The sequence below is a fragment of the Mustelus asterias genome, chromosome 5, assembly GCF_964213995.1.
Source record: "Mustelus asterias chromosome 5, sMusAst1.hap1.1, whole genome shotgun sequence".
Taxonomy (NCBI): domain Eukaryota; kingdom Metazoa; phylum Chordata; class Chondrichthyes; order Carcharhiniformes; family Triakidae; genus Mustelus; species Mustelus asterias.
Window position 1 is genome coordinate 50,426,828 of NC_135805.1, and position 284,026 is coordinate 50,710,853.

General features: G+C 44.0%; 2 protein-coding genes across 4 annotated transcripts in view; one reads left to right on the forward strand and one right to left on the reverse strand.

The window, feature by feature from the left end:
* The first annotated feature begins 101,883 nt into the window (after positions 1–101,883).
* LOC144493522 (3',5'-cyclic-AMP phosphodiesterase 7B-like) lies at positions 101,884–241,164 on the forward strand. Its single transcript, XM_078212569.1, has 13 exons — positions 101,884–102,359; positions 135,164–135,224; positions 183,265–183,348; positions 194,309–194,460; positions 200,176–200,239; positions 210,385–210,480; positions 214,990–215,090; positions 220,375–220,506; positions 221,912–222,003; positions 223,018–223,162; positions 226,910–227,006; positions 235,330–235,410; positions 238,841–241,164. Exons 1-13 carry the CDS (start codon positions 102,339–102,341, stop codon positions 239,041–239,043), a joined length of 1,329 nt encoding a protein of 442 aa, XP_078068695.1. The 5' UTR covers positions 101,884–102,338; the 3' UTR covers positions 239,044–241,164.
* A 19,418-nt stretch (positions 241,165–260,582) lies between these two features.
* The window catches only part of mtfr2 (mitochondrial fission regulator 2), a 26,575-nt gene continuing 3,131 nt past the window's right edge, over positions 260,583–284,026 (reverse strand). For 2 of the 3 annotated variants that reach the window (XM_078213664.1, XM_078213663.1), the window contains exons 2-8: positions 279,697–279,841; positions 275,681–275,785; positions 267,842–267,960; positions 266,839–267,068; positions 264,377–264,665; positions 264,116–264,296; positions 260,583–263,147 (exon numbers count right to left, since the gene is read on the reverse strand). In XM_078213664.1, coding sequence (XP_078069790.1) covers positions 263,052–263,147; positions 264,116–264,296; positions 264,377–264,665; positions 266,839–267,068; positions 267,842–267,960; positions 275,681–275,785; positions 279,697–279,759 — 1,083 coding nt within the window. In that variant the 5' untranslated portion in view covers positions 279,760–279,841 and the 3' untranslated portion in view covers positions 260,583–263,051. Of the gene's footprint in view, positions 263,148–264,115; positions 264,297–264,376; positions 264,666–266,838; positions 267,069–267,841; positions 267,961–275,680; positions 275,786–279,696; positions 279,842–280,750; positions 280,803–284,026 lie in introns of all 3 variants that reach the window. The other variant, XM_078213665.1, reaches the window with a different exon arrangement.

The window sequence follows — 284,026 nt, forward strand, 5'->3', positions numbered from 1 at the left end:
ATGGAATTTCAGGTCCAATATTTCGTTACATTTTAACAGGTAAGAAGTGTCCTCCATGTAATTTCTAAGTCGTGCAGAGGATCTGGGACACAGGCCTGGAATATCAGCATTTGTAATTTATCATCACCATCTGCTTTCTATTGGCAATCCAATGTTCAATCACGCTAGCTAATTTGTCATGAGTCCCATGAGCTTTAAGTCCTGATAAAGGTCGCATTTATTTGTTTTCAATCTTCAGGTAAAATTCCTACTTCAGAGTATTTCTTCAGTTTGCAATTCAATGGCAGGAATTCATGTGATGCTGGGGTAGTGAACCTTGCCCCTCGCACCTTAAACTTATGCCCCCGAGTAATTGACTCTTCCACCCTGGGAAAAAGCTTCTGACTATCCACTCTGTCCTCATAATCTTGTAGACTTCTATCAGGTCGCCCCCTCAACCTTCGTCGTTCCAGTGAGAACAAACCAAGTTTCTTCAACCTCTCCTCATAGCTAATGCCCTCCATACCAGACAACATCCTGGTAAATTTTTTCTGTACCCTCTCCAAAGCCTCCACATCCTTCATGACCAGAATTGAACACTATATTCCAAGTGTGGCCTAACTAAGGTTCTATAAAGCTGCAACATGACTTGCCAATTTTTAAACCCAATTCCCCGGGCGATAAAGGCAAGCATGCCATATACCTTCTTGACTAGCTTCTCCACCTGCATTGCCACTTTCAGTGACCTGTGTACATGTACACTCAGATCCCTCTGCCTATCAATACTCTAAAGGGTTCTGCCATTTACTGTATATTTCCTATCTGTATTAGACCTTCCAAAATGCAATACCTCACCTTTGTCCGGATTAAACTCCATCTGCCACCTCTTCCGCCCAAGCCTCCAACCAAACTATATCCTGCTGTATCCTCTGATGGTCCTCATCACTATCCGCAAATCCACCAACCAAATGATGCATTTTGGTAGAAATAATGTAGGGAGGAGCTATATGATAAATGGCAGAACCATAAAGGGTGTAGATACGCTGAGGGACCTGAGTGTGCAAGTCCACAGATCCTTGAAAGTGACGTCACAGGTGGAGAAGGTGGTGAAGAAGGCATATGGCATGCTTGCCTTTATAGGACGGGGCATAGAGTATAAAAGTTGGGGTCTGATGTTGCAGATGTATAGAACGTTGGTTCGGCCGCATTTGGAATACTGCGTCCAGTTTTGGTCGCCACACTACCAGAAGGACGTGGAGGCTTTGGAGAGAGTACAGAGGAGGTTTACCAGGATGTTACCTGGTATGGAGGGGCTTAGTAATGGGTAGAGATTGGGTAAACTGGGGTTGTTCTCCCTGGAAAGACGGAGGATGAGGGGAGACTTAGTAGAGGTGTATAAAATTATGAAAGGCATAGATAGGGTGAACGGTGGGAAGCTTTTCCCCAGGTCGGTGGTGACGTTCACGAGGGGTCATAGGTTCAAGGTGAAGGGGGGGAGGTTTAACATAGATATCAGACGGACATATTTTACACAGAGGGTGGTGGGGGCCTGGAATGCGCTGTCAGGCAAGGTGGTGGAGGCGGACACACTGGGAACGTTTAAGACTTATCTAGACAGCCATATGAACGGAGTGGGAATGGAGGGATACAAAAGAATGGTCTAGTTTGGACCAGGGAGCGGCGCGGTCTTGGAGGACCGAAGGGCCTGTTCCTGTGCTGTATTGTTCTTTGTTCTCTTCTCTTCTCTTCGTGTCATCCGCAAATTTACTAATCAAACCAGTTACATTTTCCTCCAAATCATTTTTACATGTTACAAACAGCAAGGGTCCAAGCACTGATCCCTGAGGAACGCCACTTGTCACAGCCCTCCATTCAGAAATGCACCCTTCCACTGCTACCCTCTGTCTTCTATGATCGAGCCAGTTCTGTATCCACCTTGCCAGCTCACCTCTGATCCCATGTGACTTCACCTTCTGCACCAATCTGCCATGAGGGACCTTGTCAAAGGCCTTACTGAAGTCCTCATCTTGGCCTCAAATCCACTTTACTGCCCATTCACTGTAGCTCTTCAAACACTTACTAATTAAAAATCTATTCACCTCTTCCTTAAATTTACTCAAAGTCCTGTCATCCACCACACTCTGGGGTAATGAATTCCACAGACTCACAGCCCTGAGAGAGAAATAATTTCTCCTCATCCCTGTTTTAAATCTGTCACCCCTCATCCGAAACCTATGACCTCTTGTTCTGGATTGCCCGATGAGAGGAAACATCCTCTCCACGTCTGCTTTGTCGATCCCTTTTATCATCTTGTACATCTCAATTAGCTCTCCTCTCATTCTCCTAAACTCCAGGGAGTATAGGCCTAAACTGCCCAATCTCTCTGTAAGTCAAACCCCTGAGAAGATGATGATGAGTTGCGTTCTTGAACTGCTGCAGCCTGGATGATGCAGGAACACCCATAGTGCTCTTAGGGAGGGAGCTCCAGGATTTTTACCTAGCGACAGTGAAGGAATGCCAATATAGTTCCAAGTTAAGTTGTTGTATGACTTGGAGGGGAACTTCCAGGTGGTAGTGTCCCCAAGTAACTGCTGCCCTTGCCCTTCTAGATGGTGGCAATTGTGGGTTTGAAAGATGCTGTCTAAGGAGCCATGATGAGTCCCCATAGTACATCTTGTAGATGGTGTACACTGCTGCCACTGTGCACTGGTGGAGGAAGTGAGTGTTTGTGGATGGGGTGCCAAACATGAGGGCTGCTTTGTCAAGCTTCTTTAATGTTATTAGAGCTGCACTCATCCAGTCAAGTGGAGAGTATTCCGTCACACTCCTGACTTTTGCTTTTTAGAGAGTGGACAGTCTTTGGGGAGTCAGGAGGTGAGTTGCTCACTGCAGGATTCAGGATTCCTAACCTCTGACCTGCTCTGGTAGCCACAGTATTCATATGGCCAGTCCAATTCATTTTTTGCTCAGTGGAGGTTCATTGATGGTGAAGTCATTACAAGTCAAGGGACAATGATTAGATTCTCTCTCGTTGGAGATGGTCACCGTCAGGCACTTGTGTGGCACAAAGCCTGGATATTGTCCAGATCTTGCTGCACTTGGACAGGGGCTGCTTCAGTATCTGAGGAGTCTTGAATGGTGCTAAACATTGTGCAATCATCAGCAAACATCCCCACTTCTGACCTTATTTTGGAAGGACAATCATTAATGAAGCAGCTGAAAATGGTTAGGACACTACCCTGACGAACTCCTGCAGTGATGTCCTGGAACTGAAATGATTGACTTTCAACAACCACAACCATCTTCAATGGTGCCAGGTATGACTCCAACCAGTGGAAAGTTTTCCCTCTGATTCCCACTGACTCCTTGGGCTCCTTGATGCAAATGGTGGGTGGTATAAGTAGGGGAGTCTCCTGGTCAGCCATGCTTAATGCAAAGTGATGCCCCTCAAGCTAAAGCCTTTTGCGACAGGCCACCAGCCTGTTCCAGGAAAAGCTATCAACAGAAACAGACCTAAACACTTTGTGTTCCTGATATATTACTAGGTATGAGAAAGGACCAAGTCTAATCCAATTCTGGCTTCCTCAAAGAATAAACTTCTTGTTTGTGTGAGGAAGGGTTTCAGATGCTTTTTAAGATTTGTAGCTCCCCTCATAACTCCTTTTTTTGAATTTTAAAAAAACATTCCTTTTTTTATTTGTTATCTTCTCATTGTTAAGCTTCCAATTCATCTTCCTTTACATAATCTCTAGCATTACAATCTGCTCTTCTCAAATCAGAGAATTTACATTGATTTTCTTGAACTTACAACAGAGAAACAGGCCATTCAGCCCACACAGCCAATCTCCCCAGTCACCTTTTCTCCAATCACATGACTACCTCCCAACCATCTGACCATCCATTTGATCACTCGATTACCGCCCAGCCTGTCCTGCCTACCCCTGACACTCCGACAACTCATCCTGCAGCCAGCTCCCTCTCTGACCGTTGACTACCCCCCTGACCTGAGCCGCCTACCTACGACCATCCAACTGCCCCACTGAGCATCTAACTAACCCCCAAACATCAGACTACTGCCAACTGTCCAGCTACCCCCCAACTATCCCCTCCTACCCAGACCTGACCATCTCCCGACAAGAGTGCACACTGGAAAGAGTGCAAAGAAGGTTTATGACGATGTTGCCAGGCCTGAGTTATAGGGAGACGTTGGCCAGGCTAGGACTTTATTCCTTGAAATATAGGAGAATGAGGGGTGAAGTTATTGAGATGTATAAAATCATGAGGGGCATAGATAGGATGAACGCACATTGTCTTTTTCCCAGGGTAGGGGAATTGAAAACTAGGGGGCATAGGTTTAAGGTGAGAGGAGAAAGATTTAAAAGAGACCTAAGGGGCAACTTCTTCACGCAGAGGGTAGTGCGTATATGGAGTGAGCTGAAGGAGGAAGTTGTTGAGACCAGTTCAATAGCAGCATTTAAAAAGCATTTGAATAAGTACATGGATGGGAAAGGATTAGAGGGATATGGGCCAAACGTGGGCAACCGGGACTAGCTGGGAGGGCACCATGATTGGCATGGGTCAGTTGAGCTGGAGGGCCAGTTTCTGTGCTGCATTGCTCTATGACTCTGAGTCTAAGAGCCGACCATCTCTTTGACTACTCACCAACCTGACTTGCTGCTCACCCACCTCACCCACCAACCACATACCCGCCTCATCCACCCAATCACCTACCCAACTTACCCACCTAACCATCTACCCACCTCAGCCACCCAGCCACTGACCCACCTCAGCTTCATACCCACAAACCCACCTAACACCTACCTACCCAATCATCCACCAACCACCCACCCACCTGCACAATAACCCAGCAACCCATTCATCCACCTACCCACCTCGACTACCGACTCACCCATTTACTCACTCACTCATTCACGCTTTGAGACCTTTAAACACTTATCTGATATGGCAGCTGATATGATTGATGAAAGGAGGTGTGATGTCTGCACTGATTCTCTTCACTGCCCTCTCTCTCTCTCTGTGATTTCTGTGCTGAGGGAGTTCCTCTGCATCAGAAGTTTGGTAAGGAAAATCATATCAAGGTAAGTGGATAGCTTCTTGTTTACTCAGCATTGGACATAACAGTTCCAATTGGAAGAATTGGGCCTTAGTAACTAATTTGTAACTGATGCAACTTTTGTCCTCCAAATTCTGTTAATCTGAAAAGGCATCCTTTAAAAAAAATCATCCTTCTTCACATCTGAATAAAGTTATGCTCCATTGTGTGACATTGGATAATAGCATAACAATGAAGAGTACTGAACTTCTCCACCCACATCTTGGCCCTCTGGTATATACCTGACCCAGAATAGAGTCTGCCCCGCTTGTCAACTGCATGAAGAGACAATCGTAGCTGCAGTCTGCTCAGGTTATTGAATATGATCAAAAACTCATTAGTAACAGTAATTTATATGTTTAACTTCATTATGTTGTGGCTTAGTACATCATATGGTAGCTCACTGAATTATTTGGATTGTTTCCATTATTCTGTAAATAAAATGCTGCATCTGAAAAGGAATAGCTCTCAAATTGGTATCTCAGATAACATTATCATGTAAACTATTTAACACATAATGGGGACTGAAGCACATCATTACTTAATTCAATCTAAATACTATCAGGGCTATTTATGCTGAATTGCATTTAACTTGGAACTTAATCGATTCTTGAGGCATTTCACAGTTTGCGATCTCGAATTGTAATGATTGCTCTTGACTGTACAAGGTCACAACATTTCCAAAGTCTGTCCTTATATTCTTCAATTTACTTTTCTTCCAAAGACAGGAATCATGCAATCCTTCAGTTATAAAAATATACGGTTCGGTGATAATTAGCACCAGCTATGGTTTCTGTTTCTGAGTAGTTTGAAAATTATCACATCTTTTTTAAGGTTGGTGGTAATTTTCTGATCTTTCAGTTTGTTTCTTTGTATTTAATTGTTCTCCCAGTTAGGTCTCTCCGTCGCACACAACCCCTGGACTGAAAATGCTGCTAGACTTTGGATAACCATGTTCTTGAGCTAACTTCTAATTTAACCTACACATTTAACCTACACATCTTGGGACATTCTTCTCTCCTTAATCTTCCTTTCAGACCCATTTGCTTCCTTTGCCTGGTGCTTCTTAGAGCACCACTCCAGCTTCTGCTGCATCCAGCTTTGATCAAACATTTATAGCTTTGGACCCCTCTCTTACTAACTCCAAAATTTTGAAACATGTTATTGAATCGAGTTATCCCATTTAAAATTTAAAAACTGACCTACTTAAAACATCATACAATAGATTAATTCAGGATTCATGAAAGGTGTGTGTAATGAGTTACCATGAACTGAAGGTGGAGACGATAAAGACAAAGCTTGCTGCAGGATCTAAAATGAAGAGCAAAGAACAATACAGCACAGGGACAGAACCTTCATGTTAGGATGTAACTGGTGACAACTTTGTATTGAATGCAATGTGACCAATGGGAACAAGATGTAAGGGTCAGTTGACCCAGTAAACCATGGAACCCAATTACAGAGTGATGTAATAGTCAGCTGACCAGCTGATTCACTATAAATAAGAACCTGTGCAGAATTGTGGGGAGCTTGGAGTGGCCCAGGGCGAGGCCCCAAGTTTGAAGTAATGATCTTTCCTTAATAAACCCTTTCTTTGATTTATAAGTTGAAGTAAGTTTTGCTGTATTTTCGTATCTGCATTTTTGAAGAGTTTCTTCTGAGGAAATACTAGCCCACCAAGCTTGCACTGATACATGTTTCTATCCCTCTATTCACCTCCCGTTCATGTGCCTATCTAGATACACCTTGATTATTGCTGACGTGCTTGCTTCTACCACCTCTATTGGTAGTGGCATTCCAGGCACCCACCACCCTCTGTATGAAAAACATTCCCGCAAAAAAAGTTGCCCGCACATCTCCCCTAAACTTACCACCTCTCACCTTAAACCTGTGCCCTCTTGTAGTCGACCCTTCCATCCTGGGAAAAATAAATAAGGGGCAGGTTTTTTGTTCCTGAGTCCCCAACTTCGCTGTCAGGAATACACAAGTTTCAGAAATGTTACCCTTAGGGCAATTTTGGAGGAGGCAACCAAGTAAGTGGCCGCTTCAGGGAGCTCTGCACAATTAAGGGTGGTGAATGGGCTCTTGAGTCTTGAGGCCCAAAGGAGGCCGATCAGTAGTCATAGATCGACCGTCTCACCATCTGTGCTGTGCTGGGTGCTCCTGAAGTATGCAGGAAGGATTCAAGTGCACCTTGTTACAAGGATATGTTTTCTTAAAGAAAAAAATGCAATTTCTAATGCTTTTTTAAAGCCTGTGTTTTTAATAAATCTATAAAACAATAGAAAGACTGCTAGCCAGCCAAATGGTCTCTGAGATGAAGCATTAAAAAATGTAATCATCTGTTCTACAACACAATGACTACAGCAGACATGGTAATCATATTCCTCTGGAATATACAATGATCAAGGCTTTTTAAGAACTGTCTTTATCAAGTAAACGCAGGGATTGGAAGGATATACTGAAAGGTTCCCAAGAGCCAGGTCTCTCGGACATACTGAGCATTGATATTGCAGAGTAACCACCCTGAGGAGAAGAATCAACTGCAAACCGTGATCTTTTGGGGTTAAAACATGGAAATGTGCTCCATACAGCCACAGCCAGAAAAACAACTGAACAAAAGGGTCGCAACATGGAATCACCACATCGAGACCAGCCAAAAGACAGTTTACTGCATATTTTTTTGATTAATTTTCTTCACGAACTGTGAAAATATGTTTAAGTCTGTCCTCATATTCTACCTTCTGTACTGGTGTGTGTGTGTGTGTGTGGGTGTGTGTGTGTGTGTGTCCATTCCTGGTCACCACCTGTGGTAAGTAAGAGTGCCAAAATGGGTTCTGACCATTGGACATGAAGGAGAAAGCCCTCCACAGTAACTGGCACTGTCGTGATTGCAGCCAAGGCTTGGAGTGGTGTCTTAGACAGAGAATGAAGCCTCCTGGTCAGATGTTTACCGAGACTGCTGCTGGAAGACCACCATCATTTCATGGATGGCCTGCTGATGTCAGGTCTACTATGCAGTGGATTGAAATCCAATTGGCATTGGGAAAGTGTCCTTAATTAAGCCCTGAAGGGCATAATTGGTTACCCCAGTGCATCCATACAGGTAACCCTTCCTGCCCTCACCCTGACTCCTGCATAATCTCATGGAGATAGAAACACTTTGGAGGCCCCACCTCCAGACTCACCTCCACAGGCCACTAAAAAGTCACCTCATGAGCTCAACTGTCCAACAAATGACAGGCACACCAAATCCCAATTAACGTCATCCCAACGGCTGACCACATGTACAATATAAAACAATGGCTTTTTACTTGGAAAAAAAAGTTTTGTCGAACCACATTATAGTGTACAGTAAGTTCTGAAAGCCACCAACGTAGGAAGAACATTTCTGCTGAGATTGTGAAACTCTTTATGTTCCGACCCACACATCAACTGGCTCTTCATTGTGCATTGTTGATATGACAAGTGCCTTGTGCATTATTTTGTCATAAATTTATTAGAATTGTTATTACTATGCCTTTTTGAATTTTTTCACTGATCTGTTGTTTTCACAGCAATGTCTGAGCTCTGAAACATTTTGCACTGTGACAGAATAATGTACCTCACCTTGGTCGGGTTGGCTGTTTTGTTGATCCCAAGCAAACGTAATTCCACCTCTAGCACCTCTGCTTTCTATCCCTACAGCAAATTAAGCACAGAAACCAGTGAAATTACCACTCTACAACTTCCGAAAGTGCCATGACCAGAACCGGAGGCAATACTCTAATGTGGCCTAATGGAGCTTTGTACAGGCTCAGCATAATTTCATTCCCTTTGTACTCAATTTCTGAAGCCCAAGAACCCATTTTTCTTACTAATCTCTCAATATATCCTGCCACCTTCAGAGATCTATGCACATGAGCTTCCAGGTTCATGTATGTACAGATTTTGGAACGGTGCCATGTCAAAGCCCACATAATTCAATAAGGAAGAAATCTGGGCCACTAATATTCCTTCAGCTTCCTTTAAAATATTGTAAACTAGGGCTGCTATTGTAAATGTGGAGTCAGTTTATCTTTTGGTGGAACGTGGTGGGAAAAATGCCTTTTGTAGCTGCAATGAAGTGTTCAAATATCTCCAGGTGCGCCTGCTGGGATTACCTCTTTAGATTTCTTCTTATTGAACGCTACTCCACTGACTGACCAAGATTCAATGTCTAAAATACAGCAGGTAACATGTATTTATGCATTCAGTACCACAGGTGCATCACCTGCCATCTTGACATAGTATCAATAAAGAAAGTGTTTGACAAGGTACAGGAGGGTCAATGTCAGCGAAACAAAAAATTGGCTTAAGGACAGAAACCTGCAAGCTGTTGTAAATGGTTCATTTTCAGACTGGATGCCTGTGGACAGCATGTTCCCCAAGGTTCAGCATTGACACCACTGCTTGAGTAAAATTTCAAGTTTTTCCAATAACTCCACACTTGGAGTTGCGGCTACCAGTGAGGATGATACCAATTGACTGCAACAGGACATAAATAAGCTATGATTCTAAAGAATGGACAGACAAGTGGCAGGTGGAATTTAGTACAGAGAACTGGGATTAGCATGCCTTTAGTGGGAGTTACTGTTGATGTAGACTTGATGAGCTAAAGGGCCTTTTCTGCGCTGTACGACTCCATGACTCCATAACTATGGGGTGGACGGAGTGGGATAGTGAATGAGGGTCCATGGAGGAGGGTGGACAGTTTGAAGTGGCATGGGAAGTGGGTGGAGGGTGAGGGAATGTGAGGGCTAGAGGCCTTTGTATCTCTTTTATAATCGGGGCATGGTCCCAATGCACCAAGGTGGGCTTTTTAAATAGCCTGCCTTGGCAGCCCTGTGGCTGCCTCCAAACACTTTTTCCACTGGCAGTGCGGCTGATTCCAGAATCTCCTCAGCTAGTGACCATTTTTGTCTGAAGAAACCATCACAACTGAGGAGTATCCTGCCACTGTGTGATTCTCCCAGCTGGGGATCTCACAGACCAGGCAACCAGAGAGGATGCCTCCCGTCCCAGGTCATCCAGGGACATCTGAGTCAGCAGCTTGCTTACAAAGCAGCTGCCAGGGATGGGGAAGCACCAAGACAAAGCACTCATAAGAAATCGTTGTAAACATATAAGGGCTATCACAGGCGACAGCTTTATCTTTGTAACTTGTGTATTGTTGTTTAATTGTCCCACATCACTTTATTAAAATCTCGTCATGTCCTTCTTGTGCGATGAGTGTCATTAAAATAGGAGGCCCTGCAACTCAAATTTAAAAAGTGATTGAACATTAATAGCTTTTCATAAAATCATGGAATCCCTACAGTGCAGAAGAGGGCCCATCAAGTCTGCACTGACCACAATCCCACACAGGCCCTATTCCCATAACCCCATGCATTTACCCTGCTAATTCCACCTAACCTGCACATCTTTGGACTGTGGGAGGAAACTGGAGCACCCAGAGGAAACTCACGCAGGCACTGAGAGAATGTGCAAACTCTGCACAGACAGAGACCTGAGGCCGGAATTGAACCGGATCCCTGGTGCTGTGAGGTAGCAGTGCCAACCACTGTGCCACCGTGCCGCCCTTCACAAGATGAGGAACAAGAGAAAAGGAACACCCCCCGAGGTTCTCATGCTCTATTTCCCAGAGCATTAGGTATGCCCGCATGAGCGCTGTGGAATTAAGGCCTAAGATTTTCAGATAGTTGGAGGACTCCAAGTGAAAACATCATATGAAAGTATCTGAAGACCCAAAAGGCAATATAACAGTGGTCATTGGGCATGGTGGATCCATCCACCCCACTCCCATATTATTGTTACTACTCTGAGATCTGAGCTATTCAAGGCCTGGGCTTCTTTTGCAATCTGTGATTTACTCTGAAGTAAGGAACTGGTTGGGTTCCTTCCCTTTTACACCAAAGAATGGGGACAAAAATTAGCCACTAACTCTTTAAGAAGTGTAACATAACACACTGCTGTTTTTCCTTCAACCATGCTATATGTAACTGGCAGGAATGACCTGTTAAATGTGCATTTAGAATTAGAATGCAATGGCAGTGTTCGGAAAATGAAATGCTGTCAAATCCCAACTCCACACCCATTATTTATTTTTTCAAAGTGTCAGTTTACGTCTGGTCTTATTCTAATTCAGTAAAGAATGAATGTTAGTGCTGAATGATGCTTAATGACCTGTTTCAGATCCACCCTCTATTAGTCATTTATTAATGCATGGCAACCTGTTGTACAACTCCAACTGAAAGCTCATCATATATATCAGATGAATTGAAGGACCGTCTAGATATGCACATGAGAGAGAAAGTAATAGAAGGGTATGCTGGTAGGGATATCCTACAAGCTTCAAACAGAGCATAAACGACAGATTAGTCCATTTGGGCTGAATGACCTATTTCTGTGTTTCAATTTCTAGTAATATTTAGGTTGGAGTGAACGTAGAACCTCGAGTGCAATTTCTAATGAGGCAAAAGTCTTCAAAAGGTCACAGGGTTAGTGTTTATTTGTTGAGTTATGGAGATATGTGGACAGAAGGATGGCTAGATGACAGAAAATAAAGAATAGGGACAGGTTGGAGTAGCAATGCTTGGGTAGTGGTGTGCACCAAGAAACCATGCCAGGTCCTCTTCTGGTTCTGTTTCCATAACTGATGTCAACATAGGCACTCAAAGAAGATTTTCTCATTTTAACCAAATTAGGGGACATGGAAAATGGCGGAGAAGAATGCAAGAGATTGCAGGAGCACTACTGGAGCACTCAAACAGGCTCAGATTACTGGTGACATGTCCCTAAGACATGATAGAGATCATAAACTCTGTAAATCAAACTTTATCTTTATTCTCATTTAAAGATGGACTTTGCTGACCCAAAGGATAGCTTCTACAGGTCACATCTGCTAGATTAGACACCATTTCTGGAAATTTCAAAAAACAGCTACCAGGACGAAAGGGTTCCACCCTCATCCTTGTGGAATTTCCCACCTCATTGTAAGAACACATAATTCACAAAACCAATTGAGTAGCAGGTGATATGTATCGCCCAACCTGGAATATAACAAAGGGAGACACAGTGAGACTTGTTATGCCCATCTCACTCCTAAAGTAAACAACAAATTTTGGCCAGAAGCACAGAAATTGTCAATCTGCAATTAACTCTTAATGGGCAACATCTCATGGCCCAAGCTGCTAACCTTTGGACTGCTTTTAATAATACTTGTTTTTAGCCTCGCAAGGCAGCCTGCTGATTTAACTCCAAACTGTAGACATCAAAAAGCAAGGCTCCAGACTGACAGCCTGAGCCACTTTGAAGTCTGCTTCTCTGGAAGCCACCAGCCACCACCTGCCAAGCAGATCAAGTCTCTGAATACCAACTTCATCTCACTGCTTTACCATCACCTGTAAAGGAATTCTGCACTTCACCCTTTAGCCAGGAGCCCACCTGAACAGGAATTTCTCCATGAGTGAACGCCCTCTGGATTTGGACTCTGGAAATCATGTGAACTGATAAATATTTCTGTGGCTATTTTAACTATTAGGTTATTTATAGTTGCAAAACCTCCTCATTCCTATCCCCCTTATTATATATCTGTGTGTCTTTGAAGTTGTGATTATCCTCAGGTTTGAATATATGAGTAAATTTAATTTATGATTTAACCCTAATCATAACCCTAATCAGTAAGTTTGCGGACGACACAAAGATTGCTGGAGTTGCGGATAGTGATGAACATTGTCAGAGAATACAGCAGGATATAGATAGGCTGGAACATTGGGCGGAGAAATGGCAGATGGAATTTAATCCAGATAAATGCGAAGTGATGCATTTTGGTAGATCTAATGTAAGGGGGAGCGATACAATAAATGGCAGAACCATCAGGAGTATAGACACACAGAGGGACCTGGGTGTACAAGTCCACAGATCCTTAAAGGTGGCCGCACAGGTGGAGAGGGTGGTCAAGAAGGCATATAGCATGCTTGCCTTTATTGGACGGGGCATAGAATATAAAAGTTGGCATATGATGTTGCAGCTGTATAGAACAATGGTTAGGCCACATTTGGAATACTGCGTCCAGTTCTGGTCGCCACACTACCAGAAGGACGTGGAGGCTTTGGAGAGAGTTTAGAAAAGGTTTACCAGGATGTTGCCTGGTATGGAGGGTCTTAGCTATGAGGAGAGATTGGGTAAACTGGGGTTGTTCTCCCTGGAAAGACGGAGGATGAGGGGCGACCTAATAGAGGTGTATAAAATTTTGAAGGGTATAGACAGGGTGAACCGTTGGAAGCTTTTTCCCAGGTCGAAGGTGACAAACACAAGGGGTCACGGGTTCAAGGTGAGGGGGGCAAGGTTCAACATAGATGTCAGGGGGATGTATTTTACACAGAGGGTGGTGGGGGCCTGGAATGCACTGCCAAGCAAGGTGATTGAGGCGGACACGCTGGGATCGTTTAAGACTTATCTAGATAGCCACATGAACAGACTGGGAATAGAAGGATACAAATGAATGGTCTAGTTGGGCACATGAGCAGCGCAGGCTTGGAGGGCTGAAAGGCCTGTTCCTGTGCTGTATTGTTGTTTGTTCTTTTGTTCTTTGTTCTAATCATTTATTGTGAGTTACTTTAAAAATTGACTACACAAACAAATGGATTTTTTTTTAATTTGAAGAAGCGCCACGACCTTTTTGAAGACAAACACCTCTGCTTCCAGACAGATGGCAAGGGGATAATGTATCCTTACAGTGCAGTAGATCATAAAGAGTTCAGTCATGCTTCTCTCTCCTGTCTGTAACACAGATCAAGGAAAGATGAGTATTTTTAAAGACCACATAAGAATGTGAAACCTGCTGCTATGCAGTGTGGTTGAGGCAGATAGCACAGCCAGGTTTAACAAGTTCCTTGAAAGAAAAAAAAACTCTTGCATTTCTACAGCATGTTTCATAACCTCAGGACATCCCAAAGCACTTTGAGACCAGTAAAATACTTCTCAAATGTTGCCACTGTAGTAAAGTCAGAATAGCTGCAGGGTGGGAAGAATTTGGCAGAGTGAGAGGAGGGTGGTTTAGAGTATAAACATCACCATAGGCCAGTTTGGATGAATGATGGGGTTTGTGTGCTATAGGTTTGATATAATTCTATGGAGACAAGGGTATGCAGTTTGAGCCAGACAAGTTATGAAGCGGTGAATTCAGAAGAAAAACAACTATGACAACTTATATAGCATCCTTAACATGTTCAAAAGTCCCTAAGTGCTCCACAAGATCATTATGAAAGCACAAAAAAGATATTGGGGGTGTTCTGACCAAAAATATTCTAAGTGCTGAACGAGCAAGAAAACGGGAGAAAATCATGCCCATTTTTTCAATGAGCTTTCAGACATAATCTTGTGCCACTTAGTGCAAAAGAAAGAGGCAAAGTGTGAATCATGCCATAGGGGGACTGGACAAAATCTATTCTCGCCGGAAAGCCGACTGCTCACAGCTAGAGTGCACTATTGCACATGCACAGAACTTTCAGTACTCTGTATATCCCTGGATATCACCGCCCCATCACTGGCCTTCCTGGTCAATCACACTTGTCCATCCCACTGGATATCACCCCCACCATTGCTGACTTTCCCAGCCAATCACCCCCCCCGCCCCCGGATATCGCCTCGATACCCCTCCCGCTCTAGCTGATCCCCGATTGCAGAGTGTGCAGCTCCCCAATGCCCATCTTCTCTTGGCCCTCGCCCCTTCAGAACACACCCTGCCCTCTCCTTAGGCTCAGTACTCAGTGGGCAGTGCAAAGGTTTCCTCTGGGCAGTGACAGGATGCCGGGCTGGCACTGCCCAAGAGACAGTGCCCCCATCTCCAATCACCTGGGGGTCTCAATGACCTCTGGTCTCACTGGCAAGGCCATTACATCAGGTCCCTGTTGGTGGGGACCATATGTGATCTTCACTGGTGAGAACCTCCACCGGCAAGGCTGTTAAGGCAAGTGAGGCTGATCATGTCCAGGACTCACTAATAATGTGGAAATGAGATTTTAAATATTTGAATCAGCCTCGTGCCCTTCCCGAGTGTGAGGCTAATAATGTCAGCAATTCAGGACCGGTAAGGTTGTGCCCAGTTTCTCACCTCCCTCATGATCTTACCGGCTCATCACACTGATCGACCGGCGTGACGAGCTAGTAAGATCGCCCCCATTAGGTCAGGTGGCCAAAAGCTTAGTCCAAACGGTCATTTTAAAAAGTGAGTAAGAGAGGAGGGATTTATGGGGGGAGTTCCAGAGCTTGTGGCCTTGACTGCTGAAGACATGGTTATCAATAGTGGAGAATTTCTGATTGGGAGTGGACAACAGGCAGAACGAGATGAGTGCAGTTATTTCTGAGGGTTGTAGTGTTGGAGGAGATTTCTGAAATGACGAGGGGCAAGGTCATAGAGGAATTTGAAAACTAGGGTGAGAATTTTAAAATCAAGGCCTGGAGTCAACTTAGGTCAGTGAGCACAAACAATGATGAGACGGAATATAGGAAAGAGATAGAGAATCTGGTGAACTGGTGTGATGACAATAATCTCTTCCTCAATGTCAATAAAACAAAGGAGATAATCATCAACTCCAGGAAGCGTAGTGGAGAACATGCCCCTGTCTATATCAATGGGGACAAAGTAGAAATGGTCGAGAGCTTCAAGTTTTTAGGTGTCCAGGTCATCAACAATCTGTCCTGGTCCCCCCATGCTGACACTATAGTTAAGAAAGCCCACTAATGCCTCTACTTTCTGAGAAGACTAAGGAAATTTGGTATGTCCGCTGTGACTCTCACCAACTTTTACAGATGCACCATAGAAAGCATTCTTTCTGGTTGTATCACAGCTTGTATGGCTCCTGCTCTGTCCAAGACTGCAAGAAACTACAAAGGGTCATGAATGAAGCCCAGTCCATCACTTAAATCTGCCTCTCACCCATTGACACTGCCTACACTTCCCGCTGCCTCAGAAAAACAGCCAGCCAGCATAATTAAGGACCCCACGCACCCCACACATTCTCTCTTCCATTTTCTTCGCTTGAGAAAAAGATACAAAAGCCTGAGGACACGTACCCACTGACTCAAGAACAGCTTCTTCCTTGCTGCCATCAGACTTTTGAATGGACCTACCTCACATTAAGTTGATCTTTCTCAACACCCGAACTATGACAGTAATACTACATTCCGCGCTCTCTCCTTTCCTTCTCTATGAACGGTATACTTTGTCTGTATAGCACGCAAGAAACAATACTTTTCACTGTATACTAATACATGTGACAATAATAAATCAAATCAAATCAAAATCAAATCAGTGGTGGATAGGGGAATGAAACTTGCTGTGAAGTAAGACTCGGACAGCAAAGCTTTGGATGATCTCATGTTTAGAGAGGGCTGAGTGTGGGAGACCAGTCAGGGCCGTATTGGAATAGTCGCGTCTCGAGGGGAATAAAGGCATGGATGAGGGTTTCTGTAGTGGGTGAGCTGAGACAGGGGTGATGTTGAGCGATGTTATGGAGGTGGAAAAAGCTAAAAATGGAATTAATATGAAGCTCATCTCTGGGTCAGGAATCAATGCATGAAAGGAACTCGAGTCTAAATTGTTAGTGCCTATCCTGCATTTTGTAGGTTGAGGCTTTGAAGTCAGCACCTCTCATCCCCTCAGCTCCCTGACTGAAACAGTTGGTGAGCTAGAGAGAGGTGTACAAGGTGATTCAGAGTATCAAAGAGGAGGAACAGAGGCTGCTGGAAAGAACACCCAGGAGATCATATATCGGAAGTTTTTTTGCTGCTTTCAGTGCTTCTGCACAAACCAGTTTCTCTTAGACGTCTGTGCACCAGGAGTTATTCCCCTGGATACAATATGAGTTGAAGAATGAAAAGTAAAGTAAAAGTTTATTTATTAGTCACAAGTAGGCTTACATTCACAAAGTAATGAAGTTACTGTGAAAATCCCCTAGTCGCCACACTCTGGTGCCTGTTTGGGTGCACTGAAGGAGAATTTAACATGGCCAATGCACCTAACCTGCACATCTTTGGACTGTGGTAGGAAACCGGAGCACCCGGAGGAAACCCACGCAGAATCCAGGATTCTCTAAAGGTAAACTTGCAGGTTGAGTCCGTAATTAAGAAAGCAAATGTAATGTTGTCATTTATCTCAAGAGGCTTGGAATACAAAAGCAGGGATGTACTTCTGAGTTAGGCCCCATTTGGAGTACTGTGAGCAATTTTGGGCCCCACACCTCAGGAAGGACATCCTGGCACTGGAGCGGGTCCAGTGGAGATTCACACGGATGATCCCAGGAATGGTAGGCCTGACATACGATGAACGTCTGAGGATCGTGGGATTATATTCATTGGAGTTTAGGAGGTTGAGGGGAGATCTGATAGAAACTTACAAGATAATGAACGGCTTAGATAGGATGGACGTAGGGAAGTTGTTTCCATTAACAGGGGAGACTAGGACGCAGGGGCACAGCCTTAGAATAAAAGGGAGTCACTTTAGAACAGAGATGAGGAGAAATTTCTTCAGCCAGAGAGTGGTGGGTCTGTGGAATTCATTGCCACAGAGGGCTGTGGAGGCCGAGACGTTGAGCGTCTTCAAGACAGAAATTGATAAATTCTTGATTTCTCGAGGAATTAAGGGCTATGGGGAGAGAGCGGGTAAATGGAGTTGAAATCAACCATGATTGAATGGTGGAGTGGACTCGATGGGCCGAATGGCCTTACTTCCGCTCCTATGTCTTATGGTCTTATGGTCTTATGGACACTGGGAGAAGGTGCAAACTCCACACAGACAGTGACCCAAGCCGGGATCGAACCCAGGTCCCTGGCGCTGTGAGGCAGCAGTGCTAACCATTGTGTCATCGTGCCGCCCCAATAAAGGCACGATATGCAGATTAGGATAAGCTGCCGAAAACAAAAGGAAGAGGGTGAGAAGGGCTCTCAGCAGAGGCCATCTGCCCCACAAATAATCTTCTTGAACCTCAGCAAGGAACAACGTTTGAGATGTTTGCACTTTGGAAAGGACTAACCTCACTGAAATCTGTCACCTGCTGAAGCCATGACTAACATCAATGTAAGACAAGGATGCCAGCGGCAGTGGTAGTGGCTGTGACGTTGACTGTGACGATGGACTTTCATGAATCTGGCTTCAGGCTGCGGCTGGAGATATTTGTAACACCCTGCAGTTTGCTGCCTATTGTTGCATAAGGGTGGTCACTAAGATTCTCTATTCATTGACAGCTCCCCACATTTCATTCTCATTTGCCAGAGAGCAGCAGGCAGAGCTAGCACACAGATCTATGATGACGACTTTCCCCAAGGTGCGAGGCCCGTTGAATGCACTCAACCTCACGTTGTGGGTGCTGAATGCCAACTTTGAGATATGCTGAAACCAAAAGGGATTCCACCCCTCAACGTCCAGCTGGTTTGCCTATGTGACCAGAGGCAGCGAAGAATGCGAACTCAGGTGCAATACCTTGGCAGCTGCCATGACGCCTTCATTCTATGGCAGTCCACTCGTGGCATCTACATATGAGCCATAGCAACAAACCTACTCATGGAGACCTGGTGACAATGCTTAGCAGCTGACGGCATGGGTGATGTCTCTGGAGGACAGCTTGAACTTTCAGGCATAAGAATCGCTAGCGAATTACAATTCTGGTCCCCCTGCTGACAAGTGTAGCTAATTAACAGTAAAGTTAGTGCTATCTGCACAAAAATCATTCAAATGAACAGACAGAACAAAGTTGGCATGCTGCCTCCTTACATTGAACAGGTGGGAGTTGATCATGATCCCTGTGCCCTTTTTGAGGGCTGAACGATTTAGCCCCCAGTATTTTGAATGCTCCTAAAATGTCCTGGAAATTCATCTTCAATTTCTGGAGGGTCCACATTAACCCTGGGGTCAACCCAAAGTTCACAGAGTGACAGAAATGTAAGAAATTTACCAGACAAAAGTCAAATAATAGATAAATGATAAAATACTTTTGAATATTTTTTCATTTGTATTCGAAGAATTAGATATTTTAGAATATCTAAATCAAAAAGAATCTGTTTGTCATAATCCTTTTCAATTTTTTTTGAATGGCATCAATGGCAAAACAGTTGTTCATTCTGCAGGAGAGAATCTGCCTGTACTGATATTGACACCACGGCAATAAACCGATCATTAAGCTAACAAAGTAATGGTTTTAGTGGGAATTATTCCATTAGAGATCACAGCTCTGAGCCACAATAGACAACAGTTTTCAAAATCTGTGGCTGTTATCATTCCACATTTTCTTTTCGTGGCGCAGAAACCGATGGTTCCGAAACCTGAGTTCAAAAGAACCAGATGCAAAGAAAAATTGAGTTACTGCCTCAATAGCCAGCCATGAGTACTGACATGATGCCAATCGGGTTTTTTTCTCTCTCCCTCGCAGTAGTTGGAGATTAACTCATTTTAAATTGGTATCATTTCAGGAAAGGAATAAGAACTCAGATGAATGCTATTTCCCTAAGAGCAAGATGCCTAATTTATTAACTTTTAAAACCAAAGTTTGTAATGCAAATGCCTGAATGGAGCAGCCTGAGAATCAGTGAACAAAATAATGCCCTTGAGTGCAGGTCGTATTGTGCCTGAAATTTCACTTCATACTTCCTTATGAATACTTAAAGCATTCATCAAAGCTTCCTGCATCTGTCATTAAGTAGCTAAAATTGCAGGGAACAAATTCTTACGTGCTGCTTTAAGCAGTCGTTCAGAGTTAACTATGTATGACTAAATACAGTACAGATAGCACCATTGGAAAATGCCATATTTAGGATTCTGTTGTAAAATTCTCCATAGTATTGAATTAAATTGTTCATAATTGATAAATTAATGCAAATTATTTCAAGGAAAGGAAAATTTGCAGAGTGCCTTTCACAATCTCAAGACACCCTGCAGCAATGGTGGGCAACCTGCAGACTGGAGGCCACATGGGGACATCTGGGTTCTGAATGCGGCGGGACTTTACGGCTTCGCTCGTCCCAAAACCGTAAAATCCTGCCCGAGGTCGACGGACCTATCCATGTTCCGCCCCTCACCCGCTCCGATTCCCTTGGCAAGCGGGGCAGTAAAATTCCAGCCATTATGTTAGCTGTTACCCTCACGCAGGGTTTGCCACATTCTGTTGATTTCCGTCTGTGTATTTTTTTTTCTATTGGTATGACTGAAGGGATATGCACATGGAGGAAGGGCAAGTGAAGTGAGGTGCGTGCTGCTTGCTCACAACATTGACTGTGAGAGCCGTGCACTCCCTCTGCATCCATAGTGTAAATATTTTGTTTTTACCATTTGATGTTGATGGTTCTATTAACATATAAATGATTAAGCACTTTCTATAATCGTTATGAAACATTCAGCATGTATTAAATGTATTTAATATTTATTCATGAGGTCAAGGTTAGAGAACAAGTTTGATTTCAATCTTGCAGCCCATGGGATGAAGGAGAGCCACTTGTGTGGCCCATTCGTTAGCCTGGATCGCCCATCACTGTCCTACAGTTCTTTACAACCAATAAAGTATTTCTGGAGCGTAGTCTGTGTTGTAATGTAGTGAAGTGCAGCATCTAATTCCTGCACAGCAAATTTACATTCAAAAGTTGCTAACCATATTCTATGGCATCATATCAATTTTGCACCTCTTATTTTTCACACAGTGATTGCGCATTGATTTCTAACAGCTGTCCTGGAGTGCATCCATCTTTCATTATTATTCTTATTGGACTCTCAATGCCGTGCGTGCAAAATAAAAAGTGGCACTAACCAAAACACTGTACAATGAACCCATGAGATAGCATCAAAGAGATAAACATAAAAGGGTGAATGTGTTATTTATGAGTGTGCAATTTCCTACAAGGAAAATTGCCTTAATGATTCATTGTTTATGAACAACTTGAGTCGAATATAAACCACAGCCAGAAATCTAAGCATTGGGATGGTTTGAATAGACAGAAAAACTGGGCTCTTTATTTTCCTCGAACATATTAAGCGGAGTGGAGTTTGCTCTTTTCTAGCCAGAAACTTGGAGTTCCCAGCAAAATCCATTAAATCATAGGGGTCATATTTCAGTCGCAGTGGGATATTTTACAATATGTTTAACACCATCTAATTAGGATGTTTTTCTTTTTTTGGAAAAGGACCCTAGGATTACCAAGTATGTTAAATTGATTCCATGCTGGTGGCCAGACTCTGAAACACAGCTGTTCTCCTCTGATTCACTCAGTGTATTTGCTTGACCTTGTGAAGTATAAGTTAAAAACAGTTTGTAGGAACATAGTAAGTGCATTAGCCTGACTCTGTGAAGTACAGACTGAAGTAAATGCTATAATTAGAGTGTCTGTTAAATATTTTGAATATCATAGTCTTCAACTCTGCATGGGCACAGTGGTTAGCACCGCTGTCTCACAGCGCCAGGGACCCAGGTTCAGTTCCGGCATCGGGTCACTGTTTGTGTGGAGTTTGCACATTCTCCCCGTGTCTGCATGGGTTTCCTCTGGGTTCCTCCCACAGTCCTAAGATGTGCGGGTTAGGTTGATTGGCCATGCTGAATTGCCCCTTAGTGTCAGGGGAATTAGCAGGTTACATACATGAGGTTATGGGAACAGGGCCTGGGTGGGATTGTTGTCAATGGGACGAATGACCTCCTCCTGCACTGTAGGGATTCAATGATTCTATTCAATTGTATTTAGTTAACTTTGCTAGGTAAGTGATTGGAGAATAAAAAGAAGTCTTACTGCAATTAGTTTGGACCTTAGTAAGACCACATTGAGAGTATTGTGATGGATTTAGTAGACTGCATATATATATTTGTTGGATTAGAAGAAAGAGAGGTGGTTGCATTGAAGAACATAAATTTCTTAAGAGGGCTGACAGGGTGGATGAGGGAAAGATGTTTACTCTGACTGGGGAATCTAGAACACAGTGTCACAATCTCCAAATAAACGATTAGCCATTTAGGACTGAGATGAGCAGAAATTGCTTCACTCAAAGAGTTGTGAATCTTTGGAATTCTCTACCCTAGAGATCAGCAGTTTAGAATATATAATGTATTGATTGATAGACCTAAGGTTACTTTGGGAACCAGGTGATATGGGATAATAGAGGAAGTTGGAGTTGCTGTAGAAATTCAGCAATTATCGTATTGAATGTTGAAGTGGGCTCAAAAAGTCAAAGGGCCTAATCCAGCTTCTATTTCTTTGGGCTTATATCAAATAACCAAGGGGTACAGAACCAAGGCAGAATAGACACAGTTAATATTGGATCCAGAATTGGCTGAGTGGCAGGAAGCAGAGGATGATGGTCCATGGGTGTTTTCTGAGTGGAAACCTGTGTCCAGTGGGTCCCACAGGGATCAGTGTTGGGGCCTTTGCTGTTTGTGGTTTATATACATGGCTTAGACTTGAATGTAGAAGGATTGATCAATAAGTCCACGGATGATACGGAAATTGGTGGGGTGGTAAATAGCGAGCAGGGAAGCCTTAGATTACAGGAGGATATAGACGGGTTGGTCAGATGGGCTGATCAGTGGAAAATGGAATTCAATTCGGATAAGTTTGAGGTGATGCACTTGGGCAGGACAAACAAAGCAAGGGAATACTTGATGAACGGCAGGACCCTGGGAAGCACCAAGGATCAGAGGACCTTGATGTGCATGACACCTGTCCCTTAAGGTAGCAAGACAGGTGGATAAAGTAGTTAAGAAGTATGGTATAACTGTCTTTATTAGCCAAGGTATAGAGTTTAAGAGCAGGGAGGTTATGCTGGAACTGTATAAAATGTTGGTTAGGCCACAGCGAGAGCTTTGTGTGCAGCTCGGAATCCGCATTATAGGAGGGATGTGATAGCACTGGAAAGGGTGTGGCGGAGATTTACCAGGATGTTGCTGGGCTGGAGAGTTTCAGTTATGAAGAGGGATTGGATAGACTGGGGTTTTCCTTAAAGCAGGGGAGACTGAGGGAAACATGATTGAGATGTATAAAATTATGAGGGGCATAGATGGAGTAGATAGGAAGAAACTTTTCCCCTTGGCGGAGGGATTGATGATGGGGTAAGGGTTACATAGATTTAAAGTGAGGGGCAGGAGATTTAGAGAGAACGTGAAGAAAACTTTTTCATCCAGAGGGTGGTGGGAGTCTGAAACTCATTGCCTGAAAGTGTGGTGGAAGCAGAGACCCTCATAGCATTTAAGAAGTATTTAGATGTGCACCGTGATGCCAGGGCATACAAGGCAAGGGCCAGGTGCTGGAAAATGGGATTATGTTAGATGGTTGTTTTTGACTGGTGCAGCCACAATGGGCCAAAGGGTCTTTTCTGTGCTGTTGACCTCCATAAGTACAAATTAGCCATGGTCCAATTAAATGGTGTAAGTCTTGGAGTTCAATTGCCTATGTTTCCATGTTTCTATATTCTGTTAAAGGCTACTGCATTTACACATTCGTCAAGAGGACAAGGATGTGTTATGGTGCAGGAACTTCCAGAAAGGTAACAATTTTAAACCTAAGGCCAGTGCTGACCATAACCTTGTGATAATATTTAGACTCTGTTAACACAAAAAGTTAAAATAAGTCTGGGTTGCCAAAGCAAATGATATGTATTGAATTTCCTGCCTCCCTGGTATTGTCTTATGAATTCATGGAGGACCAATGGAAGATTATTGCCTCCTTACCTAATTTCAGATTCAGATCTAAAACACCAAACTAAATTCAGATTTACCCAATGACAAGGCAGTGGACTTGTTGTAAGTGTAGATTGCTTGTTCCAATTCAGTTAGGGACCAGTAACCTTTTGTCTTAAGTCGTCAAAATTTGTACTCTCAGTTACCAACTAGGAGAATAAAGCCCCAAGGTTCTATGTTTAAAACAAACAAAATAAACTTTACTAAACAAAGTCAGAAAAGTAAAACAATTTACAATATCTATCTTATACTCCAACATGAGGTAACTTTGAATTAACAGACAGACTGTGGTCGAGCATTCCACATTGCACATTAAATGACAGATGCAACCCAAAACAGATCCCAGATTTCTCAGCAGCCTACCCAGACATAGTAACTACTTTGCATAGCACTGGAAAGGGTGCAGCGGAGATTTACCAGGACGTTGCTGGACTGGAGAGTTTCAGTTTTGAAGAGGGGTTGGATAGACTGGGGTTTTCCTTGAAGCAGAGGAGACTGAGGGAGACATGACTGAGATGTATAAAATTATGAGGGGCATAGATAGAGTAGACAGGAAGAAACTTTTCCCCTTGGTGAACAAAATTTCATTTAAACTCTGTCACCCTCACAAGGGATTGTAAGTTTTTACTTTTGAAGTTCTAACCTTTGAATTCCCTCAGAAGCCACTCTGACTCGGATTACCTCCATGACTGTTCACCTCCCGATGGCTCAATCTCTTCTCCTGAGACTGCATTCCATGGGATTCACGCACCTGAAATCCACCTCTTATTATCAGCACCATTCCAACTATTTTGAAACCCTCTATCTTCACTAAGCTGATGCTGCCATTGATTTTTTTCTCCAGTCTCCAGGCTGTGCCAAGCTATAAATGGGTCCTTGGTCTTTTCTGAGCCATTGCTCCCTGGCATGGAATGAATGACCTCCCGTCATCTTCTCAGCCCTCCAGACCTTACTGAACCCTAACTGCCTGGAGCCTGTAAACAGTTCCCTCAGATTCTCCGTGAACTACAAGCCACATGAGGTCCAAACTGCAACCCTCAGCTCCAGAACACTAATGGCTCCAAGGAATTTTCTGAGCCCTAACTGCCTGAAGTCTGCTAACAACAGCACGTTTTTGGGCTCCTTTCTCCTGCAGCAGATTAATCAGATAAATTGAAACCAGAGAAACCTTCTTAAGCTCCACCCATCTCCATGACGATGTAGCCTTTCTGGGGTTTTTTTTAACCAATGTAGTTCTAACTCCCAAAAGAAAACAGCCCTCTGGGCTGCAACTCTTTGCCAGCAGTGTAGACAATGCATCTCTAGTTCCCCAACTAAGTAGGTCCACTTGCTGTTTTATGGCTCCATCTATTCAATTCTAACTCTATTAAACAAACATGTATAACCTCCTGAACTGCCATTTTCTTTTAACCGTTGTTGCAAAGAGCCCAACATTTTAATTACCTTAGCTTCACAACAACAATCTTCTAGGAACTAAATATTACCTCTAAAGTATTAGATATTTGGCACATGTTGGAACGTGAAGTTGAGGTTACAATCAGATCAACCATGATCTTATTGAATGGCAGAGCAAGTTGGAGCGGCTGAGTAGCCTACCCCATTCCTAATTCCTATGCTTGTTTAAAAGAGTGTTTTCTAAGAGTTTCTCACAAACTTTTAAATACTATAGGGGGTATACAACATACCCTGTTAAGTTTCAGAGATGTTTTGGCCATGTTGCCAAAGAAAGAATTTCAAAATATGAATTACTCCAATGTTATTTTTATTCCCACATGTTTAATAAAAAGACCCCGGGGAAGCGGGAGTGGTTAATATCTTAAAGGTTACATTCCTAATAAGCAATTTATTACCTTCACTGAGTAATGGAAAAACATGCCTCACTCCACATGCTTAGTGCACCTACTGGAGCAACTAACATTGCTGGACCTGAAAGGGTACCTACATCAGACATTCAACCTACACCAGACTAAAAGAACAAGCATAAGCTGCCCAACGGCTTAAAAAAAAAGCTGATGCAACCCAGAAATAAACTGGGAAGTCAAGAGCATCCTTCAGAACCTAAAACACGTGAGTAGTTACATGAGCTTATTAATAAGCTCTCAATATACCTAAATTCCTTCACAGAGTCATACACCAGAATTTTCCCATCATGCCCTCCACGGGAATCGTAGCGGGCGGGGGCAGGCCACGCAAAGGCCCATTGACCTCAGATGGGATTTTCTACCCTTGGGGCGAGCGCGGCTGGAAAATCCCACCCATAGAGTCATAAAGTGCAGAAAAGGCCCTTCAGCCCATTGAGTCTGCATCGACAAAAACTACCACTAAAGGCGCGCTAATCCCATTTTCCTGCATTTGTATCATATCCTTGAAAGTTATGGCACTTCGAGTGCTCAGCCAAATATTTTTTAAAGGTTGTAAGGTTACCAGCCTCCACTACCTTCCCGGGCAGTGCATTTCAAATTCCCACCATCCTCTGAGTGAATTTTATTTTTCTCAAATCCCTTCTGAATCTCGCGCCGCTTACCCTAAAACTATGTCCCTTCATGATTGGCCCCTGAACCAAGGGGAACAGCTGCTCCCTACTCACCCTGTCCATACCCCTCATAATCTTATACACCTCAATCATGTTTGAAATTTAAACCAGGCAGCTTGACCCTGATTACTCAAGGCATTGCCTTAGGGAATGAGTCAGCAATGAATGGATAAGTTGACACAGCTGAAGCAGGTACAATGTGTGTACATATTCTTTTCTGTCTGTAAAAAACAGGGCCTTGTGTATTATATGTAGCTTCCTGTACACTCCAACACTCTCCTCCCACCAAGCAGGAGAGGTCACCACATTCACTTGGTGGCAGAGAGTCCATGGCTGCTGGTAAAATGCCAGAGGTGGCACGAAGAGGTCCTTAATTGGTCACTTAAGTGGCACAATTGACTTCAGGGTAGGTGGACCTTCCTCCATCTTTCTCGCCACTGGCAGAAAGCCAGAGCAGCAGGAGGGCAATGGGCAGTCCCCCTCTCCGACCTTCCCCCGCCAATTTACAGCACCCCCACCTGCCTCCCCTCCCCACCAAGGCACTCCGTCCCTCCAGTCTCCCAACCCATTCCTAGTGAGTTTGTCAAATCCAAACTGAGAGCTCCGATTTCACTAAAAATCACCCTTCAGCATAAAGGAGAAAAATATTGTAGGCGTGTTGCTGACATTATCAAGCACATGTTTTCTGAAAGATTTTCAGCAGAAGATAATAAGTACACTCTTTCCCATTCTTTTGCGCAAGTTATTTTCTAACTCTGTTTACGTGACCTGCATCAAGCGACATTTCCGCAAGAGGAAAACCAGGGTCATTAGGAGCCAATTTCACTTTGCAATCAATAATTAGGAGATGAAGCATTTCACGGCACTCATCACCTCCTTTAGACAGCTCAACTGAGACAAGGAATATTCAGTCCAGATTTTAGCTCCGTTTTAATGGGTCAAACTGCTGCACCATCAGGGCCCCAAGGTATCTTGCTCTTGGGTATCTTCTTATCTCTCTTATATGGGTGGATGAAGATTGAATAATTGTGTTGCTGTGCCACCATCTGCTCAGACTGGTTTTCAAGTTGTTTATTTTTCTTCCGCCCACTGTTTCTGGCAGATCTCTGTTTTAACAAACTGTGAGTAGGGCAGATTTTGCATAAGATTTTCTGGGAGAAAAAAAGGCTTCATATCTCCTGTTGTTGGCTTTGTGTTTTCTGTCAGCTACGAATCTAATATTTCCTGACATGCTCCCATCTTTAATTGTTCCTCTGTCCTAGACCATTGCTGCCATGACAGTCTGTCTTATTAAAGTTCATCATTATCAAGGGTTGGCATTCTGAAATGCTGCTCTCTTCGAGGAAGAATTTGCATCTGTCAACATCCTCAATAGATCTGTTCATTCTGCACGATAACATGGTGATAGCTATGCATGAAAGTGGCTAAAGTCTGACAATGGTAACTATGTATGAAGATGGCCATAAGCCTACAATATATCTTTCTATGTATAGTTATACCTTCACAGAATCACAGAATACCATAGTGCAGAAGAGGACCTTTGGCCCATCGAGTCTGCACCGATGCATGAAAGGTCCTGACCTGCCCACCTAATCCCACTTGCCAGCACTTGGCCCATAGCCTTGAATGTTATGGTGCACCAAGTACTCATCCACATACTTTTTAAAGGATGTGAGGCATCCCGCCTCCACCACCCTCCCAGGCAACGTATTCCAGACTGTCACCACCCTCTGAGTAAAAACATTTTTCCTCAAATCCCCCCTAAACCTCCCACCCCTCACATTTAACTTGTGTTCTCTCATAACTGACCCTTCAACAAAGGGAAACAGCTGTTCCCTATCCACCCTGTCCATGCCCCTCATAATCTTGGACACCTCAATCAGGTCACCCCTCAGTCTGCTCTGCTGCAGAGAAAGCAACCCAAGCCTATCCAATCTCTTTATAACTTAAATGTTTCATCCCAGGCAGCATCCTGGTGAATCTCCTCTGCACCCCCTTCAAGTGTTATCACAACCTTCCTACAATGTGGCAACCAGAACTGCACACTGTACTCCAGCTGTGGCCTCACCAAACGTCTATACAATTCCATCATAACCTCTCTGCTTTTGTAATTTATACCCCGATTGATAAAGGAGAGTGCGCCATATGACTTTTTCACCACCCTATTAACCTGCCCTTCCGCCTTCAGGGATCTATGGACAAACACACTTAGGTCCCTTTGTTTTTCAGAATGTCTCAGTGTCAGACCTTTCATAGTATACTTCCTTATTAAAGTGCATCACCTCACACTTTTCAGGGTTAAATTCCATCTGCCACTTATCCGCCCATTTGACCATCTCGTCTATATCTTCCTGTAACTCAAGGCACTTAATCTCACTGTTAAACACCCGGCCAATCTTTGTGTCATTGACAAACTTACTGATCCTACCCCTTACATAGTCATCTATGTCATTTATTTACCTTCCTGTGCATAATGCCTTTTGGATTCTTTTTAAGTGGCAGTGGTCAGCATTACAAGCAATATTCGATGGACATTAAAACCTGACCATAAATAGCAAAAAAAAATCTTTTAATGCTCAAAAAATGCATTTTGATTGCAAACAGTATTTCTTGCCATTGGCTTAGTTTCGTAATTGGAACAGTGTTTGCATCTGTTGAAAATTAAGAACTGTTCAGTTGTTGATCAGCCAATAGTTTGCAAGAAATTCTTTGATGAGAAGATGAAGAATGGTTATAAAAAAGATTCTGCACAATTGTGTTGGTTCGTTAGACTAATTCCTCTGATATCAGTAGTTGGTGCATAAGTTTGAACGTAAGAGCATACGACCAAGGAGCGGGGAAAGGCCATTCGGCCCCTCGAGCCTGTCCACTATTTTGTAAGATCATGGTTGATCTGATAGTAACCTCAATTCTGCATACCGCCTACCCCCGATAGACTATCACCCCCTCGTTTACCAAGAATCTATTGTGACGATACAGTGACTTTTAGAAATGTATTTTAATCATGTTTCTCTGCAGTTTTTTTTTAAGCAATCCTTTTTTGTATCATTGCCATGATGTCTGTTGAAGGGATATAATGGGCCTTTTTTATTTATTTTTAATTTGGACCTAATGCAATGTCCTGGAATTTTATGAGTTTTATGACCCTTTTGAATTGTTGGGGGAAGACTGATTGACAGGTAATGGTTAGATGGCTCCTTCACAGAGGAATCCAAGGATTCACTTTCAGTTTTAGTTAGAAGCTGTTAGGACTGCAACTGCAAGCTGTATTACTGTTTCTCCCCCTGGTATTGGAAATTTAGCTCTTGGTGGCTGGCTAGCCAGTAACTAGAGGCAGGCAGTCCCTCTATCTCTTGAAGTGGTTTGCTGGCTAAAAGCTAGAGGCCCGCGGTGGCTCTATCTCTACCTTAAGATGTGCTGAGAGCTCATGGACTAATTCACAGCAGGTGTTGCAAAGCTGCAAGATCCAGCATCACGCGAGCATACTTATTTTCTGTGTTAAACCTGGAACGGGGATGTTTGTTTGTAAGGATGCTTGTGTTCGAACAGTATTCATAGCTGTTAAGGTTTATACAATATCATGGGTTTTTTTCTTGTTTGTAATTGATAAAAGTTATTGCTAATTGTCTTACTATATGCTGTATGTTAACTGTGTTCTTAAATAAACTTTGTTTGATAAATGCTCCCTAGTGGCTCATTTGAATCATACCTGGAGTGAAGCATCTTGGGGGCGATTCTCCCACCCTGCCACGCTGGTTTTCTAGCGCACTGTGGTGGGAGAATCTCGCATCTGGGCATGCGTGGGATTCACACATATGTTCCCGCCACATGTGCATCTCCCAGCGCCGGATTTCTGGTGCCGTCAGATCCAGGCTGGAAACTGGCGGGAACACCAGGTACGTTATTTGCATCTACTTTTAATGATATTTTAATGTGATTAGCGGGCCCGGGACTGAGTTCTCTGGGCCCGCTAGCCTCTCCCACCCCGCCTGAGTATTTCATTCGAGTGGGTTTTACAGTAGCTCCCCACTTTCGGGGAACAAGTGGCCTGACCCTACTGAAGTGAAGGGGGGGGGGTAATCGGGGCCCCCCAGAGGGTCGGGTGGTGGGGAATGGTGCCCGCTGGGCATGGGAATCCTGGCAGTGCCAGCCTGTGCCCCAGCACAGCACGTGCCCCTAGCACAGCCCAAGGGGCAAAGTGCCCATGCCCAGGGGGTACCTTGGCACTGCCCATCAGGCATCAGGCAGTGCCAAGGGGTCAGGACCTACAGGGAAATCCTGGTGGGGGTGGGGCTTAGGGAGCAATCAGTGGGGCTGGGGGGTCCCACTGCCACTCTGCATGAGGATCAATGGGGGCAGGAGGGAGGCCAGCGATTGGTGGGGGGTGGGTGGGGGATCAGCCAGTAGGGGCTCTGCCTACGGTGAGGAGCGGGGGCTGGAGTTCGGGTGGGCTGGGGGGGGATCTGCCAGCTGGGGGGGTCGGCACTGCTTGGGGGGGGGGATGGGTTCGGGACTGCTGGTGAATCTGTTTTGGGGAGGGGGGGCCAGAAAACATGGTGAGCTGGTCCAGGGATGATCTGGGGTTGGGGAGTGGCACTGCGGGGGTCCCAGGCTAGCTAGCGAACACACTGGCCACAAACGGGAGACTGACTGTGCGGGGCCACTGCGCATGTGCAGAGGCCCGCTGGCTTCAGTGTCTCCAGCAGGAATAGGCCTCACCCCCTGAAATTTAATGATATTCATACTGGTGGCCTCTGCATTGTACAAAGTGTGGGAGGTTCTATTGTGAACTCCCACTGAAAAATCCAGCATGAATTACGCCAGTTTTCCCACAAATTTGACACTTAGAAATTTTTGGGAGAATCACTCCCATTACGCTTACCCATGCCAAACTTCAAAGTGCAAAATTTATGACCTAAGCTAACTCCATAAAACACTTTGGAGTTTTTGACCTGGATAATAACTATCTATCTCTGTCTTAGAAATGTTCAAAGACTCTGCTCCCACCATCTTTTCAGGAAGAGAGTTCCAAACATTCAGACCCTCAGAGAAAAAAAAATGTCCTTATCTCTGACTTAAACAGGTGACCCCAAATTTTTAAACAGTGGCCACAAGAGGAAACATCCTCTCCACATTGACACTGTCAAGTCCCACCTCAGGATTCATATATGTTTCAATCAAGTCACCTCTTACCCTTCTAAACTCCAGTGGATACAATCCTAGCCTATCCAATCTTTCCTCATAAAACAACCCATCTATTGTGGGTAATCGTCCAGTAAAGATTCTCTGAATCGCTTCCAATGCATTCGCATCCTTCCATAAATAAGGTGATCAACACTACACAGTACTCTAGACTTAGCGGAATTTTAAATGCAAATTGCATGTGGCACAGTTCAGGTTTCTGTGATCTTCTGCACCAGTTTTTTAAACAATCGTGCTAAAAGTAGGCCCTGCCCAGATCCCAATTCATCACCTTGGGGAGTCTTCACTAATTGAGCTCATTTGTAGGCCTTAGAGGAATCTCCAAAAATTAAGCTGGATCGTTTAGGCACTAAAAAGTACGTTTTAAAATGTTTGAGTGAATTTTTAAAAGTTTAGCCGAGGAAGTGACCTCAATCTAATTAAAAAATAGTTTTGTGCACTGTTATAACGCCATTTTTAGTCACTTAAAATGGGTTATCAGCAGCTGGTGCATTGACACTGCGATTTGAAAGGCTTACTGTTTGCGATAAACCTATTTCAGCTGTATTCGTCAAACTTTACCAAATTATCCCTCTTAAATATGGTGAGGAATTTTGTTGAAGCCAGTTTTTTTTGATTATGGATGGAATGCTCCTTGGCGTGTTTGATGGCAGGCATCGGAGGGAGAATAGGGCAGGATGCCCAGAAATCGGTTTCACACCGGTGTGAATTTAGAGTCAGATCTTCCACTGGTGCTCCCCAACCTCAGCATATTCCAGGAGATCCAGCTGTGATCTCAGGAGATCTATCCTCCTGTCTGAGTGCTCCGGGAGATCTATCTTCATTTTCGGGTGGTTCATCTTTTTCTTCAGTGGTGGGTAAGTGATGTTGGAGGCCCTTTCAATATGGCACTTGGATATGACGGCAGACTACAAACCGCCTACAGGCCTATCCCGCCACTGAATCCGGCATGAAACACCCGAGTGCATAATTAATGAGGTCGGGGCCAGATGTTTTGGCGTATTCCCCGCCCCCCCCCACCTCCACAGCGGGAAGCACCCCACGTTTCCAACCTCACCACTTACTCTCAAAATAGGAGAATTCCAGCCTAGTTTTCTATCACAACTTGATGTTTCTGTCGGTGATCTGCAAAAGGTTTGAGGAGAAACTTAAGGACAAAGGTACTTTTCAAAGCGGATGCAAATTTGACTGCAATTTGTGCCAGAGTTGGTGATTGAATCCACAGAAGGTATTTACCTCAACAAACACAAATTATCCCATTTAACTTGTCCAAACTGTGCAATATTTTAGTGTTGCCAAAACGTACTCATTACTATTGTGGTCCTATCCACCTGTCTGTTTAGCTGTGCCTGGAATATCTTCAAAATGTTGCATAGAAACAATGAACTGGCTAGAAAAATGACCTCAATGCAGAAATTGCAAAATGAAAATATTGATTTTTAGCCAGCAGAGATGTAGATAAGAGTAACATTTAAAATTTATGTAAAGCCACAATTTAGAAGTTGAAGCTGCAGAAGGCATGTTGTTTTAATACAAAAGCAGCAAAGCATTGAGCTGTGTCAGTAAGCTGATATGAGCTTAGAGGGCCTGACGATCAAAAGGATAGAAGAATGAGATGGTAAAGAACAGAGCTGGAGAGTTAACAAGATGGCAGAAAACAAATCGATAGTAAAAAATAGAGAGAAACTTTTGCCTTTATCATGGGAAATCAAAGAGCGGATTTTCACACACGGTGGGAAATTGGGCATATGTAGACCAGAATGGTCATGGTCTGTCCAGTCCTCCCGTCGCCCTGAAACCCTTTGGCTTTTTCATGCCCAGATTCTGACTCATGACTGAAGCCAGCATGAATGGAGTCAAATATGACGGTCAGCTGATGTTGCAAATCATGGGGATGGTCCTCAGGAGGGTACGTATACACTGTTCCTGGTGGGGGATGGGGCTGCTGGGGTCAGTAAATCCACAATTGGGGGGAGAAGGAACCCAGAGCAAGAAATGCCCCAAGAATCATTGTGAGGACAGGGTGGAGCACGCCTTCTTCTACTGCACAACAAGGGTTCTTTCAGGGAAAAAGCTTTAGCTGGATGGCTGGAGCTGTTTGAGCCGCAGTCAGGCCCAGGATAACAATGTTGTGCACGGGCAAATCACTGACATTAAAATCAAGTGCATGGTTTCTTTGGGACGGCCAAAAGTCAAGTAGTGAATATGGTGGAGGTTAATTTTACACCACCTCTCCCCAGCCCCACCCACAGACATTTTTAGTAGAGTGAAGGCCACTACATCCTTAAGTAAAAAGGGTGGAGAGGGGAGTATTTTGGGGGGAGGAAAACTCCATCTCGAATTTCCTTAATGTAAAAATGTCTTTTTCTGTTGGGGAGGTTCTCTTCATGGGCCGGCTGTATGTCAGAGAAACTTGGTACTAAGGTCAAATTACAAACACTTTTTTTTAATAAATCGCTACATGTAGAGTCTCCTGTTCTAAGAAACAAATGTCAAGTGAGAGTCTAGCAACAAGTTATAAAAATGATCTATGGAGGGCCTACTTTGATATAATAATGGGTAAGGTTTTCGTTAAGATATAAATCACTGCAGGTGAAGTGGAAAATATCTGGGACACACAATGCTGGCCAAGAAGTGCAATGCTAGTAAAACTTGAAGCACAGTTTAAACGTTGCTATCCAACACACTGGTTATGCAGTCACACGTCTAGAACTGCCCTTCCATTTTAAACTGCTGCTTTTTATTTCTGCAATAAATTGACCACAAAAAATGTCCTGCAATTGAACAATATGGTGTCACAGAATTGAAGAATTAACATTAGCATTGTGTTTCCTGTGGCAGTAACTTGTGTAAGCAATGTAGCCCCTGTAGCCAGAGCATTAACGTTTACCAGAGGGCTAATACTAATGAAGCAATTTGTGTTTCCACAAATCTCGACTTTTCTGAAGTTGTCATGTTACACAACTTGCTTGACTTAATGTTTGACAAATGTTTCCTGAAATCTGTGCTCTTTCTTCGAATTCTTCCTGTCCATTAAGCAGATTCATCCTGATTATGAGCCAGAGTTCTGATCCATGCCCAATTTGTGTAGGGATGGGAGAAGAGATGGGCAGCATGTGGGAGCTATGTGCACAATTCTCAGTTGATGCCTTCACAAGACTGACCTTGGGGTCAATACGATGGGTTATTCCCTTATCGGTTGCTGGGCAATTGTTGAGAAAGAAATTGACCTTATCTATTTTTTCTTCCAGTTATAAAATATCAATTGTTTGTAAGGGTGGGGAAGGCCCATGCCATGTGGGAAACCCGAGACAGTATCGGGCAAAGAGTGCAAGGCATCTACTCCCAAGGTAATTCACACTCCCCAACCTCTTGAACCCAAGCCCCTATCCCCCATTGCTGCGACCATCCTAGTGCATTCGCTGGGCTCTTTCATGTGATGGGATTGATTATAGCCCCAGCAGTAGTCACCCCTCCTGCTTTCAAACAATTAAAGCTATTCTCAGTGTTAAATCGTTTTGGGGCCACCATCAGGCGGGCGGGGGGGGGGGGGGGGGGGGGTGTGAAATGCAGGGAACACGGTGCTCCAAAAATTTACCTGCAGGTGGGAAATGAAGATTATTTTACTAGTAATGTTCTCTATTTCTAAACCCTCAAACTACTTTGTGTACAATTTTGGACAAAAGAATATTTTGTAGGAATCTACGAAAGAGTAGTTTGTCAACAACAACAATATTTGTATATATAGTGCCTTTCATTTAGTAACATGTTCCAATAGGTACTTCACAGGAGCATTACAAAACAAAATTTGATGCAGAACCACATAAAGAGAAATTGGGGTAAATGATTGAAAGCCTGATCTAAGAGGAAGGTTTTTTTTAGGAGCGTTTTTAAAGAGAGTTAAAGAGGTTGAGAGATTGAGAGAGAGATTTCCAGAACGAGGGCATTCGCAGCTGAAGTCACGGCCACCAATGGTGGAGTGATTAAAATTGGTGCTGTTCAAGAGACAAGAATGAAAGGCTTATAGATATCTTGCTCAAGCATTCTCCAAAAATCCCACCATTTTGATTGCAAGAGGACTTTAAAAATTCTTGACTAAGATGGCCTTTGAATAGCACAGTGGAAGCTACCAAAATAAGTAAGCTTATTTATTAGTCACAAATAGGCTTACATTAATACTGCAATGAAGTTACTGTGAAAATCCCCTAGTCGCCACACTCCGACACCTATTCAAGTACACTAAGGGAGAATTTAGCATGGCCAAAGCATCTAAGCAGCACATCTTTCGGACTATGAGAGAAAATCAGAGCACCTGGAGGAAACCCATGCAGACATGGGGAGAACGTGCAGACTGCACAGACAGTGACCCAAACCGGGAATCGAACCCGGGTCCCTGACATTGTGAGGCAGCAGTGTTAACCACTTGCTACCTCAATTGTGGCTGGTATAAATAGCAAGTTAAAACATTCACCTTACAGCATCCAGGCATCTTTAGTCCCTAATCCAAGGATTATACATGTCACAATGCAAATAGAGTCAGTCTTAAAAGCTTCCAAAATATATTTATGTCTGGTGATTTAAGGCTAGTCCTTGGGATAGAAACCTAAATGTTTTTGCCAGGCCGAATATGCGTGATAAAATAGAGAATTTACGAACTAGTTGGTTCCCCACACATTTTTCTGCAAGATTCCAGACCTGGTTATTCACTGTGGTGTTCTCTTTCACACGCACTCCACACAGAAAAATGTGCTCAAAATCAATGTATGATGCCCTGATTTCCTCAATTTCCTGTTCCAGCCTAGCAGAACAAATAGTGCAACAAGATTCACTCCAATTCAATACACACCAAATGGTATTTGCAACCAGCTTCAGCCATAAGTGCCAGGTGGATAATCCATCTCGGTCTCCTTCTGGGGTCCCCAGCATCACAAATGCCAGTCTTCAGCCAATTTGATTCACTCCATGTGATATCAAGAAATGGTTAAAGGCACTGGATTCTACAAAGGCCATTGGTCCTGACAATATTGTGGCAACTGAAGACCCTCCACTGGTTGGGGTCATGCCTAACACAAAGAAAGATGGTTGTTGTTTTAGGGGATCAAATCATCTCCATTCCAGAACACCACTGCAGGAGTTCCTTAGGGTAGTGTCCTAGACCCAACCACCTTCAACTGCCTGGATGAGTGCAGCTCCAACAACACTCAAGAAGCTTGACGCCATTCAGGCGAAAGCAGCCCACTTAATTGCCACCACATCCACCACCTTAAACATTCACTCCCTCCACCACCAACACATGGGCCGGAATTTTACCAGCACGCTCGCCCCGATTCCGGGGGTGGGCGAGGCTCGGAAAACGGCATTCTCCATTAGCCTCGGGCAGGATTGTATGAACCTCGGGCGGACATGCCGATAGAATTCCGCCCATAGCGGCAACATTGTGTACCAGCAACAAGATGCACCACAGAAATTCACCAAAGCTCCTTCGACACCAACTACCAAACACAGGGGGAGCAATTCTCCCCAAAAAACTCTAAGTGCTGAATTTGCGGGAAAACTGGTGTAAATCATGATTGTTTTTTCAGTGAAAAAACACTGTGCAATGCAGAGGTCACAATCGTGAATATCATTAAAAGCTGGGGGAGGCGGGGCCTATTCACGCCAGAGTCTGACAGTTCCGGAACTCTGCGCATGCGCAGTGGCCTGATCTGTCGGCCTGCTGAGTTTGCTGAGCAGCTCGATCACATTCCTGGGCCAGCCCTAACCCTCCCCTACCCCCATCCCCCCCGTCCTGGAGCGTCCCTATCTCCAGCAACCCATCCCCATGCAGTGACGATCCCCCCACCAGCAGTGACGATCTCCCCCACTTCCCCCCCCCACCCCCTCTGGGAGGCAGACGCCCCCCGGGAGGCAGCCACCTCACCCCAGTAGATCCCCCCATGGGAGGCAGACCACACCCCCCCCCCCGCCCCGCCAAGCAGATCCTCCCCCAGCTTGCCTTGATCACTGGTTTCCCTCCAGCCCCGACCGATCCCCATGCAGAGTGGTAGCGGGACCCCCACCCTCACCGATCGCCCCTAAGCCCCACCCCCTAGGCCCCACCCCCCCGACCCCACCCCTTGGCACTGCCCAATGCCTGGTGGGCAGTGCCAAGGTGCCCCTGGACATGGGCACTTTGCCCCTTGGGCAGTGCTGGAGGGGCACAGGCTGGCACTGCCAGGGTGCCCATGCCAAGGGGGCACCACACCCCGCTGCCTGAACTTCTGGGGGGCCCCGATTGCCCCCCCCTTCATTCCAGCAGGGTCTCCTGCTAGTTGCCTGAAAGTAGGGAGCTACTCTAAACCCCGCCGGAGTGAAATTGTATTGACGGAGTGGGAGATGCTATCGGGCCCAGAGATGTCAGTCCCGATAATCACATTAAAATTACATTCAAATAAGATTAAAAGAACTTACCTGCTGTTCCTGCCAGTTTCCAGTGTGTTCCAGACCATGCCGGATATCCGTCACTGGGAGATGCGCACGCATCGGGAACGCATGCGTGAATCCTGCGAATCGGCGCATGCGCAATTCTCCGGGCCCAACCCACCAAAAGATTAGTGGGTTGGGCCGGGAGAATGGGTTCATTCACTGTCACTGGGTCAAATTCTTGGAAATTCCCCCCTAACAGCACAGTGGGTTTACCTATACCACACGGACTGCAACAGTTTGAGAAGGCAACTCACCACCACCTTCTCAAGGGCAATTGGGATGGGCATTAAATGCTGACCTAGCCAGGTATGTCCACACCCTTTGAGAAGGTAAATTTTAAAAAACTTTATACACCACCTCCCCTACAGGGAAGGCACTATCGGGTCAAGTTAAGGTCATCATTGTCCTTTGTTGTCTCCAATTCATTCAGGCCATCTTAGAGAACATCAGCAATATTTGTCAATTTGCTGTGTACAGATAAATCAAACAGGTGAGAGATGTACCATCCAACAGGATCAAGACTTTTATCCCCTTTCCCACTGAGGAACAAACAGCATTGTGACAATTAACACGGCTGGATTTCCCAAAGTTTAAGGTCATTGATGGTGCTTACACACACCCGTAGGCACGATGCCACATTCTACATGTCCAGGAAACCTGTGCAATTCAGTTTAATGGTCACTATGATTCATCTAATGTTACTTCCTCAAGCTCAACATCCAAATTCCCTGCGGCGAGTGTAGTTATGGTTGTACCAGTGCTTGCAGTAGTTGGTGGAATTGACTCAAAGTGCTGTGACGTGTTGATTCATTCCAGCCGGAATCGCAGTACTGGTTTCTTGGTTTTCAAAAACAGGATAACTACATATGTTCCAACGCTGGTCACAATAATTGCCTTCAAACAGTATTTATATGGTGTGCAGAGGAGTCTGTGTCAGTTTAATCCCTGAGTAGGGGAGAAGACATAACAAAAGAAGGATGTTACTACCCATCAGCTTATCAGGTCCCCAGTTTCATCCTTCCTCAGTACTTCCATGTTTTTGAGTGGCAATGATGTTTAATGGCTCAAATGGAGTCAAGGCTTTGATGCTGCGATGGTTTCTCCCGTGGGTCCATCCTGCCGTCCAAACAGAGACTCAGTCTCAAAATGTTGCTGGATTCAAATGTTCATCCTGCATCCTATTTTGAATATCAGCAAATTAAATTGCATCACGCGGCTAAAATTGAGTTAGAAAAGTTTGCCCTTTAAATTGTCTTCAAGAAGCTAGTGCACCAAGAGATTATTTTGTAACTTTCAGCTTTAATCTGTGCAATCTGCATATTTCATAGAATCATAGAATCTACGGCACTGAGACAGGCTCTTCGGCCCAAACTGGTCCATGCCGACCAAAATGCCCATCTAAGCTAACTCCATTTGCCTTCATTTGGCCCATATTCCTCTAAACCTTTCCTATCCCTGTATCTGTCCAATTGCCTTTTAAATGTTGTCAATGTCCCTGCCTCAACCACTTCCTCCGGCAGCTCATTCACAGCAATAGGGAATTTGGGGGAAGTTTTGAGAGTATGCTCACTGGAATCCTCCACTTTATTTGCCTTTATGTTCAGCCGCTTACGTTTCCTTTCATTCCAGAATGCAGGTATTTTAATAGGCACTGCAGCCTTTTGACTGGGATCAAACATCATCAGTTCAGCCCAGGAAGGGGTCCGATGCCTTATCTTGTCAGACTGGATCTTGTTTTTCTCTCTCTTGTGGGGCCCATGAATTGGATTCAATTTGAATTTGGGTTTTGGAGCAAGCAGAGAACGGATTTGGGTTTGCCCAGTGCACTCTGAGCGTTGGCTTTGTAAATTTCAGAATGAAGCAAATAAAAATTAAATAGTTATAATAGCACTTTAAAAAAAGTGTGTATGCGCTCGCACTTTTTTTATTGGGAAAGGCCGTAACTTGCTATGTATGAGGAAAATATGCCAATAAAATGTTTTAATCAAGAACAACTTTTGCAGGAAACCTGATGGGATATCCTGAATCATGTCCTAACAGGAATTATATTTTTCTATCTCCTGAGGATCTTTGACCTCCACCTCAGAAGGAAGATACAAATTTGGTTTAATAGCTCATCAAAAGACAGTGGTGACAACTTGGCAGAGTGTTGGTTCTGGTGAGAAAAACGGTGTGTTTTTTTCTCCAGGTCTTACTATGCTCTGTCAAACAAAACAGCTGGGCATACTTCGCGGCATCATGCAAGGGAGGAGGCCTAAACACACCAGCACTGAAGTTGGGGCACCATGTTTAAAGGGTGCCCCAATCAGAACTTGTATGATCCTCCCTCCACCCCATCCCGGCCTACCATTGAGGTCTCAGGGGCATCCCCCCTCCCCCTACCCCCCCACATCCCCTCACACCCCTGATTGGAGTCAGAGGTGGCACCTCTCTTCCCCTCCATAACCCCAGCCTCCCCCAATCAGGACCAGCAATTCTCCCCCCATCAGAGCCGGCACTGTTCCCCGTCACTCAGTATCAGCACCTCTCCCACCCACCCCCCAACAGTCACTGTCAGCACCCACTCCTTCCCCCCATTGAACTTTGGGCCCCTCCCCCTCCCTGGCCACCCACCCCCACAGTCAGTGCTGATGCCCCCACCCCTCCCTCACTAACATCTGACTCTTCCCCCGCCAAACACCCCACCCGCACAATCAATGCCAGCACTTACTCCCCCAACTCCCCACTCCCAACCCTTTACCATCCACCACCACAAACAGTCAAACTATTTAAAAGGCTGTAGCAGTCTTTAAAATGTGGCTAAGGGTGATGGCCTTGTGGTATTATCGCTAGACCTATTAATCCAGAAACTCAGCTAATGTTCTGGGGACCCGGGTTCAAATCCCACCATGACAGATGGTGCAATTTGAATTCAATAAAAATATCTGGAATTAAGAATCTACTGATGACCATGAACCATTGTCAATTGTCGGAAAAAAACCATCTGGTTCCCGAATGCCCTTTAGGGAAGGAAATCTGCCATCCTTACCTGGTCTGGCCTCATGTGACTCCAGAGCCACAGCAAGGCCAACTAGGGATGGGCAATAAATGCTGGCCAGCCAGCGACGCCCATGCCCCACAAATGAATATAAAAATAGCTTTTAAACTATCTGCATCCACCACCGGCATCCCCAGTTCTTACCACATACAAGTGAATCCACCTCCTGCCTCCCCGGCCCCCCATGAGCTGCCACTGGGGCACATAAAAACATAGAAACCAGAAGCAGGAGTAGGCCATTCGACCCTTCAAGCCTGCTCCACCATTCATCGTGATCATGGCTGATAATCGAATTCAATCTCCTGATCCCCCTTCCTCCCATATCCCTCGATTCCTTTAGCCCCAGAGCAATTTTAAAAGTCCCTTGGCACAGTGCCAACCAGGCAGTGCCAACCTGGTAGTGCCAATCTGGCAGTGCTAACCTTTGCCTGGGCAGTGCCAGGAGGCATTGCCTGGTCATGTCCCTCTCCTCCGGGGTTATACTCACCTTTACACAACAGGGGGTCTCCTCACGACAGGTTCAGTCCAAGTGAATATACAGCGGGGTATATAAATATATGGCCAGAGGGTGTGTTAATAATAATTAAATCCACTAAAATGTATTTAACTCAAGGTCACGCCCATCGTGGCCAGCGAGGAGCAATGGAAATTGGAAAACTTGCCAGCGAGATTTGCGACTTCCGGCTCTTGCTGGATATTGAGCCCTCACTGCTGATCCCACAGACGGCGAACGTGGGCTCAAGATCCCGCCCAGCACCTCCAAAAATACAGTACTCCGTTATTACTGGAGTGGTGGCATACACCAGTGTTGAAATCAGCCTGGATTATGTATTCAAGTCCCTGGAGTGGAACTTGAGCCCGCAACCTTGTGACTCAGGCTAGAGTGCTGCCACTGAGCCAAGGCTGATACCATGGAAATTTCAATCATGCTCATTGTCAAAGGTTAAGTGGTTCCTTAAGTGGTTGCTGAGCTGTTAAATTTGTTTGGTTGTATTACACTGGATGACTATATTTGCTTTGATGGTAAATTACCACACGCACATGTGAAAAATAGTATTCTTACAATCCAGCAATATATATAACATGTACATTATCACCATCCAATTAACGTCTGTGAGCCTGGTCAGGACTAAATAAATCCAGCAGTATTTTCCATCAAATACTTCACTACAGAGCACACAGTGAAGTATTTCCTGTCACAGCAACCTCTACAAGATGTGCCGGATCACCGACACGGATGCCATCATCTCACGTGAGACCATCCACCAGATACACGGTACATACACTTGCAACCCGACCAACGTTGTCTACCTGATACGCTGCAGGAAAGGATGTCCCGAGGCATGGTACATTGGGGAGACCATGCAGACGCTACGACAATGGATGAATGAACACCGCTTGACAATCACCAGGCAAGAGTGTTCTCTTCCTGTTGGGGAACACTTCAGCGGTCACGGGCATTCGGCCTCTGATCTTCAGGTAAGCGTTCTCCAAGGCGGCCTTCACGGCACACGTCAATGCAGAGTCGCTGAGCAGAGACTGATAGTCAAGTTCCGCACACGTGAGGACGGCCTCAACGGGGATCTTGGTTCATGTCACACTATCTGTAACCCCCACGACTTGCCTGGACTTGCAAAATCGCACTAACTGTTCTGGCTGGAGACAGTACATATCTCTTTTGGCCGGGCGGCACGGTAGCACAGTGATTAGCACTGCTGCTTCACAGCTCCAGGGACCTGGGTTCGATCTCCGGCTTGGGTCACTGTCTGTGTGGAGTTTGCACATTCTCCTCGTGTCTGCGTGGGTTTCCTCCGGGTGCTCCGGTTTCCTCCCACAGTCCAAAGATGTGCGGGTTAGGTTGATTGGCCATGCTAAAAATTGCCCTTAGTGTCCTAAGATGCATCGGTTAGAGGGTTTAGTGGGTAAATATGTAGGGATATGGGAGTAGGGCCTGGGTGGGATTGTGGTCGGTGCAGACTCGATGGGCCGAATGGCCTCTTTCTGTACTGTAGGGTTTCTATGATTTCTATGATTTCTTTAACCTGTGCTTAACCCTCTCTCCACTCACACTGTCTGCACCTTTAAGACTTGATTACCTGTAAAGACTCGCATTCCAACCATTATTTTGTAAATTGAGTTTGTGTCTTTATATGCCCTGTTTGTGAACTGAACTCCTACTCACCTGATGAAGGAGCAACGCTCTGAAAGCTAGTGGCTTGTGCTACCAAATAAACCTGTTGGACTTTAACCTGGTGTTGTGAGACTTCTTACTGTGTTTACCCCAGTCCAACGCCAGCATCTCCACATCATTCTTTCTGTACACATTGGAGGAGGAAAACTTCAACAGAATTTTGTCCATTTTCCTCCTGCCTCCTGTCATCTTTATTTCCTCCCTGCTGCTGCCAGGCTGCCATCTGAGCAGCTGGCATTAGCAGGTTTGCACATTAATCGGGCTGCCGCCCTGTATTGGAGTATTGTATTGTGTACAACTCTGGTCGCCACACTACCGGAAGGATGTTGATGCATTGGAAAGGGTGCAGAGGAGGTTTACCAAAATGTTGCCTGGTTTGCAGGATATGGACTATGAAGAAAGGCTGAACAAACTTGGATTGTCTTTATTGGAGCATCGGAGGATGGGGGGTGGTGTGTGGGGGGAGGGGGGCGGGGGTGGTGGTTCCTGATAGAGGTTTACAGGCTTGGATAGAGTAGCTAATCAGAGTCTTTATCCCAGGGTCGAAGGGTCAATTACTTGGGGCATAGGTTGAAAGTGAGAGAGGGAAAGTTTAAAAGAGACGTAAGGGGCAGGTTTTTCGCACAGAGAGTGGGGAATGTGCTGCTGGAGGTGGTGGTGGAAGCAGATTCTATGACAATGTTCAACAGGCATCTGGAAAGACACATGAATAAGGAGGGAAAAGAGGGATATGGACCACGTGGAGGCAAGAAAATATTAGAATAGAGAGGCGTCTGTGTCGGCACAGACTTGGTGGGCCGAAGGCCTTGTTCCTGTGCTGTACTGTTCTTTGTTCTTTATCCTTCTCTGGGTAGAAACCTGATCGGAGCCGGCATAGCAGATCAGGTGAATTCCAACAGCCCTCACACTTGATGGGAACCTTGAGTTCAGCCCCGGTGAAGCGGGAAATCAGAATTTCCACCACCAGCGAACGGGACCAATGAACCCCCCCAAAGTTTAAATCAGGGATGTGACATTTTTTGGATTGACCGGATTTCGCTGGTGAAGGTAAAACCAGCCAGAATTTTACGACGCTTGGCAGGACACACACCAGATCCGAAGAAGATTGAGTGACCTGATGTCAGCCATGTGTCCTGACATCATCACACACGCAATGTTGAGGTCAGCAGGTACGTGAAGGAGTCGGAGTCACACCCACCAACAAAGGGCCAATTAAAACCATTAGTAAGCCTATTAACACAGATTTTTGGGTTGACGTGTGATGTTGCACCCGTCACACAGACAAAAAGGGTAGGCAGACTTTACATTTTTATTAATTTGTTATCGAAGGTCAGGATGAAAAGCCCCCCGAGCACACAATACGTTCATTTTATTTGTGATTTCACTGTTGTCATATTGCTGAGTTTTGCCAGATTCGCCTTTGCATTAGCTTTCTAAGTTGGCTCACCTACAAATCTGTGCCAAAGTTCTAAAAAAAATCATTTTGTACAAACCGTGGAAACATTGACGTTTACAAAAGATATTGGCTTTCCGATCCATGGCCATTTGGCATTTGTCGCTGTAATTTTATGGGAGGGGGTGTTGATCTGAGGGCAGGGGGCTTTCTGAATTGCATGTTCTCCATTATCAAAGCCTTCATTATGACCCAACGTACAGATTTTGCAGACTTGTCGTCAGAGATGCTCCAACTGACCCAGCCATAGAGGTAGAATGTGATCAGATCCCTGAATAATTTAAAACTGTTTTTAAAAAAGGATTCTTCTACAAAAGGGAAAATTGCACCTTGTTTGCAGCCCCAGCACTTCTCATCAGGGTCAGTTCATAGCCAAAAGGTTGCAGTATTAGCCATGCTGTAGGAGCTCTCTGTTTTTCCACTGGAGGTTTGATTGAAGTTACTGAAATCCTGGAGCGTACCATTGGACCAGGCACCTGACATCTCCCTCTCCCCCACAATGCCCCATCCCCCACCTCTGCAACGCTGACCCAACCAACAGACACATTCTACTCTGGGTGTGCCTTAACTGGTCCTCCAGTGTGACATTGTGTTTTTTCAGGAACATCGGGCAAAGGCAGATTTTACATCCACTTTTGCTCCCACCTAGCACATGCACCGCAATATCTGTGAAATTTAGCTCCATGTTTGCAGCCTAATATAACAGAGATGGTGCACAAACCTCTATCTGGTTGACTTATAGGCTATTGACATGATGGAAGAGCCAAGTCACACTATTCAAACAAAAATATGTATTATAATTTGTTTAATGAGGTTCATGATTTGCAGCTCTTCTTGATTTTAAGTTTTGCAATTTGAGTACATTTTGTGAAAAGAGGTTTGAAATGTATTATTTCATATTTATCTTTTTTCAGCCATACTTGCTTTACATTACAACCTTCTGTTATAGAATCAGAGAATGCCTGCAGTGCAGGAGCCATTCGGTCCATCGAGTCTGCACCGACCACAATCCCACCCAGGCCCTGTTCCCATAACCCCATATATTTACCCTGCTAATTCCCTAACACGAGAGTTAATTTAGCATGGCCAATAAACCTAACCCGCACATCTTTGGAGTGTGGGAGGAAACCAGAACACCCAGAGGAAACCCATGTAGACACGGGGAGAATGTGCAAACTCCATACAGACAGTGACTCGAGGCCGGAATTGAACCCGGGTCCCTGGTACTGTGAGGCAGTAGTGCTAACCACTCTGCCCCTGTTGTCTCTTCTGTTCTTTTGTGAAGTTCACTTTGGCTCTTAATTCAGTATCATCAACAAATGTTGACATTATTCCCTCAACATTGAGGGTTTTTTGCCAGTCTTACCATTACCCTTACGCTTCTAAGTTTCAGGCAACTCCCACAAGTGAATCATAGCTCCCTCCTGCTCTGACAATATCATCTTGTCCCCAACACCCAAGCATGTTTTGACGACATGTCTGCGATAGTGAACAGAAATTCTTTCCTTACATTATCTTTGCTATTGATGCTGATTCTGCCACAGAGATCAGAAAGAAATTAAACACTTGAAAGAAGAAAACTATTAAAGATCTCAGCAAAGAGCAGACTAGCTCTGGTGTAATGTAGGAAAAAGGTGCTGAAGTGGCCTTCCCTCTGCTTAACTTTCTGTTTCTATGATGTTTTACACACTAACCTTTCAGGAAACTTCTTTTGATTGTACGGAATCTCTGAATACAATATTATTGTGTTGATGTAATGGAAGTATTTTGATAGTATTAATTTATTAGAACAATTTGGTGAAGATAAAAATGCCACTTCCTACATTAAAAGTTAAGAAATAATTCAGGGTTACTGTCATTCGGGTGACTTTTCTAAAAGAAAAGCTCACTGTAAAGTTTAGTGAATGAAAAAGATCGCCATTCCATTTCAGAAAAGTGGCAAACTTCCTTAAGTCACAAACTAGTGAGTGTCACTTATTTAAACAATCTAAAAGATAATGCATATGCTACACTGGAGAGGATAATTCACTCTGAATTTTCATTTGTGGTTTATTAAAAACTATCACTTCCTGAAAAAAGCAAATAACGCTCTAAAGAATCACCATATCAGACAAATGAAAGTGTTTAAGCACAGGCCTTCACCCCCTGTCTGAGGAAGTTTATTTTAACACTAAAAGAAAACACAAGTAAAGTTTTAAAGTTTATTTATTAGCCATAAGTAGGCTTACATTAACACTGCAATGAAGTTACTGTGAAAATACAAAATAAAATCTGATAGTCCATTTGATGATTCAATTGGCATGAAACTCCTTAGCATGCGTGGTAGGAAAATATCTAAAAATTAAAATCGAGTTTGATAACTTTTGTGGATTTGTATGTATGATTTGTGGCCACTTCCAAAATGGTTGCCATTGTTGTAATGTAACCAATGGTAACATGCTGTGGGGCTCAGCTGACCAGCTGACCTGGCAGACAATGTAACCAATGGCAAAATGATGTGGCGGTCAGCTGACCCAATATAAATAAAAAGCAGATGGGAATTGTGGGGAGCTTGTATGGCCCAGGGTGTGGCCCCAAGTGCTAGAGTAATGAAGTTTTTTTTATTAAACCTTCTTCTTTGATTTACTTTCTGAAGTTCGTTCTTTTATTGCTTGCAACTGAAGTATCTCTACTGCACGAGTAACAGCATCGTTCTAAACCGATCACAACCAGATCATTTTCTTAGAGAAAGGGCAGGAAAATGAGACAAGCCAAACAAGATATGGATATAAAAGAAAACATGTGAGAATTAAAGAATGAAAAATAAACAGAAGCACAGAGCAAAAGAGCCAAAGAGAACCGGAGCGAGAGACAGACAGGAACAAGAAGAGACAGTTACATTCATTCTCATTTTATCCACAAACAACATCCTGAAAGACAAATTTATTTACATAGAAGTATGCAGGCAAGTGAGCGTGTCTGTGCATGTGCTGTTATTTGTGCTAAACTGTTACTGACATTGACTCTCAAGATTTCTTCTTTTTAATGAACACATAATCTATTGATGATCACAATCATCTGCTTCAGATATGGACCAGATAATGCAAATTGGTTTGGTTGAAACATTTATTTCTGTAAGACTTTTTAAAAAAGCCTTGGGTGGGTTTTTCCGTCCCCACCCGCCACCGGGATCAACCAACCCCACTGAAAGTCAATGACCTATGGCTGGGTTGTTGTTGCTGAATCTCCCGCGGCGGATCCCACCACGACAGGGCTGGAAAATCCCCCGCCCTTGTCAAACCGCTGCTAATTGACAAGATGCAGCATCAGATCCATAATACATAATTGAAGAAAAAAGATCTGAAAATCACCAGTGCATTGTCATGTTAAAATCCCCTAAGAATAAAATACTTACAACAAACAAAAACACAAAATGCTGGAAAAATCTCATCAAGTCTGACAGCATCTGTGGAGAGAGAGTAGAGCTAACGTTTCGAGTCTGGATGACCCTTTATCAGAGCTCCAGCATTTCCTGTGTTTGTTTCCGATTCCAGCATCCGCAGTATTTTACTTTTAATTACAATGAAACTGTGGACAGTCTGGTTGTTCTAATTTTCACTATGAAATAGATCAACCCATGTCTTGTTGACACCGTCAAATGTATTAGAACTTCTATCCTGACTCTCAAAGCAGGTTCACCAGGCAACATGAATTGCAAACATGGATATTTATGTTAGTAATAGCTTTATAAAGCCAGTTTAGCTAATCCTATCCAGTTCATAGCCCTCGGGCAAATCCTAAAAGTATTCTCCAACAAACAGGCTTCATTTTTTTTTTAACTTTGATGTCTGATGATAAAGTTGAAACAGAGTAGGCATGTTATGATATAAGATGTACAGTAGTGACATATTGGATTATGTTGAGGGTCACAGTGAAAGAGGATCTCTATTCAGTGGCTGGACAGGAGCCCAAATCCTAGGATTCTTTTGTCACAGCAGCACTAGTATGAACCTACCTACAGGAATGACCAAAATAGCCTCTTGTAAAACAGACAATTGATATGTTGTCAATTATATAACAGCCTCCCACTGATATACTGTTTAGTCAAGGATGGATTCATTCACATTTTAAACAAAATTCAAAAGATAGATTGATAGGACAGTTTTGATTCAATATAAAAACTTAATTCTTGTCTTTTCTCCACTCTGTAGATGCTGTTTATCATTCCCTCCCTTTTCTCCTGAACCACCTGCATAAATGTTCTTTTACCTCGTAGACTGAGGAGTCATAAAATAAATTCCAACACCAACACTAGTGTTCTGCTTGTTGGCCTGTCTGACAACTGGAAAAGTTCATCACATGTTGAGAGGCTCAAGCAATGGTCACGGCTACTCAAATCATTAGATATATGTAGGAAAGGAAAGATTTTAACAGCTTTAGTAATAGTTATCAAATAAAATATCACCATTACATACTGTTACGGACAAAGGAGGGAGGTAAACTGACACCATCCACCAATCCTCCTTCCTGTCCATCCATAATCAGTGTAGTTTATCTTTTGAAAAGGCTCATGTGTCTGTTCCCAAATCCCCTATTGTGTGGTCCAATAAGGTGCCTCATAAAATGTTACTCCACAAGATAGGAGCTTATGGGTTTGGGGTGATATATTAGCAAAGATAAGGGATTGGCTAACTAACAGGAAGCAAAGAGTCAGGATAAATGGGTCATTTTCAGGATGGGAAGTTAACTAATGGAATCCGGCAGGAATCAGTGCCTAAGGAGGGATATACTTACATTGAAGCAGTTTGGAGAAGGTTCACTAGGTTGATTCCTGGGATGAGGGGTTTGTCTTGTGAAGAAAGGTTAAGCAGATTGGATCGATATTCATTCAAGTTTAGAAGAACGAGAAGTAAACTTATTGAAACATGCAAGATTCTGACAAGGCTTAACTGGGTAGATGCTGACAGGATGTTTTCTCTTATGGGGAAATCTAGGCACAGTTCAAAAATAAGAGCACTCCCATTTAAGACAGAGATATCATAGATCATAGAATCATAGAATCCTACAATGCAGAAGGAGGCCATTTGGAGGCCATTTCCCCACAACCCCATGCACTTACCCTAGCTAGTCCCCCTAACACTAAGGGGCAATTTAGCATGGCCAATCCACCTAACCTGCACATCTTTGTACTGTGGGAGGAAGTACACAGAGGAAACCCACACAGACATGGGGAGAACATGCAAACTCAACACAGACAATTATCCAAGCTGGGAATCGAATCCAGGTCCCTGACGCTGTGAGACAGCAGTCTCACTGTGTCACCGTGCCGCCCACATGAAGGAATTTCTTCTCTCAGAGAGCTGTTAGTATTTGGAATTATCTTCCCCAGTGAGTAGTGAAGGTTTGGTCCTTGAATATGTTCAAGGCTGAGTTAGAATGATTTTTGACCGACCAGAGAGTCAGGGGTGATGGGGACAGGCAGGAAAGTGGAGTTAGTGCCACAATCAGATCAGTCATAATTGTACTGAATGGTTGACCAGGCTCAAGGGTCGAATGGCCTTCTCATGCTTCTATTTCTTATGTGTTCCAGTGCTGCATTCTCTCAGTATTGCACTGAACTGTCAACCTACATTAAGCTCAAGTTCATAGCATTTATTTCAACAGCAAAATTGAATTAGCACGCAAATACAAATTCGGGATTATTTTTATTTTTTATGGGATGTGAACATTGTTGCCCAAGCCAACATTTGCTGCTGATCCCTAATTGCCCTTGAGAAGGTGGTATTGATTTACCTTCTCGAACCATTGCAGTCCATCTGGTATAGATATACCCATTGTGCATTTTTTTTCTTTCATGGGATTAAAGCATCACTGCTAAGGCCAGAATTTATTGCCCATCCCTAATTGCCCTTTGGAAGATGATGAGCAACTTTTTTGAACTACTGCAGTCCACCTGGTGTAGGTACACCTGAAGTGTGGTTAGGAAAGGAGTTCCGGGAGATAGATCCAGTGGCAGTGATGGACAGTGACAGCGATATAGTTCCAAACCAGGATAGTGTGTTGTTTGGAGGGGAACTTGCCGGTGGTGTGTTCCCATGCATCTGCTCTCCTCATCCTTCTAGGAGGTAGAGATCACAGAAAGGTATTGCCAAAGGAGCCTTGGTGAGATGCTACAGTGCATTTTGTGTGCAGCACATGCTGCTGCCACTGTGCATTGGTTTGGAGGGAGTGAATATTTAATGTGGTGGATGGATTGCTGTTTAAGTGGGCTGCTTTGTCCTGGATGGCGTTGAGCTTCTTCAGTGTCGTTGGAGCTGCACTCATCCAGGTAAGTGGAGAGTATTCCATTACACTCCTGTCTTGTGCCTTGTAGATGGTGGACAGGGCTTTGGGGAGTGAGGAGGTGAGTTACTCATTGTCTGATATCAGGAAGTTCTTTATGCAAACACTGAACAATAAATTGTTTCAGTGTGTTGTCATAGAGTGCAGAGCCTGGAACCATTTAACGAAGGAAAGATAAATGCAGAGGGTGTGGACAATGGGAAAACCTGCTGTCAGCGGCGAGACTGGGAGACACCGCAGCTAGCCAATGGCAAACTGTCTCTGCCTCCGTAAAACACGCCGTGGGGGTACTGGTGGGGAACAGGGGGGGAGGGGGGGAGCGGAATATTCTGCCCTTAGCTTTTGGCATTGCTTACTTCTAGCAAAGGGCGATAAGTTGATACTATGAAAAGCAAACATTGAAAAAAACAAGTCAGGACAGAGAAAATTTGGGCGGCGAAGTGGCACAGTAGTTAGCACTGCTGCCTCATGCCGCTAGGGACCCGGTTCGATTCCCAGCTTGGTTCGCTGTCTGTGTGGAGTTTCCACATTCTCCCCATGTCTGCATGGGTTTCCTCTGGGTGCTCTGGTTTCCTCCCCCAGTCCAAAGATGTGCGGGTTAGGTGGATTGGCCTTGTCAAATTGCCCCTTAGTGTCAGAGGGACTAGCTAGAGTAAATGCATGGGGTTATGGAGATAGGGCTAGGATGGGATTGTGGTTGGTGCGGGCTCGATGGGCCAAATGGCCTCCTTCTGCACTGTAGGGATTCTATGATTCTAAGAAAAGACTGGACAAGGAAAATGACAGAATAGAGAAAGCAAAGAAATTACACAGCAGTGCAAACAAAGCAGAGAGGAGAGACTTAAAATAGTCCCAGCAGTGGATCATGTGAGAAAAAGCCCTGGAGGGAAATCTACTACTGAAACAAACATTTCTGCATTTGATCATTCATAAATGCTTCTGTTGTGTGGCATAAATACATTAATTTAAGGTAATCATTTGTTCGTTCCTAATTCAGTGACATGGATATTGCCAACATTTGGGTTCAATGGCCAAACTATCCCTTCACTATTTCTTGTGTGTTGCTATTTTATTGCTCAGCATCCTAAGCATAACATTGATTGAAAGGTTAAACAATTTCATTCCCAGTTGTGTGCATGGGTATTCAAGGATTAGTGGAAATACCCTTTATTGATGTGAAAATATAGATAAATGCAATACTTCAGTTCTAAAATCAAAACAATAAATGGCAATAATAAAACGGAGTAATTAGAGAAGCACCATAACACTGCACATAATTCCATGTTCCTGCAGTTGTGGTATGATGAGAAGTTTGGGTTTACCATCGTGCATTGGCTGTGTAGCTTGCTGATAAATACTTTGCAAGCACAGACACTTACTGCCAGGGTAAGAATGACATTTGTCACAAAACTTAGTAATTTACTGCCAACAGTAAAATAAGCCTTTAACCAGAACGTTCACAGTTATTCTAATTCTTAGATGCTCCAATGAGCCAAAAATGGAATCCCTATCAAGTTCGACCTGATACTAATGAAATATTTCTAAATCGAGTGACCTAACTGGAATAGATAGAGGAATTGTTCCCACTGACAAAAAAGTTGAGAACCAAAGAATACAGATTTAAAATGGTCGGCAAGAGAACCAAATGCAACAATGGGAAAAATGTTTTAATGCAGTTTTTGGTTAGGATTGGGAATGCACTGCCTGAAAGAATGGTGAAGGCAAATTCAAATGTCACTTTCAAGTTGGATAGTCATCTGAAGGGAAAATATTTGCAGGTCTCGGGAACAGGGTGCGGGAGTGGGACTAGCTTAATTGCCCTTTCAGGTTCTATGGGCTGACTGTCCTCCTGCTGTGTTGTAACCATTCTCTGATTCTGTGCTCCATTTGCTACAAATTGTGTAATTATGGGAAAGATTTTTTAAAATCATAAAGAGCTGAAATTAGCCAGAGGTTGAATTTCTAAAGAGATAACCCTACAATTCTGGGAACAATATGATATCACCAGCCTCATCTTAAACCAAAAAGAAATCGCAGAAACAAGTTGCTGAATTGTGGAACACAGGAGGTCGTGCCTTGTTAACAGGCTTAACTATCTCGCATCTCAGAGCTATTGGGAACTGGCATGTATTAAAGGGACAGTGGCGGAACTGTTTTCTTTGTCATTCTTCAAAGAAGTTGAAGACACTTAAGGGCCTCAATTGGCCTTCGGGTCCGAAAGGCCATCCTTGACCCATCAGCCCTGGACTTAGAAGACGATGGGTTCTCCAGTTCAGGACACCCTCATCCCCCCCCAGCCAGTTTTGCAGCCAACTCCTGGGTGTTCAGGGGGCTTAATGTTCCACTCTATGGGCTAAAATTTACTGTCCCGCCATCACGGGAATTATAGCAGGAGGGACATGGACCATGCACAGGTCCATTGACCTCAGGTGGGATCTTCCGGCTTTGGGCTAGCGTGGCTGGAAAATCCCACCCTATATAGCTATATATAAAAATATCCTTTACCTAAATATGTATGAATACATTCACAAGGATTCTTCAATTTGTTTCTTTACAACCAATTCAATGAGAACTATCTAGATCTGAGATAACTAATAAAAACATCAACAGCGTTAGCATCACCACGGTAATCACCAGCCCTGGGGAAACTGCACTGTCTCAGGACTTGCACAATATTTTGCACACTGATATACAGTCAGCCATGCGAGACTTAGGTGGTGAACTGGAATCTAGATCAACAGGAATTCAACCCAACATGCAGGCGAGTGCTTCCAGCGTGAAGGCTTACATGCCCTACATGCCCTGATGTTGACCAAAATGGAATCTGTGTGTTCTTTGTTTTTTTGATGACATCTGATTAATCAAACATTATTTGATTAGTTATTTGTTTTGTGCTTGGAGGTGACCTGTAATTTTTATCAGCTATATGATCATCATTGAAATGTTAACCAGGCTGTCGTCAATGAGTTAAATGACTGCCTGGTGGTTCAGTGAAACACAGTACAGCTTGGAAATCCTTTGGCTTTTTAGTCAATTTGGAGTTAGTTGTGCTAACTCCAAACAATGCATCATTGGTAGCAATTCTAAAGTATTCAGTATGCCACAAAGCGGGATAGCAGAAGAGCTCATTGTCCCTGAAACTGAGGCAATAATCTATTCTATAGTTCGCTGTCAGTATCATAGAATCCTTACAGTGCAGAAGGAGGCCATTCGGCCCATTGAGTCTGCACCGACCACAATCCCACCCAGGCCATATCCCGTAACCCCATATATTTACCCTGCTAATACCCTGACGCTAGGGTCAATTTAACATGGCCAATCAACCCAACCCACACATCTTTGGACTGTGGGAGGAAACCGGAGCACTCAGAGGAAACCCACGCAGACATGGGGAGAATGTGTAAACTCCACACAGACAGTCACCCGAGGTTGGAATTGAAGCCAGGTCCCTGGCGCTGTGAGGCAGCGGTGTTAACCATTGTTCCGTATAATTTCTGAATGTGAAAATAGCATGGCCTCCACCGGCACTATTCTCACTGATAACAAACAAGGCTCACAACATAGTCAACTGAAGAAAGGGCAGCTAGAGAGCCACCACCCACCCGCCCCCACCACCCCCACCCCCACCCCCGAATTCCTGGTCAAACCTACCAAACTGAGTGTGATCAGGAAGTCTCGAACAAGCATGTTGTGGCCTGACCCCCCCAGGATGGAGCTGTGAACTCAAGTTACAATAGGCAGGATATGTAACACCCAATAAAATTGCGTCAGTTCCATGCAAAATTGCAATTCAGCTTAAAGTTAGCAAACTACATCAAAGAAAATCATGTTTACAAAAAGTTTTTATTACATTTTTATTCAACAAACAATACCAAAACGCTATTCATCAAATGACAGTGGAGAAATATTTACTCATCCAGTTTGTATAATGGCGCATGATGGTTTTTGGGCCCTATCATTTCTGAGATGGCTGATTCGCTAAGTTCCTCAGTAATAAGAAGAAAGAAGACTATATATTATGAACACTGTGTTACAGGTATGGAAGTAATTTAACATTTTAAGCTTTTCATATTCCATGAGCAAACATTAATCTGGATGCTGCCACTGTTAATTGAAAGGGTTAGTGTATTGCTGAGGAAGAGCCCATCTAGAATCGCTACAGTGCAGAAAGAGGCCATTCAGGCCATCGAGCCTGCTATAACAACAATCCCACCCAAGCCCTATCTCCTTAACCCCACATATTACCCTACTCATCCTCCTGACACTAAGGGACAATTTAGCATGGCCAATCAACTTGACTGCATATCTTTGGACTGTGGGAGGAAACTGGAGCTCCCGGAGGAAACCCACGCAGACATGGGGAGAACGTGCAGACTCCACACAGACAGTGACCCGAGGCTGGAATTGAACCCAGGTCCCTGGTGCTGTGAGGCAACAGTGCTAACCACTGTGCCACCGTGCCGCCCTTTTAGTATCACACTGTTGTTATTTGTGTATCCCATTTATAATATTCAGCATTATCAGTAAAAAGAACAAAATGACCGGTAATGTTGAAAATTTGCAATAAAAGTAGAAGATGCTAGAAGGGCAGTATCTGTACAAAGACAGGTTAGTTTAGCAACAAAGCAGCAGGAGTTGGCCATTCATAGAGTCATAGAATCCCGACAGTGCAGAAGGAGGCCAGTCGGCCCATCGAATCTGCACTGATCACAATCCCACTCAGGCCCTATCCCCATAACCCCATGCATTTACCCTAGCTAGCCCCCCCTAACATTAAGGGGCAATTTAGCATGGCCAATCAACCTAACCTGCACATCTTTGGACTGTGGGAGGAAAGTGGAGCACCCGGAGGAAACCCGTGAAGCCCACACAGATTGGGCAGTCTTCCCATATTTTTTCAGAGTGTCAGGCTCTGGCTGAAAACTGGCGTGTTGTCCTCTGGTTGCACAGCCCAATGTTTCGTCCAGATTTTCAGGCACTCAAGAAAGAAAATGAGTGGGCAGGGTTCACGCCATCAGCTTGGCGGGGCACGGCCTGATAGAGCCGGCACAACGGGCTCCACAGGGATTGGGTTGCCATCTTTAAAGGGTGCCCTGATCAGCACTGTAAATATAGCACCACCCCCCTCCCCTCCCACGGACATGGACGACCTCCCACCTCACAAACATCAGGGGTTCCCACCCACCACCACCATAGCACAAACAGCGGGGCTCTCCGCCACACCCCCACGCCAACCTCTGGACTCTCTTCCCTCCTCCACCCCCCCCCCCCCCCCCCCAACCCCACCCACCACTCACAGGCATCGGACACGACACTCCACCCAACCACCGCTATCTCAGGGACACTCTTTCTCCTCCTACATCCCGCTCTCTCTTCTCCCACCACCGCAGTCTCGGAGGCACTCTCCACCCTCACAGACATCATCTCTCCCCAACGCACAGAAGGGAAGCCTCTCCCGTGGGCTTGCCCAAATGGCCTACCGCTGCGCAAGAATATATAGAATCATAGAATCATACAGTGCAGATGAGGCCCTTCGACCCATCGAGTCTGCTCCGACACATGAGAAACACCTGAACTCCCACCTAATCCCATCTACCCCCAGCACTTGACCCATAGCCTTGAATGTTACGATGTGCCAAGTGCTCATCCAGGTACTTTTTAAAGGATGTACAAGATACATCATCAAATTGCAAAATGAAAAAGCTTGCTTTGTAGTAATTTTCTATTTCATAGAGATTTTAATGCTTGCCCATGAATAGACAATTTTCACTACATTCCATTCGGTTACAGTTGTGAATCATCACTTATTTTCCACTAATTACTGTGCAAAATAATGTCAGATCACAAAAATCAGCAGCCATCTCAATTGACACCCACAATAACCTCAGTAGAAATCTGCTTGAATGGTTGCAAACTTGACCACATCCTTGGTATGCGAGGTCATGACTGCCTTTCCGACTGAGTGGTGGAACCTTCACCTGTCCCTTGGAAGGACAGTGACAAAGAATGAGCAGGGTCAGGGGCAGTGACTCCAAATGTCAGAGCTCCTACACTCCAGAGCTTCGTCAGGGCTCACTGTTGGGCTAGTGGTTTCTGGTGCCAACCAAGGGCCACATGTTAAAACCACCTCGGGGTCCAAGTTAAGATCAGGAACTGCACTCTTGGAGATGACAGGGACAAACATTTTCCTTATTGCTGACATATGGGGCTTCTCATCACATGTACTGCATGTTGCTCCTCACATTTCTGACAAATTATTGCCCTATTCCAGGAGTTGGTGAATGTGTATGTACACTGAAGCAAATTAATACCTAATCTAAAGAACAGAAGGCAGTTCTCCACACAACAATTTTAAATTGATTGCACTTTTTAAATGTAAAATGTAGAAATGTTGCCTTAAATGATGAGTGAATCCAAATCTTCTGGAAACATGAGCCAGAATTTTACTGGCACGCCCGCCCCAGAATCGGGGCGGGTAGGGCTTGCAGAACAAAATTCTCCATTGTCCTCGGGCGGGATTTTATGTGCCTCACCCGAGCGAGGTCATAAAATACCGGCCATGGAACGCTTTTAAGCTAAACCAATGAAAACTGCAGGTACACACATGAAACACCTAATGCTGAAAGTTTACAATGCACCTTTACCATTTAATATGGCATCTTAATGTAAATGTACAGTTCTGGCCACCCTATTATAGAAAGGATATTATTAAACTAGAAAGAGTACAGAAAAGATTTACTAGGATGCTTTCGGAAATTGATGGTTTGAGTTATAAGGAGAGGCTGGATAGAGTGGGACATTTTTCCCTGGAGCGTAGGAGGCTTAGGGGTGATCTTATAGAGGTCTATAAAACACTGGGGGGCATAGATAATGAAGGGCATAGATCAGCTAGATAGTCAATATCTTTTTCCAAAGGTAGGGGAGTCTAAAACTATAGGGCAAAGATTTAAGGTGAGAGGAGAGAGATACAAAAGTGTCCAGAGGGGCAATTTCTTTCACTCAGAGGGCGGTGAGTGTCTGGAACGAGCTGCCAGAGGCAGTAGTAGAGACGAGTACAATTTTGTCTTTTAAAAATCATTTAGACAGTTACATGGGTAAGATGGATATAGAGGGATATGGGCCAAATGCAGGCAATTGAGACTAGCTTAGTGGTAAACACTGGGCAGCACAGACAAGTTGGGCTGAAGGGCCTGTTTCCATTCTGTAAACCTCTGTGACTCTAAGTTTTGTTAAGTTTGATAGGGGTACATAGAATTTGTCTTTTTTTATTCCTTTGCCGTTAAGTTGCAATGTTTATTTTGTTCCCCCATGTAGAGTGCTTGTGCCAGTGTAAAATTAAATCATACAGTGTTGCAATTAATTCCTAGCACAGTGTAGTACTGTGGAAAATTGCTATCATATTTGTCAAGGCATCACAGCTGTTGTATGAATAACATTGTCAAGGAATTATTTTGCAAGTCAACGGTACAGGTTGTAAAATTGGGCACAGGAACGGTATTAGTTAGGGAGCATTTAAAGCGGTGCAGAGGGTGGACAATTTAGAGGGGTCATGTAATGAGTCGCTGTGGGTGGAACTCAGAAACAGGAAGGGTGCAGTCACAATGCTGGGGGTGTACTACAGGCCACCCAACAGCCCACGGGAAGTGGAGGAATGGATATGTCAGGAGATTCTGGATATGTGCAGAAAAAATAGGGTTGTTGTAGTAGGAGACTTCAATTTCCCTGGTATAGACTGGAAAGTGCTTAGGGCTGGGGGTCTGGATGGGGAGGAATTTGTAAAATGCGTACTGGAAGGTTCTTTGGAACAGTATGTAGCTAGCCCAACTAGAGAGGGGGCTATACTGGATCTAGTTCTGGGAAATGAGCCCGGTCAGGTCGTCAAAGTTTCGGTAGGGGAACATGTGGCAAATAGTGACCACAACTCTGTTAATTTTAGGATAGTAATAGACAAGGACGAGTGTTGTCCTAAGGGTAGGGTGCTAAATTGGGGGAAGGCTAACTATAGCCGGATTAGGCAGGAATTGGTGGCCGTTGATTGGGAGAGGCTGTTCGGGGGTAAGTCCACATCTGGCATGTGGGAGTCTTTTAAGGAACAGTTGATAAGGCTGCAGGACAGGCATGTGCCTGCAAAAAGGAAGGATAGGAAAGGTAGGATTCGAGAGCCATGGATAACCAGGGAAATTGAGGATCTGATCAAAAAGAAAAGAGAGGCGTACGTTAGGTCCAGGCAACTGAAAACAGATGGAGCTCTGGAGGAATACAGAGAGAGTAGGAAAGAACTCAAACGGGGAGTTAGAAGGGCAAAAAGAGGTCACGAAATGTTCTTGGCAGACAGGATTAAGGAGAATCCTAAGGCATTTTATTCATATGTTAGGAACAAAAGAGTTGTCAGGGAAAAAGTCGGACCTCTCAGGGACAAAGGAGGGGAATTATGCTTAGAACCCAAGGGAATAGGGGAGATCCTAAATGAATACTTTGCATCGGTATTCACAAAGGAGAGGGACTTGTTGACTGGGAGTGTCTCAGAGGGAGGTGTTGACCCGTCAGAGAGAATTTCCATTACAAGGGAGGAAGTGTTAGGTTGTTTAGGTAACATTAAAACTGACAAATCCCCATCTATCCTAGACTGTTCAGGGAGACAAGAGATGTAATTGCTGGGCCTCTGACGGAAATCTTTGTCTCTTCATTGGACACAGGTGAGGTCCCTGAGGATTGGAGGATAGCAAATGTGGTACAGTTATTTAAGAAGGGTAGCAGGGATAACCCAGGTAATTATAGGCCAGTGAGCTTGACGTCCGTGGTGGGGAAGTTGTTGGAGAGGATTCTTAGAGACAGGATGTATGCGCATTTAGAATGGAACAATCTCATTAGTGACAGACAGCATGGTTTTGTAAGAGGGAGGTCGTGCCTTACAAATTTTTTGTAAGTTTTTTGAGGAAGTGACAAAAACGGTTGATGAAGGAAGGGCCGGGGATGTCGTCTATATGGATTTCAGTAAGGCATTTGACAAAGTCCCTCATGGCAGGTTGGTTAAGAAGGTGAAGGCTCATGGGATACAAGGAGAGGTGGCTAGATGGGTAGAAAACTGGCTTAGCCACAGGAGACAGAGGGTAACAGTCGAAGGGTCTTTTTCCAGCTGGAGGTCTGTGACCAGTGGTGTTCCGCAGGGCTCTGTACTGGGACCTCTGCTATTTGTGATATATATGAATGATTTGGAAGAAGGTGTAACTGGTGTTATCAGCAAGTTTGCGGATAACACGAAGATGGCTGGACTTGCGGATAGCGATGAACATTGTCGGACAATACAGCAGGATATAGATAGGCTGGAAAATTGGGCGGAGCAATGGCAAATGGAATTTAATCCGGATAAATGCGAAGTGATGCATTTTGGAAGAACTAATGTAGGGAGGAGTTATACAATAAATGGCAGAGCCATCAAGAGTATAGAAACACAGAGGGACCAAGGTGTGCAAGTCCACAAATCCTTGAAGGTGGCAGCACAGGTGGAGAAGGTGGTGAAGAAGGCATATGGTATGCTTGCCTTTATAGGACGGGGTATAGAGTATAAAAGCTGGAGTTTGATGTTGCAGCTGTATAGAACGCTGGTTAGGCCACATTTGGAGTACTGCATCTAGTTCTGGTCGCCGCACTACCAGAAGGACGTGGAGGCTTTAGAGAGAGTGCAGAGAAGGTTTACCACGATGTTGCCTGGTATGGAGGGTCTTAGCTATGAGGAGAGATTGGGTAAACTGGGCTTGTTCTCCCTGGAAAGACGGAGAATGAGGGGAGACCTAATAGAGGTGTACAAAATTATGAAGGGTATCGATAGGGTGAACAGTGGGAAGCTTTTTCCCAGGTTGGAGGTGACGATCACGAGGGGTCACGGGCTCAAGGTGAGAGGGGCGAGGTATAACTCAGATATCAGAGGGACGTTTTTTACACAGAGGGTGGTGGGGGCCTGGAATGCGCTGTCAAGTAGGGTGGTGGAGGCAGACACGCTGGCATCGTTTAAGACTTACCTGGATAGTCACATGAGCAGTCTGGGAATGGAGGGATACAAACGAATGGTCTAGTTAGACCAATGAGCGGCACAGGCTTGGAGGGCCGAAAGGCCTGTTTCCTGTGCTGTACTGTTCTTTGTTCTTTGAACCTGGGTGCCTGATTCACAATGAACCAAATGAAAATGTTCTTAATTCTTTTTTCTGGGGTCTTGCTTCCAAGAAGCATAAGCCTCATTACATACCTTCAAATGTCACATATTAGTGATTGTTTCTGTGTCAGATCTTGTTATTTGGAAGAGATCTCCAATCCCTCAGCTAAGACGTGCTGGTTAGGTGCATTGACCCTAACAGGCACCGGAGTGTGGCCACTGGGAGATTTTCACAGTAACTTCATTGCAGTGTTAATGTGAGCCTACTTGTGACTATTAAATAAGAATTTAAAACTTTAAATTTATCCACCTGTAGGAAGCAATGAACTGGCTGCTTGAATGGCCCAGCCACATGGAATTAGCTTCTTAAAGGTCCATTATCATTTCTTGAAATAACTTTTGTCCCATTACCGTGTTTCATCCACATTTATCATTGGTGTATTACTTTTGTGGTTGTTTGGGCCTGTTCTTTTCTTCCATTGAAAGACTTTTATTTACAATTCATTTTCCTATTCCCCTTCCCTCCCAGAGAATTGCTCCCAGCTGCTTTTACGCTGCCAGTAAACAAATCGAACAGGACTGGAATGCCTTTGGGGGACACAATGGTATAGTCAGATTTGAAGGAAGAAGACCAGTTTATAAGAGGACAAGGAAACTATTGTTTATGCATGCATTCTTATCCCACAACATCATCTAGGATGAATAATGTTCAGCCTTGACATTGAAGACCATTCTTTGCTATCTCCACTTCAGAAGGGAGAGTGCCATCATCTCCTTGAGATTTACCAGCTCTGTAGACAGCGTGGCTTGTCTGATGGTTGTGAAGATCAATAGTGTATGACATTTTAAAACCCCAGATGTATCAAAGCCGTAAACAGCAACATAAAGAGAGTCAGTTAATGGGTTGTCTGTAGAATATAAGCATTCTATGTATATAGTTTTATCTTCAGATAAAGAACCCACACTATTGTTTCGCCAATTCTTGTGTATGATTGGTATGTTTAAGTTGAAGAAGGGAAGATTGTAACATGGTGGCAAGATGGTTTTTGAAGATTTGACTGAGCAGAATACAAGCTTCAATCCTTCACACGTAGCAGAAGAAAATAACTGGTCTGAAATGAAACACTGTCAAAACTCACCATGTGTAAGGGTTCAAAGGACTTCAACACACATACCTCCATTCTGGGATTGCACCTCACTCCAACCAGTAGGGATCACAGGGTATGGAGTATAAACATGAATAGGTTACTTAGTTGGAAGAACAGCCATGATCATACTGAATAGTAGAGCAGGCTCAAAGGGCCAAATGGCCTACTCCTGCTCCTATTTTCTATGTTTCGATACCAAGAGTTACCCTAGTCACCCCAGATGTTTATATTGTGAACAACACAGTGATTACAGGTCTAACAGGACCTGTCCTTGGTCACCATTCATGGTATTGTCAAGTCAATAGCAATGTCCAGAAATTACAACAACACAATCAGAAACTCTGGGAGAAGACCACCTACTTTGCAATGCAGATTATCAGCCAACAGCCTAGACGACACTGTTTGAACTGAACACTCATACCATATTATCATTTCACCAGTCTTATGATCAGTACATTTACATCAAAGAAGAGAAGAATTAATGGGGGCAGATTAGTGGGGCAGGTTGGAGGTTATGGGCAGGGTGTCAGCAGCAACAAAGGTACTGGGTTAAAGGCAGGGAAGTGGCGCTCAGCAGGTACCGCCCTTTCCTATGTTGGATCCCTCAATTGTGCACTAAGTGCCTTTGAAAAATCAAACCCCATGGGGCAGCTTTCAGGAGACACAGGGACCCTCACGGGTTCAGGAGAATGCCTGAGTCACCATTAAAATCTGATGGCCTCAGAAATAATGACTATTGATTGGCTCATTAATTAACCAACGGCAGGTATTCCCACCTCTGGTTTAATGGGAGAAAATTTTCCCACTGGAAGGAATGGGTGATTGGCCTACCTTATGATTATGCAGGCCCATCCACCACATAGCCCTTTCTGGTAGGGTCCATTAATTCCAGCCTGATGTGTCACTTATCCTGGCAAGAGTCATTTAATTGTGAATTCCTCTCAAAACTTATTTGACAGTGTAAATACACAAATGTGCAACAATTCTAACCCTCCATGTCTCCTTCAAAAGCACCTTACAAACCCATGATCTACCACCTCGAAAGACAAGGCAGATGCAAGGGAACACCACCATCTGGAAGAGACACACCATCTTGATTTGGAACTGGATTCCACTTCTTGCCACTGAGCCAAAGTTCTGGAATTGCCTATCCCACGACACTGTAGGTGTACCTACACCATATGGATTGCAATGGCCCAAAGAAACAGTTCACCATCACCACCTTCTCAAGGTCAATTAGAAATTGGCAATAATTGTTAGTCTAGCCAGTGACAATCAAATCCCATGAATGAATTTTTAAAAATCATCTACCCAACTTCACAATTTATGCAGTGTAGTTGCTTATGTGTAGCTCCTATTTTTACCTTTAATATTGATATTAGTTATTTAATAGTACCATGGTACTTTCAGTGCATTCAGGTATTTCCATGTTGAAGTGTATTTTAAGATTAATGGTCATATATTGAAGACAACTCCATTTAATTTTCATCAAGTATATTTTGGATTTTGTTTCACTTATGCTAATGCGCCTAGATTTTCTGTCAATGAAGAGTCAATAGATGGAAATTCCAGTCTCAATTATCTTATTCATTTGGAATTTTAAAAAAGTTTTGTAATTAATCATTTTCATGTTCTGTGTATTTTCCTTAGCCATCCCGATCTATTTCATTTAGAATAATTAAGGGTCCCAATGTACTTGCCAAATTTGTAGCCTTCAACTTCATTTTAACATAGTTAAAGGCTACATTACATTGCAATGCATGTAATAATTGATGAGTTAGTACTAAAAAAGCACATTTTCCAAAGGTGTCCTATACATTTAAGGTAGTGATATTAAAACAGAGACATGAACAACATTATAAGTTACTTAGGTTATTGTATTACTACATTTTATTACCTCCGCCACTGAAGGTGGATGGTGGCAATGCTTTTGTCCCATTAGACTGCATTTCTGTAAACAATGTAACTCAAAACCTCATGGACGTATTTCAATGAAATTCGGTACCATGATAGTGTATAGCCCAAAGAAGAACTGATTCCTTTTTGACAAAGATGTGGATCTGGATCTGGATTTTTAAAATGATTGTATAATCCTTCTGGGAACATAGCCGTTTGATACTGTTATGATCCCAACTGACGTTACTACTGGACAAGTCAGATCCTGGGATGGAATCCGGTTTGATAGATCTAAATTTTTATTTTTTGTTTAGATACGTGGAAGATAGCTCCTGAACAGAACCACAGGAGTCATATGATTAACTTATAACAAAAGAATCAATATTTATTAAATAAGAAAAGATGAAGTATTCTACATTACTCCTTCACTCCACTATACCTTTACAGAGGATATAGATAGATTTGTAAGGATAACGCAAGTTATAAAGTCTATCTTATACTCTGATGTTCACAGTAAGCAAACAGTTCATGTAAACCAACAGGTGAAAGTGTGGCCAGACACCCCACACTCTGAAACCAAGTGGCAGGTGCCACCCAGAACAACTTCTATGAATTTCTCATTAGTTCCGCCCAGATATTTGTCAGACTATGAGCCACCTGGTCTCACTGGAACTCTGTTTTCCACACAAGGGTTTTCAATCTCTACTCTTGGAAAACACACCTTGGAATCTTCTCCCAAATGACACTTTTTCTCAGATGTATTCATCAAGGATCCAACGCGAGGGTTTTATCCTCTCCTCTCCATGTTCCTTTCCCTTGGATGGCCACGTGTATTCACACTACCTCTCTGTTACTCAGCCATACCAGCAGAATTTTACTGCTTAACAGACCCAAAGTAAGGAGCCACCAACCTTCTGGGAACCTTGGATGTCTGGCTTCTCACAAGCCGACGTTGTCCCAGTTCTGCACATTGCAGACTTGTCTTTTTAATTTGGAGGCTCTCGGCTCCTCACTCTTAACTTTACTAAACATGACATTTTCCAGATTCCTGTTCTTTTCCTTTGATTAGAAAGTCCTCTAGGACTGCCTTCTGTTCCTCTCCCTAGTTTTGAGAATGTTCTCTAGCTTGGGATCTGCTCTTTCCAGTCTCCCATTATATCCCTGCTTGTTCCAGCTGTTTCTATGAACTAGAGTTTCCCTCTTCCAACTGAACACAAACTACTTTTACTACTTCTGTACAGCACCTGATTGCTAAGGAACAGCCCAGTTTTTTATACCATGTGTTTGCTTTAAATTCGTAAAAACATAATTAAAATGCAGGCATATTTTAAAGGGAAACTAAGACTGAAAGCAACATCTTATTCCTATCAACAACAAATACAAATATAACTTCATTAAAAACATATCTATTTCAAAACTATACTTATTATTACATTTCCAACATGCACAATGGCATCTGGGTATTTGGTCTGTGAAGTTATATCCTCAAACAGGATTCAATGTCTTCTAAACAGAAGTGAAAGGAAACATTGATGGAGCAAGTGAATAGGGCACAGCTCTTACTAATAGGATTAATTTTTTCAACTTTGTTGTTGCAAAGCATCAACCAGGCAGGAAGTTCCTTATTTGAAAACATTCTAAATAAATTCTGTTAACCTTGAGAGATGGGGCAAATTGAATTTGTTTTTCTGGGATCTTGTGGGTTGATTTTGATTTTATCCATTGGTGGGACATAGGCGTCGCTGCCTGGCCAGCATTTATTGCCCATCCCTATTTGCCCTTGAGAAGGTGCTGGTGAACTGCCTTCTTGAATCGCCCAAGTCCATGTTCTGTGGGTTGACCCACAATGCTGTTCGGGAGGGAATTCCAGGATTTTGACCCAGCGACTGTGAAGGAATGGCGATATATTTCCAAGCATTTGATAAGGTTCCCCATGGTAAGCTTTTGCAGAAAATACGGACACATGGGATTGAGGGCGATTTAATGGTTTGGATCAGGAATTGGCTAGCTGTAAGAAAACAGAGGGTGGTGGTTGATGGGAAATATTCATCCTGGAGTTCAGTTACTAGTGGTGTACTGCAAGGATCTGTTTTGGGGCCACTGCTGTTTGTCGTTTTTATTAATGACCTGGATGAGGGCATAGAAGGATGGAATAGTAAATTTGCGGATGACACTAAAGTCGGTGGAGTTGGAGACAGTGCGGAGGGAAGTGGCAGGCTACAGAGGGACATAGATAAGCTACAGAGCTGAGCTGAGAGGTGGCAAATGGAGTTTAATGCGGAAAAGTGTGAGGTGATTCACTTTGGAAGGAGTAACAGGAATACAGAGTACTGGGCTACTGGTAAGATACTTGGTAGTGTGGATGAACAGAGGGATCTGGGTGTCCATGTGCATAGATCCCTGAAAGTTGGCACCCAGGTTGATAGGGTTGTTAAGAAGGCGTACGGTGTGTTAGCTTTTATTGGTAGAGGGATTGAGTTTCGGAGCCAGGAGGTCATGCTGCAACTGTACAAAACTCTGGTGCGGCCGCACTTGGAGTATTGCGTACAGTTCTGGTCGCCGCATTATAGGAAAGATGTGGAAGTGTTGGAAAGGGTGCAGAGGAGATTTACCAGGATGTTGCCTGGTATGGTGGGAAAATCATATGAGGAAAGGCTGAGGGACTTGAGGTTGTTTTCATTAGAGAGAAGAAGGTTAAGAGGTGACTTAATAGAGGCATACAAGATGATCAGAGGATTAGATAGGGTGGATAGTGAGAGCCTTTTTCCTCGGATGGTGATGGCTAGCACGAGGGGACATAGCTTTAAATTGAGGGGTGAGAGATATAGGACAGATGTTTGAGGTAGGTTCTTTACTCAGAGGGTAGTAAGGGCGTGGAATGCCCTGCCTGCAGCAGTAGTGGACTCATCAACATTAAGGGCATTCAAATGGTTATTGGATAAACATATGGATGATATTGGAATAGTGTAGATTAGATTGGCTTTAGATTGGTACCACTGGTCGGCGCAACATCGAGGGCCGAAGGGCCTGTACTGCGCTGTAATGTTCTATGTTCTAAGTCAGGATGGTGAGTGGCTTGGAGAGGAACTTGCAGGTGGTGGTGTTCCCATTTATCTGCTGCCCTTATCCTTCTAGATGGAAGTAGCCGTGGGTTTGGAAAGCGTTGTCTAAGGACCTTTGTTGAATTGCTGCAGTGCATCTTGTAGATAGTACACACTGCTGTTACTTACTTATTTAGAATGTTGTTGTTTAGAATGTTTGCTGTTTTGGCTGGGTCACTGTTTGTGCAGAGTCTGCACATTCGCCCCATGTCTATGTGGGTTTCCTCAGGATGCTCTGGTTTCCTCTCACAGTCTGAAAGATATGCTGGTTAGATGCATTGGCCATGCTAAATTCTCCCTCAGTGTACCAGAACTGGTGCCAGAATGTGGCGACTAGGGGATTTTCACAGTAACTTCATTGCAGTGTTAATATAAGCCGACTTGTGACATTAATAAATAAATAATAAATGAAATCTTGGCCAAATATTAATCCCTTGCGCTATACTCTGTCTGTGTGCCAAGTTTTGTTGAACTGCATCCATTAGTTTTTGAGATATATGGCCAACAAGCTAAGAGACTGGGATGAAAATATTGCCCCCACCCTCTTGCAAGGAAGAGCTGTGTAATTGTGGCAGAAGTACGGGTACTGCTGAGTGCCCTCTTTGCGTGTTCCATCAATGTTTCCCTTCATTCTCGTTCAGAAGACAGTGAATCCCAATTGAGGTTATAGTTCCACAGACCTAATGACCAGGTCCCTTTGTGCATGTTTGAAATTTAACAGGTATGGAAAGGCTATTTTCCCAGAGGAATTACACAACCCACACAAACGCTGCTGCTACTTGAGATCCCTGTATGCACACTTGTGACAGGGTTTTCAGGATATTGATTAACAGCAGGATTTCTGGCCAGTTTCCCCCTTCTGAATCCAGGGAATACTAACATTAATTAAATGGCATCAAACCTGGAAGTTGTTTTGGTTTGTATGACTGCCACTTACTCCATAGATCCAGCGAATCTTTGAGGGAACCGGTCAATTTGTTTTATTTAACATAAAATGAGAGTACATTGTACATGCATTTGAAGTAGTCATAAATTGCTCATGGCTTTGTTTTTGGAACTTGAAGAGTGGCAGCTGGGTGAAGGTCAGCTTTCAAGATAAAAATGAAGGAAAAACATCAATGGTCACAAATGTAGACACGATCTTAAAATAAGTCATAGGAAGTTCAGAAAGGTTTCCAAAGGCTGACAACTGACAGGAAACTTAAAAGAACTGATGAAAATGTTCCACAGGTAAAAATTCTAAACTCCAAACTGTTGGGAGATGACTACAAGAGCTGCCTCCATCACCTATTGGACAGATATTTATCATGACAGCCATTGTTGACAGAGGGAACTCCCTCTACAAAAGTTTGTTTGAAATCTTAACAATGGTTTTGACCTAAAGATACCATCAAAAATCATAACTGAACCATCCTTAAATATTCACTTTCTCCACTATTGGCATACCATAGTTACAGTGCAAACCATCTACAAGATTAATTGCAGCAGGGCGACACGGTAGCACAGTGGTTAGCACTGCTGCCTTACAACTCCAGGGACCTGGGTTTGATTCCTGGCTTGGGTCACTGTCTGTGTGGAGTTTCCACCTTCTCCCTGTGTCTGCATGGGTTTCCTTCCACAGTCCAAAGACGTGCGGGTTAGGTTCATTGGCCATGCTAAATTGTCCCTTAGTGTCCTGGAATGTGTAGGTTAGAGAGATTAGCAGGATAAATATGTGGGGTTTTGGGGATAGGACCTGGGTGGGATTGTTGTCAATACAGACTCGATGAGCTGAATGGCCTCCTTCTGCATTGTAGGGATTCTATGATTCTACTCCTGAACTTGCCCTGGCATCTTTGACAGCATCCTTCAAATCCATGACCTCTACTGCCTGGAATAGCAAGGGCAGCAGGTGCGGTGAAACAACACCTGCTGTTTCACCGCAGGTGAGGGTTTTTTTTTCTGTGTCATTGGAAGAAAGGGGGAATTATGATTGTGAGGCCAGTTTGTTGTTCTCAGTGTCTGATGTGGGAGGTCCTGGAGTCAGCTAGCCTCCCGGACATCCATATCTGCGCCAGGTGCGTCGAGCTGCAGCTCTTAAGGGACCGCGTTGGGGAACTGGAACTGCAGCTCAATGACCTTCGTCTGGTTAGGGAGAATGAGGAGGTGATAGATAGGAGTTACAGGCAGGTGGTCACACCGGGGTCACAGGAGACAGACAAGTGGGTCACGGTTAGGAAGGGGAAGGGGTAAGGTCAGGTACTAGAGAGTACCCCAGTGGCTGTGCCCCTTAAAAATAAGTACTCCTGTTTAAGTACTGTTGGGGGGAGCAGCCTACCTGGGGGAAGCAACAGTGGCCGTGCCTCTGGCGCAGAGTCCGGCCCGGCAGCTCAGAAGGGTAGGGAAAGGGAGGATGAGCAAACTGACCACAGCACCAAGGTACAGGGAGCCATCCATGTGGGGGGAGAAACAAAAAATGTCGTAGAAATTGGGGATAGTACACTTTTGGATGCTGTTGGGGGGGACAACTTAGCAGGGATAAGCCATGGTGTACAGGTCACTGGCTCAGAGTCTGTCCTTGTGGCTCAGAAGGGAAGCGGGGAGAGGTGTAGAGGATTAGTCATTGGGGACTCCATAGTTAAAGGGACGGATAGGAGATTCTGCGGGAACGAGAGAGACTCGCGGTTGGTGTGTTGCCTCCCAGGAGCCAGAGTCCGCGATGTCTCAGATCGTGTTTTCGATATCCTTAAGGGGGAGGGGGACCAGCCCCAAGTTGTGGTTCACATAGGCACTCAAGACATAGGTAGGAAAAGGGATGGAGATGTAAGGCAGAAATTCAGGGAGCTGGGGTGGAAGCTTAGGGCTAGAACAAACAGAGTTGTTATCTCTGGTTTGTTACCCGTGCCATGTGATAGTGAGGAGAGGAATAGGGAGAGAGAGCAGTTGAACACGTGGTTACAGGGATGGTGCAGGAGGGAGGGTTTCAGATACCTGGACAATTGGGGCTCTTTCTGGGGTAGGTGGGACCTCTACAAACAGGATGGTCTGCACTTGAACCAGAGGGGTACCAATATCTTGGGGGGGAAATTTGCTAATGCTCTTCGGGAGGGTTTAAACTAATTCAGCAGGGCGGTGGGTACCTGAATTGTAGCTCCGGTGTACAGGAGGCTGAGAGTAGTGAGGTCATGGATGAGGTTTCAGGGTCGCAGGAGTGTACTGGCAGGCAGGAAGGCTGTTTGAAGTGTGTATACTTCAACGCCAGGAGCATCCGGAATAAGGTGGGTGAGCTTGCAGCATGGGTTGGTACCTGGGATTTCGATGTTGTGGCCATCTCGGAGACATGGATAGAGCAGGGACAGGAATGGTTGTTGCAGGTTCTGGGGTTTAGATGTTTCAGTAAATGCAGGGAAGGTGGTAAAAGAGGGGGAGGTGTGGCATTGTTAGTCAAGGACAGTATTACGGTGGCAGAAAGGACATTTGATGAGGACTCGTCTACTGAGGTAGTTTGGGCTGAGGTTAGAAACAGGAAAGGAGAGGTCACCCTGTTGGGAGTTTTTTATAGACCTCCGAAAAGTTCCAGAGATGTAGAGGAAAAGATTGCAAAAATGATTCTGGATAGGAGCGAAAGTAACAGGGTAGTTGTACTGGGGGACTTTAACTTTACAAATATTGACTGGAAAAGCTATAGTTCGAGTACTTTAGAGGGGTCGGTTTTTGTCCAGTGTGTGCAGGAAGGCTTCCTGACGCAGTATGTAGATAGACCAACAAGAGGCGAGGCCACATTAGATTTGGTACTGGGTAATGAACCAGGCCAGGTGTTAGATTTGGAGGTAGGTGAGCACTTTGGTGACAGTGACCACAATTCGATTACGTTTACTTTAGCAATGGAAAAGGATAGGTATATACCAAAGGGCAAGAGTTATAACTGGGGGAAAGGAAATTATGATGCGATTAGGCGAGATTTAGCTGGCATAGGTTGGGGAAGGAAATTGCAGGGGATGGGCACAATTGTAATGTGGAACTTGTTCAAGGAACAGCTACTATGCGTCCTTGATAAATATGACTTATGTAAAGATGAGACGTGAAGGCTCAGTTAGGGCGCTTGAGAGTTACAAGTTAGCCAGGAAGGACCTAAAGAAAGAGATAAGAAGAGCCAGGAGGGGACATGAGAAGTCTTTGGCAGGTAGGATCAAGGAAAACCCTAAAGCTTTCTATAGGTATGTCAGGAGTAAAAGAATGACTAGGGTAAGATTAGGGCCAGTCAAGGACAGGAGTGGGAAGTTGTGCGTGGAGTCTGAAGAGATAGGAGAGGCACTAAATGAATATTTTTCGGCGGTATTCACACTGGAGAGGGACAGTGTTGTTGAGCGGAGTACTGAGATGCAGGCTGTTGGACTGGATGGGATTGATGTTCATAAGGAGGAGGTGTTAGCAATTCTGGAAAGGGTAAAAATAGATAGGTCCCCTGGGCCGGATGGGATTTATCCTAGGATTCTCTGGGAGGCTAGAGAGGAGATTGCAGAGCTTTTGCCTTTGATCTTTGTGTCGTCATTGTCTACAGGAACAGTGCCAGAAGACTGGAGGATAGCAAATGTTGTCCCCTTGTTCAAGAAGGGGAGTAGGATCAACCCTGGTAATTATAGACCGGTGAGCCTTACTTCTGTTGTGGGCAAAGTATTGGAAAGGATTATAAGAGATAGGATTTATAATCACCTGGAAAGGAATAATTTGATTAGGGATAGTCAGCACGGTTTTGTGAAGGGTAGGTCGTGCCTCACAAACCTTATTGAGTTCTTTGAGAAGGTGACCAAAGAGGTGGATGAGGGTAAAGCGGTTGATGTGGTGTATATGGATTTCAGCAAAGCGTTTGATAAGGTTCCCCATGGTAAGCTTTTGCAGAAAATACGGACACATGGGATTGAGGGTGATTTAGTGGTTTGGATCAGGAATTGGCTAGCTGTAAGAAAACAAAGGGTGGTGGTTGATGGGAAATATTCATCCTGGAGTTCAGTTACTAGTGGTGTACCGCAAGGATCTGTTTTGGGGCCACTGCTGTTTGTCATTTTTTTTAATGACTTGGATGAGGGCGTGGAAGGATGGATTAGTAAATTTGCGGATGACACTAAAGTCGGTGGAGTTGGAGACAGTGCGGAGGGAAATGGCAGGTTACAGAGGGACATAGATAAGCTGCAGAGCTGGGCTGAGAGGTGGCAAATGGAGTTTAATGCGGAAAAGTGTGAGGTGATTCACTTTGGAAGGAGTAACAGGAATACAGAGTACTGGGCTAATGGTAAGATACTTGGTAGTGTGGATGAACAGAGGGATCTGGGTGTCCATGTGCATAGATCCCTGAAAGTTGGCACCCAGGTTGATAGGGTTGTTAAGAAGGCGTACGGTGTGTTAGCTTTTATTGGTAGAGGGATTGAGTTTCGGAGCCAGGGGGTCATGCTGCAACTGTACAAAACTCTGGTGCAGCCGCATTTGGAGTATTGCGTACAGTTCTGGTCGCCGTATTATAGGAAAGATGTGGAAGTGTTGGAAAGGGTGCAGAGGAGATTTACCAGGATGTTGCCTGGTATGGTGGGAAAATCGTATGAGGAAAGGCTGAGGGGCTTGAGGTTGTTTTCGTTAGAGAGAAGAAGGTTAAGAGGTGACTTAATAGAGGCATACAAGATGATCAGAGGATTAGATAGGGTGGATAGTGAGAGCCTTTTTCCTCGGATGGTGTTGGCTAGCACGAGGGGACATAGCTTTAAATTGAGGGGTGAGAGATATAGGACAGATGTCAGAGGTAGGTTCTTTACTCAGAGAGTAGTAAGGGCGTGGAATGCCCTGCCTGCAGCAGTGGTGGACTCGTCAACGTTGAGAGCGTTCAAGTGGTTATTGGATAAACATATGGATGATATTGGAATAGTGTAGATTAGAGGGGCTTTAGATTAGTACCACTGGTCGGCGCAACATCGAGGGCCGAAGGGCCTGTACTGCGCTGTAATGTTCTATGTTCTATGTTCTAACACTATCTGCAAGTTTCCCTCCAAGTCACACACAATCCTGTTTTGAAAACATATCACTGCTCCTTAATTTACTGCTGGGTCAAAATCCTGGAACTCTTTACCAAATAGCACTGTGGGTGTGCCTACACCAAAAGGACTGCACTGGCTCAAGAAGATGCCTCGCTATCATCTTCTGAATTCAACTGAATTGATTTATCATTGTCACATGTATTGGGATACAATGAAAAGTATTGTTTCTCGCGGGCTAAAGAGGTAAAACATACCATTTATAGACTACATAGGGGAGGAGGAAAGAAGAGGATGCAGAATATAATGTTACTGTTATTGATAGGGTGAGGAGAAGAAGTTTAAAAAGAGTGTTATTAGAAAGTTTAAAAGAGTAAGAGTACAGTTTTAAGAGCATTGAACGATCATGTGAGGTCATGTATTTTGGAAGGTCTAATAAAGATAGGAAATATACAGTAAATGGCAGAACCCTTAAGATTATTGATGAGCAGAGGGATCTGGGTGTACAGGTACACAGGTCATTAAAAGTGGCAATGCAGGTGGAGAAGATAGTCAAGAAGGCATACGGCATGCTTGCCTTCATCGGCCGGGGCATTGAGTTTAAAAATTGGCAAGTCATGTTGCAGCTTTATAGAATCTTAGTTAGGCCGCACTTGGAGTATAGTGTTCAATTCTGGTCACCACACTACCAGAAGGATGTGGAGACTTTGGAGAGGGTACAGAAAAGATTTACCAGGATGTTGCCTGGTATGGAGGGCTTTAGCTATGAGGAGAGGTTGGAGAAACTTGGTTTGTTCTCACTGAACGATGGAGGTTGAGGGGCGACCTGATAGAAGTCTACAAGATTATGAGGGGCATGGATGGAGTGGATAGTCAGAAGCTTTTTCCCAGGGTGGAAGAGTCAATTACTAGGGGGCATAGGTTTAAAGGAGATGTGCGAGGCAAGTTTTTTACACAGAGGGTGGTGGGTGCCTGGAACTCGCTGCCGGGGGAGGGAGTGGAAACAGATACGATAGTGAGTTTTAAGCAGCGTCTTGACAAATAGGATGGGAATAGAGGGATATGGTCCCCGGAAGGGTGGGGGGTTTTAGTTCAGTCAGACAGCATGGTCGGTGCAGGCTTGGAGGGCTGAAGGGCCTGTTCCTGTGCTGTAATTTTCTTTGTTCTGTTCTTTGTTCTTTGATAGTAAAAGAGGCTATGCTGGGGACAGCTCACAAAAAGGGCAATAAATGCTGGCCTTGCCACCAATGCTTATATCCTATGAATGAATCAAGGAAACATGTATACACAAGATTATCTGTGTGTGGGCTTGAACATGCCTAAATTCTACACTTGACAGAGAGTTTTAGTGATGGGGAACAATCCATTCAACTCTTGGTTAAAATGATTGTGAATAATTCAAAAGTAAAAGTTAAAGTTTATTTATTAGTCACAAGTAAGGCGTACATTAACACTGCAGTGAAGTTACTGTGAAATTCCCCTAGTTGCCACACTCCAGCATCTGTTCGGGTCAATGCACCTAACCAGCACATCTTTCAGATTGTGGGAGGAAACCGGAGGAAACCCATGCAGACACGGGGACAACGTGCAAACTTCACACAGATAAACTTCTGCATACATGTTTCCTTGATTCATTCATAGGATATGAGCATTGGTGGCAAGACCAGCATTTATTGCCCTTTTTGCGAGCTGTCCTCAGCATATCCTCTTTTACTATCAAAGAACAAAGAACAGAACAAAGAAGATTACAGCACAGGAACAGGCCCTGCGGCCCTCCAAACCTGCATCGACCATGCTGCCCGACTGAGCTAAAATCCCCTACCCTTCCAGGGACCGTATCCCTCTATTCCCATCCTATTCATGTATTTGTCAAGATGCCACTTAAACCCAAGCCAGGAACTGAACCCGGGTCCCTGGCGCTGTGAGGCAGCAGTGCTAACCATTGTGCCATCGTGCTGTCCCCTAATTCAGTAAATAATTGGAGTTTGCTAATTTGCTGAGGAAGTGGAAATGGAATGCCTAAAGTCCTTCCATAAAATTCCTTTCCCCCTGCATTACACCTATAGACTGAACAACGATTAAGGACCAGCACTGTTTTAGCCTCAAGTGGAATCATAGATTTTAAAGGAGCATCATTTCATAAGAGATGTCTGCAATTTTTTAAAAATTTATTTATAAAGACACATGATCATATAAATTGCATCAAAATTCATTGTGCTGTCAGTGATACGTGACATTATCATTACAAAAGTGGTGACACAGTATAACTGGATGTATGTTGATGCCGTGATGGGGTCTCTTCTAGGGGTAAAGTTAAGACATTTTAATAAAATCATACAATACCTACAGTGCAGAAAGAGGCCATTTGGCCCATCAATCTGCATCTCTGTAACCCCATCTATTTATCCTGATAATCCCCCTGACACTAAGGGGCAAATTATCATGGCGAATCAACCTAACCCGCACATCTTTGGAGCATGAGAGGAAATGGGAGCACCCGAAGGAAAGCCACCCGGTCAAGAGGAGAAGATGCAAACTCCACACAGACAGTCACCCAAGGCCGGAATTGAACCCGGGTCCTGGCATTGTGCGGCAACAATGCTAACCACCAGACATTGTTCAGGCAATGTAGATAGGGCTTCACTCTGCATTTAACTACTATCCTCATCAGGCAATACTTAACAATGGATCACTGAAATGACAAAGGCTTACAATTCCAGCCTAACATGATGAGCATATGAAGAACAGATTTACATAAATTTCTGACAGACAAAACAAACTTTCAACTTAAGGATAGAGATTGTGTAATTTTCTTAACGCAGCTCATTCATTGTGGTCAAGCTTGTTTGCGCTAACATCACTAATACAGCAGTTTACTTCTATTTGCAGGTTAGAGTGGAGACCAGCAAGCTCTAGTTTAGTTTGTAACCAGGCAATGCATGATTTATAATGCTTGGTTTCTGCCTATTAAAATTCAAAATTTCCTGGCTAGGGGAGAGTTTTGTGCATGCATGGAACATGGCTCCATTCCCCATCATTAAATTCTAAATATTTTTACAATGCAGACAGTACAGTCTGCACTGCCAATACATCTTAATACATTTTGGATGAATGTATAAAGAGCTCAGAAGGACCAACTGACTTTCCAAAAACTTTTTAAAACAATCTGACAATCCACCAAGTGCTCTTCAATAGATCTTGCATTTCTCCTCTTTGGAGTAGAGTCACGATGTAACTGCAGAATTAGAAGTGTAGGAATTACCCAAAATCAGTATGATTCCCATTGAACCAATAAAACATTCAATCTGAGATCTTCATCAGACTGCTGAAACATCGCTTACTGACTGTTGCTTTTCTTGTCAACCATGTTATAAATTCCTTTTGCTGAATTTGTCTTATTCCTCTTTTGATGTGTGTCCAGCTTCCTTTTCTGCCTGCTCTGTTCAGGGAACCCTGATCCTTTCCAACAAGCTCTTGCAACATTTCTGTAATAACTCCACGGAGATGAAAGTCCCGTCACCAAGTTACTTTATTTACACCATACATCTGTACACAGCCAGTTCTCCAGCTGCTGAATGCAGGCTGGGAGGTGACATACCTGCTTTAAATAGGGAGCATGGGACTCCCTGATTTAACCACCAATTAGGACTCATCAGGTAGGTCATACTCTAGCAAGCCAACCTCATTAGCCTGGCTGAAGTCATCACAGTGGCCTACCTTGCCACACATTTTACACTAGTTGCCCTTGCTCCAACAGTCGGCCGGTGATTGGCCCGTACTGGTACATTGGTGGCAGGCCTATGGCCGTGTTCCTCTGCATGGCGCCCATCCTATGGATTCTTGTGCCATGCAGAGGAACCCAACTATGAAGCCTCGACATCCATGCCCATGAATGAAAAAAAAATGTGGAGCTGTGTTTCTGTCCCCACTTTGATCTCAGTATTCCAAAACTATTTAGCTGACAGTGTTTTGGACACACAGCCGCAATGGTCCAATACCCTATCTGTTTGTGAACTTGATCCCAGTGCCACACATGAGACAGAAGGTAAATTTTAATTGATTAAGAAAAAATGCTCAGCTGCTTTCTGTTAAGAAGTTGTGTTTATTGTTACTGTTGACCAGAAACTGCTGAGATTCTGCTCTTTTTTATATCATATTAAAATATATTTATAATATATTTTTATTGAAGATTTTTTCATTTTATTCAAATAACGCAAGAAACTCTCAAAGACTGGTAGAGTACAGCAAGATAATTTTCAAACAAGTGCATGTAGGAAGAGAGAGGAAAAAGAAAATTACGAACACAATTGTTTTGGAATATTCATTGCATCCAGCGCCTCCCAACACACAAATAATTAAAGGATATATCGAAGGATGGGGGGGATAACAGAATACAGTCACAATTGGCTCAGCGGAGCACTACCAATCTCACAGGATAACAGTGACAGAGCTACAGAACTTATGGAAAATCTTGTAGGAGTAAACTAGACAATGCCGAACCCAGAAATTTAAAATAAGGGTTCCAAACTTTACAGAATCTATCCTTTTCAGCTCGAAGTAAGCAAGTCAAGGATTCCATTGATATACATTGCAGAATGATTTTATGCCAACTCTGAATTGAAGGAGCTGTATCACTAATCCATTAGCAAAGGATATTCTTCCATGCTGCAAATGTTTGGATATTGTGCAGTCTTTTCCCATTCACGTAATTGATCTTTATGTCTGGGAGACCCAGTATCAGATACAAGGGATCGTACTCTAAGGCCGTATCAAGGATCCTCCCAAGCTTTTTATGAACTTTGCACCAACAGGTCTTAATCTTGACATAAGACTGTGGTGAACCATCGTTGGTTCCCACTGGATAGTACTGAGCCAGGGTCTGGCCAGTACGATAAGTATGTACATATGTTGCTGTTGGGTTAGGGATGGGTTGTGCTACTTGTTGCTGTTGGGGTTAGGGTGGGGTTGTTACACCTTTGTATTGTAGTGTTGTGGTACATCCCAGTCGGGCTCCGCCTCCTGGGAGAGGTATAAAGGTCCCTGCTCTGGCTGGGACCCCTCAGTCTGGGATCGTGTATATAATTGTTAGCTGCTTCGTTACAGCAAATAAAAGCCTTTATTTCCTGAGCATCAAGCCTCGTGTATGATAACGCGCATCAATTTTATTTGCTGTAAATAAACTCTCGTCGAAGAAAAAAAAAGAGAGTATGGAGCAGATACTGAAGCCGGAACGCCTTACACTAGATCCACGTGCGGTGGGCGCCTCTAACACCTTCGACCACTGGCTGAAGTGTTTCGAAGACTACCTGGCAGCCTCCGCAGCGGTCACCACAGATGATGACAGACTCCGGGTCCTCCATGTGAGGGTAAGCGACACTGTCTACCTCGCGATCCGTGCGGCCACCGATTACACAAAGGCCCTCGAGCTTCTGAAGAAGCATTATATCAAACCGCCCAATGAAATACACGCTCGTTACCTCTTAGCCACTCGACGACGGCAGTCTGGTGAAACGATGGAGGAATACGCGAACGAGCTCCTACAGCTGCCAGGGGCTGTAACTGCAAAGCTGTGTCGGCTGAGCAGAGTATGAACGACCTCGCCCGAGATGCGGTTGTGGCGGGAGTCGGATCGTCGTACATTGGACTTAAACTACAGGTAACCTTGACCTTACCCAGGCAATCGAGCTAGCGGAGATGCTGGAGACGGCCTCCAAAAGCCTAGTATTGTATCCTGAAGACCACGTGGAGACAACGTGGCAGGAGCAGTCGCCAATCCCTCCTCGTCCCTCGGGTTCGAAATGCTGCGTAATGGCATGTTCACACTCGGGCCAGACGACGGCAGCAGCTCCGGGCGGCCCGCGGTGTTACTTCTGTGGGGGAGCGAAGCATACTCAGCAACGGTGTCCCGCTAAGGCTGTGTTGTGCTCCGCCTGCGGTAAGAATGGGCACTATTCGAAGTTTAGAGACAGGAGTTAGCTTTGAACTGCCAACTCCTCCCCTCAGCCAGGGAAGCCACTGGCAAACCCTCCAAGGAGGCAGGAGATCCGTGCAGCCACCATTTAATCACCATTAATTTGAAATGCGCTCAATGATAATGGGTGTCAATGGGTTCATTAATAAGCTTAATTGACATCCTCCTTCTCCCACTTCAGTTCGTTTGGCTGTCCGGCTTAATCAGTGGAGGTGTCCAGCTACCAGAAAATGGACATAGGGCATATCCCAAAGGCATTGATTCCCATTGCAAAAGACTGCAAGAAATCCAGTCCAGTATGTTGTCAGAGGCCACGTGGAAACAGTGGAGGTTGTGAGGACATGGGCGACGTATAGGGCAGGATAGGGTATGCTGAAGTTTCTGATATGTTGGAACTTATGTTGAGTGGAAATTAGCAAGCGAATGGAAAGAATATCATAGCGTTAATCTTAGGACTTGCAAATGCGAATTTCCATAGTAGTGGGAAAAGGAAGAGGTATAAAATGGTGGGAAATGTTGGGTATAGTTGTTGATAAGATATGGTGGCACTGAAGCTTGGCTCTGATTCAACTAGAACGTTGTGGTTGCATATCATCCAGTTCAATCTCAGTGAAGCTGGGCAGAAGGAAAGGTTCAATGTGTGAGGAGCTAACTTTTTCGAATAAATTGAATGTGATAACTTTGATCTTGCCAATAGTAAGAATAAAATATATTATGATCTGGTTCGGGACCAGTAACTCCTTTTTAAAGTAAACTAAGTTTGAAATCCCAGTTACCCCCTCAGAGAACAAAGCCACATGATTCCATGGTTTTAGAAATAAAATATACTTCACCATACAAAGTCAACTGAGTAAAATAATTTGTAATATCTATCTCATACCCTAACATTCAGAATTAGCGTGACAGAAATACTAACAGACAAACTACGGTAAAACACACCATACTACAAATTAAATGGCAGATGTGACCAAGATAGATCCCACAGATTTCTTAGCAACACACACAAATGTCATGGACCAGTATGAGTCACAAAATCTCATTAAAACTCATTCTCTCTCGCAAAGGATTTCAACTCTTCAATTTTGAAGATCTACCCTCTGAATTCCTGCAAATTCCGCTCCAACTCAGATTTCCTCAACAACTGCTTACCTCCCGGTCATTCAATCTCTTCTCCTAAGACTGTGTTCCAAGGGATTCACAAAGCTGCTCTTCCACCTCTAATTACCGGCACACTTCAACTCTTTCACAGACCCTTAGCTTCAGTAAGCTTGCACTATTCATTGGTTTCTCCACACTCGTGTTTCCCAGCTGCACTGAGCTACAAATGGCTTCCCTAAGCCCCTACTGTCTCCGGCATGGAATCTGTCACCTTCTGCCGCATTTTCAGCTACTCGGGACTTTTACTGAGCCCTAACTGCACAGGGCTTTTCTGTGAGCTGCAAATCACATGGTGTTCAAATGAAGCGCTTTGAAAGATTAGTCATGGCACGAATCAATTCCAGCCTCCCGGACTACCTGGATCCACTACAGTTCGCCTATCACCGCAACAGGTCCACAGCAGACGCCATTTCCCTGGCCCTACACTCAACCCTGGGACACCTAGATAACAAAGGCACCTATGTCAGACTCCTATTTATTGACTGCAGCTCAGCCTTCAACACCATTATACCTACAAAACTTATTCCCAAAGTCCGTGGCCTGGGGCTCCACTCCTCCCTCTGCGACTGGATCCTGAACTTCCTAACTCACAGATCACAATCGGTAAGGATAGGCAACAACACCTCCTCCACAATCATCCTCAACACCGGTGCCCCACAAGGCTGTGTTCTCAGCCCCCTACTACACTCCTTATACACCTATGACTGTGCGGCCAAATTCCCCTCCAACTCGATTTTCAAGTTTGCTGATGAAACCATCGTAGTGGGTTAGATCTCAAACAATGAGAGAGAGAGTACAGGAATGAGATAATCTGGTGAACTGGTGCAGTGACAATAATCTCTCCCTCAATGTCAACAAAACGAAGGAGATTGTCATCGACTTCAGGGAACGTAGAGGTTAACATGCACCTGTCTACATCAACGGGGACAAAGTAGAAAGGGTCGAGAGCTTCAGGTTTTTAGGTGTCCAGATCACCAACAAGCTGTCCTGATCCCCCCATGCCGACACTATAGTTAAGAAAGCCCACCAACGCCTCTACATTCTCAGAAGACTAAGGAAATTTGGCATGCCAGCGATGACTCTCACCAACTTTTACAGATGCACCATAGAAAGCATTCTTTCTGGTTGTATCACAGCTTGGTATGGCTCCTGCTCTGCCCAAGGCCGCAAGAAACTACAAAAGATCATGATGTAGCCCAATCCATCACGCAAACCAGCCTCCCATCCATTGACTCTGTCTATGCTTTCCACTGCCTCGGCAAAGCAGCCAGCATAATTAAGGACCCCACGCAGCCCGGATATTCTCTCTTCCACCTTCTTCCGTCGGGAAAAAGATACAAAAGTCTGAGGTCACATCCCAACCGATCCAAGAACAGCTTCTTTTCTGCTGCTGTCAGACTTTTGAATGGACCTACCTTGCATTAAGTTGATCTTTCTCTACACCCTAGCTATAACTGTACATAGTACATTTTGCATTCTCTCGTTTCCTTCTCTATGAACGGTATGTTTTGTCTGTATAGCACGCAAGAAACAATACTTTTCACTATATGTAAATACATGTGACAATAATAAATCAAATCAAGTCAAATTAACAGCAGCACCACTGGTTCCCATGGCTTTACTGAGCCCAAATTACCTGGAACCTGCTACCTGCTGCACCTTTTCTATATGTAGCCTCTTTACCTGGTGTGGAATATTCAGATGAATTGAAACCAGACAACATTCTGAAGCTCTACCAGTCTCTACAATGATACAGCCTTTCAAGGTTCACAGAATGCTTTTAAACTAATTTAACTCTAACTCCCAAAACAAAACTTATCTTTAGACTGCAGTTCTTTGCTTGCAGTTAGACATTGTTTCTCTAGTCCTCCAATTAAGTTAGCCTACCTGTTGGTTGATGACTCTGTCTTTTCTATTCTGACTCTATTAGGCAAATATGGGTAACTTCTGAAGTGCCGTTTTCCTTTAGGTGCGTTGGCAATCTCTAGTTCAGTTACATTATCTTCACAACAACAATCTTCCCAGAGCTAAACATCACCTCTAAAATATTAACATAAACTAGATATGCATCATAATATAAATACTGGGACCAGATTTTCAAGCCTGTATTGAAACAGAGATGGTGGGCTTTAAAACAAAAGACATGTTGGATCCAATTCTGTGGTTTCTGAGCCCATTCACATCGCTGGCTACATTTACTGACGCTGGATAAGGGTATGGGTAGTGAGCCCACATGCAGCGCTCCCAACCTTGCCTGCTCATTGTGGAAGTTTGCATTTCAGACCTGCCACTGTTTTCATGGAGTTGGGCCCATTTTAGAAGGCAACATGGTTCACTCAGAGGAGTTGTGAACATGGAGAAGCCCTAGTCTGGAGGCAAGAACCTTTTGACAGGTAAGTTCAGAAGGTGTTGCAACTTCACACATCACAATATAATGATGTATAAGTTAAATATGTTTTTAATCCTGTACAGTGAGGCTTAATTGGGTTTTGTTTAGAAAAATTATGTGACCATTAAATTGGCCAGAATTTGACCAGAAAGTGGAAAAGCCTTCAGATTAATTGGAGTACATTATCCAATGGATAAAATGTTTTTCGGCATTAAAAAATGTTGACACTCACATTTTACTGTGTCATTTGCACCATGTGATTTGATCTTTTTGTTGATTGACAAGTAAGTTATCTGTTCAGCCTTTGTAGCAGTGAAACAGATGGCTCAGTTAGTTGACTGACAGGTCAACTACTTGGTTAGCCTTTGAAACAGTGCAACAGATGGCCATCTGTTCCACTTCTTCAAAGGCTTTAATTTATCCAGCTCTGGAGACTTCGTTGACAGTGGTTGTGCAATGGTTTCTAATTCTGAATGCTTAGCTGAGTTCCAACCCTCACTAATGGATTCAGCTCAGTAGAGGTTGTTGATAAAGCTGTCAAGGGAACTGTGAGCTTCATTTTCATTGATAGTGTTATGAACTCCTGCAAGGATTGTGGTTGTTTGATGAGGCTCTCAAATACCTGTTTGTTCATTTTGACTGTTTCATGACCACTTCAGGGTTAAGTTTTTTTTATATGGTTTTGAATGAGTGCTGTTTATTTTGACAGTTCACGAGCATCTCCCAGACTTCCCAACATTATTATAAAGCTCATGAGTTCTTTCCATAGCGGGTACTGGGTGAATGGGTATGGGCAGTGGGAGAGGATATGGATGCGGCATGGGGGATATAGGCACGTGAGGTTTATGGAGAGGGCATGGGATATGCAAGTGCGGGGAATATAAAAGGTCATGGGGAACATAGGAGCATGGAAGAAACATTAGGTATATGAGGGCATGAGAAATATGGAGGGGGCATGGGGGAATGGCAGGGGGTTATGGATGGGCATGCGAGGCATGGAGAGGTGCATGGGGCGTGGGGACAGGCCAGGTGAGAGGGTGAGGGCTAGGATTCCTTACACTCAGGTACAGAACTGGGCCATGTCTCAGAGACATGGGCCTTCTAACCTGCCTGCCTCAGCATCCGCCTGTCTCCATTTTCACCTCCATCCTGTTTCAGGAGAGAGCAACCCTCACTCCAGCCCGCCCCTCGCTGACATAATGAAAATAGCATGGGTGAGCACTGCCGGGCAGGAAGCAGGATCACAACATTGGGAAATGGTCCAACTCGCGATTCCCATTTTGTAGATGGAAGACCAGACTTTCATCATTGTTTTCCTCTGCACTGCATTTATATTTTCTCATATTTATGAACTGTTTTGCATATATAGTGCCCTCCAGACTTGGAAATATATTTGTTCATGAATATAGTTTATTAGATGAATAGCTTTAAAGCACAACTGTAACATTGCATGAATATTATACTATGCGCTTATTGATAAAATATCTAGATATTTTGTACTCGTTTGGTACGAGTTATATTATAGAATCTACATTAACAAAAATAATTAAGCTTGACCGCAGGGTCACTAAAATCTGTGGATAGTTTCATTGAAGATCTAGAACCAAAACCAAGAACATAAACAGGCATCAGAGCAGACCGCAACTCTCCCTTTTGGCAGTGAAAGTCAATGTAGATAAAAATTGGGCAGGTATAAAACAGGTACTTGACCTGAATCTTTTATGTCTGATGAATTAGATTAATGTCAGGATTTGTCCTTTAAGTGGTTGTGACATGCTTTGGAATGTCCTGGGGTCAAGAAAGGCGCAATATAAATGCAGGTTCTTTCTTTATCTGCCACTGCATTCTTTCCTCAGTAATTGAAATTTCTATAGCCAGTAAGCTATAAATTAAGGCTTTAAACAAAATAAAAACATCACAAAATTAAAGATTTCACAATAATATTGTTAAGGACCCATTGGATTATATTTTATCTTGTCTTTTGTTACAATCCCAATTGATGTAACTGGACGGGAAGATCCCAGGATGGAACCCTGGCTCAGAAGACTGCAACTTTACTTTTTTTTATAAAACATTGAGAAACAGAGTCAAAGGAACACTAATTAGTTTTAACAACAAGAAAAAAAAGCATTTATTAAACATGAATAAATTGGATTATGGTTCTGTAATAATTTGGCTCTACTAGTTAAGGTCAATTTATATACGCTTTTAAAGTTTATTTATTCATCACAAGTAGGTTTACATCAACACTGCAAAGAAGTTACTGTGAAAATCCCCTAGTCGCCACACTCTGGTGCCTGTTCGGGTACACTGAGGGAGAATTTAGCATGGCCAATGCACCTAACCAGCACGTCTTTCAGACTGTGAGAGAAAACTAGAGCACACCCATGCAGACACAGGGAAAATGTGCAGACTCCACACAGACAATGACCAAGCTGGGAATCGAAACTACAGCTATTTACAGGGTGATGAGGATTTAATTCTTCCAGACATGGCTCTGGGATCTTACTGCTGGGACAAGCCCAGACCAGTTGGAGTGAAGACTCAACTCAGTTTCTGATTGGTCAGCCTGGGTTACGTGACTGTTTCAGAAGATCATGCCTTAAAGGGGCCAGTCACCACATCCCTCCCCCTCTAATTTCCTTAATTCATAGAATAATAGTTAACATATACAGTCATTCATCATTTACTACAATAGACAAGTTTAACCAATCCATCGAAAACTCAGTCTCTCTGGTGGCTTTTGCTTCCTTGTAGAATGGCACAAACTCCACGGACTGGAGTGCTTCTGCTGGGGTACTTTCTGTAGAAACTGTCACGCTTGGTCTTTCTTCTGGTACTGAAGCTTCAACCTCTCCTGTCTCAGTCGGAACAATACTCTCACCTGTCATAGATTGGGCATTTCACTTCTTGGGCAGCCAACAACACTTCCAGCTGGCAATAACAAATCAGACTGTAACATTGGCTCTCAGGAAAACTCGCATCCATACAAATGGTCCACATGTTTCCTTAAAATCCTGTCTTGTACACTCATTTTGTAAGATATTTTGTAAGTCCTGTCTTGATCACAACAATTCCTGGAAGCCAGCTTGGGCCACTTACAAAGTTTTTTACATAACCTGGGTCATTTATTTCAAATGATCTTGCATCTTTAGTCAAATCATGATCCCTCTTTAAGTTGTACTGTCTTGCCTCTGCCTGCCCTGCTAAGTTTGGGAATATTAGGTTGAGCCTGGTCCTTGGGAGACAACACATCAATAATTTTGCTGGAGATATATTGGTGGTTGAATGTAGGGTGATCCTGAAGCTAAAAAGAACCGAGCTATTTTTGTTTCCAAAGGTGAAGCTGATTGTTTCTTTAGGCCAACCTTGAAAGTCTGGACTGCCCAATCAACCAGTCCATCAGATGAGGGATGAAACGGTGCAGTCCTTATGTGTTTCATCCCATTAAAAGACATGAAACCTTGAAATCCGGAATATGTGAAAGCTGTTCCATTATCTGACACAAGTACTTCATGGAACGTGAAGCACTGGAAAAGCTTCTCGACTTTTGAAAGGACTCTCGACATGTATTCAATTGGCCTCTCAGACCCATCACCCATTCTGTGAGACAAAAACGCAGGGAAGAAGCTGTTCTTGAGTCGGTTGATACGTGACCTCAGACTTTTGTATCTTTTTCCTGACGGAAGAAAATGGAAGGGAGTATGTCCGGGGTGCGTGGGGTCCTTGATTATGCTAGCTGCTTTTCCGAGGCAGAGGGAAGTATAGACAGAGTCAATGGGTGGGAGGCTGGATGTGTAAAGGAGCAAATAATGTTGACAGATTTGGAAGAAAACGCCCATAATTTTTGACCAGCCTCAGATATGATTTAAGCTCCGAGGCATTTCTAGGGACAAATGTCTCCTTTATTGCCCTTACTTCCTCCTCAATAGGACGCAATCCCTGAGCATTCACACGGTGACCGAGGTAAGCTACTTCACTGGCCTGGAAAGTGCATTTTTCCCTTTTTAGACAAACTCCCATCTCCTGAAATCTTCTCTGTACTTCTTTTATTTGATTTGATTGATTATTGTCACATGCATTAGCATACAGTGAAAAGTATTGTTTTGTGCGCGCTAAGCAAACAAAGCATACCGTTCATAGAGAAAGGAAGGAGAGAGTGCAGAATGTAGTGTTACAGTCATAGCTAGGGTGTAGAGAAAGATCAAGTTAATATAAGGTAAGTCCATTCAAAAATCTGATGGCAGCAGAGAAGAAGCTGTTCTTGAGTCAATTGGTACATATCCTCAGACTTTTGTATCTTGTTCTTTTAGATTCGCCAAGTGTTCTCCTTGGGTTACACCAGTAATCAATACGTCATCCAAATTCAAATGACATGCAGCAAGCCCTGTAATAAACTTTCCACAGTTCTTTGAAACATGCTGCAAGCTGATGAGACACAGAGAGGCAAGCGTGTATACTGATATAATCCTGTATGGATGTTAATAGTCACGTAGCCTCTGGAAGCATCATCCGACTCCAACTGTTGCTATGCATGGCTCATATTTAATTTCATATGTGACTGTCCTCCAGCTAGTCTTGCCTATAAATACTCTGGGGGTGATTCTCCCAGCTCGTCGCGCTAATTTTCTAGCGTAGCGGGGTGGGAGTATCTCGCGGCTGGGCATGTGCAGGATTCGCGCATGCGTTCCCGCCGCGAGCGCATCTCCCAACGCTGGATCTCCGGCGCCGTCAGGTCTGCACTCGAAACCGGCAGGAAGACCAGGTAAGTAATTTAAATATATTTTAAATCTAATTTTAATGTAATTAGCTGGCCCGGGACTGAATTCTCCGGGTCTGCTCGCCTCTCCCACTCCGCCAGTGTCTGGCGGGATTTACTGTCGATCCCCACTTTCGGGGAACTATCAGGACGACCCCGCTGGAGTGAAGGGGGGCAATCGGGGGCCTCCCAGGGGTTGGGTGGTGGGGGGGGCCCAGGGGGCACCTTGGCATTGCCCACCGGGCATGGAGCAGTGCCAAAGGGGTGGGGCCTCGGCGTGGAGCCTGATGGGGGCAAGGCCTGGGGGTGATCAGTAGGGGTGGGGCTCTCTTTGCCACTCTGCATTTGGGATCGGTGGGGGAAGGAGGGAGGCCAGCGATCGGGGTGGGCTGGGGAGTGTCTGCTAGGGTGTGTCAGTCAGGGGTCGCGGAGTCCAGCTGGGGCCGGGGGAGGGGAGATGTGGGGGGTGGGGTGGAGGGGGGATGGTGGTCAGCCTTCCAGGAGGTCTGCACTTATCCTTGGTGAATACCAATACAAAGTACTCATTAAAAACTTTACCCACTTCCTGTGCTTCAGGAGACTAAGGATCAGTAAGGATAGGCAACAACACCTCCTCCACGATCATCCTCACCACCAGTGCCCCACAAGGCTGTGTTCCCAGCCCCCTACTACACTCCTTATACATCTATGACTGTGTGGCCAAATTCCCCTCCAACTCGATTTTCAAGTTTGCTGATGACACCACCGTAGTGGGACAGATCTCAAACAATGACGAGGCAGAGTACAGGAATGAGATAGACAATCTGGTGAACTGGTGCGGCAACAATAATCTCTCCCTCAATGTCAACAAAATGAAGGAGGTTGTCTTTTTCTTCAGGAAGCGTAAAGGTGAACATGCCCCTACATCAATGGGGACAAAGTAGAAAGGGTCGAGAGCTTCAGGTTTTTAGGTGTCCAGATCACTAATAACCTGCCCTGGTCCCCCCATGCCGACACTATAGTTAAGAAAGCTCACCAATGCCTCTTCTTTCTCAGAAGACTAAGGAAATTTGGCATGTCAGCTATGACTTTCACCAACTTTACAGATGCACCATAGAAAGCATTCTTTCTGGTTGTACCACAGCTTGGTGTGGCTCCTGCTCTGCCCAAGACCGCAAGAAACTACAAAAGGTCGTGAAACTACAAAAGGTCGCCGCTGTTTAAAAAAGGAAGGAGACAAAAGGCGGGTAACTATAGGCCGGTCAGCTTAACGTCTGTAGTAGGGAAAATGCTGGAATCCATTATTAAAGAGGAGATAGCAGGGCATCTGGATAGAAATGGTTCGATCAATCAGACGCAGCATGGATTCATGAGGGGAAAGTCGTGCTTGACGAACATGTTGGATTTTTATGAAGATGTGACGAGGGCGGTTGATGGAGGAGAACCGGTGGATGCGGTGTTTTTGGATTTCCAAAAGGCGTTTGATAAGGTGCCCCATAAAAGGCTGCTGAAGAAGATTAGGGCACACGGAGTTGGGGGTAGTGTGTTAAAGTGGATTGGGGACTGGCTATCCGACAGGAAGCAAAGAGTCGGAATAAATGGGTGTTTTTCTGGTTGGAGGAAGGTAACTAGTGGCGTGCCGCAGGGATCGGTACTCGGGCCGCAACTGTTTACCATTTATATAGATGATCTGGAGGAGGGGACGGAGTGTAGGGTAACGAAGTTTGCAGACGACACAAAGATAAGTGGAAAAGTGAATCGTGTGGAGGACGGAGAAGATCTGCAGAGAGATTTGGACAGGCTGAGTGAGTGGGCGAGGATATGGCAAATGGAGTATAACGTTGAGAAATGCGAGGTTATACACTTTGGAGGAAATAATAACAAATGGGATTACTATCTCAATGGAAACAAATTAAAACATGCTACCGTGCAAAGGGACCTGGGGGTCCTTGTGCATGAGACGCAAAAGCCCAGTCTGCAGGTACAACAGGTGATCAAGAAGGCAAATGGGATGTTGGCCTATATTGCGAGGGGGATAGAATATAAAAGCAGGGATGTCTTGATGCACCTGTACAGGGCATTGGTGAGGCCGCAGCTGGAATACTGTGTGCAGTATTGGTCCCCTTATATGAGGAAGGATATATTGGCATTGGAGGGAGTGCAGAGAAGGTTCACCAGGTTGATACCGGAGATGAGGGGTTTGGATTATGAGGAGAGGCTGAGGAGATTGGGTTTGTACTCGTTGGAGTTTAGAAGGATGAGGGGGGATCTTATGGAGACTTATAAGATAATGCGGGGGCTGGATAGGGTGGAGGCGGAGAGATTCTTTCCACTTAGTAAGGAAGTTAAAACTAGAGGACACCGCCTCAAAATAAAGGGGGGTCGGTTTAAGACAGAGTTGAGGAGGAACTTCTTCTCCCAGAGGGTGGTGAATCTCTGGAATTCTCTGCCCACTGAGGTGGTGGAGGCTACCTCGCTGAATATGTTTAAAGCGCGGATGGATGGATTCCTGAGCAGTAAGGGAATTAAGGGTTATGGGGATCAGGCGGGTAAGTGGTCCTGATCCACGTCAGATCAGCCATGATCTTATTGAATGGCGGGGCAGGCTCGAGGGGCTAGATGGCCTACTCCTGCTCCTATTTCTTATGTTCTTATGTTCTTATGTGAACGTAGCCCAATCCATCACGCAAACCAGCCTCCCATCCATTGACTCTGTCTACACTTCCCATTGCCTCGGCAAAGCAGCCAGCATAATCAAGGACCCCATGCACCCCGGACATTGTCTCTTCCACCTTCTTCCGTCAGGAAAAAGACACAAAACTCTGAGATCATGTTCCAACCGACTCAAGAACAGCTTCTTCCCTGCTGCTGTCAGACTTTTGAATGGGCTTACCTTGCATTAAGTTGATCTTTCTCTACACCCTAGCTATGACTGTAACACTACATTCTGCACTCTCATGTTTCCTTCTCTATGAACGGTATGCTTTGTCTGTATAGCACGCAAAAAATAATACTTTTCACTGTATGTTAATACATGTGACAATAATGAATCAAATCAAATCAAAATGCATGCATAACTTCCATCCATTTTCCTTGAGTTGGCCTACTCTTTCTCTTGCTACCTTCTTGTTCCTAATATATGCATAAAAACCTTGGGATTCTCCTTGATCCTGTTTGCTAAAGACATTTCATGGCCCCTTTTAGCCCTCCTATTTAAGTTCCTTCCTACTCTCACTGTACTTCTCAATGGCTTGTTGAGTGTTTTTTAATTTCATAGGCTGGAGGCCTTCTCGCAGATATCTGTAGGTTTACTCCCCTTCCACGGTCGCAGAGACTCCTATGTTGACTTTCATTCGCAATAATCTACCATTGACTAAGAGCACCACCATGATGGGCTACTGTGTCTGCTTTTACATTATTTAATGACAGGCCACTCTGTTCACCCTTCTGTTCACATTATGTACTGGTGCCAAGTTGTTCATTCTATTGCTACGAGGGAGGCTCTGCTTACTCTTGCATCTGAGTCTCAAATGGTCCTTCCTATGGCAGACAAAGCACTCTGCCTCCTTGAATCTGCAAATCTCTGGGGAGTGATTTCCCCCACACCTTTAACACTCTCTAATGATCCTATACTGTTGATTCATTCTCCTCTGCTAGAGGACTGGAGGATGGCTAATGTGGTTCCACCTTTTAAGAAGGGTGGTAGAGATGAGCCAGGGAATTATAGACCAATGAGTCTCAGGTCAGTGGTAGGGAAACTTGGAGAAAATTCTGAAGCAGAGAATTAATCTCCACTTGGAAAGCCATGGGTTGATTAGGCTTAGTCAGCATGGCTTTGTCAGAGGGAGGTCATGCCTATCAGATTTCATAGAATCATAGAATCCCTATAGTGCAGAAAGAGGCGTTTGGCCCATCTAGCCTGCACCGACAACAATCCCACCCAGACCCTACCCCCATAACCCCATGTATTTACCCTGCTAATCCCCTCACACTAAGGGGCAGTTTAGCATGGCCAATTCACCTAATCTGCACATCTTTGGACCGTGGGAGGAAGCCAGAGCACTCAGAGGAAACCCACGCAGACATGGAGAGAATGTGCAAACTCCACACAGACAGTCACCCAAGGCTGGAATTGAACCCAGGTCCCTGGCACTGTGAGGCAGTAGTGCTAACAATTGAGCCACTGTGCCGCCCATACTATAGAATGTTTCAAAAAATTGATTGAATATGTGGATGAGGGAAGTGCAGTTGATATAGTTTATATGGATTTTAGCAAAGTCTTTGACAAGGTCCCACATGGGAGACTGTTTGAGAAAGTTGAAGTACATGGAATTCAGGGAAACTTGGCGAGATGGATCCGAAACAGGCTTAGTAATAAGATACAAAGGGTAGTGGTAGAAGGTTGTTTGATGGCGCATTTGAGCTATAACGAGAGATTGGATAGGCTTGGATTCTTTTCTTTCGAGCAGAGAAGGCGGAGGGGGAGCATGATTAAGGTGTATAAGATTATGAGGGGTTGGAAGGGGTGAATTGGAAGCAGCTATTCCCCTTGGTTGAGGGGTCAATCACAAGGGGACATAATTTTAGAGTGAGGGGCAGGAGGGGTAGTTATTGTCAGTGCAGACGAGATGGGCTGAAGGGCCGTTTCTGCACTGTACAACTTTATAACTCTATGTTATCTACGACTTTACCAGCTTCTATATTTGCTTCTCAGTTTAAACTGGCACCTTCACTTTTGGTGCCACTGCTACCTGCAGTTTCCTGCTCTAACTGGTGCCATTCTGCGCACTCTGAAGTTTGCTCTCAGAACTCTCCATTGCTAATGCTATTTCCAACACTGTTTTAAAATTAGTTTCAGTTTCTGCCAGTAACTTCCTCTGTTTGACATAGAACATAGAACAGTACAGCACAGTACAGGCCCTTCGGCCCTCGATGTTGTGCCGAGCTTTGTCCGAAACCAAGATCCAGCTATCCCACTCCCTATCATTATGGTGTGCTCCATGTGCCTATCCAATAACTGCTTGAAAGTTCCTAAAGTGTCTGACTCCACTATCAAAGCAGGCAGTCCATTCCACACCCCAACCACTCTCTGAGTAAAGAACCTTCCTCGGACATCCCTCCTATATCTCCCACCATGAACCCTATAGTTATGCCCCCTAGTAACATCCACCCGAGGAAATAGTCTCTAAACGTCCACTCTATCTATCCCCCTCATCATCTTTTAAACCTCTATTAAGTCGCCTCTCATCCTCCTCCGCTCTAAAGAGAAAAACCCTAGCTCCCTCAACCTTTCCTCATAAGACCTACCTTCCAAACCAGGCAGCATCCTGGTAAATCTCCTTTGCACTCTTTCCAATGCTTCCACATCCTTCTTATAGTGAGGTGACCAGAACTGCACACAATATTCCAAATGTGGTCTCACCAAGGTCCTGGACAGTTGCAGCATAACCCCACAGCTCTTAAACTCAAACCCCCTGTTCATAAACGCTAACACACTATAGGCCTTCTTCACGGCTCTATCCACTTGAGTGGCAACCTTCAGAGATCTGTGGATATGAACCCCAAGATCTCTTTGTCCCTCCACATTCCTCAGAACCCTGCCGTTGACCCTGTAATCCGCATTCAAATTTGTCCTACCAAAATGAATCACCTCGCACTTATCAGGGTTAAACACCATCTGCCATTTTTCGGCCCAGCTCTGCATCCTATCAATGTCTCTTTGCAGCCTACAACAGCCCTCCACCTCATCCACTACTCCACCAATCTTGGTGTCATCAGCAAATTTACTGATCCACCCTTCAGCTCCCTCCTCCAAGACATTGATAAAAATCACAAATAGCAGAGGACCCAACACTGATCCTTGTGGTACACCGCTGGTAACTGGTCTCCAGTCTGAAAATTTTCCATCCACCACCACCCTCTGTCTTCTATGAGATAGCCAGTTACTTATCCAATCAGCCAAATCTCCCTCTATCCACACCTCCTTACTTTCTTCATGAGCCGACCATGTGGAACCTTATCAAATGCCTTACTAAAATCCATGTATACGACATCAACTACTCTATCTTCATCTACACACCTAGTTACCTCCTCAAAGAATTCAATCAAATTTGCGAGGCAAGACTTACCCTTCACGAATCCATGTTGACTATCCAGGATTAAGCTGCATCTTTCCAAATGCACTCTACAGTCTTTCCAAATGGTCATAAATCCTATCCCTCAGGACTTTTTCCATTAACTTACCGACCACCGAAGTAAAACTAACTGACCTATAATTACCAGGGTCATTCCTATTTCCATTCTTGAACAGAGGAACAACATTTGCCACTCTCCAGTCCTCTGGCACTATCCCCGTGGACAGTGAGGACCCAAAGATCAAAGCCAAAGGCTCTGCAATCTCATCCCTTACCTCCCAAAGAATCCTAGGATATATCACATCTGGCCCAGGGGACTTATCGACCTTCAGATTTTTCAAAATTGCTAATACGTCTTCCCTCAGAACATCTACCTCCTCCAGCCTATCGGCCTGTATCACACTCTTGTCCTCAAAAACATGGCCCCTCTCCTTGGTGAACACTGAAGAAAAGTATTCATTCATCGCCTCTCCTATCTCTTCTGACTCCATGCACAAGTTCCCACTATTGTCCTTGGCCGGCCCTAACCTCACCCTGGTCATTCTTTTACTTCATTATTTTACATTCATTTTACTTCATTCTTTTACATTCTTTGACCTGATGATTTGCTCCACAGATGAATTGATCTTTCAGCATATCATTTTATGATGTGCCAAAGTCACAGTGCTCCTCAATTTGCCTGAGCCTAGCTATGTAGATTGCAATGGTCTCCCCTAAGCCTCTCCCCATTGAATTGAATTTAAATCATTGCAAAATCATGGAGGGCTTTTGGTGGTACTGCCCTTTTACAAAGTCAATGATGTCTGCAAATGGGCTTGCAGCAGGCTCATTTGACTACGGATCAACTTATAAGTTTGGGCCCCACACACACTTAACAATATCGTTTCTTCTTTCCCTCCTCAGTTCTGTTTGCTTTGAAGAAATATTCTAATCACTCAATATACTGTAACAAATCTTCAGGAGAGGCGTCAAAGGCTCTACTAATGACAGACCTCTCTGCAGCTATGTTCTAATTTGCAAGCTTGACTTTGACTGGACCAGATTCTGTGCTGATGATCTTGTAGTTGCATTTGCTGCTCTTTACCCCATCACTAGATGTAGTAGCTTGGCTCGACCAGTTAATAACAATCTATAGACATTTATTAACGAACAACAACTATTTATAGGGCAATGTAGATTCAATAGTTCCAGACATGATCCTAGGATCTAACTGTGCGGACAAACCCAAAAAGTTGGAGAGAAGCCCCAATTATTTTCCATTTTGGTCAGTCCGGGTCATGTGACCCTTTCAGAATATTGCCTTTTAAAGGGGCCAGACACCATAGATACAATACTCTTTTACTCCCCAAACCTTATCTTAACAATTACACACAGATTTTAAGATTAACATGGATTACAAAGTACAATTTAAGATACAATGGTCTAATTAACACAAAGTCCCTTTAAACACACAAATTAGCTATGGTTAAAGCTTCCACTCCACTTTTAACAGTGTATTCAGTGCAGATTTTACACCAGCCCCTTTAGGATTTCTTTGTTTTGAATGCTGTACAAACTGTTCACAATTGCTTTAACTCTCGATTCCCAGACTGTATTAAAATGGCATCAAACCTTTGATTTACCTCTGAAGTCTGCTATCCCACTTTAAATCTACTAACTGCAAAAGCGTCTTCAACTCAGAACACTTTGTTTACTCTGGAAGATCTGGAAGAAGGAGTAACTGGGGTGATCAGTAAGTTTGCGGACGACACAAAACTGGCAGGACTTGCAGATAGTGAGGAACATTGTCAGAGGCTACAGAAGGATATAGATAGGCTGGAAATTTGGGCAAGGAAATGGCAGATGGAGTTCAATCCTGATAAATGCGAAGTGATGCATTTTGGTGGGAATAATGTAAGGAGGAGCTACACGATAAATGGAAGAACCATAAAGGGTGTAGAGACGCAGAGGGACCTGGGTGTGCAAGTCCACAGATCTTTGAAGGTGACGTCACAGGTGGAGAAGGTGGTGAAGAAGGCATATGGCATGCTTGCCTTTATAGGACGGGGCATAGAGTATAAAAGTTGGGGTCTGATGTTGCAGATGTATAGGACGTTGGTTCGGCCGCATTTGGAATACTGCGTCCAGTTCTGGTCGCCACACTACCAGAAGGACGTGGAGGCTTTGGAGAGAGTACAGAGGAGGTTTACCAGGATGTTGCCTGGTATGGAGGGGCTTGGTTATGAGGAGAGATTGGGGAAACTGGGGTTGTTCTCCTTGGAAAGAAGGAGGATGAGGGGAGACTTAATAGAGGTGTATAAAATTATGAAAGGCATAGATAGGGTGAACGGTGGGAAGCTTTTCCCCGGGTCGGTGGTGACGTTCACGAGGGGTCATAGGTTCAAGGTGAAGGGGGGGAGGTTTAACACAGATATCAGAAGGACATATTTCACACAGAGGGTCGTGGGGGCCTGGAATGTGTTGCCGGGCAAGGTGGTGGAGGCGGACACACTGGGAACGTTTAAGACTTATCTAGACAGCTATATGAACGGAGTGGGAATGGAGGGATACAAAAGAGTGGTCTAGTTTGGACCAGGGAGCGGCGCGGGCTAATTGTTCCTTGTTTCTCGTGGAAGTGGAAATGACTAGGGTTGGGAAGCATTTTCCGATCAGGGCCATTGTGATCTCCTGGACTCGTTTCGATCGCCTCAGGGGGTCGGAGAGGAATTTCCCAGATTTTTTTTTTCCCCATATTGGCCCTGGGGTTTTTCACTCTGGGTTTTCGCCTCTCCCTGGAGATCACATGGTCTGGAATGGGGGGGTGGGGGTGAGTTAATAGGTTGTAATGAACAAAGCATCGTAGCTGTGGGGGACAGCTCGGTGGATAGGATATTGGTATGTAGATAGGCTGGAAAATTGGGCGGGGATCCTGGATTCAGGATTCAATCCTGGACCGGGGAGCGGCGCGGGCTTGGAGGGCCGAAGGGCCTGTTCCTGTGCTGTATTGTTCTTTGTTCTTTGTTCCTTGAATTCTTCTAAACAATACCTTGGTTTCCGTTCTCTTAGCTTCAGTCATCTTAAGACATTTTTTCTGTCCCAAATCCCTGTTTATCTGGACAGTAACTGGTTCTTTTGGAAGGCTGCCCCTTTGCAGCTCCTGTCCTGTCCAGTCTTTCTTCTGGCAGAGTTGAGAGATGTTCACTCCTCAGTGTCCTGTTTTCAACTACCATATATCCAGCTAAAACTAAAACTTAAAAGATTTAGGGGCAGCATGGTGGTATAGCAGTTAGCACTGTTGCCTCACAGCATCATGGACACGGGCTCAATTCCAGCGTCAGGTGGCTATTTGTATGGAGTTTGCACATTCTCCCTGTGTCTGCATGGGTTTTCCCCGGGTACTCTGGTTTCTTCCCACAGTCCAAATATGTGCAGGTTAGGTGGATTGGCCACGCTAAATTGCCCCTTAGTGTTAGGGGAATTAGTGGGGTAAATACGTGGGGTTACAGGGATAGAGCCTGGGTGGGATTGTTATCAGTGCAGACTCGATGGGCTGAATGGCCTCCTTCTGCACTGTAGAGATTCAATAATTCTATGATTCTATTTCCTACCTTACAAGGGCCTCCAGTTGCTAAGCAACCACTGCTACTTCTATTTATTTTTCACACTGTAGCCCTCTCTAAGCACAATAGAATCACATATATAAACACCTTTGTTCAGCATGAATATAACTAAGGGTTTTACACCCCAATGCAAACATAGAATCATAGAATAGTACCATAGAATCATTGAATCCCGACAGTTCATAGAGGCCATTCAGTCCATCAAGTCTGCACCGACTCTCTGACAGAATATTTTACTCTTTCCCCCACTCTATCCCCATAACCCCACACATTTTCCATGGCTAATCCATCTAACCTTGGGACACTAAGGGGCAATTTAGCATGGCCAATCCACCTCAATTGCACATCTTTCGACTTTGGGAGGTAACCGGAGTACCCGAAGGAAACCCATGCAGACATGCAGATAAATCCCTTAAAACTACCTTTGTTTTCCAAACACTTTGTGAATACCTCCATTAATGTTCTAATTTGAAGGATTGAGACTCTTCTGAGACCCTGGGTTTGGACTTGCTGTTTTTGTCCAAAGCTGTGACTGTTATCAGATTAAGAAGTTTAACAACACCAGGTTAAAGTCCAACAGGTTTATTTGGTAGCAAATGCCAATAGCTTTCGGAACAGGCTGTCCCTTCATCAGGTGGAGTGGAGAAATGCTCACAAACAGGGCATACAGAGACACAAATTCAAAAGTTTGTGTTTACCCCAGTGCAACGCTGGCATCTCCACATCACTGTTATCAGATGACAGATTCTGCAGTTTGAGCTTAAACAATGTGCAAAACTTCTCAGGATGTTTCAGCAGCATTTAGTCAGCATTTAAGTTATTCATCAGCCTCCAACATTATATGTCTGGCTGTTTAACAAACTTATTGGAAAAAGCTAGAGGGCTAATTTCAAAAGTTTTACTTAGCTAACGTTTACACCCAGTGAGAACAGGACAGGTTTGAGTGGGATGTCCGATTTAGAGACAATCCGATTTTCAGCCTGATTAGTAGACAATGCGTGCTAGGTTACAACAGGGGTTTTAGGTTTTTAGCAATACAGAGTGGCAGTAAGACTGGGCATGAGTGAGAGAGGGAAAGAGAAAGATTCAGCAAACAGAATTCCAATATGACTGTACTGATGTCTCAGCTTTTATAAATGAATTCAAAGCACTATAGATTTTTCCCAAGGAAATGTTTTTTTTTGCAGATTTTCATCTTTTGCACTTTGGCATTTATAGCTACACAAGTAGGACTTGAAGAAGTAAATCGGGCAAGGACATCATTCACCCATCATCCATCCATCTAATTCTCATCTCCCAAGGCGATCAGGCATACTCAAGAAAAATGGAACCAAATTGCCTATATATGGGCAGAATTTCCCCTGTTTCCAATGATCCCAGACCATGTCTCTCCAAAGCTGTCATTTTAAAAAAAAAATTAATCTTTTCACAGGCCGTGGGCTTCACTAGCTAGGTCAGCATTTTTATCATCCATTCCTAATTGCTCTTGATATGGTGGTGGGGAGCCACCTTTTTGAACCACTGCAGTCCATGTGGTGTAGATATTCCCACAGTGCTGTTCCAGGAATCTAATCCTGCAACAGTGAAGGAACGACGATATCGTCCCAAGTCAGGATGGTGTGTGTCAGGAGGGGAACTTGCATCTGCCTCCATCTTAGATGTTTAAAGACCCCTGGACATGATGTCCAGTGGACTAGTGCCCCTTGAAATGTCCCCTGATCCCAGGTATCTTGCAGTTTCAGATGCCTCTTTGTCAGACATTCAGGAACCCAACTGCTCTGATGTTGTCTGACTCTAGAATACCTGTCTGCTGCTCCCAGATCATAGAAACCAATTCCGAATTCTCTCAAAATACTGAACCCAGATTTCACTGCAAAAATATCCTGGTTCATTACCTATCAGTTCCAACATTCCTGCACTCCTCTTCACTTCTTCCATGTGCCAGATGCACTTCTCAAAGATTCATGGATTCCCATCCCAGCCAGACTCCCAGTTTCCAAATCCTGGGAAACTTCTTACCAATGTCACCACATTCCATAAATTCCAAGCTAGAGTCCTATATTCCAGAAGTCCTCCACTTTCTAAGAGTCTCCTTGTCTTCCTAGACAACAGTGCCACGCCAGATCCACAACCTTCTTTCCCCATTGCTAATGCATTCTAATGCCTTCCAGTACCTCCACAATATATGACCTTACTCCTTTAGATTTCCCAAATCCTATAATTCCTCCCTTTCAGTGCTCCCAAACTTTCTGCACCTCTTTCCCCAGTGCTATCATCTCCTGATCCAACCCATAGAGTCCAAAATTCCACAGCCCCAACCCAGTCCTGCCAAACAGTAACAACATGCTAAACCTTGCTGCATACCCTAGCTTTATAAAAGGTAAAAGATAAAAATGGATTAGCTAGATGAAGGGACGTGAAACAGTCAAGGCCTCTGAATTACAGAAAAATTGATGGTCAGAAAATCCAATCCCCAAAATAATGGTTATTTTCTCAGAACACCAGGTCACAAAAGGACCAGAGTATTCGACTTATTCAATTGCGGTTAATCAATGACCCTGAGAATATAATGTCTGTTACCTGTCATAACGTGGAGGTGCCGGCGTTGGACTGGGGTAAAGACAGTAAGAAGTCTCACAACACCAGGTTAAAGTCTAACAGGTTTATTTGGTAACAAAATCCACTAGCTTTCGGAGCGCTGCTCCTTCGTCAGGTGAGTGGGAGTTGTGTTCACAAACAGGGCATATAAAAACACAAACTCAATTTACAAAATAATGGTTGGAATGTGAGTCTTTACAGGTAATCAAGTCTCAAAGGTACAGACAATGTGAGTGGAGAGAGCGTTAAGCACAGGTTTGTGAACAGAACTCCCACTCACCTGACGAAGGAGCAGCAAGCGCTCCGAAAGCTAGTGGATTTTGCTACCAAATAAACCTGTTGGACTTTAACCTGGTGTTGCGAGACTTCTTACCTGTCATAACATCACCGTTGTTACAAAACAGCATAGATTAAATTTTCACCTTCACCGCCTGGGCATTTATCTGGTCCAGTGGGTCGCCTGCCTAGTTTTCATGCCATTGGAATCAACTAAATGAAAACCGAGCTGGTTCCAAATCAAGTGGGCGATCCACTCTGACGCATTACTGCCCAGAAGATGAAGGTGAAAAATACCCTCCATATATCTGACTCAATTTCCACAACAGCATGACTCACCCACTATTAATATAAAACAACAAACATGCAACGTAAGTTAACAACACAAACATGCCACTGATTGAGCTGTGGCTCTCGATTCTGTTCTTGAAACTTGTGTCAAATAAGTTTCCCTGGGGTTAAATGAATCTCAATCCTTCCTTTCCTTTTTCCCATAATCATAGAATCATAGAACCCTACAGTGCCGAAAGAGGCCATTCGGCCCATCGAGTCTGCACCGACCACAATCCCACCCAGGCCTTACCCCCATATCCCTACATATTTTACCTGCTAATCCCTCTAACCTACGCATCTCAGGACACTAAGGGGCAATTTCAGCACGGCCAATCAACCTAACTCGCACATCTTTGGACTGTGGGAGGAAACCAGAGCACCCGGAGGAAACCCACACAGACACGAGGAGAATGTGCAAACTCCACACAGACAGTGACCCAAGCCGGGAATCGAACCCAGGTCCTTGGAGCTGTGAAGCAGCAGTGCTAACCACTGTGCTACCAGGATATTGTGTTATAGTAACACAATAAGGAAAAATTAATGTGTTATGGTACATTTATTTCATAACCATCTCGTGAAGAACAATGTCCATGGAATGCAATATCTTTTTTCGGACACTATTTTACAGCAAAGGTCACATTTGCACAGGTGTGTTTTGTGGAATTCGATGTCTCTCAGGAGAGGGTCTGAAAATGCATTGCTGGTGTGTTACCAGCTAAATGTCCATTGCCAGTGGTTTGGCAAGGAAGAGGACTGCCTTTTCTACTTTCTGAACCGCAGAAGTTCCAGGGAGCGGAGACAGCAAGCGAAGGATGAGTGGAACTGGGGGAAAAGTCTCAAAACTGGAATGAAAAATGTTTTGGAGTAAAAATGACCTTTTTAGCACTCGAATCGATTACTTTTAAGGTGAGAAATATTCTCAGTTAACAAAAAGGAATGGGAGGAGGAAAAAAAACAAGAGTTAACGTTTCAGCTGCTGGGCTCTGATGGAAGGTCAGGAGAACTGAAATGCCTTTCCATCTCCAGGGACCTGTTTCATTTGGTCAGAGAGAAAGCGAAAAATAGATCTTTTGGCAAGTAGTTGATGAGGACCCAGAAAAGTCTGTCGAGTGAACGGCACCAATTGATAAAAAAAAACAAATGAAAGGGAGACAGACTAGCAATAATAATATATATTGGTGTTTATAAAGAGCCGGGGTGGGAAGCTGGAAATGCCTGACTGAAAAAAAAAGAGTCGTTCTACTCGAGGGGAGAACCTGAGAGCAAGCAGGGGCGGGTGGTGGAGGCTTTAAGGTCACCGCTGGGAAAAGGGGGACATGAGGCTCTGAGCGGCTCCGCCATCCATGGTCCAGCCCCGCTAGCTGAGCGTCACTCGCTCCTCCCCGAGTAAGCAGCAGTGAACAGAGGAGCTGGAGCTGCTTCTGCCTCTCTCTCTGCCCCTGCTCATCCACACCTACCTCACATGGTGTGTGTATGGTGTGCGTGTATGTGTGTCCTGTTCTCCCAGGCAGGGCTTCGTTATTTCAGCATACCCCTCCCGCTTGCATTATTGTATATATCCCCTAACTGAAAAGGGAAGCTACAAACAGTGAGAGAGAGAGAAAATAGAAGCAACTGGCGGAGACTGTGTTTTCCTGGAGTCACTCGGGGGCTTGCCTGCGATTTATTTTTTGTTTTTTAAATTATTTGGGGAGGTGTGTATGTGTGTGTGAGAGCTTTGCCATCCTGGATGCAGCTGCTGGATTGTGCAGCGCCAAGCTTCATGAGCAACCCGCACCAATTGGAGATTCCAAGGCATTCCAGGGTCACCAGTCTGCCACTATGGTTAAATGTCTTGTTTAATGGTTGAGGTACGTATTGTGGAAGCATCAAGGTGAGCAATAGGCGAATAAATATGCATTTGCCGTTGTGTTTGTTTGGGGGTTGGGGGGGGGGGTGTATCTGCCTGGGTTTGGGGAGTGAGGGTTGTATCTACCTGAGTTGGGGGGTTGGAGGATTGTATCTGCCTGGAGGTGGACGGTTGTATCTGCCTGGGTTTGGGGAGTGAGGGTTGTATCTGCCTGTGTTTGGGGAGTGAGGGTTGTATCTGCCTGGGTTTGGGGGGGTGGGTGTTGTATCTGCCTGGGTTTGGGGTGGAGGTTGTATCTGCCTGGGTTGTGGGTGGAGGTTGTATCTGCCTGGGTTTGGGGTGGAGGTTGTATCTGCCTGGGTTGTGGGTGGAGGTTGTATCTGCCTGGGTTTGGGGTGGGTGGGGGTTGTATCTGCCTGGGTTTGGGGGGTGGGTGTTGTATCTGCCTGGGTTTGGGGTGGGTGGAGGTTGTATCTGCCTGGGTTTGGGGGGTGGGTGGAGGGTTGTATCCGCCTGGGTTTGGGGGGTGGGTGTTGTATCCGCCTGGGTTTGGGGTGGGTGGAGGGTTGTATCTGCCTGTGCTTGGGGGCGTGTGGGGGTTGTATCCACCTGGGTTTGGGGGAGTGGAGGGTTGTATCTGCCTGTGTTTGGGGGTGGGGGGGTTGTAACTGACTGGTTTTGGGGGGTGGGAGGGGGTTGTAACTGCCTGGTTTTGGGGGGTGGGGGAGGAGAGAGGGTGATGTTGCTGCTGGTGGTTTTTTGAAGGGACATGTGAATAGGTTGCTGTTGAAACGTGTGGATCGGCCCAGGTTTCCAGGGAACGCATCTGCCCACTAACACGATCAACAGATGAGCGCACTGTCCAGCGCAGTGAGCTGACCCAGGCACTGGCGCTGGAGTTTTGCCTTGGCGCCAGTAGTTTTAAAGTCACGGTCGTGCTTGGCAATTGCCCCGGCTGCCCCCCACCCCCGGCTTCTAGTTTCTGCCAGGCAAAGCAAAGAGCAGCTCCAGGCCACCCATCAACGAGAACCGTCTCTCTGGTTTTCTCCTCCGCACCACTGTGCGAAATTTTTAGCGTGTTTCGGTTGCTCTGTTAGTGCGCTAAGTACTGGAGTGAAGGTTTACTCAGGGCACTGTGTGGTTTAATGTAGGTTTAGCCTCAGACAAAAAACAACAACAGCATACCTAACAGTGATTCACACTAAAATTAATGTGTTTTTTCTTTGCTAACTGTGGAATACATTTTATGTGTGTGATGCACCGACCTGAATTTATTTGACAGGAGTGTGAATTACGAGAGCAGTGACATAAACATAGCGAGGTATCTCTGCCACATTAATAAACGTTAACGGTTTAGAAACAATACCAACTCTTGCAATTTTTCTCTGTCGGGAGGTGTCCAGTACCAGTCGGTTTTGCGGATGAGGCAGAGTTAAATGAAGGGTGTGTTTATCCTGTAGTTATTGAGATGAGACCGCAGCGTGGGGTCCGGGCTCGGCAGCGCATTGTTTATACTAACTACCTGACTCCAATTCTAATTCTCTCCGACAGAGAGCTCCGCACAGGCTGGTTTTGTTCGTATATGCAGAGTGCTCGGCACTTTCTAAGCATTTAGGAAGCTCTTGATACATTTATGATCTGCCAGGGTGTACTTTTAAAGCAAGTTTTTGCGCTGTACTGTAGCTGTGGTCTGTGCTATGGGGGTCTCTAACCCAGGTGGTGTGAGACCGACCTTTCTGCACTCTCACTCAGTCCAGAGCTACATGTGAACAGAACTCTGGGACTGTGGTGTCACTTTTCAACTGTTTCAGTGGTTCACATTATCTCTCTCGGTTGTTTGGTGTGGTAGCATTTTGTGTGCATATAATGTTATTACTAATAGGTATAATTTACTTTTTTTAAAATCTGAACATCTATGTCACCATTTAGTAGAGGTGGTGCATTATAGGCGAATGGGAAGCGACATCAAATACTGAACTGGTACAGAGTAGCCTTGAATCACAAACCAATGGATGCAAATTTGCTGCTGCCTTCTTGTTGTTAGCAATGTCAGCCACATTGCTGTGGGAAGGTGCCAAGTGTAGGCCAAACACAACTCCAAGGAGAACCAGGAACACTGGATGGGATAGTTTTCCATAGGCTCATCTCTTGTATTTTCAGGGCTTACTCAGAGTGCAACTGATAGCAACCCACTGAGTGTAGATAGTCTGACTAGAAATGGTTGCTGTGTGACTTGGGGTTTAGGGAAAGAAAGAAGAATGTCAAAACCTCAAAAATCTGCTTGCGTCATGCGCTTTCTGTTAGAACGGACTTAAATCCCAGTCTGCTGATGCCCATCTAACACAGTGATCGATTGCTCCTTTGCTTGCGAGAAAATCTTTTTTAACTTGTGCTTGCAGTACTTGTGGGTTGTGTATCTTTCAAGTACAGTTTCAAATAAGATTTTTGCAGCCATCTTTTTACATATTATGTAACCTCTGCCTAACCATGGCAGCACTTCAAAATTGCAACCTTAATCAAGCTGCAGTTCATTTAAAGAATCTTTATTTTCTCTTTCCTATAGTTGCTCCAAGCATATTAGTTACCAAAAAGTGAGGTGGTTGTGATTCACGTTTATTCAAGAAGAAAGTTCACCATTAAACAGTCAAATAGTCGTTTAGTTATCGCTGTGCATAGTATTAAGAAATACCTATAAAAAAAGAATATTAATTACTGCTGACAAATTCTGGAGGTGAGATCACTGTGAAATTGCTGTCAGAATTAAATTTCTTACATCACTTTGCAGCTATTGTCCGGTAATAATGCACTGAGCAGGTAGAAAATTCTGAATTCTGTTGGGGAAACCAGTCATGTTAAGAACAAACCAGTAATTGTCAAACTGTTTGCCGTTGATTGTGGAGATTTGCTAAGGGAATAGCAATATAGTGGTTATGTTCCTGAACTAGTAACCCAAACCCTTACACTCAGAATAAATATTGTGAATTTGATTTCCGCCCTGGTAGTTTGAGAATTCCAAATCAATTTAAAAATAAAGGAACTAATAAAGCAGGCATCCATAAAAGTGACCAGCTAGCTATTGGTATGTTGTAAACACTCAACTGGTTCATTAATGTCCTTTCAGAAAAGAAACCTACTTTACCCAGCCTGTGTGGTTGACTCTTAATTGGCCTCAGAGGTGGCTGAGCATTAGTTAAGGATGGGCAATACATGCTGGTTTTGTTAGAGACATACCAAAGAAATAAATACATAAATATAGTTTAATACTCAATGTCAGCCCATCCAGATTGATTATATGAATCAGGAGTAGGCCATTCAGCCCTTCGACCCTGCTCCGCCATTCATTTTGATCATGATTGATCATCGAATTCAATATCCTGATCCCCCCTTTCCCCCATATCCCCTGACTCCTTTAGCCCCAAGAGCTATATCTAATTTCTTCTTGAAATCAGACAACGTTTTGGCCTCAACTACTTTCCGTGGTAGTGAATTCTACACATTCGCCACCCTCTGGGTAAAGAAATTTCTCCTCACCTCAGTTCTAAAAGGTTTACCCCTTACCCTCAAACTATGACCCCGAGTTCTGGACTCCTCCACCATCATAAACAGAGGTCGAGTAAAATTCCTGAAACCATGCTTCAATGGTATGCTACAATTCCAAATTCAGAGCACCTCCCGTTGCACCTGTGTGATTTATTTTATAATTTCCCAAACTGGCCATCTCTGTGACCTCTGAGTGAAAGTGCCAATTTGCGTTGAATTATGTGTAATTCTGTTCTATGCATCTGAACCCAGTGGGAGCTGGACCAAAGCTGAACAAACTCATTTCACATTGGTCATCTAACAGTCACGACAGAGAGGAAGCCTTTTTCCCGACAGTTTGGGTAGAATTTGATTCCGAATCAAGATACGTTCTGCCTCCAGTTCCTTTATGGAATTTGGTGTTGATATGATTTGCTTTTAAAATTCCCAAGGCAAAAATCAGAGCTTTGGGAGAGTTATTTCCTATAATAGCTATCTGCCAATTTCCAGTTTGAAGTATTTTGTTTCAGTTTTCCTGAATGTGTGAATAATCAGTTTTTTTAAATGTCACAGATTTTTGCCTGTAAATCTCGTGACTAATAAGTTTAATAGCCACGATGGTGGAATAATATGCCACAGCATTAATTTTACTATTCTGACTAAATTTCTTTCCAAAAAATCGTATCATTATTCTACTACAGATGGATTTCTGCAATGCATTCAGATATGTTTTCAGATTACAGGTTTAAAAGACTACAATGCTTGTTTATATATAAAAGGAAGCTACAGCTAGTTCCTTTCCCTCCCCCTTCACATGCGTACTTCCTGACATTATGACGTACTGTTTTGGCAACTGCCTTGCAGTCCAAAAATGTATTGGGACACACACAAAACACATTAGTTTGACACAGTGGTGTTATTCTTTGAACCTGTATGTAGTCTAGCAAAATTTTGTTGGTCAGAAATTTCCACTTTATCCTTTTGTTAACTAGATACATACCATTCACATCTAAATTGGTTTCTACTAACTAACCAATTACATTTTCAGCCTAACAGAGGAATCTTCAAATCATCAGATTACTTTGCACGGTAATTGTTCTTTCTCCAACATAATTGATTGTCAGTAAAGTTGGTCTGGACCAATAATAAACAAAACCTAGGCTAGGGATATTCAGAGTGAGAAACCTTATGGAACTGCACAATACAAGGACCACAGCAGGTGGTTGTTGGCACAGTAACAAGAGTGTACGTGTCCACATGGTTCTTTTTCCCAAACGGGACAATGTAAAAGCATGGCTGATTTATTATGTGCGTACAAAAGAAGCACTTGGGATTTGACACAAATAATATGGCTATTTTGTGGGAAATAAATTCAGATTTTGTTATAACTCATAAAGGCAGATCAAAGGCAAACTTGTCATAATTGTACATGGCAATGTAGTAGTGTTGTCCAAACATAAAAATGGAGCTTGTACCATTGGCACTGAAAAATAAACGCATTTAATAATTTAAGAGCTGATCAACGAACCAATATTAAGAGACAGACAATGAGAAAATTGTTTTAAAATATCAATTTGCTGACAAAGTTATGCCAATGAATTGTTACATAGATTATCTTAGTTTTGCTAAAGGAATTGCTGCCTATGCAGTTACTTCTGTTCTTTAAAAACCTATTTTGTAAGATTATAATTATCATTCCACGTAAATTTTAATAAAATAGCAATACTTTTTGAAGATGTCTGCTGTCTCTCTAGCAATCCCAAAACCTTTGAACTGCCCTATTTCCATTTACTGTCTACATTATTGAAAGGTAAGCCACTGACTGCCAAAATAATTTCAGACTATTCATTGGGCGATGAAATCCTTGAAAGCCAAATATCAGACAATAAAAAAACAGCACAAATGAAGATGGCCCTATAAAATGACAGACTTCAAAGGATGATAAGTTACTGTGACCAAAGGAAAGGAAATCTATAGGCACCCATTGGCAGCCCAACTGTGCAATCACAAAAAAACAATACATCAGGTCATAGGAAGTAAAACTGCGTGTTTTTAAAATTATCAGCAGAGAAAAAAATGCTGGAATGGTGCTGTTCAAGCGCTGTGGTGCATATGTTCATATACTGTATCCTATTCACATATTCTGATCTAACCACAAAGCATGCTGAAATATATATGGGGGAGATGGTGGTGTAGTGGTAATATCACTGAATTAGTAATCCCACCATGCCAGCTGGTGCAATTTAAATTCAATTAATAAATCTGGTGATGATGAACATGACAACTAACATTGGTTGCAATACAAACCCATCTGGTTCACTAATGTCCTTCAGGGAAGGAAATCTATCATCCTTACCTGGTCTGGCCTATGTGTGACTGCAGACTCACAGCAATGTGATTGACTCTTAACTGCCTTCCAAAATGGCCGAGCAAGTAATTAGGGATGGGAAACAAATGCTAGCCTTGCCAGTGGGGGCCATGTCCCATGAAAGAATGAAGAGAAAAGTGTATTTCTTTATGTTTAACTATCTTCCATTGTCCAACACAGAAACAGTTGCTTTTTCTTTCCCTTGAGCAGAGGCATGTTTCCTCACAATGTTACATCATTGTATGCACATGTAAAAATGAATATTGGTTTACACATTTTAAAATACATTGTCATAAGTATTCCAGCCACTTCTTTTTAAAAAAGCTGGTACGTCAAACATGCAAATCACTTCTGTTCATTCTTCCTCAGTCTTGTCTGCCAATTTACAAGGGAAATTTGCAGCATTGTTTACTACTTATCCTGCGTGCATTTCTATCTGCTTGCCCCAGATTCTCTTGATAATTGGAGAAACAGAGCTTTTACAGCAAAAAGTGGGATTTATTTTAATATTGGTTTTATGCATCTGGGATACTGGTTTTAATAGTTTCATAAATGTGAAAAAAGTCAGATTTTTAGTGGTAAAACTGGTCATTCAAAATGCAGAATAATATATACCATTAAAATAATTCAGAACAATGTGAAACATGTGTCTTTCATTTTGCAGCTAATGCTCATCAACAGATAGAGATCAAGATTATTGTTTAGGTTTTAAATACTGTTTTTCAACTACAAAGCCCAAAGAAAGGATATTGTCCTTTTGAATAAAGTAGATACCTTTTAAATGTAAAAGGAGGACTGGATAGCGTAATGACCTTGAATGTTATTCTTTGACCCAGGAACCTGATTTCGAAAACAGTACAACTGATTGGAATTATATATTCCCTTTCTCTGTTAGCTATTTGTATCTTAAATTGGATTTAATCTGAATCCTAATTGTAGGTCAGCTACATAAAATTGACTCTAATTCATCATTAATTGAAATAAAATTAACAGTTTTCCTCTGTAGTTCCAAGCTACATGTGAGTTAGGAAGAGGTTACATTGTTATTGCAGGAGTATTCTAAGTTCAGGGTTAAGGTATATTTGTTGAGGCAGAGGAGACCGAGCTTTATCAGCTATTTGACATATACAGTTTCTGAACAGAAAGCACTTGTTGCGGCTGGCCCCAAGTGCCAGAAATGCCAATATTTTCCTTCTGCCCACGTCAATATGCCTGACCTTGAGAATATATTTCACTAAAATATTCATTGAAATATAAATAAAATCTAATCTTCACAATTTATATTTTACATCTGAAGTGGCCCTCAATTTCCTGGAACAGCTTAATCTGTCACTTTAAATTGTCGTGTTTTGTAGCCTTGTCTCCCAGAAGCACACTCGCTGCAAGATTTCTTGGAAGCGTAATTTGAAAACGCTACAGTGAGCACAGTGGCGATTTAGGGGCCTCAGAAGCAGCATGGCCAGCGGCTTACCCAATCTGCATCAATTAAGGAGCAACCAATAATATTAGAACATAGAACATAGAACATTACAGCGCAGAACAGGCCCTTCGGCCCACGATGTTGCACCGACCAGTTAAAATAAATAAAAAAAAAACTGTGACCCTCCAACCTAAACCAATTTCTTTTCGTCCATGAACCTATCTACGGATCTCTTAAACGCCCCCAAACTAGGCGCATTTACTACTGATGCTGGCAGGGCATTCCAATCCCTCACCACCCTCTGGGTAAAGAACCTACCCCTGACATCGGTTCTATAACTACCCCCCCTCAATTTAAAGCCATGCCCCCTCGTGCTGGATTTCTCCATCAGAGGAAAAAGGCTATCACTATCCACCCTATCTAAACCTCTAATCATCTTATATGTTTCAATAAGATCCCCTCTTAGCCGCCGCCTTTCCAGCGAAAACAATCCCAAATCCCTCAGCCTCTCCTCATAGGATCTCCCCTCCATACCAGGCAACATCCTGGTAAACCTCCTCTGCACCCTCTCCAAAGCCTCCACATCCTTCCTGTAATGTGGGGACCAGAACTGCACACAGTACTCCAAGTGCGGCCGCACCAGAGTTGTGTACAGTTGCAACATAACGCTACGACTCCTAAATTCAACCCCCCTACCAATAAACGCCAAGACACCATATGCCTTCTTAACAACCTTATCTACTTGATTCCCAACTTTCAGGGATCTATGCACACATACACCTAGATCCCTCTGCTCCTCCACACTATTCAAAGTCCTCCCGTTAGCCCTATACTCAACACATCTGTTATTCCTACCAAAGTGAATTACCTCACACTTCTCCGCATTAAACTCCATCCGCCACCTCTCGGCCCAACTTTGCAACCTGTCTAAGTCTTCCTGCAAACTACGACACCCTTCCTCACTGTCTACCACACCACCGACTTTGGTGTCATCAGCAAATTTGCTAATCCACCCAACTATACCCTCATCCAGATCATTAATAAATATTACAAACAGCAGTGGCCCCAAAACAGATCCCTGAGGTACACCACTTGTAACCGCACTCCATGATGAATATTTACTATCAACCACCACCCTCTGTTTCCTATCCGCTAGCCAATTCCTGATCCAATTTCCTAGATCACCCCCAATCCCATACATCTGCATTTTCTGCAGAAGCCTACCATGGTGAACCTTATCAAACGCCTTACTAAAATCCATATATACCACGTCCACTGCCTTGCCCCCATCCACCTCCTTGGTCACTTTCTCAAAAAACTCAATAAGGTTAGTAAGGCACGACCTACCTGCCACAAAACCATGCTGACTATCACCTATCAATTCATTACTCTCCAAATAACTATAAATCCTATCCCTTATAATTTTTTCCAACATCTTGCCGACAACAGAAGTGAGACTCACCGGTCTATAATTCCCGGGGAAGTCTCTGTTCCCCTTCTTAAACAATGGGACAACATTCGCTAACCTCCAATCTTCTGGTACTATACCAGAGGCCAACGACGACCTGAAGATCAGAGCCAGAGGCTCTGCAATCACTTCTCTTGCCTCCCAGAGAATCCTTGGATAAATCCCATCCGGACCAGGGGATTTATCTATTTTCAGACCCTCCAGAATATCCTGCACATCCTCCTTATCAACTGTAATACTGTCTATTCTACTCCCTTGCAACCCAGTGTCCTCCTCAGCTATATTCATGTCCCCTTGCGTGAACACCGAAGAGAAATATTGGTTCAATGCTTCACCAATCTCCTCCGGTTCCACACATAACTTCCCTCTGCCATCTATAACTGGCCCTAAACTTGCCCTAACCAACCTTCTGTTCTTGACATACCTATAGAACGCCTTAGGATTCTCTTTAACCCTATCCGCCAAAGTCTTCTCATGTCCCCTTTTAGCCCTTCTAAGCTCGCTCTTCAACTCCCTCTTAGCCAATCTAAAGCTTTCTAGTGCACTACCCGAGTGCTCACGTCTCATCCGAACATAAGCCTCCTTTTTCTTTTTAACCAACAAAGAAACTTTTTTGGTGCACCACGGTTCCCTAGCCCTACCAATTCCTCCTTGCCTGACAGGGACATACCTATCACAGACTCGCAGTAGCTGCTCCTTGAAAAAACTCCACATGTCGGACGTTCCCAGTCCCTGTAATCTCCTAGTCCAACCTATGTTTCCTAATTCTCTCCTAATAGCCTCATAATTACCCTTCCCCCAGCTAAAACCACTGGCCCGAGGTTCATGCCTATCCCTTTCCATCACTAAGGTGAACGTAACCGAATTGTGGTCACTATCACCAAAATGCACACCAACTTCCAAGTCTAGCACCTGGTCTGGCTCATTTCCCAGCACCAGATCCAATATAGCCTCACCTCTAGTTGGCCTGTCTACATACTGAGTCAAAAAACCTTCCTGCACGCTTTGAACAAAAACTGACCCCTCTAACGAGCTAGAGCTATAACAATTCCAGTCAATATTAGTCAAGTTAAAATCCCCCATAACAATTGCCCTATTACTTTCACTCCTAAGCAGGATTGACTCCGCAATCCTTTCCTCAACCTCTCTAGAACTTTTAGGAGGTCTATAAAAGACTCCCAACAGGGTGACCTCTCCTCTCCTATTTCTAATCTCCGCCCATACTACCTCAACAGATAAGTCCTCATCAAACCTCCTCTCTGACACTGTGATACAATCTCTGACCAATAATGCTACCCCTCCCCCTCTTCTACCTCCTTCCCTACTTCGACTAAAACATTTGAACCCCGGGACCTGCAGCATCCATTCCTGCCCCTGCTCTATCCATGTCTCTGAAATAGCCACAACATCGAAGTCCCAGGTACTGATCCACGCTGCAAGTTCACCCACTTTATTGCGAATACTCCTGGCATTGAAGTATACACATTTCAAACCCTGCTCCACCCCACCTCTGCAATGCCGTGCATTGCAGTCCCCATCCATGCATCCCTCACTTTCAGCCCCACTACTCAGGATCCCTCCCCCCCCCCGAATCAGTTTAAACCTCCCTGCATGGCCTTAGCAAATTTACCCCCCAGGATATTGGTCCCCTTCTGATTAAGGTGTAGACCATCCTTCTCATAGAGGTCACACCTTCCCCAGTACGAGCCCCAATTGCTTAAGTACCTGAACCCCTCCCTCCTGCACCATCCCCTCAGCCATGAATTCAAACCTTCCCTCTCCCTATTCCTCTCTAAACTATCCCGTGGTACAGGCAAGAGTCCAGAGATAACCACTCTGTCAGTCTTGGCCTTTAGTTTCCACCCCAACTCCATAAATCCCTGCCTAATATCCCCTTCCCCTATCCTCCCTATGTCGTGTGTCCCCACATGTACAATAACTTGTGGTTTATCTCCCTCCCCCCTAAGAGTCCTGAATACCCTGTCAGACACATCCCGGACCCCAGCCCCTGGTAGGCAACACACCAACCCTGAGTCCCTACCTTTAGTTCCGACCCTCCTATCTGTCCCCTTAATTGTGGAGTCCCCAATCACAAGGCCCAGTCTTTTACAGCCCCTAACCACCTGAGCTTTCTCACTCGGCTCACCTTAGCCATAGAATTCCGAATTTCAAACTCTGCATTTTGATTTGATTTATTATTGGCGCATTTGTTGGTATACAGTGAAAAGTATTGATTCTTGCGCTACACAGACAAAGTATACCGTTCATAGAATACATGGGAGAGAAGGAAAGGCGAGGGTGCAAAATGTGGTGTTACAGTCATAGCTAGGGTGTAGAGGAAGATCAACTTAATACAAGGTAGGTCCATTCAAAAATCTGATGGCAGCAGGGAAGAAGCTGTTCTCGAGTCAGTTGGTATGTGATCTCAGATTTTTGTAACTTTTTTCCGACGGGAGAAGGTGGACAAGAGAATGTCCGGGGTGCGTGGGGTCCTTAATTATGCTGGCTGCTTTTCCAATTATCTTACACTATTCGGAGCCTCGATCTGCTGGCCCTGTCTTGTAAAACTTCCCTTTGCCTCCCAGGACCTAGAAGAGTTGCTGTCAGCAGCACTGCCAGCCCAAAGCTGTTAGCTGCCTCAGACAGGCACTGCAGCTCACCAGGTTTATTCGGATGAAACTCGATGTACAATTTCAGGAGACCAGAATTGAAGGAACACAGAAATTCCGGTCGGTCATAGGGCTGAAGGAGACTACAGTCAGAGGAAGGAGTAAAGCCATAGAGGGATTTGCAAAGAAGGATTCGAATTTTTTAATTGAGACGTTGCAGGTCCGGGTTCTAGTAAAGCTCAGTGAGCGCTGGGATGAGGTATGAATGGGTCTTGATGTGAGTTTGGATATGGGCAGCAGACGTTTGGATGAGCTCAAATTTACCTCTCCTCTTCTGTTTCAGCCATATTATTTTGATTCCAACCACAATCACACTTGTGCTCTCCGAGTGGAACAATAACTTGTTAGAAATTAAGTTAATTGTAACTCAAACTGATTTTGTCTTGAGGCCATTACAGGTATTTAAGACGGAGAGGGGTGGGAATTTACAGCCTTGCTTGTCCCAAAACTGTAAAATCCCACCCGAGGTCAACGGACCTTTCCATGGTCGGCCCCTCACCCACCCCGATTCCCCGGCGGGTGGGATGGGAAAATTCCAACCATGGCTTTCATCTGATTAAAATGCTCAGGACTAAAACCTAAGTTATAAAGGTTAAAGTGCATCTTTTCTAAATAGACCATTATTAGCGATTATTGCCATTTTGGCAGAATTTCTGAAAGGTCCACACCGTGATGTCTTCAATCTCATTGTCCTTGCATTGATTCACTATGAACAAAACGAATAGACTTTCCTAATAAGATGTTCCTTCAAATGTGAAACCACATTCTTTAAAATTGTTCCATGTCAGGGTAGCATTGTTTATCAATAATGACATTTCTGCAATCATTAGAGATGACGTTGATTAAGGAGATCAGGATGTTGGGATCGGTTTGAGTAGAGATGAGGAATAGTAGGGGAAAGAAATCAATAAAGGGATTTAAAGACTCCATACCAGTAACCACAATGTAGGGCATAGTATACAAGAAGAAATACTGGGTGCTTGTGATAAAGGAATGGCAATAACCATGGATGGCTAAAATCAACAGGGTGGAATTTTCCCCCAAAAATTCTAAGTGTCGAATTCATGTAGAAACTGGAGTAAATCACGCTGGGTTTTTTTATGCGGGAGTTTAAAAATGAATCTCCCACACTCCATGCACTGCAGTGTGCCTCAGCATGAATCACGTTAAAAATCAGTGGGCAAGGCCTATCTCCGCCGGAGAGGCCAACAGCATAGCGCTGAGTGGGCCACTGCGCATGCACCGATCTGTCAGCGCCAAGTTCGCCTGTCTGCCGGCCTCCTGATTGCTGGCCAGCTCAATTGCTGGCCAGCCCCATGACCCCCGCAATGCCGGCCATGTGACCCCCCCACCACCAACCCCCCCCCCCCCCCCCCCCACCACCACCAACCCCCCCCCCCCCCTCCCCCCCCGCCCCGCTCACCCTAACCCGATCGCTGGTCTCCTGGACATGTCCGGTCCAGCCTCGACCCCTCCAATTCCATACCCCAACCCCCACCCCACAGTGCCAACCGCCCCTCTCACAGTCCTGACTCTCCCAGCAGGCTGCCACCCCCCCCCCACCCGGATGGCCAACCCCGATCGCTGGCCTCCCTCCCTCCCTCCCTCCCTCTCCCACCAATCCCGACTGCAGAGTGACAACGGGACCCCCCGATCGATTGCGCCCTCCCAGAGGCCCAGCCCCATCATGCCCAACCCCCCATTAGGCCCCACCCCCTTGGCACTGCCCCATGCCTGGTGGCCACTGGACATTGGCACTGCCAAGGTGGCAATGCCCAGGGGGCACCCCTGGCATCCAACCCTCTGGGGGGCCTCAATTGCCCCTCCTTCACTCCAGTGGGTTCAGGCTGCCAGTTCCCCACAAGTGGGGAGCTACTGTAAACCCCGTTGGAGTGAAGCACACCTGGCGGGTCGGGGGAGAGGCTAGGGGGCCCGGAGATTTCCATCCCGGACTGACTAATGACATTTAAATTGTGTGCAAATTAGGTGCTGCATACATTATGCAGCTCCGCACCAATTTCCAGCACGGAGCTGACGGTGAAACAGCCCCCACTAGAGTTTCCTGGCCCGCAGCACTAAAAAAGCAGCGCAGCGGGATGGGATTATCACCTCCATAAACGGAAAAAATTAGGTTGGTAATAGTAACCTGGATGCTTTCTAGATAGTTTCTTAGAACAGGATATTCTGGAACCAACCAGAGAGCAGTTTATTTTAGAGTTAGTGTATTGTGACATGATTAACGACCTCAGAGTAAAGGCACCCCTATGTAGTAGTGACGACAATATGATTGAATTTTACATCCAGTTTGAAAGAGGGAAAAGTGGGTCTAAGACTCGTATTTTAAACTTAAAAAAAGGGCAACCAAGTGGGCATCAAAACTGAGCTAGGTGAAGTGAAATGGGATACTAGGCTGGGGGAGAGAACAACAGAGAAGCATAGATATTTCAGAATATTCTGAAAAGTATATTCCTGCTGTAAAGAAAAATTCTAAAGGGAGGAGCCACCACCCATGGTTAGCTAAAGAAGTTAAGGGAAGAATCAACCTTAAGGGAAAAGCATGTAACTGTGCAACGATGAGTGGCAGGTCAGGTGACTGATCAGAGTATAAAGAACAGCAGAGAATGACCAAAAGGCTAATCAGGAGGAAGAAATGAGAGTACTCGAGAAAGCCAGCTGGGAATGTAAAAACAGACAGCAAGAGTTTCTACATGTGTTTGAACAGGAAAAGAGCAAGAAAAGTGAGTGTTGGTCAAGAGGATACAGGAAACATTCCAGTAACAGGTGTAAATCAGAAGATGGAAGGGAGAGAGGAACTTGGTGAAATCGCAATCACTCGGGTAACTTTACTGAGCAAACTGATGGAGCTGCAGGCTGACATGTCTCTGGGTCACCATGGATTTAATCCGAGGTCTTAAAAGAGGTGGCTAATGAGATAATAGATGTGCTGGTATTAATTTTCCAAAACTGGTTAGATTCTGGAAAGGTTTCATCAGACTGTAAAGTAGCAAATATAACCTCTCTATTCAAGGAGGGAGGGAGGCAGAAAACAGGAAAGTATAGGTCAATTAGCTGGACGTTTTAAAGTTTATTTATTATTGTCACAAGTAGGCTTACATTAACACTGCAATGAAGTTACTGTGAAAATCCCCTAGTCGCCACACTCTGACACCTGTTTGGGTACACTGAGGGAGAATTTAGCACGGCCAATGCACCTAACCAGCACGTCTTTCAGACTGTGGGAGGAAACTGGAGCACCAGGAGGAAACATGTCTGTCATGGGGAAGGTGTTAGAATCGATCATTGAAGAGATTATAGCTGGGCACTTAAATAAGTTCAAGGTCTTCTTCTTTTTTGGCAGTCCCTCGGGGTCAAGGATGACTTGTTTCCACTCCAGAGAGGTGGCTGAATAGTCCAATCCTGGAGCTGCAGACTCAGCCACAGGTTTGGCAGGTAGTGTTTGATGAGTTGGGTGGGTCGCTCTGGATTCTGCGCTCTTTCTGCTCTTTACACTTGGCCTCCGTGTGCTCCACCCAGTGACGCTCAAGATGATGGCACCTTTGTAGATCCTTCTTCTCCAGTTTGTACATTTTCAGGCTAGCAATTCCCATATGTCGAAGGGGATGTTGCATTTATTTAGGGAGGCTTTCAGAATGTCCTTGTTGCGTTTCCTCTGCCCTCCTAGTGATCCCTTGCCATTGCAGAGCTCGGAGTAGAGCACTTGTTTCGGGAGTCTTGTGTCAGGCAATGTGGCCCGCCCATCGCAGCTAGTCGAGCATGACCAATGCCTCGATACTGGGGACATTGGCTTGGGAGTGGATGCTCACATTGGTTCACCTGTCCTGCCAGTGGATTTGCAGGATTTTGTGGAGGCAACGTTGGTGATATCTCTCCAGGGATTTGAGGTGTCTGCTGTACATTGTCTATGTTCCTGATGCATACCGGAGGGCAGGGATGATGAGTGCTCTGTAGACCATGAGCTTGGTGCTGGATTTGAGGTCTCAGTCTTCAAACATTATTCAGACTTCGAAAAACTCCACTGGCGGATTGGAGTCGATCCTGGATTTCATTGTTGATGTCTGCTTGCATCGAGAGGAAGCTCTGGAGTTATGGAAAAAGATCCACTTGTCCAGGAGCTCACCATAGATCTTGCTGGTTGGGGGGTAGTTTTCGGTGGCAGGAGCAGGCTGGTAGAGAACCTTTGTTTTTTAGATGTTTAGTCTGCAGCCCATTCTCTCATATGCCTTAGTGAATACATCGATGGTTTGTAGCTCAGTCTCTGAGTGTGAGCACACACTGGCATCTTCTGTATACTGCAACTTGATGACAGAGGTTGGGGTGGTCTTGTTTCTGGCCTGGAGGTTGAACAATTTTCTGCTTGTCCAGTAGGTTAGCTCCACTCCAGTGGAGAGTTTCAGGGTGATGGGGTGGACTGTTGCTGTGAGAAAGATGGAGAAGAGCGTTGGTGCGATGACGCAGCCCTGCTTGACCCCAGTTTGCACTCGCATTGGGTCTGTGGTGGTTTCGTTGGTGAGGATCACAGCTTGCATGTCATCGTGAAGCAGGCGGAGAATGGTGACAAATTTCTACGTGCAGCCGAATTTGGGGAGGATGTTCCACAATTCCTCGTGTTTGACAGAGTCGAACGGCTTTGCAAGATCCAAAAAGACCATGTATAGAGGCTGATGCTGCTCCCTGCACTTTTCCTGGACTTGTCGCACGCAAGTCCATTGTGCTTCTTGATGGGCGGAAGCCACACTGAAACACATTCTTAGAGAGAGTTTGTACTACATTTTTAATATTTATTTTATGGAATTATCGCAACCAGAAATTCTGCGCTACTTTTCCCCTCCTGCTAAACAGAACTCTTTATCAGTAGTTTCATACACATGGTATGTAAATAGATCCCATTATGGTGATGTTAAAATGGGAGGTATGGGAGGTTGATGATAGTGCTGGAAGTATTTTCCTCTGACTGTAAACACTTTAAATATTTTAATAATTTTTGAAACCTCCGAAAAAGGGACTGAAGCATAAATTGCAAATAAGATGAATAGGTCGTCTCACTTGCTTTGATGTACTCCTAATATTGGAGTGCATAAATTTAAAATGTTTTATAAGGCTTCTCCGACAGCATTGGAAGAGCATCGTTTTATCCCCCAATTTCATGTAAAATACTAACCATTTCGCTGGCTGCCCTGTTGAATTTCCAAGATCTTCAAGTTCTGTAGCAATGCTCCCCCATATCTAAAGCACTTGGCTGTTTTAATGATCAGACCTTTGACTTGGTTTCTTAAAAGCTGTGTTACACTTATTTTATCTTGTGGCTTAGAAAGTTTGGCTTCTGTGATCTGTGGAACATATCCTTAGTTTGGAGCATGGGGCAGTGATGGCGGAGGGGTAGGAGGGGGTGGGGGAGGGAGGATTCCTGGGGTGGGTGCACACATTCTGGGATCGGCGTGGTCAAATATTTTGCTGAAGAAGAAGTTTGCCATGATATTAATGAGGTTAAGTAGAGACAGGTACGAGCAGTGAAGTTGCACCAAATCAACGACCCCTCTCCTCCCCAACCCCCCACTTCCTTCAATGAATAATCTAACCATAATTTGAAGAGGATTGACTTGCTCTCCAGCAGCAACCCAGTCAAAAGGTTGCCAAATGAGGCTTGAACCCTGCCAAGAATTCCAAGACCTGTACCATCCAGCAAGGAGATATCATGCAGCTGGTAGTCCAGTTATAACCGTTGGCAGTGGAGGATGAAATAGATAAAAGGAGATTTGCAGCTTGAAAGAGTGGGCATGTGTTGCTAGTTGACATTTACCTTACTTACTAAGTCATCTCCGACATAAATAGTTCAGTCCTGCTGTGCAGAAAGCGGTGGGTGAATGTCATGACCTATATTTTACAGTCTGTTTCAACTATCATGGATGCCCATTCTTCAATATGCAATTTTCAAATACACTCCCAGGACTTCAATTCTCTCTGAAGTGTATAAATGCACCAAATGTTTGGTGATAGTGTATAGTGTGTCTTATCATATCTAATCCACTGCTTCTTAAAAAATAATGTCCTTCCCTGAGCACTAAGCCTGATGCCAGACTTCTTATTGGCAACTGGAACTTCATGGGATGCATGTGGCATGTCGCTTCCAGTGTTGTTTATAAGCTGCATATCATTGTATGCTGGCTACCTGCTTTGTTCCTCCGATTTGTCACTTCTCAGGCCATAGAGTGGGCAGACTGTGTTGGACAGATATGGTAACACTCTGAAAGCCATTGGCCTTATGTGTTCTCCATCCTGTTGTAGCCTAGTTGAATGTAAAGCTGTGTGCAGGGGAAGAGATGTTGTCACCACCATAAAGGTTGAAGTCTACAAACAATGATATCGAGGGAGAAATCTCACACCTAATTGAATCTTTCCCTGAGAGATTCCTGTAGATTGGAGCACATGGACTCAACAGCTTCAGTGGGAACATTTCAGAGACAAACTCCCATCTATGAACTGAGAGAAAGAGAAAAGAAACATATTACTATGGTTGCAATATGTCAAAATCTTTGATATGGTTAACATGGTGAGATTATAAATGGGGGTCATTTTAACCTAACATACCCATCTGCAAACTGACGAGGTTGTGTTGAATGCTATTGTTAAACCCTGCCCAACCTCACTCTCAGTTGAAGTCAGCAGACAGAGTGTGATACTTATGGAGGTGGGTATGTCAACTTGTTTTATCCCCACCAACGAGTTAGGTTAAAATTACTCTCATTCTGTGCACTGTGTCAAATATTTTGCTGAATAAGAAGTTTGCCATGATATTAATGACGTTAAGTAGAGACAGGTACGAGCAGTGAAGTTGCACCAAATCAACGACCCCTCCCCTCCCCAACCCCCCACTTCCTTCAATGAATAATCTAACCATAATTTGAAGAGGATTGACTTGCTCTCCAGCAGCAACCCAGTCAAAGGTTGCCAAATGAGGCTTGGCCAATTTCATGGTTGGGCCTTATTTCCATGCCATCAGCAAGCTGCTTATTCGAATTGAGTGTTGAAAATTTATTGGCTGCACCAAGAAGCCCATTCAGTATAAGAAGGTGAGGGAAGTGGAGGTTAATTCGTCGGAGGCTACATGGAGTTTTGCATTTTGGAGGCCAGTTTTTCAGCATTGATGCAATTTTTACACCTGAAATGTACCTGTGATTTCAAATGGTCTCCTGCAAAAGTCCTTTTAAGAACCACAGGTAGATCCCTTTAACAGAACCACAGGTAGGTCCTACTACAAAGTATGCATGCTATGCCCATTGGTATTGAAGCTTACAAAAGGCATTCCAAAAACTGAAGCCACTTCAGAGTGTAGGACAGAGATAAGGAGACATTTCTTCACCCAAAGAGTGGTGAGCTTGTGGAATTCATTACCACAGGAAGTAGTTGATGCCAAAACATTGAATGTATTCAAGAGGCGGCTGGATATAGCACTTGGAGTGAATAGGATCAAAGGTATGGGGAAAAGACAGGATTAGGCTATTGAGTTGGACGATCAACCATGATCGTAATGAATGGCGGAGCAGGCTCGAAGGGCCAAATGGCCTCCTCCTGCTTCTATCTTCGATGTTTCTATGTATTAAAGAACCAACCATATTGCTGTGTGACTCCAGTCACAATAAGGCCAGGCCAAGTAAACATTGCAGCTTCTCTTCTGAATTTGTAGGTTTCTTGTTAAAAACTGATTTTAAATTTTGAAAAGGTGGCATTTGGACTGATGGGTCTGGATTTTAGCCCGAGGTTATTTGTGGAAGGAGGCTGCTGGAAGGTCAAGAAACCAGAAGAATGGGTTTCCCGAATGTCCTTTAGAATTTACAACTGCTTTCTACTGCTGCCATGTTTTTCTGTGGATTTTCCATGCACAAACAGCCTGATTGACAGGCCTGAGGCATTTAAGGCAGAAAGCCTGCTCCACAAGACTGAAGCCAAAAGCTGGTAGATGAGTTGAGAGAATGAGAGAGGTCATGCAGGGATTCTGATCTTGGAGGAGAGGCTTCCCATTCCCATGGGTAGTACATTGCAGTGGGGAAATTTAACCATTTTCCAGGGAAAGGGTGCAGTCTGATGATAGTCATTGGGTGGGGAAGTAGTGGTGGGAGATGAGGTGGATTGCGCAAATGTTTGCTGACCACCTCATTGGGTCTTGTTATAATCCTGGTAGAGATCAGTAACTTTTTAAGGTTTATTTATTTAAAAGTCAACTTCTGCTGTGACCAAGATCTGAGGTAGGTTTTACAATCAATCATTCCAAGTAAAATATAAAATACAAAAAAATGATAGAAACAGCAGTACAAAGAACAAACAAAGAACAATACAGCACAGGAACAGGCCCTTCGGCCCTCCAAGCCCGCGCCGCTCCCCGGTCCAGGATTGAATCCTGAATCCAGGATCCCCGCCCAATTTTCCAGCCTATCTACATACCAATATCCTATCCACCGAGCTGTCCCTCACAGCTACGATGCTTTGTTCATTACAACCTATTAACTCACCCCCACCCCCCCATTCCAGACCAAACAGTAGAATAACATCCGCTGCTAGGAATCTCTGGTGCCGCTGCAGTGAATGGAGTTTTGGCTGAGCGCCAAATTCTCCATTCTCATTGACAGCGGGGTGCGAATGGACAAGGTCGGAGAATCCTGCACATCCTGACCATCAAATTAGGATCTTTATATTATCAGGGTTTAAAGTTTACCAGTCATTAGAGTTTGTTCTTTGTGCGGATGGGATATATCACCATCTAAAATCTGAAAGGCTATGATATTCTTGTGTTTTGGGCAACCACATGTGCAGGTAGTGTCATCAGCTAGACAAGCTTGACTTCTGGGTTTCAGAGATTGAGTGGCAGGCTGCATTACAGTGGCGCACTATTGAAGTTCAGAGTTTCATGGGTAGTACATTCATAAATGTGTCACCCCACAGCTTAAGGCTCTGCAGACAGATGGGGGATAAGTGACCACCACATAGTCGAGGACAACCAGTCAGGGAATGCTGGAGTCCTTGGAGTGCACCTTGTCCCTAAACTAGTACTTAGTTCTGAAAATTACACCTGCTAAACCACAACGAATTTACCATCTACAAGAATTTCATTATTTTCTCTTTTTACTTGTGTAAATAGTTTAATTCCAACCTTACTTTTACGTATCACATTTTATGTTCACCAAAACAGACTAAACAACAGAAAATACTGCAATAATGAAATGGAGACCTTCAATTGTAGACCATCTTAAATTACTCAGCTGAAATTACTGAGTTTCTATACACTTTCCATAATAGAACATAGAACAGTACAGCACAGAACAGGCCCTTCGGCCCACGATGTTGTGCCGAGCTTTATCTGAAACCAAGATCAAGCTATCCCACTCCCTATCATCCTGGTGTGCTCCATGTGCCTATCCAATAACCGCTTAAATGTTTCTAAAGTGTCTGACTCCACTATCACTGCAGGCAGTCCATTCCACACCCCAACCACTCTCTGCGTAAAGAACCTACCTCTGATATCCGTCCTGTATTTCCCACCACGAACCCTATAGTTATGCCCCCTTGCAATAGCTCCATCCACCCGAGGAAATAGTCTTTGAACGTTCACTCTATCTATCCCCTTCATCATTTTATACACCTCTATTAAGTCTCCCCTCAGCCTCCTCCGCTCCAGAGAGAACAGCCCTAGCTCCCTCAACCTTTCCTCATATGACCTACCCTCCAAACCAGGCAGCATCCTGGTAAATCTCCTCTGCACTCCTTCCAGCGCTTCCACATCCTTCCTATAGTGAGGTGACCAGAACTGCACACAATATTCCAAATGTGGTCTCACCAAGGTCCTGTACAGTTGCAGCATAACCCCACGGCTCTTAAACTCCAACCCCCTGTTAATAAAAGCTAACACACTATAGGCCTTCTTCACAGCTCTATCCACTTGACTGGCAACCTTTAGAGATCTGTGGATATGGACCCCAAGATCTCTCTGTTCCTCCACAGTCTTCAGAACCCTACCTTTGACCCTGTAATCCACATTTAAATTTGTCCTACCAAAATGAATCACCTCACATTTATCAGGGTTAAACTCCATTGGCCATTTTTCAGCCCAGCTTTGCATCCTATCTATGTCTCTTTGCAGCCTACAACAGCCCTCCACCTCATCCACTACTCCACCAATCTTGGTGTCATCAGCAAATTTACTGATCCACCCTTCAGCCCCCTCCTCTAAGTCATTAATAAAAATCACAAAGAGCAGAGGACCAAGCACTGATCCCTGCGGCACACCGCTAGCAACCTGCCTCCAATCCGAAAATTTTCCATCGACCACCACCCTCTGTCTTCGGTCAGACAGCCAGTTACCTATCCAATCGGCCAACTTTCCCTCTATCCCACACCTCCTCACTTTCATCATAAGCCGACCATGGGGGACCTTATCAAACGCCTTACTAAAATCCATGTATATGACATCAACTGCCCTACCTTCATCAACACACTTAGTTACCTCCTCAAAAAATTCTATCAAATTTGTGAGGCACGACTTGCCCTTCACGAATCCGTGCTGACTATCTCGGATTAATCCGCATCTTTCTAAATGGTCGTAAATTCCATCCCTAAGGACCCTTTCCATCAATTTACCAACCACCGAAGTAAGACTAACCGGTCTATAATTACCAGGGTCATTTCTATTCCCTTTCTTAAACAGAGGAACAACATTCGCCATTCTCCAGTCCTCTGGCACCATCCCCGTGGACAGCGAGGACCCAAAGATCAACGCCAAAGGCTCTGCAATCTCATCCCTTGCCTCCCACAGAATCCTAGGATACATTTCATCAGGCCCAGGGGACTTATCGACCTTCAGTTTATTCAAAACTGCCAAGACATCCTCCCTCCGAACATCTATTTCCTCCAGCCTATTAGCCTGTAACACCTTCTCTTCCTCAAAAACATGGCCCCTCTCCTTGGTGAACACTGAAGAAAAGTATTCTTCATCACCTCGCCTATCTCTACTGACTCCATACACAAGTTCCCACTACTGTCCTTGACCGGCCCTAACCTCACCCTGGTCATTCTTTTATTCCTCACATAAGAGTAAAAAGCCTTGGGGTTTTCCTTGATCCGACCCGCCAAGGACTTCTCATGTCCCCTCCTAGCTCTCCTAAGCCCCTTTTTCAGCTCATTCCTTGCTAACTTGTAACCCTCAATCGAGCCATCTGAACCTTGTTTCCTCATCCCTACATAAGCTTCCCTCTTCCTTTTCACAAGACATTCCACCTCTTTTGTGAACCATGGTTCCCTCACTCGGCCATTTCCTCCCTGCCTGACAGGAACATACCTATCAAGGACATCCAGTATTTGTTCCTTGAAAAAATTCCACTTTTCATTAGTTCCTTTCTCTGACAGTTTCTGTTCCCAACTTATGCCCCCTAATTCTTGCCTAATCGCATCATAATTACCCCTCCCCCAATTGTAAACCTTGCCCTGCCGTACGGCCCTATCCCTCTCCATTGCAATAACAAAAGACACCGAATTGTGGTCACTATCTCCAAATTGCTCTCCCACAACCAAATCTAACAGTTGGCCCGGTTCATTTCCCAGTACCAAATCCAATGTGGCCTCACCTCTAGTCGGCCCATCCACATATTGTGTCAGGAAACCCTCCCGCACACACTGCACAAAAACTGCCCCATCCAAACTATTTGACCTACAAAGGTTCCAATCAATATTTGGAAAGTTAAAGTATAATGGCTATTATATAATACAATGAAAACCTCTTACTATTTCAATTTTCTCTTTTTTTTCTGCTTGTATGACAACCAAGCTGAGTTTTAAAAAAATGAAAGAACTTTATAATTTTCTAAGTTGCATATCGGCACGACATTCCAGAAAACCGTGTTGGTTAGGTGCATTTGGCCATGCTAAGTTCTCCTTCAGTGTACCCAAACAGGTGCCGGAATGTGGCGACTAGGGGATTTTCACAGTAACTTCATTGCAGTGTTAATGGAAGCCGACTTGTGACACTAATAAATAAACTTTAACTTTAAAACTTTAAAAAAAATAACCAATTAATTACTTTTAAAGTATAATTTCTGTCATTTTGTAGACAAATTAACATGCAATCCTTCTGCATTTTCAATAATTTTTACTAAAGATGATCATTCTGTAAAGAGAGAAAGGCAACCAAAGACTTGATGAGAAAAACGCAGCTCAGTATTAATCACTGGAATTAGACACCAACAAAGATCGGCAGTGCTCACAGTCACATTTGCAAATCACTGATGTAGAATTTGCAACAGGATATTAAATGCAGAAGTAGGTAATGTTCACCGTCTAAACAATCCCATTCACCACCAACTCAAATAACAGCAATCTTACTGCAAGGATTATGCCAACTAAATTGGGTCGGGTTGTGTCATGGTTTTCACTGGACGAAAGATCTGGATTAACCCAGAGAATCGCAGCTCTGAAAACTGATGGATTGGACTCGTGTCAGGTGTTGAAATGTAAAGAAGCGGGAACAGGAAGGAGTCTGATCTACCCCAAACCCACTCTGTTTCGCTTTTGGTGGTGCAGGGGACAGGTGCGACCAATCCCCTCTTGGGAAATCGGTTGGCCATTGAAGCTGCTTTCCTTAATTTCAACTTTATTTAGAACTACGGGTGGCAGTGTTTTCCTGACCTTGACAAACGTGGCAGCTCAATGGAGGAAAGGGTGGCTGAATCCATGAGATCAGTGCCTTTGCAGCACTAATTATGGGCTAGGAGGAGCAAGAGTATTTCCTCCAGGTTTTTACGAATGTCTAATTTTATTATGCTCGAGGGGTATAACTTTTAGTTTGGGAATTGGAAGCTTTATATGCAAGATAAATTAAAACACCTGATATGAGAAGTGGGTAAACAAACCTAATGTGATCTCAGATGAAAAGGTAGCCTATGTCTGTTTAGCGCATCAGTGTGGGTAGTATTGGAAACCAAATAATGGACTGCCTCTGTGAGATTCGTGATAGAGATGGGATGTGTACAGCTGTCTCATTCAGTAATTTAAACTATTCCTATGATTTTCCATAATAAAGTGGAGGTATGGGAATTAGAGGTAGTTCATTTAAATCTCTATCCGGGGATCCCAGGTCTGCCATGTTGCTGTTAGGATAGTTTGCAGGGAGGTGTATTTTGACTTGAGTTTTATCGGAATGATTTCTCACAGAATTAGTTGAAGATTGGGTCAGGAGTTATAAAACATCTGGAACTAGCTGCAGCAGGCTGTCAGGAACCAGGGATTTTCTGATTTGGAATCACTATGCAAGAATACATTGAGGCCCATGCTGGAGCTGGGGTATCTACAATTGTGAAGTTTCGAAGTAGAGTTGGGAAGTTTAGCTAGCCGAATGCTAATGGAAGGACCTCAAAAAATCTGATAGCTTGGAGCATAGTGGGAACCTAGAGTAGAATCAAAGTGAATTCCTGAGAGCTGTGGCACACCTTGGTTTGGTCCCAGAAGAAGTGAAGAAACCCATAACATCCTGCAAAGTATCGGGGAATTCTTGAGTGGAAATCAAAGTAGATTGAGGACTGTGCTGTTAAAATTTTCAAGTTTTGAAAGTACAAGTATATACATAATATAATCAGTTAGTTGTACTTGCTTTAACTTTTGTACAGTAAAATATTTTGTTTAAAATATGAAATCTTGTGTACATTTCAGTTGATAATTAAGAATTTAAATATCTTAAGAAATTTCATTAAGTTTGGTCAACTGGACATTGTTGGCAAGCATCACCAGGCTGTCACCCATAGACGCCATTGGCTGAACTTCACCTGGATTGCTGTGCTGAATTGACTGAGGTCTACACAGCCTGAGCTGACCGCTTGGTTTGGGAATTGTTATCAGCCTGAGAACCACCAGGTTGGTTATGTGACTGGTGAAATGATTGCTCTATGCAACATCCGGTCAGGTTCCTCTTTGACATTGGGTAGTGGAGGATGTGCTATCCTCCTGGGCATGAACAAGCAGACTGGCATGGCATCTGGGAGCAGTGAAATGTGATATTTGTTTTTCAACTCATCCTTTCCTTGGAAGAGTGGTAGAAATTCCTGGCGGTATTCAGTCATGTTGTCCGGTGGAAGGATCTCTTTTACTTTCTGTCGGATGCTCAGTTGTATCCACGCATTCCTGCTGTGTAAAGAGATACTTGGATTACGCAGAATATAGAAGGTCTCTGTGATCTCTCGGCCCTTCTGGCATAGAATGGCCTTGAGCTGACTTTTTAACTGTAGATTAGTTCCCCTGGATCTTGGAGTTTAATATTTTGATGGCTGGACAGGAACCGTGTGGAGCCATGCTAAATGATCAGCCAGTAGGATACCCCAGTGCCCAAATCAAGCTTCTAGTGGGTTCAAAATCCTTTGACTGCTAAAGTCACCCACCAGAAATCTTGATAAAGTCTTGTACTTCTCCCAGGAAGCCTGAGGTGGCACTTGTCTGTGGTCTGTGTCCTGAGTGCACCATAAGCTGCAATTCTTCTGTTGTTTTTGCTGTTTGTTGGAGATTAGAAATAAAAAGAACCACTTCAAATGCCCTGTTCTCCCACATCAGAGGCACTCTGTGCCCCCTGCTGGGCAGTCTTGTATTGTCTCTTTGCAGCACAGCAGAAACATTTCAAGATGGCTGCTGCATGGTTTCCCACCTTTTCAGTCAGTTTGGTGGGCTTCTGCCCAGATGGAGTTACTGCGCTTGGGCTTAAATGATGAGTGGTCCATGCCAATGTCTTGTTGCGTCGGAGGCTGATAGACCAAATACGCATACTTGGACCGACCTGATTGAGTGAGATTGCAATCATCTGTCATGGATTTCTGTTCGTAAGGACTAGCTAAGGCGCATGAAGCAGTAAGAAGAAATTCATTAGATTTATTTGGTAGGGACGATGTGTTATGGAAATGTCTTTGGCCAGCAGTGGCATTCCGAGATGAAGTGAAAAACACATCAAAGGCTTTTCAAATAGAGTCAAAGTCTGTGGGAGTCTCATCAACCCCCTGGCTGAGAAGGAACTGAGCTGGAGTGTCTGCTCTTTGGCAAGGAGACCTGAGGCTGCTCAGTACTTCAAAAAGTTATCACACCATGTCTTCCAATGTTGGCCTCTCTAAGAGTCCTCAGTACTTCCAAATGGGCGGGAAGGGGCAGTGACTGCTTGTTCAATGCCACCATCACTACCCTTTTCTGTTAGCCTCCTGCTTAGACACACTTACAGGATGTCGGTCCAATCAGGGATCGTTGCCGGTTTGGGCCATGCATGTTCTGTCAATGGCACTGACTCTTGCTTAGACTGGTGTCACCACCACTGCCACCATGTCTCATGGGCATGCTGGGTGTTTGAACAAAACAGTGAACATGACATGGAAATAATCATCAATAACAGAGCTGAAAGCTAGGTCAAGGGATAAAGACCTTTGGGGTCTTGTAAGCAGAGAGAAGTACCCCCCTCTGACATCGTATGCACTCAAGGCGAAGGCCTACTTTGGTTCCACATATCTCTGGGAGATGGCTTTTTCCACAGAAAGGTCTGGAGTCACATGTAGGCCAGACCAGCCAAGGATGGTAGATTTCCTTCCCTAAAGGACATTAAGTGAACCAGATGAATTTTTATAACTGACAATGGTTTCATGATCACTATTACAGAGTTCAGCTTTTTAACTCCAAATTTATTAACTAAATTTAAATTCCACCAGCCATCAAGGTGGGATTTGAACCCAGACCCCAGGTTATTTTCCTGGGCCTCTGCAATAGTAGTCCAGTGATATTATCACCATGCCACTGTCTCCCCTGGATTTGCCCTAGTTTTGATTTGAAAATCAATATTTCATATATTTTCATGCATATATCCTGTCTCCTCTGTTATTCAAATTGCTTAATTCAAATTACTGGATATTTCAAACATTTGAGTGCAAAGACAATCTTTTTATCATCTGCAATTAAGACATTACCTTAGCTTCCTTCTGTCACCATTGAAACTATACAAAGAACAAAGAACAAAGAACAATACAGCACAGGAACAGGCCCTTCGGCCCTCCAAGCCCGTGCCGCTCCCCGGTCCAGGATTGAATCCTGAATCCAGGATCCCCGCCCAATTTTCCAGCCTATCTACATACTAATATCCTATCCACCGAGCTGTCCCTCACAGCTATGATGCTTTGTTCATCACAACCTATTAACTCACCCCTACCCCCCCATTCCAGACCATGTGATCTCCAGGGAGAGGCGAAAACCCAGAGTGAAAACCCCAGGGCCAATATGGGGGAAAAAAATCTGGGAAATTCCTCTCCGACCCCCTGAGGCGATCGAAACGAGTCCAGGAGATCACACTGGCCCTGATCGGAAAATGCTTCCCAACCCTATTCATTTCCACTTCCATGAACACCATATGAATTCCCTGCCCCCGAGACAGGTTCCCAACTATCCGCAGTCTCGCTCTGTACTGGCACCAGCAAGATGATCATAGAATGAAGCCTTGAAACGAGAAACAAAGCACAATTAGCCCGCGCCGCTCCCTGGTCCAAACTAGACCACTCTTTTGTATCCCTCCATTCCCACTCCATTCATATAGCTGTCTAGCTAAGTCTTAAACGTTCCCGCCTCCACCACCTTGCCCGGCAACCCATTCCAGGCCCCCACGACCCTCTGTGTAAAATATGTCCTTCTGATATCTGTGTTAAACCTCCCCCCCTTCACCTTGAACCTATGACCCCTCGTGAACGTCACCACCGACCCGGGGACCTTCAGCAGTTGTTAGTGTTAGCGTGAGTATAAAGCAAGCTTCAGTGTTTTATATGTGCATTAGCATATTTTTACTAAGGTCAGTGAAAGGAGGAAAATGTCATCACAGTGTCTTCAGCTGGGTCACCAGTTAAGAAAATGTGTACATTTTAATTGTTAACAAGTTTTTTAGTTGTCTGTGCAATTGTAATAATAAAACGTGACAATTTACATTAATGGTTGGACTTGCGCTAAATTTTATTTTATTGTTTGCAGCGTCTTCTTTTTCCCTGAAGCTACTTTATTTTCTTTTTTTTTTCTATTTCCACATCTTCACCTTGCATAATCTGCAGGTGGTCCAAAAATCTGCTTCTCGGTCGTTCACCATCACCAGGAGGTTGTCAGAAGAACCTCCTGACATCACATCCTTTTAATGTTCATTCTTTATTTCGATAGGAGGCTGAGGGGAGAACTGATAGAAATCTATAAAATTGAGAGAGGCATACATAGGGCTGAATCTTTTTCCCCAGAGTTGAAATGTCTAACACTAGGGGTCATGCACTTAAGGTGAAAGTTCAAAGTGGATGTGAGGGGCAAGTCTTTTACACAGGTATCTGGAACGCGATGCTAGGGGTGATGATAGGGGCAGATACAAAAGGGGCGTTTAGATAAGCACATTAATATGCAAGGAATACAGGGATATGGACCAAGGGCAGGCAGAAGGGATTAATTTAATTAAGCGTCATGTTCGGCACAAAGGGCCTGTTCCTGTGCTGTACTGTTCTATGTCCTAAACCTGGCCTCCACTTGGTTATTTCTGTAGCTGAAATCTATAACCCTTGAAGTGAATTAAAGTTGATGCTGTGGCTCTATACAATGTAAATATGATGAGGCTGGCAAAAAGCCAAAATGTTGAACTGCAACTTTGTCACATTGACATTGTACAGAGCAACGTTTATGTAGAATCGGTAAGTTATTGTCCTGGTTATGAAAATCGGTCTCACTCATGGGAGTGGGCTGGATTTTATAGTATCAATGGCAGCCGACAAGCAATTGTGCAACTGTTGAAAGTGCGTTAAATGGGATTTTTCAGATTCTGGCAATGAACTTTTCTCATTAGCTGTGGAAAAAGCATCCTTGGGTGGGTTGAGTCCCCTTCCTGCTTTGGATCTAATAAAATAATGGCCGTTGGTAACCAGTGACAGCTGTTTGCAGTGATTTAGTAGCACTATCTCATTAAACCTACAACTGTGATAACAAATAGATTTCTTTGATTCAATAGCCTGGATTTTCTGTTTGATGTTTCAGTGCTGGTATAAATGATTTAAAACACATAAATGTTGCTGTCAGTGTTATAATAATAAAAGATGCTGGTCAGAAAATCTTGGCTGGAAGTTGTGGCCCTGAAATTCCATGGGTCCCTCTTGCACCATAACTATGGCAGCTGTTGGCATTGGGCCGAATTCTCCAGACTTCGCGGTTTGAGAAAGTAGAGGGAAACCTTGTCTAAACTGGCTAAGGCTCCTTTGACAACACCTTCCAAAACTGTGATCTCTACCACCTAGAGGGACATGGGCAGCTGATACATGGGAGCACCACCACCTGCAAGTTCCCCTCCAAGCCACACACCATCCTGACTTGGAAATAGATCGCTGTGCCTCCACTGTCACTTGGTTAACATCCTAAAACTCCCTCCCTAACAACACTGTGGGTGGACCCACACCACACAGGCTTCAGCAGTTCAAGAAGGTGGCTAAGCGCAACTTTTTCAAGAGCAATTAGTCTGGCCTTGCCAATGATGCTCACATCTCATAAAAGAATTAACTCTGATGCTGTCCTGCCTTCAGGCAGTTTTCCTGAACTGGGGCCCCTCACAGGGCTTGGTCACTTTTTCATCATCATTTTGGGCCACACCCTCTGCACTTCCTTCTCAAGCAGCACTCACCTCTCCTGGTACGACTTCCATCTATACGTTGTTGCAGACCAATTAGGCTTCCTGTTTGTCTCATCTGCCTGCAGGCAATAATTGGATGGCAAACATGGAGGTGGTCAGTTATGAGGCCTACTCATATAAAGTTGCATCGGTATGAGGCCATGCACAATCAGGACCTACATGGATTCCCAATATTTGGCTCTCTAGAGGTTTAGCCAGTTTACCACCAAAGTTACGATAAAGGACCATGAAATTTCACAGACTGCATGAATAAAAAAGATTACATTGGGTGGAGTTTTCCATTCTGGATACACAGAGTCCGGTGATGGGCAGGAAAGTCAGTGTGATTCAGGCTGGGCAATGGGGTGAACACGCATAATCTTCTGCTTTTCAGCATCAGTGGGGAGCTCAGCAAATCTTGTGTCATTCGCCCTGCCATTATCTCATGGGGTCAAAGGTCCTGGCGCCATATTTAAAGTGCACCTGAACAGACATTCACTCATTGCCAGCCAGGAGTTTCACACTATTCCTCCAGAGTCCTTACGGCCACAGCTCGTACTGGAGAAGCTTGTATCTGTGTGCAAGCAAATCCCAGAATATAGGAGGGCACCTGCAGCATTGCCCTGCACTTATCTCTTGATCAGAGCACCATCGGCAATCCACCCATGATTGAGTCAATGCTCCCAGTTCCAGTGGTCAATGTTCACCAGCCTCTTGACCTTATAGAAGAACCACTGCATCTTGCTGCTCAGGCCTGGATCTTCACGGCCCTGTTGCAACCAGCAACTGGTCTCCCTCCTCCACATCTGGGTGAGAGCCATTACCAAGGCAGTGTTGCCTGCATTCTGCATCATCGACACCTCGGTGTATGCATGAAAGAATTGAAGTGATACATGAAGTGAGCATGTCCTTTACAGGTTTCCCACCATCTCCAAGCCAGCAGGCAATTAGTATTCTCTTCACCTGGCCTCTGTATAGACATGACATTCCCAAGCGACTGCTTCTGGAGAATCAGAGATGGGTGTTCCTGCTATTCGTACGTGACTGCATATGGAGACACATTGCTCTTTGACTAGGGTGATGAAAGCCTTGTACAGAAAGCTGCACTCAGACACTTTTCCGATTGTCTCCATGACCCTCAAAACTCTATAGAGAGACCATTGCCTTGGCAGCATTGAAAGACTAACCGCATGAACCTTTGTCAGCCAGGACCATTCACCCCGGAGGATGGAAGTTTGGAGTCCCCCCCACCAGCTGTGTCCCTTGGACGCATCCATCTCCCTCCCTCCCTTCATCCCTACCTCTGACCACAGCCAATGGCAAATGGCACATTGGTCCCTATATGATTCAGACGATGGCCATCCCAATGGAACAGCTCCCTCTTCCCCCAGTACTGGCCCCTGTACCTCATGAATTAAAACCCATTTCTTCCATATCAACCTTTGAGCCAGATATCCAACTCCCAGATCTTATTTACCCTCTGCAATTTGTTGGTAGCTTCACTACTAATCCAGACGTTTCATGGTTCCGCTTTTTAATTTAGTCCCTAGCTATTCATAGTCCCTCAGTGTAATCTCTTTCTTACTCCTACCTATGTTCCCACATGGACTGTGATGACTGGATCTTTCCCCTCCCACTCCAGCCCTGAGGAGATGTTCTTAATCCTGGCACCAGGCAGGCCACACAGCCTTCAGGACTCACACTCCTGACTGCAGAGAACATCTATCCCCCTAACTATTACTGTCCCCTACTACAATACAAATACATTCATTTTTACTCACTGTTGACATCAAAGACATGACTGTATGTTGCATGTCATGTGGTTATGTGACATTTAATTCTGTTACCAGGTGGCTGGGAGGCTCATATTTCCCCATTATCGATGGTTAGGCAATCTGAGACTCCATTGATCTCCAGTCCCTCGTCCTCTATAAATGCTGGTTACCAATATACCTACATTTTATTCCACTTCATTGAATGCCTCAATGCACCACAATGCCTTTGTCAGTTTGCTCATCTTCCCAACAGTCCCTGCTCTCAACCGAAAAAGTTGCCAGAAGCTTGAATCTGTTGGACATTTGCAAGGGAAGCTCCTCCATTGTGCCCTTCTGGATTCCCATACCTGCCTCACTCGCCATAACATTCTTTCCCTGACCATAGATCAAAGTTGAAGTACCTAGCCTACAGTGTGTGACTGTATCCTATTGCATCAGCCGAAAGTTATTCTGGCTTAATATTGCATTATCCAAAAGGTATTAACACCATGTTTAAGTCTCCCCAGAAGTTTTGGTTTCCAATCTCAGTTTCAATCTTCGTTTCCTTAGAAATTGCAAGGGTCAGTGTCCTTTCCCAGGCTGGGATTTTTGTGGCGGACCTGTCGCAGGCGGGACAGAAAGTTCAGGGAGGCAGCCAAATGGCCATTGACTTTGAGCGGGAAAATCCCGGCCTCAGTTCCCCCTTGCAATTTCAAAAACTACAAAGTACATATTCCATCACACCTCTACCTACAGAGCCTTTAGGGTTTTTTTTTAAACAAGTCTTTCATAATTAGAGTTCTCTCTATTCAGTATTTGAGAAAATTAGCCTTGTGCTTTGTAAAAACCCAAAGAGGACCTTGTCCTTAGTTAAAGATCTATACTATTGAGCTAAACTAAAGGATTTATTTTCTCTTTTCAGAGGTGTGGAGCTATCTCATTTGATGATGCTGATCAGAATGCCCTATGTGTTCGCATGCTAGGTAAGAGTCATCCTTTTTGAAAGGTATTTACGAGCCCAGTGTGTAGAAATGATAATGTTTCATGTGAATTTGGTTCATTTTCATTTTTCTTTTGTATACATATAACTTTCCCTATCTTGCCACCAATGTCTGCGTGGGTTTACTGATGATGAACTCGGGACTGTCATCAGTTTCAATTTCTGTTCCAGTTCAGTGTTCCATTATTGGTCACATTGAAGGAACAAACTAGCCAGCCTTCCTGCTCTAGATAGTTACCCAGTACTCATCTTGGAAAGTGTGTGTGTGTACAGCGGTATGTGTCTGATAAAGATACATTTGGCTTAACCATCAGAAACCTCCATGGTTCACCATGAAGCTGGCTTGAAACTAAATCTCTTGCTTGCTCCAGAAAGATTAACACGGGTAAATGTTATGTTCCCCGGCCAGCGGGTTTATAGATGCAAGGTGGCTGTAAAACCTTTTGGATGGCCTTTTCACCGGGCTCCTTCCCAACTGGCCAACTGTTGATCACTTCGGGGATGTTTGCCACCCAGCCTCAAGTTTCAGATTGGAGGGATGGTGGAAGCTACCTTCTCCAGCAGCCTCCTTTTAACATTGGGCACTCCCCCAAAAGGTCTGGCCCCTGCTGGTGTTCCCTCCCACTCTGGCCCTCTCCACAAGTACCCCCATCCATTCTACCCAACCTCTGGGTCTTCTCACCCCTCCCTGAGACCCCCACACTTACATGCTACTGAATTCCTGAGATTTTTGGGAGCTGCTCCTAGTCCCAGTTCTGTCCACTGCAGCTTTTAACACTGCTAGAATCAGATTGGCTGGCAGCTCTCTGAGGTGGGCTAGCCTCCTGAGTGAGGGGCAGAAGCCTTGCCTCCAGCCTATTAACACCCACTGAAGCGTTAAATAGCTGCGGGGAAGGCAGTATTGGCGGGTATGTGTTTACCGCCTACTCCTCCAATGGTGGGGAGTGAAACCCCACCATCCTAAAGATCCTAGTCCAATGACATTCTGTCAGATCATCATAATACTAATTCACTAATATCCTTCAGGGAAGAAAGCTTGCCATCCTTGTCTGGTTTTGGCCTGCGCTTAGCTCCATTTCCCCAGCACATTGGTGACTTTGTGTCCTTAGGAAGTACAGGGATGAACAATAAAGGCTGCCTTGTCTGTGTCGCCCGCATTCCAAGAATAAAAGATAAAAATGCGTTGTGCCATGCTGGAATAGGCAATGACTACTCACTGTGCCCAATCGTCAATAGACAAGTTGGGTAAGACACCAGAGGCTTGTTGAGATTCACTGAATTAAAGCTAATATTCTCAGAAATAAAGAAAATAAAAACAATAATTTTCTAATCACAAATGCATACTATTCACCACAGGAGATTAGTTAGTAGTCCAGTAACAGAGAATTAAGATTATATCATCGAACCTTTAACTCAAAGCACAAAAGTAGCTTGTGGTGTTAGGTCCCATGTTCAAAAAGGTGAGCAAGCCATGTGTGATATTTTGCATAATATACAGCATTATCACTATTTCCTACCAAACTTCGACAAAAATAAATTAGAGCCCATGGCTTTGAAAGTGACAGCAGTCATTATGTTTCTGGATGTTCTTCAATTGATTAAGAAACCTCTTTGTTAAATGTTGATGTGGACCTCTGCCAGTAAACGTAGAGCAGATAAGGCTGAGGAGATGTGATAGGGGTTCATAATATCACGAAGGGTTTAGGTGGAGTAAATATAGAGAAACTGTTTCCAATGGCTGACGGGTAAATGAGCAGAGGGCACAGATTTAAGGTTATCCGCAAAGGAACCAGATTGGCCATGAGATGAAACCTTTTTAGAATGAATTAGGATTTGGAATACACTGCCATGTAGGATGGTATAGATTCAGATGGGAATTTGATAAATGCTTGAAGGAGAAGAAAGTGCAGACGTTTGGAAACGGAATGGGGCTAATTGGATTGCTGTTTGAAAGAACCGATGCAGGTTGGATGGATTGAGTGCTATTCTATGATTCAGCGTAATGATGCAGGCTCATGTGCTGTCTCCTGATGTTTCTGTTATGAAAGTCAATACTGAAGGTGCATCAAGAAATGAAGTATGACAATCCCAAATCGTTGTACTAATGTTTACGCCAATGTTTGATATTCAGATCCTGTTTATTCTGTTTTGTGGTGGGGTTTATGGGGGTTTTGCCGGTCAAATAATGATGAGATGGTGTACAGGAATGAGATAGAGAATCTGGTGAACTGGTGCGGCGACAATAATCTCTCCCTCAATGTCAACAAAACAAAGGAGATAGTCATTGACTTCAGGAATCGTAGAGGAGAACATACCCCTGTCTACATCAACGGGGATGAAGTAGAAATGGTCGAGAGCTTCATGTTTTTAGGTGTCCAGATCACCAACAATCTGTCCTGGCCCTCCCATGCCAACTCTATAGTTAGGAAAGCCTACCAATGTCTCTACTTTCTCAGAAGACTAAGGAAATTTGACATGTCCGCTACGACTCTCACCAACCTTTACAGGTGCACCATAGAAAGCATTCTTTCTGGTTGTATCACAGCTTGGTATGGCTCCTGCTCTGCCCAAGACTGCAAGAAACTACAAAAGGATTGTGAACGAAGCCCAGTCCATCACTCAAACCAGCCTCCCACCCATTGACACTGTCTACACTTCCCACTGCCTCAGAAAAACAGCCAGACATACTGTCTTCCACCTTCTTCCGTCGGGAAAAGATACATACATCTGAGGACATGTACCAATCAACTGAAGAACAGTTTCTTCCGTGCTGCCATCAGACTTTTGAATAGATTTACCTCGCATTAAATTAATCTTTCCCTACACCCTGGCTATGACTGTAACACTGCATTCTGCACTCTCTCCTTTTCTTCTCTATGAACAGTATGCTTTGTCTGTATAGAGCGCAAGAAACAATACTTTTCAATGTATACTAACAGATGTGACAATAATAAATCAAATCAAATCAGATGTGTCGGGCTGGAGCTGCAGAAACTTAGTGCAGTGGAGCAAAAGCAACGAGAGATGCAGTGTGTTTACTTGGACCTGTCAACCAGGCATTTGCACAGGAACAATTGTTAAATGCTTGACACATAGCCTCAGTTATTCCAGCCACAAAGAGGATTTATTTGGTTTTGAATTATGTGCTACATTCACCTAGAGAGGAATGGTCCTAGTCCTGGAAAACACTACATAAATCAAAACTACTTATATTGAAGCAAGTTTTCCCATTTAAATATATCTGTCAGGAGATGAATTCACAATTAACTCATGATTTTCAGCCCCAATACATAACATAAACTTAAACTTGCAACTTGTATAGAAGCCAAAAGTAAACAAAACACAATACATAATACCCAAACACAATTGCTCTCTCAGGTTGTTAACCAAACTCTTAGGGGGGCGATTTTACCATTTGTTTTTCTAAGTGCTGGGTGGACTTGAAGCTGGGAGAGTTTCAGATCCATCTTTTGGGTGTGTTTTCAGCCCCCCCCCCCCATACACACTCTGCCTGCAAAAATATCAGCAAGCCTGGTGCTCACTGCAGAAGCCTGTGGGTGGGACTTACCACACCTGAAAGCCTGTAGAGGGAGGTAGTGCGCATGTGCAGGCCTCTGATGCTTCACATGCGCATTAGCAGTAGCAGGGGTCCAACAGAAAAGCTGCTAGTGCACCTGTCTGAAGCAGCTCCCACCCTCCTGCAATCACAGGGGCCCATAGCCCGAGATATAGTCCCCGCCGACACTGCCCTCTGCCCCCCCCCGCCATCCAAACTGATCACGGGTAGACCATTTATGACTGAGATGGGGGAAAATTTTCTTCATTCAAAGTGAACCTGTGGAATTCTCTACCACAGAAGGCTGTGGAGGCCAAATCACTGAATATCTTCAAGAGACAGATAATGTTTTAGATTTTAATGGCAACAAGGGCAATCGGGAGAAAACAGGAGTGTGGCATTGAGATTGAGGGTCAGCCATGATCATATTGAATGGCAGAACAGGTTCGAAGGGCCGAATGGCCCACTCCAGAGAAACAGGCCGATTTTCTCTCCAGCTCTTCTGACACTTTGTCAAAAAAACAGGGGGATGTGTTTCACGCTGTAGAGGGGCAGGGCCTAAACATGCTGGTAAAACCCGGCTGCACTGAGATCGCGGGGCCGTTTTTAAAGGGTGCTCCGATCAGAGGAAAAAAATAACCTACCCCCCCCCCCCCCACCCATGGAGATCTACCCCCCACCCCCCTTTTCCACTCCACCATGATCAGAGGAGGCACCTCTCCCTGTGCCCCTACGCGATCAGAGTCAACATTCCCACCCCCCTCGTCCCAAAAACAGACTAAACAGTCAATGCCAGGTTGGTATTTATTTTCGCTGCCTGGCCATGTCTATCTCCCCAGGGGTATTTACTCACCTTTATGTCCCCAGCAGGATCCCCACGACAGGTTCACCTCTGGATAAACCTGTTGTAAACCTCGCCAACGTGACATCATGTCAGTGAGGTTTGAAAATATACCTAGGAGGAATATATGGTGACAGGTGTTTCTTCAGAAGGAACTCTCCAAAATGCAGCTAACAAAATACAACAAAACTTACTCCAACTTATAAATCAAAGAAAGGGTTTAATAAAGAAACATCATTATTCCAAACTTGGGGCCTCGCCCTGGGCCACTCCAAGCTCCCCACAATTCTACATAGTTCCTTATTTATAGTGAATCAGCTGGTCGGCTGACTATTACATCACTCTGTAATTGGGTTCCATGGTTTACTGGGTCAGCTGACCCTTACATCATGTTCCCATTGATCATATTACATCCAATACAAAGTTGTCACTGGTTACATTCTAACAATAGGAGTGGTTAATTATATTCAAATGTATGTTAATGTGTTAAAATGTGAACCTGGTGAGGGACAGTAAAGATCAGATATCGTGCTTTGGCCGTGTGAGATTCATGATTTCTGGGTTTGGCCAGTTCTTGAACTCCCGTCGACGGAGAGAGTGGGCTCAAGATCCCGCTCTATGTTCCTTCCTATGTCAGAATACTGATTTTGATGCAAAAAGAGTGAGCCACAGTGTGAAAATGGCCATCGGTGACTTTCACCTGCTTTTCACTGTGTCCAAATGCCCTTAATCTTTTATTTCAATTCTGTGGAACCTCTGCCAAAACCCTGTACCACTCATTAACAAACCTCTACCTCCAGGCAAAACTATAGCTCATGTAAATTTATGAATTTATTCCAATTCTCACACTGTACATGTACACATAAGTTTGTACTTGCAGCTGAACCCAAATAAAATACTGACCTGTATCATATTCCATCTTTAACTTACTGTGCATGAAAATTTAATTTTGAAACGACTGAATAGTATTTATACAAGAAAATACAATTATAGGAATCTCAATTTTAGATTTCTTAGGCTTTAACGTGCACGTTCCGGATGCCCATATTATCGGCAAAGAAACCTTGAGAATTCTGAAGCCCTGATCTCATTTTAAGTCTCACAACTAGGTGAGGCGCAGGAGACCAAGCAGGCATGGTAGCGCAGCTTGCCAGACTAAGGCCTCAAAATGGGGCTGGGCGGTCATGTAGTGTGGAGGCTTCAGGGTGACATTGGCTCAGGTTATTCTTCTGGGGCGGCCCAGTGACACAGTGGTTAGCACTACTACCTCACAGCCCCAGGTTCGATTCCCGGCTTGGGTCACTGTCTGTGTTGAGTTTGCACATTCTCCCCGTGTCTACATGAGTTTCCTCCGAGTGCTCCAGTTTCCTCCCACAGTCCAAAGATATGCGGGTTAGATGGATTGGCCATGCTAAATCGCTCCTTAGTGTTAGGGGGACTAGCTAGGGTGGCATGACTAGCTAGCATGGGGTTATGGGGATAGGGCCTGGATAGGATTGTGGTCAGTGCTGACTCGATACGCTGAGTGGCCTCCTTCTGCACTGTAGGGATTCTATGATTCTGTATCTCTGCAGAGTTGTCTTGCAATTCACAAAGGTGAATCTGTACACACCTATAGCAGGGCTCTGTGGTTTGATCACCTGGGCAGCGCCTGTACTGTGTAGGCTTGATCAGGCAGTCTGGGGCCAATCCATAGCAGAAGATCCTAATTGCCACATTATATCATGTCTGAAACAGACAAGAGCTTTGGTCAGCTGGTGTTCAGTCCCGTTCAAAATGGAACTGGTGGCATCACTGCCGTTAACAGGCCACTAAGGGTGCTGACCCTGTTTTGAAGAATGTTAATAACCTGTTAATCACAGGCAAATTAAGGAAGTCAAAATCTACCGTGAAGATTGTTAAAATTGAAGAGTGAAATAGACAGAGAGCAAGAGAATGGGAAGGCAGATAAAGTCTTTGGAATTAACATTCTGACCAGAGGACTGCAGCATATTAGAAGAAAGATGAAATACTTTTTTGTAAAAAATTATGGTGAGCATGTTTGGGGCAGGAGACTGAAGGCAGAAAGGTCAAGGTGGAAAGGATCTGTCACATGGGAATCAGGATCACAGAATGAAGACATTAAGCAAAGTAAATACCCTTGTATCATTCCTAGCACTTTCTGCTTTTATTTCAATTGTTTGTAGTTTTAAAAAAATTTAATGTTGGAACCTGCACTCTTCCAGAACTGTAGATGGTGCTGTTGCAAAATAACCATGTTCTTCAGCTGCCAAAGTAAAAGCAGATAATGAGGGGCAGAAGAAAGCTGAAAAACCAAGAGCAAATGTGGAATAAGGAGGAAAACGGTGATGAGGGCAATGCAGCACCAGCTGCTCACATTACTGCCCGGAATGGGTGGCACAGTGGTTACCACTGCTGCCTCACAGCGCCAGGGACCCGGGTTCAATTCCGGCCTTAGGTGACTGTTGGTGTGGAGTTTGCACATTCTCCCCACGTCTGCGTGCATTTCCTCCGGGTGCTCCGGTTTCCTCCCACAGTCCGAAGATATGAAGTTAGGTGGATTGACCATGCTTAGGCCACAGCAAACATGCATTGTAATAATCTTGCTCAATAGGGGAGTTATTGTCATTGGCGTATGAACTCCCCTATTGTTATCCACTTTGGATGGAGAAGCAAAATGGCTGTGTATCATTTAAATGGTGATAGATTGGGAAATGTTGTCGTACAGAGGGACCCGAGTGTCTTAGTACACCAGTCACTTAAAACAAGCATGTGGTAGGCAAAAACAAGCAGTCAGGAAGGCAAATGGTAAGTTGGCCTTCATTGCCAAAGGACTTGAGTACAGGAGCAAGGATGTCTTACTGCAGCTGTACAGGGCCTTGATTAGACCACTCCTGGAGTATTGTCAAAGATAAGGAGGAATGTGGATGACTTTAAGAGGCAGTTTGCTGCGAGCTCAGCACTAGCTCCATTAATCATTGTATTGTCCAGCAGTAGGTTTGTTTTGCGAACTGGGTTGGCAGGAGCGTAGAAACGTCTGTGCCTGTTGGTTACCAAGGATATTGAGGCAAATTGCGACACTCCCTATTCCTGCTTTCTGTTGAGTTCAGCTCCAAAACAGGAATCAAACATGGGATTTTTATATCTTTAAATAGTTGACTTCATTGTTAGTCATGATGTGGATAAAGCTGTTGGACTTTAACCTGGTGTTGTGAGACTTCTTACTGTGTTCATTGTTAGTGCCAGTGCATAAGATCTGCAGCCATGATGGTATGTCCAGCCGTGTGTGCATCTCTCCTCTGCGGTCTCCGATCCCTCTCTTCCTTCTCCCTAACCCGCGGGTGCCAAAAGCCCCTCCCGAATATCAGGCAGCCTCACAATCTAGCTGACTATCACCGGGAAACAGAGAAAACAAAAATTACTCCGATCCTGCTGTTGAATTGGGCTGGGGAAACTTAAGCAGTCACCCCTCTCCCGCCTGGCGTCCGAGCTAAGACCCAGCCAATTGTGATTTTGCTGCAGTAAATTCATGGACAATTATACTTGAATGATGGGAGACATTCCATTATTTTGTTGTTTGGGTAAAATACTGAAGAATCGTATTTCAGTGTAGTTTCAAAGGTACCTAGCCCTGAGTAGCTACAGTGCTTGCCAACCCAATCTCGAGACTCCTTTGAAGATGCAAGTCCTTGTGATCTACATTGGATCCCCGTTGCTGTGCACCTTTTGACTAGTTTCACTGGCGGTGGAGCTGAAGAGGTAAGTTTCACATTCATTTCATGGGGCAAGAGCCCGACAGAAATCAACTGGGCGATTATAAGTAACCCGGGCTGTCTGGTTTTATAGTCTGCCTGAACGTGACATCAGTCATTGAGCATGAGTCGAGTGATTGAGGGGTTCCCCTGCTTTTCCACTCCGGGCTGCCTATTTCTCAGCTGCAAAATGAGTTGGATTTCTCCCACCATGTCCATTTGTCTTTTCGTTTTGTGTGAGCTTTGCAGATGACAACTCTCACCCGCTATTAATTGAGATAAATGGAAATGCATCTTTCGCATTCCTTTTCCTGAAGCACCATTGTTCGGTGTGAATGAAACGTATCTGCTTGTTTGGAAGGAAGCTTCTGTGGAAGAGTCATTCAAAGAGGATTCTGAGCAGCTTTCTCTTAACATATAAAATGTATAGTGCAGAGATATGGAAATATATTGCATAGGGAAATACATTGTATGAAAGGTACGTTTCTGTCGAAAACAAAACTGAAGTGTCTTGAAAACATTTAAATATACTAAAAATTTGGAGAGGGTTGCATATTCTATGTTGCGTGCTGAATAAAATTGCGCACAAGTCAGCACATGCGTAGGTGAGGAGCAGAGCTGAGCTGTGAATGATGACTGATACTGCAGCTGCTCTTTGATATGAGGCAGATTGCCAGACAGACTACATGCTAATTTATCCTTATTCCACTTTGAAGGGAGGAATGGAAAGTGAGATCATGAGCACCAGGACTCGTGGGTAGGTTATAGGTTAATCAAACGCTGCTTAAAGAGACAGCCTCAATAATGATAAAAGCTAACTAAAGTTATCACAGCAGCCTGTTGGCGTCACAGCAGATTCCTGGTATCAGGGCAGACTGTTGCTCTTTTAATCTGTAGTTTAACTTTGAGCGGGAGATCTGAATGACATCTTGAAAAGACTATGCCATGATCCAAATGACAGGAATTTCGATACAGAAATGATTGCTCTCAAATGCCAGCAAACATTTGCATGGTTATTTCTGTTTGTCAGGTTTACTTTGCTTTTATAAAGGCGCGTTAGGTATAAATTTAATTTGAACAGTCGTGCAAAATGTGCGATAGGAAATCATCAAGGAAAAAATAAACAGGCAGAGTGGAAAATAGGCCACTGAGTCGCTATCATCGAGTTTGCGTTACTGCCCAAGGCAAATTTCTAACCTATTATCCTCAGTTTTTAAGGAAAAGGATAATATCTGTATGTTACATTTCAACTCTTATCTTCTTAAAAAAAAGTGCCATAACAGAGTGGACCTGAACTCCTTTTCCTAATGAATAATGGACGTTCATGAATAATCGAGAATCCTCAAATCTTTGCTTTGCAAACATGGGCCAGAATTTTACCGCCCCGATTCCAGGGCGGGCAAGGCTTGCAGAACGGAATTCTCTGTTGGCCTCGGGCGGGATTTTATGAGCTTCACCCGAGTGAGGTCATAAAATCCCATCCGGGGTGTCAATGTCACAGACACAGGTAATAAGATAAACAGTCTGCAGGTTTGTGCACCAAGGAAAAAAACATGAAATACAAATGACAGAAGATGCTGTGTAATGGGACGATATATTACACAAGACCTTATCCTCTCAAAATTCTACTGTATTATAGGAGAGCAGGTAATGGAATTCCATGGTGAATGGAACCAAGGGAATTCACTAGTATATCAGATATTCATTTATTTCCAAAGCTTATAGACCATTTAAGATTTTTTTCTCCACCTAACTCTGTTCTATTCTTTGTGTTTGCTTTGAACAAATAAAAATAAGCTTTATTATGTAAGTTCAAAAAGATTAAACTATTTACCATATCTATCTTATACTTTAACATTCAGGGGAAGTATGAGGTATCTGTGATTTAACAGGTGAACTGTGGTCAGACACATCACACTACACAAAAGATGACAGTTGAGACCAAACCCGATTGCATGGATTTCTCAACAACCCACCCAGACCCTTGGCTCATTGTGGGCCAACCAAATCACTGAAACTCTATCTTTCTCACAAGGGTTTCCAATCTCCACATCTGAAGATCTTGCCTTGGATCCTCTCCAAAAGTCACTCCGACTAGGACGTCTTTAACAATGGCAGGGTTTCAATCTCACCTTCCAAGATGCATTTCCCCTGATCTCTGAGCACACTCAAGCTTCACTTTCCGCACACAATGTCAGATGTTTGGCTATGCCAAGCAGAACATCACTGCTCCAAAGAGGTACCTTTGCACCAAAGACTTGCAGTACAGTGTCACCAATCTTTGGCTGTCTTTTTGGATCTTAAGGGCACTTCTCATGCCCACTTCACTCAGAAGCCTGCTCCTTGCAGCTCCTTCTTGAATTCTTACTCTGCTCCTTTCTTTAACTTCACTTAAGGGAACTTAGTCTTGACTCCTGGTTTTGTGCTTTACTGGGGACAATATTTTGGGACCTCTCTCTGTCCCCCTGCCTGCTTTGGGACCATCTCCCTGCTCCCTCCTGTGCCCTGCTCTCTGTGGCACATCCAAGCATGAGCAACATTCCCAGCTGGCACATGCACAAGGAGGCCAAGGTCCATTGGAAACTGGAGTTCCTGACGTCTGAAGTTTAAACGAAGGTAAGTATTTGAGTTTCTTAACATAAGGTGCGGGTGGCAGATGTTTACAGGTTTATAGAGGGTGAAATATGGGAGGCTTTCACTGTTACAGAGAGGACATACCCCATCATAATCAATTCTCTTCATGATAAAAAATGATCTTCAATTCATGCCCACTGATTACTTACTGACCTGACCAAAGCTCTTCATAATTTTGAGCACTTCTGACAGAACTTCACTTGCCTTTCTGTGACTCTTTTCAAAGGGACAGTTTCTTTAATCTGTTGCCATACTTTAAGCTTCTCATCCCAGATGTCATTTTAGTGAATCTCTTCTGAACCCTCTCCATGGTCTTGGCATCATTTGAAAATATGTAACCAATGACTCGTATAGTTGAAGGATTTCTTTGCTTTTGTGTTCTGCTCTTCACAGGACTCTGTTTCTATAAGCTTTATCAAATTCTTCCATTTGTAATTATTTAAAATGTGCCTGAACCCCCAGAGTCTGTCAGTTCCTTTTGAATCTTCATTTAGAATATGTTTCCTTCCCTACGGATGAATATTCGTCTGGGTGGGGAAGTACATTTTGGTGCACTAATGGCCACTGTTAGGGATCAGATCAGAAACTCCAGGGTATATTATGAAGTTAGATTAGACTCCAATTTTTATTTCAGCATTAGCGTGAGCATAAGATGTTCCGCTCTAGTTGTGATTCTAATGACCCACTTTATTTAACAACACAGTTAACATATAACAAAAATACTTAGCATAACTTACCAATTTAAATACTTAAACATAAGGTACAATTCTGAACTGCTAGCTATTTTCTATTAGTTTCAATTTAAGCAATATACCAATAGATGTAAATTCCTCTTCAGAGTCAGTTTGCAAGACACAGTCCTCCAACCTTTTAACCCCTCTTGACAGAGGTACAGAAAAACAACAGTCTTCTGACTCTCAGACTGCAGCCTCCAAAGGAAAACCTACCTTCACACAGCAGCACTGCAGTGAGAGGGAGAAAACACCTCTTGCACAGAGAGAAAAACTGTTGTTCCTTTTAAAATTCAAACTGCAACTACCTGCTGTTTTTCTTTCAAGCATAGCTCCATCCATTCATGATTTTCTTCTTGTCAATCAACCTAATCAAACCCTACTCAGAAAACCCCAGGGATAACCCTAACATAATAAAACTGCATTAGCCCATATTAAAGCCAACAGTCAAATAATTAGAAGCAATTAACCTTCTGCAGGTGAGCTGCTGACTGTAGACAATTGACACCATAATCAGAGCTAAAGCATAAACACACCCTTCACCAGAAACATGACATAAAATACATTTCTTAAAGGCACAGTGTTATCACATCCTGAGCCCAAGCAGTTTTCCTCTGGCATTTTTGCGGAATGACTTGCCCTGGCTGAGGTCAGCATCCCATTGTAAATGGGGGATAAAAATTGGATTTCCTCCTGCACACCATTATTTTGTCTGGTGGGTTTTGGAAACCCTCTAAAAACACGCAAGCTTGAGTGTTTGTGAAGAAAATGGAAAACCTACTGAGGAGTCGGAAACATTCTGTAAGGTAAATCTAACGTTTTAAATTATTTTACTTATTCTTTCACGGGGTGTATGTGTCACTGACTTGGCCAGCATTCATTGTCTATCCTTAATTGCCCTTGAGAAGGTGATGGTGAGCTGCCTTCTTGAACTGCTGCAGTCCATATCGTTTAGGTATACCCACAGTGCTGTTAGGGATAGAGTTCCAGGATTGTGACCCAGCAACAGTGAGGGAATGACGATATATTTCCCAGTAATGATGAGTGATTTGGAGGGGAACTTCCAGGTGGTGCTGTTCCGTCTATCTGCTGCCCTTGTCCTGCGAGGTGGTAGAAGTCATGGGATTGGAAGGCGCTGTTGAAGACTCCTTAGTGAGTTGTTGCAGTATATCTTGTGGATGGTAGGCACTGCCACCATTATGTTTCGATGATGGAGGGAATGAATATTGATGGATGTGGTACCAATCAAGCGGGTTAGTTTGTCCTGGATGGTGTTGAGCTTCTTGAGTGTTATTGGAGTTGCACTCATCCAGTCAAGTGGAAAGTATACTCCAGGTGTAATCCCATTAAGGCTCTATATAATTGTAGCAAGACATCTTGACTCCTATACTCAAATCCATTTGCAGTAAAAGCCAACATACCATTTGCCTTCTTAATTGCTGGCTGTATCTGCATGTTAGCTTTCAGTGATTCGTGAACAAGGATACCCAAGTCCCTTTGAAGGTTAACACTTGCCTCTCACCATGTGTGAAATATTCTGTATTTCTGTCCTTCGTGCCAAAGTGGATAACCTCACTATTCTCCACATTGTATTCCATTTGCCAACTTTTTTCCCACTCGCAGTCTCTCAAAATCCCCTTGAAATGTCTTCACATCCTCCTCGTGACTCACAATTTCACCTAGCTCTGTGTCATATGCATACTTTATATTACCTTTAATTTCCACTTCCAAATCATTGACATATATTGTGAATTTCTCAGCCCAAACACTGATTATTGAGGTATCCAACTAGTCACAGTTTGCCAATCTGGAAATGACCCATTTATTTCTACTGTCTATTAACCCATTCTCAATTCATGTCAGCATTTTCAGCCCAATTTCATGTGCTCTAATTTTGTTTACCAACCTCTTGTGTGGGACTTTATCAATACCTTTCTACAAATCTGGGTTTTCCAGTTCCCCTGAGGTGTATTTTCTAGCTAACATCTGTCATTTCCCAATTTCTTTCCTTTCTTAAATAGTGGGGTTACATTTGCCACCTTCCAGTCTGCAGGAACCATTCCAGGGTCTATAGAGTTTGGAAAGATGACCACAGTGCATCTACAGCCACGACTTTCAACATTTTGAAATGTAAATCATCAGGTCCAGAGGGTTTATCGACTTCAAATCCCATTAATGTCCCTAGTACTATTTACTAATATTAACGTTTATATAAAATATTTATTTTATATATACATAGAACATAACAACGCAGTACAGGCCCTTCGGCCCTCGATGTTGCGCCGACCTGTGAAACCAATCTAAAGCCCATCTAACCTACACTATTCCAATATCATCCATATGTTTATCTAATGACCATTTAAATGCCCTTAATGTTGGCGAGTCCACTACCGTTGCAGGCAGGGTGTTCCATGCCCTTACTACTCTCTGAGTAAAGAACTTACCTCTGACATCTGTCCTATATCTATCACCCCTCAATTTAAAGCTATGTCCCCTCATGCTAGCCATCACCATCCAAGGAAAAAGGCTCTCACTGTCCACCCTATCTAATCCCCTGATCATCTTGTATGCCTCTATTAAATCACCTCTTAACCTTCTGTCTAATGAAAACAGCCTCAAGTCCCTCAGCATTTACTCATAAGACCTTCCCACCATACCAGGCAACATCCTGGTAAATCTCCTCTGCACCCTTTCCAATGCTTCCACATCCTTCCTATAATGCGGTGACCAGAACTGTACGCAATACTCAAGTGCAGTTTTGTACAGCTGCAACATGACCTCATGGCTCCGAAACTCAATCCCTCTGCCAATAAAAGCTAACACACCGTACACCTTCTTAACAACCCTATCAACCTGGTGCCAACTTTCAGGGATCTATGCACATGGACACCGAGATCTCTCTGCTCATCCACACTACCAAGTATCTTACCATTAGCCCAGTACTCTGTATTCCTGTTACTCCTTCCAAAGTGAATCACCTCACACTTTTCCGCATTAAACTCCATTTGCCACCTCTCAGCCCAGCTCTGCAGCTTATCTATGTCCCTCTGTAACCTGCAAACTCCTTCCGCACTGTCCACAACTCCACCGATTTTAGTGTCATCCGCAAATTTACTAACCCATCCTTCTACGCCCTCGTCCAGGCCATTTATAAAAATGACAAACAGCAGTGGCCCCAAAACAGATCCTTGCGGTACACCACTAGTAACTGAACTCCAGGATGAACATTTCCCATCAACCACCACCCTCTGTCTCCTTACAGCTAGCCAATTTCTGAACCAAACCACTAAATCACCCTCAATCCCATGCGTCTATATTTTCTGCAATAGCTTATTGTGGGGAACCTCATCAAACGCTTTACTGAAATCCATATACACATCAACTGCTTTACCCTCATCCACCTCTTTGGTCACCTTCTCAAAGAACTCAATAAGGTTTGTGAGGCACGACCTACCCTTCACAAAACCGTGTTGACTATCCCTAATCAAATTATTCCTTTCTAGATGATTATAAATCCTATCTCTTATAATCCTTTCCAAAACGTTGCCCACAACAGAAGTAAGGCTCACTGGTCTATAATTACCAGGGTTGTCTCTACTCCCCTTCTTGAACAAGGGGACAACATTTGCTATCCTCCAGTCTTCTGGCACTATTCCTGTAGACAATGACGACATAAAGATCAAAGCCAAAGGCTCTGCAATCTCCTCCCTAGCCTCCCAGAGAATCCTAGGATAAATCCCATCCGGCCCAGCAGACTTATCTATTTTCACACTTTCCAGAATTGCTAACACCACCTCCTTATGAACCTCAATCCCGTCTAGTCTAATAGCCTGTATCTCCGTATTCTCCTCGACAACATTGTCTTTTTCCTGTGTGAATACTGACGAAAAATATTCATTTAGCGCGCCTCCTATCTCTTCGGACTCCACGCACAACTTCCCACTACTGTCCTTGACTGGCCCTAATCTTACCCTAGTCATTCTTTTGTTCCTGACATACCTACAGAAAACTTTAGGGTTTTCCTTGATTCTACCTGCCAAAGACTTCTCATGTCCCCTCCTGACTCTTCCTAGCTCTCTCTTTAGGTCCTTCCTGGCTAACTTGTAACTCTCAAGCGCCCTAACTGAGCCTTCACGTCTCATCTTTACATAAGTCTCCTTCTTCCTCTTCACAAGAGATTCAACTTATTTAGTAAACCATGGTTCCCTCGCTCGACCATTTCCTCCCTGCCTGACAGGTATATACTTATCAAGGACACGCAGTAGCTGTTCCTTGAACAAGCTCCACATTTCAATTGTGCTCATCCCCTGCAGTTTCCTTCCCCATCCTATGCATCCTAAATCTCACCTAATCACATCATAATTTTCTTTCCCCCAGCTATAACTCTTGCCCTGCGGTATATACCTTTTCCATCGCTAAATTAAACGTAACTGAATTGTGGTCACTATCACCAAAGTGCTCACTTACCTCCAAATCTAACGCCTGGCCTGGTTCATTACCCAGTACCAAATCCAATGTGGCCTCCCCTCTTGTTGGGCCATCTAACAATACATATACATAAAAACTATGAAGCGGCATGGTGGCACAGTGGTTAGCACTACTGCCTCACAGTACCTGGGGCCCCGGTTCAATTCCGGCCTTGGGTGACTGTGTGGGGTTTACACGTTCTCTCCATCTCTGTGTAGGTTTCCTCCCACAGTCCACAGATGAGCAGGTTATGTGGAATGGCCATGCTAAATTGCCCCTTACTGTCCCAAGATGTGTGGGTTAGGTGGATTAGCCATGGTAAATGCCCAGGATTACGGGGATAGGGCAGCTGTGCGCCTGGGTACGATGCTCTTTCAGTTGAGTCGGTGCAGGCTCAGTGGGCTGAATGACTTCCTTCGCACGTGGGGATTCTATGGTTCTATAATATATGATAAAATATGTTATATACGATAGGCATATAAATATTTAATTAAATATGAATATTTGCTCATATTAATGGGAAGATTATTAACATTTAAATTGGGAACGTGCAGTGGAATTGTAAATTTGATTTAAAATTCATTACTGGATCTCCAAGGCAAATACTCTTTCTGGTGTTCATCGTGGGCCAAGAGGTGCTGGAGTGCTACCCTTGACTCCGTGAGAAAGCTTTTGGCCTACCTCAACCCTTTATCTCCCACCACTTCCCCGCCCCGTGACCACTAATAAGCAACCATCCCTTGCCAACCGAAACGTACTCTCCTCACCCTGTAATGCTGATTGCCTGCAGCCAGAAGCCACTGTGGTCAACTTTACACTTTCTGTCAATTGACAAGGACTGTTCCCAAGGCTGTGACCTCATGCCACTGGCATTCTCTCCTGTTCACTGGCTAAGCTGTTCATTTGGCTGGTTGTCAGTGAAAAATGGAAGAAAAAGCGATAGAAGTCCCACTGTTAAGCTTGGCAAAGCATTTGCTTTCTCGGCCATGCAGGGTTTGTCTGCTGTTTGCGGCCTTCACTGCACCCTCCCTATCTCTTCATAAATTTCCTCCAATATTTCTTCTGATGTGCAAGTGTCATTGCAATGATCTGATCACTGAAATTGATGAATATTTGATTAATTTAGAATGCATCGAATTACCATTTAATTTGTCATTTTAAAGTCAGACTGCAGTTTGATTTTCATTGCCAGCAACTGTTGGCCTCTGTAAAAAGGCCTTAAATTGAACATGATGGTCAACAACCAGGAAAGAGCAATTGAAATGGAGAGAGGAAACATAATAAACTTACTTTTTGATAGTAAGAGCGGTGGAGCATTTAAATATTTAACTTGCTAAATAAAGCAATCCAAAACATCTTCAATTGATAAGTCCCACAGACACAATTCTGGTCAGTTATTGACTTGCAATACAGATCACTGAAATCTAGAATAGAATAGAGTGTAGAAGGAGGCCATTTGGCCCATTGAATCTGCAACCGCTCTCTAAAAGAGCATCTTACTCAGGAAACCACGTCCCTGCCCTATCCACATAACCCCGTGCATTTACCATGGCTAATCCACCTAACTTACACATCTTTGGACACCAAGGGGCAAGTTACATGGAAACTAGAAGCAGGAGTAGGCCATTGGCCCTTCGAGCCTGCTGCGCCATTCATCTTGATCATGGCTGATCAGCGAATTCAATATTCTGATTCCCCCTTTCCTCTCATATCCCTTGATCCCTTTAGCCCCAAGAGCTATGTCGAATTTCTTCTTGAAATCAGACAACATTTTGGCCTCAACTACATTCTGTGGTAATGAATTCCACACATTCACCACCCTCTGGGTGAAGAAATTTCTTCTCACCTCAGTTCTACCCCTCAACCTCAAACTATGACCTCTAGTTCTGGACTCCCCCACCATTGAGAACATTCTTTCTGAATTTAGCATGGCCATTCCACCTAATCTGCACATCTTTGGAGTGGGGGAGGAAACTGGAGCACCCAGAGGAAATCCACGCAGACATGGGAGAACATGCAAACTCAGATAGTCACCCTAGGCCAGAATCAAGCCCAGGTCCCTGGCGCTGTGAGGCAGCAGTGCTAACCACAGTGTCACCATGCCGCTCCTATCTACAAACTGAAAGGAAATTTTACATAAAATCCATAGCTTTTTTCTAAAATTGAGCAAGATTTGACTCAATTGAACTATATGCAATCCAAGAAAAACAAACTTTAGAGCTCTAGCTCTTGCTGTAGCAGAAGCCCTGAGAGAAGAGTACAAGTACAGAAATGCACCAGGGATCCATCTAAAAGAATCTGTAATTCGCTGTTTCAATGGGCAACAGTTTGCAGCATCCGATGGGGATTTACTTTTCCATATTGCTTCAGTGCGTTAATCCTCAAAGATGATCGGAAAAAAGAAACCAATAGCGTGAGTCTCGCAGCCAGAGAAACATAATGAATATATTAATTGGCTGTACAGTAACAGAACTATTGACTACTCCTTACAATCATACAACTATATCAGCAAAAAGAACAAGCTTTTAATGACAGCTGCCATTATCTAATTTTTTTGACATATTAGTGTTCGTAAAGAAAAATTAAAAACAGCTCCAATTCAGGATTTTTATTCCAAACGTCTTTTTGGTCTCTGAGAATGTGGCTTGTCTGTGGAGCGAAGGAAGTGCAGTGAACAGTGTCTGTGCAACTTCTAATTCACTGCCATGATCCAATTCTCAGTAGAAATGCAGGAAAATAATGGGGCTAGTTAAGAGGCTGCGGAGGGGGGTGGGGGGCACAAAAATTCCCGCCGCTGACTGGTCTGCTGATTTGCCAGCCCCGTCCCATACTTGGGAATTTTCACAGAAGCGGGATAGGGATTGGAAGAGCTACCAGCCCACAAACGGCAGGTAGCCAATTGAAGTAGGTTTGATGGCCCTTCACGGAGGCCAATGGGAAAATTCTAGTCAGTCTGCGGCCCCTAGCAGAATAGGGAACAGGCCAGCTGGCTGGAGGTGGCTTCCTAATGCAGACCAAATGGCCACGATTCCAGGCAGGCTTCGAAACCCCTTCTGCCTGCCTGCCACAGTTGCAACTGTGCGGGGGATTCCTGGCTGCCAATACCATTTTTTAAAATCTTGAAACTTTTTAAAAGTTGTAGAAAAAGTGCCTCTCAAGATGGAGAGGCCCTCTCTCTTTTACCCAAACTGAAGGCTGTTGCTCCATCCAAGCTGGGAATGGCAATGTGGGTGGGGGTTTTCTTCCAGCTTTGAGACACCGCCTTTAGTGAGGTGAGAAGCCCAGCCACTGGCCACTAATTATAAGCAGACTGTTTTCCACACAAAGTAGGGGCTGACCCCTATTTGACCCCATCGTCAAGGTCCCAACCCTAAGTTCTGCCATGGAGTGAGTTATCAGCGATTGACTCACATGACGGCAGGAATTACAATTTCTGTCAACCCTTTAGCTGTTGCATGAAAACTTAAGTCAATATGTTAGCATAAAAAAAATTCGACCCATAAAGAGTATGGTGCAATGTACCTTCTCGCCCTCTTCAACCACTTGGCAGGCCTTGACAATCAACCACACTGTTCTCCTCTGCCAGTGGTTCTCCAGTACTCTGTTGTCCAGGTGAGTGGCACTGCCGTTGCTCGGTGTACTTATGGAAGACTTTTCCCCAGGATTTTAAATGGGCAGAGTCCATAGTCAATTCTGTGGAAGAAGTAGACTTCGTGGGTCGAATATGTTTGCTCCTTCATCTACAAGTTTTAAATATTAATGGTTTGCTATTTCTACTCCGGTCTCTAAGACACAACCCTCTGTAATAAATGTGCAGAGGCCAGCAAGATTTTTCTTGCAGGAATACTTTGTGTAACTTAAAAAATGTTTAAAGCAGTATCTGTGTCGTGATTAATGGAAAAACAAGAGAAATCCTTTAGGTCCTTCTATTCAGCGCTCAGGATTTGATGGAAGAGCAAAGATGTCGACTACAATATTTCAAAAACCGAAGCTTAGGAGAGTGGACATATTGAAGTCTGTTTTATACCTTTAATCATTATCAGGATAGTACAAGAAAGTCTGTTCCCTCCAGTGGAACAATAGTTGATGGAAGAGAAGACTGGGAAGAGAATTCTTTGCAACTCAGTGCATTATTACACAGAAGCGTTTGTTTCCCTCCAGCACATTGTGCTTTATCCTTATTTCATACATTTCACAGTTCCTTTTGGAATGTCAAAGGGATGTTGTTTCCCCAACACTCCTCCCCCACAAGACAGGGGCAGTTGAGGTTACATAAAGATTTGACTAACAGGGACAAACCTTTCAAATTTGGTACAGATAGAAAGCCAAAAGCTTAGTTAACTGCGTTGCAGTGGGTAAATTCAAGCAAGATTCTTAAAAATCTGCATTACAATGCTGTTGTTAGAGCGAAATGTGGCTTGGTGCCAGACCTTCAAGTGAAAGGCAGCTCTGAGCTGGATCTGTTGGACTGCCTGTTGGGTGCTGATTTATTCAGCGGTCAGAGGAGGTTTATGCGGAGTATATCACTGGCTTGAACCAGTTGGGTCGTCGGACATTTTGTGCTACACGTTCTATGTAACTCTAAGTGGATGTGTTTTAGTGATTGTTGTTTGGAGGATGGATGTTTCTAGGTTAAAATAAGGAGCAATTTTAGCAGATAATTAATGGCGTCATAGTAATGGTATATTGCAGATTCCTTCTTGATTGGATTTTATTGACGTTCAAGAGGTGCTTATTTTGAATTATTGGCCGGAATTCTCCGATGTCCTGCCATTGCTGCCAGCAAGAATGGAGAATTTTGCGCTCGGCAAAATCTCCATTCACAGCAGTGGGACCGGATAATCCCAGCCACGGACGAGGTCAGAGAATTCGAGCCATTTTTTATGCTTAGTTTTGGGTTTTTTTATTTATTAGCAGCAAATGAAAGAGAGTGCGTACCTTAGATTGGCACACATCCTTTGTGTTTTTGTAGTACCAAGGACTCTGGAATCCGAGCACAGGCATTATTTAAGAAGGTTACCAAGGAGTTGAATGTCACTGCACACTCAACGCAAAAGTTTCTGCTGCAAAATGCTGCAACCACAACAGAGATGATCTGAAGAATGCCAGTCTTGAATAGGTTTTAAAATTCAAAGCTAGGTTGAAAATGGAAAGCAAGCAAAGAACTGTTGCCTAGTTACTGGTATGTGTCTGCCTGTTTACAAGATGTACAATCTTTGGAATCTTCCAAAGTTTAGAGAAAGATATAAGTAGAAAAATGGCTCACAAGCAACGAAAGAAAGCTTTTTTTCTGAACGAGGACAGATTTTTCATGGTGAAGCACGAAGTGAAAGCTATTTGGGTCACACCTGTGGTAATTTAATAACGTTTTTTTAATTTGCTGAAGTTAAAGGAAAAATTATTCTAATGAGGCAGATTTATGATTTAAATAGGCCAAGGTCTGAAAAATTCATAGTGAAGAGTTTGCGCCTCAGGGAGATCATGTATTTTTCTAATAAAGAAATTTGTCCAGTTTCTTTTTCCTTTTTCGAAATAGTAATTCACCCATAATTGTGTCTTCCACCTCCTCATGCTCCAAGCTCAGCTGGCACTTTCAGCTTGCCTATTTTTGCTGCCTGTTGGCTGAACTAAACCCATTGCAAGTCAGTGAATGATTTTATGTTGTCAATACTAGGACCATGTGGGAAGAACACATCTGATTGGGAAGCTGATTCATGTTGCTGAAAAGCTGCGATTAGAAATAGCAAAGCTGGTACTGTTAAAGGTTCGAGTGAAGTTTGTCTCGTTTACTCACTTTAAAGCTGATTCATTACCAACTTGGAATATCAGGATTATTTCATAAAATCCCTACAGTGCAGAAGGAGGCCATTCGGCCCATCGAGTCTGCTACCAACCACAATCCCACCCAGGCCCTATCACCATAACCTCATGCATTTACCCTATCTAGTCCCCCTGACACTAAGGGGCAATTGTAGCATGGCCAATCCACCTAACCTGCAGATCTTTGGACTGTGGGAAGAAACCGGAGTACCCTGAGGAAACCCACGCAGGCATGGGGAGAACGTGCAAACTCTACACAGACAGTGATCCAAGCCGGGAATTGAACCCAGGTCCCTGGCGCTGTGAGGCAGCAGTGCTAACCACTGTGCCACTGTGATTATTTGAAGCGGAGTGAGGAAAATCTCAGCCTCAACTAACAGGTCTGGTGCACCACGATCTAAAAGTGACTGAGGTCAGCTAGCCAGCTATTAACAGTTCCCCTGAATGCTGCAGACCTGCTTAATTTCGGGAATTGACTTGGTTCTGAGCTTGCATCATCTTGGAATCGCATCATCACCAAAAGAAATCCAAAAGCATATTTGTCCCCAATTTGAGCTTACAACCACATGTCCACACCATCACCAGATTGGCCTGACCAGATCATAGTATCATAGAATCCCTCCAGTGCAGAAGGAGGCCATTCGGCCCATCAAGTCTGCACCAACCACAATTCCACCCGGACCCTATTCCCATAACCCTACATATTTACCCTGCTAATCCCCCTGACACTAGGGTCAATTTAGCATGGCCAACCAACCTAACCCACACATCTTTGGACTGTGGGAGGAAACCGGAGCACCCGGAGGAAACCCACGCAGGAAGAATGTGCAAACTCCACACAGACAGTGAGCTGAGGCCGGAATTGAACCAGGGTCCCTGGCGCTGTGAGGCAGCAGTCCTAACCACACCTGGCTGGTCTCACACACTATACTCTCCTTAAACCTGAAATTGTTGCACTCCCCAGTACCAAATGTCCCATTACTCCTTTGGAATTAATTTCTGGAGAATGTTTTCTCTTTCTTTACTGAGTTGGCGTTTGAGTTGATCGACGTTTCTCAATTTATTAAATTTCATTATCTTCACCACTGAAGAAACCAGCAAAATAAAATCTGTTGCTTTACCCTTAAATTTTATTTTCACTGGTTACTTATTACTTGTGTTTTTCATTCCTTGTTCCCTTTTATTTAATTTGTGCTTTCTCTCTCTTTTTTTTGCTCATTGCTTATTGCATTGTTTGTACTATTGAATTGTTTTTCTACATAATTTGTTTTCCTTCTCATTTTCATTGGCGATTGCGTCTTTCCCACTATTAAACTATTTGACGATTGTATTTACTACATCCATACACGGTTCAAGAAGGCCACCGCTCAATAGTAACGAGTAATGTGGAGGTTGTTGAAAAGGAGGAACTTAAAACAATCGCCATCAAAAGGGAAAACAAAAATGTACCAAGCAGACTATTGGGATTAAAGGCAGACAGGTCCCCAGAGCCTGATGACCTGTATCCTAGGGTCTTAAAGGAAGTGGCAGCAGAAATATTGGAGGCATTGGTCAGAAGGATAAAAAGGCAATTTATTATCTAAATGGAGAGAAACTTCAAAATGCTTCTGTGCAGAGGGATCTGGGTGAACTTGTGCATGAATTGCAGTAAATACAGCAGGTAGTAAGGAAGGCAATTGGAATTTTGGCACTCATTGCTAATGGAATAGAGTATAAAAGTAGGGAAGAGTTGCTACAACTGCATAGAGCATTGGTGAGACTGAATCTGGAGTGCTGCGCACAGTTTTGGTCCCCTTACTTGAGAAAGGACATAAATGCATTTGAGGTGGTTCAAACAAGGTTCACTAGTTTGATTCCAAGGATAAAGGAGTTATCTTCTGAAGTGAGACTGAGTAGTTTAGGCCTATACTTGTTTGAGTTCAGAAGAATGAAATGAGATCTAATTGAGGTATGTAAGATGCTAAAGGGAATTGACAGGATGATGTAGAGTAGATGTTTCCCCTTATTGGACATTCTAGAATGAGGAACTGCCCAGTGCTGAAGTGGGCCTTCAGTGCTCTGGGACTGTATCTCTGTTGTAATAAAAGTAATTAAGTACGCTGGACCTCACCCCTTACAACGACTCTCTATGCTTCATGTATGCCCTCATCTACCCCCTCATACCCTCCATGTCAACTTATGCCCTTTTATTCATCCTCATGACTCTTCTTGTCCTCCAGGCCAACGTATGCCCCTTTCCACAGCTCCAAGACCCCTCATTCCTCTTATAACCCGATGCCAAACCACGACCCCCTACTCTTCCCCATGGCTCCTTAAAGCCTCGTGCTAATTTAGTGCCAACTTTTTCCAGCCCATTCCCACACCTATCACCCTTTGCCCTCACAACCTGTATGCAAACTCACCTAATATCCAACATGGGCATATCTCAGAAGTCATGCTGAGGTAAAACAAAGTCCTAAGTATCTATTTTTTAAAAAACATTGTTAAAAGCTCATTCCATATATTTAAAATCATTTCAAGTACTTAAGCCCTTAAAAAAATCAAATCTTTGTATTCATGGTCCCAAAAAGGCAGCTAATCCCTTTATAGCCTCTTGATACTGTCAGGGCAATCCAGAACAATAGGTAATAGTTTTAGGATAAGGGGTAGCAGATTTAAAACAGATGAGGAGAATTAACTTCTCTCAAAGGGTGGTGAGTATGTGGAATTAACTACCCAGAGCATGGTGGATGCCGAGACTTTGAATAAATTTAAGTAAGAGAGGGACAGATTTTTAATTAGTAAGGGTTTGAAGGGCTATGGTGAACGGGCAGGAAAATGGAGTTGAGGTTGAGATGAGATCTCCATGTTTATTATTACTTTTTTAAGAGTATATTTAATTGGCTAGACAACTCTTAATCATGCATGCAGCCTATATTTGATGCTGGAATTCTGCCATTTGTTATTCATGCTATAGGTTATGGCTAACTACCTATGGCTAAAATAATGTTGGTGGTCTGTGCCAAGAAGGGCAGTGGCTTTCCCCAGCTAAAGATTTTACCTCCGAAGTACAGCTGCTCCTCTGAAGCTTATTTATTTTTTACCAACCTGAACCTATTTGGTTCCCCTGACTTCAATCCTTATTAAGACACTCACCATTAAATATCTTTTATACTTCCTACTACTTTGTTATTATTATTGATTTGCGGAATCTTGTTTCGGGTATCTGGTATAAATTAGTACTTTAATTTTCATAATATTACTATCCTGCATGTAGTGTAGTTTTGACCTTGTATTTGTTTGTGTTTATATTTCTGTGTTTTTCTCCCTGCAGAATAAAATTCATAAATGAACAAAGAAAAAACATTTTTGCTTCATAAAGATTGTTGGGGTGATTTAATCTGGGTTGATAAGCATTGAGATCTGTACATACTTTACTTTTCCCATACATTTGTTCATAGGACAGATCCCCTTGATTTGCAAATATTTTTGAGTTTACTTTAAAGTGGTTGGATCTCCTGTAGTTGACTGTCTGCATGCACATTGTAATATGTTTTTAGAACTAAACACAGTTTACTATTCAACAAAATATTCTTTCATGTTTTTTAATGAATATCTCATTTGTTGCAAATGCAAGGCTTGCAAAGTTCGTCAACATTTTTAGATTGCTTTTTTTTGGAAAATTTACAAGTTGCACCCACCTAAGTTCATTACTGCCTCTTCTCCCCTGCTCAGATCTCTGACTTTACAAATTCAGGAGGTCTAGAGGCTTGATAATTCTTCCAGATCTTGTTCTGGTCATTTGTAGGAGTGGTAGACTTCGTTGAATTGGACAACCTTGTTGATTCAGTGTTTGAGTTTGTGTTTCTGGCACTTGGTACAATTTTTCCACTCCTCAGAGTCAAACTTCTCTTTGTAAACTCCCCATCGATTGGCTCGGAGACCACCGGCTTGTCCTGTTCTTTCTGGAGGGAGTGTTCTTTTTCCATGTTGTCCACCATGATCTGTGTGGGAGTTGAAGGTGGCCAACACTTTTGTTTGGATGTTCCCCATCAGTGGGCTCACCATGCACCTTGGCTTTAATTGTGACAATGTGTTCCTACGTGTGTCTCTGGGCCTTATTGAGGTGTGCTCTGGTGAGTTGTTGATCACTAGTTTCTCGCTCCAGCATTGTTGTGCAGCTTTGTGCACTGGCTGAAGGTTGTTGTGTCTGTGCTATGATGTCTACAGTTAATATGATAACCACCTTTGGAGCTTTGGTTTGGGGCTCATTTTTCTGTTGCAGGTCAATTTCCTGTGTGTCTTCCACTTGAGACACAGTAGGTTTGGTTGCTCTGATCAAAAAGGAGTTTCTGCGCCTGCAAAGAAATTTGACAAACCAGCTCTGCAAAGAGTGAAGATAATTCAGAGCTGAAGTCCCAGTCGAGAGTTTCTTGACTGGTGGGCCTCTTGGGAACTTGCAGTTCCATATATTTGATGCCTGAGGTTATAGAGTCACAGAAACAGGCCCTTCGGCCCACCATGTCGATGCCACCCATCAAATACCAATCTATACTTATCCCATTTACCAGCACTTGGTCCATAGCCAACTATGACTTGAAGATTTAAGTGCTGCTCCAGATGCTTCTTAAATGTTGTGAGAATAGCTGCCTCCAGGAGGCAGTAACTGAAGGAGATCAATATTAGTAGGGAAAAGATGATGGGAAAACTAATGGAATTGAAAGCTGATAAATCCCCAGGGCCTGATAATCTACATCCCAGAGTACTTAAGGAAGTGGCCCGAGAAATAGTGGATGCATTGGTGGTCATCTTTGAAGATTCTATAGATTCTCTTGAACAGTTCCCACAGGTTGGAGGATAGCTGATGTAACCCCACTATTTAAAAAGGGAGGTAGAGAGAAAACAGGGAATTATAGATCAGTAAGCCTGACGTCAGTAGTGGGGAAAATTTTAGAATCCATTATCAATGATTTTACAGCAGAACACTTGGAAAACAGTGGCTGGATTGGATAGAGTCAGCATGGATTTATGAAAGGGAAATCATGCTTGACAAATCTACTGGAATTTTTTGAAGATGTAACTAGTAGAGTTGAGGAGGGGGAGCCAAGAATGTGGTTTATCTGGACTTTCAGAAGGCTTTCAACAAAGTCTCACATAAAAGATTAATCTATAAAATTAAAGCGCATGGTATTGGGGGTAATATATGGACATGTATAGAAAACTGGTTGGCAGACAGGAAACAAAGAGTTGGGACTAATGGGTCTTTTTCCAAATGGCAGGCAGTAACTGGTGGGGTACTGCAGGGATCAGTGCTGGGACCCCAGCTATTCACTATATACGTATCAATGATTTAGATGAAGGAACTAAATGTAATGGGGGTGATTTTACAATGAGTCTTTTCCGCCCTTTATTTGGTGAGCTGAGTCTCGATTATTTATGGCACTCTGTGTAATACAGAGGCCATGAGGAGATTCACACCAGTAAGGGGAGCGGAACCTAAACCTGCCACAGAGGCCGGCAGAAGAGTGCTTAGGGTGCCATCGCGCATGCGCCAATCTCCCAGTATACCGGCATCCTCCCCCACTCCCCCCCCCCCCCCCCCCCGCCACCAGAGTGACTGTCCAATAACCGCTCCCCCCGAGTGACGGAAGGGGGGAGGGGGATAGTTGAGGAGGAAACCTAAATGGCTTTTACACCAGTAGGATTTCCCTGTTTGATTGTTCCTACCCCCCTCCCCCTCGCCAATGACTTAACGGGGATCCCAACTTTAAAAGTCGAGATCCCCATTTATATCCAATTGAATATATATATCAGGCATTTATGCCTGATTGCATTCCGCCCCCCCCCCACCCCCCGCTCCACCCAGTGTAAACTGTCCATTCAGATCAGCATGCCCGCATAATGTGCACCTAATTAACAGAACCTGCCCGATACACACAGGTAAAAACACGGTGGAAGGATCATGCCCGGGAAATGTCCCAGCACTGTCCAGGTAATGCCAGCGGTTCTATTATTGGGAGTGGTCGGAGTGTATTCAAGAGTGGGGGTTGATGGGTTCCATGTTGGTGGGTGTCCAGGGGGAGGGGTCCATTTCCGTGGGGTAGTCTATTATTTTCTTTCAGATCTTTCAGAGCCCTCAAATGCTGGCAGGACAGACTCTCCACCAGCATGCTGTTGTGTTTTTTTTTAAATGTCAAACAGCTGGCGGGAAAAGCCGACAGTGCAGCCAGCAGGCAACACTCCACTTTCCCCACCCGAGCTGACGCTTGACCAAAAAACAGCAAAATTCCCCATGAAGTGTTTATTGGAAATGTGTAACGATGTGTATATACACAGGGTATAGTCCAAGCTATGAGCTAACTCCGTGCTTGCTTCTACACAGGTCTCTATCGAATCCACAACTCTCTCTCGTCTCAGGTTATGGGTTTCTTTACATCACACTGTGTACAACACTTTCCCCGTCCCACATTAACCCTTACTATGATAGATGCTGTTATACTACAGAAACATTTAATTTAATTAAATTCACAGTTTACCCATTGGTAGTGCATCATTAGCACATTCTAGTCTTAAATTGTAATATATGCTTACAAAGAAACGAAAAAGCCAGAAACTGAACTAACAGTTAACTCTAATAGTTTGACAAGTAGAAATGGATAAAACAGAAGTGACATAGTGTTGTTGAATGGGTGTACCACATTAAAGGATTGGGCGGCAGTGGTTAGCAATGCTGCCTCACAGCGCCAGGGACCTGGGTTTGATTCCCAGCTTGGGTCACTGTCTGTATGGAGTTTGCACGTTCTCCCCGTGTCTGCGTGGGTTTCCTCTGGGTGCTCCGGTTTCCTTCCAAAGTCTGAAAGACGTGTTGGTTAGGTGCATTGACCCGAACAGGCGCCGGAGTGTGGCGACTAGGGGAATTTCACAGTAACTTCATTGCATTGTTAATGTAAGCCTTACTTGTGACGAATAAATAAATAAACTTTAACTTTACTCTTTAAAGATTAATTTGATCATCAAAATCAATGTGCACAATATAAAGTACATGTACCTTTAGTTCTGATAGTGGTAATATTGGGTTCTTTGTAAAAGCCCTAAAATCTAAATTAGCATCTAGATTGGCACACAAAAGCTCATGTGTCTGTTTTCTACATTCTTAGACAATAGTTTATGATAGTGGGTTACTCCCAGGTGTTCAGGTACCTTATTGAGAGATAAGACCATAAGACATAGGAGCAGAATTAGGCCACTCGGCCCATCGAGTCTGCTCCGCCATTCAATCATGACTGATATGATTCTCGTCCTCATTCTCCTGCCTTCTCCCCATAATCCTTGATCCCCTTATTGATCAAGAACCTATCTATCTCTGTCTTAAAGATACTCAATGACCTGGCCTCCACAGCCTTCTGTGGCAAATAGTTTCACAGATTCACCACCTTCTGGCTGAAGAGATTCCTCCTCATCTCAGTTTTAAAGGAGCATCCTTTCACTCAGGTTGTGCCCTTGAGTTCCAGTCTCTCCCACAAGTGGAAACAGCCTCTCCATGTTCACTCTATCTCAGCCTCTGAGTATTCTGTTTCAATTAGATCTCCCCTCATCCTAGCTATGACTGTAACACTACATTCTGCACTCACACTCGTTTCCTTCTCTATGAACGGTATGCCTTGTCTGTATAGTGCAAGAAACAATACTTTTCACTGTATGCTAATACATGTGACAATAATAAATCAAATGAAATCCATCGAGTATGGACCCAGACTCCTCAACCACTCCTCAGATGACAAACCTTTCATTCCTGGGATCATTCTTGTGAACCTCCTCTGGACCCCCTCCAAGGCCAGCACATCCTTCCTGCTGCATGATTGGCCAGGCGTCAAGACCAGAACTCACATAATAATCCCTAATAACCATAATGGATCAGAAATTAGTTGCATGTTGTTGTCTATCGAAACAAGCTTGACAGTAGTAATAGAAATCTCATAATGAGCAATTAGAACAATTTTGAATACAAATACATATATTCTGTTGTTTTACTGTTGTGTGTATATAATAGCAATTAAATTTGATTGTGCAATGTGAAATGAGTTATTCAAATAGGTTGTAATATTTATTAATTTGTCAATTCTGTTCTAAGCCAACATCCTCCAGTTTGCCTCAATATCCCTAGGCAAGGGAGAAGAACATCAGGCAGAATCCCTGCAGCAGATCACTAATGCCAAGAATATTTCTATTCTTTACAGGCTTCCAGTCTAATCATCATACTGAATAAAATTTCCAAGCTGCATGTATATTTTTTTTCCCACAATCAGTTTGACTAGTACATTGAAAACTCCTGTTTCTGAGAGCATGGTCCTGCCGTGAACATGGATTGCTGGAAAGGTGATACAATTCCGATGGGATGACTGAGTGATGATTTCATGGTTTATTTTGTTTTCGGAAACTGGGGGAGGAACACATTGTGCTCTGCTGCATTAGAAAGCTGTGTCTCGCCACCCAACCCTGCTGGTTTCTCCATGTCCTGTTATTTGGTGTGCATCTGGGTAAACTTTCTACAACCAATGCGCACTGCAATGATTGTTTTATTAGGTGTAACTTTAGCTTTTGGCTGTAGCGTAAGAGGGTGATATTGAATTGGCCATACACCTCTCGCATTCTGCGCTTCCATTTGACATCACCCTGTTTATGGTCCTGGCAAAATTAAAAATGACCACCATTGATGCAAAAGCTCAACTTTATCACCAGGCATTTTCAAGTTTATGATGTAATTTTCTTTCTTGAGGAGCTCTCCATCTGAGTGGGCACATGGTGATGGTGAGCTCTGCCAAATGTCACTCTCATGCCTCTGACAAAAGAAAACACGCTGAAGCAAAGGAATATCTGTGAATGCTGATGCTGTTAAATTGCATCAAATTACTCAAAGTAGAGTGCTTCAGCAGGCAGAAGTTTAAACTGTACGGCACATTAAATGTTACTGCATTGCTTTCTGTACCAGTTGTGGAATATTGAGTAAGAAATAAATTTTCCTGCATTCACTAAGATTTTACCGCTAAATTTAGTTTTAATTAGTGCACTGTGTTTTCTACCTTTTTGAAATGAGATTTTCTCATGGCAGATAAATGATTATATTTCTTCGCTCTCCTTTCTCTGTGTTAGTCAAAATCCAGGAACTCCTTTCTTAACAGCGCAGTGGGTATTTCCACATCGCATGAATTCCAGCAGTTCAAGAATGCAGCTCGCCACCACCTTCTCGAGGGCAATTAGAGATGGGCAATAAATGCTGGCCTAGTCAGCGATGCCCACATCCCTTGAATAAATATTTTTAAAATTGGACATAATTTGGCACATCAGTCCGATTTTGAACCCTGCTCATCTATAAAGAATGGAGCAAGCTGGTGGTTAACATTGCTGCTGAGTACTTAACACTTTGTTCCTGCTGTGATCCCAGCAGTCACCATTTACCCACACAATTTCTTTTAGTCAGTTGAAGTGCCTAGCAAAGGCAAGTGAAGGCCTGGTGAATTAAAATACTGGAAAATAAAGAGACGGCAGATGAACTGAACAGGTATTCTGTATTGGTCTTCTTGTTAGAGGATACAAGTAACATCCCAGAAATAGCAGTTAATCAGGAATTGGAAGATAGGAAGGAATTTTTAAAAATTATGACCCCCAGGGGAATGGTACTGATCAAATTATTGGAGCTATGGGCAGACAAATCCCCAGGTCCTAATGGACTTCATCCTAGCGTCTTCAAAGAAGTGGCTAGTGAGATAGTTAATTCGTTGGTTTTGATTTTCTAAAATTCGTTGTTGGCAACATGTGGTGTGCCACAGGGGCCAATGTTGGGGGCTCAACTATTCATATAAACAACTTGGATGAAGGGGCCAACGGTATGGTTATAAAATTTGATGAGGAATGGCAAAGATCTGGCAAATGGAGAGTTATGTGGGAAAACGTGAAAATGTCCATTTTAGCAGGAAGAATAAAAAAGAAGCACGATATCTAAATGGTGAGAGATTGCAGAGCTCTGAGGTACAGAGGGATCTGGGTGTCCAAGTGTATGAGGCGCAATAGGTTGGTATACAGGTACAGCAAGTAATTAGAAAAGCTGATAGGATGTTATCATTTATTGCGAGTGGATTTGAATGCAAATGAGGACAGGTTATACTTCAGTTCTACAGGACATTTGTGAGACCACAGCTGGAGTACCATGTGGAGTATTGGTCTCCTTATTTAAGGAAGGATGTGAATGCGTTGGAAGCTGTTCAGAGAAGATTTACTAGATTAATACCTGGAATGGGTAGATTGTTTTATGAGAAAAAGTTGGACAGGTTAGGCTTGTATCTGCTGGAGTTTAGAAGAGTGAGAGACAACTTGAGTAAAACATATCAGATGATGAGGGGTCTTGACAGGGTGGATGTGGATGTTCTCTTATGGGAGAATTTAGAACTAGGGGTCATTGTTTAAAAGTAAGGGGTTTCCCATTTAAAGACAGAAATGAGGAGAATTTATTTTTCTCGGAGGATCGTGAGTCTTTGGAACTCTCCTCCTCATAAGGCGGTGGAAGCAGAGTCTTTGAATACTTTGACGGGAGAACTAAATAGATTCTTGATAAGCAAGGGGGCGAAAGGTTATCGGGGTAATTGGGACTGTGGAGTTGAAGTTACAATCAGATTAGCCATGATGTTATTAAATGACGGAGCAGGCTCAAGGAGCCGAGTGGTCGACTCCTGCTCCTAATTCATATGTTGGTATATCGATAAATTGAGTCCTATTCAGATCCCAGTATTATTTTTGATATGAAATCATGGAAGACCTGCCCAGTGCATAACTTATCTGCAAAGTCTCTGGGGTAGGAATTTGGGTCAAGAACTGATGTTGGAGTCAAATGGGACTGCACTGCGTGGAGTCCAATCACCCAGAAGTGACCCCCCCCCCCCAGGTTAGTCGATGGTGGAGACCTTCCAGCTTGGAGAAAGGAGCAGTCTTCTGTTGCAAGTAAAAGAGAAAGAGGGCAGATCCACTTTGAGTTACCCTCTCTCCAACCCAAAAAAAATAAACCAGCAGCCATGCTACCATTGTGGAGGGAGAACATCTCCACAGGGTGACTTGTGGTGGCTGTCTGGCCAGGGACTTAAGAGGGCTTCAATGCCTGCCTGGAGTGAAACCCCTCCACCCCCCCCCCCCCCCCGCCTCCTTAAGAAGTCATCTCCAGATAGCTCATCATGGCCTAGTCCCCGATGTCTCAGACCTGCTGAGCATTTCCTCTTTTATTTCGGATTTCCAGTGACTGCACTGTTGGGTCCTGAATTCTCCTTGCCACCAGTATCTGTTACAGTTTACTTGTGCTTCTGCAAGTTTTAGCATGCAGAGACACCGCTGGCTCACTATCTAATCCCACAAAGTGCTCCTGTTTGGGAGGGATGGAACGTGTGACAGTGCATCCTCAGGAGGACTGTCTCCATCAGGAAGCTTTTACTGCTCAGAAACATGCAGAGGAAAGAGAAAAAGCACCAGTTAGGGCGGCACTGAGAAGCTGGACATTAGAAGGCGACGGAATGAGAATGTGACTTGCTGAATAAAGAGTTACAAGTGACAACCCGTTCAGGTAAGCTCACTGCCAGCCTGCCTTCCACAATGCTCACGGCTTTGGCTGGGTCACTCATCACCAGCGCTTCATATTATGCTTAGGGTGAAGATGTTAGGTGGTATTCCTAGCTCCATGTCCAGATTTGGTCCTCTTCCTGGCATTATTGTGCTATTTTCTACTGCAAAAGAGCAGGCAAGATGAATCGGCGGCTGGTGAAAAGGGGAATTAGAAATATAGAAGATATATAGAGCGTTTTCTGAGAGTTGGTGAAGGAGCAAGATAGCATGAGGCTGAGGAGTTGATTCATGTAAAACTAAGTGTGTGAATGGAGCACTGGGCAAAGTTGCTGATTGTTCAAATGCAAGGTTGAGAGCAAAGAGAGGTTTAACATTGTATAAAGAGAGGAAAGGAAGAGGTGTGTGTGTTTGGAATGAGAAAGAGAGGTGTTGCATTACCCTTGTGATTGTGTGATGGAGAGGGTGGAATTATTGAGTATTGTGGAAGGATTGAGAGGAGTTTTGTTAGGTGTTGTTGAGTGAGATGGAAAGATAATGAGCTGAATGTACCTTTGCTGCTCTTGAGAGGTCATTGAATCTCTTCCCATGCTCAAGCCATGTGTGAGGAGTGAAATCTAACACTGGGCCAATCAGCCATCTTTGTCCCAGCCTGTTAGATAATTGAGAATGCTCCAGTGTGTGTTGCAATGCAGTACCTCTCTATCACATACCTCCCTTCATCCTCAACCTTCGCTCTGACCTCCGCTGTGAGGACCTCCATGGAAGCACCAGGAAACCTTGGGACAGCCCTGCCAAAATAATTGTCTCCAATGCAGTACCTCTCTATCACTTACCTCCCTTCATCCTCAACCTTCGCTCTGACCTCCGCTGTGTGGACCTCCATGGAAGCACCAGGAAACCTTGGGGCAGCCCTGCCAAAATAATTGTCTCCACGCTATCCGACTGAAATATTGCTGAAAGGAATGTGACCTTACTTTAAGAGATGCCTTTCTGCTTTAGTAGGCTGGGGAGGCCCACCAGAAACGGTGCAGAGAATGGACAGTCCGTCTGTTTGGGTGAGTTGTCATCAAACATATTAAAATGCAGCCTGGGGGATAATAAAAAGTCTTTGCTCCTTACCTATGGAAATTGAATCTATTTTTTTGTTGCTGACAACCTCTTGAACCTGAACGCAAAATCAGAATGCTGCGCTGAATAAAATAATGCAACAGATTTGAAAATCAGCAATTTCCGTTCCACAAAGATAACCTTATTATCAAGGTTGTACTGGTTGCAGCAAAAAGAGTATGGGAACACAGAGTTACTGTAACTGCTTCGCTGACGTTGGTAGCCAATGCAGCAGATTAGAAGAAACTGATAAAAACATTAAGAGGTAACGAGCTACTCACAATTTAACCTTCAAAGCACGGAAATGTTATTACCAAAGAAAGATGATAATTCAGTGACTGCAGGTTATTTTGAACTTTGGCGTTATGTCTAGAAACCTGGCTATAGTTTACTATCAGCTTTTCAGTGAGAATTCTTAACTGTTTCTGAAATATTCTTTCCTGATATATTTTGTTAGCATTGTTATTTTGTTCACGTGTTCAAGTGCACAAAAAATATTGCTAACAAAAGCAATGCAAAATGGTTCTGTTATTCCCTAGGATAGATGTATATATGGGGCATTAATACCTTGGGTTGTTTTTTCTGTGCATTGCTCCAAGTATATTGGCTGGAATTCTCCAGCCATTCATGCTGGCGGGATTCTCCGGTCCCGCGGAAGCACACCCCCGCCCGCGGGTTTCCTGCCGGCGTGTGGTGATGTCAATGAGAATTCCCATTGACAATGGCGGGACCAGAGAATCCCGCTGCTAGCAAACAACGTGGCACCTCCTGCCGGCAGGAAACACACGGCCTCGAGGCTGGAAAATCTCGCCCGTTGTTCTAGTTCCATCAGGGAATAAATCTGCCGATTTACAAGTTTTTATTCGTAAATGCAGGAAATGCGCACATTGGCATCTGTAAAAAGAGAGTTTCTGATGTTTAGGGTACTTAAGCACTCATGAGAATAGAGGATTGGCATGAAGAACAGGTATTATCATGTCGTAGTTACAGTACTGGCCGAGAACTCATAGGTTCTTATTTTAACCCTACCATGGCAAATCGTCAAATTGAATTCAATAGATGTGGTCGTCTGTGGCAAGCATCAGGAGGAAAAAAATCAATGAAAACTGTTGTATTGGTAAAACAAAATAGACTGGTTCACAGATGTCATTCCGAGAATAATCTGCCACGCTTACTCTGTCTGTTCTACATGTGACTCTGGTCTCACATAGAGCACCAGCTCTTAATGCTGTCAAGGCGATATGCCTGTGCAATGTTACATTATTACTGGAATGCCTATTTGAATTTAATCTTCAATTCTGATGAAAGATAATACACCCAAAATGCCCTGACATACCTCTGAGTCAGGAATTTTCAAATGGCAATGGAGGCGAGACTGGAGGCCAGTGGGACTGCAAGTTCCCGCCACAAGCTTCGATGCTGATTTGCCAGCCTGTTCCCACCTCCAAGCCATTTCCAAAGAGGTTGTTTGGGAGTTGGGATGGGGGTCTGGATGGTGACAAAAGTCTAATCAGCAATTAGGACTCCCCCCAGCCCACTCCCTCACCCACCACCACCCAATGAGTCCAAATCCCAGCTGACGGGTGGTCTGGCTCCCAGCAGCAGACCGGGGAGAGGGAGGAGGCGGGGATGCTGTTTTAAGCAGTTTCTGTACCATTTTTAACCTGCGAACGGTTAGGCATCTTACAACATGGGATTGGGACCCAGCCAATGTCCACACCCAGAACGAAATTCATCCCAAGTTTCAATAAGAGTGACCGTGAATCTACCAGTTTATCATCAATACCCATACAAATCTGGCTCATTAATTTCCTTTAATGTCCTTCGTTTGTCTTACTCGTACATGTGAGGGGTGTGAGGGGCAGGGCGTAGGTGACTGACAAGATCAGTGTTAGATTTCAGTCTCCTGCAGCGCAGGATAGGTCTAATGACCACACAAGAGAAGCAATGTGGTTGACTCTTAACTGCCAAACAAGTCACTCAGGACAGCTGAGCTGACCATCACCTTCTCATGGGCAATTAGAGATGGACAATAAATTTTGGCCCTTGCCACTGACACTCACGCCACAAATAAAAATCTAGGCTACCAGAAATGCAATCTACTTCAGTATAGTACCGAGGGAGTACTACACTGTCACAGGTACCAGCTTTCAGATGAAACATTAACCAGATTTACTTTCTGGTGGCCATAAAAGATCCCCTGGCATTGTTTCAGAGAAGAGCAAGGGAGTTCTCCCAGTGTCCTTCTCAACCAGCATGACAAAAACATATTAACAGGTCGTTTGTTTCATTTTTGTTTGCAGGACTTTGCTGCGTGCAGGTTGAATACAGGTCTCTAGTCATTCACTCATTGCAACAATGATGACACTTAAAGTATAACAACAAATAGATCATAGCATAGATCAGCTAGATAGTCAATATCTTTTCCCAAAGATAGGGGAGTCTAAAACTAGAGGGCATAGGTTTAAAGTGAGAGGGGAGAGATACAAAAGTGTCCAGAGGGGCAATTTTTTCACAGAGGGTGGTGAGTGTCTGGAACAAGCTGCCAGAGGTAGTAGTGGAGGCAGGTACAGTTTTGTCTTTTAAAAATCATTTTAACAGTTACATGCGTAAGATGGGTATAGAGGGATATGGGCCAAATGCGAGCAATTGGGACGACATATTGTGGACAAATAAAAAAAAAATTATGGGGCACCATATTTCCTGGCAAGGAGTTTACCCACTCAAAAGCCTACTGCCCTGCAGCCATTTTACACTGGACACAGGGTTACTTGTTTTGCCCCATCCACGGAAGAAATCCCACCTTAGAGCACTGCTAGCAGCCACATGGATTGGCTGGTCACTCTCCAGTCCAAGCAGCACAAGGTTTGAGCGGTGGCCAGTCCCCATAAAGAATGGGTTATGTAACCAGACTGATTGGTAATTCCAGGGTATTGGTGGGGCCTGGCTGGCAGATCCCAGTGAGGGGATTTGAGAGGCCAGGGGTGTAGGTGTAAAGTTTGTTTGTTTATTTATTAGTGTCACAAGGAGGCTGCAATGAAATTACTGTGAAAATCCTCTCGGGGGGAGGGGAATATGACCTTGGGGGCAGTTGCCTCCGATGGGTGCAGGAGGACCCCACCCCCGCCCACCCCCCAAAGGAAGTCCCCACATTAATTGGTCTCTTAATGGCCTCAATAATCTCAACTGACACCATCCCCGCCCACTGTAAAATGAGAGACAGGTTGACAGTGGGTGGGAAGGTGCTGTCAAGGCTGGGCAATGTGTTTTTTTTTAGGTTCCCCCACACGCCTGTTTTCAAATACACAGGAAGGGAAACATAAAATTCAGCCAAAAATGTTTATGTCGTTTTGGCTATTCTATCAATCATTAATGTTGCACTGGGGTCTCAACACCATTAACAGGTATTTTCAAAAATGCCCCAGCAAATGTCATGATTTTAGAATACCTGAAAGTTTCTCAGTAATTTGTCGTGCACTAAAGTGATTAACCCAAAACCCGTCTTGACCCCTTTATAGAATCATAGAATCCTACAATGCAGAAGGAGGCCATTCAGCCCATCGAGTCTGCACCCACCCATGCCCCATCCCCATAACCCCATGCATTTACCCTAGCTAGTCCTGACACTAAGGGGCAATTTAGCATAGCCAATCCACCTAACCCACACATCTTTTGGACTGTGGGAGGAAACCGGAGGACCCAAAGGAAACCCACACAGACACGGGGAGAACATGCAGACTCCACATAGACAGTGACCCAAGCCGGGAATTGAACCCGGGTCCTTGGCGTTGTGAGGCAGCAGTGCTAACCACTGTGCCACTGTGCCTCGCACTGCCATTGTGCCCCTCACTTTATGTCGGTGTTTAGATAAGTGACAGTGATTCACTTTTCTTAACAGCAGCAGTGCACGCTGTCAGGATGGATTGACTATTCTTTACAAGATTTTACCAAAGGAAAGTGGAAACAATTGGAGGATTGACGGCAGTGCTCCTATTTACCAGAGATAGAGTGTTGCTAACATCAGGAGGAAAGAGGAGGGGCAGGAAGAGGAATCATTGGTTACTGAACCATGGCAACAGGATATCTTTGGGTAGTGAGATAGCACAGCAGGCACTGTTATTTATCAGACTGCAGCAGTTTACTGGAATGGGCATTGAGTAAAAGGTTGTAATTGCAGTTGAGAATTGTTGGTCTCTTTAGGCTTTTGCAAATGAGCTCTGTTCTATTACACAGTTGCATTTGTAATTTTTATTTAATTGAATATGTGCTAAAGGATTGTACAGGATATTCTGTTGTGACACACAAACATCACCTGCAAAATTATAATAGTGCTTGAGTGCCCTTTTAGTCAGGCTTGTGCTTTAATGCAGTTTACCCCAAACTATTGGTGCCACATTTAATTTAGTAAAAGGAGATGTTTATTGAAGGATGTGGTTATATATTTTTTAAAGTAATGTTTATTTATTAGTCACAAGTAGGCTTACATTAACACTGCAATGAAGTTACTGTGAAAATCCCCTAGTCACCACACTCCAGCGCCTGTTTGGGTACACTGAGGGAGAATTTAGCATGGCCAATGCACCTATAACCAGCATGCCTTTCGGACTGTGGGAGGAAATTGGAGCACCCGGAGGAAACCCACGCAGACACAGGGAGAATGTGCAAACTCCACACAGACAGTGACCCAAGCCGAGAATTGAACCCGGGTCCCTGTGAAGCAGCAGTGCTAAGCACTGTGTCACCGTGCCGCCCCTTTGAGAAACTCCAGCCAAATTCAGTTGTTCTTGATCTTTGTCCTATCTACAACTCAACCTATTTATTTACTTAATTTTTACTTCAAATTTTTTTGTTTACCAAGTTGAATTATCTGTCCTATTGTTATAGAAGTCTGCCAATGTAGCCAATTGTCGAATTGAAAATAAACATTTAAAACAATGAAATTATCTGCTTTAAATTTAGTTTTATGCACTTAGAAAATTCAGGTCAGGTTTTAAAACCAAAGTTTTCTATCTTTTGTAAATGGCAAATAATGGATATGTATCTGTGAAATTGTGCACCCCTCCCTCCCCCAGCCACACGATACATTAATATATAATTAAAATCATGACCTATATTAAAGTTATGAGAAATAGTTGTTTCCAGAAGCTTCCCACAACCACAATTGTGGCCAAGTTAGGGCTCAGAACTGTTCTGAGTGAAAATCATGGAAAAACAATCATGGCCAAGAATGACCATGATAAAGAAATGATTGATTTATAAGCGTTTTAATCCAAGCATATATCAAATCTGTGCCGTGAATGTCTTGAAATTTCAATAAAATTAAATTAGCTATATTGCTGGAAACTTTTTTTAAAATTACTATAACATTATCTCCTTTTATCCCTTTTGTAGTACTGCGATATAAATTAGTGCAAACTTTCTTAGTATGGGATTGATGGGTGGGCCCTGTCGGCCATGAGACCGGAAATTTCCATCCGAGGTCAATAGACCTTTTGCTTGCCCGTCAAATTCTCCGTCCTTCCCGTGACGATTCCCACGAAGGACGAGACCTGAAGATTTAGGCCAACATTTTAAAAGTTATAAATGTGGTTACTAATGACTTAAGATACCAGGCTTGAGGGGATTTCCGAGGTTTCGGCAATGGCCCTCCACTGTGCTCCTCTCAGGGCTGACTGGAGTACCAGTCACAGTGCCATTGTAAGTTCTCCTAAAAAAATTTCAAGTTGGCTTTAGCTTCCTTGCGGAAGTTAAGTTGTACCTTTTCAGGTTGGAGAAGGAAAAAGGCCACAAAACCTCTCGTAGGCATTTAAGTCATTTCAACTGGACAGCTGATGTAACGTGACAATCGTGCATCATATTAATGCAAAATCACTTGCAATGTTCTTATGTCCCCACTCTTATGGTTGGATTCACATTGCATGGTAGCTGTTTGTATCTAGTCACTGTCATGACATGCCCTGAGGAAGGAGTAGCACTCCGAAAGCTTGTGATTCCAAATAAACCTGTTGGACTTTAAGATGTCTCACAACACCAGGTTAATGATAAAAGAGCAAAATGATAAAGGGGCAGAAATTTCAAATATATGTGGGTGAGAGCTGGAGGCATGTTTTTTGGGTTTTTTTTGTTTATCTCAGCACAGAGCCTTGTGCGCAGCCTGCCTCCGCATTCCAGTAGCCTGCACATTCATTTTGAAGTTGCCTCCACCCAACAGAAAATCCAACCAGTGGCAGACATTTTTAAATATTGGGTTTGCTGAGCCGAGAAATCTCCTGACTTGGCAAAGCCAACCCAGGGACAAATGTTTGGGCCTCCATGTTCAATCCTCCTGCCTAAGTCCCTAGCCAGTGGGATTTTAATTGGGAGCGGGTTTCATGTGGATGAGAGTTGCAGACAACCATCGAACCCACTTGACGTTATCAGCTTGAAGCCCAGGCTATGTTAACAAATGGGCCTCATTTGCACACACTGGCAGGACAGCCCAATGGGAGGTGGCATCACTGTGGTTTACAGTTGAGGACGGAGTGGTCCTGGAGGTCGCAACATGGCCACCAGACCCCATGTTGTTCCATGGCATCAAGTCCAATGTGAGCAAGGAAATCTACTGATTACCAACTACTACCCTCCCTCGCTGATAAGTCAGTATTCAAACATGTTAGACATCTCTTGGAAAAAGCCTCGCCCTCATAGAGGACACCCGCCAAAGTCATCCAGAGCAAGAGGGAGAAAGGATCAGCAGCCTCTCTCCATTGCAACTGAATGCGAGGGGGTAGTACCCTACCAAGGAAAAGGAGAAAATTGAGAAATATTCCACAGTCGACACAAATCAGTTGCCTTGGATGCAAATAGATTGTTTCCTTGCCCACTGGTCAATAAATGATATTTTTCATCGCCATCATGCAGAACCACCTCCGCTAGCAGGGTCAGCAAAGCTAGGTTGGCAACACCGCTTCCTGCCCGCCTCCTCTCCCTCGCATTGTGGGCCATTTTCTCCTGCAATGAAGTGTGACATTTCGATTTTCCAGACAGAAGGTGATGGGATTCCTCCAGTCGGCCTTGCACTCCAAGGAGGGAAGCTGTCATCCCTTCCTGACTGTACTTTTGCAGTTCTTGCAGCTGTGAGACAACTGGACCCAGGAGCACATCATTGGCTCAGGGCTTAGCAGAGTCCTGGGCTCCAGCATCCCTCCAAGTGCCGGTTCCCTGAGACATCATTGCCTCCACCTGCTGTGGATCTTCAGCTGTGATGTTCTCACAAGTGAGTGACCCAGAAGCCTGTCTGCTAGTTAATCCCACCGAGGTGTGAGTATCTGTGTTGGCGGAGGGTAGAGATGATAGCTATGATGTCACTTCTATGCTTGTCTTCAAGATGTCTCCCTCAGAGCTGCTCAGGTCTGTGGTCTCCGGAGCACTTCAGCAGTCACGGGGATTCAGCCTTGGATCTTCAGGTAAGCGTTCTCCAAGGCGGCCTTCACGACACACGACAGCGCAGAGTCGCTGAGCAGAAACTGATAGCCAAGTTCCGCACACATGAGGACGGTCTAAACCGGGATGTTGGATTTATGTCACATTATCAGTAACCCCCACAGCTTGCCTCCTGGACTTGCACAATTTCACAAGCTGTACTGTCTGGAGACAATACACATCTCTTTAACCTGTGTTGAATGCTCCCTCCCCCCACATTGTCTGTACATTTAAGACCTGGCTGGCTGTAGAGATTTGCATTCTAATCAGTATTCTGTAATTTGATTTCTGTGTCTGTGCCCTGTTTGAGAACAGAGACCACTCCATCTGACGAAGGAGCATTGCTCCGAAAGCTTATGGTATTTGCTACCAAATAAACCTGTTGGACTTTAACCTGGTGTTGTGAGACTTCTTACTGTCTCCATAGTGCACAAGGATGGTCTGGGCTGATCAACTGATTGACCTGCAAGGGAAGCAAGATGACATTAGTGCTTCATGGGGGATAACTGACAGGAAACAAGTTACCCACATGAGACTTGAACCATGACTGTGTGTCTTGATGGTTCTCACTTTTTTGTCTGCTGCCCAATTCACCCTCTGTACAGGTACAGTCTTGTTCCTCCCCAGCCAACTCAAGGGCACTCTCCTCACCGGGCATAAGGCATCTCAGCTCAGGCCTGATTCCAGCACACTCACGACGGTTGTGCTTCAGTCTGGTCTGCAATGAGACACTTGGGGAGAGTGTAGGAGGGAGTCCTGATACTTCAGATGGTTATGACATTTGGCATGCATAGGAATTGAGTTGGAGCGGGAATACGAGGAGCAAATTAGTTACTGGGTGCAGCCGTGGAGAGGAGGGGAGCAGGAGTAGGGAGAGGGCCACATGATTAGGAACCCATGAGGTGGCTGGTGAAAGTTCACGATGAAGGTGTGAAGGTTGTGTGAAGCGGCGCAGCAGGAGACCTGAGGAGGCTGACTTACCCTGGCTGCACGAAAAAGATCATTCATCTTCTTGTAGCACCCATCCTCTTCTGTAACGAACTGGCACTCGCTATGGCGGCCACCACCCCCCCCCCCCCCCCCCCCCACCCCCTATACACGGAACGCCGTGTATAGGACTTCCCGCCTCTGCTGCACACCATCCAGGGGTTTGGTGAGGGCTCCCTCAGAGGACGGTGATGCTGTCTCCCAGGCATCCATGTCCACGGCCAGATCTGGAAGAGGTGCTGGGGAGGCTTTTGAAAAGAGTGTCCCATTGATGGCAGAGATTAAGTTTCCCCGGGGCGAGCAAATCAGTGGTATGACACGTGGGGGAAAAAAAAATTTTGTTACAGAAGCTCAATGTTCCATGAGGTTCCCTGCCGTCAGTGCCAGTGGAATTCTCACCGGGACCGACACTTTCTGGCCACATTGTTTAGCAGTTACCCAAAATCTGTTCAGGGAATGGGTTACCCAGACTTGCGTTAATCTTTAAAATTACATTGTAATTCATTTACACTGAATTCTTTGTACTCTACAAAGTAAAAAGAGCAAAATGTTATTCAGCCCTTAGTGACACTGCAACACTCAACCTGAGGTAAGTTGAATAATATTTGCAAAGAGTGGACGTAAATGATCACATGTTAAGTAATTGAATACTGTATGATCCAATGTCATGTGAACAGCCCTCCAGAGATATTCAACCAGAACTGGCGAGCCTAACTGCAGTGCCAGCTCAATACGGTCATCAACGTGGTGCAAAAGGAAGCTCTTCTGAAACAGTGTCACATGAATGCGTGTGCAAACCCATAGAAGGTGGGAGAGATTTATTTAGAAGATGATATTCTTAGATCGTAGAACTAAATTGGTTTGGGCTGTTCACTTGCAACAGAACCAAAATAGTTGTCAAGCAGCCAAAAAGGCTGCAATAGTGTAGCCAAATTTTGTTTAGCTTCATTTAGATGGGGCAAATTTTCAGATTTACCACTGCGTGAAAAGTAGCTGCTTCAATGGAAATCAGAAACTGAACTGGGCACAAAAGAGCTCAGTTCATTAACGTTAAAAGTGAAGGATCATCCCCCATAGAAATCGCAGTCCAGAAGGTAAGAACAGTACAGCAGAGGAACAGGCCCTTCGGCCCATCAAGTCTGCGCTGATGCATGATTTCTATCCCTCTGTTCACCTTCCGTTCATGTGTCTATCAAGATACACCTTGAATGTTGCCAGCATGCCTGCTTCCTCCACCTCCACTGGCAGTGCGCTTCAGGCAGAATATCTAAAAGTCATTTCGAATGGAGAATTGCCACAGGGGAACCACAGATTTCAATTTCCTTTTCCACTGACAGCATAGTGTTCAAATAAAATATACCACAGACAGTAGATAGCTTTAGATGATGAATTAAAATTTTATCATGTGGATTAGCAGAATCCTTTACAACCCGGTTTCAGTAACAACATTTTGGCAGAAGCTAATATTCTGTGTTAACACTGCTCGGTGTGGGTGTTCAATTTCATTGTAGATAAAGAGAATGATTGCATAAAAGGACATTTTGCCTGTGTGTGTGTTCCTTGTACTACTGTAGGGCCTCACTAGCTAAAAATGTTAGAACTTTGTAACTTAAAATACAGTGCAAACATTTTGTCCCTTGTTCTAACCACTTATTAAACAACCAGATATAAACTTGTTTTAAAATGTAAAATTTATATCCCAAAATCAATTAATAGCACAGTTTACAAAAAATGTTTTGACTGTTTTCTTTTTTCCAAACACAGCTTCTGTTTAAAGGCAGCATTCCTATATTACAGACACATTTACTGACCACATTAATTTCCATTTAACCGGGGCTTATAATGAATGTGATGTTTTATATCTTTGAGCTATCTGCCATATGTACTCCACCCTTAATGACAGTTAGATGTGATTCAGGGTGAACTTTTGTCATCAAACAGGAACTATGTTTATATACAGACACCACTGGGATATGCCAAGTAGCCAAACATCCGCTCAGGAAATGTTCCTTTTGGGAGGCTCCGTTGATGTCTGTAGACCTATGCAGCAGCAGAAGCAGCAATGCTTGTTTACAGGAATGTTATTCTACCGCGTTTTTGTCTAGAATGGACAGACATTTTGTCTAGGGGTCTGCAGAGAAATAGGTGTCACCATTGACTCAATGACGGTGCTCACGCCTCTTGAGTCAGCAGGTTGTGGATTCAAGACCTACTCTAGAGACTTGAGGATACAACTTGGCTGACATTTTAGTGCAGTGCTGCGGGAGTCGGAGAGGCTGAGTTTCAGATAAAATGTTATACTAAGGCCCTCTTAGGTGGATGTTAATACCCCATGGAAGATGAGCAGGAAAGTCCTGGCTAACACTTAGCCTATCCATCAGCCAACACCTATAAGAGACAATGTGATCATTTATTCCATTGCTGTTTGCAGGATCTTGCTGTGTTTGGCAGCCATGTTTCCTACATTATAACATTTTAAAAAAACAAGTGGGGAGCCAATTGCAGGCACTAGGCTCCAAATCAAAACTCTGCTTTGCTTTCTTTTTGGCAATCTATGATTTATGTTGTCTTTTCACCATTGATGCCAAGATGCTGCTGCACAGAAATTCAGAAACTGGTTCCTCTCTGGTCCCTATTGAAGCTTCAGTGGTTGATATGGTGCCTACTTGGATTTTGTCTTTTATTACTTTCCTGTTTATTTACTTGTTCATTTCCACTGCTGCAGTCTATTTATGATAAATTGCCACTTGGCTGAATCCTTGAGAAGAATATAGTCAGAAGTGTTTTTCTAAGTGTTAAAAATTGAAATTAGCATAAGACTGAGTGCATCTAACACCGAGTTTGTCTTGGAAGAATAACTAGCCCAGTGTACCAGTAAACAAGTTCTTACGCTCATGTGTGCCTTTGTGCAATAACTACCTTTGTGATCTACTTACAATCATATGTTATCATCAGTGAACACCTCAGGGTGGAATTTTCCCATCCCACCGCCATGGGAATCATAGTGGGCGGGACAGGACCATGCAAAGGTCTGTTGACTTTGGGCGGGATATTCCGGTCTTGGGGCGAGCGCAGCTGGAAAATCCCGCCCTTCAGTCTTTGTATGGAATCTGATCTCTTTCCTGTAAATTGGGTGTAAATTCACTGCCCACATTTACCTCTAGCCTCTGTACATTTTTAAGTTTCCCTTTTGCATTATTAAATAATCTAGTCAATATTACAACCGATAAAGGCATAAACATCTTCACAGTTGTAACAGAATCGTTGAGCCCAAGATACAATTTCAATTTATGCCAGATGTTGCAATGGGAAGATGGTGGGTTGGCATTTTCTAAGGAGGAGTCAAATTAGATGAAGTACCGTCTTCCAAACTCCTGTATCCACTTTAGCTGAAATCTCTAAAGCAGATATTCAAGTTTTTAGAATATACTCTGGGTGAGGAATTTCACTGTCCATCACATCCTCTTTGACCACAGGCAAGGTTCTAGTGGACTGGAGAATAGTCAATGTTGTTCCCTTGTTTAAGAAAGGGAGCAGGGATAATCCAGGAAATTATAGGCCGGTGAACCTGATGTCAGTGGTGGGGGAGATTTTGGGGAAGATACTGAGGGACAGGATATATGCACATTTGGAGGAAAATGGACTAGTTAGTGACAGGCAGCATGGCATTGTGCGGGGAAGGTCATGTCTCACCAACTTGATTGAGTTTTCTGAAGAGGTGACAAAGATAATTGATGAGGAAAGGGCTGTTGATGTAGTTTACATGGACTTTAGTAAGGCATTTGACAAGGTCCCACATGGCAGACTGCTACAAAAACTAAAATCACATGGGGTTCAGAGTGGGCTGGCTAGATGGATGCAAAACTGGCTTGGTTATAGAAGACAGAGAGTAGCGGTGAAAGGGTGTTTTTCAGAATGGAGATCTGTAGACAGTGGTGTTCCACAGGGATCATTGCTGGAACCTCTGTTTGTAGTATATATAAATGATCTGGAGGAAAATGTGGGCAGTCTGATTAGTAAGTTTGCGGATGACACAAAGATTGGTGGAGTTGCTGATAGTGCTGAGGATATAGATAGATTGGAGACTTGGGCACATAAATGGCAGATAGAGTTTAATCCAGATGTGGAAGCTTTGGAGTGCAAAGAAGGTTCACCAGGATTTTGCCTGGTCTCGAGGATGCCGGCTATGAGGAGAGGTTTAATAAACTATGATTGTTTTCACTGGAATGACGGGGGCTGAGGGGAGACCTGATAGAGGTCTACAAAATTATGAGAGGCACAGACAGAGTGGATAATCAGAGGCTTTTTCCCAGGGTGGAAGCATCAGTTACAAGGGGGCACAGGTTCAAGGTGAGAGGGGGAAGGTTTAAGGGAGATGTGCAGGGGAAATTTTTCACGCAGAGAGTAGTGGGTGTCTGGAACACACTGCCAAAGGAGGTAGTGGAAGCAGGCACATTGACAACATTTAAGGAGCATCTGGATGGGTACATGAATAGGGAGGGAATAGAGGGATATGGACCGAGTAAGGGCAGAAGGTATTTTTTTAGTTTAGTTAGAGCATCATGATCGGCACAGGCTTGGAGGGCTGAATGGCCTGTTCCTGTGCTGTACTTTTCTTTGTTCTTAGTTCTTTGTTCTACTTTGACTTCCACTTTATCTGCTATCTGAGCCCAGTTACAAACGGATTATCTATTGGGTGTCCACACGTTTTAGTTGGATCTTGAAAGGAAGTGCATGCAATGAACAGAATTGAACATCTAGTGTAGTTCCATCGACATGTTAGCCCAGAGAAAACCTTGACCTGGATCTTCAGAAATATCTTAATTGATGACTGACAATACTGATTGTATACACTAGTCATTTTATATAACGATTTACTGTAGAACCCACTTTAGTTTTGTAGATATCATGTTCAGCATTTCCACTTCTATCAAAACATGGAAATTGATCCAATTATGTTGACAATGTGTGGAGATTGAAAAAATATGATGTAAAATGAAAAGGGACTAAGGTAGCAGCATGGAATACTAATGCTGAAAAACAAAACCATCATTCCTAATGTTCCTCTTGAATTTGTGTTTTCCCAGGAAATGCACGAGTGAGAGGGCAAGCAGGGCTTCTCTCTGAGCGCCGAGGATCATACCCAGTCATTGACTTTCGCCTTTTAAATAGTAAGTATCGACTAAATCTCGGTGGGTGAGCATCTTGGGGATAGCGATCATAATTCTATCTCCTTCACGATAGCATTGGAAAGAGATAGGATCAGGCAGGCTAGGAAAGTGTTTCTCTGGAGTAAAGGGAAATACAGTGTCATCAGGGAGGAAATTAGACGGGTAAATTGGAAGGAGGCATTCTTGGGGAAAAGTACCGAAGGAAAGTGGAGGATTTTCAAGGAATGTTTGTCTGGAGCTCTGCATGACAACGTTCCGATGAGACAGGGGGGTGTTGGTAGGGTACGGGAACCGTGGTGCACGAAGGTTGTGATGAACCTGGTGAATAAGAAAAGAGAGGCGTACAGAAGGTTCAGAGAGCTAGGAGGTGTTAAGGATTTAGAGGAGTATACGGGATGTAGGAAGGAGCTTAAGAAGGAAATTAGGAGAGCGAGAAGGGGTCATGAGAAGGCCTTGGCGGGTAAGATTAAGGAGAATCCCAAGGCTTTCTACAAATATGTCAAGAGTAAAAGGATGAGATGTGAAGGCATAGGACCCTTAAAAGGTGAAGGGGGAAAAGTTTGTGCGGAACCGTTAGAAATGGCGGAGGTGCTTAATGAATACTTTACCTCGGTATTCACGGTGGAAAGGGATCTGGGTGGTTGTACTGCTGGTTTGCGGTGGACAGAAAGGATCGAGCATGTGGACATAAAGAAAGAGGATGTGTTGGAACTATTGAATGGCATCAAGATTGGTAAGTCGCCGGGACCGGATGGGATGTACCCCAGGTTACTGTGGGAGGCGAGGGAGGAGATTGCGGAGCCTTTGGCGATGATCTTTGCATCGTCGATGGAGACGGGAGAGGTTCCGGAGGATTGGAGGATTGCAGATGTGGTCCCTATATTCAAGAAAGGGAACAGGGACAGCCCGGGAAATTACCGACCGGTGAGTCTAACCTCAGTGGTTGGTAAGTTGATGGAGAGGATCCTGAGAGACAGGATTTATGATCATCTAGAAAGTTTAGTATGATCAAAAGTAGTCAGCACGGCTTTGTCAAGGGCAGGTCGTGCCTTACGAGCCTGGTTGAGTTCTTTGAAAATGTGACCAAACACATTGACGAAGGAAGAGCGGTGGATGTGGTCTATATGGACTTCAGCAAGGCGTTCGATAAGGTCCCCCATGCAAGACTTCTTGAGAAAGTGAGAGGGCATGGGATCCAAGGGGCTGTTGCCTTGTGGATCCAGAACTGGCTTGCCTGCAGAAGGCAGAGAGTGGCTGTGGAGGGGTCTTTCTCTGCATGGAGGTCAGTGACCAGTGGAGTGCCCCAGGGATCTGTTCTGGGACCCTTGCTGTTTGTCATTTTCATAAATGACCTGGATGAGGAAGTGGAGGGATGGGTTGGTAAGTTTGCTGACGACACCAAGGTAGGTGGTGTTGTGGATAGTTTGGAGGGATGTCAGAAGTTGCAGCGAGACATAGATAGAATGCAAGACTGGGCGGAGAAGTGGCAGATGGACTTCAACCCGGATAAGTGTGTGGTGATCCATTTTGGCAGATCCAATGGGATGAAGCAGCAGTATAATATGAAGGGTACCATTCTTAGCAGTGTAGAGGATCAGAAGGACCTTGGGGTCCGGGTCCATAGGACTCTTAAATCGGCCTCGCAGGTGGAGGATGCGGTCAAGAAGGCGTACGGCGTACTGGCCTTCATTAATCGAGGGATTGAGTTTAGGAGTCGGGAGATAATGCTGCAGCTTTATAGGACCCTGGTTAGACCCCACTTGGAGTACTGCGCGCAGTTCTGGTCACCTCATTACAGGAAAGATGTTGAAGCCATTGAAAGGGTGCAGAGGAGATTTACAAGGATGTTGCCTGGATTGGGGGGCATGCCTTATGAGGATAGGTTGAGGGAGCTTGGTCTCTTCTCCCTGGAGAGACGAAGGATGAGAGGTGACCTGATAGAGGTTTACAAGGTGTTGAGAGGTCTGGATAGGGTAGACTCTCAGAGGCTATTTCCAAGGGCTGAAATGGTTGCTACGAGAGGACACAGGTTTAAGGTGCTGGGGGGTAGGTACAGAGGAGATGTCGGGGTAAGTTTTTCACTCAGAGGGTGGTGGGTGAGTGGAATCGGCTGACGTCGGTGGTGGTGGAGGCAAACTCGTTGGGGTCTTTTAAGAGACTTCTGGATGAGTACATGGGATTTAATGGGATTGAGGGCTATAGATAGGCCTAGAGGTGGGGATGTGATCGGCGCAACTTGTGGGCCGAAGGGCCTGTTTGTGCTGTGGCTTTCTATGTTCTATGTTCTATGTTAAATACCTGAGACAAAACCCACAGAGCCCAGAGCTTCTATTCACAGCATATGGCTGATCTTGAATTCCTGGATGTCGAGTCTACCTTGTGAATTTGCAGTGAAATTAGGAAGTGAACTGCCTGGCCATTCATCATAGATTTTCCTTTTGAAACAAAATTGCGTTTGCATTAGAAATTGACTGCACTCATGAACTGTGTGTATGAAGTTAAACCATGGGCACTTCAATTTAAATTGAAATAAGAGATGGGTCCCAAACAGAATAGAATAGAATCTCTGCAGTGCAGAAGGAGGCCATTCAGCCCATTGAGTCTTTGGAAAGAACACCTCACCCAAGCCCTCTCCTCCACCCTATCCCTGTGCATTTATCATTGCCCCTTAATGTACAAAGATGTAAAGGTCAAGTAGATTAAGCCTATATGAGGTATAAATGGCAACAGTTTTGAAGAAAGGCCTCTGGTCCTATGACCCAATACTGTAGTTTATATCTTATAAATTGCTTACAAGTTAACTTTTTAACTCATCAACTGAGGATTTTCTCTTGAAGAGAAGTACGTTTGGCAAAGGGTTGACTGCAGGTCATCATCCCGTGTGCCATCACTTATTAATATTTGGCTTGGCCATCCCATAGTTCATCTGGTAAGCTCCTGAAAGCACTGATCACAGCAAACATGAATGATTTTCTTTTATTTTGGGGCGGGAAAGGGAAAAGGGAGGGGGCTATTTTGTGCAAACATAAATCATGGCCCCAATTCTCCAGAATGAATTCCAAGCACTGCCCCCAGTGCAGAAATGGGTGCATTTCCTGCTGCTGCTGACAGCGCTACTGAGATTCTACCACTTCAAAGCTCAAAACAATGCCCCCACGTGAATCACGCCAGGCCCACCGTGCCAGGTATGTCAGGTTCCTGAATCTGTGATCAGCTATTCAGCTGACACTCAAAAACACTTTCTGCTTTCCCTTTTTTCTGAATAACTGAAGGAAAAGTAACCCAGTCTCACATTAATGCAGGAAACATTTCGGGTGGGATTTCCCGAAACCGTAAAATCCCGCCCGAGGTCAACGGACCTTTCCATGGCTCGCTACAATTCCCGTGGCGGGCAGAATGGGAAAATTCATCCCTTCATGTTAGATCTTTCATGATACCAATCTTTGTGAGTTGTAACTGTGGATTTACTTCTGACAGTCTCTACTGCAGCAAGAACCCAGGAAAAAGCATTGAAGTTTCTAACTGAACTGCTCCCCAAAAATTTAGTTCATTACAAAACTAATTAGATGTTCCATGCAATGTCCATTTAAAATATGTGATATAACTGAATCAAACTTGTGGTTTTCACCATGACAACTGCATCTCCATGGTTCTATCTTTCACACAAACCCATGATAACAGATTGAGGTGTAACTCTGAAATTGTACCCAGTGCAGGAGCATCAGGGTGACACAGTACACCAGGGTTTTGATCCTGTATACAATAATGCAGAGAGATATAGATTAGCACATATAATGCCTCACAAGTTTCCAATCCTATCTAATGATTGGAAAGCAAACACTCCCCACGCAGGGAGAGAAAGTTACCGCAATACCTCCTAGTGACCAGCTGCCCAACATCTCACTCATGGATGCTGAAAATGGTGAGAAAACCATCATAAAAAGATTTGCATTCTTGCATAGCATCTTATGTCCAGAGTGCCAAAGGATTTTGAGATATTGTTGATAATTCTTAAGAAGATGAACACTGATGAAGAAAAAGCAAAATCATGTTGAAAGAGTCTGGTGCTTTAATTAATAGTTTTCACATGTAGGATCTGGCATGTTTTTTTAAGTGTGGCATTGTCATCACTCTAAGGTCAGTTTCAAATCCCAAGGTAGCCATAACAAAAATCAGACTTGTGAAACTTCCAATGAAACACCAAATGAGCCAACGTTCAAATGGATAAAATTCTGCATCTTCATTTAAAAAAAAATTCATTCATGAGACATGGGCGTCGCCAACTGGCCAGTATTTATTGCCCAGCCCTCATTGCCCTTGGAGGGCAGTTGAGAGTCAACCACATTGCTGTGGCTCTGGAATCACATGTAGACCAGACCAGGTAAGGACGGCAGATTTCCTTCCCTAAAGGACATTAGTGAACGAGATGGGTTTTTCCAGCAATCGACAATGGTTCATGGTCATCAGTAGATTCTTAATTCTAGATATTTTTATTGAATTCAAATTCCACCACCTGTCATGGTGGAATTCGAACCCGGGTCCCCAGAACAGTAGCTGAGTTTCTGGTTGAATAGTCTAGGGATAATATTACTGGCACCACTTGCCCAGTACCTCATATGTCAATGGAAAATTATTTGGATGTCTTCTTTAACTAATATGAATATTCCTTCTGAGGGTTGCATTGGCTAAAGTAAGGAGATTAATGGTGGAGTTGTAGAAAATAAAAGCAGAGGAGGCAGCCTGTCAGCTAAAATTTTTCACCCCTTTGCATTAGCCCCATTGATGATGGAACGTCTGATGGATAACCACGCACTGCATGTTTTAGGAGCTTTCTGCTGCAACCAACGCTCCCCACCCCCAGCCACTCTCTGTGTTTAAAATAATTTCCCCTTTTATCCTTCAGCCTATCACTTTTAATCTCTTCCCCCTGGTGACTCCTCTGCTTTTAGAAAAAGCCCAGACCATCATGCAAACCAGCCTCCCACCCATCGACTCCATCTACACTTCTCGGAAAAGCAGCCAGCCTAATCAAGGACATCACGCACCCGGGACATACTCTCTTCCACCTTCTTCTGTGGAGAAAAAGATACAAAATTCTGTACCCTTTGCTTTCCTTCTCCCCTATGTGCTCTATGAACAGTATGTTTTGTCTGTATAGTGCGCAAGAGACAATACTTTTCACTGTATCCCAATACATGTGACAATAATAAATCAAACCAAATAAAAAACAATGGTCTTTCCATTTCCACTCTGTCAAGGCCCCCTTCATTATTTTATGTACTTCAATTAAATCTTCCCTCAGCCTCCTCTTTTTCAAAGATAAAAACCGCAGCCTATCCAATCTTGAAGCTTTGCGGAGCTAAAAAGGAAGCAGTAAGAGAAAAACACAGTAATATGAATCTCACAGGTTCAGTGAGAAGCTTTGCAGGCCATAAAAAAAAGCCAGCGGTACAAAAAACGGTATTAGAAAACATAGCTGCTTTCCAGGAAGTGTCAGAGACTTGAAAGAAAAATGTAGTGTTAAACATACAGAACAGGTGTGGTGAAAAGAGGAAGCAACTCAGACTTAATGGAGCATGAACTGATTATATCAACAATGAACTGTTTGATTTGCCCTGGAGCTGTCAGTCACAAAAACTTTTAGCAATTAATGGACAATGCAAACAAACCTAGGCTAATACCCCCTTTGATCTGCTATGGAGCTGTTAATCAAAATATTTCTAAGAGGTTTCAGAGCTGCTGGAGCTCATTCAAGCTACAAAGGTGGATCTCCTGAGTGAAATTGAATGTTCCTGTTAATCAAAGCAGTTCTAAGAAGTTTCAGAGCATCAGGGGCTGATGGGAGAATGCAAGGGGATCTCCCTCGTGAAATTGACAGCTCCTGTCACTCAAAGCACTTCAAAAAAATCTGATGATACCTGGGGTTTCTGAAATCAACCAAGGGCAATCCCTACTGTAGAATGGAGTGCTGCTGCGATTTTGAAGGCTTCCAGGTGTTCACGGGGGACATGGATTTTAATTCAATCAGTCCACTTCAAAGATTTTACAAAACACAGGCCATAAAGATTTTTAGCAGAAAGGTGACTGAAATCACCATCCTCAGAGTGACATCCATGTTTGCCGAAGTCCAGCCATGAGAACGCTACCCCAAGGGAGACCACTGAGGTCAATAGTCAACATGTACCCCCCAGCTTGAGGCCCCTCAGGTCAGTTGAGCCCCCCCCCCCCACCTCCTCTGCAGCCTGACAGCAACAGAGGAGCTCTGGTTCTCACCCCCTCTGGACGGGAATGTGATCTGGCCGGGCGCAATGGGCTGGGAGACTCACAACAGGTTTGACACCCAGTGAGAATCCTGATTTGGCCCTCATGTCCGATTCAGTGGGCCATCGGGCATCCCAGCTGGGGCTATCGACCCAGGATAATCACGTTCCCCCCTGCCCCTCATATAAGCAGAAGCATGCTAATGACTACTTTTAAGGCCATATATGGAAAATTAGCAGGGTACCTATGACAACTTTCCATGTCTGAAGACCAGCTCCTGATACGTCCTAACTATGCCCTACACTTTAATAATAATTGCTTGTGCTGTTTTCGGTGGTCGTGCACTAAATCAAGAGTGAATTAAACACAAACTCTTTTTAAAAAGAAACACACATTTTATATGATTAGCAGGAACTGTAAGAATGTTGCTGGTTTGCTTTACAGCAAAGTGACACAAGGATTAATATAGTCCCTGACAGTGACATTCTTGTGTGGCTTTTGCTACCAAATAAACCTGTTGGACTTTAACCTGGTGTTGTTAAACTTCTTACAGTGACATCCCCACCAGTGAACTCAATACTAGCAATCAGTTGTGTGTGACAAATACTGTACACTCTTACCCATTTTCAAGCGTATGCCATTCTTGGCCTGCATGCTTTGAAGTGTAATTGTGGATTTTTGCAAATCTCTTCGAAAATGTTCATGTCAAATAATCTCTGCTATCGGCAAAGTGCAAAATTAAAGCACTCAAATGATTAAAGACCATTTCCTATGCTGACTTTGTAGCATTCATATGCACACAGCTCTGTAGCACCTGCTTCCGGTTTTATGTAGTGTAAACTTCAAGTAGGAAACCTTCAAAGAGATTGAAGCACACACATTGACTTTATTAAATTGCTGGAATGCTTTTGACGCACTAAAGGCTTTGTTTTAGGTTGCTCTATCTGCAATGTCCTATTTAAACAGCAATAGGCAAATATTTTTGATAACATAAGGTCTTTGGGCTGTAACCTCCAAGCTCCAGTGCAGTGTAACTGAGGGGTACCCCAATGATATGGTGGGAACGCTCCTGGTGAGTTTTACACAGCAATTGCCCGGAAATGCAAACTTCTGATGGGTCATTGCCCTGCACTGGGAGCCATCCGAAAACGCGATTTAAATCACAAACCTCTAATTGTTCTGACTGTGTTAATGAATATGTAAAAAGTTAGAAGAATTAATACAACTTCCGAGCTTCTGGGGAGCTATTCTATAGACACACACCGACTTCCCATGGGATTCCCCCCGAGTGACGTTTGCTACCAAATAAACCTGTTGGACTTTAACCTGGTGTTGTTAGACTCCTTACTCTGTTTCCCCCGAAACCCCAGGGGATTCCCAACATCCTACTAACTACTCCCACCACAATGGACACCCCACCCCCAAACCCCAACTAAATCCCAGGCCAAATCAACCCTGTCCCCCCCCCCCCCTCCACCCCCCACTCCGCAACCATCTTGCCCCCTCGCCAACTGTCCTCTCCTCTCCTACCTGACTGCCCCACCCCCACCCAACCAGCTGTCCAAACCTCTGCCACTCTCTCCCCCCCCCAGGCTGTCCTACCACCTCCAACACCCACAGTTGTCTCACCTCCCCCATCCCGTACTCCACCCCAACTAGATGTCCTCTCCCCCAATTATAACCAGTTACCTGACAAACCAACCTCTGCCATGGCCGGGCCTTTAAACCTACCTAACAGACAGCAGCCTGTACCGTAAAAGAAGGGGAGGACATGGTTAACTTGCCTCCAATTCAGCAGCACTTGACTGAAGGCTTCAGGAATGTCCTACCCTGCACAGCTCTCACCTGGCCTGTGCCAGAGAGTTGGACAAAACAGGATCAAAAATATTACAAGATAAAAACACAGGAGCAGAGTGATAATCCAACTCTGATTGCTACTCGGCAGAGGTTCAGGCCCTTTATGTTAGTAATTAGGAACTTTCCCTCTTTCTAAAGGTTATATTTCATCCCTGCATAAAATGTTAACTGTCTGTCAAAAGGCGGAATTCTTTTGTGCATTAGATATTGTGGAAGACTTAAAAGCATTTAAATTTACAGTTTCACTCCACACCATATGGAGGACATTTTCTTCTGTTGTGTATCAAGATTTGAAAATGTTTATTATTTCATTAAAAAGTAATATCAGGGAAGATGATTTTGGAGTAGCCCGCATAAAACAAAAACAAGTTTTTCAATTTTGTAAGCTCAAATCTGTGTTTTCCTTTACTTAGTATGTCCAGGAAATCAGCTGCCACCCCCAGCATACAATGACTGAATATAATGACCATGTAAAGGTGCATGAGTTGGCATGAGTGGCATGAATGGGCATGGAGAGTGGGTGAACGGGTTTAAGGGCTGAGGACAAGAGGGCCTAATATCTAAGGAAACAACTGGGATGAATTCCCAGAGAACCGAGGTGGGCCTTTAATAGCCCTCCTCAGCACTTGGCAGTCCCTACGGCTACCTCCAATCTGCATCCGGGGGGCAGTGGGCCCACTCCATCCAGCAATCTTTCCTGAATGGGGGGGCATGGCGAACCAGGAAATTTCTCAACCCTCGCTACCTGACTGGGGAATGAAAATCCAGGCCAATCCATGAGCTCCTCATACCCACTGTTGGAGGTGAGGGTGGAATAGTCGGGGGAGAGGCATTTAGGAAAATGGTTTGCAGTTGAACAAAATAAGCTGGAGGCTGTCTTTGCATTCCAGGATAGTCCTGGAATAATGAACCATTTTCACCGATAATACCAGGACCCAATAATGTTTGTGTGATCCAACCAAATGCGCTGGTGAATGGCTAAACCAATTGTGCCCCATATCCTTTCAGGACAACATCCTTTGATTTAAGGGGGCAGAGATGAGGGCCATAGGAAAGGGGAATGGCCAGGGTGAGAGGGAATCATGGTTTTATTGGAGTTTCGGGCATCAAAGATGGACGTGAAGGTACAGTTGAGAGGAAAGAGAAGGTATTACCTTAACATGGACAAGTTCCCTTCAAAATGTAACCTAACAGACTATTAAATGAGAAAGGAATTGTTGTAAATGCTCTGTAGAAGATATGTTGGTTCCAAGTGTAGTACATCTTATTCATTATTTAAAACAAAACTCCAAATGTTCACATTCATATGGTTTGTTTGTTATCTTTAGTCTTCCATTTCATCTAATAAAAAGTTCAATAACTGTAATAGGATGCAAAGCCATGAGAGATCCTTTAACATTTGGTCCACTTATTGTCACTGGTCTTAGTTTGATCTTTTACCTTTCAGAAGTAATTTTTCCCCTCCTTTAGTTCTGTGTATTTATTGAAAAGCAGCATGTTGGGTGGCACGGTGGCACAGTGGTTAGCATTGCTGCCTCACAGGGACCTGGGTTTAATTCCAGCCTAGGATAACTGTCTTTGTGGAGTTTGCACACTCTCCTCATGTCTGCATGGGTTTCCTCTGGGTACTGTAGGTTGTACCCACAGTCCAAAGATGTGGTTAGGTGGATTGACCATAGTAAATTGTCCCTTAGTATCCCAAGATGTGCAGATTAAGGGGATTAGCAGGGTAAATATGTGGAGTTACGGGCATAGGATAGGAGGGGGTTGCCTGAGTAAGATGCTCTGTCAGAGAGTCAGTGCAGACTTGATGGGCCGAATGGCCTCCTTCTGCACTATAGGATTCTATGATACTATGTTGTCATTGATAAACATGGAAAAGCTTAGGTTAGTGATGCAATTTGGCAAAATTAACAAGGAGAGAAAGCGAAAGAGGGGGTGGAAATCTCAACTTTTATAATAACTGAAAAAAGGAAGAGGTGGAGAAGCATATCCCTCCGACATGGCATATTGTTGGTCATCTTTCAGAATCAACCAAAGTCTGTACATGTAAGTTTTACATCTGCTGCACCTCCTTGAAGGTGTCCCATGTGCCCTTTATTACTTGGAAAACATATTGGTAAAATGTCAGTGCCATTTGAACAAACCATGACTAAACATGGCAGGGAACCTTCCAAAGAACGTGGAGCATATGTTTTTAAAAAGGGCCAGTGAGCCATTTGCTGCTGGTTTCTTCTCACTGTCACTTGACCTCTCCCCAAATGAGGATTTGTAAGCAACTGCTAGTCTGGAGACAAAGCAATGGAAAGTTGGGCGGTGGGTCAAAATGTGACTGATTCATTATTGCCCATTTTGCATGACTGCGTAAGACAATTGTTCACCTCCAACTTTTACTCAACAATAGGAATTGGCCCGGACACATTCAAGAATGTGTCTATTTACAGTAATTGCATTCTGTAACTTTAAAGAGACAGAACAAGTTAAACACAGCTACACTATACTGTATAATGTGTATATCATGGTGCAGTACCTCTCTAATTGTGTAACAATATACTCTACAACTTATTGTAAGCAACGCCATGGGAAAATGACACAGTATAAACAGATGTATCTGTTATAATTTAACTAGAACAATGCTATTTTCGAGTCAGAGTGCTTTTATGGCTGTTTGCCAGTGGGTGAATAACCTGTTCCTGATTTAGGAACCAGAAATGATCACATCAGATTTAATAATATACCAAACTTTCAGGCTACATTTTGAGCCAGGATGCATTTAATTTGTGTGGTTTTTGTTTTTAACTTGCAATTACTTATATACAAATTTTTCTCTCTTTCTGTTTAGCAACTGCACACTCGGGTGAAATTGGCACAAAGAAAAGGGTGAAAAGATTATTGAGCTTTCAGAGGTATTTTCATGCTTCTCGACTGCTACGTGGCATTGTACCACAGACGTGTCTGCACTTACTGGATGAAGACTACCTTGGACAAGCCAGAGTATGTGAGATTTTAATTAATATGATTTCAGTCAGCTGCCATTGAAACTAGGGGCAAAGCTTAAAATCTCTTAAAAGACACTCTAGAATTAGATTTGAAATCAGTTGAGGGGTCTTGGACCATGGTCCTTCTTTCCTCTGAGTCAGAAGGTTGTGAATTCAAGCTCTAGACCAGGGCCCCAGTTCTTGCTCTGGGCTCAGGAAAACTCGACCTGTGCACTTTTGCAATTCGCAAACTGCACCCCAAACTGAACAGGCCATTTTTGTCTTTTCACACCGGTTTTGGGTTCATGGTGTAGCTTGCATGCCGTGCTGGAATGCATGAGTGTGGGTGTGGAGGTGGGCTGGTTAGAAAGCCACCTCAGTTCTGCAACACAGTTTCCCACCTCAGTGGGTGGCACAGTGGTTAGGACTGCTACCTCACAGCGCCAAGGACCCAGGTTCAATTCCTTTGGTGAGCTGGCCTTGGGTGACTGTGTGGAGTTCGTACATTCTCTCCTTGTCTGCATGGGTTTCCTCCGGGTGCTCCGGTTTTCCCCTATACTCCAAAGATGTGCAGGTTAGGTTGATCAGCCATGGTAAAATGCCCCTTAGTGTCCAAAGATGTGTAAGCTAGGAGCATTAATGGGGTAAATATGTGGGGATACAGGGATAGGGCATGGGTAACATCCTCCGTCAGAGTCTGTGCAGACTCGATGGGCTGAATGGTGGCCTGCTGCACTGTAAAGGATTATATGATTCTAACAGTATTCGAAAGCTCCCTAAACCTCACCCCTCACCTCCGCCATCCTGTCCCACCCATGCCAGCCCATGCGTCCTCAAATTGCCCATGCTATCCCTATGCTCCTCATTTATCCTCCAGAGCCATTCATCCAGTATGCACTATATACAACCCTCCAATTACATGCAATATCAATGGAATTCTACATTCCTTTTCCTTGTGGGAAATAAAACTCACATCGTCTAACAAGAGCCTTCATGTCACTGATAATGAGAAGAAAACGCATCCTGCCGTGTGAAAAATCCTTGTAGTACTTGTAATCCTATTAGCAGTTGCAACAAACCAGAAATCACATCAAAAGGGACCATCTGTTATTACAGCTTCTTGAAACTGTCATTCATTCTCAAATTAACAAAACATCGACTGTCCTATAACCCATTAGCACCATGGATCTCAACTAAACAGAGATAATGACTACCGTTGTGCAAATAATAAACTTCTCTCCAGGAAGGGAAAAGCAGAATGTGGCCATTTCAATTTCAAAGCAGAATGGCTGTCAGTCACTATAAGGTGGATAGATCCACGACCTTCAGATATGATTGTGCTAACATTACTGCAATGACTACACATTCTGCAAACCTGTGTTCGCCACTCCTTCAAATATCTTCCAAACTATCCATTCACCACCAGTTGTGTGCGACATCTGTAACATGCAATCCTGCCACGCCCCTCAGCTCACTGTGAACCTACTGCCTCCATAGTGAAGTAACCACGCAAGCATGTTTCCCTGGAGCATACAATGGAGTGAAAATCCAACCACCCAGGGCTGTTTTACCTGGGATGGCTTCAGCCAACTGAAAATTTCCTGACAGTGTACCTACTTCAGGAGCTACGATCTGAGCCCAAGTGTGGCCATTCATGCACCGAAATGACATTCTTCACTCAGAGGAAAATCTTTTCCCCAGGTGTTGAACAGGTAATCTAGTGACGGACACTTTGAGACAGGACATGTAATCCATTCACTCCCTGCGTGTTCATGTGGTTGTACAAGTTCACATGGCACAATTTGAAGAGGTTCTGGGCTCCCTCAGTTAACATCATGAAACCCAATCATTTGGCTGCTTCTATTTGCTTTTTGTGGACCTTGCCATGCTCAAACTGGCTGCTGTGTTATCCTACAAAATTGAGACACTTCAAAGTTACCGTTTCACTGTGAAGTTCTTGGGGACATCCTGATGGCATTAAAGATGAGGGCCAGGATTCTCCGGTCCCGCCAGCAGCGCACCCTTGCCCGTGGGTTTCCCGCCGGCATGGGGTGACGTCAATGGGAATTCCCAGTGATAGCAGCAGGACCAGAGACTCCCGCCACGAGCAAACATGCAGGAAATACACGGCTTAGAGGCCGGAGAATCTCACCCCTAATATAATTGTTCTAAAATATATATAAATATGCATTCCAGAAATAGTGAACTACTAGTGAACACCTGGGGAAAAGATTTTCCTCTGAGTGCAGAATGTCATTTCAGTGCATGAATGGCCACACTTGGGCTCAGATCATAGCTCCTGAAGTAGGTACACTGTCAGGAAATTTTCAGTTGATTGAAGCCATCCCAGGTAAAACAGCCCTGGGTGGTTGGATTTTCACTCCATTGTATGCTCCAGGGAAACATGCTTGTGTGGTTACTTCACTATGGAGGCAATAGGTTCAAGCAGACTTCAGGAAAATCTGCCAGGGCCAAAGCACACCTCCACTTCAACTGTCTTCATGTGGCATGAATGAGAAAAGGGGTGGCCTTTCGAGGGGTAGGGAAATTGGGGTCAGGGCTGCAAAGCCAAGATGCTTGTTGCACAAGCGGTAAAGACTAAATTCTAACCCGTTATCCTTTTAATGTAAAAGTCTGGGACTATCCTCCCAGTGTTGCTGAACTAAGATTGTTGATATAGGATATCAAGCTATGAAACAGATTTTCATTTGACGATGTTTCATGAAGCTGAATGAATTGCTATTTGACACAATATTTGGTTTTTCAGTAGATTGCAGTTGTGTGTTTGACCACATGCTAAAATTAGGCACTAAGTTCATAATTGATTTTATGATTTTTTTAAAAAATCTGTTTCCAGCTTTTTCAATTTAGGTTACATATTTTTAGCTTAACATTCATCATTGGGCATTATCAGCTGCAAAGATAATTAAGTCACAAACATTCCTTGAAAACTTTTTTTAAAATTACAACTTTGCCAGAAACACTTTGCAACTTGCTATCATTTGTGGTTGTGCAAAACTTCCTGAACAATATAAACACATAGTTAAAGGCTGTTTATACTATAACCATTTAATGGACTGTGCGGTTACAACAGATTATTTCTCATAAATATTCACCAAAATCTTGCTGGCATTTACATCGGCGGGATCTTCCGGTCCCACCGAGGGCAGACCCCGGCCACGGGTTTCCCAGCACGAGGAGTGCGTTCAATGGGGAACCCCATTAACAACAGCGGGACCACAAGTTCCCGCCACCAGCAAGCGGCTCGCCACCTCTCACCATCGCGAAACCCACAGCAGAGGGGGAGGAACACCCTGCCCAATGAATAGTTGGAGAATCCAAATTATCAACCAGAGGCATGCACTTTTAATCAACTTTCAATCTCAATTTCAAACGAACTGTGGAATCATGTTTCGATTTCATTTAGTCTGTTCAGTCCTTGGCTCAGTGGGAGCATTCCCGCCTCTAAGCCAAGAGGTACAGGCTTCAAGCCCCGCTCCAGACTGTCCCAGCTAGTGGGTATAGGAACTCTGGATTGGCATCCAGTAGAATACTCATATTGATGGGTGTTAGTTCACAGATCTTATATTAAATCCAGTAAATTCTGTTCTTTGATTTAAATTTCATTTTCCTCATATCTCCAGTACTTTATCCCCTTCCTCTATGTTGAAAGACTGATGTAAAGTAAATACTTATCTGGTCTGCCCTTCCCTTTTCAGTTGTTTACATTATCCTTAGCCACCCCAATACTCACACTTCGACTGGTATAAAGATGGTTATGACAACAAAGGGAGCTTATACATCGTGGCCTGTTAATCATCCTACAAACCCTTTCACGACTTGTCGGCAAGCAGTGTGAAGATAAGAAAACAGCAACTGGCACGGTGCAAAGCATGCTATCATATATTTGACTCCGTTTTCTGGAATTGTGTTTTTGATCCAACAAGAGGACAGGGCATTCCAGATTCAGGGTTTAGTAATGGGGCAGAATTAATCAATGAATTAACAGTGAGGGAACACCTAGCTAATAGTGACCACTAGGTTTGAGAGAAGGGTAATCACGAACCAAGCTTTTAATTTTAGTTACAGCTAGCTTTGAAGCAATGAGACTGAAACTGGCCACGGTAAACTGGGTGGAACTGATGATGGGTAAACAGGTAGAAACGTTCAAAGAAGCATTTGGTACAATAGAAGACTTCTACATACCTCTAAAGGGCAAGAACTCTATTTCTGCAATTAAACAACCTAGGTCAACAACAGAGTTAAAAGCTAGTATAATATATATATATATATATGGATACAAAGATTTGTGGCGATCACATGGGCCGGAAAGACATAGGGTGGGATTCTCCCAAAAAAAATTGCGTAAAAACTTTTCAGCGGGATTTTCAAAATGAATCTCCCACACTCTGTGCACTGCAGAGTACACGAGTGTGAATCACGCGAAACATCAGGGGGCAGGGGCTATTCCAGCTGGAGAGGCCGGCAGCATAGTGATGAGCGGCCACTGTGCATGCGCCGATCTGTCATAGCAGAGATTGACACATGCTCAATAACCCCGCACTGCCAGCCTCCCGATCGTCGGCCAGCCCCGCGACCCTGCATTGCTGGCCTCCCAGACGTGTCCAGACCCAGCCTGGCTAAAGCAGCACAGCAGACTGGGGGAATTGCCCCCATAGTAAGAGTCGCAAAAAGAAATAAAACTTGCAAGGAGTAAAGCTGGACATTTTTACAGCGGTATTGGGAGAAAAAGGGTGGCTAAGGATAATGTAAACAACTGAAAATAAGAGAAGGGCAGACCAGGTAAGTAATTATATCAGTTTCCACCGTAGAGAAAGATGATAAAGCACTGGAGATGTGAGGAAAACAAAATTTAAATCAAAGGACAGAATTTACTGGATTTAATTTTGTTTTAGGAAAAAAGTAATGATGAAAATAAAACTTCTGTTTAATCTGGGTAAATCCATTTGTCATTGCCTCCAATCAAGTTCCTTTCCGTTTCTTGCAATTCACTTAGATTTAGATTGTTTTTTGTTCCAATTCAGTATTCAATATAGAATGCTTCCAATAATTCCCCATCTTTTTTGTTCCTTTATATTACATATTCAATAAGAATATTAAAAAGTCATGATAACTTTGAATTTTTAAAAGGGAATTGAACATACTTGTTGCAGAGCCATTTTAGTAAGATCACTGCATGAATCAATATTCTTTCCCTCAACATGCTAACTGCTCTCAACCATGATAAATTCCTTAAAAACATCATAGAATCATAGAAACCCTACAGTGCAGAAAGAGGCCATCTGGCCCATCGAGTCTGCACGGACCGCAATCCCACCCAGGCCCTACCCCCATATCCCTACACATTTACCCGCTAATCCCTCTAACCTACGCATCTCAGGACACTAAGGGGCAATTTTAGCATGGTCAATCAACCTAACCTGCACATCTTTGGACTGTGGGAGGAAACCGGAGCACCCGGAGGAAACCCACGCAGACACGAAGAGATTGAGCAAACTCCACACAGATAGTGACCCAAGCCGGGAATCGAAACCAGATCCCTGGAGCTGTGAAGCAACAATGCTAACCACTGTGCTATTGTGCCGCCCTTAAGGCATTACGGCAAAGTCATTTTTGGTGTAACAGTAAATAAAATTAATGTAATCACAGGTTAGTTTTGTGTTCGGCTGTGTAAAATTTGATTTTCTTTTCCTAATTTGCTTCATTTCAGCATATGCTATCAAAAGTCGGAAGGTGGAACTTTGACATTTTCTTGTTTGACCGTCTGACAAATGGTAAGTTAATCAGTGAACTTTTAGTAGGTTGGGATACATTGCTGATGAGGGAACTTATACTGTATCTACCAAAGTGTACTTTTCTCTGTCCTGTTCCATAACCGTATTAAGAAATAATAACACAGTATATAGTTGCAAGATGTTACTACTATCAAAGTGAAGACACTCTGAAGTCTCTGCAGTAGTAGCTGATCCCACAACCTTCTGACTCAGAGGCAAGAGAGCTACCATTGAGCCAAGGCCATGTAAACATAAGCTCTGGAATCATCCTTCATACACTTCTCGGAACAATCTACAACACATCTGTGTACTTTTTGAAGGTTAGGCTGTCTAAAGTTGCACACAGTATTCCAAATATGACCTTACCAATGACCTGTGTACATCTACAATAACATGGTTTGGCACATAACCAAATGCCTTTGATGAGAATGACCCAGAATTTTCGGTCAGCAATGAACAAACTGTGCCAGCCATTCATTACACTTAAACATGTACACAATATTTTATACATATGTAAAGAACAAGAGGATAGCCAGGGAAAGGGTTGATCCACTCAAGGATAGTGGAGGAAATCTCTGCATGGAGCCAGAGGAAATGGGTGAGATACTAAATGAATCAGTATTCGCCAAAGAAATGACTTGGTGAATGAGAAGCCTAGAATAGATTGCATGAGATATTCTGAGTCATGTCGATATCAAAAAGGAGGAGGTGTTGGGCATCTTACAATGCATTAAAGTAGATAAGTCCCCAGGGCCTGATGGGATCTACGCCAGGATACTGAGGGAGACAAGGGCGGAAATTGCTGGGGCATGACAGAAATCTTGGTATCCTCATTGGCTACAGGTGAAGTTCCAGAGGACTGGAGAATAGCCAATGGTGTTCCATTGTTTAAGAAGGGCAGAACGGATAATCCAGGAAATTATAAGGCTGGTGAGTCTTATGTCAGTGGTAGGGAAATTATTGGAAAAGATTCTTAGGGACAGGATTTACTCACATTTGGAAACAAATGGACTTATTCGTGATAGACTGCATAGTTTTGTGAAGGGGAGGTCGTGCCTCACTAACTTGATCGAGTTTTTCGAGGAAGTGACGAAGATAGTAGATGAGGGAAAGGCAGTGGATGTTGTATATATGGACAACAGTAAAGCCTTTGATAAGATACCTCATGGTAGACTGGTATGAAAAGTGAAGTCACACGGGATCAGAGGAGGCAAGATGGCTACAGAATTGGCTTGGCCACGGAAGACAGAGGGTAGCAGTAGAGAGGTGCTTTTCTGAATGGAAGACTGTGACTAGTGGTGTTCCACAGGGATCAGTTCTGGGACCTTTGTTGTTCGCAATATATGTAGCTGGTCTGATTAATAAGTTCGCAGATGACACAAAAATTGGTGGACTTGAGAATAGTGAAGAGGATTGTCAGAGGATACAGAAAGATATAGACCGGTTGGAGACTTGGGCAGAGAAATGGCAGATGGAGCTTAATCCGGACAAATGTGAGGTAATGCATTTTGGAAAGTCCAATGCAAGTAGGAATTATACAGTAAATGGTAGAATCCTTAGGAGTATTGACAGTCAGAGAGATCTGGGCATACATGTTCACCAATCACTGAAAGTGGCAACGCAGTTGGATAAGGTAGTCAAGAAGGCTTACGGCATGCTTGCCTTCATCAGTCAGGGCTTTGGGTATAAAAATTGGCAGGTCATGCTGCAGCTGTACAGAACCTTAGTTAAGCCTCATTTGGAATATTGTGTACAATTCTCGTCACCACACTACCAGAAGGATGTGGGTGCTTTGAAAAGGATACAGAAAAGGTTTACCAGGATGTTGCCTGGTCTGGAGGGTATTAGCTATGAGGAGAGGTTGGAGAAACTTGGTTTGTTCTCACTGGAATGACGGAGGTTGAGGGGCGACCTGATAGAGGTTTATAAGACTATGAGTGGGTGGACAGAGTGGATAGTCAGATGCCCATTCCTAGGGTAGAAAAGTCAAGTACTAGGGGACATAGGTTTAAAGTATGTGGGGAAAAGTTTAGAGGAGATGTGTGAGGCAAGTTTTTTACACAGAGGGTGGTGAATGTCTGGAATGCGCTGCCCGGGGAGGTGGAGGGCGCAGGTACGATAGTGGCATTTAAGGGGCATCTAGACAAATACATGATTAAAGAACAAATAAAATTACAGCACAGGAACAGGCCCTTCGGCCCTCCAAGCCTGCACTGACTATGCTACCTGACTGAACTAAAGCCCCCTACCCTTCTGGGGACCATTCTATATTTGTCAAGACGCCCCTTAAATGTCACTATCGTATCCGCTTCCACTACCTCCCCCAGCAGCGAATTCCAGGCACCCATCACTCTGTGTAAAAAAACTTGCCTTGTACATCTCCTTTAAACCTTGCCCCTCGCACCATAAACCTATGCCCCTGAGTAATTGACTCTTCCACCCTGGGAAAAAGCTTCTGACTATCCACTCTTTCCATGCCCCTCATAATCTTGTAGACTTCTATCAGGTCGCCCCTCAACCTCCGTCGTTCCAGTGAGAACAAACCAAGTTTCTCCAACGGCTCCTCAGAGCTAATGCCCTCCATACCAGGCAACATCCTGGTAAATTTTCTGTACCCTCTCCAAAGCCTCCACATCCTTCTAGTAATATGGCAACCAGAATTGAACACTATATTCCAAGTGCGGCCTAACTAATGTTCTATAAAGCTGCAACATGACTTGTCAATTTTTAAACTCAGTGCCCTGGCCGATGAAGGCAAGCATGCCGTATGCCTTCTTGACTACCTTCTCCACCTGCGTTGCCACTTTCAGTGACCTGTGTACCTGTACACCCAGATCCCTCTGTTTATCTAACTCTTAAGGGTTCTGCCATTTACTGTATATTTCCTATCTGTATTAGACCTTCCAAAATGCATTACCACACATTTGTCCAGATTAAACTCCATCTGCCATCTCTCCGCCCAAGTCTCCAAGCGATCTATATCCTGCTGTATCCTCTGATGGTCCTCATCGCTATCCGCAAATTCACCAACCTTGGTGTCATCTGCAAACTTACTAATCAAACCAGTTACATTTTCCTCCAAATCATTTATATATATTACAAACAGCAAAGGTCCCAGCACTGATCCCTGAGGAATGCCACTTGTCACAATCCTCCATTCAGAAAAGCACCCTTCCACTGCTACCCTCTGTCTTCTATGACCGAGCCAGTTCTGTATCCACCTTGCCAGCTCACCTCTGATCCCATGAGACTTCACCTTCTGCACCAGTCTGCCATGAGGGACCTTGTCAAAGGCCTTACTGAAGTTCATGTAGACAACATCGACTGCCCTACCCTCATCAATCATCTTCATAAAACTCGATCAAATTGGTGAGACACAACCTCCCCTTCACAAAACCATGTTGCCTCTTGCTAATACGTCCACTTATTTCCAAGTGGGAGTAAATCCGGTCTCGAAGAATCCTCTCCAATAATTTCCCTATCACTGACGTAAGGCTCACCGGCCTGTAATTACCTGGATTATTCTTGCTAAGCTTCTTAAACAAAGGAAAAACATTAGCTATTCTCCAATCCTCTGGGACCTCCCCTGTACAGTAAGAAGTCTCACAACACCAGGTTAAAGTCCAACAGGTTTATTTGGCCTGGTGTGTGAGACTTCTTACTGTGCTTACCCCAGTCCATCGCCGGCACCTCCCCTGTAGCCAATGAGGATACAAAGATTTCTCTCAAGGCCCCAACAATTTCCTCCCTCGCCTCTCTCAGTATTTTGGGATATATTCCATCAGGTCCTGGGGACTTATCTACCTTAATGTTTCTCAAGAACCCCAATACCTCCTTTTTGATCTCAACATGAATCATGCTATCTACACACCCTTTCCCAGACTCATCATCCATCAAGTCCTTCTATTTGGTGAATACTGATGCAAAGCACTCATTTAATACCTCACTTATTTCCTCTGGCTCCACGCACAGATTCCCTCCCCTGTCCTTGAGTGGGCCAACCATCTCCCTGTCTACCCTCTTGCTCTTTATATACGTATAAAAAGCCTGGGGATTTTCCTTAATTCTGCTGGCCAATGATTTTTCGTGAACCCTTTTAGCCCTCCTTACTCCTTGTTTAAGTTTCTTTCTGCTTTCCTTGTATTTCACACTTGCTTCGTGTGTTCCCAGCCTCCTAGCCTTGACAAATGTTTCCTTTTTCTCTTTGACTAGGCTCACAATATCTCTCGTTATCCAAGGTTCGCAAAACTTGCTGTACTTATCCTTTATCCTTACAGGAATGTGCTGGTCTTGAATCCCTATCAACTTACACTTGAAAGCCCCCCACATGCCAGATGTTGATTTGCCCTCAAACATCTGCCTGCAATCTACATTCTTCAGTTCCTGCCTAATATTGTTGTAATTAACCTTCCCCCAATTCAGCACCTTAACTTGAGGACTACACTTATCTTTATCCATCAATACCTTAAAGCTTACTGAATTGTGGTCACTGTTCCCGAACTGCTCCCCTACTGAAACATCTTGAATACCAGGTCCAGTATGGCTCCTTCTCTAGTTGGACTATCTACATACTGCTTCAAGAAGGATACGGACTCTTTGGACTAAACGGTTTTAGTTTAGGCAGGCATCATGATTGGCGCAGGCTTGGAGGACCGAAGGGCCTGTTCCTGTCCTGTTCTTTGTTCTTTTGCACTAGAACATGCACTAATTTCAATATCCATTTTAGTGAGACACCTTTGCCTTCTTCTGGAACCTGATTAGACATGGCAAACAGTGTTCCCGAACAGGCGCTGGAGTGTGGCAACTGGGGGATTTTCACAGTAACTTCATTGCAGTGTTAATGTAAGCCTACTTGTGACTAATAAATAAATCAACAGAAACAACTGTGTATCATCTTAACCAATCAGACTGAGGAGTTCTTAATGTGACACACAGGAAGTGTACGCTAAAACGGTTAATTTAATGCCAAAACATTTACAGAAAACAAAATAAAGAGAGAGAAAAAGATAAGAATAAGAGAGGATGTTTTTTAAAATCCTACAATAATTAAAATCTGAAGGAATGACACTCCAGACTTGTAAAAGTAAATTTTAGCACCAATGGAGACAAAACCTAATGTGACAGTTTCTGTGAGGCTCTGTCTGTTGTTAAACAGATGTTCTGTCCAGCCTTGGTAAAGAGGGCAACAGTGACCAGTGAGGTACAGTAGTGTGCAGCCACCTTTGAGCTGCCTCGAGAATCCATAGTGATCCTTGTGCCCTGTTCCAGTACATTATGGATTTTCAGTCAATACTTTATATTTTTAAAAGCCAAACAAAATGTTGCAAAAATTGGCTGCCCAAGGGCTACCTGACGTTTTTTGTTGATTGAGGTGACTCCCATATCTCAAGAAGGAACAAAAGGAGCATTCCAGACTGCTGTGGTATCAATGCCCGTTCTTGAAATTAATCAATGAGGGTATTTTCAAATTCAGTGTGTCACTCCAATATAAAGACACTGGCTGTCTCAAGGTGTCAAACAACAACACATGATGGTTGTCTGCTTCTGAACCAGCAGAACCTGTCTGCAGACACTGTTTGCCGACAGAGGCAGAGTTCCACCAAAAGTCATCAAACAAGCTGCAAGTCACCCACACAGCACAGCCACTGTCATTGATTGGCAGGGTGAGCCAGTAAGATCGTGAGACAGGCGAAAAACCGGGTTCGTGCCCAGTTTCTTGCCTCTCGCAATCTTACCGGACCCCATTGCGAGGCTGATTTTAATATTTATATCGCTATTTAAATAAGATAAGTGAGCCCAGGACATCATCATCCGGGATCACTTGCCTTAATGGCCTCACTGGTGGAGGTCCTTTGTGGCGAGGATCACGTATAGTCCCCAGCAACAGGGAACAAATGTGATGGCCTCATCAGTGGGACCAGAGGTCATTGAGGTCCCCTAGCCATTCGAGGGCAGGGGTGGTCAGTGCCCCTTGGGCAGTGCCAGCCTGGCACACTGGCAGTGCTGACCTGGCACTGCCCATTGGGCACACTAGCACTGCCAGCCTGGCACTGCCCACAGGGCACTGGGCAGAACCAAGTGGCAGGGCCTAAGAGGAGGGGTGGGGCCAGAAGGGCAGGCAGTGCATGGGGAGCTGCACACTCTGCATCAGGGATCGCCGGGGCAGCAGTCGACTGGGGAGGATGAACGGGGGCGGTGATCGACTGGAGTGAGGGGAGTCAGTGGTGGCAATTGGCCAAGGGGGGTAAACGGGGGTATCAATCGACCAGACTGGGTGAGTCGGGGGCAACATTACCTGGAAAGATGAATGGGAGCAGCGATCGACGGAGGGGACCAGGGGCGGCGATTGGCTGGTGGGTTATCGGGGGCAGTGATTGGCTGTGGGGGGCTCAGAGGGGTGCAATGTTTGGGGGGTGGGAGTTCGATGTCCATGGGGGAGTGGGGGAGTAACAATCTCCCACTGTACTGTGTACGTTTGACAGCTAACGCTCTGTCGCATTCAGCAGCCGGCTTCTCAGCGTGAATAGGCTCCACCCACTCCCCCTACTGGCGATAATCACACTTTGCCGCCTTTTTTTTCAATGTGATAAGATTTTATTTATTCTCTCGCCAAAAAATGGAGATGAAACTCTCCCATTTTCACACTCGTTCGGCACTTAGAAATTTTTTTGTGAGATTGCGCCCTCATGGTATACCTGAGGTCACTGGGACCTGGACAACTGGAGCCCATTTACCAGCGGGGAGTTTCAAACCTTTGTGAACATCGCATCATTCGTGAACAGCCCTGTCATTCATCATCAAATGGTTTGGCTGAGCAAGCAGTCCAAGTATTCGAAAACAACATGAGAAAACAAATGATGGGCTCTTTGGAAACGTAGCTTGGATGTTTCCTTTTCAATTATAGGACAACACTGCACATGACAATGAAATAGCCACGATGGAACTACTGATAGGTCGATGCCTTCGGACCAGGCTTAGGCTTACTTGCCCAAGTCTGGGTGGCAAGATCAAAGAAAAGCAAGAAGCCCAAAAATGGGGCCTGACAGGACCTTCAAACCGAGAGACACTGTGCACTTACAGAATTTCGAAGGTGGCTCCCCGTTCATCCCAGGAGTTGTCCTCTCAAAAACGGGACCAGTGTCATACATGGTAAAGACTTGGGAAAAGACTGAAAAAAAATGTCGATCGCCTCCGCCGTCAAGAACCCTCCGCAGGGGTGACTACTGCATCGGACACGCCACCATTGGCACCTTATACACCAGCCTGCGGATGAGAAACTCCACCTACGGAAAGCCCAAGCAAGGTCTACAAGGACTCAGCCTCAGAAATGGAGACAGAGGCAGCGGAATCGCAGTCAGAGATCGCCAGCAAGAATGAGCCCCCTGCAGTGGCCCAACATTCCACAAGGAAGAGACATTCTCCCACTCGGTATACGCTCCCCCGAGCAGACCCTGCAAATGACAGAAATGAGGCCATGAGCCAAATGACACAACCTGCCCCATCACCATAGGAGCAAGGGGGGAACCCTCAAATTCGATGGGGGATGGATGTGATAACCTCGACGAGTGCCATGGAGAATCTCTAATTCATCTCCCTGTGGGGCTCGTTGTATATGAGTCCCCATGGTAATAGCCTGCCCACGTGGAAGTCATCACCCGAGTCCTTCATAAAATAGACACCGGGAAGGGTTTGCAGAACTATTGTCCCGGATGGATGGGAATTGTGCATCTATACCACGGAGTAGTGGCTTGATTTTGTATTTAACAATAAATACCATTCTTTTCCAATCAGGCTTCCTGAGTTATTACACTGTTCAAATTTATAAATTTGAACTTGAACTCCTGACGATCTCTTAATGAGCTTTTCAGGTGTTGATTGGTCTTAACTGGGAAGAAAGCAGAATTCCTGTCCTGCCCTCTCCCCCACCTTGATGATTATTGCACACTGCCCGGCACTGGCATTTTTGGGTCCTCTTCCCGCCTTTGCCTCTGATCCTGACTTTGAGGGGACCCAAAAATTAGGCTCCATGTGTTTCAGTGCCAAGTCTCTCAGCAAAATGGAAGCATAGCAAAATTTCTGGAGGAGCAGAGCATCTCGGACAGCCGCTTCCCAATCTCTGTGTTTTACTGCACACGTGTGGTCACCGGAAGTTGTGGTCTGATTTATTCATTAATAGCAGTGAGCTCTGAAAGCCTCACTGTTATTTTTACTGCAAAATCTTGGCTAATTGATAACTTTCCGATTGCCATATGAGCCAATACACACCGTGTTAAAATACATGTACCAGCCCATCTCCCCTTTTCTGAGAAAGGATGTCCTTTTCGGGGGAAGAGTGTTCTTGCTCTCGAGGGAGTGCAGCGAAGGTTTACTAGGCTGATTCTGGGGATGGCGGGACTGATGTATGAGGAGAGATTGACCTAGGTTAGGATTGCTTTTGCTGGAGTTCAGACGAATGAGGGGGAATCTCATAAAGACTTATAAAATTTTAACAGGTCTAGACAGGGTAGTTGCAGGGAGGACATTCCTGATGGTGGGGGAGTCCAGACCAGGGGTCACAGTCTGAGGATTCAGGGTAGACCATTTAGGACGAAGGTGAAGAGACATTTTTTCACCCAAAGAGTGGTGAGCCTGTGGAATTCATTACCATAGGAAGTAGTTGATGCCAAAACATTGAATGCATTCAAGAGGCGGCTGGATATAGCACTTGGGACGAATGGGATCAAAGGTTATGGGGAAAAAGCAGGATTAGACTATTGAGTTGGATGATCAGCCATGATCGTAATGAATGACAGAGCAGGCTCGAAGGGCCAAATGGCCTCCTCCTGCTCCTATCTTCTGTGTTTCCATGTTTCTATGCAATTCATCCATATATCTGAATTCTAGCCATCTCCCTCACAGTTATGATCTCGCCATGAAGTTGGATTTGACAAGCGGTACTTGTTTTTAATGGGGGAATGAAGTGGGGTAGGCAGGGGAGGAGGAACTTGTAATCCACCTTCCCTGGCAGAAACAGAGTGGGAGGGCAGTTAAGATACCCATGCAAGTCCTGTTCCCACCATCTTAGTTTGGATCTTTTGTAGGGGCCAAGACAACAAGCGTTCTCCTTCAGGCCTCACATAATAAGTCTAGGTTTCTGCTGTCTCAGACTTCACCCACCTGCGAGTCTACTCTTTTCCCCCATGGCTTTGGGTACCCATGTGTTCGGGTAGTTTATTCTGATACCACAAATGTTCACAGTCCAGGAGGAGGCGATTCAGTCCTTCATATCTGTGCCAGCTCTCTGCTATATTAATTTAAAATTAATCCAACTACTCCACTTTCTTGCCATTGCTCTAAAACTTCCTCTGATTCAAACATTAAACCAACTTCAGCACTTTGAGTCAAAGCATTCCATCCTCCAGTAGATGGACTGAGAAGAACTTACTTTACTTCCGGGCTGTTCTAGTTTTTATTCCTCTTTCGATCATCAACAAAATTGAAACACAAAAACTGGAATTCTCCAGCGGTTCACGCCGGCAGGATTCTCCGGTCCTGCCGGCAGCGCACCCCTGCCTGGGGGTTTCCCGCCGGCGTGGGGTGGCATCAATGGGAATTCAATTGGAGTGGCACAGTGGTTAGCATTGCTGCCTCACAGCTCCAAGGACCCAGGTTCGATTCCCAGCTTGGGTCATTGTCTGTGCGGAGTTTGCACGTTCTCCCCGTGTCTGCGTGGGTTTCTTCCGGGTGCTCCGGTTTCCTCCCACAGTCCAAAAGACGTACTGGATAGGTGTATCGGCCATGCTAAATTGTACCCGAACAGGCGCCAGAGTATGGCGACTAGGAGATTTTCACAGTAACTTCATTGCAGTGTTAATGTAAGCCTACTTGTGACTAATAAATAAACTCTGCTTTACTTTAATTCCCAGTGACGGCAACTGGACCAGAGACTCCCGCCGCTAGCAAAGCACCACCTCTCTCCGGCAGTAGAAAAGGGGCTGGGAGGCCGGAGAATTTCGCCCAGTCAGCTCTCTATCTGGGAGTAATATTGTGCATCAGCATAATCCTGATAATATAGGATGACCCTGTAATTTATTGCTTTATTAAATGTCAGTGCTAAACTGTGGACTGTATTAATTAATTGATGAGGCGCTCTTCCTTTATTTCAGGGAATAGTCTTGTCACCCTGTTGTGTCACCTGTTTAATCTCCACGGTCTCATTCATCACTTCCAGTTGGATATGGTAAAATTGCACAGATTTTTAGGTAAGTCAAATAAATGTATGGAAGTATTAAATATATTAGATGTAGCAAGTCTAATATTATTGCTGAAAAACTGTTGATATATTTTTTTAATATAAGTGTCACGAGAATGACAATGCAGTGCTCACAAAGGCACTTGTTTCTTGAATGTTGTAGGTGCTTACATTGCTACCTATGTGCTATAAAATGAGGCCACCTCATTTAACTAAATTACTGGTGAATATTCGTTTCCATTGCAGTCAAAGGAATTAAATGTCAAACACTGTGTATAATAGGTAGCCAACCCAATACCGCCTGTTTAGCGTCACTGATCAAGACAAATTTCTGTCCTCTGGTTTCTCTTAGAGGACTGCTGGTCATCCTTAAATGAGAACTGACTGGTGCTTTTTTAAATGGCAGAAGGAAGATGTAGAGGCAGAATGGCAGCAATCTAAGGTGTTGCCCTGGATTTTCAGGAGGTGCTTTGGGATGTGGGTAGATCTTTTCAAAGCTAAGGGGAGCCCTCCAGTAAAGTATACTGTCAGATCAGCTTGAATGGAGCTGGTAGAAATGGACAAGATCTTGTTCAGCTGCAGTTGGGTAATTGCATACAGTTTGGGCACTCCATTGTAAGAAAGAGATAAAATCCATGGAAAAGTTACAATGTTAATTCACTAGGATGTTGCAGTCAATAGTCATGAAGAGAGACTTGTGAATTTGGGTCTTTTTTCCATTCAAACTGAGATGTTTAATGGGTGACTTGATAGAAATATTTAAGATTATATATCGTTGTGATGAAGCAATTAATCTTGGATTGTTTCCAATTATGAGAAAGATAGTGATCATAGTCAGCTAAATTGATTTGGATCTGGAGCATTGGTGGGCAACCAGCTGCCTGGGGGCCACATGTGGCCCATCTGAGTGCGGTCCACGTGGCATTTTGTTGACTGTTGCCCACGCGCAGGGTTGCCGCATTCCACTGATTTTCATCCACATAGTTTCTTTCCTACCGGTATGACTGAATGCACACGTAAAGCAAGTGAAGTGAGGTGCATGCTGATTGCACGCAACATTACCTGCAAGAACCATGCTCTGCATCCAAAGTGTAAATATTTATTTTGTCTTTATCATTTGAAGTTGATGGTAGTTCTATTAATATGTAACTGATTCAGCATTTTCTATTACTCGGTGTGAAATATGCGTGTATTAAAGTATTTAATTCTATTCACGGGGTCATGATTAGTAAACAAGTCTGATTTCAATCTTGCTGCCCACTGAGATGAAGGAGGGCCACTCATGCTACCCACTCACTGCTCTCGAGCCACAATAGGCTAGATTTGGTTCAACTACACTTCCTCCCTTAAATACATTAGTGAACCAGTTGGATTTTTACAACAAATTTAACAACCTCGTGGATAATTTTACAGATCCCAGTTTTTTTTAATTTTCAGATTATTAATCTGAACTCAAATGATCAAATTCTATGGTGGATTTGAATTCATGTTCTCTAGATTATTAGTCATGGTCACTGCACTAATAGATAGTAGTGGAGAAGCCACTGACAGATTTCTCAACTAGTACATCAAGGAAAGAGAGCTCATTTGGCTGTATTATTTCAGAGGTGAATTTGAGCACAGGGGACCAATAAGGTGGGAATGAAATTCTTACATGCAACTGCAAATTTAAATATCGCAAACATATCATCTACGTCTCGAAAATATGCAAGGGATAGGAGGTTAGATGTCATTCTATTGAAGATGCGTTTCTCATAGAAACCAACAAAGTTGCAAAAATACAGTGTTACCATGGGATCCCCTCTCGGCCCAGTTCCAGGAAACATCCTTATCGGTAAACAGGACCCAAGTCCAAGGCAGCATGTTTCTTTTTTCAGCAATGCTCAAAGTTCTGTCCTACCGAATTACTAATAGTTAAGTGGGATAAAGTCAACAGAGCAGGAAGATGAGTTTCATGACAAGATGAACTTTGAAAAGGTGTGAGGGGGAGATAGGAGAGAAATTAGGGAAAGACATATTAAAGGCTATAGCACATAGATTTGGATTGGTGGGCACTTCAGCCCCATTGAGGGTATTAGACCTTGGGGCACATAATGCATGGTACACATCAGGTGTTTAGAACTCTTCACTGCCCTGTTATGTGGAATACCAGCACCTGATGTATAACAACATAAACAGGGCAAAAGCAAACCTTTATACCAACTTATAAATTGGTCAAAAATTCAACTTACTTTTTTTTGCTTCTCTTTATGTTGGATTTACATTTGAGAAGAAAAATAATTAAAGTATGTGCTGCTGATTTTGGATGGACATTTTTTTGTGTTGGACATGACCAAGTACAATATTTATTTACACTGGTCAGGCCACATTCCTCTAAACGTGGTTCAGTGTTGCATGGAAGTAAATTGGGTTGATTTTGTTTTTAACTTATTTGCTTGTGAGGAAGTAGATTTGTAATTGAATATATCATGCTTTTTTTTAAAAAGCCAAAAACGTGATGATAGGAGTGAGTTCATCCCTTGAACTGCTGGTTTTTCTTCTCAGCCACAGGTGGATGTAGGGTTGAAAGTAGGCAGTTCCCTATCAGGGAAGACAAAATCAGAGATCTGGTGACACTTTTGAAGATCTAGTCGCTGATTCAGAGTGGCATTAGTGGAAGTTTGAGAGGAGTTTACATGGCTACACTTGCTCCATGATCCTGGGAGGAAAAGGCTGAGGAAGATTAATCTCTCATTTAAAAAAAGAACTGGTTTACATTCTGATGAAATATCATGCAGTCTAGTTTCATAACTCATCTTGATTCTGCCAGATAACTAATTAAAAACAGACATGAAAGGAGAAGGATGTGGTGGATGTTGACATTCTAGGACATGTTGAGATAAAAGGAGAGGTGGTATTGGAGGTTTTGAAAAACATTAAGGTGGAGAAGTCCCCAGGGCCTATGCCAGAATACTGAGAGAGGCGAAGGAAGAAATTGCTGAGGCCTTGGCCAAAATCTTTGTATCCTCTTTAGCCACGGTCGAGGTACCAGATGATTGGAGAGTAGCTAACATTGTTCCTCTGTTTAAGAAGGGCAGAAAAGACAATCCGGGAAATTACAGGCCTGTGAGCCTTACATCAGTGGTGGGGAAATTATAGGAGAAGACTCTTAGGGACAGGATGTACTCACATTTGGAAGAAATTAGGCTTATTAGCAAAAGACAGCATGTTTTGTGAAGGTGAGTCGTGTCTCACAAACTTGATTTGAGTTCTTTGAGGAAGTGACAAGAAAAATTGACCAGGGCAGGGCAGTGATGTTGTATATATAGACTTTAGAAAAGCCTTCGATAAGGGTTCTCATGGCAGGCTGATACAGAAGGTGAAGTCATATGGGATCCGAGGTGAGCTGGTAAAATGGATACAAAACTGGCTTGGGCATAAAAAGCAAAGAGTAGCAGTGGAAGGGTACTTTTCTAACTCGAGGTCTGTGACAAGCGGTGTTCTTCAAGGCTGGGGCATCTGTTCTTTGTAATATTTATAAATGATTTGGAGGAAAATGTAGGTGGCTTGATTAGTAAATTTGCAGATGATACAAAAATTGGGAGAGTAGCGGAAAATGAGGATTGTCTGAGGATATAAATCGGCTAGAGACCTGAGCCGAAAGATGGCAGATGGAATTTAACCCATGAGGTGATGCAATTTGGAAGGTCTACTGCAGAAGGAAAGTATACAGTAAATGGTAGAGCCCTCAGAAATATTAGCATACAGAGAGATCTAGGTGTGCAGATCCACAGTTATCTGAAGGTGGCAACTCAGGTGGACAAGGTGGTCAAGAAGACATATGGCATGCTGGCCTTCATCGATCGGGGCGTTGAGTATAGGAATTGGAAAATCATGTTGCAGCTATATAAGACTTTGATTAGGCCGCACTTGGAGTATTGTGTACAATTCTGATCGCCACACTACCAGAAGGATGTTGATGCATTGGAAAGGGTGCAGAAGAGATTTACTAGGATGTTGCCTGGTTTGGAGGATATGGACTATGAAAAAAGGTTGAACAAACTTGGATTGTTTTCATTGGTGCATCTGAGGATGAGGGGGGACCTGATAGAGGTTTACAAGATTATGACACGCTTGGGTAATATGGATAGTCAGTCTTTTTCCCAGGGTCGAAGGGTCAATTACTTGGGAGCATAGGTTGAGAGTGAGAGGAGGAAAGTTTAAAAAAGATGTAAGGGGCAAGTTTTCCACACAGAGGGTGGTGAATGCCTGGAACGGGCTGCTGGAGGAGGTGGTGGAAGCAGATTCTATAACAACGTTCAAGAGGCATCTGGATAGATACATGAATAGGCAGGAAATAGAGGGACATGGACCACGGAGAGGCAAGAAAATATTAGATTAGACAGGCATCTGTGTCGGCACAGACTTGGGCCAAAGGGTCTGTTCCTGTGCTGTACTGTTCTTCGTTATTTTTATGCTTGTGCAACTACTGCTTTAGAGTTTTTACAGTGTTAAATTTGTACATTTTTATTATAACCAGTTATGATTCAAGAGGATTATCACAGCCAAAACCCATATCACAATGCTGTTCATGCTGCTGATGTGACTCAGGCAATGCACTGCTATCTGAAAGAACCTAAGGTATGAATGAATCTTATTTACAGTTAACTACAAACAAAAAAAAGGCTTATAAAGAAACTTATACAATGGGCTAGACACAGTGCAGCATTGGCCTGTATGCAAATTTCTTTCCAGCTCATTTGGGCTTCAGATGTGTTTTAGGTTGCATCTATTGGCACTACAACACTAGAGGGAGCACATCCCATAGTGACTGACACTGAACACGGCAATAGAAGTGGACTTCATGCAATTGGACACAACTATGCCTCAATATCTTTTCTGAGGCAGGATCTTGTCTGAGTGGAAATCTAGGCTTTTATCTCCTTATCACAGTTAACAAGTTCTGTTTGGAGAAAATTAGGGAACCATAGACACAGGAAGACATGTCACTGTTGGAAATTTTATTTAAGCTTGGGCAACACTACAGCCCTAAGCCGTGCTCCAGAAGGATAAAGTAATAAAAATGGGGAAATAAGGATACTGGTCTGAACTGGTCTTGAACTGGTCAAAATGGAATGCCAGTACAAACTGGGAAATAAGAATGCTGGTCCGAATTGTTGAGTGGAGATTGCAGAAAGTTATCCGTTTGGAACTGGGAACCAGTTGCTCAGTGAGGACATTGGAGACTTTATCATGATTTTGAAAAAACTTTCCATCCATTGTAATTTTGAAGAATTTCAAGAGAGAGCGTTTCAGGGCAGATCTGAGTGTCGTTTACAAAGTGAATGTATTTGCAGTAAATTGTTGACATTGCCAAAGTTAACTTTGGAGATAGCTTACCAAATAGCATTGTGCATGGACACAGTCGAATGTGACTTGAGAGAAGTAAGAGTTAACAACCGCCATTTGTCTGCTGAAGTAAATGAACTGCCACTGAGTAACCAGAAAACACAAATGACAGCAGTTAATAGTGGCAGATATACAAAAAGGTCCTGTGCTTAGACCAGCATTGGGCACAGAATTGTCCACTTGTGAATGCAGAGTACTGCAGCTGCAAGAAGAAGTGTCATCCAGCCAAAGCACATCAAAAGAATGTAAATATGAAAATGCTGGCTAGAGGAAACAACAGTCACTGCAAACAATTGTCAAATAGCACCAAGGCGATGAGGGACCAGTTGAGACCGTACAATGTGAAGCAAAAGGATGTCTATTGGTAATTTGTAGGGTATTGTCGCCCAAGTATCATTGGGTGGAGCTCTGGTAAACAAGAAGGTTCACACGTGGCCATCAGTCAGCGTGACTCCTGAATCACTACACTATCAAAAGTTGAGCCAGCATCAACTGGTGAAACTATGCATAGAATTCCGAAATTGTGGAGAAGAGAAAATCCCCATAATGCGAAATGTGTCAGTTCCTGTCACATTCAAGGAGCAGTGTGCAAAATTGCCCATCGTTGTAATGAAGGGTAAAAACCAGCCTTCTTTAAGAAGAAACAGTGCTTAAGAGTGGGATTTTCCAGCCCTTCCAACCAGCGGGATCTTTCAGTCGCACCAAAGGATTCCCCTGCAGTGGGATGGACGAGGCATGCAAAACACCTTAGACATCAACATGGCCTATAGATCCCATGGGCAGCCAATGGTGAGCTGCCTTCACCGTTGGGAAACATTGCAGGGGAGGAGGTAGAAAATCCCATCCTTACAAGAGGTGCTAAATTGCAAGGACAAGAGTTTGTTTGGCTTGCGATGTGAAAGATGGAATTGACTGCAGATTCAAATCTGAGAGATATGCTGATGAGCTGCATGAGTTGATTAAATCCAATAAGATCTGACTACCAACTCAATGTTAAGTAGCTGCTATTAGAGAGAGATGCCTTTGAAGCAATAGAAAATTAGATTTAATAGTGGATTGAGCTCATACTGATCACTTCCTCAAGTATCTGCTGCAAACAAGACAGAATACTAAAAATGTCAGGAATACTGGAAACTCCTGACACAATTGTGAGCTCTGCCTTCATTGTACATGCACACAGTTTTCGTGTACACAAATAAAGCTTTTAGGCAGTGTCAGGAGTCAGTGTTCTGGGAATTAAATAGTCACCTAAATGCAATAAAGAAATCTTCCCCAATCTCTTTGGTCTACAGGGGATAAAAGTATTGTGTCAATTTGTGTACTTGTCTCATAGTTATATAGATATTTAAATGTCATGTTATTACTGTAAAACTCAGAGCAGAGTCCAAAGTGACCTACTGTAGTTACTCCAGCTGAAAATGTAAACAAAGAAATGATCATTATAATGACTCAAACCCGTTTCCACAATTTTCCACAAACAATCTCATAGTTTAGATGTGCGGGTTAGGTTGATTGGCCAGGTTAAAAATTGCCCCTTAGAGTCCTGGGATGTGTAGGTTAGAGAGATTAGTGGGTAAAATATGTGGGGGTAGGGCCTGGGTGGGATTGTGGTCGGTGCAGACTCGATGGGCCGAATGGCCTCCTTCTGCACTGTAGGGTTTCTATGTTCTATGTTCTATGTTTAACTTAAACATGTTTAAAATTGATTCTTGTGCTAGTACAATGTTGTTTAAAGTTTACTGGCCACTCTTGCATGCAGCTATGTTTGCAGGTTTCCAGTTTAATTTAACTGAAGTTGAGAGAAATTGCAACACCAGCTGGTAACCGCTGTTGTCTAGAAATAGACACCTAGCCTCCAAAGGACATATCAGGTTGTCTTATTCATATTTTGTGGAATATGCACTCACTGGAGTAAAGTTAGATCAAAAAAAGATGAAGTTCACTCTGAAGTGATTCTAGAATAGGGTACTTGTTGATCTATTTGTATCAGGGCTTTTCAGAGCCCTAGAAGATTTATGTTACCTCAGTGTCCAATGGCCTAAACCTCCATGCTAAAGCTTAGCGTTTCTGTTAAAAGCATTATTTTGACAAGCAATTTTAAAGGCAATGAAGAAAGGCCAGGGTAATCAGACTGAGGTGAGCTCTTTCAAATAACTTGTTCATAAATAAAAGCAAATAAGCTACAGGTTTCCTGGTTACACGTGTGGGGTACAACAGTCCATTAGCACCTCTTGAGAGTAGGCTACAATCTGGGTAATATGTCAAATGATTTGCATCCAAACTTTAATCTCAGTCCTGCTGCATAATTTCACAAGACCTTATCAGTACTGTATAAGGTGCACATATTGCACACACACTTCACAAGATGCACTCAAGTGGCATGAACGCCGACCTGATGTATATAAATTTGCGGTCATCTCCCTGACTCATGAACTGTATAAAATATAAAGCCCTAGAGGGGTAAGCAATATTCCAGGGTGCGTGAATCTTGGTAGTCACACATGTGCTTAGCTAATATCTAATGGCATGTTTAAGATTTTACATTGCACGGGAGAGTTTCCCGTTGGCGCTAGGGGCATCTGTCAGGTGGGATTCATCCACCTAACGGATGCAGATATATGTATCCTGGGAAATCTGCCAGCAGCTTGGCTTTTCAGAGATTGGGCTGCCCTTTTTAAAGGGTGCCCCAATCAGCATGCTTGAAGGCAGACACCCCTCCCCCCAAAAATGGAAATGGTATCCCCCCTCCACTGACTAGGGGACCACCATCAACCCCTCACCAAAAAGGAGCATCCTTCCTCCCCCTCACTCAAATAATGGGTCACATCTCCCTACACCATGCAGGCATGGGGGTAATACGACCCCTCCCCCGTGACCCTCACTCAGCCCCCACCCCCCACCTCTCCATTCAGGCCACACACCTTATCAACGATGCATTGCCCTTGGCCCCTAGTTTGGCACCTTGGGCTCCAAGGGGGGTTCAGAAAGTAGTTGCAGTGGACATTTCCTTCTGCTGCTGTCAGGTTACAGAAGAAGGGTCCCCCAAGAGTCTTGGAGGTTGGATGAGCTGTAGCTGAGAGAAAGGGGTTGATCTCACCACTCTTCCTGGGGATGGGCATCTCATGACTAGACTGTCCCTTTTAACTCTGGCAGACCTGAAGATCACCCCGGCATGGTGATTTCAGGCAGATGTTATTAACATCTTCATTCCTGCCTGTCAGCTGTAAATATTTGAATTGACCTGGTCCTTTTAATCTCCATGCCCCCAGGATGGCTGGCAGGCTTTTAAGGGCCGTACGGTGGCACAGTGGTTAGCACATGTTGCCTCACAGCACCAGGGACCCAGGTTCAATCCCAGCCTCGGTCACTGTCTGTGTGGAGTTTGCACGTTCTCCCTGTGTCTGCGTGGGTTTCCTCCGGGTGCTACGGTTTCCTCCCACAGTCCAAAGATGTGCGGGTTAGATTGATTGGCCATGCCAAATTAACCCTGGTGTCAGGGGGATTAGCAGCGTAAATATGAGGGGTTACGGAAATAGGGCCTGGGTGGGTTTGTGGTAGGTGCAGACTCGATGGGCCAAATAGCCGCCTTCTGCAATGTAGGGATTCTGTGGTCTGTGGTTATAGTAGCAGGGATTTTCCTTTCTCCTTGTCAGAAGCTGCAGCTGTGAGCTTTGATGTCCTCTCACAGAGAGGAGATGTCAATTGCACAGAGGAGATGGCATTCTACTCTCAGCTGTGCACTCAGCCCCAATATATTCATACAAATTTTATTTGAAGTCTCTAAGCCTTCCTAAAAAGTTGAAACCATTGGAACCATTGCATTAAAAACCTTTGATCACTTTCAATTTCATAGTACAGTGCTTTGAAATAGGTTTTTGTTCACAGCTTAATGAATTTCTACTCAGGCTCCAGTCAACATATGTTTATTAAACTTTCCCTTCACACTTTAATGCATCTCAAGCACCCCCATTGATCCTAGCTACAATGTTTACAAGACTCTAAGCTTGATTAACAATGACAGCTGTGGTTTTTCAAAGGGAATAAGTGGCCTGCAAAAGAAGAAGTGAAACCGCTTATTCCCTTTGAAGAAACCACAGCTGTCAATCAGGTTTAGAGTCTTTGTAAACTTTGGACTCTCAGGGTCCAGCATGCCAAATCCCTGCTGGTCATTACCTGCATCAAAGCCCGCTTGATACATTTCCTGCTGGAGAGGGGGGTGAATGGTGGGGGGCTGGTGAACGGGCTGCTGCCAGCTATGGGCGGGAACCCAATCGTGGCTGGTGGGCGAAGCAGGAATATCACGACAGGTTTGGAGTCCGATTCTCTGGGCTATTGCGATTCCCAACATGAGCTAGTGGACCCAGAGAATTCCCCCCTCTCCCCATATTTGTACATGCGATTATATGCAAGTGTTTTTATTGTTAGAATATAAATAGCTCCCATGGCATAATATTTGCAATGATTTAAATAATTTATAAGTATTATATAATGACTTTTCATTTCACTTTTACTAAAGCTTTCCCGATTTTTGTCACCACTTGATATCATGCTTGGTTTGATGGCAGCTGCAGCACATGATGTTGATCATCCAGGAGTCAACCAGCCTTTTCTAATCAAAACCAAACACCACCTAGCCAATTTATACCAGGTAAACACAGTAACCGATTTCTTTCTCCAGTTTATATTTCATGTATTGGGCAGGTGAAAGGGGTGTCAGTGGAAGAGCATTTTGGTGGGCATGATTATAACTCAATTAGTAACTAGATTTAGCATTGTTATGGATGAGAAGAGATAGATCAGGAGTAAAAGTTCTTATCTGAAGTGAATGTCACTTGCTACTTATCAGCCCCAGCTTAAAGGTTGTCCAGGTATGGTTGCAAGTGGTTGCTACAGTATCTGAGGAGTCACGTATGGTACTGAATAACATGCAATCATTAGAGAACATCCCCACTACTGTTCTTAAGATGAAGGGAAGGTCATTGATGTAGCAAGATGTTTGGGCCTAGGACACTACCCTGAGGAACTCTGCATCATTGTCCTGGGACTGAGATATTTGGCCTCAAAGAACTAAAATCCTAGGTATGTGCTAGGTATCACTTCAACCAGTGAATAACTTTCCCCCTGATTCCTATTGACATCAATTGTGCTAGGACTCCTTGGTGTTACACTTGATCAAATGCTGCCTTGATGTCCATGGAAATCACTCTCACCTGACCTCTTGAATTCAACTCCTTTTTTCCAAGTTTGGGCCAAGACTTTAATGAGGCCTGGAGCCAAGTGGCCCTGGCTGAACCCAAACTGAGCATCACATAACAAGTTATTGCTGAATAAATGCCACATGATAGCATTGTCAATCACATATTCCATCAATCTGTTGATGATTGAGAGTGAACTGATAGTGCGGTAATTGGCAAGAGTGTGGCAGATGCCGGGACTTTGAATAAATTTAAGGAAGAGGTGGACAGATTTTTCATTAGCAAGGGTTTGAAGGGCTATGGTGAATGGGCAGGTAAGTGGAGTTGAGGCCAAGATGAGATCAGCCATGATCTTATTGAATGGCTGAGCAGGCTCGAGGGGCCGAATTGCCTACTCCTGCCCTTAGTTCTTATGAGTTCTTGTAAGATTGGATTTGTCTTGCTTTTTATGGACAGGACCTATAAATCTTTAGAACCTATAATCCTCTCAAGTATGGGGATGAAATCCTCCAGGCCTACCAGTAGTGGGAAACTTGGCGGGAGGCCAAACATCAGTTCCCCTTCAGCGGAATGAATGAACCTTTACAATTTTATTGTCTGGATATTGAAGGTGGGTCAAACTTCCAGTCGAGCTTCCCAACAAACAACTGGCACAATTTATTTTTCCTGCTCCCTTCATAACTGAGGTCACATACAGCAATCCTACTGTTACCCTCGCTGAGATCCCTACATCAGCACAAGGCAGGTTCTTACCAAGGGTCTTCTGGTCTCAGTAACTTATTATTAATCACTTACTCCTTAGGCCACCATGGAAATAAAGAAAACATTTCATTTATTTTATTTTCCTCCCTTTTTAAGAATATCTCTGTACTGGAGAATCACCACTGGAGATCTACAGTTGGGATGCTCCGAGAATCAGGTCTGCTGTCTCATCTGCCTGTGGAAGTGATGTGAGTAAAGTTTATTTCAGCAATTCAATACACTTTAGTCAGAAAAACAATAGTGCATCCTTGATATTTAATAAAGGGTAATGATTAATGATTGGGGCGGCACGGTAGCACAGTGGTTAGCACTGCTGCTTCACAGCTCCAGGGACCTGGGTTCGATTCCCGGCTTGGGGCACTGTCTGTGTGGAGTTTGCACATTCTCCTCGTGTCTGCGTGGGTTTCCTCCGGGTGCTCCGGTTTCCTCCCCCAGTCCAAAGATGTGCGGGTTAGGTTGATTGGCCAAGCTAAAATTGCCCTTAGTGTCCTGGGATGCGTAGGTTAGAGGGATTAGTGGGTGGATATGGGGGTAGGGCCTGGGTGGAATTGTGGTCGGTGCAGACTCAATGGGCCGAATGGCCTCTTTCTGTGCTGTAGGGATTCTAAGATTCTAAGATTAAGAGCAGCACTCAATTGTGAATCAAGCTTGATGTGGGAAGTGAACTAAATTTTCAATTACTTGTTGAATACGTGATGGAAAATGTGACTTAGAAACAACAATGAATGTTAGTATTGATTTTGTCTTTTTAGTTCTCACTACATTGTACTGGGACACGGTGGTATTTTTTTGGCTCTGTTACACCCCATAAATGAGCACCCATCATTAAGGACACAAAAAAATCACCAATTTGTTATTCATTTTCCTACTAGTATTCTACACTACACTAGTGTAGCGTTCAGATCATTTTGATTTGGAAAGATAATTTCATCCCAAATGCAGTCATATATGTGGAACAAATAAGGGTGGTTGGTAAGAGGTGAGTCACAAAAGTCTTTCCTCCTGTTCTGTATAGAGAAGCACTGTCCTCTGCAAGACTGAGATGAAGAATTTAGCAGGTTGAAGGTGCAGATATGAACTTGCATTCTATCCATTCTGAAGCACAACGTCCTTTGCCACCTCTATTCACATATTTATTTGTTTTGCAATATTCAATGGAAGCAAAAATGTCGAGGAAATAATGTAATGTGCTTTTATTGCAGACAAGACGTCGAACAACAGTTAGGATCTCTCATTCTGGCCACAGATATTAGTCGACAAAATGAGTTTCTTGCAAGAATGAAAACTCATTCAGACAACAGAGATTTATCATTGGAGGATGCAGATCATAAACACTTCATACTTCAGGTAGGTTAATGGAAGGGGGGTGCAAACTATCCCTAAAATATTAGTTCAGTTTTGAATGTCTGCAAAGCAGAAGAGTTGTTTTAGCAGTCAAACCAGTTATACTGTGATTATGTCTGCTATAACAAACCATTTTTGTTTTCAGCCTCAATCTTGTTCTCTCTTAGTTTTGCATTTATTTTGGGCAGGATTCTGCTTTGTCAGTCATGATCAAATATGGGTCACCCTCCATTGTGTTGACAGCAGTAACCTGACATCAATGTTGGTTAGTAAGTGACCAATCATCACAGTTCCAGGATATCACTGTAGGAGTTCCTCAGGGTAGTGTCCCAGGCCCAACCATCTTCAGTTGCTTCATTAATGACCTACCCCACATCATAAGGTCAGAAGTGGGGATGATCACTGATGATTGCACAATGTTCAGCACCATTCGTGACTTCTCAAACACTGAAGCAGTCCAAGCCAATATGTCGCCATATGGACAACATTCAAGCTTGGGCTGATAAGTAACCTCACATGTGCCAGGCAATTACCATCTCCAACAAGAGAGAATCTTTCCTTGACATTCAATGGCATTACCATCAATGAACCTCCCTCCAACTATCAATAGCCTGAGAATTTCCATTAATGGGAAATTGAACTGGACTAGCCAAATACATACTGTGGCTACAAGAGCAGGCCAGAGGCTGGGAATTCTGTGGTGAGTAACTCATCTCCTGACTGCTCAAAACCTGTCCATCATCTATAAAGCACAAGTCAGGTGTGTGATTACACTCTCCACTTACCTGGACGAATGCAGATCCAGCAACATTCAAGAGGCTCAGCACCATTCAGGACAAGGCAGCCACTTCATTAGCATCCCATCCACCAAAGTAAACATTCACTCCTGCCACCACTGATACACAGTGGCAGTAGTGTACATCATCAGCAGTGGGCGGCACAGTGGTTAGCACTGCTGCCTCACAACTCCAGGGATGCGAGTTTGATTCCTGACTTAGGTCATTCTGTGTGGAGTTTGCACGGTGTCCCCGTGTCTGCTGGGTTTCATCTGAGTGCTCCGGTTTCCTCCCACAGTCCAAAAATGTGCGGGTTAGTTGGATTGGCCATACCAAATTGCCCCTTAGTGTCAGGGGGACTAGCTAGGATAAATGCATGGGATTATGGGGATAGGGCCAGGGTGGGATTGTGGTTGGTGCAGACTTGATGGGCCGAATGGCCTCCTTCTGCACTATAGGATTCTGTGATCTACAAAATGCATTGCAGCAACCCCACAAGCCTCCATCGACAGCACAATTTCGACCACTCAGAAGGAGATGGGCAGCAAGTGCATGAGAAGACCTGCAAGTTCTCCTCCAAGCCACGCACCATACAGACTTGGAAATCTTTTGTCTTACCTTCACTATTGTTGGATCAAAATCCTGGAACTCCCCTTCTAACAGCACCGGACTGCAGTGGTTCAGGAATGTGGCTTACCACCACCTTCTCAAGAGCAATTATGGGCAGCAAATGCTAGACTTTTCAGCATCACTCACATCCCATGAATAAAGAAGAAAGTAATTTTCCCCATTGCCTGGTAGATGCTCATATTGCAGTTGCACTGGAACAGCTTTTCTAGGGGCACAGCTGGTTCTGGAACACAAGTCTTCAGCTGTACTGCCAGTGGAACCAGAGGTGGCAGCGCTGCATATACAGCCCAGGTGCTGTCAGGATCCATAGCCTTTTCTGTATCCAGCACACTCAGCAATTTCTTGATATAATGCGAGTGAATCAAATTGTTTGAAGACTAGTATCTGTGATGATGGAGATCTTAGGAGGAGGCCAAGGTGGATCATCCACTTGGCACTGCTGCCTGAAGATGATTGCAAATGCCTCAGCCTTGAATTTTGCCAGGCTCTACGATCATTCGGGTTAGGGATGTTCATGGAGCAGCTCCTCCTCCAGGGAGTTGTTTAATCGCCCACCACAATTCATGATTCGATGTGGCAGGACTGCAAAGCTTTGATCTGATCCAATAGTTATGAGATCACTACGCTCTGTAGCATGCAGGGCTTTTTACATTAATGGAGCTTTGAAGTTGCACAGGGTGGGAGGTGGAGGTGGAGGGGGACAGGTACAAGTCCAAGAATATCCATATTACTGGATCTAACTTAACCATCAAATCTATGGCTGTTGAAAATATAATGATCATGCCATTGCACTTATGCTTAAGCGACACAGCCTACTTTAATTTAAGGCAGAGGAACAGCTGAGAAGCAACAAATGCCAAGACATCAAGACTGAGATTCCCCCCCTGCTTTGAAGGAGTTTCTCAGTGGGTTCAGCAGCCATAGCAAAAGCTTCAAGTTGTCATGCTAGGACACAAACAAATTCAGAGCAGGAATGGACCACTCGGCCCCTCGGTCCTGCTCCGTCATTCAGTATGATCATGGCTGATCTAACTGTAACCTTAACTCCATATTCCAACCTACCCCCATAACTTTCACCCCTTTGCTTATCAAGAATCTATCCAGCTCTGCCTTCAAAATATTCAGACTCTGTTTCCATTACCTTTTGAGGAAGAGAGTTCCAAAGACTCCCAACTTTCTGAGGGAAAAAAAATCCCATCCGAGTTAAATGAGCAACCACTTATTTTTAAACAGTGACCCCTGTTCTATATTCTCCCAAAAGAGGAAACATCCTCTCTACATCCACCCTGTCAGGCCCCCTGAGGATCTTATATGTTTCAACCAAGTTGACTCTTACTCTTCCAAACTCCAGTGGATAGAAGCCTAGCGTGTCCAACCTTTCCTCATAAGACAACCCTCCAATGCCAGGTATTAGTCTTATAAACCTTCTCTGAGCAGCCACTGAGAATTTGTAGTTTTGCATAAGCTCCTGTTCAAGCTGGTTCAGGCAATGGTTCTACTATTACCAGCATCTGGTAATAGTAGACTGGTTTTTTTGGAGTAAAGTTTTTCCAGCAAATGAACATTAACCGTTTTAGCTTTCCAGAATGCTTGCTGTCTCAACTTCGTATGGTTGACCACCATTGGTGATGACACTTGCCATAAACTCCTTCTGGTGTCATAATAATACATTGGCTTTTGTTTTTGAATTATAATTAATTCAAAGCTCTGCAAACACCTATTTCAGGCACCCACAATAGAGTGCCTCCACTTAAGTGATATCAATATAAGGAATCACTCAAAAGGATTTCCCACCTCACTGCAAGAAAAGAAAATCCCCTTCAATTCTAAAATAGATTGCAATTCAGTTTCTTGTTCCTTTCTGCAGTCTCCATAGAGTATTAGCTGTCACTTGGAGATTTTGTAAATAAGGAAGATTTTGATCTCTCGGAGAGCAGACAGACGGTAATTCTTTTTCTGTGTAAACTGATGAACTGAAACAGAGAGGATAACGTTCTCTCCATGTTATACTGCCTAAAATAGAATTTAGGATATTGTACATAGCTTTGCAGAACTACTGCAATTTACTACAAAGACCTAAGAAAAATTATGCAACAGTCAAGATTGACATACCATGGGTGCATTGTGGTACATTGACATCAGATATGATTTGTGACTTTTCCTGAAACAGGCACTAATTTGTTTCATGAGTTTAGATTGGTTTGTAATTAACTATCTATTCCTGGGAAGTCAGATAACCTGCAGTTTACAATATTATTTTTACCGATGTAACTTGCTTGCTTTAAAAATAAACCTTAATTGCTATTTTATTGGGGAATTTCTCTTTGTTCCTGACTTTTTTCAGATAGCACTGAAGTGCGCAGATATTTGTAATCCCTGTCGGGTCTGGAACATGAGCAAGCAATGGAGTGAGAAAGTCTGTGAGGAATTCTACAGACAAGGTTTGTGGGGCCACTCTGAACTCTGCTTGACTTCAACCAATTCCAAGTAAAATAACCATTGCCTAGATGTCATTATAAGTGGCCCAAGAGGGTGTGTTGCATTTTTTAAAATTCCAATTAAACCAATGGTAATGAGGTGTAACAAAAAGCACTTCAAAACAGGAAGGAAAACTAGCAGAGAGAAAATGATCACTTCCAGTATGATGGATGGATCAGTTACTTTAATTTTTCTAGAGGAAACAAACACAAGTTCAAGATTTTGAAATCCACATGGGAAAACTGTACAAATGGGTAAAAAGGTATTTTATTTTTCAGCTTTTTGCCAATAGATCCTGGATTTATTTATCTTGGAACATAGAAATATCAGGACTATGTCGAAAAGAGTATTCAAGATCCTTTGGAAATAAAGAATAATAATCAGCAATTGCTGCCTTAAGGAGCACGAAAGTTGATTTTTCTTATATCCCATTCATATTTTATCCTGTCATATATAACCAGATCAACCTTTGACACATTTCTTTCTCACAGTCCTGCTTCCACTCTCATATTGAGGTGAAAAAACAATGAAACAATTGGTCTCATATTTGATGGAACTCTCCAGGCGCTGGCCAAATTATTTCAATGGTGACACTCATAAAATTATCGTATCCAGTCAAGAAAATTCATCCAGGTATATCAAGCTGTTTTTTACCATGTGGAGCAAAGAGACAGGAAATGCCATTTGGCGCGTCAAAACTCACTTCTCTGTAATAAGAATGCCTAGCATCGAACTGCATTTTGAGTATTGTTGGGCTGAATTTGCACCACCGAGCAGGAAGTAGGAGCAGGACCTGTTATTGGGTCAGAAACCTGGCTCTGGTGGGAAACCGAATAAAGTCCCATTTTCACTGGAGTGAGCGCTTAATTGTTTTGGAGGCAGGTTTTCTGTCCACTTAATCCCAATAATGGTAGAAATGGAGATGGGCCATATGAAGTGTGGGACTCATTTAGAATTCCCACATCACAATCATTTCAGGCTACTGGTTGTCCTGAGGGAGAGATCTGCAGTGTGTGCTAATGCCTTCCACTTCAACAGACAGATGTGAGATGTCACAGGGTCAGGGCAGGGTCAACCTTCAGTTCATCAATGCCAACATTTATCTAATTGTGGAGGCAATGAGGGAAAGGAAGGAGGTCTACTTCCTGGATGGCGGCCATCTTTTCTCATGGAGCAGGGGCACCTCTCTGGTATTATGCTCCCTCTGCCTCCACTTCTTCCTCTTCTCTTACCAGCTGATGCATCCCTGATGAGTTGTCTCTCTCCAAGATCACTCCGTCCTCTGGCTCACATCTCAGGAGGGCCATGTTATGAAAGCACAGCAGATCAGTACAGCTGCCGAGACTTTTGAGAGGAGCATTGAATGGCACTATCCGACTGGTCCAGGCTCTTCAGGAGCCCACATATTCGGTGACTGTCTTGCTGATCAGATGGCATTTGCTATACTCATCTCTGGGCCTCTATCTGGGGCTCCCATGGAGGATTTAGTCATCTCTGAAGGGATTTCCTTTGTCCCCCAGGATCTATCCACCACTTTGGCTGTTGCAGTGAAGTTCTGAGGCTCTCAGGACTGGCAGAGGATGAAGGAGCCATGCAGCTGTCACGAAAGCGAGCACATGCATGCAGGAAGCTTTTGTTGTGGTTGTGGACTAGTTGGACAGTGAGGGAATTGAAGCCTTTTCTATTGATGAATCTCACTGACCAGTCACTGAGTGCCTTGATGGTCACATAGGTCAATCAATGAAACCCTGCACCTTGAAGAAATCCAGCGATGGAAGCAAAGTCCAATGTACTCTGTCCCTGTGATATCATTTCTGCTGTTAAGCGAATGTGCTGTCAGCTCTGACAAAGAGCCTTAACGACCAGTGTGATGAAGTGTTGTGCAATGATTTTTGAGATATTACTAAGATCTACAACTGATCCTTGGAAGGATCCAGATGCTAAAATACCACAGTGATGGCTGTTAGTAGGCATGGTGACCAGTGCTGTGTGTTTGTGAGGTCTTTGACGAGGAGATAGTGATTGTGACCATCTGCCCAAAGAGTCATTGTCTCCTGCAGCATTGGGTTTGTCACTTACAAGTCACTCCAGTCAATCCTGCGTTGAAGGTTTGGTCTCCATTGCCTTCCTACACTTCTTTCCTCTCTCATTCCTTCCTGATGCCTGGAGCTCTGACTGTCTTGTGAAGGGTTTTGCCCCTCATTGTGATTTGGCCCAAAATCTGTGATCCATGCCACCATTGACAGCTCTAGGCAAGTATCTGCCCAATTGTTCCTGGCAGCCTTGGCCCCTGCTTTACTGTCCCCATCAAAGCTCTAGTGCTGAGTGCCCATTCTCCCTACCTCCTGTGCAACATCAAGAGCACCCCCTTACTAAGTGCCCAGTCTCCCTTTCCTTCTAACCTTCTTAGGCTGATGCCTGTCTTCACAGTAGAAGATAGAAAATGCATCCCAAGAATAGCAGAAAATCAAGAGGCAAAAAGGAGGGAGAAACTTAAAGCAATCACAATCACTGGAGAAAAAAAGAATGGAAATACTAATAGGACTTAAGGCTGACAAGTCCCCTGGACCCGATCATCAGCATCCTTGGGTCATTTTTTAAAAATAAAAGATAAATATCATAAAATAAATGGCTGCAGAGATGGTGGATGTATTGGTTGTAATCTTCCAAAATTCCCTAGATTCTGGAAAGGTGCCAATGGATTGATAAACCACAAATGTAATACCTCTGTTCAAAAAAGGAAGGGGAGAGAAAACAAGAAACTATTGGCCAGTTATCTGTGATTGGAAAATGCTAGAATCTGTGGAGTTAGTAGCAGGACATTGAGAAAATCATAACACAATTAGACAGAGTTAACATTGATTTGTGAAAGGGGAATTGTGTTTGACAATTGTGACAAGCAGAGTGGATAAAGGGGAACCAGTAGTGTGTTCAGATTTCCAAAAGACATTTAATAAGGTGCCACATACTGCATAAGAGTGGGTAGTATTGGGGATGACTATTGTTGTCATCATCACTTCCTCGATTTGAGGATGAAGTCAACTCAGGGTCACGAGTTTCTGCCATGGGTCTGTGACTGAACAGGCCAATTCTTCACCTACAGATCTTTGGGCACATGTGACAGAATGTCTCACGATGTAGTGGGATCCAAGTGCAGGGTTTGCTTCCTTTTCTTTCCCCCTCTGCCACTGCTCTACCTCATCATTAAAACATTGTAACTCAAAGCTTAATTGGGCAGGCTCAAAATCACCCCTATTGTTCTTGGAAACTGTTCCTAATACACCCTGTGAATTCTTCCTCATGGCTGCCTCTGCCAATTTGATTTTCCCACAAAACGTGAAGATTGAAGTCACCCATGATTAAAGTACTGCCTTTTTGACATCCCTTATTATCCCCTGATTTATTCTCTATCTTACAGTGTAACTACTGTTTGGGGCTTATAGACTACTCCCACCAGTGTCTTTTTTATTGGAGTCATAGAGGTTTACAGCATGGAAACAGGCCCTTCGGCCCAACTTGTCCATGCCGCTTTTTTTTTAAACCCCTAAGCTAATCCCAATTGCCCACATATCCCTCTATACCCATTTTACTCATGTAACAGTCTAAACACTTTTTAAAAGACAAAATTATACCCGCCTCTACTACTACCTCTGGCTGCTTGTTCCAGACACTCGCCACCCTGTGTGTGAAAGAATTGCCCTTCTGGACACTTTTGTATCTCTCCCCTCTCACCTTCAACCTATACCCTCTAGTTTTAGTCTACCCTACCTTTGGGAAAAGATGTTGACTATCTAGCTGATCTGTGCCCCTCATTATTTTATAGGCCTCTATAAGATCACCCCTCAGCCTTCTACGCTCCAGAGAAAAAAGTCCCAGTCTATCCAGCCTCTCCTTATAGCTCAAACCATCAAGTCCCAGTAGCATCCTAGTAAATTTCTTCTGCACTCTTTCTAGTTTAATAATATCCTTTCTATAATAGGGTGACCAGAACTGTACACAGTATTCCAAGTATGGCCTTACCAATGTCTTGTACAACTTCAACAAGACGTCCCAACTCCTGTATTCAATATTCTGATCAATGAAACCAAGCATGCTGAATGCCTTCTTCACCACTCTGTCCACCTGTGACTCTACTTTCAAGGAGCTATGAACCTGTACCCCTAGATCTCTTTGTTCTGTAACTCTCCCCAACGCCCTACCATTAACTGAGTAAGTCCTGCCCTGGTTCAATCTACCAAAATGCATCACCTTGCATTTATCTAAATTAAACTCCATCTGCCATTCATCAGCCCACAGGCCCAATTGATCAATATTATTCATTCATGGGACATGGGCATCACTGGCTAGTCAGCATTTATTGCCGATCCCTAGTTGCCTTTGGAGGGTAGTTGAGAGTCAACCACATTGCTGTGGCTGTGGAGTCACATGTAGGCCAGACCAGGTAAGGACGGCTGATTTCCTTCCGTAAAGGATTCCCCTTGTTATTTTTTACCTCACCTATATGGATTCTACATCTTCCGATCCAAGATCATTTATTGCTATTGATTTTTTAATTTGATTTATTGTCACATATATTAGGATACAGTGAAAAGTATGGTTTCTTGCGCGCTATACAAACAAAGCATACCATACATAGAGAAGGAAAGGAGAGAGTACAGAATGTTGAATTAGAACATTGTTAGAATAGAAGCCGGAATCCTCCCAAACAAAATCTGAGTGACGGATTCGCGTGAAAACTGGAGTAATTCACGTTGGTTTTTTCAGTGGGAGTTCAGAGATGAATCTTCCAGACTGCGCACTACAGAGGTCATTAGCATGTGTATCATTAAAAATCAGTGGGCGGGACCTATTCCCGCTGGAAAGGCTGGCAGCATAGTGCTGAGCAGGCCACGGCGCATGCGCCGATCTGTCAGTGCCACGATCGGCGCAGTAGCCCCGCACTGCTGGCCTCCCAATTGCTGGCCAGTTCAATTACTGGCCAGCCCCCCGACCCCCGCATCTCCGGCTCTCCACGCACCCACCCACGGCCCGATCGCTGACACCCCCCCTGTCCCTCATCATTGGCACTTTGCCCCTTGGGAGCCTCAGGGGGCCCAAGCTGGCACTGCCAAGGTGCCAATGCCCAGGGGGAACCCCCCCGCCACCCCTCCCTCTGGGGGGCCTCGATTGCCCCCCTTGCATTGCAACGGGGACGGGCCACAAATTCCCCGTCAATGGGGAGCTTCTGTAATCCTCACTGGAGTGAACGACTCTGGCAGGGTTGGGGGTGAGTATGTGGGGTGGGGTGGGGGGATGGGGGGCGGGGGGCAGATGCTAATGGGTTCAGAGACTTCCGTCTCGGACTTGCTAGCTATATTTAAATTGTATTAAAATGACCATTTAAATGGTCTTTGCTCCTTCCTGCCAATGTCCGCTGCAGAGCTGATGCCTCCGGCAATCCGGCACTGGGAAATGCTATCGGGACAGGATCACATGCGTGAACCCGACGGGAGAATATCCCAGCCCGCTACACTAATTGTTCAGGGAGAATTGCCCCCAGAGTTTTAGAAGTATTGAATGAGAGTAAAATATAGAATTAGAGGGTATGCTGGGCACAGTTTACAATCAGTCGCCACGCTCTGGTGCCATATTGTACTTATTCCATCTAACAAAGCCACCCTACCACCCTTCCTGCCTGTTCTAACTATTTAGTTCCCAGTTCTGATCTCCTCCTAACCATGTCTCTGTTATGGCAATATCATACCCATTAACCTCAATATGTGCTGTTAATTTATTTTGTGCTGAATACCATGTGCATTATAGTAAAGAGCCATTAATTTTGTCTCATTACCATTTTTTCCCTCCTGACCCTACTTGTGGCATTTTTTTATGTTTGTACATTCTGTCCCTTCCTGTCACACTCTGGGTATCATCACCTTGTCATGCTGTCATGAATCTTTTTATTTTGTAAGCCTACTAATCCAAGAACATTCTGTTGTTTAATTTAGCTCTTTTAGGTTCAAGTTTCTTTCCCTCTAGCCCTCAACCCAGAAGTTGCTGAATCTCTGCCATTGTGATATGGAAGACTGTGAGCAGAGACTACAACAGACGGGTAGACTGTCCTTCCCAGGTTTAGTTACGCACCTGCTTAGTTTTGATTTAGAACATCATTTCTAAAGATGGACAGCAAATGTAGACTTGGGGGAGCTCAGTGGGAATATTAATTTATCATCTCCCACTTGTACATCAGTACCACCACAACTAGGGAGGCAAATATTTAAAGTCACAAAAAAACTGGAAAACCTGGTAGTGAATAATGAGTTCTGGGCCTGGTTCGCTGCCTTGGGAAATTAAAGGTATGTTTCCTATTATTTGTTTAATTGAACTAAATTGTCCTTGTATTTCAGTCTATTGCTCAAAAAGGCTCATAATTGACTTTTGCCCAAACGAGTGAAATCTGAAGCATCTTGATAATGTCACTTGTGTTTCATCATATACTGACTATGAATTCCCGGTAAAGCACTGCAAATTATTCTTCTAGCCTATTTGATCATAAAATCACTAATCTTTTGGCATGTGAACTGAAAGAATAGAAAATTAAACACTCCTTATCTGAATACACAAAACATTCGTCACAAGATAGATGACTTCGTGACAATAGGAGATAAATGCTTTAGATCTATTTGCCATTATAAAGACATGAGACAGGATTTCCTGCAGACTTCGGAACCTCGTCATCAGGTCTAAATGGAGGTCAAAAGCATGCAGTGTGTGGGAAACAGTTGCCCATCTGTGTTTATCCCTGAACTGGCTTAATTAACGGCCAGAGGGCAGGCTCACCACCCAATTAAGGACAGAAGGTGGGCTCTTGAAGCTGGAAGGCTGATATCTCTCCAACTTGAAAACAGCAGCAGGACGCCCTTACTGATAACTGAGAACCCTCTCTCTAACTTCGCAAATTTAAAATAAAAAGGCCTTTGCACCCATGCCGAAACGCTCCACAGGATAGCCAGGGGAATGGGATGTGGATGGAGGTGGAAGGTGGGGTGAGGCGGGGGGATGGGTCTCTAAGCCTGCCTGGAGTACTGGTTGTCCAGCCCCATTCTGGAAATCACCTCCAGATGACTGTACTGTCCCGTTTCTTGCAGGGAGCTGGAGGTTGACTGGAAGATTCCAGTTAGCCTCCAGCAATTGGTTTAAGTGACCGTTAACAGACTTGAATAGCTACATGCCACTTGTGATCAGGTAGCCTTACCGTACCTGACACCCTGGCAATGCCTGCCTGGCACTGTGGCATTGTCCACCTGGCACCACCCCTTCAAGGTCCATCGAAAAGGGGGAGAGCTCTATAGGGGAGGGAAGAGGAAGAAACTCTGTGGAAGTGGGTGGGGTGTTTGTTTGGTCAGGGCGGCAATTGAGGGGGTGGGGTGCGATATCCAGGCCGGTGATTGGGGGGGTGGGGGAGGGGGTGCGTCGTTGATCAGTTTGGGTGGCGAGGGGGCAATGACCGGACTGGCAGCACAGGGAGTGATCACACGTCCCTATGCCTGTGAACTGACAACAAATCTCCCAGCACACTGGGAGATCAGGGCACCTGCACCATGGTGCCCCTAGAGCTCAGCAGCCAGCTCTACCTTGCCCTCTACTGGCGAGAGTCACATCCTGGCACTTTTTTTGACACATGCCATAAGATTGCTTTTTTCAAACCCACCCAAAAAACGAGTCTAAAACTCCCGTTTTCTCGCTCATTCAGCACTTACAATTTTTTTGGTAAGGTCACCTCCAGTAAGTTTAAAAGTCCCAGACACTTTGAGAAGCCAGGGAGAAAATAGATTTGTGAGGTACGTGAGTAGAATCAGGTGGGAGAGAGGAATTCGTGGGATTGTTTGGGGATTAGGTGGGTGGCCAGGAGGGTGGTGGCTGGTGGCTGGTGGTCAGTCGGAGGGTGATGAAATTGGGTGGTTACTTAGGACATGATCAGTCCGAGGGGGGGGGGGGTGGTCAATCGGGGATGGACTGTATTCCAGTTATTAGATTGTTAGGGAGTGGGCAGTTGGTGGTATTGGATGGATGATGAATGTTGTCAACAAATCGATCTTTAAACTTAATTTCTCTCCATTTTCCCCATTAACTCTTCCCTCAGTAACCAAGTATGTACCTTAGGATGATTTCACAACTGTTCATTTCCAGATTCCCATTCCCAAGTCACTGCAACTGTATCTTCAAAAATGTGCCCATTCTTGAAAGTTTCGAGTCGGTAAAATTCATTGTCTCTCTCAAAACTGCTGTTATTTATTTGGTTTGCAGGTGACATAGAGCAACGGTATCACTTTGAAGTTAGTCCACTGTGCAATCAACAAAAAGACACCATTCCCAGCATACAAATAGGTAAAAAAAAAAATGCAATGATACTGCAGACAAATTTCTATTTGTGTTTGACCTTGAAGAGAAAGGACAGGTTAGAAGATAAGCTCCAAGTTCCGAAGGAGAGTCATATTGGACTCAAAATGTTAACTCTGCTTCTCTCTCCATGGATACCGTCAGATCTGCTGAGCTTTCTTTTTTAGTATTTTCTGTTTCTATTATAAATAATTTCAGGTGTTTAGGTTGATAGTGGGTTTTTGACTCTTTAAAACCAAAGATAATTAAGAGAAAATGAAAATGGGGTAACTAATGACTGTGTAAATGGGAAAGGCAGTATGATCTATTGAAGGGGTGGCAGTGGATACCCAGCTTGATGTAAATGAAGGCCATAGACTTTAAACTTGCTTTCACAAGTATAAGACAGTGGAAGAATGGGAGTTTAGTTGAGAACAGAAATACATGGGATGGTAACATTTTGCAGTTACAAGAAATGTGAAATGTAGTTCTGTAGCAAAACTAAACAAGGCAGCAGATGGGTTTGGGACCAGGAGAGTAGAAATGAAATACATCCTAAATTCATGTTTTGTCATCACTTAAATGACAGAAATCTGCCTTGAGTGTGGTGGAAGAACCCACCTAGGACAACTTGCCAGCCAGCTTTCTATTCAAACACCAAAGTCCAAAGCCACATACAAGGCTTATTCTGCTTAATAAATGCTTGATCCCGGTTTTGGCAAAGAGGTGAGAGCATTTCAGCAATCGGTCACCCTCTCCTTGCAAGCATTTTCCCTTTTTGGCATAAATCTACTCCAAAACTTGGATCTCAATCTTGCAAGTAAGGATTTATGAATCATAAAAGAGAGTAATTTGGCGCTGTGCCTCAATTTGCCTGAGAATTTTCCATGACTGTAGAGAAAGAGAGATAAGAAAGACTGAAGTCTTCTCTGCTTCCTGTTCATAACAATCCTGAAGGACTGTTTCAAGGCTACAATTGATATGCACCAAGCCATCCAGGTACTGGTATCAAACAATTGGAATTGATACCTCCTGTATTTTCCAAACAATATTTTTCGATACTCTTTTTAATCATACAAAGCAATAATACTTTGCTTCAGTTACCTTCTATATCACACTGCAAAATCCTTTATTCAAGTTAGTGAATAGGGTGCACAAAATTCCCGTCAATAACTCAATATCATCTGCAAAAAGGGGCATCATAGTTCTTCCTTAAATTTCTTGATCAGACATTTTTTACAATGCCATCCAGCACAGAATTTTTAAGAAACATAAATGCAATGGGACACTGAACAACATTGTTTCATTCCGCTTCTGTAAGACGGAAAGGGATTCTGAGTGTTTCACCAGTTTACAAGACGTCGGAATTTATTAGAGAAATCGAGAACTTAAAATATTATTTCACTGCGAAACATTCAAGAACATGGAGAAGATGTGAGCAGTTAAGTAGTTTTGCATGCCTCTGACCCAGTTATAGCTAGCTACTGTCTTGATGAAGCATAGCGTACATATTAAGCGTTGTGTGGTGGGATGGTGATTGGGAGAGAGAAGCCGTGGATGTTGTCTATATGGACTTTAGTAAAGCGTTTGACAAAGTCCCTCATGGTAGGCTAGTGAAAAAGGTTGGATCCCATGGGATAAAGGGGGAGGTGGCTAGATGGGTGGAGAACTGGCTTGGTCATAGAAGACAGAGGGTGGTAGTGGAAGGGTCTTTTTCCGGCTGGAGGCCTGTGACTAGTGGTGTACCGCAGGGCTCTGTATTGGGACCTCTGCTGTTTGTGATTTATATAAATGATCTGGAAGAAGGAGTAACTGGGGTGATCAGTAAGTTTGCGGACGACACAAAACTGGCAGGACTTGCAGATAGTGAGGAACATTGTCAGAGGCTACAGAAGGATATAGATAGGCTGGAAATTTGGGCAAGGAAATGGCAGATGGAGTTCAATCCTGATAAATGCGAAGTGATGCATTTTGGTGGGAATAATGTAGGGAGGAGCTACACGATAAATGGAAGAACCATAAAGGGTGTAGAGACGCAGAGGGACCTGGGTGTGCAAGTCCACAGATCTTTGAAGGTGACGTCACAGGTGGAGAAGGTGGTGAAGAAGGCATATGGCATGCTTGCCTTTATAGGACGGGGCATAGAGTATAAAAGTTGGGGTCTGATGTTGCAGATGTATAGAACGTTGGTTCGGCCGCATTTGGAATACTGCGTCCAGTTCTGGTCGCCACACTACCAGAAGGACGTGGAGGCTTTGGAGAGAGTACAGAGGAGGTTTACCAGGATGTTGCCTGGTATGGAGGGGCTTGGTTATGAGGAGAGAATGGGGAAACTGGGGTTGTTCTCCTTGGAAAGACGGAGGATGAGGGGAGACTTAATAGAGGTGTATAAAATTATGAAAGGCATAGATAGGGTGAACGGTGGGAAGCTTTTCCCCGGGTCGGTGGTGACGTTCACGAGGGGTCATAGGTTCAAGGTGAAGGGGGGGAGGTTTAACACAGATATCAGAAGGACATATTTCACACAGAGGGTCGTGGGGGCCTGGAATGTGTTGCCGGGCAAGGTGGTGGAGGCGGACACACTGGGAACGTTTAAGACTTATCTAGACAGCTATATGAACGGAGTGGGAATGGAGGGATACAAAAGAGTGATCTAGTTTGGACCAGGGAGCGGCGCGGGCTAATTGTTCCTGGTTTCTCGTTTCAAGGCTTCATTCTACGATCATCTTGCTGGTGCCAGTACAGAGTGAGACTGCGGATAGTTGGGAACCTGTCTCGGGGGCAGGGGATTCATATGGTGTTCGTGGAAGTGGAAATGACTAGGGTTGGGAAGCATTTTCCGATCGGGGCCATTGTGATCTCCTGGACTCGTTTCGATCGCCTCAGGGGGTCGGAGAGGAATTTCCCAGATTTTTTTTTCCCCATATTGGCCCTGGGGTTTTTCACTCTGGGTTTTCGCCTCTCCCTGGAGATCACATGGTCTGGAATGGGGGGGTGGGGGTAAGTTAATAGGTTGTAATGAACAAAGCATCGTAGCTGTGAGGGACAGCTCGGTGGATAGGATATTGGTATGTAGATAGGCTGGAAAATTGGGCGGGGATCCTGGATTCAGGATTCAATCCTGGACCGGGGAGCGGCGCGGGCTTGGAGGGCCGAAGGGCCTGTTCCTGTGCTGTATTGTTCTTTGTTCTTTGTTCTCAGTTGAGGAGAATGATGAGCTGGTGTATTATCAGTGAGTGACAACTTGAGGTCTGATCTGCTATTGACTGACTTTTGTAACTTTTTCACTAATTAACATGCCATGTTAATGGTTCATTATATTGTATATATATATATGGTGGGAGAAACTGCAAGCACTTTTTAAATATTTATCTAACTTTTCAATAGCTACTTTTTCATTATAGAAAATAATACTTTCATCTTATTACTCCTCATTTAGGTTTTATGAGTTACATTGTTGAACCTCTATTTGTGGAATGGTCTCGTTTTACTGAAAACACTCCTTTGACCGTAACAATGATGAGTCATCTGCGAAAGAACAAGGCAAGGTGGCGAGGACTGCTTCTTAAACATAACAGTGAGGACAATTCAGCCCAAATGAATGAAGACAAAAGAACTTCTCAGGAAGTTGAACACCAATAATCTAATCCAGTTAGATGGTCCAGTCAAATAATGCCATGTATTCTTCATACACACTTCCCTTCTTCAAAAGTTGCTTTTTTGAGTGAGATGAAAAAAATCTTAAAGGGACTGGGAAAACTTTCTTCGGAGAATAGATGAAAGAAGAGAACCATTTGATACGATTAAAAGTGAATTGTCTTTCCTGAGTCCTTTGATCTGTCTTCAAATTTTGGAAATGTGTTCTGCATATTACCTCAGCAACCCTCCAACTACGTTTGATTAATAAAGGAAAATATGTGATATTTGAGTTACACTCGAAGCAAGATTGAAATCCCAAATTTTCAAGCATTGGGATCAAAGGCATTTACCGAAGGTTACACTGCTGGGTAGAAAACAGTGTGGGCTGAAAAGGATGGAAGAGCCACGGAAAGAAAGTCAGCTTTACATCATTGTGGTGCAGTGACAAAACTGATTCAGCGTTGTGGCTTTGGCTACAACTGACAAATGCTGAAGAACATAATATGTGACTGCTCTGCAGCTGGACTGCACCACGATAATCCATTGCTAAAACCAGCTTCAACTGAGCTCAGAATCCTTGGGATTTTGAGTGTGCACTGAGAATACTTTTTTTGGAATGACAACCAAACCTTTTTCATTTTTGTACCTTTTGCATCAGAAAGCAGATGTGGCATTCAGAACTGGATTGCAAACCTACTGAGTACAAATATAGATTTTTTTCATGTATAGTTATAAATAAAATTAAGATGTAGAGATGTAAATATGATCAATTAGAAGTCACACAGTTCCATGTTTCATTCTGTCCCTGTCTCAGTCCCTCTTTTTCTCAGACACTTACTACTGATAACAAACAACAAAAGATCGGTACCTTTAGAATTCTGTGTTGAAAAAATGCTACACTGTGAAAAATAAATACCATTGGTATTGAAAGAAGCCAAAAATTAGAACCACAGAACAAATGTAAATAGCTGTTTTAGTTGTAGTACACTGGTATGTTCCTATAAAGCCTTAACATTGCACCCATTGCTATACTTACACGGTTCTGATAATTAAGCACAAACATCCTTTGTATTAAACTATTTGTCATTACTAATTACAGCAAGCTGATTCAGTTCTATTGTTCTGGTTATGTATTTAACAAGAGCATCAAAACTTCACAAACATTCCATTTCTTTCTTGCACAATTTACATTTATTTTTAATTGTTCACTGAGGCAACTATAGGGATTATTTCCTTTCCAATGCCATTAGTACATAACAATGCCATCAAATCTAAAACCATTTGAGAGTTTGTACAGATTTGGCATTTTACTGAAATCCCAGATCATTAACTAAGGTCTGAAAAAGTAAAAGTTTTTTTTTTAAATGTACTTTCTGCTTAAAAAACTATAAATGAACAGATCAGCCTGAATGCCATGTTGTTATACTCCAGAGGTTGAAAATGTATTTATTATTCTACTGACTGCAAAAGAAAATCACACACACACACCTTCAGAAATGCTTTGTGATACAGGCTGTTGTTCTAATAGTGAAAACAAAAAAGGCTTTTATTCATCTTTGTTTGCCTTTCTGTTGAAAGGTGGGTAAATGAAGTTGAGGTATAGATCATCAAAGATCTAATTAAATGGTGGAACATGTTCATGGAACTGAATAGCCTATTCCTGTTTCTATATAGCCTTGGGTTTAATTTACACAGCAAGGATGAACTTTGCATTATGTGTAAGTAACTTTAAAATGATTACCTTACAGACCTATGTACACCTAAACTTTAATCAACATACAAAAGGCAATATTTTGATTTAGAGCTTAGGTTCTTACAGTACATTCCTATAACCTATGTAAACAAGCCTTACATCTGTATGATAGCACCATTTTAATGTAAACTTTGTCTAATGCTGAAAATTTGTGATGAATATATTGTGAAATTTGCTGTGACTGCTATGCAGTGTTGCCAAGAATTATTGTTATTTCTAAAACTAAATTTTAATCGAAGATAGAGTGCTGTACTTTCAGTTCTCGAGATTTTGGACTGCAACTAATCATAATTAGAAGACTTTTGTAAATGTCACTTGTGTTTTCCATTTATGAAAAACATAAATATGCAAACAAAATGGTATATCAATCTAACTGGACTGACTGACTTTGATTTCCAATTTTCAGATGGGCAACATACACAAAGGTATCATCATCATTCACCGTGGGCTAGTTTTAACACTGCAGCATCTAAAGTTGTGTTATGCTGCATTCAAGTATATTCAAGCATTAGTCAAAAAGTTAGTTGATGGCGTAAGGGGAAGTTTTTGCTTCCTACCAGCATAAAAGACAAGCAGACATGAGTACAGTACAAAAGGCAACACAAGCTTTATTCCCTGTCCAAAACAACAAACCACAGGCCTGGGGGAACACAGCTGCTAGTCAACTGCTTCCCCTGGCCCTCAGAGGAAAGGCTGAGGGGCTTGAGGTTGTTTTCGTTAGAGAGAAGAAGGTTAGGAGGTGACTTAATAGAGGCATACAAGATGATCAGAGGATTAGATAGGGTGGATAGTGAGAGCCTTTTTCCTCGGATGGTGATGGCTAGCACGAGGGGACATAGCTTTAAATTGAGGGGTGAGAGATATAGGACAGATGTTAGAGGTAGGTTCTTTACTCAGAGAGTAGTAAGGGCATGGAATGCCCTCCCTGCAGCAGTAGTGGACTCATCAACATTAAGAGCATTCAAATGGTTATTGGATAAACATATGGATGATGTTGGAATAGTGTAGATTAGAGGGGCTTTAGATTGGTTCCACTGGTCAGCACAACATCGAGGGCCGAAGGGCCTGTACTGTGCTGTAATGTTCTATGTTCTATTGTGCGCTTTACAATTAATAGGGTTTTGAACTTCGTGCCAAACGTATGGTAAGGAGCTCATTCAAAGCGGTTGCTGATAGCATGAATGGGACCCACGTGGGTTATTGTCATTTACTACAAGTTACGCGGTCAGTATCTACTAAAATAATCAGCAATTAACACAAAGCGGTGACACAAAAGCGAAGTATTGAAAAGCCATTATAGATAGGTGGGGTTGATCTGTGGCTAATGGTGAAGTGATCCTATTTCTCCTTGGCCGATCTCTTTCTGGAGAGTTCCCTTTGAGATTTGAACTCCTTGCACAATCTAATCAGTTGAGCTACTGTCTATGTTTCCCTGCCTGGAGTCTAAAGTGATTAAAACTGTCTGTAGTGATTACAGGGTGCAAGGAACCTCTCCATGAGTCATTGCATTGCTGTGAGCTGCTGACAATATTTTCCATCATTCATTGCCGGGCAAAATAAATTTGATATAAACGTGTAAAAATGTCCATGATATTAAGCATAAAAGTCGTCCTCTTCAATGGTGTTGCAATATCAGATGGCGGAGTTGATCAAACTTTTCACTGTTGTTTGAGATTGTCTAAAAGTTTTTACTTTGGTACGTATGATGGAGCCCTACTGTATGCATATAACAATGCAAATACTGCAGTGAATTTACCTCTCTCCAAGCCAGAATATACTGAGTGCTGGCTTGCCCTGCCATAGCTTTTAGGTCATTAAGATAATTTGGGTGAGTTGTGTGCATTTGATTCGAAGCTTGCCTGTTTTGTTTGCGAGTTGTATCCTGCTGCAGGAATTAAAGGCCTGCAGCAATTTAAAGGGTTAAATGCCTTCTGCTTGAACAGAATAGGAACCAATCAGAAAATTGAAGATTGCAAATGTAGTGACTACTGTTACTAATGGAAGTTTTAACCGGTATTGCACAGAATTAGTTGTTACTAACCTAGTTAACTAATTTAAGACTGGTTAACAAATCTATTTTAATTTAACATTTGGTCGTATCTGAATTGTAAATAGGCTAAACGATCAGCATCCCACTTTTGTCAACTAATGTGCTCAGCCATATTTCAATTTAAAAGTTCCTTGAAGGTTTTCATGGTAAGACAATTTTATGATTACACATTGTAAAAGTGCTCTGAAAAGTCCTATTGTTACCTTAGAGTTCCTCAGAAGACCTTGTTTTTTCCAAAAATATACCTTATAAAATTTATAAAAGTACATTATAAATCATTCCAACCTGAAAATTATAGAAAGCATAATAAAATACAGTTTACCTCCATACAGTATGTTCCACACTTAGGTTGTTGTTCCTCTTCCCGCATAAAGCAGACTTTCATCTGTTTCCATCGCTAGAGTTTGCTGGAACAGGTCGCTAGCCTGTCACCAGAGGCTTATAGCCACTCCCTGCCAAGTATTAGGAATCTCTCCCATTCTTACTGCCTGCCATTGGAGTGTGTTGGAAGGATTTTGGAGATTGATACTCAACCTGTTGGCTATGTTATGAACACACCTTCCTTGGCCACAAGTCCTGGAGTGTGCCTTGCAACATGGCTCAGTGAACATTTCATGTCAGGCATATAATCTAAGGGCAAAGTGAAAACTTACGGACAATGCACCAGCATTCAACTTTTCTCCCTACAGCATCTTCCTCTCTGAAGTGCCTCAATACAAAATCAATACTTTTGATATTTACAATGTACATTCCAGGTCAGGCACGGTATTCAGGTAGCATACTCTGCCCATTAGCAAAAGGAATGACTAAACCAAGTGAAAGAGATAGCTATATAGAGGATGAGAATATGGATGGGATATTACTGCTGATAGGTCAACTATGAAGAATAGATGGTAATGTGTTACCTGCAGAGATGGCAGGAGATGGACCAATAATGTGACACTGAGGAAAAGTGCATTTCTTGCTGCAGCACTAACTGGTCAACCATGATAATGCCAGATACATAGATCATAGATCCCTGGTCAATTCTGATGTAATTAACATTAACCAGGAAAGCAGTAGTAACTCTAAACTTAGATTTAGTAATTTGAAGTTAGTTGAAGAGGGTGGAAGAAGTGGGGGAGAAACAACCAAGGTCACTCTCTAATTTCTATCCAGTGACTACTACCATGAGTTAAAGACAGATGAAATTATAGCCCTTCCCATCATCAATTAACTATTCCACTGAGCCTGTCAAGATTCAAGAAAGTATGGTTAACTGGATGAGGAAGTGTTGTTGGCTGTAGAATTCCTTAGCTTGGGTTAACCATCTCTGCGTACATCTTGATCAATTGGGCCAGTGGGCTGACGAATGTCAGATGGGAGTTTAATTTAGTTAAATGGGAAGTGATGCATTTTGATAGATTGAACCAGGGCAGGACTTACTCAGTTAATGGCAGGGTGTTGGGGAGAGTTCCAGAACAAAGAGATCTAGAGGTACAATTCCTAGCTCCTTGAAAATGGAGTCACAGGTGAACAGAGTGGTGAATAAGGCATTCAACATGCTTGGTTTCATTGGTCAGAACATTGAATACAGGAGTTGGGACGTCTTGTTGAAGTTGTACAAGACATTGGGAAGGCCACACTTGGAATACTGTGTACAGTTCTGGTCACCCTATTATAGAAAGGATATTCTTAAACTAAGAAGAGATTTACTAAGATGCTACCGGGACTTGATGGTTTGAGTTATAAGGAGAGGCTGGATAGACGGGGACTTTTTTCCCTGGAGCTGAGGGGCGATCTTATAGAGGTCTATAAAATAATGAGGGGCGTAGATCAGCTAGATAGTCAATATCTCTTCCCAAAAGTAGGAGAGTCTAAAACTAGAGGGCAAACATTCAAGGTGAGAGGAGAGAGATACAAAAGGGGCCAGAGGGGCAATTTTTTCACAGGTTGGTGAGTGTCTGGAACAAGCTGCCAGAGGTAGTAGTAGAGGCAGGTACAATTTTGTCTTTTAAAATGAGTTGAGAAAATTACATGGGTAAGATGGGTATAGAGGGATATGGGCCAAATACAGGCATTAGGACTAGCTTAAGGGTTTTAAAAAAAGGACGGAATGGACAAGTTGGGCCGAAGGGCCTGTTTCCATGCTGTAAACCTCTATGGCTCTATGACATGACACACTGTTAGTGATGTAGAACTGGCCTATTTAATGTGCTGAGATAATAAACAAGAATGACTGAATAGATTTTTAAGAATAGCTAAAATCAAAAGCAGAGTAGGGGTGAAGAGTTATTCAGATTGGGGAAGGTAGAAAGTTGTATTCCACAAGGAGCAGTGCTGCAACCTCTTCATAATTTACATTAATGATTTGGACTTCGAACAAGATTAATATAAAAACTTGCAGATGATATTAACCTGGAATGTATGGTTAAGAAAGGGACCAATGGAGCAGGTGAAAAAAATCATTTAAAGCAACATCACAAGCCAGCAAAGCAATTAAAAATGTTAAGTACTGGGATTTATGTCGAGAGTTACAGATTTCAGAGGTAAAGTTATATTGTACTGATTCAAGCTGCACTTGGAGTATTAGTTCTGATCATCATTGTATAAAAAAGATCTTGGAAGCATTAAAGAAAGTCCAAATAAAAGGGCTTACAAGGATGGTATCATAATTTAGAGATTAATTATCTGGATTAAATACGTTTTTTTAGAAGACGACTTCAAGGCGAGCTGATAGAGGTCTTTAAAATAATGAATTGGTAGGAAATAATAATCGTGGAAAAAATGTTTTGGGCAATAATTATTGATAATTCTAATCAGAAAGTTTCTTTATTCAGAAAAAAGTTGGAATGTGGAACTTGCTACCAGAACAAGTGGTTGAGATAAATAACTTTGTTTTTTTTTAAAGACTAAACAAGTGTTTGAGAGAAAGGGAAGAGAAAGACATAGTGAAAGGCTGAGATGAGTTAGTTGAAATGAAAGGCGATTCCCATGGTGTATAAACACCGGCACAGACTCTTTGGGCTGAAAGGTTTGTTTCTGTGCTATGTGTTCTATGTAATTGCTACATTAACCTGCTTGGGGCTGTTTGAGCATCTCCAGTAAATTTAAAAGATTGATGGAAATCCTGGAGACATCAGTAATGTCAACCCCACCATCTCATACATCAGGAGGCAAACTCTTAAAAAACGAGATTTGGTGTAAAAACAAGTTGCTATTTTTTTCAAACATAAATCAATAATAGATTGAAAGTACCTTATAAATCTCATGAATGGTTTATTTATTTTTTAGCAGGTCAGAGCTCTTTACAAGAACTATATTACTGCATCTTATTTACTGAAAATGCTTTACAATTAAAAAAACTTTTACCAGATGTGCATTCTGTCTCTAAGTGACAAAAAAGGGATATGTTTACCAACCTCGCATATCTGGTTTGTGGAGTTGGAGCTAATTTCTGGTGGATATTCTATTTTGATCGATAGTTCTAAAAACTATCTTTAATTTATACAAAGTGGGAAGCTTATCATTTTTTTTCCTTTTATTCTCCTTACTTTTTTTCTGGTGCATGCTGGAGTATTTCACAGTCTCCCTAGAAAGTCTTTACAGCCTCCAGTTTACAAACCACTGCATAACACAGCATTTCTCAAATTTCTTTGCTTGAAGGACTCCTTTACAAATCAGTTAATCAGTTCCTTCCTATCTAAATTATAATATTAATTATGAATTGAAATCCACTGATAGTAGGATTTCTAAAATACTTAGTGGTAGAACATTTAACACCTTTAATTACCATTTTAAGCCGATGAGGACAGTGCCATTGATACACAAAAACAATACCCAGTTTTATTCACAATTGACTAAACATTACTGAGACTTGTGAAACAAATCAGTTCCTGGGCTGGCTTTTAGCAGTCAGAAATGGTGAAAATATCAGCATCAAACCAATAGCTGAGCCACAATAAATCATACTGACACACTATCCACCAACCAACAGGCAATCATGTTAAACATTTAACAGTGTGAGGCAGTATGGTAGTTTGTGATCCATAATATGAAAATGAAAGGCACAGAAAAGGTACATTGGTTTACTTCATCTAAGTTTGGAAGTGTTGGGATAAAAAATTCTGCGAGCCTGCTCTCTCAAGTATATTATTTTAATACAATCAATGAGCACACTCTAGTGGTAGCAAATCAAATTACAGTTTCTTTAAACTTGAAATTTGCTTAAGGAGGATAGTGGGCCATGACTTCCAACTGGTGACGGAAAGAGAAGGCCTGCTATAATGACAAAGCTTTAATGCACACTTACCTGTTTTTGAAAACTGCGCTGAAACCTCCAATGGCCAGAGCTGCTTGGGGCCTGCATTGAAAGAGTTCCCGCAAGCCCCAACCTAGTTAAGCGCCATTGGATTTAGGGAGACTTCAGCCCATTTTTTTACTGCACTAGCTGCCGTAAAGTAGATAAGTTTAAAGAGCCCAGTGAAATTGACAGCCATGGAGAAGATGATTGTCCAAGTAAGTGGATGGGATTTGGGTGCTTGGGTTGGAGGAGAGGGGCAGGGAGGTGGGGAGTACTCTGAGGGGTCAGAAGTTGGCAGGGGTGAGGGAAATCCTATGAGGGGTCAGGGGTGGGAATTATCTCAGGGGGTGATTAGTCAGGGGGTGGGGGTGTCCCCTGGCGGATTGGGTAGGGGTGTCCCCTGGGGGATCAGGCATCAATCTGGGTATTTAAAACAGTTACCCAGAAGTTAGAAGTGATTTTAATTCACATAACCTTTTCAGAGTAACTATTTGCATAACATTGGCAGGACCATCCGGAGTTGGCGATTTAAGTTGCTTTGTCAGATGGTTCCCAGGACGGCACAATTGTCCAGAAGAAGTTAGCACTTCTGGACAATTACCAGGTAAACTCTTACCTGGGAACCGCCAAGAGGGATTCCCCAGCACATCCTTGGAATACCCCCCCCCCCCGCCACCAAATTTTATGCTGGGAACCAAAATGTCACCCGCCCCAGCCCATGTCAATTTAGTGCCAACCCATGTCCTCCCACCCACCACCCTCTGCTCTTATAACTACAATGGAAACTCACCCAGTATCCACCATTGACATTAGACCATAAGACATAGGAGCAGAATTAGGCCACTCGGCCCATCGAGTCTGCTCTGCCATTCAATCATGGCTAATATTTTTTCATCCCCATTCTCCTGCCTTTTCCCCATAACTCCTGATCCCCTTATTAATCAAGAACCTATCTATTTCTGTCTTAAAACTCACTCAATGACCTGGCCTCAACAGCATTCTGTGGCAAAGAGTTCCATAGATTCACCACTCTCTGGCTGAAGAAATTCTTCCTCATCTCTGTTATAAAGGGTCATTGCTTTACCCTGAGGTTGTGCCCTCTGGTTCTAGTTTTTCCTACTAGTGGAAACATCCTCTCCATGTCCACTCTATCCAGGCCTCGCAGTATCCTGTAAGTTTCAATAAGATCCCCCCCACCCCCCCTCATCCTTCTAAACTGCAACAAGTACAGACCCAGAGTCGTCAACCATTCTGGCAGAAACTGGCAGACCTCGACACCCAAGCTGAGATGACATAAAATATAGTTCTTAAGTGCCAGTTGAAGAATTCACTATTTAAAAAAAAACACTCTCATTGATGAAAACCCATTCATAAAATTTAACTTCTTTTAATCCCTTACAAAACAAGCATTGGGATCCATCATGCTCGTTCAAAGAGTACACAATCACTTGGTGCTATCAAACTGTATAATGACAGGCACCCAACTGATGATAGTTAAATCAGCCGTGTGACGCTAATCCCATTTGATAACCAACAAGCTTATGTCGATAAAGTGAAACATCAAGCAGATTTTTTTACACTGCAGACAATAGGAGATAGTCATCAACTTTGGGAAGCATAGTAGAAAGCATGCCCCTGTCTACGTCAATGGGGATGTAGTAGAAATGGTCGAGAGCTTCAAGTTTTAGCTGTCCAGATCACCAACAAACCGCCCTGGTCCCTCCATGCGGACGCTATAGTTAAGAAAGCCCACCAATGTCTCTATTTTCTCAGAAGACCAAGGAAATTTGGCATGTCCACTACAACTCTCACCAACTTTTACAGATGCACCATAGAAAGCATTCTTTCTGGTTGTATCACAGTTTGGTATGGCTCCTGCTCTGCCCAAGACTACAATAAACTATAAAGGGTCTTGAATGAAGCCCAGTCCATCACTCCAACCAGCCTCCCATCCATTGACACTGTCTACACTACGCAGCCAGCATAATCAAAGACCCCACACACCCCGGACATACTCTCTTCCACCTTCTTCCATCGGGAAAAAGATACAAAAGTCTGAGGACATATACCAACCAACTCAAAAAAAGCTTCTTCCTTGCTGTCATCAGACTTTTGAATGGACCTACCTTGTATCAAGTTGATCTTTCTCTGTACTCCAGCTATGCCTATAACAGTACATTCTGCACTCTCCTTCCCTCTGGTATGTTTTTTCACGTTAGCACGCAAAAAACAATATTTTTCACTGTATACTAATACATGTGACAATAATAAATCAAATCAATATTTTGCTCAAATCTTTAAACAGCAGGGGTTTTAAAAGTCTCAACAGTTTGACAGCTCCTTTTGCCTGTTCCAATAGCTTAAGCACATTCATGTCTACTTTTGACAATCCCAAAGAGCACTTTATCTCTCCTCAAGGACATTTGATCTCTCCCAAAGGGCACCTATCCTCCCTCATAGGTGTCCATCAGGTACACGGTACATACACTTGCAACTCGGCCAACGTTGTCGCCTGATACGCTGCAGGAAAGAATGTACCGAGGCATAGTACATTGGGGAGACCATGCAGAAGCTACGACAATGGATGAATGAACACTGCTCGACAATCACCAGGCAAGAGTGTTCTCTTCCTGTTGGGGAACACTTCAGCGGTCACAGGCATTCGGCCTCTGATCTTCGGGTAAGCGTTCTCCAAGGTGGCCTTCACGACACATGACAGCGCAGAGTCGCTGAGCAGAGACTGATAGCCAAGTTCCGCACACGAGGACGGCCTCAACCGGGATCTTGGGTTCATGTCACACTATCTGTAACCCCCACGACTTGCCTGGACTTGCAAAATCTCACTAACTGTCCTGGCTGGAGACAATACACATCTCTTTAACCTGTGCTTAACCCTCTCTCCACTCACATTGTACCTTTAAGACTTGGTTACCTGTAAAGACTCGCATTCCAACCATTATTTTGTAAATTCAGTTTGTGTCTTTATATGCCCTGTCTGTGAACAGAACTCCCACTCACCTGGTGAAGGGGCAGTGCTCCGAAAGCTAGTGGCTTGCGCTACCAAATAAACCTGTTGGACTTTAACCTGGTGTTGTGAAACTTCTTACTGTGTTTACCCCAGTCCAATGCCGGCATCTCCACAACACAATTCCCTATCCAGTCAGGGAGCATGGCTCCTTTCCTGAAATCCACAACAACATTACAAAGTAACCCGTGTCCACATCTCAACTTCATTTCTCCATTTCTGCTATAGTTTCGCCTCCAAAAAAAAAGTCAGTGGATAGTCAAAGCCTAAAAATTTGCAGCATCCTTCTTCCATTCTGTAACTGAGTTTATCAGCAACAGTATATTTCTTTTTTCTCTGAGGAGAGTGTCAAAACTTATTCAGTAACCAATCACCAAAGCTTAATGTTCATCCTCTGCTACCATGTTAATTCCAATAATTGTATGCGGAGACAAATGAGTCTGAAGCTAGTCTGGATCTTAAAACAGATTCATTTCCAAGACAGCAATGTAAAGTCAAAGACTCTTCCTGTTCCTCCTGACACCTAGAGTGAACTGGTTTATATACTCTTGCAATGCCTTCCTCAATTGGTGACGAACAAAGGCAAATTGTATTGAATGTTCATGTGAGTTTCGAGTTTTGTACTCAAAGGTCTGCTGGACAAGGCTCAAGATGCAGGCTCAGCTGCCAACCCCATCCCTCAACTTGGATGCACGGTAATGGAGATTGGCCTAGATCATTCTCAGTGGGTACAACTGAGATAGGATAGATGGACCCAAAGCAATTTAAAAATGTAGCTGGGTGAGATGAATCGGCCATAGTAGAATGATAGATGTATTTCCAAGTGCAGCAGTCCTTGGTACCAGTATTCACTACCAAGTCTATATGCAAAGCTCCACCCCCATCTATTTTAGGTGGCATAGGACATGGGTTTACAGATTATTCCATGCAGTAGGTCCACATCCCAGAAAGGCAATGGAAATCTGGCATTGAGACTATGTCCATGTCCTCTTTTTAGGTCAAACCAAACCAAGTAAACAAACTCAGATTAAATCAGGACAAAGTAAAAGGGGGAGCTCCCCAAAAAGGAGGGGGAACAGCCCGAACAGAAATCAAAATACAAAGGAAACTTAAAAACATCAAATTAAAATGTGATTATTAGGGTCAATAATGCACCCCAACCCCTGCGGTGCCCAGCGGGCGCGGAAAGCGTCAACCTCGCCCGTGGACACCGCATGCTCCCTCTCCAGGGTAAATTGGAAGTGTCTGGATTTCCAATTGAGGTTATGGCAGAGTTTTTGTAGATGTGAATCTTTCCATGTGAAAACAAATAAGTTCTCCTCACACTACCTGAGTTGACGGGATGTTAGGCAGAGTCTTGTTCTTGTGGTTGGAGGATTAACCTGTTCGTTTGCAGTCTCACTTGCTGGGTTCCCTTGTATTAGTCCTCCTCATACTACATGAGTTGATTGGATGTTAGGCAGGGTCCTGTTCTCCTGGTTAAAGGGACGACCTGTTGGTTTGCAGTCTCACTTGAATGGGTTCCCTTGTGGAGTAATAAAATTCATAATCTCTGGCCAGTTTCAGTCATGTGATGGAAAGCTTCAGTGCCTCCCATTGTCCACATAATGAATTGGAGCCGGGGTAATTGATACACAATAGGGGAATGATTGATAACCCAACAACATACAAGCTACAGTTAGCTCACTGGAAGACTTATTTTATATTCTGATCTCCCAGCCCTAGCAAATCTGGTATCCATAGTCTGCTAAATCTCATCATTGAGCTGGTAAGGGTGGTAAAATTGTACCTGGGAAGCAGTCACAATAAGATAGACGAATTAATAGTGCAAATAAATGTGAAGGGTACAATTTGATTTGATTTATTATTGTCACGTGTATTAACACCGTGAAAAGTATTATTCCTTGCGCACTATACAGACGAAGCATACCGTTCATAGAGAAGGAAATGAGAGAGTGCAGAATGTAGTGTTACAGTCATAGCTAGGGTGTAGAAAAAGATCAACTTAATGCAAGGCAAGTCCATTCAGAAGTCTGACAGCAGCAGGGAAGAAGCTGTTCTTGAGTCGGTTGGTACGTGACCTCAGACTTTTGTATCTTTTTCCTGAAGAAAGGTGGAAGAGAGAATATCCGGGGTGCGTGGAGTCCTTAATTATGCTGGCTACTTTGCCGAGGCAGTGGAAAGTGTAGACAGATTCAATGGATGGGAGGCTGGTTTGCGTGATGGATTGGGCTACATTCATGACCTTTTGTAGTTCCTTGCGGTCTTGGGCAGAGCAGGAGCCATACCAAGCTGTGATACAGCCAGAAAGAAGGCTTTCTATGGTGCATCTGTAAAGTTTGATGAGAGTCATAGCTGACATGCCAAATTTCCTTAGTCTTCTGAGAAAGTAGAGGCATTGGTAGGCTTTCTTAGCTATAGGGTCGGCATGGGGGGGGACCAGGACAGTGTGGTAATATAATGAGGGCCTAGTTTTAAAGCTGATTAAATTGGATATCCTAAATTAAAAGAATTGGGCATATTAAAATCAAACACCGTCAAACCTTGGGCAGGCCAATTGTACAAATGCACAAACATGTCTGGGCCTGACCCATCAATCACTCATCAAAGGTCGTTGCACTCTACTGAGAACGAACAGGAGATCATTGCACCCCATTGAAATGCACCAGCCTATTGTTAGAAGCCCAGATTGGGCCAGACTTTCTGTCACCAAGAGTTCCTGCAGTTACCTTATCTGACAACAGGTCACATGTAAGCAACAGCATGGAGATGGACACCTGGGGACCCTGGTGTCCTGTCAGGCAGACATCAAGAAACCCACTGGGTATTGGGACCCCCTCGTGGGACCTCATTGGCAGGAAGCCAGAGAGGTTTCTGGAAAGGCAAGCAGGCAGGGGGATAAAGGTACGCATCTCATACACACTAGGAGCGAAGACTCGACAAGGGAGGCGACCTTGACCATTTGGAAGACTGACCAGAAAAGGAAGGAAGGAAGAAGCTGCCATCGAGACTCACCTTCGTGACGACAGACCCGAGGAACTCGGAGAATTGAGCCTGCAGTTTAACCAAACCATCTTTGTAGGTAGTATACTTGAATCTGGGGTATCCTCTTGTTTTATGTGGGTAATTTAAGGGTTAATAGCATTATTAATAAACTTATTGAACCTTTACTTCTGTTTGTCCTTTGTCCATCTTGCAAATAAGGGCACCGGGGTAAAACCTTGGAGTAAGCAAACTGGTCGAAAGTATCTGAGAATTAACAGTACAACATTTGGCACCCGAGATGGGACTTCGGTAAGAAGTGATACGTTGCTCCGAAGTCGAACCTTCAACCCGGTATTCTCCAACACTCTGTCAGAGCCTGAATTAAGAGGGCAGGTTGCCCCACGTGACAGCCAGTCTTAAGTGAGTGAAGGACTAATACAGATTCAATCAGTAAATTGGGCCATAAACCCGATTTCTGTAACACAAGGTGGACAAACTGTGTAGTTAGAACTAGGATAGTCAAGAGAATTTGGATAAAATCGAAGTGACGGAATTTAGTGAAAACCGGACCCCTAGCCCGATCCCTTATCTATACTCAAGTGACGAATCCTAAAAGGAAATAATTATGGCCAATCATGCCGAATGGGAGGAAGTTCTCCGTTTATATTTGAACCATAAGTGGCCCAAATGGGTGCAGTGGGGTGACGCCCCGAAACCGGATCTGGGATCCGAGGGAGAGAATTGTTGGAGTCGTGCCCATAAGGAAGTGGGTAAAAGGGTCCCAAGCTGAGGAAGGCGATTGCTAGTCGTCTCGAACAGCTTCTTGGTAGAGAAGCAGAGATTATCCGGGTTAAACGGGACAGAGAAACCCAGGTAACCCAACTAAAGCAGGACTTAATGAGTGCTACCACGTGCATACAACAATTGGAAGCAGAGGTAGTCACACAAGAGGAAAGGAACCAGATTAATATGAGCCAATTCCAAGCTCAATGTGATAAAATCTACCAAAAGGCACAGAGTGCTGTCAGTGAGAGAGAGGCTGCGCTGCAACAGGTAGAGGAAGTTAAACATAAATGCAGCGACCTGCAGGCTGCAGTAAACGTTTTGCACTAAGCAGGAAAAGCAAATACTGCCCATGCAACAGACCACTCCAAATGCCTGCGCGAGATTGAAGATTTAAAATTACAACGAGCCATAAAAAGGGGTGTAATGTGTGCATACACCACCGAAACCGGGGATAGTGACCCAGGAGTAGAGTGGGGGGGATTTAGAAAAGGATGCCTGCCATTATGCAACAGCTAGCGTCACTGCCAACTGGGGACCCCCACCTCCATTCCTGGTAATGGAACCACCTAATCCGGCCACCAACCCGGAACACCCAGATTCAGCCCCTAGTCCTATTCCCATCCGATAACTCCAGTCATTAATCCGGTTCCCGTAGCGATGAGAAGGGGACAAGGGGACAGGGAAACTTAGGGCATCCACCCTCATATACCCCTGCCAATCATCGATACAGGAAACCGCAGCCCCGAGCAGAACCCCGATATATTCCCAATCCCAGGTACAGGGAACAAGATAAAACCAACCCCAGATATCCACCCCTACAAGCACAGTGTTATAACTGTGGGCAACCCAACCATTTTGCCCGGGACTGAAGGGCACCACCAAATTTCAGAGGACCAGCAAACCCCAAACACCCATACACTCTTGCTGATCGCCGACACAGGGAACCACAATGCCGCACAGGACATAGGCCCAACCCCCGACACCGGGAAACGTACAGAGCCGAGCCCAAGGCCCACACCCACAAGCACAGAGTTATACCTGTGGGCAACCCAACCATTTTGCCCAGGACTGTAGGGCACCATGCAACTACCCCACACGACCATCTCAGCGGTACCCTAACGATGGACCCCGACCCATGCCCCTTGAAGGACCGGCCCGACAAACCACTATAACCCACACCCTGTACCCCCAAGACCAGCACACGCACCCTCGGTTCCCACCCCAATTTACAAGGGTTTCAGGAATAAAACCCTGGCCCAGGGGACCCTGACGAAAAGGATGGGGCACCCGCAAACCTTACCCCATGTTGCGCCCCTGGTACAGGGACTCCCGGAACAGTTTGACCCGGCACTCACTACGAGAGGTGGTAATGCAGTGGGTATCTGGCGACCAAAGCCTGCCCACATAGTGGAGGGAACCCAAGAAAGAATCAGGACATCACAGTCCAGATTGTAAATAGCTTTATCCGTCCACTCCTCGCATCACCCAATTGAAAAGGGCTTATCTGCCCACATTATACTGCGCCATAATCTTCCGACACACCACAGTTTGGTTGTGGGATGAAGAATCTATTGTTATGCTGTTGCATAGTCCTCCAACAACAAGGACACATGCCACATACCCAACATTTTATTTTCACGCTCTGCAAACTCCTTACCCCACTCAACCCCATTAAACACTGATTGTCGACCAACCCTTCGTATGACACTATTGGGCCTTTATTTTTCATTTACTTATTTCTTTTTTTTAAAAATAAAAAGAGGGGAGTCATACGACATTCTTGTAAAGTAAAAGAAAAGCGAATCAGGTATTAATAAAAATTAACAGGTGCTACCTTGATCTCCCCCAGAATGAACTACATACTTCTCTGCTATCTGGGACTCCTCGTCTCAGACCGAACCACATCAACCAAAGACCAGAAGATCAGCCTATGATACCCCGGATATATGTGGTTCACCCCACCAGGTGCAGGCAAATTTGAGGATGGCATCCTTTGGGTACACCCCAACAAGAGTATCACCTATGTGTGTAATAACCAAAGAGTGGTGTACAGGAAAGATAATGGGAGCTCTGATTACTGCTCCCTAAAGGACAACCCTCACTAGTGATTGGTGGGCGTACACTAACCATGGGTGCATGGAGCTAGCCTGTCTAGCCCATGGTCCAGAAAAAGGGCTGGAATTAGGAAAGTGACCCGGTAAGTTATTCAGAACGAGTATATATACACTATGAAATTAAGAATGGGTTAAGACCAACTGTTAGCACACCCATCCCCACTTGTCCCAAAACCACCCCAGGGCCCCAAAATGGGTTGATACTAAAACATATGGGGAAAATATTATTCGACAACACACACTACGAATTGGTACCAGTAGTGGTAGATTTAGCCGGAACACAATTACCAGACTGGTGTCCCTCCCCACTTAGAAAATTGTGCCTCCACTTGACCCAGAGGCTGCTAAGACGAAAGATTGGGACACACGCGGGGGGGAAGAGACGCCCAGGTCAAAGGGGCGCAAGAGGAGGGAAATCCTGAATGATCTGGCGACAGCTTACAGAGCGGGGGTATCCACCATTAATGCACTGGATCTGGCTGATTTGGATAATAAGCTCAGAGTCCTAACCCGACAAGTTAAACAGACCGTGGACCACTTAAACCGGGGAAAGACACCCCAATGTCACTAACTGCCAATTACGGCAACTGACCAAGGTCTGGTCTATCGATAGTTGTAGAGGAACCCCAGGGACTGCACTAGGAATGGTGTTGGGGATCCCAGTAATATTAAAAGATAAGGTCAGGTTGAGACTTTTTGAAGCTGAAAATATAGGGATCATTAAAGGAGGGATGTGGATAGGATGCCAGGGGACTCTACCGTATGTGGTTGAGAAAGGAGGGAAGCTCACAGGCACCAGTCTGGAGAAATGTGAACACACAGACGAAATGGTTGTGTGCCCATATCCGGTGTATGAAAATGAACATGCCCTGTGTGGATTCAGAACAACCACTGACCTAAATTGTACACTGGAAATTCGAAATTTGGAAAGGGATGTCACCTGGGTGGTTTACAGGGGGGAAGGAGAATATTGTATTACAACCTCGCTAGAAAATTACCAGTATGGGGCAGCCATTTGTAACATCCACAACACTACCTTTTGCATTAAACCACAGATTCCCGCCAGGATAGGATTAATTGAGATGGTAGATATACACAGAAGAGAGAAAACACTAATAAATGCTAGCGAGAAGTTGAGACAAAGCTTGGGAGACTATTTTGAAAAATTTGATACTGGGATAACACTTCTCCCCGAGAAACTTCAACTAATTCGGACACAATTGATCACAGCACACAAGACCTTTGTCAAAGTGGTGCAACAAACAGGGGAAATAGAAAAGAACATTACTGAAATTAGAGCCACTACATGGTGGGAGAACCTCTGGGATTGGGGTTCAAATGTCCAAATCCACCCATGAGTCCGCATTCTGTCACACCTGGCCATAATAGGAATCCTACTTATGGCAGTGTACCTAACTATCCTCACATTTAAATTCGCCCGATGGAAGAAGGAATTTCTGCAAAACTTGGACTTGGCAAGGGCCATCCGACATTGGGAAAGGCTCTACAATCAAGAGCCTTGATACTCTCCCAGCTGTATTTAATATGTATAGTCACTTGTCATTTTGTACTGTTTATTGCTTTGTTTTGTATATACCCTATTGATGTATTGTTTCTTATTGTTTTTAAAAAATTATTTTACTTCATTTAAATTTGTTGGTACCATTGTGGGTTAGGGATGATACTATCAACCCCAGATTTGGGGCATTTGCTTGTTGAGATGGTTTGGTAAGAATTGTGAGATCTGGTTCGCTGATGCTCACTGGATCAAGAGGAGGGAATGTGGTAATATAATCAGGGCCTAGTTTTTATAGAATCATAGAAACCCTACAGTGCAGAAAGAGGCCCTTCGGCCCATCGAGTCTGCACCGACCACAATCCCACCCAGGCCCTACCCCCATATCCCTACATATTTTACCCGCTAATCCCTCTAACCTACGCATCTCAGGACACTAAGGGGCAATTTTAGCATGGCCAATCAACCTAACCCGCGCATCTTTGGACTGTGGGAGGAAACCGGAGCACCCAGAGGAAACCCACGCAGACACGAGGAGAATGTGCAAACTCCACACAGACAGTGACCCGAGCCGGGAATCGAACCCAGGTCCCTGGCGCTGTGAAGCAGCAGTGCTAACCACTGTGCTACCGTGCTGGCTGATTAAATTGGATATCCTAAATTAAAGAATTGGGCATATTAAACTCAAACACAGTCAAACCTCGGGCAGGCCAATTGTACAAATACACAAACATGTCTGGGCCTGACCCATCAAAGGTCGTTGCACTCTACTGGTACTTAGCAGGAGATCATTGCATCCCATTGAAATGCACTGGCCTAGTGTTAGAAGCCCAGATTGGGCCAGACTTTCTGTCACCGAGAGTTCCTGCAGTTACCTTATCTGACAACAGGTTACATGTAAGCAACAGCATAGAGATGGACACCTGGGGGCGGACCCTGGTGTCCTGTCAGGCAGACATCAAGAAACCCACTGGGTATTGGAACCCCCTCGTGGGACCTCATTGGCAGGAAGCCAGAGAAGTTTCAGGAAAGGCAAGCAGGCAGGGGGATAAAGGTACACATCTCAGACACACTAGGAGCAAAGACTCGACGAGGGAGGCGACCTTGATCATTCGGAAAACTGACCAGAGAAGGAAGGAAGGAAGAAGCTGCCATCGAGACTCACCTTCATGACGACAGACCAGAGGGACTCAGAGAATCGAGCCTGCAGTTTAACCAAACCATCTTTGCGGGTAGTATACTTGAATCTGGGGTATCCTCTTGTTTTAGGTGGGTAATTTAAGGGTTAGTGTTATTATTAATAAACTTATTGAACCTTTACTTGTGTTTGTCCTTTGTCCATCTTGCAAATAAGGGCACCGGGGTAAAACCTTGAAGTAAGCAAACTGGTCGAAAGTATCTGAGAATTAGCAGGTACAACAACTGGTTGTTGGTGATCTGAACACTTGAAGCTCTCGATCCTTTCTACCTCGTCCCCATTGATATAGATTGGGGCATGTTCTCCTTTATGCTTCCTGAAGTCGATGACTATCTCCTTCATTTTGTTGACATTGAGAGATTATTGTTGCTGTATCAGTTCACCAGATTCTCTATCTCATTCCTGTACTCTGTCTTGTCATTGTTTGAGATCCAACCCACTACAGTGGTGTCGTCAGCAAACTTGAAAATTGAATTGGAGGGGAATTTGGCCACACAGTCATAGGTGTAGGAGTATAGTAGGGGGCTGAGAACACAGCCTTGTGGGGCACCGGTATTGAGGATGATCATAGAGGTGGTGTTGTTGCCTATCCTTACTGATTGTGGTCTGTGAGTTAGGAAGTTCAGGACCCAGTCACAGAGGGAGGTGCCAAGGCCCAGGCCGCGGAGTTTGGAGATGAGTTTCGTGGGAATAATAGTGTTGAAGGCTGAGCTGTAGTCAATAAATAAGAGTCTGACATAGGTGTCCTTGTTATCTAGGTGTTCCAGGGTTGAGTGCAGGGCCAGGGAAATGGCATCTGCTGTGGACCTGTTGTGGCAGTAGGCAAACTGTAGTGGATCCAGGTAGGCCGGGAGGCTGGAATTGATTCGTGCCATGACTAACCTTTTTTTAATATGATTGCAATTATGGAGACATGACTGCAGGGTGACCAAGACTGGGAACTGAATATACAAGGGTATTCAATATTTTGGAAGGACAGACAAAAAGGAAAAGGAAGTGGGGTGGCATTGTAAGGATGAAATCAGTGCAATAGTGAGAAACGCTCCATGCATTCAGGTGCCTTTAGACACAATTGTCCTTTTGCAAATTTTGGTGCTAGGGCCTTATTTGCTGCTGGCCCTGGTTTCCTTTGCCTTCCACTTTTGCTTTTTACTTCATTACCTTTAATTTCGATCTTTGTTTTCCGCTATTGTGTCTTCCCTTTCAGGTTCCCATCCCCTTGCCACTCGAGTTTAAACCCTCCTCCACAGTCCTAGTGAATACCCCTGAGAAGACATTGGTCCCGATCCTCTGAGATGCAATGCAACCCATCTAGCTTGTACCGGTCCCATCTTCCCCAGAATGTAAACTCCCTTCCTCTTACACTAAACATTAGTGGGAATTGTCAATAGGCCTCCCAACAGTAGTGGTAAGGGAAGGAATGGTATTAAACGGGAAATTAGAGATGTATGGAACAAGGGTGCGACTGTAATCATGGATTACTTTAATCTGCATATAGATAAGGCACACCAAATTAGAAATACTGTGGCAGATAAAATTCCTGGATTGTGTACGAGATGTTTATTCAGACCTATACATCAAGGAACCCATAAGCAAATAGGCAGTCTTTGTTGAGTATTGTGCAATGAGAATGGGTTAACTAATAATCTTGTTATGCAGGGTCCTTGAGGGAAGAGTGACCATAAGATGATATAATTTTTCATTGGGATGAAAAGTGAAGTAGTCCAATCCAAAATTAGGGACCTAAATCTAAACAAAGGAAACTACAAAGATACGAGGGGTGAGTTGGCTACGAAAGAGTGCAGAACTTAATGAAAAGGCATGACAGTAGGTAGGAAATGGCTAAAATTTAAGAAACGATTGCATTCATTGCAATAATTATACATTCCTTTTGGGCGCAAAAATGTTATAGGAAAAGCGGCCCAACCATGGCTAACAACATAAATTAAGGACAGGTTTAGGTCTTATCAAGTTGCTAGAAAAAGTACCAAGCCCGTGAATTGGGAGCAGTTTAGAATTCATACAAACATGCTAATTTGGAGCATGAGTAGGCCACTTGGCCCCTCCAGCCTGCTCCACCGTTCAATAAGATCATGGCGGATCTGATTGTAACCTCAACCCCACTTCTGCCCATCCCGATAAATTTCACCCCCTTGTTAATCAATAATCAATCTATCTAGCTCTGCCTTAAAAATATTCAAACTCTTCTTCAACTGCTTTTTGAGGAAGAGTTTTCCAGAGACACATGACGCTCCAACAGAAAAGATTCTCATCTCTGTCTTAAATAAGTGACCACTTATTTTTAAACTGTGACCTATAGTTCTTAGATTCTCTGGCATGAAGAATGTCCTCTCCATATCCACCCTGCCAATACCCATTAGAATCTTAAAGATTTCGATCAATTCAAGAAGGGAAAAATAGAATATGACAGTAAACTTGCAAGGAGCATAAAAAATTACTATAAAGGTTTCTGTAAGATTAGTGAAGACAAGTGTAGGTCCCTTTCAGTCTGAAACATGAGAATCTGTAACAGAGAACAAGTAAATGGCAGAGCAATTAAACAACTACAGGTACATAGATAGGAAAGATTTAGAGGAATATGGGCCAAATGCAGTCAAATGGGACTAGTTCAGTTTAGGAAACCTGGTCCGCATGGACGAGTTGGGCCAAAGGGCCTGTTTCCACGCTGTATATCTACTTTGGTTCAGTCTTCACAAAAGACGACAGAAGTATTTCCCAGAAATGCCAGAAAACCAAGCTTCCAGTAAGGAGGAAGAATTGAAGGTATTAGTATTAATAAGAAAATGTGCTAGGAGAATTAATGGGACTAAAAGTTGATAAATACTCAGGGCCTGATAATCTATATCTACAGGGTACTGAAGGAGGTGACCAGGGAAATAATGGACACACTTGTTGTCATCTTCCAAAATTCTAATATCAAACTTTGTAGGCACAAAAGTATTGGAAATTGGAGTTTATGCAGTGTCGACTATACTAAAGGATCAGGGAACCTAGTATTTTGGGGCTACATTTACCCATCGACTCAGAGCAGGAAGGAGTTGGATATTATGTTGGTACTTATAGAAAGCTCCATATTTCTTCCAGTGCTACAAGATAACCCAAACCCATTTTATCCAGGATAAAATAATTTACATGGTTTCCAGATCAACTTTTGGCATCTTAGACCATAGAATTCCTAGTGTACAAGCAAGCCATTTGGCCCATCGAGTCTGCACTAACTCATCTTACCCAGAGCCTATCTCCATAACCCCACATATTTACCCCGCTAACACCCCTAACCTACACATCCTGGGACACCAAGGGCAATTTAGCATGGCCAAATCAATCTACCCTGCACATCTTTGGACTGTGGGAGGAAACCAGAGCACCCGGAGGAAATCCACACTGACATGGGGAGAATGTACAAACTTGACAGGGACAAGTCATCCAAGGCCGGAATTGAACCCGGGTCTCTGTGAGACAGCAATACTAACCACTGTGCCACCCGCTTTGTACATAGAACATAGAACAGTACAGCACAGAACAGGCCCTTCGGCCCACAATGTTGTGCCGAGCTTTATCTGAAACCAAGATTGGTTGTAGATGTAATACAGCTCGCACTTGTATTTTTAAATATTCTGTCTTCAAAGTGAATACTAAAATTAAAAGCTAAAATATATGCATTATCAAATGGATTCCCAAGAAAACTTCCAAGAATTACTAAAAGTAATGGATTTCTTCCCACCTCCAAAAATGCAGCTAGCAAGTGAAGCAAGGCATTTCAAATGTAACAAAAGTCAAAATGCAATATGAAGTGAATAACATTTGCAATTGTTTTTTTCTAAAGACAGTGAATGGTAAGTAAAACATTCATTACAGCTTGTTTGATGAACTACACCTTTACATGACTATCTTTAACTGTAAACAGGACTGAAAAGCTAACCTCCAATAGTTTCAGAATTTAGAAGCATAATCCCAAACTGAAAGAGGTACCCAATTAAAATTTTATCCTGTGCCAGTAAAACATTCATACAAACTTCACAGGACTGCAGCTTTCACATTTTAATAGTCTGCTATTTTGAAAGAAATGTAAATCCTTTAAATAGTTAATAGCAGTTTCACAAATGGTAGAAAGACTAACAAAAATTTATGGTTAAAATTTACAGTATCTTGAGTTAGCTTTCTTGTATAAAAGTAATTTATCTTAGATGGATAACTTACAAGTGGGAATTATTGTAAATAAGTATATTATGTCCATTATATTTGCAGTATGGTCTCAATTCTTTCCCAAAGTGTACACAGTTAAGAACCGTTTCCAATATTTATATCTGCTGGTTTTAATATTTTACAAGTCTTCAAAATATTTGGTTTCTCGTGTTTCAAGTGGTGTTGTCCAAACTACAGAGGAAAAAAGAGAAAAAAGTCACAAAACAAGGGGCAAACGTTTTGGTATCATTAACTTCAAATGCAATATGATTAGAATCACTTTGCCTGCAACAACGTAAGCAAAAATGGATACTTTTATATTACCTTTGTGGTGTGGATAGTGCGTGAAGCTAACCTGAATAGAGTCACTACTGCAATGTTCTAACAGTGCTATTTATTTAATTACACCACTATACTTTCAGAAGACAGTTGACTTTTGAAGGTTCAACTCAAAAGCAGAAAATAGGAGAAAGAAAGTAAACATCAAGAAAACATGCACAGTCAAACATCATTCTATATTGTTTAGTTGTACTATCTTCAAGAAGTAGCTTTTTGATTAAAGATACATAATTCAGCAACTAAAAACTAGCATTGGAAGCAATTCAAAGGAGGTTCACTCAACTGATTCCTGGAATTAAGGGGTTGTCTTATGAGAAAAGGTTGGACAGTTTGGATCTACACCACAGAGATTTAGAAGCATGAGGGGTGATTTTGTTGAAACAAATAAGATCTTGAGTGGAATTGGCAGGGTGGAGGTTGAGAGGATGTATCCCCTTATGAGAGAGTCTAGAACTAGGGATAAAAATAAAAGTGTTCTCCCATTTAAGACCGAGATCAGAACTTCATTTTCTATCAGAGGGTAATTGATCTTTGTAATTCTCTTCCTCAGAGAGCATTGGAGGCACGGTCAGCATTTATTGCCCATTCCTAATGAAAACAGAAATGCTGGAAAGGCTCAGCAAGTCTAGTAGCATCTGTGGAGAAAGAAGCAGCTATCATTTCAAATGTGTGACCTTGCATCAAAATTTTACAACTTTCTCTAGAACGTGATGATCAAACCACAGAACACAACTGTTTCTTTTTTTAAAAACTTATGCTATAAATCTACTAAAAAACCATGCTCAGGAAGTTAAATAGTTCACTGCTTCACTTGAACGTACCCTTGAAGTCTCTGGACTTGACAATGGAGAGAATTCGAAGAGCTCATTTTCATTATCAGAAGAATCATTCAGGTATCTGTGTGAAAACTTGCGTTTTAAAGCATCAGCAATGAGTGCTGCTGGATCAGAAACAGGTGCCTTTATTGCTGGTTTCTTCCCCATGGGTGTTCCTCCAGGTGACCTTTGAAAATAAGAATGTTATTAAACAATGCTAAATCCCTCAAAAATGTTTCAGTTTCTTCTATTTGAGAGAAAATCTACCTCGCTACTACTCTTAATTTGACATTCTGCATGTCCTTCAAGACATCCATCATACTGAAGGACCTTGAGGAATTTTCAGTTGGCTTTGATTTGATGGTCACATGACTAGAATTGCTTTTCATAGCTTGGCATTTTCTGACAAGGTCTTGAGCTGATGCAGCACTGTTGTCAGTAGTTGACATTGGTGGTGGTGGAGGTGGTGGTGGTGGAGCAGTCGGTGATGGATCATACAAAGCACCAAGTGGTGTGGATGTTAATTTTGGAGGAGGAACGGAGGCAGCAGGTGTACCTAGAATAAGAAAGTCATTTAATTTCAATTGTGTTAAACTTAGGAGCAGTTTATTTTGAACAGTGAATAATGTTTAACTATCAAAATATAATTCATAATATGAGATCAATTAGCTACTTAAAAACAATGAAAATGAAATATAAAACATAGTAGAGAACTAGATGCAGTACAGATTTCTAAACTATAATCACTGGTTCCAAATTTTTTAGCATGTTCTTTAACGAGACTGATAGGATGAATTAATTCTCACATCAGCCATTTCCTATTTATTCGCGTGTTCAAAAATGAAAAGCAGGGGAAAAAAATGCACATTTTTCTCAACCTGCTAAAATTGCTGGATTGTGCAGCTTTGAAAACGCATTTTCTGAAAAACTTATTTTCTTAATGGGATTTTAGTTAAAAATTGGTGTTTTACCAATTGTGCAAGAGAGATAGAATACAATGAATTGCACAGCCCATTCCAGTTTTATTTATTCAACAGCTACAACCCTTATAAATCACACCATTCAGTTACATAAATGATTCCAGCTTCCACTTCTTCCATTTCTGTGAAATTCATTCCACATGCTCATTACTCATTGTGTGAAGAACTTCCTGACTGTGGTGCTAGCCAGTTTGTGCATTTCATATCTCAGATAAATGCAGAGATGATGTACTAGATTCCATGCGAGTAACAACAAATTTATTTACAAGTGTTTCGCAAATGCCTGCAACTCAAAATATCCACTCCATGCGTCAGCTCTTGGATTCCAACAGCTTCTGTGTTTGTTTATTTTTGAGTCATCACATTAACTAAGCAAGCACATTCAGCATAGAACACAGCATATTGAACCACCGAACGCTACACTAATATCAGTCCTAAATTTGCTTTTTATTAATTTAGGCTAATAGTCTTTTCTTAACTCACATTTAACTTGAAGCAATGCTGCTGAATTACCTTTTGTCCATCATTTATTACTTTTACTTATAAGAGCTCTCCTCTTGGTCATCTGTCAAGATAAAAAAGCCCACTTTCTTCAAAATGTCTTCATAGTCTGATAGTTATGTGGTTATTCTTCTCTGCACCATCTTCAAGATCTGAGTGTCCCTTGTGTCTCAGTGAGCAAGATTAAACTACATATTCAAGATGCAGTTTAACCCAAGTGTCTCTCTCAAAAAGGTCTTCATATGTCATTTACATTTAAAAAATGAGATATTTCTGCTTTACATAATCCAACTTTGCAAAGTCTTCTTACCTCTGATACTCATTTTAGTTTAGAAATACTCTTTTTAGTTTAGCGAAGGCTCCAAATGTATAAATCCCAACGCGCTTCCTTTGCTAATTTCCCCCACAGAACAATTACGAAAATGCTCAAAAAACTCAACAGGACTGGCAGCACCTGTGGAGAAAGAAAAAGTCATATGGACTTGAAACGCTGTTTCACTCTCCACACCTGCTGAGTTTTCCCAGCATTTCTTTTGCTTTTATTTCAGATTTCCAGCATACAGAGGAGTTTGCTTTTACTTTAACTGGAACAATTGCCTCTTAGAATCTTAGAAACCCTACAGCACAGAAAGAGGCCATTCAGCCCATTGAGTCTGCACCGACCACAATCCCACCCAGGCCCTACCCCCATATCTACCCATATTTACCCACTAATCCCTCTAACCTACACATCTCAGGACACTAAGGGCAATTTTAGCATGGCCAATCAATCTAACCCTCACATCTTTGGACACATCCTTTAAAATTTATCTGGATGAACACTTGGCACATCATAAGATTCAGGGCTATGGGCCAAGTGCTGGCAGATGGGATTAGGTGGGAGTTCAGGTGTTTCTAATGTGTTGTAGACTCGATGGGCCGAAGGGCCTCTTGTACACTATATGATTCTATGAAATTTTAATCTCCATGCCCTTTAAAGATTCATTTAATGGAAATATGGCGAACCTTTTCAAATTAATGTACCCATAGACTGCACTCACAATGCACCTCCTGTGAAAATTTCCTGGCGGAAGACCACAGGGTACCAAGTCAACTAAGATGCTGTGAGCACAGGTCAACAACCATTCACTAATTACTTCACTGTCTGTGAAGCACTTTGGAATGCCCAGATAACTGCAAGTCTATATCCTAAGGACATTGAACAATGTTACATAAATGCAAGCTTTTTATTTAATCTATAAAACTTACTTGGAGTACCCGATCTTTGATCCTGCATTGTAACAAGCATAGCAATTTGAGACCTCAGACGAGACAACTCATCTTCAAGTTGAGAGATTTTATTCAAGGCATTTTCATTTGATGCACCAATATTCCAAGTGCTATTTCTGCTTTTCAAATGATTCATAGAAGCTGTTGGCCTGCAACGTTCTTGCATTGGGTTGATCATCTGTTCAACTTTGACAGAACGGACTTCATTTCTTGAAAAACAAACAATTCACTCTCAACATTACACACATCAGATTTTTAAAATTTTCATTCCCAATTTTGACTCCGATAATATGCTCAAACTATGGATTACTCCATAGTTTTTAATCAATACTACACTGCAGTAACAGTAAGTAGTCTCACAACACCAGGTTAAAGTCCAACAGGTTTATTTGGTAGCACGAGCTTTCGGAGTGTTGCCCCTTCATCAGGTGAGTGATCCTCTCCACTTTGAGCCGGGAGTTTGCGGTGTTGGTGGTAGTTATGATGTGGAGTTGCCGGCGTTGGACTGGGGTAAGCACAGTGAGAAGTCTCACAACACCAGGTTAAAGTCCAACAGGTTTATTTGGTAGCACAAGCTTTCAGAGCGTTGCCCCTTCATCAGGTGAGTGTCCAACACCAGCAACTCCACATCATGACTAACACTGCAGTAAGTTAGACCTTTTGTAGCACATTTTGCTAACATAGGAACAAGGAGCAGAAAAAGACAAATTCAGCTCTTCGAGTCTGCTCTGCTTTTCAACCAAATCATGGCTGATCTCTCCCTGGTCTCAAATCCACCTCCCCACCTGTCCGCCATAGCCCCTTGTCCCATTTTTAAAATTAGAAATAAGAATTTCTGATTATTTTGCTCTTTTCTGATTATTCGGCTTGTTTGCAACTTAACTGTTTCACTAAATCAAATTGTTTTGACCTCTCAGTGAACACAAATCAGTACAAAGTGTGAATGTACCTACAAAACTAAAGCTATGATAGACATACATACCTAAACCGAGTGAAAGTTTCACCTTCATCATCAGCAATCCATAGTACATCTGCCAGAGATGGAACCATAGGTTTATGGCTATAATTACATGAGTCAGGCACTCTTAGTCCTTCCAGGAGCTGTAAAAAGGCAAAGTCACATTGACGACATTTAATGTTTCAAACATTAATACTTACAAATAGGATGCATAAAGGTAACTTGAGATAGAAACTAAAAAGGAATAGGCCATTCGGCCCTTCGACCCTGCTCCGCCATTCGTTTTGATCATGGTTGAACATCGAATTCAATATCCTGATCCCCCCTTTCCCCCATATTCCTTGATCCTTTTAGCCCCAAGAGCTATACCTAATTTCTCCTTGAAATCAGACAATGTTCTGGCCTCAAATGCATTCTGTAATAGTGAATTCCACACATTCACCACCCTTCAAGTGAAGAAATTTCTCCTCACTTCAGTTCTAAATACCCTTTATCCTCAAACCATGACCCCTGGTTCTGGACTCCCCCACCACTGGGAACATTTTTTCTGAATCTACCCCGTCTAAGCCTGTTGGAACTTTATAAGTTTCTATGAGATCTCCTCTCACTTTTCTAAACGCCAATGAATAGAATCCTAACTGACTGTCTCTCCTCATATGACAGACCTGCCATTCCAGGAATCAACCTGGTAATCTTCCCTGTACTCCCTCTATAGCAAGGGCATCCTTCTACAGATAAGGACACCAAAACGGCACATAATACACCAGGTGTGACCTCACCAATGTTCTATATGATTGCAACGAAACATCCCTATCCTCTCGCTATGAAGGCCAACAAGGGACTAAAGAAGGAAATTAGGAGAGCCAGAAAGGGTCACAAGAAGGCCTTGGCAGGTAGAATTAAGGAAAACCCTAAGGCGTTCTATAAATATGTGAAGAGTAAAACGATGAGACGTGAAGGAATAGGGCCTATAAAAGGTGAAGGCGGGAAAATCTGTACGGAACCAGTAGAAATGGCAGAGGTGCTTAATGAGTATTTTGCCTCGGTTTTCACAGAGGAGAAGGACCTGGGTGGATGTACTGTGGGCTTGCAGTGGACTGAAAAGATTGAGTATGTGGACTTTAACAAAGAGGTTGTGCTGGAATCTTTGAAAGGCATCAAGATAGATAAGTCGCCGGGTCCAGATGGGATGTACCCCAGGTTACTGTGGGAGGCGAGGGAAGAGATTGCAGAGCCTCTGGCGATGATCTTTGCGTCGTCGATGGAGACGGGAGAGGTGCCGGAGGATTGCGGATGTGGTTCCTATTTTCAAGAAGGGGAATAGGGATAGCCCAGGAAATTACCGACCGGTGAGTCTAACCTCAGTGGTTGGTAAGCTGATGGAGAAGATCCTGAGGGACAAGATTTATGAGCATTTAGAGAGGTCTAGGATGCTCAAGAATACTCAGCATGGTTTTGTCAAAGGCAGATCGTGCCTTACGAGCCTGGTGGAGTTCGTCAATGTGTTTGGTCACATTTTCGAAGAAGGGAAAGCGGTAGATGTGGTTTATATGGATTTTAGCAAGGCGTTCGATAAGGTCCCCCATGCAAGGCTTCTAGAAAAAATGAGAGGGCGTGGGATCCATGGTGCTGCTGCCCTGTGGATCCAGAACTGGCTTGCCCAAAGGACACCAACACTTTAACTGCTGGCCCAAAGGAGGCAGAGAGTGTGTATTGATGGGTCTTTTTCTAAATGGAGGTCGGTCACCAGTGGTGTGCCCCAGGGATCTGTTCTCCCTTGCTGTTTGTCATTTTCATAAATGACCTGGATGAGGAAGTGGAGGGATGGGTTGGTAAGTTTGCCGACGACACGAAGGTTGGTGGGGTTGTGGATAGTCTGGAGGGATGTCAGAAGTTACAGAGGGACATAGATAGGATGCAAGACTGGGCGGAGAAGTGGCAGATGGACTTCAACCCAGATAAATGCGTAGTGGTCCATTTTGGCAGGTCAAATGGGATGAAGGAGTACAATATTAAGGGAAAGGCTCTTAGTACTGTAGAGGATCAGAAGGACCTTGGGGTCCAGGTCGATAGGACTCTAAAATCGGCCCCGCAAGTGGAGGAGGTGGTTAAGAAGGCGTATGGTGTGCTGGCCTTTATCAATCGAGGGATTGAGTTTAGGAGTCCGGGGATAATGATGCAGCTATATAAGACCCTCGTCAGACCCCACTTGGAGTACTGTGCTCAGTTCTGGTCGCCTCATTACAGGAAGGATGTGGAAAAGATTGAAAGGGTGCAGAGGAGATTTACAAGGATGTTGCCTGGATTGAGTGGCATGCCTTATGATAGGCTGAGGGAGCTCGGTCTTTTCTCCTTGGAGAGACGTAGGATGAGAGGAGACCTAATAGAGGTATATAAGATGTTGAGAGGAATAGATTGGGTGGACTCTCAGAGGCTTTTTCCCAGGGTGGAAATGGCTGCTACGAGAGGACACAGGTTTAAGGTGCTGGGGGGTAGGTACAGGGGAGATGTTAGGGGGAAGTTTTTCACACAGAGGGTGGTGGGCGAGTGGAATCGCTGCCATCAGTGGTGGTGGAGGCAAACTCAATAGGGTCTTTTAAGAGACTCCTGGATGAGTACATGGGACTTAATAGGATGGAGGGTTATAGGTAGGCCTAAAATGTAGGGATATGTTCAGCACAACTTGTGGGGCCGAAGGGCCTGTTTTGTGCTGTAGTTTTTCTATGTTTCTATCTATACCATTTGCCTTCTTTACTGCCTGCTCTACATATGCGCTTACTTTCAGCGACTGATGCATGGGGATTCCAAAGTCTCATTGAGAATCTACCGCTCTCAATTTACACCCATTCAAGTAATAATCTGTCTTCCTATTATTGCTACCAAGTGGATAACCTCACATTTATCCACATTATACTGCATCTACCATGCAGATGCCCACATACTCATATCCAAATCACGCTGAAGTATCTCTGCAATCTCCTCGCAGCTCACTCTCCCACCCAACTTTGTATCATCTGCAAATTTGGAGATAATACTCTTCCAAATCATTAATATATAATGTGAACAGTTGAGGTCCTAGCACAGATCCCTGCAGAACCCCACAGTCACTCACTGCCAATCAGAAAAAGACCCATTTATGCCAACTCTGCTTCCTACCTGCTACCCAGCTTTCTATCCATCTCAAGACATTACCTGCAATCACACATACTTTAACTTTACATAGTAGTCTGTTATGTGAGACTTTGTCAAAAGCCTTCTGAAAGTCTAAATAAACCACATCCACTGGTTCTCCTCGGTCAACTCTACTAGTTACGTCCTCAAAAAATTCCAATAGATTCATCAAACATGATTTCCCTTTTGTCAGTCCATGCTGACTTTGATTATGGACTCTAGCAACTTCCCTAGTACCGGCATTAGGCCCACTGGTCTATAGTTCCCCGTTTTCTCTCTACCTCCCTTTTCGAATAACAAGCTTATATGAGCTACCCTCCAAACTGTAGGATCTATTCCAGAATTCAAAGAATTATGGAAAATAACCACCAATGGATCTGCTATTTCCAGGGCCACTTCCTTAAGTCCTCTGGAAAGAAGATTATCAGGACCTGGAGATTTATCCATCTTCAATCCCATCAATTTCCCCAAAACCATTTCTCTACTAATGCCGATTTCCTTCAGCTCCTCACTGAAACATCTTTCTCTTAGCACTTCTGGTATATTATTCATATCTTCCTTTGTGAAGACTGAAGCAAAGTACAAATTTAATTCTTCAGCCATTTCTTTATTCCCCGTTATGAATTCTCCCGTTTCTGACTGTAAGAGGCCTATATTCATTTTTGTCAATTTCTTTCTCTTTATATATCTATAGAAAATGTTACAGTCAGTTTTCATGTTCCCCGTTAGCTTACTTTCATACTCTACTTTTCCCTTCTTAATCAATCCCTTGGTCTCCCTTTGCTGAATTTTAAACTGCTCCCAATCCTCAGGCCTATTGCTTTTCCTTGCCAATTTGTATGAATCTGATACTCTCTTTAATTTCCCTTGTAAGGCATGGTTTGGCCACAACCCTCTTGCCATTCTTGCGCCAAACAGAAATAAACAACTTCTGGAATTCATTTATTCATTCTTTAAATGCCTGCCATTGCCTGTCTACTGTTTTCCCTTTCAGTAATGTTTCCCAGTCCATCATGGCCAATTCATGCCTCATACCATCATAGTTACCTTTATTGAGATTCAGGACCCTGGTCTCAGAATCAACTACATCATTATCCACCTTGACAAAGAATTCTACCATATTGTGGTCACTCGTCCCCAAGGGTTCTCTCAACTAGATTGCCAACTAATCCTTTCTCATTGCACAACATCCAGCCCAAGATGGCCTCCTCCCTTGTTGGCTCCTTAACGTATTGCTCCAGAAAACCATCCCGTATGCACTCCAGAAATTCCTCCTCTATTGTACTGTGACTAATTTGACTCTCCCAATCTATAAGCACATTAAAGTCACCCATAATCATAGATGTTCCTTTAACACATGCATCTGGTTTCCTGTCTAATGCTTTTCCCATCATTACCACTATAGTTTGGTGGTCTGTATACCGCCCCCACCAATATTTTTTGCTCCATGTTGTTTCTTAACTCGACCCATACAGATTCCACTTCATCTATGCTGACATCTTTCCTCAATATCGTATCAATATCATCTTTAATCAACAATGCAACTCCACCATATTTTCCATTCTGTCCTTCCTAAACACTGATTAGCCCTCAATGTTTAGTTCCCATCCTTGTTCATCTTGGAGCCAACTATATCATACCCCTTTACATCTATCTGTGCAATTAATTCATCCATTTTATTTCAAATGCTCTGAGCATTCAGGTACAAAACCTTAAGGTGGGCACTTTTAACATTTCTTTTCCCTTTACTACTGTTTTTTACTTGGTCCTTATCTGACTCTGGCCATTGATTTCTTTGCCTATCAATTTCCTTATTCTCTTTACTATCTTTTCCTCTTGTTCTTAATTGCCCCTGCTCTGAATCCTTGCAATGGTTCCCATCTCCCTGCCATATTAGTTTAAACCCTCCCCAACCACTCTAGCAAGTACACCCCCAAGGACATCAGTCCCGATCCTGCCCAAGTGTAACCCATCCAATTTGTACAGGTCCCACCTCCCCCAGAACCGGTCCCAATGCCCTAGGAATCTGAAAGCCTCCCCCTCACACCATCTTTTCAGCCACATATTCATCCTACGTATCCTGCTGTTTCTACTCTGATTAGTAAGTGGCACAGGTAGTAATCCTGAGATCACTACCTTTGAGGTCCTACTTTTCAGCTTGCTTCCTAGCTCCCTATATTCTGCTTTAAAGACCTCATCCCTCTTTTTACCTATGTCGCCTGTACCAACATGTATTACGACCACTGGCCGTTCACCTTCTCTCTTCAGAATGTCCTGCAGCCGTTCTGAGATATCCTTGACCCTAGCGCCAGGGAGGCAACATATCATCCTGGGGTCTCGGCCACAGAAACACCTATCTACTCCCCTTACAATTGAATCCCCTGTAACTATTGCATTCCCACACTTCTCACTCCTCCCATCTGCAGCAGAACCAACTGTGGTGCAATGGATTTGGCTATTGCTGTTTTCCTCTGAAAGGCCATTCCCCTCAACAGTATCCAAAACGGTACATCTGTTTTGCAGGGGAATAGCCATACGAGATTCCTGTCCTGCTTGCCTAGCTCTCTTGCTCTACCTGGTGGTCATCCATTCCTTCCTGCCTGTGGAGTCTGAGCCTGCATTGTAACCACTTCTCCACATGCGCTATCCACAATACTCTCCATCTCGCGGATGCTCCATAGTGTCCCCAGCTGCCACTCCAGCTCCAAAAGGCAGGCTTCCAGGAGATAGATTTCAAAAAATGTCAGAGAGTAATAAAAACACACAAGTATATAAATAAATTACCAGGGGCTTGGCAAAAAAAGGGTTCAGATTAGACATTGTATAAAAGCTCACTTCCTGGTAAGTGGCACAGAGACACAACCAGTCTCAGGTCTATGAATCAGTCAACTGCAATAAACAGTATTTAGATGCAATTTTCCAAAAACAAACCTGAAATCAAAGGCTCCCAAATCTTAGATGTACTCTCCACTTTCATCTTTTGCGCCCTGCAACTTTACTACCAAAAGTAGATTAAATTTTCAATTACTGCTTTTGTCTTTATCTTTGAGTAATGAATGCACAGTAGACAGAGGTTTTTGGCTCAGATTTTCAGAGTCTGAACCTGTAGGTGGTTCCTAGATTCAGAAATTCTGCCTCCATTTCCGATAGATCCTATTTTTGCTAGTAGAGCAAAGGGTGTTGAACATGACTCATACATGAGAGAAACCTGAACTTAGCAGAGCCATTTGTACTCAGTAATGGGTTCAGACTATTTATGTTGTAGCCGGAGGCTTAACCCCTAGTGTGGGAATCATGAATTTAGGAGTCGATACAAAGGCTCTTGAAGAGTAGATAAGGTCTGTCGAACTGTCATGATATGAAGTTATTTAAATGCCCAGCCATTTAAAAATGCAAAATAACAGGCTGCCTGTGTCAAGGGAAGTTGAAAATACACCTGTTATTTATTAGAATCAATTAAATACTCATTTATTACCCAGTTACAATAGTTGTTTGTTGATACTTACCTAAAGCACCCTTATGAATGTTTGGCTATTTCCCATAAGCTACAAGTATCTCATCGTAGGGGGGTGTTTTATGATCACAGTTGAATTGACAGCTCCAAAAGACTAATAAAAGATTAGCTGTCTTTAATGTGGGGTTATGAATAGAAGCTTGATTTTTTTTAAGGGTGGATTAACACGAGGAGATATTAAAGTTTTGAATTGGCTTTCATGAATAGGAGTATTTTTTTTAAACATAGTGAAAACCTACTCGTCAGGGAATGTCCCTGTCTATCCGGCCTCTGCTTATAACTCAAACCACAAAGTCCCAGTAGCATCCTAGTAAATCTTTTCTGCACTCTTTCTAGTTTGATAATATCCTTTCTATAATAGAGTGACCAGAACTGTACACGGTATTCCAAGTATGGCCGTACCAATGTCCTGTACAACTTCAACAAGATGTCCCAACTCCTGTATTTAGTGTTCTGACTAATGAAACCAAGCGTGTTGAATGCCTTCTTCACCATCCTGTCCACCTATGACTCCACTTTCAAGGAGCTATGAACCTGCACCCCTAGATCTCTTTGTTCTAATACTCAGTTAATGGTGAGGTGTTGGGGAGAGTAAGTCCTGCCCTGGTTTGATCTACCAAAATGGTCCAATTCAAGTACAAAGTTGATCTTTATGCTGGTTTTAATCTAATTTGAACCAATGCTTTGTTTCTTTACTACTACTACTATTACCACTCCCTAAGCCTTTTATTCCATAACATCTTTGGTATTTAATCTCTCTCACCCCTAACCTATCCATGACCTTTCTTTTTGTTCAACCTGAATCCCTTCCTTCTTTTACCCATCATATTTCTACCTCTTCAGTTCTGAAGAAGTCACATTGAAGTCAAAACATTAACTGTCCACGCTCCACAGATGCTACCAGACCTGCTGGATTTCTCCAGCACTTTGTTGTTATTTCAGATCTCCAGCATCTAGTTTTCATACTAAATACAGACTGTATATCTGTCTTTACCCAGGAAGATGTTGCTGCCCAAGTCAATGCTTGGAAGAATTCACCTGCACAATTGCCATTTTAAGAGAAATTGACAGGTCTGTCATCTTTTGGACACAAGTAAAATTTAAGAATAAGTTTGAAACCGTAAAATCCATCAGAAACTTTTCATCCAATTTCATCCACTAATGTAAGTTTGTTTGACCTGAAAGCAGACTCGAGGCCAGTGATTTAATGGAAGTGATGATCCTATCCTTCGAACAATACTACGAGACTGTCCATATGGTTTGCTTTGCCATTGTTGTATGAGCTGTTTAAAAAAAGGACAAACACATTAGTGTGCATAGTCATACATTTTTGCTTTAACAGCAAAATGTATAAAGTTTACATAGAACACGATGTTATGCTGAACCTTTTCCGAAACCAAGATCAAGCTATCCCACTCCCTATCATTCTGGTGTGCTCCATGTGCCTATCCAATAACCGCTTGAAAGTTACTAAAGTGTCCGACTCCACTATCACAGCAGGCAGTCCATTCCACACCCCAACCACTCTCTGAGTAAAGAACCTACCTCGTGCATCCCTCCTATATCTTCCACCACGAACCTTATAGTTATGCCCCCTAGTAACAGCTACATCCACCCAAGGAAATAGTCTCTGAACGCCCACTCTATCTATCCCCCTCATCATCTTATAAACCTCTATTAAGTCGCCTCTCAACCTCCTCCGCTCTAAAGAGAAAAGCCCTAGCTCCCTCAACCTTTCCTAATAAGACCTACCCTCCAAACCAGGCAGCATCCTGGTAAATCTCCTCTGCACTCTTTCCAGCGCTTCCACATCCTTCTTATAGTGAGGTGACCAGAACTGCACACAATATTCCAAATGTGGTCTCACCAAGGTCCTGTACAGTTGCAGCATAACCCCATGGCTCTTAAACTCCTGTTAATAAGCGCTAACACACTATAGGCCTTCTTCACGGCTCTATCCAGCAATCATTTCACCTTTCAGCAGAAAGGTGTTTTCAAACTGTCCATTTAGTGTTATAATCTGGATTTATGATTGGGCACTGCAGAGGAATATATATTCAGACTTAAACAGTGTATTCAATTCAGTTCTACTTCAACATTTTACATTAACAGCTCCAACATCCATTTCTTTTATCCATGTTTAATAATATTGCAGTCCACTATAACTCCTACATACTATTCTACAGGCACAGAACTGAATTTTAGATGTGTAACTCTAATTGGAAGCTATGGGCAGAATTCTCCCAAACGGTTTCCAAGTGTCATAACAGCAAAAATAAAGGAGTGATCCGTGCCAGTCCCTTCGGCACGCTCTACACCAAAATCCACTGACAACTAGCACACCGAAAGAGCCTTCATGTGAAACACACCAGTATGGAATCCCCAGACGTGTGACGCGCCCGAAGTGGCCGCAGCTGTGTGCCGTTAACAAGGGGGAGCTGCATTTAAATGCCTCCCCTGCATTCTCAGCCAGTCATGCCAGGAAGATGGCAGCGCAAAGACAGCCCCACGGAGGGAACACTTGGACGGCTGCTGGACGCCATGGAGGAGGCGGGCCAGCATAATCAAGGACCCCATGCACCCTATATATTCTCTCTTCCACCTTCTTCCGTCAGGAAAAAGATACTCATGTACCAACTGACTCATTGAATCATACAGTGCAGAAGAGGCCCTTCAGCCGATCGAGTCTGCAACGATGCACGAGAAACACCTGAACTCGCACCTAATCCATCTACCAGCACTTGGCTCATAGCCTTGACTGTTATGATTGCCAAGTGCTCATCCAGGTACATTTTAAAGGACGTGAGGCAACCTGCCTCTCCCACCCTTCCCAGGCAGCGCATTCCAGACCGTCACCACCCTCTGGATAAAAAGTTTTTCCTCGCATCCCCCCAAAACCCCCTGCCCCTCACCTTGAACCTATGTCCTCTTGTGACTAAGGGGAACAGCTGCTCTGTCCATGTCCCTCAATCTTGTACACCTCGATCAGGTCGCCCCTCAGTCTTCGCTGCTCCAATGAAAACAACAAGCCTACCCAACCTCTCTTCATAAATTAAATGTTCCATCCCAGGCAGCATCCTGGTGAATCTCCTCTGCACCCCATCCAGTGCACTCACATCCTTCCTATAATGTGGCAACCAGAACTGCACACAGTACTCCAGCTGTGACCTCATCAAAGTTCTCTACAACTCCAACATGACTTCACTGCTTTTGTAATCTATGCCTCGATTGATAAAGACAAGTGTCACATGTCTTTTTCACCTCTCTTGCGCCTTCAGAAATCTGTGGCCGAACACGTCAAGGTTCCTTTGTTCCACAGAACTTTCTAGTGCCATGCCATTCATTGAATACTTCCTTGTCAAATTACTCCTTCCAAAGTGGGGGAGGATCCTCAACAACAGCTTCTTCCCTGCAGACCTTTGAATGAACCTACCATATATAAAGCTGATCTTTCTCTACACCCTATTTATGATTGTAACACTATATTCAGCACCGTTTCCTTTCCTTCTCCCCTATGTACTCTATGAACGGTATGTTTTGTCTGTATAGCACGTAAGAAACACTTATCACTGTATCCCAATACATATGACAGTAATAAATCAAATCATTATAGGTCTCCACCTCAGTCTCAGGCCTCCGCACTGGCATCATCAACCATGACCACAGCAGGTAGCCCTTTGTCCCCCACAAGTCATCCCAGCAGTTTGGGATGGTCATTGAATATCCTGGGCATGTTTGAGTACCCCAGGATGTAGCTGTTGTGCACGCTCCTTGGGTAGCGTGCACACACCTCCAGGATGTTGGCAAGGTGGTTGCACGCAATCTGGACATTCAGGGAGTGTAACCCCTTGCGATTGATAAAGGGCACTCCCTGATTCCACTGGGCCTGCAGGGCGACGTGCATGGCGTCTATACCCACCCCAATATAGACTTCTGACATCACAGGCCATAGGCAGCAGCACAAGGCTGACTGTGCTCAACACTCTGGCACTCACACTGAGCATAAAGGGCGCCTGTGGGAAGGTCGTCACTGAGGAATTCTTGCAGTATAAACCTGCACATACCCACCTGGATGTTTGGTGCTAACTGGCTTCCAGACAGTTCAGACAGACTGTAGGAAAGCACCCCCCTATCTTCCATGCAACAGATGCCTATTGTAGAGCACCTCAGAGTTCATGCAGTGTACAGAGCTGTGTTAACAGCTGCCAAGCTCCCTTGATTTGGGAGACAGCTGTCAGGTGCTTGAGTGTTAGTGGGGCTTGGGATGGGAGTCCATGGTAAACCACAGAGCCTTTCCAGCAGACAGGTGGTAGGGTGGAGGGTGCAACATTAGTGGGATTTAGCCATGACCTCTCGAACCCCTTGGGGGTCTTTGATCATGATGTGGAGATGCCGGCGTTGGACTGGGGTAAACACAGTAAGAAGTTTAACAACACCAGGTTAAAGTCCAACAGGTTTATTTGGTAGCAAAAGCCTGCTGCCAAATAAACCTGTTGGACTTTAACCTGGTGTTGTTAAACTTCTTACGGTCTTTGATCAGTCAGGGAGAATGCTCACCACATGACCCCAAACCAGCAGCCACCCGGACCGGAGGACATCCGGCCCAGCCTTTGCCCCCACCCCCCAAGCCCCTGCATCGATAGGGGCCCGCTCATGAAAGCAGCAGCTGGCCCACTCTCTTGCATCCTGGTGGTTGTTGTTAAGCGGTGCTCACCTCCTCGCTTGCCCTTGGAACCACACTTTAAGGGACAAGTAGTGATTCGCGCCCGTGCGATGTCATGTTGGAGGGGTGGGTGCATTTCGGGGGAGGGGTGGGTGCATTTCGGGGGAGGGGTTGGGTGCATTTCGGGGGAGGGGTTGGGCCATGGACCGAGTTCGCTAATGAGATTGAAATGCAGTCAGTCATTCTCATGCTAATCAACCCCAAGCCGTGAACCAGTTCACGCCATTGGGAAGGGGATGGGAGAATTGCAAACTTTTGGCACCAGGCACAAAATGGGTTTTTAGGCTCGCACGCTATTCTCCGTCACTGGCATGGTCTACTAATGGCGCGGCGAGGTCAGAGAATCACCTTGTGTATCTCACATGATAAAATCAAAGTAAGAAAATGGAAACTGCCTCAATAAGGGTAAAAAAAACATTGTTCAAACTTCACTTACAATCAAGAGACAGCAGAAGTATTTTGTAAATTTACCAAGTCAGATGATATTCCAAAGTACTCTAGTAGTTCACAAATGAAATTTAACAGGCGAGACATCAGATGATTTAGTGTAGTCACCACAGCACAGGAACATTGTTCTGCTCACATTTAATCATCAGGACCAATTTAGAATAACATTCTATGAAGGAAGAGAGTAATTTATGAATAGAACGTCAAGACAACTGTAGCAATATTGATGCTCCAAAGAACTCACTTGCAAATTTGTCTTAAGAGTATTAAGCCTTAACTAACCTTACTGAGAATATACTAAAGTGACATTCAAATTTATTTTCAAATTTGCAGAGCTGAGAACCAGCAAGCACCATTCAGACTACAACAACCTAATTCTAATCTTTAAAAAAAGCACTAAATACAGTACAGTAAATTACTTTTTGTACATGTTCCAACACAATTAGAAACTACACATTTGGTATAATAATTCAAGAGTTTGAGTCTTTGACAATGGCATCAGTCGACCCAAGTTCAAGGGCAATACCTTTTTTTTGGAAAATTCCACCTTCCAGTTCTATCAGTAAAAAAAAAAATACTTGTATTGATAAATGCCAGTTCATGACCTCAGGATGTCACAAAGTGCTTTACAGTAAATGAAATATTTTTGTGGTGTAGTCACTGCTGTAATATAGGAAACATGGCAGCAAACCTGTGTGCAGCCAGCTCCACAAATATGATAATGACAAGTGACTTATTTTATTTTTAATGTTGATTGAGAGATAAACATTTGCCAGGATACTGGGGATAACCCCCATGCTGTTCGTCAAAATAATGCTATGGGATCCTCAGGTGGAGGTAACAGCTCAGGTTTAAGGTTTCATCTTAAAGGCAGCAACCCCAACAGAACAGTACTCTCTCAGGACTACACCAGAGGCAGAGTAGGTTTCAGTGCTCCAGTCTCTTGTACGAGTCCTGACCCCGTAGTCTTCTAACTCAAAGGTGAGACTGCTACCAACTGACATTACCCCAACTATTTCCCTTTGATCAACTCATTGAATCCTGTGTGTTCCCCTCCCCTTGTACCACTATCACTCACCTTATCTCTCCATTCATCAAGGATAAAGCTTGGGCCCCAGCAATTCACAAACCTATATCAGTGATTTGGATGTGAGCATTAAATGTAATATTTCCAAGTTTGCGGATGATACAGAAGTGTGAGCCGTAAGGAGGATGCAAAGATATTTCAAGCAAGGAGATTGGGAGAAGCTAAATGAGTGGGCGGAGATTTGGCATGTAGTGTACATTCTGCAAAAATGCTAGGTTATCCTATTTGATAGAAAAACAGAGCGTGGAATGTTCCCAAAAAAACACAAAGTGCCAACTGAAAGTTGGTGTGTTTCTCCAGAGATATAGGCAGGTTCTCTTGCCAGAGCTTGACATTTATCAAGGACGCCCCGGTCAGACCAAGAATTAACCTCCCTCCCCAATCAACTTCAGCATCTCACCCCCCACCCCACCTCCCCAATCGCCAGCATTGACACCGAAATCTTGCTCGTCCCACCCTTCCTCCACCCACCTTTCCCCCTTCCTCCACCCACCTTTCCCCCTTCCTCCACCCACCTTTCCCCCTTCCTCCACCCACCTTTCCCCCTTCCTCCACCCACCTTTCCCCCTTCCTCCACCCACCTTTCCCCCTTCCTCCACCCACCTTTCCCCCTTCCTCCACCCACCAGTACCTCACCGCTACCCCTCCCCCTCCCGCCAACCACCGCTCCTCCCCCCGCCAACCACCACCCCTCCCCCACTACACCTGCCCCCCCCCACCGACCGCTACCGCTACCCCCCCCCCCGCCGACCACTACCCCTCCGCCCCCCCGACCACTACCCCGCCGCCCCCCCGACCACGACACCTCCGCCCCCCCGACCACGGACACCTCCGCCCCCCCGACCACGACACCTCCCCCTCCCCACCCACTACCCCTCCCCCCCACCCCAACCACTCCCCCCCCACCCCAACAACTACCCCTCCCCCCCCACCCCAACCACTACCCCTCCCCCCCCACCCCAACCACTACCCCTCCCCCCCCACCCCAACCACTACCCCCCCCCACCCCAACCACTACTCCCCCCACCCCACCCCAACCACTACCCCCCCCACCCCACCCCAACCACTACCCCCCCCCCACCCCACCCCAACCACTACCCCCCCCACCCCACCCCAACCACTACCCCCCCCCACCCCACCCCAACCACTACCCCCCCCCACCCCACCCCAACCACTACCCCCCCCCACCCCACCCCAACCACTACCCAACCCACCCCAACCACTACCCCCCCCCACCCCACCCCAACCACTACCCCCCCCACCCCACCCACTACCCCCCCACCCCACCCCAACCACTACCCCCCCCCACCCCACCCCAACCACTACCCCCCCCACCCCACCCCAACCACTACCCCCCCCACCCCACCCCAACCACTACCCCCCCCACCCCACCCCAACCACTACCCCCCCCACCCCACCCCAACCACTACCCCCCCCACCCCACCCCAACCACTACCCCCCCCACCCCACCCCAACCACTACCCCCCCCCACCCCACCCCAACCACTACCCCCCCCACCCCACCCCAACCACTACCCCCCCCCACCCCACCCCAACCACTACCCCCCCCCACCCCACCCCAACCACTACCCCGCCCACCCCACCCCAACCACTACCCCCCCCACCCTACCCCAACCACTACCCCCCCCCCACCCCACCCCAACCACTACCCCCCCCCACCCCACCCCAACCACTACCCCCCCCCACCCCACCCCAACCACTACCCCCCCCCCCCCACCACACCCCAACCACTACCCCCCCCCACCCCACCCCAACCACTACCCCCCCCCACCCCCACCCCCTACCCCCCCCCACCCCACCCCAACCACTACCCCCCCACCCCACCCACTACCCCCCCCACCCCACCCCAACCACTACCCCCCCCCCACCCCACCCCAACCACTACCCCCCCCACCCCAACCACTACCTCCCCCACCCCACCCCACTACCCCACCCCAACCACTACCCCACCCCAACCACTACCCCACCCCCACCCCAACCACTACCCCCCCCCACCCCACCCCAACCACTACCCCCCCCCACCCCACCCCAACCACTACCCCCCCCACCCCACCCCAACCACTACCCCCCCCACCCCACCCCAACCACTACCCCCCCCCACCCCACCCCAACCACTACCCCCCCCACCCCACCCCAACCACTACCCCCCCCACCCCACCCCAACCACTACCCCCCCCCCACCCCACCCCAACCACTACCCCCAACCCACCCCACCCCAACCACTACCCCCCCCACCCCACCCCAACCACTACCCCCCCACCCCACCCCAACCACTACCCCCCCACCCCACCCCAACCACTACACCCCCCCAACCCACCCCAACCACTACACCCCCCCAACCCACCCCAACCACTACCCCTCCCCCCCCACCCCAACCACTACCCCTCCGCCCCCCCGACCACTACCCCTCCGCCCCCCCGACCACGACACCTCCCCCTCCCCACCCACTACCCCTCCCCCCCACCCCAACCACTACCCCTCCCCCCCACCCCAACCACTACCCCTCCCCCCCCACCCCACCCCAACCACTACCCCACCCCACCCACTACCCCCCCCACCCCAACCACTACCCCACCCCACCCACTACCCCCCCCACCCCACCCCAACCACTACCCCCCCCACCCCACCCCAACCACTACCCCCACCCCACCCCACCCCAACCACTGCCCCTCCCCACCCCACCCCAACCACTGCCCCTCCCCACCCCACCCCAACCACTGCCCCTCCCCACTCCAACCACTGCCCCTCCCCCCCACCCCAACCACTGCCCCTCCCCCCCACCCCAACCACTGCCCCTCCCCCCCACCCCAACCACTGCCCCTCCCCCCCACCCCAACCACTGCCCCTCCCCCCCACCCCAACCACTACCCCTCCCCCCCACCCCAACCACTACCCCTCCCCCCCACCCCACCCCAACCACTACCCCACCCCACCCACTACCCCCCCCACCCCAACCACTACCCCACCCCACCCACTACCCCCCCCACCCCACCCCAACCACTACCCCCCCCACCCCACCCCAACCACTACCCCCACCCCACCCCACCCCAACCACTGCCCCTCCCCACCCCACCCCAACCACTGCCCCTCCCCACCCCACCCCAACCACTGCCCCTCCCCACCCCACCCCAACCACTGCCCCTCCCCACTCCAACCACTGCCCCTCCCCCCCCACCCCAACCACTGCCCCTCCCCCCCACCCCAACCACTGCCCCTCCCCCCCCACCCCAACCACTGCCCCTCCCCC

What these genes read in the sequence shown, in the direction of transcription:
- LOC144493522 (XM_078212569.1), top strand. Translation starts at nt 102,339, where the DNA reads ATGTCTTGTTTAATGGTTGAG. An exon ending in TGTCTTGTTTAATGGTTGAG is followed by an intron (nt 102,360 to 135,163) that starts GTACGTATTGTG and finishes TTCTCTTTTCAG; the next exon opens with AGGTGTGGAGCTATCTCATT. An exon ending in AAAATTGCACAGATTTTTAG is followed by an intron (nt 210,481 to 214,989) that starts GTAAGTCAAATA and finishes TATTATAACCAG; the next exon opens with TTATGATTCAAGAGGATTAT.